This window comes from Centroberyx gerrardi, chromosome 10, assembly GCF_048128805.1.
Source record: "Centroberyx gerrardi isolate f3 chromosome 10, fCenGer3.hap1.cur.20231027, whole genome shotgun sequence".
Lineage (NCBI taxonomy): Eukaryota > Metazoa > Chordata > Actinopteri > Beryciformes > Berycidae > Centroberyx > Centroberyx gerrardi.
This window is the reverse complement of record NC_136006.1, coordinates 798,487-1,062,214: the sequence shown is the minus strand read 5'-3', so window position 1 is coordinate 1,062,214 and position 263,728 is coordinate 798,487. Positions and strand designations below refer to the sequence as shown.

The following is a 263,728-nucleotide window of genomic DNA, read 5'->3' as shown; positions in this document are numbered from 1 at the left end:
GCGTGTGACAGTCATACATTTTGTTATATGACAATTTTGACAAATCAACACTGCTTTCATGAATTTTAAAGCATAATTGTAATCCATATTAGTAAAAACGCTAGGCTAACCTGTGATAACATGACCTGCAGAACACGCCTCAGACATGTGAACTCACTGAACCGCTCTGGGTTCCTGTCTGGAGTCATGATGAGTCTTTAGTTCATCAGTTATCTGATAAAACGCCTGTTAGCATTGTGAGCATCCTTCATTGAAACTCTGTCTCTCTGTCTGTCTGTCTGTCTGTCTGTCTGTCTCTCTGTCTGTCTGTCTGTCTGTCTGTCTGCCTGTCTGTCTGTCTGTCTGTCTGTCTGCCTGTCTGTCTGTCTGTCTGTCTGCCTGTCTGCCTGTCTGTCTCTCTCTCTCTCTCTGTCTCTCTCTCTGTCTGTCTGTCTCTCTGTCTGTCTGTCTGCCTGTCTGTCTGCAGGACAGTAGTCTGATTCCCTCTCGTCTGCACCCTCGGGTGGCGGAGCGGATCAGGCAGCTGGTGGCTGAAGGTCAACATCAAGTCTACAGCGTCCGCAAGCAGCTGAGGTGAGAAACAAGCTGCTGTCTGTTAGAGGCGGAGCTTCAGCTTCAGCTTCAGCTTCAGCTTCAGGTTCAGCTTCAGCTTCAGCTTCAGCTTCAGCTTCAGGTTCAGCTTCAGGTTCAGCTTCAGGTTCAGCTTCTGCTTCAGCTTCTGCTTCAGCTTCAGCTTCAGGTTCAGCTTCAGCTTCAGCTTCAGCTTCAGCTTCAGCTTCAGCTTCAGCTTCAGGTTCAGGTTCAGCTTCTGCTTCAGACCATCTGGATGAAACAAACACTGTAACCGTCAAAAACAGTTATTAGTGATGTTCTTTTCATCTCTGGCTCATAACCGGCCAATCGTAGACGAGGTGACGTCACCTCCAGATGTTTCCAGCAGCTCCAGTGGAGTTTGATATGAGAAAATGTTTCAGGATGTAAAACATCAGCGGTAAACGTCAGGTTTTGGTGTCAGTCCCTCAGAATCAAAGAGCGAGGGCTTCTTTCTAGAGCCGCCATTTTGCACCGAGAGACGTTCAACAATCATACAGGGAGAAATCCATCGTAGAAGAGGAGAGAGACCAGTTTCTCCACCACAGGAGCAGGAGAGAGACCAGAATGCACTGCAGGAGCAGGAGAGAGACCAGAATGCACTGCAGCAGAGAGACAGGCTGGGGTTTAGAGGAAGCGAGATGAAACTTTACTGATCCAGCAGCAGATAGTGACAGGATCACATATAGATAGAAAAATGAAATATAAATAAGAACAGAGCAAATGGGGATATTAAACACAACTCAGCTGACTAATATTTATATTATGTGTTAATGTCATGTGTTAGTCATGTGTTAGTCATGTGTTAGTCATGTGTTAGTCATGTGTGTGCTGTGTGCCTGCAGGCGCTTCGTGGAGAGAGAGCTGTTTAAGTGTGAAGGGCTTCCAGAGAGACACAACCTGTGCTACTTCCCCACTGTCAACGACATCAAGAACCACATCCACGAGTCCCAGAAGGCACTGGGGCTGACTGGAGCCACAGCCGAGGTCACACACACACACACACACACACACACACACACACACACACAGAGACTGGTTAAAGTCTTATTCAGGTTAATTTGTTGTCATGAATGAATAGATAGAGACCAGTCATCTCCACCAGGCTCTCATTGGTTTACATCATTATATCAAGGTAGCAACATTCATTTGATAATAATATATTGAAGTTAAAATAAAGCAACTTTAAAATCACAATGAAACGAAATGACTTCTCCACCTTGTTAGCCAATTTTCCATGTCATAATATACACCTATTTAACAATAAATGCCCAAAAACGTACAAGTAGTTAAGTAAATATAAACTCCATCCAATCAAACTGCCCTTCTCTCCCTAACTGATCTCCCATTGGTTGATCCCTCCCTGCGTTATGTCCCGCCCCAACATCCTGTTTCAACGGGGTACTGAACTGGCCATCTGCTATTGGTTGGTCTTTGGTGCCAGGTGATGTCACCTTCTATAGAGTACAACAGGTGGTGACATCACCTGGCACCAAAGACCAGCCAGTAGCAGATGGCCAGTTCAGTAACCTACTTTTCACCATCAGGTGTCAGGCTTCACCTCAGATTTGGGTTTGGGGTTCAGTTCCTCTTTAAGACCTGAAAGCTCTGCATGTGAGCTCAGTGGTGCCGGTCTGAAGTGTGTGTGTCTCCCTCTAGTGGACGGCGGTGTGTAGCGACGCTCTGACTGAGACGGTGACGCTGACGCTCACCCCGGCCGCCGCTGAAGGTGAGACAGACTCTGATGTTACGGTCGTCATGACATCAGGGAGGGACTCTGGAGCAATATCTCGGATGCTGATCGGATTTTGCTCCATTCTGACACTTTCAAAACTACACTGATTGGCCTAAGCGGAGCACTACAACTTTTGTTTCATTCTCTGTTCGTCACACATAATGTCGGATGCTGCGTGAATTTTAAAGGAATAGTTCACCCAAAAATGAAAGTTTTGTCATCGTCTCCTCTCCCTCATGTCGGTGAAAACAGTGGTGAGGTTTGTCCACAGAACAGAGAGACCATGTCAGCTTTCTGCTAAACACCTGAAGTGAACAGAAACTGTCTTTAGAGTCCAAAACCGTGAAAAAAAATGACCATAAAATTACTGCAAACAATTCTGCAGCAGAATCCAAATGTTCTGAAGCCAAACAAACAATTCTTCAGTAAAACTGTTTTTGAAAGTGTTCACACTGAGCTCCACACAACCTCTCCCCATCTCAACTTCTAGTGTCTGATTCACTTTTATCTCTGTCTAGTTGTTCATCTCTCTCTCTCTCTCTCTGTCTCTCTCTCCCTCTCTCTCTCTCTCTCTCTCTCTCTCTCTCTCTCTCTCTCCCTCTCTCTCTCTGTAGTATTGGATGGTAGTGACACTTTATCTCCTGAGGCCGTTCAGCTCTTCAGTTCTCTCTCTTCTCTGCAGCCAAAGATCTTCGCCCAGTTGCAGGTCAGTAACACATATCAATAACATGTCAATAATCAATACATAGGTATTAACAGCCAATATGGGGCTCTGACTGGTAGTGGCTTTTACTTCCTTTTATTGATTAGATATTGCTCAATGAAGAAGACATGACTCGTAGAAAATGATTTTTACCACAGTGATGTAGTTTGATAGTGATGTAGTCAATAGTGATGTAGTCGATAGTGATGTAGTTTGATAGTGATGTAGTTGATAGTGATGTAGTTTGATGGTGATGCAGTTGATAGTTATGTAGTTGATAGTGATGTCGTTGATAGTGATGTAGTTTGATGGTGATGTAGTTGATAGTGATGTAGTTTGATAGTGATGTAGTTGATAGTGATGTAGTTTGATGGTGATGCAGTTGATAGTTATGTAGTTGATAGTGATGTCGTTGATAGTGATGTAGTTTGATGGTGATGTAGTTGATAGTGATGTTGTTGATAGTGATGTAGACTGTGATTCCCCACTGTAGCCAACCATAGGCCAGCAGGTGACGGGTTGCCAGTTTGGTCCGTTTGGTCCGTTTGTTCCGTTTGTTCTGTTTGGTCTGTTTGGTTCGTTTGTTCCGTTTGTTCTGTTTGGTCTGTTTGTTCCGTTTGGTCCGTTTGTTCCGTTTGGTCCTTTTGTTCCGTTTGTTCCGTTCGGTCCGTTCGGTCCGTTCGGTCCTTTTGGTCCGTTTGGTCCTTTTGGTCTGTTTGGTCCTTTTGTTCCGTTTGGTCCGTTCGGTCCGTTCGGTCCTTTTGGTCCGTTTGTTCCGTTTGGTCCTTTTGGTCTGTTTGGTCCTTTTGTTCCGTTTGGTCCGTTTGGTCCTTTTGTTCCGTTTGTTCCATTTGATCCTTTTGTTCCGTTTGGTCTGTTTGGTCCTTTTGTTCCGTTTGGTTCGTTGTTCCGTTTGGCCCATTTGGTCCGTTTGGTCCGTTTGGTCAGTTTGTTCTGTTCGGTCCTTTTGTTCCGTTTGGCCCGTTTGTTCCGTTCGGTCCTTTTGTTCCGTTTGGCCCATTTGTTCCGTTTGGTCCTTTTGTTCCGTTTGTTCCATTTGATCCTTTTGTTCCGTTTGGTCTGTTTGGTCCTTTTGTTCCGTTTGGTTCGTTGTTCCGTTTGGCCCATTTGGTCCGTTTGGTCCGTTTGGTCAGTTTGTTCTGTTCGGTCCTTTTGTTCCGTTTGGCCCGTTTGTTCCGTTCGGTCCTTTTGTTCCGTTTGGCCCATTTGTTCCGTTTGGTCCTTTTGTTCCGTTTGGCCCGTTTGGTCCGTTTGGTCCGTTTGTTCCGTTTGGTCCGTTTGTTCCGTTCGGTCCTTTTGTTCCGTTTGGCCCGTTTGGCCCGTTTGGCCCGTTTGGTCAGTTTGGTCCTTTTGTTCCGTTTGGGCCGTTTGTTCCATTTGGCCCGTTTGGTCCGTTTGGTCCTTTTGTTCCGTTTGGTCCGTTTGGTCCTTTTGTTCCGTTTGGTCCTTTTGTTCCGTTTGGTCCTTTTGTTCCATTTGGTCCGTTTGGCCCGTTTGGTCAGTTTGGTCAGTTTGGTCAGTTTGGTCCTTTTGTTCCGTTCGGTCCTTTTGTTCCGTTTGGCCCGTTTGGCCCGTTTGGTCAGTTTGGTCCTTTTGTTCCGTTTGGTCCGTTTGGTCCGTTTGTTCCGTTTGGCCCGTTTGGTCCATTTGGTCAGTTTGGTCCGTTTGTTCCGTTTGGTCCTTTTGGTCTGTTTGGTCCTTTTGTTCCGTTTGGTCCGTTTGGTCCTTTTGTTCCGTTTGTTCCATTTGATCCTTTTGTTCCGTTTGGTCTGTTTGGTCCTTTTGTTCCGTTTGGTTCGTTGTTCCGTTTGGCCCATTTGGTCCGTTTGGTCCGTTTGGTCCGTTTGGTCAGTTTGTTCCGTTCGGTCCTTTTGTTCCGTTTGGCCCGTTTGTTCCATTTGATCCTTTTGTTCCGTTTGGTCTGTTTGGTCCTTTTGTTCCGTTTGGTTCGTTGTTCCGTTTGGCCCATTTGGTCCGTTTGGTCCGTTTGGTCCGTTTGGTCAGTTTGTTCCGTTCGGTCCTTTTGTTCCGTTTGGCCCGTTTGTTCCGTTCGGTCCTTTTGTTCCGTTTGGCCCATTTGTTCCGTTTGGTCCTTTTGTTCTGTTTGGCCCGTTTGGTCCGTTTGGTCCGTTTGTTCCGTTTGGTCCGTTTGTTCCGTTTGGTCCGTTTGTTCCGTTCGGTCCTTTTGTTCCGTTTGGCCCGTTTGTTCCATTTGATCCTTTTGTTCCGTTTGGTCTGTTTGGTCCGTTTGGTCCTTTTGGTCCGTTTGGTCCTTTTGTTCCGTTTGGTCCGTTTGGTCCGTTTGGTCCGTTTGGTCTGTTTGGTCCTTTTGGTCCGTTTGGTCCGTTTGGTCCTTTTGGTCCGTTTGGTCCTTTTGTTCCGTTTGTTCCGTTTGGTCCGTTTGGTCCTTTTGTTCCGTTTGGTCCGTTTGGTCCATTTGGTTCGTTTGGTCCGTTTGGTCCGTTTGGTCCTTTTGGTCAGTTTGGTCCTTTTGTTCCGTTTGTTCCGTTTGTTCCGTTTGGTCCTTTTGTTCCGTTTGGTCCGTTTGGTCCTTTTGGTCCGTTTGGTCCGTTTGGTCCGTTTGGTCCGTTTGGTCAGTTTGGTCCGTTTGGTCCATTTGGTCCATTTGGTCCGTTTGGTCCGTTTGGTCCGTTTGGTCTGGCTTGACTCCTGTTGGTCTGAGGCTCCGGTTCATTTCATCAAGGTCATGAAATGTGTAATAAATGTATTTCATGTTTTCTGTCTGTTTCTCTGACAGGGAATCCAGCTGCAGCCTGTCACACCGCCTCAGCCTCCGACACAGGAACCTCCCATCACCTCTTCCTCCACTTCTTCCTCCACCCAGCCTGTCCCCCCCCCCAGCACCTCCTCCCCTGCGCTCCCTGACTCCTCCCTCTCTTCTCCTCAACCCCTGCTCTTCTTCTCCTCCTCCTCCTCCTCCTCCTCGCTCCACCCGTCTCCTCACCTCTCTCCCTCCCAGTCGTTCCTCCAGCCCTCCGGTCCGTCGGGGGAGTCCCCGGCGGCGTGCGGCCCCCAGGCGGAGCTCGGCGCGGGGCCGACGCTCAGCGTGTCTCCCCTGGGTGACGGAGGAACGCACCACATCGTCCTGGAGAACGGAGACACCATCCCAGTTCAGATCGTCGAGCCTGCCGCCATCGGTGAGGAGCGGAGGGAGGAGGGATAATAATAAATAATAATAATAATAATAAAGTTTGTATTTTGTATAGCACTTTTCAGAAACAAATGTTACAAAGTGCTTTACATTATAAGAAAAAACTGAAAGTTGTAAAGTGCAAAGTGTAGAAAGTAGAACAGAATCAAAGATAATTAAATATGATGAAACAGGAAATCTTAAACTTGGCAATCATAAAAAAGCTTGTTCATATAAGTGCTTTTTAATAAGAGATTTAGAAGATAAAACTGATTGGAAGGAGGGATGGATGAACTGTCTGTCTGTTAGCTTTCTGTCTGCCTGTCTGTTATTACTTGAGAATAAAGTCAATACTGGGTAGGAAAGGAAAAACAGAAGGAAAAAATAAAATACAGAGAAATAATTGATTCAATTTATTCATGTATCTATTTATGTATTAATTTATTTGATTGATTATTTTTCTACTCTATTTTACTTTTTCCTTCTGATTTCCTTCCTACCCTGTATTTACTTATCTAGTGTGAATTAATGAACAGATACATGAATAAATAAATACAGGGTTCAAGACAGAGACAGAGAGGCATAATAGTAACAGCTGATATTTCTAGTCGTAGATTGTGGCTGTACAATACAATCAAGCTTTAAATAACACAGGATTAGTTTGAAACCAGCTCTCTCTCTCTCTCTCCTCTCTCTCTCTCTCCCTCTCTCTCTCTCTCTCTCTCTCCCTCTCTCTCTCTCTCCTCTCTCTCTCTCTCTCTCTCTCTCTCTCTCTCTCTCTCTCTCCTCTCTCTCTCTCTCTCTCTCTCTCTCTCTCTCAGCTCTGACTGGTCCAGATATCCTGCAGGTGGAGGTGAAAGAAGAAGAGAGGGATGAGGAGGAGGAGGAGGAGGAGACCAGCTCAGCCAGTTAACCCTGAACCTGCTGGAGACTGGGTCATTAACACACAGTAGAACTGATCAAATCATACTAGTACTCATTAAAACATACTGGTTCTCTGGTCATGTGGAGACCAAAAACGTACTCTGGGTCTTGACTCCTGATCTCCTGTGTGGACCTGCTGGCCGTCTGAACAGGAGGAAACACATGAAGAAGAAGAAGAAGAAGAAGATCGGATCTATCCCGCACAGCCAGCAGTCACAATTAACTTCCTGCTGTCCAGACTGAACACCTCAGTCCAGGATCAGTCTGGTTTCTGGATCCAGACTGAGGTGGAAAGTGGTTTCCTTCAGCATCGTCGGCCGTTTGATACGAACAAACTCACAAGATAACAAGAGGCTGAAAATCCTGAGGCTTCCTCTGCTTTCACCTGACAGCTCCCATCCAGACGTGTTGAAGCCGTTTGGTTTCCCTCAGCTGAAGTCAGTAAAACCACCATGAGGCTTTTTGTTGTTGAAACAGGATTTATCAAATTGAATCCTCATGTCGAGCGTTTCAAATCACTGACAGACTTTTTGTAAATCGTTCTGCTATTTATTATCTTCTTTTGAAATGGTTGTTAATGATATTTGCTCTGGCAGTTAAAAGTGTCTGAATAAAGAGCAGAGCCACACAGACAGTTTGGCTGCTGCAGCGTTCAGCGGCAGCCATGTTGGCTCCTCTTCCTGCACCGTGTCCGTTCAGCTGCTCATTCTGTACCAGCTCAGTGTGACTAGTGCTGAAACAACTGGTGGATTCATCGTTTAGTCTAGCGACAGAAAATTAATCGATTACAATTTGGATAATCAATTAATCGTTTTAGTCGTTTATCAGTAAAAGTACCAAACATTTTCTGCCTCCAGCTTCCAAGATTTGCAGCTTTTCTGTTTCATCTCATTAATAAATGAATCCTTTGTGTTTTTTGGCTGCTGGTCAGACTGAGGAAGAAACCTGAAGAATCACTTTGGACTCTGAACTGTGATGAACATGTTTTTTTATAGACTAAACGATTAATTGATAAATAAATAAATAATAAATAATTGATAGATTAATCAATAATGAAAATAATAGTTAGTTGCAGCCCTAAATTTTAGCATTTCAGTAGTCTCATTATGGTGATGTAAAGAATACTGGTATTCTAATTACAGAATTATTATTACATATGTTCAGCCTAACAGTGTTAAAGGACTTTTCATTTCTGTCAGTTTGTCCTGTTGGTCTTAAATCTGCACATCTGATCACATTATTTTATCTCCATCTGTAGTCATTTATGTACATAATAATAATAATAATATAATAATAAATTTTATTTATATAGCACTTTTGAAAACCGAGTTACAAAGTACTTTACAGCAATAAAAATAGAGTTTAAAAAGTCAATAAAACGTGTGACTGCATGTTCAACATGTCGGCTACACAAGCACATGTTTACACATCATGTAACGTTATATATGTTACATGCTGTGATCATACTCTCATTCTCCTCTCATATATATATATATATGTATATACCGTATATAAAGATATATTTTTATATTTTTTCTATAATGCCATGTCACATTGTCTCAGGAGGTCTAGCTGTATCTGCGCTGCCAGTTTGCACATCCTGTGAAAGTTGGAATCCATAGTTTATTTTTCACATTTTCATTCATAAATGTCTAGTTAATATGTCCGTGTGTTGAACCTGTCTGTTGCTCATGTCATGAACTCGCTCTATAGTTTTGAATCCTGTTCAGATGTGCTGCTGGAGAGATCCCGTCGCGTGCTCTCCCTCCGGTCCGCTGGGCGGCGGCGTGCAGGCGGCCCGCTTCAAAGGACAGAGACCACAAAGAAGACAAAGCCTCTTCCGTGACGTCACGGTGTGTTTTGGCCGTGCGGAGCGGAACGAGGGAGGAAAAAAACCTCTTGTTGTTGTTTGTGTTTGTGGAGACTCATCTTTCACACTAACGGCAGCAGAAACCCGGAGAGAGAAACGGTGGATCCTGGAAACCATGTCAGACACGGTGAGCCAGACCGGAAGCTCCGATACACAGATCAGCACAGAGACCAGAGGCTGCTGCAGCTAGCTAGCAGCTAAGCTAACCCCAACCCAGCTAGCTGCTGTAGCCAACCAGTACGTTAGCTTGTTAGCTTCCTAACGCCAACTGTTAGCTGCAGCTGCTGTGTGTTACCGACTTGAATGCAGCTGGATTTGGGAGTTTAGTATTCACTGGGTTCAGTTTACTGAAAGGCGGCAACACTAACTGTTAGGAGCTAGCATGTTTCAGCTTTAGCCAGTTGGTTAACTTACCTGACGTTAGCAAGTTAGCAAGAGTGCTGCCAGGCTAACATTAGCCATGCTGTGGCAACCAGTGTCAAGACAGACAGAATTAAAAACCTTCAGTTAAAACAGTCAAAATAAAACTCTTAGTGAGGAGCAGAGTTTTGAGTAACTTTGAGTTCAGTGTAGAAGCAGTGTGTGTGTGTGTGTGTGTGTGTGTGTGTGTGTGTGTGTTACAGTTACCAAGTAGCAGTTGGCTAAGTACTTTAGTTAGCTTAGTACTTTAGTTAGCTTAGTACTTTAGTTAGCTAAGTACTTTAGTTAGCTTAGTACTTTAGTTAGCTAAGTACTTTAGTTAGCTTAGTACTTTAGTTAGCTTAGTACTTTAGTTAGCTAAGTACTTTAGTTAGCTAAGTACTTTAGTTAGCTTAGTACTTTAGTTAGCTTAGTACTTTAGTTAGCTTAGTACTTTGTGCAAACCTGTTATGAATGGTCCATTGCCACAGTGTTCCCATTTCAATGTACCGTGCCTTTATTTTTAGGCATTTTAGCTGAATTGTGTGTTGAATTGTGTGGAACATCAATAATAACACTAAGTACTGTTCACATATTGTACATTTACCTCTTCAGAGCCTGAGAGTCTGAAGCAGTGTTATGAGCTGCTCTGCTGCTGTGAGCATCAACTTCAAACTTTATTTAACTGGAGAAGTTGACAGGACATTTGTCTTTAAAGCAGCAGACTGAGTGTTAACGTGGTTACTGACACACTTAGAGGTTTTAGGATATCATGACACATAAGTCTGTCATTGACATAAGTCCAACATTACCATTCAGTTCAATGGGATGAACATTACAGTTTTTTACAATCGGTTACTGAGTTCACTTCTTCAAAACTCTTCACAGCTCTGCACCAACATGCAGCTTCACACTAAACTACCAAAACCACCAAAACACCGCAGCATGTCAACATCAAATCATTGAAAATCTGAGTGAAACAGCAGCACCAGTCTTCTCCCAACAACAACAACAACAACAACAACAACACTCTGTCAGTCAGAACAGGAAGCGTCTTTAAAGTAGTAAATTATATTAAGCTTAGTTTTTTTCTTTTTTTAAATATTTTTTTTCTTTTGGCATTGTAAATAGATTAAGTATTTCATTGAGAGTATAAGAAATGTATAGATTATTTTGTATTTTTTACAAAGCTATTACCAAACAGAATGGCAGCTGTGTATAGAATGAACTGCAGTAGAAGCTACAGGAACAAGTCGTAGAAATGTGTGATCTTCAGTGAGCTTTATTCTTGCCGGGGTTTTTGGCTCACAGTAATTACAAAATATACAAAATGAAATGTAGTGGAAACAAAAATTCCAGTACTATAGACCTAAAACAGTAAAAGTTACTTGGTTGCAGTTTGATGGTCTCTGACTGAGGTGGGAATCAGCTCTGGTTGGTCTCATTTACATAACTTCAATCAACCATTATATCTACTTTTTTTCAATATAGTATTTGTGATTTAGCAAATTTCTGTCCACTTGAATTCTGTATGTTAGGTTTTGAACTTTAATATTTTGAAAAGAGTATGTAGGATAAATGTTTGCAAAATTGGCTGCAGACACACACACACACACACACACACACACACACACAGTTCTGATGGAGGTTGAGTTTGAGTGAGAAATTAATTCAATAATTTTGAAAATTGTGGTCACTGAACGCATTTTGTGTCAAATGATTGACAGTTTAGTCCACAGGTTGCTGTTGTGCTGACTGTGAAAAAGTGAACTCAGTATTGAAAAATGCTTGTAACCAATTGTAAAATAAACTAATTTGATTAATGTGATTTTGGACATATTAGGTAAACAATTTGCTGTACTACTTTTACATTTTCTTTTCTTTTTTCAGTGCCATGTTTTGCACCAATAATTTAAAATTCAGGGTCAATTTGTGAAATTTCAGGAATATTTTCACCCAAATTCCATGTTGTAACAAGATTATCTGTGTGTCAGCTGATGCTTTAATGATGTAATGAATGGTGTGTGTGTGTGTGTGTGTGTGTGTGTGTGTGTGTGTGTGTGTGTGTGTGTGTAGGAAACCAAGCCCTCCAGTCAGGATGGTGGGGACAAGAAAGATGGAGAGTACATCAAACTCAAAGTCATCGGACAGGTGGGACTGTGTGTGTGTGTGTGTGTGTGTGGTCCAGAACAGAGCTCTAACACACTAACATAGTGGTACAGTTCAAACTGACAGCAGAATATTCACACTCCAGATATTTTCAGTGTTTTTCCAGTGGTTTACTTCAGCAGCAGGTCGGTGAACTGAGTGTTTGTTGGATAAATCAGCGTCTCCGTTTCATACAGACTAGGGACGTCCAACAAAAATCGATGATGGATTTATTGTTTGTTATGTGTCACGTCAATTAACCTTAACGGTTAATGACTGTTTGAATTGCGTCATCGCAGCCGGTTAGTCCAACTATGCAAATGGCCATTAAACCAAAGTGGAGAGCTACTCGCAAGAAATGCCTCCAGCACTTGATACCAATCCACTGGACCAGGCAGGATCCCAGGCTGACAGCACCTAACGCAGCGGTGCCTCTGCACCCCGGGACCTCTGTCCCGTCAGAGCGTCTTCTCTGGGACCTCTGTCCTGACAGAGCGTCTTCTCTGGGACCTCTGTCCCGTCAGAGCGTCTTCTCTGGGACCTCTGTCCCGACAGAGCGTCTTCTCTGGGACCTCTGTCCCGACAGAGCGTCTTCTCTGGGACCTCTGTCCCGTCAGAGCGTGTCTTCTCTGGGACCTCTGTCCCGACAGAGCGTCTTCTCTGGGACCTCTGTCCCGACAGAGCGTCTTCTCTGGGACCTCTGTCCCGTCAGAGCGTGTCTTCTCTGACGCTGGGCTGACGGTGTGTATGTGGTGCGTTACTCTAGAGCATTTGGACATATAAATTAAAATGTTTAGGCAACAGGTCTAAAACAGTTAACCCCAGACGATTTGATCAACAATAGTTTTTTTTATTTCATTTGGAGTTTGGAAACATTATTTCAGTCGGATTAATATTGGAATATGAGAATGCCAGATGAAAATGCGGCAGGATTTTATGAGCCATAACTGCAGCCTCAGCCTACATAATAATACTCTTATTTGGTTCTTTATGATTACAGTCTCCATTCAGCTTCAGTATGCTTGTCAGTGTGACTTGTCTGGATAATGCTTCGATTCGAAGTGTGTGTAGTGGGGGTTTAACATATTTGGGCCTAACAAACCGATATTTGACCGTTCACTAACAGTGCACATCATTTTTTTTGAAAATGTGCATCTCTAACACAGACTGTAGCCCAATGTGCTTCACATAATAATAAAAACAGGAAATGAAATAAACCGGAGGTAAATACTCAACAAGCAGTAAAATATTGTTCTGATTTGATTGGCTCACAGTTAAACTGACTCCTGATTGGCTGCCTGTTACGCTGCTTTGCACAAAGCGGTAGAGTCTAAACTTCCTGGATGTTAATGAGTCTGTTGGTGGAAACATGTTTTTCCCATGAGGACTGACAGCAGATCTGAGGCAGCAGAGAGAAACAACATCATGGCAGAAGTGAAGTTTTATTCTCTTGTGATCAATAACTTCTGGAGCATTACAGCTGCTGGGAATAAACAACAGACTCCGCTCTGTCTGTACTTCAATTAAAACATTTTATTGAAAAATAGCAATGTTTCATTTCTGAGACCTTCGTCGGGCGAATCAGAGGATTCTCCCAGGAACATACAAGGAAAAGTTTTTTTTTTTTATAGACAGCCGGCCCTTTTCAAACATGGCTGCCATGCTGCAGCAGGGTGTTTAGCTTCTGTCGCCCTTAACTCTGTCTGTGACACTTATTTAGTGTTTCAACATAATGTTTAACACAATACAGCTGTTTCTGTTTCTGCTGTCAGACGACTGGTCAAGTCACTGATCGAGGGTCACAAAATGCTAACTGGCTAACGCTAATTTCTGTACTGTTACCATTTTGTGACCCTCGATCAAATCACTTTTGTTACAGTGGTGCAGCCGTGTGACCTCAGAGACAGAAACATCTGTCAGGACAGCAGCTGTGTTGTGTTGCACATGATGTTGAAACACTAAACAAGAGTCAGACACAGTTATGGGCGACAGGAAGTTGTTTTTTAACGTTGCTGCCAATGGTGAGAACCGATATTTACCCTGCTGCAGCACGGCGGCCATGTTTGTGAAAAGGGCCAACTGACAAAACATAACACAATACACATAACAGACATAAAAAAGAACCGTAAATGGACAGAAGAAAGACGCACCAGAGACCCACCCTGAAACAAAAAGAATATGTTATATATGTGTGTGTGTGTGTGTGTACCTATAACTGTAATATAGATCTATAGCTGTCCTGTAAGGAGGAAGAATCTACAGCTGATCCTGTTTAAAAGCGTTCAGTATGATCAGAGACGTTCTGCCACTTCTTCACTTACTTCAAAGTGGAGTTTTACATTAAAAACAGATAGAGTGATGTCACGTGTTTCTATTAAAAGTGTATATTCATTTTTCAGGCTCATGTGTCTGTTGATCCTCTGTAATATTTCCTTCTCTCCTCTCAGGACAACAGTGAGATCCACTTCAAGGTGAAGATGACGACACACCTGAAGAAGCTGAAGGAGTCCTACAGCCAGAGACAGGTGGGAGACACACACACACACACACACACACACACACACACACACACACACACACACACACACACACACACACACACACTCTGACTGGCCTGTGTTCCTGTCAGGTTTTTACAGCAGTGATGTTTGGTTCATTTCCAAAAGTGACCCTGATGATGAGGAGAAACCTGTTCAGCGTCCCATGATGCCTTTCTGTCACTCTGACCTTTCAAAAATCTCTGATGTTTTATTGGTTGACTTTTAATGTTGTGCAACATGAGGTCGCTGCTAAAAATATGCAGTTTTCCAAGAAGTAACAGTGATGTGATTTGATTTTGATGTAAAAATACAAGCAAATGAAAATTATGTCAATTATTTTGGTATTTGTTGTTACATATGTAGGTTATGATTTAGAGAATTAGCTAACAAGGTGAAAAGTCATTTTTCATTTCATTGTGACTTTAATGATCCATTGGAAAACTGAGTTGTTGCAGAATAAGATCCAGACAACATGACACTGAACTGTGTTCAGGTTCAGGTTCAGGTTCAGGTTCAGGTTACTGGTTTACAGACCGTAGCGGATCTGCCAGTGTGCATCTCTAGGTTTTCACATTATGAACAGATAGATGTATTGTAGCTATTCACAAATTAAATTCACAAATGAATCTGGATTTGCAAGTAATTACCAGCATTAACAGATGGGGGAAACCCGAAAACCCCTCTCTGTCTCTCTCTCTCTCTCTCTCTCTCTCTCTCTCTCTCTGTCTCTCTCTGTCTCTCTCTCTCTGCCTCTCTCTCTCTGCCTCTCTCTCTCTCTCTCTCTCTCTCTCTCTCTCTCTCTCTCTCTCTCTCTCTCTCTCTCTCTCTCTCTCTCTCTCTCTCTCTCTGTCTCTCTCTCTCTCTCTCTGTATGTGTAGAGAGATGTTCTGGTCAGATTAATCTTAAGAAACACAAACCGCGCTGTTTATGAAACTGCTACTCAGACGTGGAAAATTGCTGTGTGTGTGTGTGTGTGTGAGCTGCTGGCGGTGTTGTGAACGATCTCGTCTCTCTGCTGTTCTCAGGGCGTCCACATGAGCTCCTTACGCTTCCTGTTCGAGGGACAGAGGATCGCAGACAACCAGACTCCCAAAGAGGTACGACAGCTTCTGCCCATCAGGCTCCGGCGGTCTGGACTGGACTGAAGACCAGATCAGATCAGCTCAGACCAGATCAGATCAGACCAGATTGGGAGAATTTAAGATCATAAAACAAAAGATTACAGCAAACACAGAGGGGTGAAGTTATGAAACATCCTCAAGGCTTCCTGGTGATTTATGGATAATGATCGTTCCAAAAAATAATATTCAGTCCGGCAGAAGTTCTGTTGATATCAAAGATGATGTAAAGAGTTGGGATAGGACTTTATTGATCCCCTTGGGGAAGTGTAGATGCTACAGCAGCAACTGGCAGACACTGCCAGTAAGGCAAGTATTGTAAAATACAGGAAGGTAATAAAAGAAATGGGCACTAAATAAAATAAAGGTAATGTACATAATATAAAACAACAGAGTCAGTGCTGATAAATGCAATAAAAAAAATGCAGATTCAGGTACACTGTTGTAACTGATGTTGATGTGATGCAGCTTGCTTACAGACCGGCTGTAGAACTAATCAATACTACGCTGGTTTTTTTCCATGGGAAGCCCTGAACTCAACTGACATTCTGATCAGATTCCATACAATAATATGAATATGAATAATATTAATCTCATGGGTTTCAGTAGTAGTGACATGATGGTGGAAATGTTTGAGAGGCTTTTCCACCCGGATAAGAAGAAACCTCTCGAAACACTGAAGACTTTATGAAAGTGTGACCAAGTCAACTCTGCTCAAGTCTCAAGTCAGTCTCAAGTCTAAATGTAGAACAGCAAGTCAAGAGTCCAGTATCAATTTAATATCTTAAAGAAAACTAAATATCTAGGACTTTTCAATACAATATGGTTTTAATAGGATAAAAACTTGGTAAGAGCATCATGAGCTCACTCTGTCGTTCCCTCTCTCTCTCTCTATCGTTCTCTCTCTCTATCGTTCTCTCTCTCTATCATTCTCTCTCTCTCCCTCTCTCCTTCTCTCTCTAGTTGGGGATGGAGGATGAGGACGTGATTGAAGTCTACCAGGAACAGACAGGAGGCCACCGGACGCAAGAAGAATAACTCATCTACCTGCTTTCTCTTTTTTGTTTCTTCTTTTTCTTTTGTTAATTATATTTTATATTTGTACGATGTATTGATTATCTGTTATTGATCTGTGCTGCTCAGACGCGGGGGAGGAGCTCAGTGTAGCAGGGAGTCGTTTCAGGGTTTCCATGTTTGTTTTGGATGCATCATCTCAGTGGCGGAGCGTCTCTTCGTGTCTCTGCCCGGTTCACTTCCACGCCGGTCCTGCAGGCGGCGCTGCAGCGTCTTCACATACAGACTGAAGCAGGCTCAGACCTGTGAGCTCCTGGTCACGGGACGGCCCGCAGCGTTACCGAGCGTTCACACTGCGAGCGACTCGGCCGAGGAGTCGCTCTGTTCTGATGGACTGTGGGCGGGGCCAGAGGCTCTGTGGGCGGGGTCAGAGGCTCGGTGGGCGGGGCCAGAGGCTCGGTGGGCGGGGCCAGAGGCTCTGGTCTGCAGCTACAAAGTTTTTAACAGGCAAATCAGATTTTTGCTGATCTGATATTGCCTTCCATAACATTATATTGTTTTAATCTATAGTTTAATTTAGTCAACAAAGCTAGTAAGTGTTAATTAGGCGGCATTAATGGAAAATCTCAATAAAACTTCAGATCTTCGACACGATGGTGGATCAGCCGGTTGTTTCTGACACGTTTCTTCCTGTCGTCTTTCTAATAAAAGTTACAGAGACCTGAAGCTTTGAACGCCTGGGATGAACTCCGTTCTGAACTGTTCAAACTAAATCACATCAGCAGGGAAACGAAGTTCAGCCGACTGCTGGTGACCAGCTGATCGTGTCGCTCACAGTGTGAACGCAGGTTTCACCTGGGAAACCTTCTCAAACCAACTGGACAGCGTTAAAACGCCTGCTGGGGAAACTAAAAACGAGGCTGTCCGTTCCTCAGTAGTTGGTATTTTGGAGATGCAGAGTTTCAAGATTTGGTTCAGATTCGGTTTACCTGCAACCTAAAAATGTTTCTCCCACTTAGCCCGACTTAATGAAAATGCTACTAAAGTAAAAGGCAGAGACGCTCCACACAGAACCGGGAAGCCGTCAGTTTGAAGACAAAACCACCGGCCTCTCTCCCCGCCGCGTCCCGCTCTCTGCTGCCGCATCGCGTCCCGACTGTTTCTTCAAGTCCACAACGCACAATGAGAGCGAATCCATCACTGACTTGTTTCTGAAACACTTTGGAGACACGGCACCGTCACCGGAGACCGGCTTCAGGCTCGATGCTCACAAAAACAATATATCTCTCATTTCAAAAGTAATGTCACTTTACCTGTTAGCAGTCATCAGGTCCTCCTCTCTTCTAACATCAGATCAGTCGGTTTCCTCCTGAACCGTCAGGAAACCAAACGGCGTCCGTGTTCCTGTCGTCCTGTAACTGGAGGAGGGAAACGAATCAGAGAGGAGGGATATAACGTTAGTTTTTGGATAATTCAACGTCAATCTATTAAGAGGCATTATAACAAACTTGATTGGTAACTAATATTAGCTCTGAAATTGAAATAGCAATTTGTGATCATCATCACATGTCCGGTGGTGGCCGGTGTCTGTTTACATTTCTCAGTGATGGATCTCTTTCATTGTGAAGGCGAAGGCTGTACAGAAATTCATTTACCTTTCAACAATATTGTATAGATCAGGAGAATTTTACAAACTTAATTGTGATATTTTCTGAAATTTCATATTTCCAGGCGTATATGTTGTTGTTACCCCACTTGTATATTTTGTATACATATTTTTTATTGTTTGTGTGAGTAAAGGCAGGTTTTATAAATTCTGGCACAGACACAAATACACATCTCTATTCCAGCTCATCAGAAGGGAAAATGTGTGTGTGTGTTTTTCTGTGCTTTCATCATCTGTTGCTCTACAGTCTTGTGCTTTTTCAGTCTTTTCTAAAAAAAAAAAAAAAAAAACCCACCTTATGAAAAATCCCTACACCAAACTACTGACCTGAACCTGGAAGTGATTACAGAAAAATAATTAAATTTGTGACAGTTTTCACAATCAAACAAAAAGCATACAATAGAAAATAGAGGGTAAAACCAATATAATAAAATAATAGGAACAATAAAAGCAAGTCTATAGAGTTGAATAAATGTGATGCAAAGATTACAAGCGATGTTTAAATGGTCGGCCATGTTTAAATCCACAGAAACAGGAAAATGATTCAGAAGATGTTTGAGCTGAGCCGCCTGTAGGGGGCGGCGTGCACGTGCCGAGTGAGGCCGGGTCACATGCAGCGAGGGGAGAGGACAGAGGACACAGGACGTTTATCAGGTGCGCCTGGCGTTGCCAAGCAACCAAAGACAACAACTTCACACGTTTGTTAGTAGTTATCTGAAATAATGGATTACCATCGCAGTAAAACGGTCGTAGCAGCTTTACTTCCTGATCTACATGTGGAGCAGAAAGAGCTTCCAGGCTGTGACGCGCTGCGCTGGCGTTCCAAACAGTTGAGATGTTTCTATCCATAGAGATATAACAGTGTTATATAACACTGTTATATAACACTGTTATATAACAGTGTTATATCTCTATGTTTCTATCTCAGTGTGCCGTGGTCGAAAAAAAGGCGCGTCGCAATGCGTGCGCGTCGCGACCACATCGACCTCACGTTTGCGCACGTCTGCCGCACGCCCCCGTTGACATGAATGGATTTGAGCGCACAAAAGACGCGGTATGTGAACCGGCCTGCCGCTGACCACCGGGGGGCGGTGTGTGTGTGTGTGTGTGTGTGTGTTAAACAGCACACTGACTCTCCTGCTGACAGTCTCCATGTTACTGATACAAGCCTTCAGACTGCACAGTGTCTCATGTTAACAGTGCAGCTGTGGGACTTGAACCAGCAACCCTGTGGGATAAATGCACATCTACCTTCAAGCTCCACTCACAAGGCGTCTCAGTTTATTTATTCCAGAGTTCCTCCTGCCAGCAGGTAGACTCACCCTGCAGGTCTAACCACAACCACTACCAACCACAAACTCAAAGCTCACACTGGACCTGGGAGGTTTGGGGGTTTGAACCCTGAACCTCCTGAACTTCTAACAGCCTGTGATCCTGCTGAGCTACAGACTCTGCTTCCTGCCGGAGGACAACTGACAACTTTAACAGACATGAGTTTAAGAAGCAGCGACACCGCTCACGAGACCAAAAGATGCAAACCATCAATTAACACTGAAGCTGGTCGACCCCCTGCAGCTCAGCAGCAGAACAGCAGCTGACAGGATTTCACTGATTTTCACTGCCAGGCTCAGCAGGCTCAGCAGGTGCAGCAGGTGCAGTAGGCTCAGCGGGTGCAGCAGGCGCAGCGGGTGCAGCAGGCTCAGCGGGTGCAGCAGGCGCAGCGGGTGCAGCAGGCTCAGCGGGTGCAGCAGGCTCAGCGGGTGCAGCAGGCTCAGCGGGTGCAGCAGGCGCAGCAGGGTCAGCAGGCGCAGCAGGGTCAGCAGGTGCAACAGGTTCAGCAGGTGCAGCAGGCGCAGCGGGTGCAGCAGGCTCAGCGGGTGCAGCAGGCTCAGCGGGTGCAGCAGGCGCAGCGGGTGCAGCAGGCTCAGCGGGTGCAGCAGGCTCAGCGGGTGCAGCAGGCGCAGCAGGCTCAGCAGGCTCAGCGGGTGCAGCAGGCGCAGCGGGTGCAGCAGGCGCAGCGGGTGCAGCAGGCTCAGCGGGTGCAGCAGGCTCAGCGGGTGCAGCAGGCGCAGCAGGGTCAGCAGGTGCAACAGGTTCAGCAGGTGCAGCAGGCGCAGCAGGCTCAGCGGGTGCAGCAGGCGCAGCGGGTGCAGCAGGCTCAGCGGGTGCAGCAGGCGCAGCGGGTGCAGCAGGCTCAGCGGGTGCAGCAGGCTCAGCGGGTGCAGCAGGGTCAGCAGGCGCAGCAGGCGCAGCAGGGTCAGCAGGTGCAACAGGTTCAGCAGGTGCAGCAGGCGCAGCAGGCTCAGCGGGTGCAGCAGGCGCAGCGGGTGCAGCAGGCGCAGCGGGTGCAGCAGGCTCAGCGGGTGCAGCAGGCGCAGCAGGCTCAGCAGGCGCAGCAGGTGCAGCAGGCGCAGCAGGCTCAGCCAGTGCAGCAGGCTCAGCCGGTGCAGCAGGTGCAGCAGGCTCAGCAGGTGCAGCAGGCTCAGCAGGTGCAGCAGGCTCAGCAGGTGCAGCAGGCTCAGCAGGACTCAGAGACCGCCTCAGCACACGGAGCATCTCACTCTGCAGCCTCCACAGTCCAGAGGAAGCTCCTGCACACGCTCAGGAAGACGCTCATTTCCTGCTTCTGCTATTTACATTTAACCAATCAGATCGCTCCACACATCCTGAGAGCCAGTTATACAGAAGAGTAATAGCACCACATAGAAGGGGAAAACATACACTCACCGGCCACTTCATTAGGTACATCTGTTCAACTGCTCGTTAACACAAATATCTAATCAGCCAATCACGTGGCAGCAACTCAGTGCATTTAGGCACGTAGACACGGTCAAGACGATCTGCTGCAGTTCAAACCAAGCATCAGAACGGGGAAGAAAGGTGATTTAAGTGACTTTGAACGTGGCATGGTTGTTGGTGCCGCACGGGCTGGTTTGAGTAATTCAGAAACTGCTGATCTGCTGGGATTTTCACACACAACCATCTCCAGGGTTTACAGAGAACGGTGCGAAAAAGAGAAAATATCCAGTGAGCGGCAGTTCTCTGGGAGAAAACGCCTTGTTGATGGCAGAGGTCAGAGGTCAGAGGTCAGAGGAGAACGGCCAGACTGGTTGGAGCTGATAGAAAGGCAACAGTAACTCAGATAACCTCTTTACAACTGTGGTGAGCAGAAAAGCATCCCAGAATGCAACACGTCCAACCTGGAGGCAGACGTCACTCTGGTAGCTGGTTGACACTGAGCTGAAAGCTGATACCTACCCAGTGTTAGTAAGGTGTTCCTAATGAAGTGGCCGGTGAGTGTATGTTTTAATAATAAAGTGGGGAAAAATACATTTTAATAATAACATCGAAAATTTTGGAACTTAAGTCAAAACGTTTAAGAAAAAAGAAAGCAAAACTTGAGAAAAAAGCTTAAATAAATTTGAGAGAAAAGTCTGTTTAATTTGAATTCATGTATTGAATTTTGAATTTGTTTTTTAATTTGGTAATCCACTGACTCAAATGAACAGGTAACAGCTCACAAATGAACACATAACAGTTTACTGATGCTCTCTCACACACACACACACACACACACACATGTTCTGCAGCTGAAGACATCAAACTTCTTTGTTGATATAAATTCATTTTTAAACCATTATGAATATATTCTTCTTGAATACAACAGAAAATATCCATCTGATGGAGTTGACAGTAGGACACATAAACACAAAATAATAAACATAAAAACAATTAAAAAGTAATTCTATGCATGCTACTGGAAACCTGCCCTGTTTCAATAATAGTAACTATAGCTGTGTTTCCCTCTGCTGTTAAACTGAAACAGATTGTTGTGCAGAGCATGTCCAGCATGGATTCACATTTCAACAGAAGCCGTCCACACAACACTTTATACTGACTGGTCAAGCCTAGTTTAGCCGGACCGCAAATGCAGACGTGTGCATGATACTTTTGCGGTTAAAGAAAAGAGTAAAATATAAACTTTACTTTCACTCAGAATTCACTTCTTACCCTGCAGTATCGAGCGCTCTCCTTTTCTCAACCTTTTCCATATCAAGGACCCCTAATGTACTCCATGTCAGAGCCACGGACCCCACTTGATGAGAGTTTGTCTCTTGGACCCGAATCTGAGAATATTTTTATTGTCAGATCTGATTTTGTCCTGAACTCCATGACTGTCTGTGTTGCAGGTAGAGAGACAACAGAGAAACTCTGAACAGTCATTCTTCTACATTCTCTGATTGTAACTTCTTATAAATTAAATAATGATGAAGTTTAACAATTCATCAATTTGCTGGGGACCCCCTGGAACCCCCTAAAGGACCCCTGGTGGTCCCCAGACCCCACGTTGAGAACCACTGCCCTAAAGGACCCCTGGTGGTCCCCGGACCCCACGTTGAGAACCACTGCCCTAAAGGACCGCTGGTGGTCCCCGGACCCCACGTTGAGAACCACTGCCCTAAAGGACCCCTGGTGGTCCCCGGACCCCACGTTGAGAACCCCTGGTCTACATGATATTAAGACCTGTAGGAAGGTGAAAGTTTGAGCCACAGCAACATGAAGCTTGGCAGGTTGTTTCAGAGCGAGTGACGGCACGTACAGAGCAACGCTGATCACCATACTGCGGAAAATTGAATATTGCGATATTTAATATCTGATGTTTGATATTATTAGTTTCTGGCTCTCTTCTCCTCTGTCAGTGTTTAGCCATTTGTGCCTGAAACACATTTAGAGGTAAATAACCTTAGTCGTTGATATGCATCCAGTAAAATCAATCAACAAGTCTCTTAAAGCAAGTGAAAATATTTTTTTTTAGCAAAATTATTATATCCCCAAAATAACTTTCAGGGATATTATGGATTCACCCTGACTGCCGCCGCGTCCGATAACTTTTAAGTTTTTATAAGAATCTTTTCAAATTTGGTATGGACATCGATGACCCCTAGAGGAAGAACTCTATTGATTTTGATGTGTTTATGATTATTATAACTATTATTAATTAACTGATTAAATTAATGTCCATGCTATTTGGACCCATATCTCACCAATGGTAAATTATATTGTATTGAAATTTGTCAAGAGAATTATTCAGGCAATTATGGAGATTTGTATGAAGTTTGCACTTTCTGTGATTATTATTAGCCTAATAAATTAATCAATACATTTGTGTGCTGTTCCTTTTTTTTTTTATTATTATTGTTTTTCTCTTTGGGCTCAATTTCCTGAGATGGTAAATGCTGGAGTAGAGCCGGTTGAACAGTTTTATTGTCTTTTAATGTAAAAATACTTATTTTCATATTTACAAAAGTAACACACAAAGCTAGCAAACTGTGCCCTGCCATTAAAAGATAACACATTAGTTTGTGGAGAAGGAAGTTATCCCCGATAGAAAGTGTATCACCTGGCCGCGGGAGCGCGCATGCATTCAGCGAAGGTTGCTACGCTTCGATTTCACCTAAGAAAATGAAAAATAGCAACATGTGGATTGTTTAATTGTTTAAATGAATTAAACCATCAAGGGTTTTATTTTGTATATACTTCAGATCATACCTAATAACCATGGTGAATATGGAGAAGTTTCTTTTCTTTCTTTCTTTCACTGGATGGTAGGGCATCATCTGTGCATTATAGAGGGAGTTACATATGTTGGTAGACTGCATGTCCAGTCTGGTAGGACAAGTACCTTAATGACTTTGTGTTATGAAAAGCGCTATATAAATGCATACATTATCATCATGATGATTATTATTATGATTATTTTTATTTACCCTTTAAGGAGGGGGAATTCAGAATAATTTACAACAATATCCAATGGTAGGCTATCATTTGCAATGGAAAAGTGGATTACAGGAACAAAATATTGTTTACAATGCTGCGTTCAGTTTAATGTACATTTCGAGTCCAGTAGATGTAACTGAGGCGAGCAAAGTGTTAAAATGATCACAGTATCTTGATTTTACAGTAACGTACCGAGCGTGTATTTGAATGAACAACTTCCTTACAAAAGGTAGAAAAACAGCGTGTTTGGATCCAGCTTCCAAACAGTAACACAGGATGTAAGTACTGGACTACGTGGTACATTATAACACTGTCACATTATAGGAGGAAAAAGAAATGACTGCCTTGGTTTTTCACTAGACATTCAGTTCAGTGCCATGAATAATACGAAGTTCGATAACACGTACAGAAGAATAAAAGCATTTATTTTTATAGATGAGCCATGTGTTGTTTTGCAAAACCTCGTTGATAAAACTACAATGCTAAAACGATGAATTAAACAATCCACATGTTGCTATTTTTCATTTTCTTAGGTGAAATCGAAGCGTAGCAACCTTCGCTGAATGCATGCGCGCTCCCGCGGCCAGGTGATACACTTTCTATCGGGGATACCTACCTCGGCACGACACCGCCTCTCTGCACTCACTGAGCCTCACGTGAAGGGAAAACACAGCTGGTGCGTCACGTGTCGTAACGCACAGCTGTGTAGTCCAGAAGATGCTGCTAATGGCAGCTAGCTAGCTAGCATGAATGGTCTGTATGTTTACACAGCATGTAACTACTGAACTGTAATGCACATAGCCTACCTGCACCGACACGTCGGGTCTCATTAATGTCCCGGAGCTTAGGAAGCAGTCATACATCACAGACTGTCAGAAGAATCAACTTTTCCTCCATTTTTCAAACTCTCACTTCACTCCGGCGACACGGTGTCCACTGATCAGCTGTGTGTGAAACTCCGCGTGGTGTCAACAAGCTAAAGACAATCCGACTCTGACTGAGCGGGCGGGCACGTGCGCGACACGAGCACGAACGTGACTTTAACGAGAGCGAGCCCGTGTCCCGCTCCTCCGTGTCTCCCCGCGCGCCTCATTGAAACTGAACCAGGCGATTGTCGCTTCCCGTGTAAAAGTAAAAGTAAAAATAATAAAGTTTGCATTTAATGTGCTATTTATCTTTATATTATTCTTTTCCTGGCATGTTGCCTAATCTTTGAGGTTTTTGCTATATACAGTGGCAGCTATTTAAAGTATTGGAATATTTGAAATAAATAACATACATAACATAATAACAATTTTTTTTATGTTATTATGTTTATTTTATTTGAAAATATATGTTTGTATTGTTCAGAACCTATTTTGGACAAGATTACAGAATACTAAAGGAACCGCACAGTAGAAAACTCACTGGCAATAAATTGTACCATCCCAGGTCATTATCTCAGAGAATAAAGCACCCAGGTCCCTGCAAATGCACGGACACCAAGATATTTTTACTTTAAACCAGGAAGTAAAAGGATATTGAGGTATCTTTGATAGATTTGGGTTAATGATTAACATTTAAAATACGTTTTTTTTCATTTTTCAGCTACTGCCACAGGCACACATCACAAAATCAAGTGCTGAAACTGCCAGAATCTTGTAGTCTGCCTACAAGCCTCTCTGTAAAAGAAAAAGAGAGGAGCTGCTGCCTTTCTGTCGCTTTCAGACCCCTAAACCTGCTCCAGATCACAGGCCAGAATCATCGTTTTGACCCTCACTACAAAATTGGGGGAAACTCAGTAAATAATGATCAGTGAGGTTTAATATTTGAGCTTTCTTCATCATTTATATATATATCTTCCACCAGGAGAAAAATGATCAAAATCAAAAGTTCGAGCCGACGAAGTTCCTGAAATTTTGTTGATTTGACACAGAATGACCCAGTAGTAAGTCATATTTTTTTGTTAGGACATGATTGGTCCCAATTCTCAAGAATGGGTGTTAAATCATAGGCTAAACGTTAATCTCAAAAGTTACGACTCCATACTGTAATTTCATCGATGCAAAACTTCACATTCCTCTGTCCTGACTGAACATCAGCAGCCTGAACAGAAACAGGCTGTTAGTCCTGGAGAGTTCACCAGAGTTCACCAGAGTTCACCAGAGTTCACCAGAGTTCACGATGACCTCAAGACTCTTTGCAACAAAGCAACACAGTACAACGCAATCTGGACAACAGCGGAAAATACACGGAGTAAATACTGTTAACACAGAAATCTGCATTCTGCAGGAAGAGCAGGAATATCCCATCATTTCTTCAATTGATCCAAAGAAAAGAAAAACTACTGAGAGAATTCATGAAAACTATTGTTTGATGTGTGGAAGTGAAACAAACACAGCTCTCCTCAGTCCTCCGTCCGAACGATTCATGAGAAAATGAAAAGCAACAAAACCTCAGATCTCAGACAGACTCAGATGGAAACACCTGAACACGGTCCACAGTGACCCAGGACGCTGAATGGAATGTGTGCGCATGTGTAGGATGTGTGTGTGTACATGCATGTGCAGGTTCACATGTACACACATAGCCTACATACAACTGTAATTAGGCTATTTTATTTTATTGAAGACTGACACTTTTAGTTGAGAATTATTTACATTTGTGTTTATGTATTGCAGTAATTCATGTGAAAATAACTATAAAATGCTGATATTCACCAATATTCAATGTAAAAAACACTAATCTGTTGTATCTTTGCTATTTTTTCCTTATATCATCTTCTTTTACATGTGTTGTGTTTGTTTATGTGTGCTTTGGCAGTATGTACACAGCCTGCGTCATGCCAATAAAATCTCTTTGAATTGAATTTGAAAGATAGTGTAGAAGAAGAGACAACGCTGATGCAGCCTCACTGCAGGAACTAGCTTCACCTCGGCTTCTCAGACCTGAAGCTGAAAGAGAATCCGGATCTGTCTCACCTCGGTCGGGTCTGGTTTCCACCTGCGGCCTCCACCCCTCCACCCCTCCACCCCTCCACCCCTCCACACCTCCACCCCTCCACCCCTCCACCCCTCCACACCTCCACCCCTCCACCCCTCCACACCTCCACACCTCCACACCTCCACACCTCCACCCCTCCACCCCTCCACACCTCCACACCTCCACCCCTCCACACCTCCACCCCTCCACACCTCCACACCTCCACCCCTCCACACCTCCAGCCTCCACACCTCCACACCTCCACCCCTCCACCCCTCCACCCCTCCACCCCTCCACCCCTCCACACCTCCACCCCTCCACACCTCCACCCCTCCACCCCTCCACCCCTCCACACCTCCACACCTCCACCCCTCCACACCTCCACCCCTCCACCCCTCCACACCTCCACCCCTCCACACCTCCACCCCTCCACCCCTCCACACCTCCGGCCTCCACCCCTCCACACCTCCACACCTCCACCCCTCCACCCCTCCACACCTCCACCCCTCCACCCCTCCACACCTCCGGCCTCCACCCCTCCACACCTCCACACCTCCACCCCTCCACACCTCCACCCCTCCACACCTCCACACCTCCGGCCTCCACCCCTCCACACCTCCACCCCTCCACACCTCCGGCCTCCACCCCTCCACACCTCCACCCCTCCACACCTCCACCCCTCCACCCCTCCACACCTCCACCCCTCCACCCCTCCACACCTCCACCCCTCCACACCTCCACACCTCCGGCCTCCACCCCTCCACACCTCCACACCTCCACCCCTCCACACCTCCGGCCTCCACCCCTCCACACCTCCACACCTCCGGCCTCCACCCCTCCACACCTCCACCCCTCCACACCTCCACACCTCCAGCCTCCACCCCTCCACACCTCCACCCCTCCACACCTCCACACCTCCACACCTCCGGCCTCCACCCCTCCACACCTCCACCCCTCCACCCCTCCACACCTCCGGCCTCCACCCCTCCACCCCTCCACCCCTCCACACCTCCACCCCTCCACACCTCCGGCCTCCACCCCTCCACACCTCCACCCCTCCACCCCTCCACACCTCCGGCCTCCACCCCTCCACACCTCCACCCCTCCACACCTCCGGCCTCCACCCCTCCACCCCTCCACACCTCCGGCCTCCACCCCTCCACCCCTCCACACCTCCACCCCTCCACACCTCCACACCTCCACCCCTCCACACCTCCGGCCTCCACCCCTCCACCCCTCCACACCTCCACCCCTCCACACCTCCGGCCTCCACCCCTCCACACCTCCAGCCTCCACACCTCCACCCCTCCACACCTCCGGCCTCCACCCCTCCACCCCTCCACACCTCCACCCCTCCACCCCTCCACACCTCCACCCCTCCACACCTCCACACCTCCACCCCGGCTGGGACAGATCCACCTGCTCCAGCTCTCTGCTGTGGTGTTGACCTTCTCCATCATGCAAACATTTATCACTTCACAGATTCACACTGAAAACAGATTAGAAACAAATGGATCTGAAGAATGCAGACGTTATCCGTTCACATTTTAATATGTATATTATATTTAGTTAATTATCTCTCGCTACCAGTCTCGCCTAGCTAGCTATAGCAGTTAGTAGCTTTCTAACTAGTAAGCTAGCTAGCTAACTGCCTGCTAAATTCAAGCAGCCCAGTTGTGGTTGTTGTTCCTGAGATTCTAATCTGATAACTGTTCGGTCTAAGCTGTCTGAAGTCCTCATTTATGTGATGAAATAACATTAGTTGTACATAATAAATATGCCATTGTTCCAGGGAGAGTTTCCCACCCAGAGTGTTCAAAATGGCCGCCGTGTGACGAAGACTCGATCAGGCAAAAAAGGTCTACAACAGATAAGACCTTGATGCTGGCAGAATAATACAGCAACACAGAATTTATTGTCACTGTTTTCTTTGACGCTGGAAAAAACCCCTCTTATAAAATCGTATTTAGCTTTATTTTAGCAGGAAATGTGTGGCACAGCGGCTGAAGCTACAGGATTCAACACAGTATTTTGAAGGTAAAAAGTTAGACCCAAAACAATTGTTCTTCAGTTTTCTCCACCAGAGGGAACTAGCAGCAACACACACACACACACACACACACACGCACACACACACACACACACACAGAGAATGAAACTCATCTGGATTTTGCAGCAAAGGACATGCTCTTTTATTTCAAACCAATCAACAAGGACTATAATGCTTTCTTTGTTGTTAATATTGTTAATATGTTGGATAAATATTACTTTTCTTTTGTTTGGTAAGAAATACCCCTGTATGAATTTAAGTTGATATGCTCTTGATCTTGTATGTTGTTAGTTCTAATTTGCCTGAATATTCCACGGTTCATATGTTTGACTACCATTTTTAATTGAAGGAAACACTGATTTTGGATTTTCTTTACATATTTGTATTCAACACATTTTGAAGTTTGTGGACTTTTTGAAGTAAGAACTGGGCTTATGGTCAGTGTTTTAAAGTCGCTTAAATATGAAGCATCTGATTTATGTCTAACTGACTGGATGACCAGATTCAATTTTGTGTGTGTGTGTGTGTGTGTGTGTGTGTGTGTGTGTGTGTGTGTGTGTGTGTATGAGCCAGCAGGTGAGAGCATGCATTGCTGTTTGTATTTGTATTTACAGATCTACCTGCCACAGTTCTACAGCACTGGAAACATAGCTTGTGTGATGCTGATGGGACATGAACAGACCTGAAACTGCGCTGCATTTAACAACTAAATGTGAGAAATATAAGGACATAAGAGAAAGAGAGAGATATATATTTTTTTTTAAGTTGGAAGCTACCAAAGCAAAACTCCCTAAACACTATGCGTCACAGTATACTTATTCTATTCATTCTCTGTGTAATAACTAGATGACCAGATGTTGGTTTCATTAATGATTTTATGTCCCTTGCATTGGCAACATACTGTAAATATTCCTGTAGAGAATCAGGAAACACTTGGCTCGCATTTCCTGATTTCTTTATTGCTTTGGTTTGGTGACTTGTATTAAAGAAGCTGATGAATGTATCAGAGGGATGAGTTGGTAGGAAACACAAAATGAGGATCTTGGCCACAGCTTCCTGAAATCAGTGAAGCTCAGTGAGATCAGCACCTGATTGTGAGAAGAGTTAAGGTCTGATGGGGAACAAACAGTATTTAAATGGTGTTGTAAGAAACCACTCTACAGTATAACATGAGTGAAGACAGTGGAGTGGGATACAGTGAGTTATCTTTTAGAATAGTCTCAGTAGAATAAGAATATCATCATGAATGTCACGAGCATGAAAATACACAACGAGACAGACAGAGACCAATAAACAGACCGAGAGAACATTTCTATAGTGCTGAAATCATGCTTTATTAAATCAGTAATGCATAAAACTCAAGGAGGATGTATATAATGGTAGTTCTACATCAACAGATCAATTAAATCAAAGTGCAGGGCATAACATAAATGCAAATTGCTTTTCTTTTGTTTCACAGGAGATGGAATCACTGTGGTACATTGGCTTGATGAAAACCCTGACTACTGACAAGGTGAAATTACTAAAAGCTAAAAACACACTCAAACACACAACACATTACCTAGCTATCCTCCAAGAGATGGCACCGCTTCTGCAAAGGAGTACTTGCATTGACTTTTGTTTTTTTTATTTATGGCCAGGAGATGTTACGTTTGAAAAGCCGATGCAACTGTCCTTTGCCAGAAACGGTGCACATTAAAATAATCTAAAGCCCAGAGTGCAGGCCGCTCGCACTCTGAGCATGTCATTAAACTGGTGGTATGACATAGTCAGTCTGAGCACAAGGCCAGTTCATGCTGCTTGACATGAGGGTAAGATGCAAACAGCACTCAGGGCCTTATGCTCATGTTACAATTCATAGGATACTGTAATATCGCACGCACAGATGCGTGTTCATAATAACATTGTCTTTCTGTTTCTCGTTCATAACTTCAACAGGGAGCCTCTCTACCTGTTGAGGCAATCTTAAGACTTCAACTTATTGTTGAGGCACAGTGTTTAGTTTCTAAGTCTAACAGGGTATTCGTTTCATGTGAAACTTTCTCCTGCTAAATCATTCGTTCTTTTGTTTCAGTTAATATTGTCATAAATAACAATGCATACATTTTCCATAACCGTTAAATTCGGCTATATACATTATGTACATGTCACAGAAAAGTGGTTCAAAAATCCTAAGTCATAATTATCCAATATGGCACATTTTATAACAACTTTAGACTTTAGTCTAGTTTGGCATAAATTAATGTCAAGTTTGGTATAAAAATAGTTCATATTTACAAGAACAGAAATCCAGGTTTTTATCAAGTAAAGATTATTTTTGCTAATTCAATAAATAAAAAGGATCTGGATAAGGGAAGTGGGGATAGAAATTAACTTGCTGATGTTTTTCCATCTTTTTTTTTTTTCTTTACATGGACCGAATGTGAACATTGACAGTTGCAGAGTCGGAACCGAGCTCGTTGGACAGTTTGAGGGTGTAGGCTCCGGCGTCGTCCTCCTTCACCGCAGAGATCATGAGGGTGGCGAGGTCGGCGGTGCGCTCCACGCGGTACCTGTCATCCCCGTTGGGCAGAGTCCTGCCTGAGCGAACCCACTGGACGGAGGGAGCTGGGTCTCCAGAGAAGCTTCCTGCCAAAGTCAGGAACTTTCCTGGCTCCGCACTAATCTCATGTGGAAGAGCTTCGATCTTTGGCGGAGTGCCTGTCGTCAAAGGGAGAAACAAGGTCGGTGAGTAGGGTTACATGCTGCAAGTTTTTGCATTTGCGAAACAAAGAGCGCGACCAATATGCTCTTACATTTGCATGACATCACTTCACCTTGCATTTGTTTTACATGGTAGTTATTTATGAAGATGCTCAGATTAATCGAGGGCCACTTACAATCAAAGCTGACATACTTGTAAGTGCAAGTTACCGACAGGTGCTGGTAACTTTAAGTGCGATTGCATCTCACCTTTAACCCCTGTGGTGAGGGCCCTCAGTGAGGAGGCCTCTACATGTGAGTGAGAAGACATTTCCATCATACTGCTGCTGGAGCTCATGGTAACCTTTGACTCAGCCATCATGGCAGACATGCTAGTCGCTGACATGCTCTCAAACGAAACCGCAGCAGTAGCAGAACGGGAGCTGCTGTAACTGGCAGCCTGCATGGAAGCTGCCTCCATCTGAACTGATGAAGCCGAGTAACTTTTCTGCATGCTGGCAGCATCAGCAGAAGCTCTTTGCTCCATAATAATCATTTTGGTTGGTTCTTCAACAAGAGCTGTGAGAATGCAAATGAAAAGCACATGACCGATATTATAGATGGATGCATTATTTTGTATCTGTGTATGTAATTTCTTCATACACATATAGTGTGAGCTGGGTTGTTGAAGTACCTTGAATGTCCATTTAAGTGTTTAAAATTTTGAATGAGAATTGATTAGAAATGAACATTTCCTAAGCATTTTTATGCAATACAAGTTTCATATAGGATGAGAAACTTGTAAAATCCAATGAAATAGGAACAGTGAACGAGGAACAGTGTGTTTAATTTGAGTGCAGCGGCAACTTACTGAAGACGTTGAGGGAGCATGTTGCAGAGCACTGTCCATATTGATTCTTGGCTTTTATTGTGTATTTCCCACTGTCTGCAACTGCAGCTTCATGTATCTCCAATGTGTACACATTCTTAGAGCGGCTCAGTCTCATGTTTGATGTCACAGATACCTGCAAAGAGAGAGAGAGTAAGTCAGCCAAATACTAAAAGAAATTTTCAGCCCTCATCTTTTGAATTATATTACAAATAGTTTCAAGATCACTGCAAAACTTTCTTGCCTTGTGAAATCACAACTACACTAAAAATGTTTAGTCTTGGTACCACTAGATTTAGCCGGTAGGCTTGGTAACAAGTCAGATGGCTTTCTGGAGGTATCCTTAATGTTTTTAAATCATACAAATTTCTGTGTGAATGGCATAAAAGAAACAATCAAAATGAACATTAACTATACTTACAATAATGTTGTCTTTCAGCCACTCCACTTCAGGGGCAGGCTCTCCTGCAATCTCACAGGTTAATTTGACAGTTTGTCCCTCGTTCACATTCTGGGACCTGGGCTGCACCAGGAAGGAGGGTGCGTCTGAGCGCCTGGTCGTGATCGAGGTGTCAAACTGACACTTGACCAGACCGTGCTCTGTCTGAGCCTGACATGTGATGACCCCCTGTTCTTGCTGGCTGATTGACTTGATGGTCAGGGTCTGATCATTTCCAGACACTCCATATCTGTACTGCTCTGAGTTGGCCAGGTCCACCCCGTTCAGGATCCACCTGATGCCAGAGGCCCCAGGGATGTTGGCCCTCAGAGTCAGAGACTGGCCCTCTGTCATGGACATCTGGGTGTGGGAGGCTTTCACCTCCTTCATATAAGACTGGACTTCCTCCTGGACCATTTCCTTTTTCATAATATGCTCAGAGATTTGAGTTTTTGTTTTGGAGCTTGTTGAGCCTGAAGGAGGAATTAAGAAAGTTTAGATTTAATGTCAGGAAACTATTTCAGTGTTTGTAGTTGCAGGTCAAGAAAAGACGGTTGCTTGAACAAGCTTGCTATCTACATTTGTACATAGATTAAGTCAGCATATGCTTTCTTACCCCGTACAGTGACCGTGCAGGTTGTAGACACTGCTCCAGCACTGTTGGTAGCAGTGCACTTGTACACCCCACTGTCGGAGACCTCAGATTCATAGATCTCAAGATGTGCTGAGCCATACTCCTCAAAGATTTCATACTTCCCTCCCTGAGACAGAGCCTGCCAATGGAAAAGAAAATTAAATTATCATTTAGTCTTAATAATGTTCCTTCCTGACTGTTCCGAAGTCTGTCATTCCTCCATTACTTTATATTTGATACAAACAATTTAAAAGGATTAGCGAGTCTGATTATTATAATATATTACCTTTCCATCCTTCGTCCATGAGAATGCTGGTTTGGACTCTCCTACTATCTTCACTGTTAGCTTGACAATAGAGTCAGAGGCTGTTGTGACGTCGCTCAGCCCAGTGGAGAAGGAGGGCTTCTTTTCAAGAGTTGGTGACAACACTCTCTTTGGTGATTTGATTGGAGACATAACCCTCTCCCTCTCAGATGGAGTAGGGGATTTGGCTGAGGATGGAGACTTCACTCTCTGGGGTGACCTGATTGGCTCAGGGGACTTGATTCTCCGAGGAGATGTGATTGGTTCAGGGGACTTGGCGAGAGGAGACTTGGCCTCTGGAGAGGTGATTCTGGGAGGGGCGACAACTTTCTCCCTGGACTCAGATTTGCGGATGGCCAGAGTGAAATGAGCCTCCTGCTTGCCTCCAGAATTCTCCACCAGCAGAGTGTAGCTGCCTTCATCCAACATCTCAACAGAGGAGATCTCAAAGGAGGAGCTGTACTGAGAAGAGACGATGTGGTGACGTGCAGAGGGACCAATAATAGCTCCTTCATGCAGCCAGGTGATGGAAGGTGCTGGCTCACCATCAACATCACACTCAAATCTGGCAAGGTCTCCCTCTTCCACAGTCAGAGACTGTGGTTTGGTCAGGATCTTGGCAGGAAGACTAGGCTTCTCCTTTTTCTTCTCAACAACAGTGGTGGTTTCCTTCACTGTTTCTTTCACTGTTTCCTTCACTGTTGTCTTAGAGGAAGAGACGTGATACACCTCTGTCTTAGTCATTTCAGGGAGATAGGAGGATGGAGGCTCCTCATCTTTGCGGAGTGAAGAGAAGGCAGCATATTCTGCTCCAGCTACATCCAAAGTGGCATAGTCGGAAGTCTCTCCCATGGCGTTTTTGCAGACTACACGGTAGGTGCCGGCATCTTCAGTCACACAGTCAGTGATCTGGAGAGTCAGGACTCCACTCAGGTTGGTCATGTGGTACTTCCTGCTGTGCTGGATCTCTTTTCCATTGTGGAACCACTTGATCTCAGGCTCAGGTTTAGCTTGGACATTCAGGGTAAACTTTGTGTTGGAGCCATATGGCACACGATGAGATCGCATCCTGATGGTAACACGTGGGACATGGTCCAAGCTGAAAGGAGCCTGGGTTACCACCTCTACCTTCCTCTCCACTGACCTCCTCTCAGATCTTAGAGCCTGCTTCCTCTCCTCGTACCTGGACATAAAGTCAACTTTTGGGAAGGTCACATCTGTTTTGGCTGCCTTTTCAGGTGTAGGAGATCTCCTCCTCCTCTCAGGTTCAGGTGATGGGAGCTTCTTGATTGGTTTAGAAATATATGTGGAAGCAACAGAAGTCAGGTACTCCGACTCAACACCTGCAGAGACTGTGGAGACGGTGACAGTCTTCTCCTTTCTTGAGACTTTTGTCTTCTCCTCAAACTCCATGTGTTTGAGTGCACTCTTGTAAGAGGTGAGTCTCTGAGTAGTTTTGTGTGGGCGCAACAGCTCCTGGTCCTCTTTCTCCTCATACACCCTCTGCTTCTGTCGAGGGGGTTTGTATGTGGCCTTGTCATGGCGCTGGCGCAGGTCAATAAAGCTTGGGCCAGCCTCGTATTTAGATGGAATACGGTAGGAGTCATATCTGTGGATGTCCTCTCCCTCCTCATCATCACTGTAGACTCTTCTAGGTGATGAGGGGCGCAGGGCAGACAGCTCAAAGCGAACAGGGCTGAGGCTAGGTGGAGAAGCAGAGTAGCCAAGCTCCAGCTCTTCCTCCAGGCGAAGCCTCTCCTCCTCAGTTCTCTTCATGGACAGGTACTCATCCACAGGCAGCAACAGCTCCTCGTCTGACAGGTCACCCAGAGACCTCCTCCTGATCCTGTGGTATGCCTCCATCTCAGGGGAGGGAGTGCGGTGCCTTGCAGGCCTCACAGTCTCCAAGTCATCCTGAGTCATGGATGGGATGCGCCACTTAGGCTTATACTGGTCCTTGATTCTAGGCAGAGGCACCTCATAGAACTGCTCCCACCTGGAGAGGCGGATGCGCTTCATCCTCTTCTGCTTGATCTTGTCCATGGGCTCAGGGAATTCATACTGATCACGCAGCTTCTTGTACCACTTCATGTCAGAGAAGGGCTTGAAGTGTTTTATTTCCATGTCCTCCTCAAGGACAGCTGGGTTAATAACACGAGGAGTGGGGACATCGTATGGCATACGCAGCCTCTTCTCATCTGCCCGCTTCTTCTTCTCTTCTTTCTCTTTCTGTATTTCAGCCTCAGTCTTCTCACCCTTCTTGGTGGTCACAGCAGGTTTGAACATGGTGGCTGCCTCCCTGACAGCTTGCATTGCCACGGGTGGGAGAGGCATAACATCAGTGCCAGACAAAATCTGGGACAGCCTCACCTTTTTGTCCAGTAGTTCCTTCTCAGCCGCCTTCCTCTTGTCCTTATCACTCATCTCATACTCTTTCTTTACATGAGTGACGCGTTCAACCTTCAGGGTGGCCTGGCAACTGGCAGATCCGGCAGAGTTGGTAGCAGTAACTCTGTACACACCAGAGTCTTCAGGGAGAGTGTCTTTCACATGCAGGATGAAGTAATCCAGGCCCTCATGGACAACGTCAATAGATGGTCCGAAGGCTAAAGGCATGCCATCCTTCTCCCACTTCAGTGTGGGGTGACCAGATACTCTGATCTCAAAGCGTACATTCTGGCCCTCCCTGCACTCAACATTGGCGAGCAGGCGTTTGAACATGGGCCTCAGGGTGTTGTCTGCTGGTTTGGGGCGAGGAACAACGGTAAGACGAGCCTTGCAGCTGTCATCGCCATACCTGTTACGAGCCACAACACTGTACTCTGCATCATCATCCACCTCAAGGTTGCGGATAATCAGCTGGTACAGACCCTTGTCACTGATGAAGGTATATTTCCTGTCGTCAGATCCAGGGATGAGCTTCTGTCCAGACTTGTGCCAGATGACGCGAGGCTCAGGGTGGACGGTGATGGTAACACCAAAGCGCAAGTCCTCGCCAATGTAGGCTGTACGGTTGACCAGAGGCAGGGTGAACTCGGGTGGCTTCTGAAGCATTCTGGCAGTGTCAATTCTGCGCTTCACCCTCTTCACCACACGGGTTGTGAAGAAGTCGCGGTAAGATCTGACGCCATTGACAAACAGCTCTGCATAGGCACTGTCTTCACCGTACTCATTCACAACCTTGCATCGGTAGGTGCCATCGTCCGCTCTGGTAATCTTGTTGATGGTGATTACAGCTAAGCCATCCTCATATTCAATCTCATATTTGTCACCAGCCTCAAGTTGTCTGACGCCGCAGTACCATGTCACCTCAGTAGTGCTGTCGTAGTTCTCAATGTTGCAGATGAACTTGACGCTGCCTCCCTCGTTCACCACTGAGTGGCTAACCTGGCCAGCGAGAGGGCCATGCTCAAATGGAGCAATCTTCACCTTGGAAATGAAGACTCCTCTCTGGGATCTGATGGAGCCACCGCTGGCCACACGAGCTGCAGAGACGACAGTGTTCCACTCCTTCCTGACCATGGTCTGGTAGTATCTCTTATGCCTGTTGGTCTGGATCATTCTGGTGCTGATCTCCTCTGCAGGCTTCGTCAGCCATGGATGTTGCAGAGCCTCAGCAGCACTCATACGGTGTTTGCGTTCCTTGGTCATTAGGCGGTCTGTGAAATCTAATGACTCAACACTGACCTGCTTGAAGGACTCATCATCATAGCTGTAGGCTGCATTGGAGATGTTGTCAATCATCTGCTGGTTAGTTTCAGCAGTGAATGGATTGAGACCACTGAGGAGCACATAGGCAAGGACACCAACCGACCACATGTCAGTCACAGTGCTAACCATGTCACACTGGTGGATCTCAGGAGCGGCATACTCTGCAGTGGTATACTGAATCTTGATTTGGTCTCCAGGAGTCAGGTGTCTAGACTGGCCCAACTCAATAATCTTCACATGAGAGCTGGTTCTAGTCGTGTATACAATATTCTCAGGTCTGATGTCAAAGTGGCCATAGCTCTCAGCGTGCAGGAATTCCAGAGCTGAGCAGATCTGCCTGATGTAGTTAACAATTGTACGCTCATTAAGCTCGAAGTCAGCTGTGTTGAGGCGCTCAAAGATGTCAACACCAGAGATGAAGTCATAGATCATCACCAGTTCCTCAGGGCTGTCGAAGGACTCGTGGAGGAGGAGGAAGTTAGTGTGTTTGGCAATATTCAGTGTTGCAATTTCCTTCTTGACAATGGCTTGATCGGCGCCCCTCACTTTGATGAATTTAGCCATGTAGGTCTTCTCAGAGCTGATGTCAACACAGCGGTGGACAATACCAAACTGGCCTCTGCCCAGTTCCTCTGCAATCGCATATTTGTTGTGCAGATTCTTGGCAGTGGAGTGTTGAGCCTTGCCCTTGGGGACACGGCCGGTATCATCAACCTCCCTGTCGTACAGCAGAACTCTGGATTTGTCCTCCTTGGTCATGACAGGGCCGCTGGTCTCAGATGGAGCACTCTGACCGAACTTGTTCTCAGCAATGACTCTGAACTGGTAGCTTGTTCCTCCAAAGAGATTGATAGCAGTGTAGTGGGTGTCGCGGGACTGGGCAACACGCTCCCACCTCTCAGCAGTGGTGGGGCACTTCTCTATGATGTAGCTGGTGACCTTGCTGCCACCGTCGTTTGCTGGGGCCACCCAGCTGAGTGTGACTGAGTCTCTGGAGACGTCGCTGGCTTTGATGCCACGTGGAGGATCAGGTACGTCAGCCACATCCAGCTCAACTGTCTGTTGATCAATGCCGAATCTGTTCTTGGCACAGACGATGTAGAAACCAGCATCCTTCTTCTCCACTCCATTGGTGAAGACCAAAGAAGTGAATGATCTGGTGACGATGACTTGGTAATAGCCGTTGCTGTCAATGAGATCCTGTCCCTTCTGCCATGTGATGACAGGGTCTGGTTTGCCACTGAATGGAATCTTGATGTTGACCACCTCTCCACGCAGGGCGGGGATGGCTTCCTTGTCCTTCAGGTTCTTGGGCAGGTGGATCTTGGCAGGAACTAGAAACAAGAGAAATAATACATTAGCTAAACTGTATTATGTAATGTTTTATTTTTATTCAAACATTGCTTTTGCAGACTTACACGTTGCAAAACCCAGTGGTAGGAAAAATGAGTTATAGATGTGCTAATACAATGGTCTTGAAAGTAATTCTGTATAATTTTCCAAGTTGTCCAGTTGCAATGAATGCGTCTATCTGTGAGCTTACCCTCAACATCCAGAGATACTGTAGCACAGATGGAGCCTCCCTGGTTGGTGGCCCTGATCTGGTACACAGTAGAGTCTTCCTCATCAGCCTCTGTGATGACCAGCTGGTGGTAACCTCCCTTGAACTCTTGGATCTTGATCTTCTTTCCATCAGAGTGGATCTCCTTTCCTCGTCTGAACCATTTAATCACAGGCTTGGGTTGTCCTGTGATCTTGCAGACAAGGGTAGCATTACTCTTGTACTTGACACTCATGTTCCTCAGCTCCTCCTTGAAGGCAGGAGCACGGACATCAACAGCTGTGGCTGGAACGATGGGAGAGGTCTCCTCGCTGTAGTCGCTCTGTCCTCCAAGGTTCTCGCACTTCACACGGAAGATGTACTCTGAGCCCTCGGTGAGGCGCTTGACGGAGAACACGGTCTGCTTGATCTCATCAGTAGTCACTGGAGTCCATTCGCCCTTCTTTTCCTTCTTCTCAAGGCAGTAGCTCTTGATCTTGGAGCCGCCGTCGCTGACTGGAGGCTTCCAGGAAACCACACAGGAGTCCTTGGTGATTCCAGACACAACTGGCGACAGAGGTGGTGATGGTTTCTCTGTTGATAGGAGGACATAAACCAGAAACCATCAGTGTTTTCAGTAGTTTTGCACATTGTACGTGGGTATCTCTCTCTATATTTGAATTTATGTGGTATTGTATATGATATTGAGATATGAATTTATTAGCCGTATTGTATTCTCATATCACACATATTTATCCACTTATTTCTTGGTCTCTGTATGCTCTACTGCTGTTAGTTTGCACACCCTGCATACATGGTGTTATTATATTTCATACTTTTCATTCTTATAGTTCCAATATGTTGTAGTGTTTTAATTGTTGGTTGTGTTTACTACCTCTCATTTGCTCCATTCTTATTTATAGTCTCTTTTCCTTCTTGCTGTATCCTATTAATATTTGCTGCTACAAAGACCCAATTTCGATTACTTTCAATTACTAAAATGTTATCTCATAATTTGTTGTATTATTACAGTGTAATCTAATAGATTGATTACAGCAGGCTAAAGTTCACAAAAAAGACACTGTAATATTTATGCCTAAACTCACCCAGTTGGCTCTTGATGAGGATAGGAGCAGCCAGCTCCAGTGGCTCACTGTTGCCATAGCGATTCTGAGCGTAAACACGGAAGAAGTATCCGGCGCTGTCGATCAGGTTGGGCACACGGCAAGATGTGCCATTGATGGATGATGACACCAGTTCCCACTCAGTGCCCTCCTTGTCCTCACGCTTCTCCACGATGTAGTTGGTGATCATGGAGCCTCCGTCATCTTGGGGAGCCTTCCAGCTGATGATGACAGAGTTCTTCAGCAGGGCGTCCAGGACAATGGGGCCCTGAGGCATGTCAGGTTTGTCTGGAAACAAACAATGGTAGTTGATATTACCGTAGAGATCATTTACACATTTTGAAATGTGTAAATGTGTAATTTCCGATTCTGTCCCCACCACTTTATAAACATTCTGTAAGCAATGCAATCGGCCGCGCCACAAATAGCCTCTCAGCAAATGCATATGGACCCTCAAAGTTGTTAGTTCCCTTCAAGAGAGATACAGATAATCTGTGGCTTTGTCGGACAGGCTTTATGACAACCCCAGCCAAAATGTTTAGAGCCTATATATGTTTTCATTATGCGCTGTTGCTGATTTATGCACTTTTGAAGCTTTAATACATTTTTGACATTGCACAAGTAAATTGCTTCCATTCCCTTTATTTTGAGCGACTTTATATATATATATATGTATGTATCATATATTTCTTTACTATATGAAGGCTTGTTGATCAATGTGATAACATTATTGCTGCATTGTGAAACTGTTTTGTATATGATACAACTGAGAATAAGAAGTTAAAGATATTACACATATGCTATGTGTAATCGTAAAAATTTCTGCATTGAAGAAATGCAAGTTATTAATTTAATTCATGAAAATTGTAGCAATTTAACAGCAATATCGCTGCACTACCATTACATCCTATAGTGTGTACTACTATGGTAAATCTGCTACTGCACTCATTGCAAATCACTCTCATGACAAGACTGTCAGCTAAATGCCCAAAGTGCTATGATAGATTTATATGAACATACCATAGATTTCAACATTAAATGCGGTGTCAGCCCTGCCGAAGTGGTTGTGCAGTCTGATTCTGTATTTTCCTCCATTGACTCTGCGCTGCACGTTCTTGATGACCAGGTGTGTGTAGTGCTCGGTGGTCTCGATGCTGATGTCCTCTGTGTTCTCCAGGGTTTTGGCCCCGTGGAGCCACATGATCTTGGGCTCGGGGCGGCCGATGTAGACAGCGTGGATGCGGAGGGTGGTTCCCAGGCCAGCGTAGTAGGTGTCCTTCAGCGTGTAGTCGGGGTGGAACCGGGGAGCGGCCTCCAACACCAGAGTGCCGGTGGTCTCAGCGTCTCCGGCGTCGTTGATGGCCTTGCAGGTGTACTCTCCCTCGTCCTCCTGTTGGTCCGTCATGATGGACAGGGAGTGGTTGCGGCCATCGGAGCTCATCTCGTACTTGCGGGACTCGACGACCTCCTTGCCGGCGTGGTACCATTTGATCTCGGGAACAGGCCTGCCAATAATCTGGCACTTCATGACTCCGGGCTGGCCGAGTTTAGCGGTTACTTCATCCATTTCCTTTCTCAGGCTTGGTTTAGTTTCGACTGTAAGTACAAAACAAGGATCTCATCTTAGCATCTTGTATATTTCGTATTGCATTGTTGGTCATATTGATGCAGAGATGCATATTAGTTTATAAAGGAAAGGAACAACTATGAAACACATGGCCAAATGTGTCTTACATTTAGTCATTTCTGATTGGAAGTCAGCTAAATGCTGACATGTAATTTTCATGCCATAACACTGACATTATATCTGTTTCCTAGCATGAATATTTCAGTTTACTCACCACTCAGTTTGGTCTTGATGCATGTGGCGGTCCTGCGCGGTCTGCTGATTCCAGTCTCGTTCTCAGCGAACACTCTGAACTCGTACTCGGTGGCCTCGGCCAGTCCGGGCATGGTGAACTCCTTCTCCTTCAGCCTCTGCTTGTTGCACTTCTTCCAGGTGCTCTCAATAGACTTTCTGTACTCCACCCAGTAGCCCAGGATCTCCTTTCCACCGTCGCACTCTGGCGCTTGCCAACGGATGGTGATGAAGTTGTTCATCACATTCACTGTGTCGATCTCGCCTGGTTGGCTTGGCTTGTCTGGAAGAAAAGAAATAAACAAGTCAGTTTAATTCAAAAGGCTTTGTTTCTCTGTCCTTAAAAAGCTGTCCATAACAGTCCTTCATCTTATTCGTTTTTATTTATTATTGTTTTGTCTGTAAAACACTTTGTAACTGTGGTCTGAAACTAACATTTATTATTATTATTATTGTATTATATACTGTATGTACCACCTAACAAGTAAAATCTCACACGCTGTTCACAATTTACATTATTACTACTGTAATATTAACCAACTATAATAAAATTCTATTAGAGGACGAGACTGACCGAATGGATCCTTGCATGTGACGGGGTCAGACACGGGTCCGGCCTCGCTCTCTCCGATGTCGTTCACGGCAACAACGCGGAACTGGTACTCGGCGTCGGGGGTGAGTCCAGGCAGAGTGAACATGGTGGAGGTGATTTTCATCTGGTGGCGGGACCACGTTTCGGCCGACACCTCCTTGTACTCAATGAAGTATCCGGTGATGGCGGAGCCGCCGTCGTCCTTGGGCCTGGACCAGGCCAGAGCCACAGAGCTCTTGGTGACGTCCATGATTTCTGGTGAGGTGCTTGAAGGCTCAGGGGCACCTGGTTTTAATAATTAGATTATATTAGATTAGACTTTATTGTCATTGTAACAAGTACAACAAAATTCCATTTAGAAGCAATCCGTAAATGCAGCTATTATAAATATACAATAAATAAGTAATAAACATGTATGATACAAGTTAAAAAAAAGCTAACAAGTGATAAAAAGGTACTATTGCACTTAGGTCAGAGGTAATATATCACAAGTCAAAAAGTAACAAGTCAAAAAGCCGTGCATTGCAAAATGTAAAGTGCAATGTTACTAACTAAACTATTATTGTAAGTCTCATATTTTCTGTGTCATTATTGAATCTTATTTTCTTTTCTTGCATATAAACATATAATATTGTATTCTACTGTCTACTTTGTGGGAAAATTTAACAGGAAAATTTTGCTGTTGTGATGCGAAAACTCTGTAACTCCAATTTTGGTGGTTTTCATGTTTTCATTTCAATCAAAGGATTACGTGGTCTTCTGTGGGTTGAGAAAATTCTTCCAGTCTTGGGCTTATAAAACCCTTTCAAACCCCACTGGATAAACTCAAACCTGCATGGTGGTCAATCTAACAACAAAGCTGTTTTTCTTGGCATTTGGGAAATACTAAATGTTTTCACTTGACAGTGAGAGTGTTAGATCAGTTACTTTTGTTACATTGTCTTTGGCCCTTCCACTCATTATAAGTCGCTCTGAATAGAAGCGTGTAAGTAAGTGTAAGAGCATAAAGAAGTAAGTGAATAAAGTCAATATGAACAGAGAGGAGGAGTACTCACACAGAGGGGTCTTGGGCACCAACGGCTGCTCTGACTTCAGAGAAGCACTGACGCCAAACGAGTTTTCGGCGGTGACCTTGAAGTGATACTCTGCTCCCTCCTTCAGGCCCTTCACCAGCAGCTGGGTGTCGGTCACTCTGGAGTCCACGGTGTACCAGGCGTTCCTGGCCGCCTCGCGTCTCTCCACGATGTAACCCAGGATCTCTGAGCCTCCGTTGTCGGCGGGGGCCTTCCAGCACACCTTGACGGAGTTGGCCTGGATCTCCTCGAAGACCATCGGTCCCTCTGGAGCGCCGGGCCGGCCGATCACCTTGACCTTGATCTGGGCCTTCTTCTTGCCGACCCGGTTCTCCAGCAGGAGGTCGTAGGCGCCGGAGTCACTTCTCTCAGCTCCCTTGATCACCAGCTCGCTGGCGTCCTCGGTGGAGGCGATCATGGCTTTGTCAGAGACCGCGCCGCCGTCCTTAGACCACTTGCAGGTCGGGTGGGGTTTTCCCTTGATGGGCAAAGAGAGTCTCACCACTCCTCCCTGCCGCACCACATACACATCTTTGTATTTCAGCTCTAGGTCGTAATCAGGAGATTCTGGAGAACACAAAGTGATAGTTATTAGTTTTCTTTCACATACAGAAAATGTTTTAATCCAGCAGCCTGCTGCTCAACTAATAACTACAAACTAATTAGAATTATCTTGCTTAAGTCTTTCTGTATCAACATAAACTTGGCCCTTGTACCCCATACTAAATAGGTGTTCTTTTAAATCACTTTTAAAAACTCACTTGGTTAGGATTGCTTTTAATTAATTAAATTGTTTTTAATTTATTTGTGACGGTCTTACACTTATGTTGTGTTAAAGTTTTGTTTTTAATGTTATTCTTAGCTATACAGATTTTATCTTTCCTTGTAAAATACTTTGTTTTGAGAAACCAAGTTTTGAAAAGGCCTCTATAAATAAAGTTATCATTATTATTACTAGTGGTTGCGTACAAGTTTAGTTTTTTTTTGTGTTATTACTGTAATGTGCATGCCCTTACCAAGCATCTCAGTGACTGTGACTGTTCCTGGCACTTCAGCCGGCTCTCCAGAGCCGCCGGCGTTGCAGGCCAACACGCGGAACTTGAACTCCTCTCCCTGGGGCATCTTGGTCAGAGTGTATTCACAGATCAGAGATGGCGTGGTGTTGCACTTGACCCAGGCCATGGTGCCCGTCTTCTGCATCTCGATCAGGTAGCCGTCCACCCTGGCGTCTCCCTCGTCGTCGGGAGGACTCCAGGCCAGCGACACCGAGGACTTGGTGGTGTCGGTGATCCTCGGGTTCTGGGGGCAGCCAGGTGGATCTGAGGAGGGGAGGGAGGAGGAACTTATCAGCAACTTATCACGTTTTATCTTTTATCTTTATATGAAAATTAACATGACTACATATAGCAGATGATTCTGTATTGCGCTATAATGCTTGTAATGTCACCAATCTGTGAATTTATGCTTTTTCTGTTCTGTCACCTGAATTATAAATGAAGTTTTAACCACAAACTAATAAAAACAGCTTTCTTCTCTCACCAATGGGATCTGTTGCCACTGCTGGTTTGGACAGCAGACTTGGTTTGCTCATTCCTCTGGCGTTGATGGCGGTGATTCTGTGTTCGTACTCCAGGCCCTCGATCAGCCCGGTGGACCTGTATCTGGTCATGGTGATGGGGTTCTTGTTGGCGCGCACCCATCTGTCTGACCGGACTTCTTTACGCTCAATGATGTATCCAGAAACCTCCAGGCCGCCGTCCTCCTCCGGTGGGTTCCAGGCCACTGTCATGCCGTCCCGAGACGAGTCGAACACGGTGGGTCTGCCAGGAGGTCCGGGCACGTCTGAGGAGCAGGACAACATGTTACCATGCTGTTTACAAGGCCATGTCATGTCTATATAGATGATGTGTTATGATTGATAATTATCTCATGATGACTGTAACTGGTATGAGAACAATTATTTTATAATCAGGGTGCTCTAAGCCTTGAAGTACTGACCATTGGCTGTTTGTAATGTTAGAGATCTAGATTGAGATCTTGTGCTGTCACTATTGTCAGAAGTCACTCTGGATAAGAGCATCAGCTAAATCCCAAGAATATAAAATGTATTATAACCTTTTAGTAATTTCAAAAAGATTAGTGAAGTGAGTGACAGTAAAACTATCCCTCTATTCTTTTAGTTCATAGGATTGTATTGTTATTACTTGCATAGTCTTTACTACCAGGCCGCTTGCTAGCATGGTAATTCATGCAGGCTGACTTGTAACTGTCTGTATAGAAGTGTCAGCTAATTGTAGAATGATACTGAGAAAGGACAGACTGCTTACTCTTCAAGCTCTTGCACATGGCGATCTCAGACTGCAGGAACTCTCCGGTGCCGTAGCGGTTCACAGCGGCTGCGCGGAAGACGTACTCGTCTCCCTCGATCAGGTTCTCGAACTTGAAGGTTGGCCGGCTGACGGAGTCGCAGACGGGCACCCAGCCGGGCCGGTGGGCGTCACGCTGCTCCACCATGTATCCGCTGATGGGAGCTCCGCCGTCTCTAACCGGAGGATCCCAGCTGCAGGTGACGGAGGTGGCATCGATCTCATCGAACCTGACGGGTCCCTGTGGCTCATCGGGTTTGGCTGGGGAAAAGAGAACGATAGGATTATTGCAGTGATTAGGCTGCAGTCAAATAATTGTAAACAAAAATGTTTGGCTGGCTTCTACTTTTTATGAGAGGATCACACTGTCAACTAAATGAAAAAGGTAAATGACAATGCAATCCTTGGTACTGACTTCTCGTAATATTAGCAATCAAGGAATCTGAGTTCATTCAACTATTGAACTCATTGTAAGGTGCTCTCAATAAGAGCATCAGCTAAATGTCTAAAATATACATCTATGTAAATATACATTAGCTCAATATATGAAATAAATGTAATCATATGTATTAAAGGAGGAAAAAAGATTTTACAAAAATAAGCAGCTGTTGAGAGAGCGTAGTTCCTTACAGAGGATGATGACTTTGATGACCTCGGTGATGACTCCGGTGGCGTTCTTCACCTCCAGGCTGTAGTCTCCGCTGTCGTCGATGGTGGTCTCCGACACGGTGAGCTTAGAGAACTTTCCGGTGCTCTGGATCTTGACGCGGTCAGTGACTTTCATCTTGTTGTCGCTGAAGTACCAGGAGCAGACGGGAGGCGGCCTGCCGATGATGGGCAGGTGCAGCTCCAGAGTCTTTCCAGCCAGAACGTTCACCACCTTCTGAGGAATGCTGGAGAGGTCCACCACAGGCATGACTGCAAGAGAGAGAGACATTAATACATAACATATGTATGACTGCAGTTTACATAAAGGCTTGAGAGACAAACTGCTAACTGTTAGGGGGATAATATATATCGTTGCTGTTGGGTGAAAACCTCAAATCTCCAAAATGTACAGTTTTCAGGAGAAAGATTTTTTTTTTTTTGCATTTTTGAGTTTATCCAAAGGGGTTTGAAAGGGTTTTATAAGCCCAAGGATGGTAGAATTTTCTCAACCCATAGAAGAGCATGTAATCTTTCAACTGAAGTGAACATATGAAAATCATCAACATCGGAGATATGAGGTTTTCACATGACAACAGCAATATGTATTGTACTGTTTATTTCTATGTTTTGACACTAAATATTTCAAGAGTATGCAAAGTTTCCATGTGTGTGCATTACCTCTCTGCTCCTGTACGGTGATGGCTGTGACGATCTCCTTGGGCTCGCTGGCTCCTCGGCTGTTCACCGCTCTGATTCTGAACAGGTACTGCTCGTTCTCGTTCAGCTTCTCGACGGTGTGTTCGAAGTCGGTGGTCTTCAAGGTGGCCACCTTCATCCACTTGTCGGTGCCGAACTTGCAGGCCTCGATGACGTATCCGGTCAGCCTGCTGCCGCCGTCGTGCTCGGGCTTCTCCCAGCCCAGGCTGATGGAGGTCTTGGTGACGTCGATCATCTCCAGCTTCTGCGGCCGCTGCGGCACCTCGCACACCAGGACGACATCTGGCGTCTCGCAGGGCTCGCCCACGCCGTAGATGTTCTCAGGCAGGACGCGGAAGTAGTACAGCATGCCCTCCATCAGGCCGTCGATCTTGTAGGACGTCTTGCTGCACTTGGAGGTGATGGTCTTGTAGGCCCTCATGGACGCCTCGCGCCTCTCGATGACGTAGTTGTTGACCGGCGCTCCTCCGTCCACGGTCGGGGCGTCCCAAGAGATGGTGGCAGACTCCTTGGTCAGCTCCTTGATCTTGATTGGTCCAGTGGGTCCAGGAGTGTCTGACATGAAGAATACATGTGTGGTTAAAACATCAAATACATTTTCAAAGGTAGCGCATTTCATAATAATATTAACGTTGCCATCTGGACTCTGCAGTGTACTGCTTGAAGAGCTTAAGCTGGCAAAAATCAATGTCAGCTTTCAATTCACTTTTAATATCACTATATATAATAACAGTGTCTGTCTATTGTGTATCTTACTGACTTTTATTCCAACGTGAATACTGAGATTTTACATATTGTACTCATCGTACATCGCTGAATATTTTGATTTCATTTATTTTATCACAAAATCAATCATCTTACCATAGATCTTGACAAGAATGTTGACTTCCTGTTTCCCAGCGGAGTTCTCAGCCACCAGTGTGTATTTTCCGGCGTCGTAGCGGTGGACCTTGTCGATGATGAGCGTGGTGGATGTGCTGTTGACCTCGATGAAGCCACGATTGTGCAGGTCAACGCCGGGTTTGCTCCAGGTGATGGCGGGAGCGGGACGTCCTGTCACAGTGATGAACAGCCGCAGTGAGCCACCGGCACGCAGGCAGATGGTCTTCTTCAGGTCATCGTGCAGCTCGAAGTCAGGAGTTTCTGTGTGAGAAGACGGAATTATTAATGTGCTATTGGTTGCTTGCATCAATGGTGATCTAGGAATGTAGGTTTATTCTACTATGACACACATTGTTACTCTGATTAAGACTGTAGCAAAAACGTTTCTGTATTGGAAGAAGGAAACACTGCATTTTATAATTTATTTGTTTAATTTGCTTTCAATTTTTTAGTGCCTTTTCCAAGTGTTCAAAACAACCATGTGAGAGACTAGAACAGAGTACAAACAGAACAAAACGATACAGAAAAATAGTGACTTGATATCTGACTTACCAATTCTCTCCACCGGCTCGGTCTCGGCGCATGGCTCGCTGAAGTCTCCGGTGCCGTTGATGTTGACGCCGGCCACTCTGAAGCAGTACTTCTTGCCTGCGGAGAGGCCGGTCGCCACGTGCTCCGTCCCCCTCAGCGTCTTCTCGTGGGCCTTGGTCCATTCCTCTGCCCCGGCTTCCTGCATCTCCAGGATGTAGCCCATCACGTCGGCTCCTCCGTCCTCCACGGGGCGCGACCAGGTCAGGCTGATGCTGTCAGCGTGGGTGTCGCTGATACGAGGGATGGAGGGAGGAGCGGGGGTGCCTGAGAGGGAGGATAGAAGAATAAGTAGAAGTGTTACTAGATGTGGTTACCCTTTAATCATGTCACAAGAGACAGCAAAATCAGATTTACACTACCAGTCAAAAAGGACCCACCTTATTGAATGCAAATGGTTTTCATTCTCTTAAAGCATTTTGATCTAAAGGCTTCTGCTTAAATGCTTGAAATGAGTTTCTTAGACAAATATAAATAATGAAGTTGATCCTACGTATGAATTTCTTTCCAAAGCCTTTGCCTTTCCATCAAGGCAAAGAATCTAAAATATAAGATAGTTTTGATTTGTTTAAAGCTTTTTTGGTCACTGCATAATTCCATTTGTGTTATTTCATAGTTTTGATGTCTTTGCTATTATTCTAAAATGTTGGGAAAATAGTAAAAATAAAGAAATGTAGTGTGTCCAAACTGTTGACTGGTAGTGTATAAATTTAAGCTTGTTCTGCTGTCGCTCTGGAGAATGAGTATCAGCTAATTGCCTAAAATCTAAAATGTTATGTAGCTACATCTTGTATATTGGTACAGTTGAAGCATTTTTGAAAAACATTATAATTAAAACAATTCAAAGTAATGTTAGGTATTTATGGTTGTCCAATGTACGAACAAACCGGACTTACATGTAGGCACTCTGCAGACAACGTAGAGGGAAACGTCGCTGGCTTCGCTCTCTCCGGCCTTGTTGACAGCAGTCACTCTGAACTGGTAGATGTTGCCCTCGGTCAGACCAGACACCTTCAGTGTGGTGTCCAGGTGAGCTCCGTCTCTGTTCACCTTCACCCAGCGGGCGCTCTTCCTCTCGCGTCTCTCCACCAGGTAGTGGATTATTTCGCTGCCGCCGTCGCTCTCCGGCTTCAGCCACTCGATGGTGGCGAAGTCCTTTCCTGACACCAGGATCTCTGGAGCGCCAGGAGGAGACGGCACAGCTGGAGACACAGAGGCGTTGGCGATTAGAAGGTTGATTCAGTGTTACAGAGAAAGCTTCACCAACCCTTATGAACAGGAGTCATTTGTAGTTTCAGTTTTTATTTTTAACCTAATATTCAGTGATCAGGCCTTTGCTATTATAGCCCCTAGGCTTTGGAACAACTTGCCTGAGGAGATTAAGCTACTTCTCCTGTAAACAGACTCTCACGGACCTAATTGAGATCCTTGAAGAGTGCAGGATATGTGATCAGTAGTGATTTTCAGTATGTTATGCGATCTTATTCTTCTTGCTTCTAGGTTTTATTGTTGATTATTGATCTGTATTTGTGGCTTAAGTGTGTTGCTGTCATTTTACTATGTCTTTTGTCTTTTTGGTGTTTTGTTCTTGTTTCTATTTTGTTAATGTAAAGCACTTTGTAACTCTGTTTTGAAAGGTGCTACACAAATTAAGTTTATTATTACTATGAATACTGGGCTCTTTAAGTGCTATGGTTTATACTTTGATTTATTTTGTACTGATGATGTCATGAATTTTTATTTTAAAGCACTTGTAGCAGTGATAACCCATTTCAATACTTAATTTACTTTATGGTTCAGTCAGTAAAAATGTGACGCAACACCACTTACTGAATGTGTTTCTGGCGACCATGGGGTCAGACTGCAGGTAGACTCCAGCTCCGTACTTGTTGACTCCCCTGACTCTGAACAGGTACTCTGTGTTCTTGAACAGCCTGGTGATGTTGCAGGTCAGCTCCTTGCACTCGGCGTCCATGATGACCCAGTTGAGCCTGTTGGTGTCGCGCCTCTCCACGATGTAGTGGCTCACATCCTCGCCTCCGTCCTCCAGAGGAGGCTTCCAGCTCAGCATGCACGACTCCTGGGTGATCTTGCTGATTTCAATGCTGCCCTCGCACACTCCAGGGGTATCTGGAAAACAAACGCACTTATTGTAAGTAACTCTGAATAACAGTGTCAAATATAGCTGCAGGCAGCAATTGCCGGGGTCGAAGCACCTGATGACCTCTGGGGTAAATGTGTTATGTGGAATAATGTGCAAGTGTGCTCCCTGTGGCATGTTTGGTCTCTAAATGAAAGATTTTTTTCTATTTACAGTCACTGAGTTATGGGCATTTAAATTTTAAAAGGTTGATGTAGGGCTCCCTATGGGCAAAATGACACCAAACAACCACCATTTTGCATAGTACCTCAGAGTAGATACCTGCACAAGTGTCCCAAATTTGGTGCAGATAGCACAATGCGTTCATGTAAAAGAGACCCCGCCCACAACATTTGATCAAACGTTGGAAGTCATTTACATCAAAACGGTATGGAATATCAAAAATCTTTTGATAACTTTTAATCATGGCCGTCCAGAGATTATGCACACCAAATTTGGAGACGATTGCTCCAACGGTCTAGGAGGAGAAAATTCAAAATGGCGGAAAATCTAGTCAGACGGAAATGGGCGAGGAAAAAATAATTCTGATGCTACGACTTATGGTTCAAAAGTTATGGACCAAAACGTAAGTGGCCACCATCTGGCCTATTTGTGTAATTTTTTTTTGTTTCCAGTGCTACGTGCTTGGACCCCTAATTATATACCCAAAATACCTAAAAATGCAAACAACGCTTAAAGTTCTATAAGTTAGAAATTTTCACACTCACCAAGTACTTTGACGTTGACCTCGGCAGTCTTGGTTCCACTGACGTTCCTGACGGTGAGGATGTACTTTCCGGTATCATCTCTGTCGCAGAACTTGATGATGGCCATGGCCTTGGTGGGTGTGTACTGCAGGTGGTACTTCTCACACAGCTCCAAGTCCTTGGTTCCCTTGGACCAGGAGGCCTTTGGGTCGGGCCGACCGCCCACAGCAGCATCCAGGACCAGGTCTGAACCGGCCCTGACCGTCACCGTGTCCGACAGGAGTTTGCTGTCCAGCTGGGCCTTTGGAGGCTCTGTTGGACAGGAAAAAAAACAAACCTGAGTGATGGGTGCTATAAAGATTACAATGATAATAAATAACGTCTTTGTTGTTACTGTCATGTAAGTGGATAGTTTTTGGCTATGACTGGTTTATGGCTTTATGACTAATATTGCTCGAGGTAAGATGACAGAAGTGCGAAAGTGTGTATGGTTATGTATTTGACAAGTGTGTTGTACTGGTGACGTTAATGCATTAGCAGAGATGCACATCTTACCGAAGTCAGTCTTGCACTGCACAGAGCCGGTGGACTCGGAGGGCAAGCTGAAGACCTGGTTGGTGTTCTTGGCGATGACTCTGAACTCGTAGGGCTCTCCCTCTCCCAGAGCGGTGACAGTGAAGAAGGTATCCGTCACATTGGTGTAGTTACACTTGAGCCAGCGGCCTTCACCGGTCAGAGTGTACGGCTTACGCTCAATGATGTATCCCACGATGGGACTGCCTCCGTCGTTCAGTGGAGAAGACCATTTGAGGGAGACGGTGGATCTGGTGACGTTAGTGACTTCCGGCTTACTTGGTGGATCTGAGAAGAGACAGATAAACAGTTTTGTCAGGCAAGGTACCTACTAATAGTGGATAATATATAATAATGGTCCCAGTAAAACTTAATAGCAGTAGTATCATTATCATTATGCTAGGGCTGCACAATTATTTGAAAAATAAACAAATATATAAATCAAAAATTGCATGAATTACTTCAATTTCAAAATCACTGCAATTGTTTTATCAGAGTGGTGGTTCCTAAACATGATATTCTGGCGATAAGCCAAATTTCTGGCCTATAAATTAAATTGCACATAATAAAAAAAACTTTCATTTTATTCAAACAGCAATCAACAAAGCAACATCCCAGTTTTTTATTAAATGTCTGTTTGCTGAAAAAATTGTATACTGTATTGCAGTTTACTTTGCAATTGCAATAGGCAGCAAAATAACCTCAATATGATTACCTGTCAATATCATCCTGCCCTACATGATACTAAAGCATGTTAACACTCACCAACAGGGTTCTGAGCCACTGCTCTCTTGGAAGCCTCGCTGGCTTTGCTCAGCCCGGCGCTGTTCATAGCGTAAATCCTGAACTGGTACTCCAGGCCTTCGACCAGACCTTCCGCCCTGTAGTAGCACTCAAAGCAAGGGATCTTGTTCTCCCTCACCCACAGGATGATGTTCCTCTCCTTCTTCTCGATCCAGTAGCCCGTTACCTTGCTGCCGCCATCATTGAAGGGCTCCTCCCATTTGATGTTCATGTTGTTGGCGGTGACACCGAAGACTGTGGGTCTTGTTGGTGGGCCAGGAGGTGCTGTTATAACAATGAGGTGTCTTGTTTGAGTACAGTCACATACAACAGTCCGTCTCAAAAGTAGGTAGGCCTATACATTTTTATATACATTACCATTAATATTACTTAAGTGTAACATATTAATAAATTCTTAAATGTTTAATATTATCAATTGAATGTTGAATTATTTTGTTAAAATAGGATACAAATGACTAAAATTACACATTTGGTTTTCATTAATATGTTTGTGTTTTCTTTACACAGTTTAATGTTAACGTTTGCTGTTACATCACTTTTGTTCACTGTAATATGCATCTATGTAGTTGTACTGAATGCATATTACATCATGTTTCATACTATAGTTACACACTGATGACTGAAGTATACTTTACAGGTTTATAGAATTGCACTCACTGAATGGATGCTCAGCAACAATAGTCTCCGACTCGGTGGACTTGCTGACGCCAAACCTGTTCTCAGCGCAGACCCTGAAGGTGTACTGCATGTACTTGGTCAGGTGACTGACATGGAGAGTTGTGCGCTTCACGCTGGAGTTGATCAGCTGCCAGGCAGTGGAGCCGGACTCACGCTTCTCCACAATGTAGTTGGTGATGTCGGTGCCGCCGTCATCCTCTGGCGATTCCCAGCTGACCACGCAGGACTCAGAAGTGATGGAGGAGATCTCGATGGGTCCACTGGGAGGACTGGGTCTACCAATAACGTTGACTTCGATAGTGAAGGTCTTGGTTCCTGCCACGTTCTCCAGAGTCAGGTAGTATTTACCTCCATCTCCTCTCATTGCCTCCTTGACCGAGATGCTGGTTCTGTCCTTGGATACTTTGATAGAGACTCTGTCTGAATTCTTCAGCCTCATCTCCTCCAGCTTCCAGCTCACCTTAGGAGCAGGTCTACCGCTGATGGGAATGTCGATGGTGAAGGTGTTGCCAGACCTGCTTGTGATGAGCTGGTCGGTGATCTCGCTGAGGTCAGCTGCAGGTTCAATGTGAGGCTCCTTGACCAGCACAGAGGCCAGAGTTTCCCTGGGCTGGCTTAAGCCAGCTTCGTTCTTGGCCTTCACACGGAAGTCATACTCATCACCCATGTTAAGCTTTTCAACCATGTAGGTGAGGTTTTTGGTGTTTCCAACCACCATCCATTTGTCTGTACCCTTTGGTTTAGCTTCAATGACGAAACATTGGATGCGGCTGCCACCATCATGTTCTGGTTTGAGCCAGCCCAGAGACACAGAGCTGTCTGTGGTGTCCAGGACGTCCAGTCTCTTTGGAGATGCTGGCTCAGCTGTGGCAGTGACAGGCTCAGTCAGCTCAAAGGCTTCACCCAGACCGTGCTGGTTCTCGGCTGAGACTCTGAAGAAGTATGGCACTCCCTCCAGCAGGTCCTGGATCTTCAGGATATGCTGAGTGCATTTGCCACCAGACTGCTGCCAAGTGCGGCGGCTGGCCTCGCGCCTCTCTACAATGTAGTGATGGATGCGGGCTCCACCGTCATTGAGAGGAGACTCCCAGATCAGTGTGACTGAGCCTCGGGACACTTGCTTGAAGGCCAGGGCCTGTGGAGGTCCAGGGGTGTCCATCACCTTCACATTGAAAGTAATGGCCTTGCTGCCGCTGGCATTCTCCAGGGTAATCGTGTATTTGCCTGAGTCATTTCTAGAGCAGTTTTCCATGGCTAGTGAAGTGTAGCCATCTGTAGTGGTGATTTCTGACATGACACCCAGCTCTCCATCTTCCTTCACCCAAGTGGCGGTGGGAATGGGCTTTCCTCTAAATTGGATGCCCAGACACACTGAGCTTCCAGCCTTGACGATATGGGTCTGCTTGAAGCTGGCGTCAATATCCACCTGGGGTGGTGTTAGTCTGTCGACGGCCTGAGCAGGCTCTGGAGTCTCCTTTTCATCACCCTTACCCACATGATTGACAGCTGCAACACGGAACTTGTACTCAGCTCCTGTCTCCAGACCAGTCACCACGTAGGTCGTTTCTGCCACCAGCTCATCATTGACTCTCTTCCATTCCTCCTCTTTTCCCTTCGCCATCTCAATGATGTAGCCCAGGACTTCCATGCCTCCGTCGTCCGCAGGCTTGGTCCATTCCAGGCTGATGGAAGTGTTGGTGGAGTCAGACACACAGACCACAGATGGAGCACAGGGTATATCCTTGGGCTCGGCGGCCTTGATAGGAATGGAGATGTTGCTGGGAGCTCCGACACCGGCGTCATTCACAGCCATGACACGGAACTCATATTCCATATCCTCTGTCAGGTTGAGCACCTTGTGAGCACATTCGATGATGGGCTTCTTGGTAGTCACCTTGTAGAAGCGGACAGTTTTCTTCTCACGCTTCTCCAGGATGTAGAACTGAACAGGGTTGCCTCCATCAGAAGTGGGAGCAGTCCAGGCCAGGGTGATGCTCTCTCCTGTCACCTCGGTGGCGTCAGGAGTGCCTGGAGCATCAGGAGTAGCTGGGGGAAACGGTAGCAGTTTGGTTAGATGCATTGTGTGCAATGATTAAACAAAGAAACTAATGTGGAGATTTCATATTTCTTTTGTCTCACATATTTTTATGATTGTGCGACTAATTTCCAGATTAAATGTGCAGATTCAATGCATTTGAAACTGCTATAACATATCTTGAGATGACTACCATGTGTGCGTATAAGAGATCATGTATTATGAACATGAATTGTGAATGTGCTAATAACCAAATAAACAGGGCCATATCCAACTTTCCACTTACTGTATTGCAGCTGTGCAATGATGGGGCTGGAGTCCACAGGTCTGCCCACTCCAAACTTGTTGACAGCGGACACCCTGAACTGGTACTCATTGGTCTTGATGAGCTTGGTGGCATTGAAGGTGCACTCCTTGCACTCATCAGACACCAAGGCCCAGGAGATCTTGGAGGTCTCACGCTTCTCAATGATGTAATGGGAAACCTCGGAGCAGCCGTCATTCTCTGGTGCGGTCCAGGACAGGGTGCACCTGCCCTCGGAGATGTTGCTGAAAGTGATGGGTCCTACTGGCTCCCCAGGAGTGTCTGCATTACAGGAGAAAAAACAAAAAAATCTGTCTTATGGCAGTAAGAATAACAAAGTATTGTGCATTTGATTGATTTACTCTTTCATTCATTAATCTTCTGTCCAAGTTAAAAAATGCACTGTAATATGAACAGAAAAACTGCGCACCTTGGACTTGCACGTTGATGTTCTCCTTCTTGCTTCCAGATCCGTTGGTAGCCTCCACAGTGTAGAGACCACGATGTGTACGGTCAGCGTCCCTGACAAACAGAGTGCTGGATCCAGCCACATTGATGATGTCCATCATTTTCTTGGTAATCTCCACACCGTCTCTGTACCAGACGACCTTGGGAACGGGGCGGCCAGTGACAGTCACCTTCAGCTTGATGTTGTCTCCTGCCTTGAGTGTCAAACCCTCAAAGTACTCGGGGCCAAACTCAATATTTGGAGCAGCTGGTTTGGAAGAGAAAGGGGTGAGATGGGATTAGTTTTAGACGTGTGAATTCCTGGTTAATACTGGATTTGTTGGTAAACAAAATTTAAGAGTGATCTGTTATCTGTTTAGTATAGTTTTAAATTACAGACCATTAAACTTTTAATTTCCCAGAAAGATAGGCTGATAGGCACTATCTATTGCTCTAATGAACTTCAGCCAAGTTCCAAAAAGTTATTGTCGAGCAACATTTTACAAATAATATATACAAGTTTCTAGTGTTATTAAAAGATCATTTGGTCATTATTTAAAATTTATTTATCCAGGGAATGACAACTGAACACACTTTTCCAGCGGCGCTCTGCTACACATTCACACAGTTACACACATTCACATCAGGAAACTGCCCAGTACAACTACAGTTTTCTACTGTTGGCCACTGAGTAGCATCTGCTGGGTTGAGCCTTGCTGAGGGAGGGGAGAGCTTTACTCATTCACTTTCCTCAACCTAATTTTCCTAGCCAACCCTGGGATTCAAACTGGCAACCTTACAGTCACAAGCTTCTCTAACCTCTAGACTACTGCCGTCCCGTCATCACTCACCATTCTCACTTCTGACCACAATGAAGCCAGAGGAATTGGAAGGTGGGCTGACAACGCCAATGGCATTCCTGGCGATCACTCTGAACTCGTAGCGCTCATTCATTGCCAGGCCAGTGACAGTATACTGGCAGTCGTGCACATCAGTCAAGTTGGCCTTGAACCAGCGGCCCTGTCCTTGACGTTTCTCAATGTTGTAACCGGTAATCTTGCTACCTCCGTCACGCTTTGGTGCATCCCATTTCAGTGTGACTGAGTCACCAGTCACATCAACATAGTCAGGCTGGCCAGGATTATCTGAAAAACATGAGATGTATCACTTGACTTATTTTACCATAGTGAATATTTATACTCATATTCAATAAAACTACATATAAGTCAGCATTTTAAAACAGCACTCCTTTCAAGAGTTTTACAGTTGCAATATATATATATGTTAGAAGTACAACGTGTGAATATGATAAAGTGATGTGTTGTAGTCGGGATTCATAAGTCTGACCAAGCACTCACCAACAGGAGAGACAGCCATCGTTAGCTTGCTCTCATCACTCATGCGACTGAAGCCAGCATCATTCTGGGCGTAGACTCTGAAGGAGTACTCCAGGCCCTCAATCAGGCCCAAGATCCTGTAGTCCTTCTCAGTCACCAGCACAGTGTTGACCTTCTGCCACATGATACTGTTCTTCTCCTTCTTCTCCACATGGAAGCCCTGGATGGGCGTACCACCATCATAGATGGGCTGTTCCCACTGGATGGTCATGCCATCATTAGTGACATTGTACACGACAGGCTTGCCTGGTGGGCCTGGAGGCCTGAACTGGTGCTTGGCAATGACCATCTGTGAGACCAGAGGCTCACTGACACCATACCTGTTCTCAGCACACACTCTGAACTGGTACTGGACACCCTTGATCAGGTTGGGAACCTTGAACTGAGTTCCGTCTACACTGGAGCAGGCCATCTTCCAGTCAGTCTGGTTAGTGTCGCGCTTCTCCACGGAGTAGCAGGTGATTTCTCCACCACCGTCATCATTTGGTTCATCCCAGGAGATCATGATGCTCTCAGCTCTCACCTCATCCAGGCGGATGGGTCCAATGGGCTTTGATGGCGGTCCAAGAGTGATGACATGGATGTGGAAGGATCTCCTGTTAATCTTGTTGTCGAGGGTCAGGGTGTATTTACCCTCATTCTCCTTCCTCACATTCTTGATCATCAGAGTGGCTTTGCAGTCTGTCTTCTTGAAGCGGACTTGGTCACTCTCCTTGAGAGGCAGGTTGTCCTTCAGCCACAGAATGGCAGGTCTGGGCTTGCCCTTGTATGGCAGCTCGATGTGCACATTATGACCAAGGCGAACACTGAGGGTGCTACCTGGGTAGTCTGCAAGGCAGGCCTCAGGTGTGATAATGTAGTCAATCACCTTGATAGGTCCAACCTCAACAAAGTCACCCTTTCCCTTCTCATTCCTGGCAGCAACTCTGAAGAACATGTCTGAGTGCTCCTTGAGTTTCTTCACTTCAAACTCACACTGCTTGCTGGTTCCTCCAATTGACCATTCCTCCTCGCCCTTGAGCCTCTTCTCAATGACGTAGTCAGAGATGATGCTGCCGCCATCATAATCAGGCTTCAGCCACTGTAGAGTGACAGAGGTCTTGGATGAATCCTTCATAGACACCTCCTTGACAGGTCCTGGGTTCTCTGTAGCCTTCACCGGATCAGCTGTGTCACATGGATCACCAACACCGTTCTCGTTCTCTGCTGACACACGGAAGAAGAAGGATGTCTTCTCTGAGAGGTCTTCAATGGTGTATGTTGTGTCTGTGCATTTGTTTGTCACAGCAGAGTAGGCTCTCTTGGAAGAGTCTCTCTTCTCAACGATGTAGTTTGTGATCTCGGCACCGCCGTCAAGGAGTGGAGGCTCCCAACAAACAGTGACCTTTCCACGGGTCACGTCCTTCAGCACCAAGTTCCTGCACTGAGCCGGTGTGTCCTGGACCTTCACTGACAGGGTCAGGGTCTTGGCCTCTCCCACACCGTTCTCAATCTTGACTGTGTACTTTCCGGTGTCGAGTCTAGTCACCTCACGCATAACAAGAACTGAGGTAGTGTCTGAGTGGTGGAACTCATATTTTGGGTCGTGGTCGATGCATTCCTCTCCCTTGCTCCAGGAGGCGGTGGGAGCAGGTCTGCCCTTCATGGGAACAGACAGCTCCACGTCCTTGCCAGCCTTCACAATGTAGTGAGATCTCATGGCTACATCTGGATCAACCTGGGCCTCCTCTGTATAAATCATGAAAAATAGGGTCATACAAAGGTCATACAAACATTGATCTATAGGTGTATCAAGTATGTGATTAGGTCATGAAGTGCAGCTATCATGCATTGACACCTCTAAGAAAAAGATTGGGATCAAGCATTGCCTACACTCCAAATGTATTTTTACTCTAATTATTGATATTGGAAATGTGAAGTGTGTTTAATGTACCCAGGATATCCTTAGCCTGTACAGGCTCGGTCATCTCCAGGGGCTCTCCGCGGCCAGCGCAGTTAACAGCAGACACTCTGAAGAAGTAGTTGACATCTGGCTTCAGGTCGTGGACTGTGTACTCTGTCGTCTTGACCTCCCCCTTAGAGGTAATGAGGGCCCATTCTTCCTCTCCCTCAACCAGCTTTTCCACCATGTAGCTGGTGACCTCACTGCCTCCGTCCCATTCAGGCTTGGACCAGCCCAGGGTGATGGAGGTCTTGGTGGAGTCCACCACCTTCAGCTTGCAAGGCTCATATGGTGGATCTGTTGAGTAGAGTGTATAGGTTAGGTACAGAGGGGTGTGTGTGTTGAGGTTTAAGAGAGGTCATAGTTCTCAGATTACAGTAGTTTCCTGTATGGAAATGTAAAGCCAGTGCCTGAAATATTTTCTGTAAATACAAGAGTTCAAACTTAGGCCTATCCATGACTTTGGGCATACACAGCTAAAATATAGCAATAAACATGTCTGCTTAGTATAGACATAGATGGTTGCGCATATGGATGTGCTGTTTTGCTTTGTGTATGCAAAACGTTTTTCTTAGCTTATTCTTGTAGGACATTTGGGAAGCTTGCAGCTATCACTGCACTTACCAACTGGGTCAGCAGCTTTATAGTAGTCAGACACATCAGAGAATGGTCCTTCTCCAGCCTTGTTGATGGCACAGACACGGTACTGGTACTCATTTCCTTCTGTCAGGTGGTAGACAGACTGTTTGATGTCAGTGATGGGGTCTTTGTAAACTCTGATCCAGCGCAGGCTCTTCTTGTCACGTCTCTCCATGTAGTAGCCACTAACAGCACTGCCTCCATCTACACCTGGTTTGTCCCATTCTACCACCATGGTGGACTTAGTGATAGTATTCACCTCAGGAGTACGAGGCTGCCCAGGAGTTACTGTGGAAATGAATGTTAGGGAAATGCAAAACACAATAATATGAACAACGTCCAAAAGATAAATTCTTTATTTTTACAAAACAAGTAAAAATGTTCTTATTACCACAAACCATTAGGAGAAAAGTAGAACACACACCTGGATATAGTGGAGTAATTGTTTGGTGTTTAGGTAGGTGTTTGATTATAAAATCTTCTTCATATTACTCCATATAGAGTGAATCATTCACATGTTTACAATTCATTTCTAATCATAATATTCTACAGCCTGATAACCACTGATAAACCACTTACCGAAGGCATTCTTAGCGACAACTGGCTCGGACTCCAGAGGTTCTCCAACTCCGTATTTGCTAACACCCATGACGCGGAACACATACTCGTTTCCTCGTACCAGCTTGCCGACACTGACATGGGTCTGCTCCAGCTGGTCTGAGACTGTGGACCAGACCACTCGGCTGGTCTCACGCTTCTCCACAATGTAGTGGGTCACCTTGGAACCACCCTGGTCAGCCTCAGGCACAGCCTCCCAGCAGAGGATGATCCTGTCTGCTGTGATGGAGTTGAAGGTGATGTTGCCAGCTGGGGGACCAGGTTTGTCTAGGGTAGGTAAAAAGGTAGAGCGCATTAAGACACAAATATAGGGATGATGCGAATTTACATTAAATAAGAATGTCTGTTCAAACTGACTGAAAGAATTAGATGAATATGATATACAGTATCAATAATTTGTGAATACCTAGGACTTCAATCCTGATGGATGCAGATGCTGAGCCCAGAACATTCTTGATCTTGATCTCATATGTGCCTGTGTTGAGGCGAGTTGCATCCTTGATCAAGACACCAGAGGAATCAGTTGTGCTTTCGACAGACACTGAAGAGGTGGCCACCAGTTCCTTTCCATCCTTGAGCCACTCAATCGTTGGCAGAGGCTTGGCAATGATTCCTACTCTGAGCTTAACAGAAACTCCAGCCTTGTACTGAACCACATCCAGATACTCTGGGGGCAGGTCAATGGCTGGGGCACCTGAGAGATGATAGATATAAACATAAGCAATGAATAAATAAATCCAGTGTGAACCAGACAATCGATTTAATTATAAAGAAATGACAACTCACCACATGAATCAACGCAAGTGACTGGGCCAGCAATAAGAGATGGGTTGCTGACTGACCCAACGGCATTCTTGGCGTAGACTCTGAACTCATAAGATTCGTCCTGGTTTAGTCCAGATACAGTGAAGCCCATCTCAATGATGTTTGTGAAGTTGGCTTTTACCCATCTGCCACTGGGAGCCTCTCTCCTCTCCACACTGTAGCCAGTGATCTTGCTGCCACCATCATAGGGAGGCCTCTGCCAGGCCAGGCTGACTGAGTTCTTAGTGACCTCTGTGACACGGACATTTGCTGGAGGCTCTGAAACATACAAATTGGAGGAGGATGAGAAAAAATTAAATACATTTTTGCCTTTATTTGAAAGTTGACAGTGAAGACGGACAGCAAAGATTGGCTGAGAGGGGAATGGCATGCAACAAAGGTCCCAGGCCAGATTCCAATCCAGGACGTTACGCTGGTTACGCGCCTTAGTCAACTGAGCCAACAGGACACCTCAAGAAATGCATAATAATGCATAATAAGTGAAGAGACTTTCTCAATGTGAGATTTTCTATTTATATTATTCAAGGCTGTGGTCACCTCAAAATTGAATTGTGATTTTTTTTTAGAGTGCATGACTGACTCAGTTCATTCAAAGTTTTTTCAAATCAAATTTATGTAAATTCTGAACTCACCCTTATCCAGATATTATTAAACTTCAAAGTCAAACTGCTCACCCTATATTTCAAATGATCTCACCTTAGCAGACATTGAAAAAAAATACTTACCACAGGCATCAATAGCCAACACCTCCTCAGATGTCTTGCTCATCTTTCCGATACCAGCTGCGTTCTCAGCTGACACCTTGAATTCGTAGATGAGGCCAGGGCAAATGTTGGTGACCCTCCACTGGGTTGCTGGGATGGCTGTCTTGTTGACCTTCTGCCAGAGGATGCTGCTCCTCTCCTTCATCTGGAGGTGATATCCGATCACAGCGTTTCCACCATCAGTCACTGGCTCATTCCAGCAGACAGTCAAGCTCTCTCTGGATACGAAGCCGAGCCATGGTGTGGATGGAGGTCCGGGGATGGCTGTAATGGACACAATGACATTTATGTTTGCGATACTGTTCAGTGGACATTTGGTTCAAAGGTAACCGAGGATAGGTAGATGATTCCTTTCCCCCATATTTTGCACTAAGTTATAGTTAACAACAGGGATCCATTCAAATTTTACAGATATCTCATCCTTCATGCCCCCTTAATACGCCCCAGGTGTAACTTGAATAGGTTTCTTGCTGTTTCAACTTTACATTCTGAAACTGATTGAATTAACAGTTATTTCTCCATAACACAGGGTAATGGATCAAGATTGTTACAGTTACACTATTGAAATGCATTACAATGAAGTGACTTACTGTATGGAAGCTTGACTGTGATTGGTTTGGTGTCAATGTGGTCGCTGATGCCATAGCGATTCTCAGCCTTGATTCTGAACTGATACTCCTCTCCCTTGGTCAGCTTGGTCACCTTGATTGCACTTCTGGCAATGTTAGAGGAGACCTCTGTCCAGGTAGGAGTGCTGGTCTCACGCCTGAGGACAACGTAGTTGGTAACAGGGCTGCCGCCGTCATACTCTGGAGGAGCCCATTTCAGACATACTGTGGTTTCTCCAACCTCTCCGACCTCAATCGGGCCAACAGGAGGTCCAGGTCTGTCCATGACAACAAATATGATGAAGATCTTGGTGGTACCGCCCACATTGGAGGCGGTGACTTCATATTTGCCAGCGTCACTTGCAGTGCTCTCGTTGAGGGTGATGATGAGGCTCTCAGGGGTTACCTCAGTCAGCAGCCTCTTGGATCCCTTGATGACAATGTTGTTCTTGGACATGGTCACCTTAGGCATGGGCCTGCCAGTGAGAGGAATCTCAAAGGTCAAGTTGGAGCCTGCTCTCACATAAACTGTGTTCTTGGGATAGTTCTTCAGGTCAAACTCTGGAGCCTCTGTTGAATAAAAAAAATGACAATGTGATGAGTAATATTACACTAAAACTAGTCTCTCCAGCTTTCCACAGAAAAAAAAAACATTCCGTGGGTCAAAAAGTGACCCTTTAAAAACATGGTAAAATATACATTTTCATGAAATGGAGATAACATTTTCAGCTATCATTATAAGTTATGCATTTCTTTTGATGCATCAATAAATACATCAATAGAAATAAACAGAATAAAATAAAAAAAAAATGATAATAACAATAAATAGAAATAAAATTGTTGCCTAATAATCATAATGATAATAGTATATATTTTTTAAAAAGGATACAGTTGCAAATGTGAAAATTTAATATTTCTTAAGCCTATAGATTATGGTTAAATAAGCCACTTTTAAACTGTATGCATCAAGGATCCATTAGCCAATAATGCAGAAAACTTAACAGAAAACGCAAATAACATTTAGATCCGCTGTAAAATTGCGACCTATGCTGTAGAAATGTCCCTAGTTGTTACTTATTGTTTACTGCACAATATTTTTGTTGATCCTCTGCATAATTCTGTGACTTTACTATTGTTCTGCAGTGCAGTCCATGTTCTGTGATCTGAAACCAATAATATGCAATAACATAAATAATAAGATAACCATGCTCCAAAAAGTGGTAGCAAAGCTGGAGATCATACCGTGTATTTCCTTGACAACAACAGGTACAATCATCTCCTTGGGTTCGCTGAGTCCAGCATGATTCTCAGCACGAACTCTGAAGAAGTACTCAGCGCCCTCCCTCAGGCTCTTAATGGTGTGGGTCATGGTCCTCACAGTGGCACACTTCACCCACTTGTTCTGTCCCTTTTCCAGAGCATCAATGAGGTAACCAGTCACTCTGCTCCCGCCGTCGTATTCTGATCTGGTCCATGCAATAGTAATGCTGTCCTTGGTAACATCTGCAACTCCAAGTTTCATGGGTGGACTTGGCACCTCTGTAAAGCAGACATATATACAATTTTAACAAACATGCTTTAAGAAAATGGAGAAGACCGTAAAGTGTTACATTTTCCATTAAGTATTATTATTTAAAAAATGACTTTACCAAAAAATGTCAATTTATATTTTACCTGTAATCTTTGTGCCACTCTTGGCCTCCTGAGGAACGCCCACTCCGTACTCATTTTCTCCAATGACTCTGAAGTAATAGATGGCTCCCTCCTGCAAGTCTTCCACTTTGTATGTCAGTGCGTGGCAGTTGCTGGTCACAGACACCCAGGCCTTCTTACTGGCCTCACGTTTCTCAACATGGTAGGCTTTCACTGCATCACCACCATCATTCTCAGGAGCTTCCCAAGTGAGGGTTGCAGAGTCCCTGGTCACTGCTGTAACTTTCACATTGACAGGAGGTCCAGGAGAGTCAAGCACCTTGACGACCATGGGCAGTGTTGCTGTTCCCAATGGTGACTCAATGGTGACTGAATACTCTCCAGAGTCATTTCTTGTTGACTTCTCAATGGTCAGCGAAGTGCTGGATTCAGTTGATTCAATGGTTCCTCTGACCTTGAGATCAACACCCTCCTTGGCCCATGCCGCTGATGGCACAGGTTTGCCCTTGAATGGTAGTTTCAGAGTGAATGCTGTGCCATGCTTGACGACAAGTGTCTTGCGCATGTCAATGTCAACGTCGAATGATGGCTCTGCAGTTCTGTCCATTGCCATAGCTGCATCTGAGTACAGGCTACGGATACTGTTACCAACTTTGTTTATTGCCTTAATACAGAATTCATATTCTGCATCTGTCTTCAGTCCAGCAATTGTGAACTCCAGGCTCTTGGTAAGAGGAATGGCCTCAACCCATCGTGCTAGCTCTTCAGGTGATTCAGGCACCTCCTCTTCCTCCTCATATTCTTCCTCTTCTTCCTCCACCTCTGGTTCTGGTTTGCGGATGTAGTCTCTGTATTCTACACTGTATCCGAGAATAGGAGCACCACCATCGGCTGTTGGTGGTTTCCAGACAACAGTCACAGTGTCCTTGGTTGAATTGATAATCTTTGGCTTGGTTGGGCGTGAAGGAACAAGCAGAGCATCCTGTGCTCTGAATGATGCGGATGGATCACTTGGACGACTCAGGCCAGCAGCATTTTCAGCATAGACTCTGAAGTCATAATCACAACCCTTGCGCAGTTTAGTTGCTACTGTGGTGCATTCAACAACTGGCTCTCTGTTTACACGGACCCAGCGCATGCCTGTCTTTTCACGGCGCTCAATCACGTATCCTGTGATCGGAGTGCCTCCATCACTGGCTGGCTTGCACCAGGTGAGGGTCATTGAATCCCCAGTTACAGCAGTGACCTCAACACTAGTAGGAGCAGAGGCGAATGTGTATGGATCTATAACCTTTACAGCTTCACTCTCCAGGGTTTCACCAAGTCCATGCTTGTTGACAGCCAAAACCCTGAAGATATACTCGTTGCCTTTGAGCAGTCCTGTGACTTTGTAGTATGTTTTTGTGAGGTCTCCCTTCACCAGTGTCCATGCCAGGCGGCTGGTCTCACGCTTCTCAACAATGTAATGTGTGATCTCAGCGCCACCAGCCTCCTGAGGTGGACCCCATGACAGAGTGCACTCCTCGGCTTTGAGACCTGTGATCTGCAGAGGTCCTGCTGAGGGCCCTGGCTTATCAAGAATCACACAGTTGACTGGCATGGTGACTGTTCCGGCAATATTCTGCAGAGTCAGGACATACTGGCCAGAATCTCTTCTGATGCAATCTTTCACAATGACAGAGGTGCTGGTGTCTGTTGAAACAATCTGGATTCTGGCTCTCAGCTCAATCTCCTTGCCATCCTTGGTCCAGGAGATGACAGGAGCAGGGCGACCAGCAAGGTCAGCACTGATCTTCAGGGTTTCTCCTGCCTTCACAACCACTGTGTCTCTGAACTTGACGTCCATCATGATGCGTGGTGGGTCCACATCATCCTTAACAGTGATGGAGCCAGTGTTATCAGATGGCTCACTGAACAATCCAGCTGCATTCTTAGCAATGATGCGGAAGTCATACTGGCTGTTTTCTGTGAGGCCTGTCACATCATAGTAGGTCTCTGGCACATTGGTGAAGTTGCACCTTGTCCAGCGACCCTCAGGAAGGTCTCTGCGTTCAATGATGTAGCCAGAAACCTTGGCTCCACCATCATATTCTGGTTTAGCCCAAGACAGGGAGACGGATGTCCTGGTAACAGCGGTGACCACAGGTGTGCCTGGAGGATCACATGGATCTCTGGCTGCCACAGCTTCGCAGGCCTTGCTGCATTTACCAATTCCTGCAATGTTCTCAGCATAAACGCGGTACTCATACATCATGCCCTCCTCAATGCTGTTGACTTTGTATTCTGTGTCTTTGATCATGCCTCTGTTCATCTTTGTCCAAAGGATGCTAGTACGCTCCTTCCTCTCCAGATGGTATCCTAGAACAGTACTGCCTCCATCATTGACAGGCTCATTCCAAGTCACCAACATGTAGGACTTGGTGGCCATCTTCACTATAGGAGTGGAAGGAGGTCCAGGTTGTTTGAAGTTGTACTGGGCAGTGATTCCAGGAGAATCCAGATATGTACTCTTTCCATAACGGTTGACAGCATAGATGCGGAACTGGTACTCTGCTCCATGTGTCAGGCGTCCAGCCTTGAAAGCTGTTCTGGCAACATTACTTGCTACCATCTGCCATTCTTGTGTGTTTGTGTCTCTCTTCTCCACAATATAGCTACTGATGGAGCAGCCACCATCATAATCTGGTGGAGACCAGGACAGTGTGATGCTGTCTGAGGTCACAGCATCCACCTTAATAGCTTTAGGTGGACCTGGTTTATCAAGGACAACAACTCCAATTTCTGCTGTGATTGTACCACCTGTGTTGGCCAGGGTGATCTCATATTTGCCAACATGCTCTCTGCTAGCCTCCTTGAAAATAATCTTGGATGAGGTTGCATTGTTCAAGATGGTCACTGATGAGGTTTGCTTCAGAGGAAGGCCATCCTTCTTCCAGGATACAACAGGCTTAGGCCTACCTCTCACTGGGACCTCAATAGTGAGGTCATCCCCAGCCTTTACACTGTATGTGGTGAATAGCAAGTTGACAGAGGGCTCAATTGCAATATCCTTTGCAACCACAGGCACTCCCAGATCCTTAGGCTCACTTTTTCCCTTCTCATTGATTGCAATAACTCTGAATGAATAGGCTTCATTAGGAGTCAGATTAGGAATAGTTGCTTCAGTCACCTTGACTGTGCACGCTGCACCCCACTTATCACCACTCTTAGGCTTAAACTCTACATTGTAGCACATGACTTTGCTTCCACCATCATGAGCGGGCTTCTCCCATGACAGCGATACACTGGTCTTTGTGACATCAGTAAGAGAAACCTTGCTTGGTGGAAGAGGCACCTCAGACACTTTAACTTCTTTGGTTTCAACCATCTGTCCTTGACCATATTCATTAACTGCACAGACTCTGAAGTAGAAAATGCCACCCTCAGGCAGCTCTTCAATCTTGAATGAGTTTGCTGTGCAATTGCTGGTCACTGTAGTGTAGGCCTTCCTGACAGACTCTCTCTTCTCTACAATGTAGTTTGTGATTTTAGCACCACCATCAGTGAGTGGAGCATCCCAGGCAAGAGTGACTGAATCCTTCTTGAGCTCCTTGACAGCAAAGTTCTGTGGTGCACTTGGTGTATCCAGAATTCTCACAGCAACAATGGCAGATTTGGTTCCACTGGCGTTTTCCAGGGTCAGTGAGTATTTGCCGCTGTCAAAGCGGTTGACATTGTCAATGACAAGCATAGTGTAGGAACTGGTGGCCTCAACCACAGCACGGTCAGTGAGAACACCCTCCACCTTCTCCCATTTCACAGCAGGTTCAGGTCTTCCTCTGATGGTGACAAACAGACGCAGAGTTCCACTAGCACGGACAGAAACCACTTTTCTGAGGTCAGCATCCAGCTCAATCTCTGGAGCCTCCACCCTATCAGAAGTGACCACAGTGCCGTGGACATTAGCAGCCTCTCCCACTCCCTCTGAGTTGATGGCACAGACACGGAACTGGTACTCTCCGCCCTCCTTCAGGTCTGTGATAGTGAGTTTAGTGGCTTGAATACCAGTGGGTGGAGTGCACATGGTCCATTCTTTCTCAGCTGGTGCCTCTACTGCTGGTGCTACTTCTGTCTCCTCTGCATGTTCTGGCACTGGTGTATACTCCCTCATTTCAACAATGTAGCCCTTGACGTAGGCACCACCATCGAAGTCAGGTTTGCGCCAGGACAGAGACACAGAGGACTTGGTATAGTCTATCACCTTAGGATGGTGTGGAGGTCCAGGTGGTGTGGTGGCATCACATGCTCTGTAGAGTAGGGACAGTTCACTATGGTCTCCCATTCCAGCCTCATTCTCAGCGGCAACACGGAACTCATAGAAGTGATCTGTCATGAGACCTGTGACCTTGAAGTGGGTGTCAGTCAGCTTCTGCCTGTTGCACTTGGTCCACCTCACACCATCCTTGTCACGCTTCTCAAGGTGGTAGCCATCAATGTCAGCTCCGCCAGTTAGCTCTGGTGCAGTCCATGACAGAACCATAGAATCCTTTGTGATTTGACTTGCCTCTGGAGTTCCAGGAGCACTAGGTGGCTTGTATGGATTGCGTGCAATGATGGGTTCAGTCTCCAGATAATCACCAACACCATATTTGTTGACTGCCCTGACTCTGAAGATGTACTCATTTCCAGCCATCAAGTTAGTTAGTTTGTAGTACAGAGCCTGGATGTTAGGTGCAGCCACCATCCAGGACAACCTACTGGTCTCTCTCTTCTCAAGGATGTAGTGAGTGATATTAGCGCCACCATCCAGACTTGGCTCAGACCAGGAAAGGATGCACCTATCAGCCATGACTCCAGTCACCTTGATGGGTCCAATGGGAGGACCTGGTTTATCCAGGACCTTGACAGTAATGGGGAAGGTCTTCACACCACCCAAATTTTTGAGGCTGAGGTCATAGTGGCCACTATCAAGCTTGGTGACATCCTTGATGGTAAGGGCTGCACGTTTCTGTGTGTTTTTCACTTCAAAGCGCAGAGCCTTGTCCATCTCCTTGCCCTCCTTCAGCCAGAGAACATCAGGAACTGGTTTGCCATAGATGTCTGCATCGAGAAGTAGGTTTTCTCCAGCATTGATAACAATGACATCCTTGTATTTGGGATCCATGGAGGCCCTTGGTGGTTCAATTTCATCAGTAGCAGTGATAGGTCCGGAGCTGTCAGATGGCTCGCTGAAGACTCCAGCTGCATTTCTGGCAATGACTCTGAATTCATATTGCTCATTCTCTGTCAGCCCAGTGATGGTATATTCAGTCTCAATTATATTAGTGAAGTTAGCTCTTACCCAGCGTCCCTCAGGGGAGGCTAGATCTTTCCTTTCTACCATGTATCCGTTCACTTTGCTGCCACCGTCATATTGAGGCTTGGTCCACTGAATCTTAATTAAGTTCTTAGAAATAGTTACAGCTTCAGGAGCACCAGGAGGATCACAAGGGTCACGAGCAACAAAGGACTCAGACACTTTGCTGCATCTGCCAATGCCAACAATATTTTCAGCATAGACCCTGAATTCATATCCAATTCCCTCTTCAAGATTGCAGATCTTGAACTGAGTATCAGTGATGAGAGTCTTGTTCAGTTTGTTCCACAGGATGCTGCTTCTCTCCTTGCTTTCCAGATGGTAACCAATAACTGTGCTGCCACCATCGATGACTGGCTCATTCCATTCAATGATCATCATCTCCTTGGTTGCAGACTTGACATATGGTGTTCCAGGAGGCCCAGGTGGTTTGTATGGATACTGCACAACAATGGCTTTGGAGTCCAGAGACACGCCCTTTCCATATCTGTTTTCAGCTATGATTCTGAACTGGTATTCTGCACCAGTCTTCAACTTGGAGATCTTGTAAGCTGTCCTAGCAAGCTGTGTAGTGACTGTCTGCCATGTTGTGGTGGTGGTATCTCTCTTCTCCACTATATAGTTCTTTACCTGGCATCCACCTGTGTATGCAGGGGGCTCCCAGGAGAGATGGACAAAGGTGTTGCTCACCTCGACAACCTTGACTGGACCTGTTGGTGGGCCAGGCTTGTCAAGAATAATGATACCCATGTCCTCAGTAATTGTGCCAGCAGTATTAGTTGCTGTAATGGTGTATTTGCCAAAGTCATCCTTACTTGCCTCAGTAATCTGAATGGCAGTTGTTGTTGGAGTGTTAACCACATTGACTCTGGATGTCACCTTCAGAGCCTGACCATCCTTGGTCCAGGTGACTTTAGGTTTGGGCCTGCCAAGCACAGGGAATTCCAACTTCAGATCTTTTCCAGCCAGTACACTGTAAGTGTTGAATTGCATCTTAATGCTGGGCTCAATGGTCATGTCGCTAGCAATGACAGGTGCAGCAAGTGGCTTGGGCTCACTCTTTCCCTTCTCATTGTGAGCAATGATACGGAATAGATATTCTGTTCCAGCAGTCAGGCCTGTCACGGTGCCCTCGCATGTCTTTGTATTTGTTGCAACTCCCCACTTATCTGTGCCCTTAGGCTGCATCTCAATCAGGTAGCCAGCAATCCTACTGCCTCCATCATGCTCAGGTTTCTCCCAGGCCAGAGAGGCACTGACCTTGGTGACATCAGTGAGGAAGACTTTTCCAACAGGCAGAGGCACCTCAGAGGCCTTGGAGGCTATCTTGGTTTCAACAGCCTGACCGATTCCATATTCATTCTCAGCCATGACTCTGAAGTAGTACATAGCGCCCTCAACCAGATTCTCAACCTTGAATGTTGTCTTGGTGCATTTGGTGGATACATTAGCGTATGCCTTCCTGGTTGATTCACGTTTGTCAATGACATAGTTCTTGATCTTGGAACCTCCGTCAATCAGTGGTGCATCCCATACAAGAGTGACAGAGTCCTTCTTGATGTCTTTCACAACAAGGTTCAGAGGGGCCCCAGGTGTATCCAGGACTTTAACAGCCACAAACTCAGACACAGAGCCACTGCTGTTGGCCAGGGTCAGGGTATATTTTCCTGAGTCGCTCCTGTCACATGAGTCAATGGACAGCTGTGTGTAGTTGAGAGCCTTCTCAACCACTGCCTTCTCGGTCAGGTCACCCTCATCCTTAGTCCACTTGATCTCAGGAGTTGGCCTGCCCTTGAATGGAATATGGATTCTAACAGATCCTCCGGCTTTCATAGTAATGCCCTTCCGCAGCTCAGAGTCCAGGTGGATCTGTGGTGGGTCCACCCTCTCCTCTGGCTTAGCTGTTCCTGAGATTGCAGCTGGTTCACCAACTCCCAGTTTGTTCAGAGCACACACCTGGATCTTGTATTCCTGGCCCTCAGTGAGTTTGGTAATTTCATATTTGTTGACGCGTAGGCCAGTGGGTGGAGTAACCATGGTCCACTCCTCCTCCTCAGCTTTGCAGACTTCCACAATGTATCCCTGGATGGCAGAGCCACCATCAGATAGGGGCTTGCCCCATGACACTGTGATTGAGCTCTTTGTGGAGTCAATCACATTCACATATGCTGGTGAACCAGGCTTGTACTTGGGATCAGAGGCCTTGTAGTATGACGTTGGCAAGCTTGGCTCTCCCACTCCAGCCACATTCTCAGCAGCCACTCTGAACTCATACTCATGGCCAGTGGTGAGGCCTGTCACTCTAAAGGAGAGGTCAGTGACCTTCTGCCTGTTGCATCTCGTCCATCTGATTCCAGCTCTGTCCTTCTTTTCAATTATGTAATTTGTGATCTCACTGCCACCATCACTCTCAGGGGCAGACCAGGTGATGGTCATGCCATCATGGGCAATGTTGGATACATCCTCAACGTGAGGTGGACCAGGAGGAACAAATGGAGTCTTCATGATCGCTCCTCCAGACTCCAAAGGCTCACTGACACCGTAGCCATTGACTGCCATGACACGGAACATATACTCATTGCCTTCCAGCAGTTTGGTGACTTTGTAGCATGTGGTGTCACAGCTGTTGGAAACAACAGTCCAAGCTAGACGGCTGGTCTCTCTCCTCTCAATGAGGTAGTGTGTAATGGCACTGCCTCCATCATGCAGTGGGGCACGCCATACCAGTGTGCATCTATCTTCAGCTATTCCAGTGATGTGGAGAGGTCCTTCACATGGGCTAGGCCTGTCCAGGACCACAACCTTGAATGGAACAGTTTCAGTGCCAGCAACATTTGTCAGCTGGAGTGTGTAAAGTCCACCGTCAATTCTGACAGAATCCTTAATGACAATCATGGCATGGTTTTCTGCATTTCTGATCTCCAGTCTGAGTGTATTCTCAACTGGCTTTTCATCCTTGAACCACTGGATTGTGGGCAATGGTTTGCCATGGACATCAGCGTCCAGCTTGAATGTCTCTCCAGCGTTGATAACAATGGTCTTGGTGAATGCGGGGTCAATGGAGAATTTGGGTGCCTCCACCTCATCACTTGCAATGATTGGTCCACTGTTGTAAGATGGCTTGCTGATGGTGCCAACAGCATTTTTAGCAATGACTCTGAAGTCATACTGTGCATTTTCAGTCAGGCCAGTGACAGTGAACTGGGTCTCAATCACATTAGTGAAGTTGGCCCTTATCCAGCGGCCTTCTGGCAGATCACGCTTCTCAACAGTGTAGCCAGTAATATTACTGCCACCATCATACTCAGGTTTGGTCCACTGAATGACAATGGTGTCTTTGGTCACATGGATGGCTTCTGGTGTGCCAGGAGGATCACATGGGTCACGGGCAACGCAGCCCTCTGAGATCTTGCTGCACCTGCCAATGCCAACAATATTCTCAGCATATACCCTGTATTCATATTCAACACCCTCCTCCAAGGGGTGACTCTTCAAACTAGTCTCGTGAATAAGTGTCTTGTTGATCTTGACCCAGAGAATACTGTTTCTCTCTTTCCTTTCAAGATGGTAGCCGAGGACTGGGCTGCCTCCATCTGAGACAGGCTCGTGCCACTCAACAATCTGGTGGTCCTTAGAGAGAGTGGAGATGAAGGGAGTGCCTGGTGGGCCTGGCTCTCGGTAAGGGTACTGAGCAACCACGGCAGATGAATCCAGACCATAGCTCTTGCCATAGCGATTCTGAGCAATGATCTTGAACTGGTACTCAGCTCCAGTCTTCAGCCTAGGTACTTTGATTGTGGTTCTGGCACAATTGATGCTGACATTCTCCCATGTTGTGGTAGTAGTATCTCTCTTCTGCACAATGTAGTTGGAGATCTGGCAGCCACCATTGTGCTTTGGTGGGTCCCATGAAATAGTCACACTCTGTGTTGTGATTTCATCAAACCTCACAGGGCCTGAGGGAGGGCCTGGCTTATCAAGAACGATGATTTCAACTGTTGTGTCCTTCTTTCCAGCTGAGTTAGCCACATTTATACTGTACATGCCACCATCATCACCTGCTGCCTCCTTAATGCTCAGTGTTGTATGTGTTGGTGTGTTGTTAATGTTGACTCTGGTAGTGAACTTCAGTGGAGCACCATCTTTAGCCCATGTGACTGTTGGTTTAGGACGTCCAAAGATGGGGATGTCAACATTCAGGTCTTTGCCCACCTTGACATTGTAGCTGCTGAATGCTGGTCTAACATCTGGCTCAAAGACCAAGTCCTTGGCCATCACTGGACTAGCGAGGACTTTGGGGTCGCTCTTTCCCTTATCATTGATAGCTGTGACTCTGAAAAGATACTCCTCTCCCTGGTTCAGATTGGAAACAGTAGCCTCCATTGTTTTGAATGTATTAACACCAGACCACTTCTCCTGGCCCTTAACTTGCACCTCGAGCAGGTACTGCATGACTCTGCTGCCACCATCATATTCAGGCTTCTCCCAGGCCAAAGAGATGCTGGTTTTGGTTTGGTCTGTAACAATCAAGTTCTTTGGTGACTGAGGCACCTCTGAGACCTTTAGAGGATCAACAGTTGCTGCAGGCATGCCAACACCATGTGCATTCTCAGCAAGGACTCTGAAGTAGTAACTGCAGCCCTCTTGAAGTGGTTCAATCTTCCATGAAAGTGCGTGGCAATTTGTCACCACAGCTGCGTATGTTTTGCGTGTGCTCTCTCTCTTTTCAACAATGTAGTTTTTGATCTTGGATCCACCATCTAACAGAGGTGCTTCCCATGCCAGTGTCACTGATTGGTTTGTTATTTCTTTCACCTTCAGGTTGACTGGAGCACTTGGTGTGTCGAGAACACGGACGACAACAAAAGCAGATTTCGTTCCACTGGAGTTCTCAACAGTGACTGTGTATTTTCCACTGTCATATCTGCTCATCTTGTCAATTACAAGGGAGGTGTAACTGCTGGTCACCTCAACCTGAGCAGTCTCCTTGAGTGCAGCTTCATCTTTGTCCCACTTGATGGTAGGTGTGGGCCTTCCTCTGATGGGAATGAACAGTCTAAGGGAAGCTCCGGCCTTAATGGTCACAATCTTCCTCAGCTCTGGGTCAATGTCAAGGTCTGGCTCTTCTGCCCTGTCCTGGGCAACAATGGCTCCAGAGACATCAGCATGCTCACCAACCCCAACCTTGTTGATGGCACAAACTCTAAACTTGTATGCCTGATTTTCCTTCAGGTTTACAGCTTCAAACTTGGTCTTCTTGATGCCTGTTGGTGGTGTGCACATTATCCATTCCTCAGCAGGTGCATCTGTGGCAGGTGTCTCTCCAGCAGGTGCCTTTGTGGGGGCTGCAGCAGGGGCCTCAGCTGGCACTTCTGGTGCTGTGGTGGTGCAGCATTCAACAATGTATCCCTGAATCTCACAGCCACCATCATAGATGGGCTTGCTCCATGACAGGAAGACTGATGTTTTGGTTGTGTCAGTAACTTTGGGGTTGTGTGGTGGGCCAGGCCTGAAGATAGGATCAAAAGCTTTGTAGAACACAGTTGGGGAGCTTGGCTCACCAACACCAACGACATTCTCAGCTGCAACTCTGAATTCATAACTATGGCTTTCCAGGAGTGCAGTGACCTTGAAAGTTAAGTCAGTTACCGTCTTCCTATTGCATCTGGTCCACCTTACACCCTCCTTATCGTGTTTCTCAATGATATAACCGGTGATGGGACTGCCTCCATCATTAGAGGGAGCCTCCCAGGTGAGCATCATTGAATCCTTCTTAATATCTGAAATCTCCAAGGTCTTGGGTGATTCAGGGGGCACATATGGATCTTTGATTATGACAGCAGCAGACTGAAGTGGTGCACCCACTCCAAACTGGTTGACACCACGGACTCTGAAGATGTACTCATTTCCTTCCAGGAGCTTAGTAATCTTCAGGCAAGTATTCTCCACTTTGGGGTCAATAACAGTCCAGACCAATCTGCTTGTCTCTCTCCTCTCCACAATGTAGTGAGAGATCTTGCTGCCGCCATCTTGCAGTGGTGGTTTCCAAGCAAGGCAGCATCGATCTTTTGCAACACCTGTGACAACCAGAGGGCCCTGTGGTTCTCCAGGTTTATCCAAAACAACCACATTAACCTGCACAGCCTTCTCTCCTCCTGGATTCCTCAGCAGCAGAGTATATTGGCCTCCATCAGTAAGTTTAGCCTCCTTCACAGTGATACAAGCTTGTGTGCTTGTGTTCTTAATCTCTCTATGGATAGTGTTGCCCAATTCCTGCTCTCCCTTCATCCAGTGGATAGAAGGCAGTGGTTTGCCATGAACATCTGCATCAATCTTGAAGTTGTCTCCAGCATTGACCACAAGAGTCTGTGTGTACTCTGGGTCAATGCTGATGCGTGGTGGCTCAATCTCATCCTTGGCAGTGATGGGACCGGTGCTGTAAGAGGGGCCACTGAAAACCCCAGCAGCATTTCTGGCAATGACACGGAACTCATACTGCTGGTTCGCCACAAGCCCTGTGGCAACATATTCTGTCTCAATGACATTGGTGAAGTTAGCCTTCAGCCAGCGGCCCTCAGGAAGCTCCTTCTTCTCCACTACATAGCCTGTGACCTTTGCACCACCATCATACTCAGGCTTGGTCCAGACAATGGTCACAGAGTCCTTAGTAATCTGGGTGGCCTCAGGGGTGCCAGGGGGATCACAAGGATCTCTAGCAATGTGACCCTCAGACAATTTACTCACTTTGCCTATTCCAACAATGTTTTCAGCATAAACTCTGAATTCATATTCCATTCCTGCTTCTAGGCCAGCGGTCTTGAAGGTTTGGTCAGTGATGATAGATTTGTTCAGTTTGACCCAGAGGATGCTATTTCTCTCTTTGCGTTCAAGATGATAGCCCAAAATAGTGCTTCCACCATCATTCACAGGCTCATTCCATATCACCACCATGCTGTCCTTAGTGGAGGCTGCAATGGAGGGTGTTCCTGGGGGTCCTGGGAGCTTGTATGGGTACTGAGCCACAACACACTCTGAGACCAAAGTTGGACCTTTTCCATATCTATTTTCTGCTGTGATTCTAAACTGATATTCAGAGCCAGTCTTCAACCTTCCAGCCTTGATCTTGGTCCTGGCTAGGTTAGGAGATACAACCATCCAGTTAGTGGTGGATGTGTCTCTCTTTTCCACAATGTAGTTGTTGATGGTGCAACCACCATCATACTCTGGTGGGTTCCAGGAGATGGTTACACTGTCAGCAGTGACCTCCTCCACCTTAACTGGACCACCTGACTGACCTGGTTTGTCAAGAACAACAATGCCAATGTCTGCTGTAGTCTCTCCTGCTGTGTTGCTGAGAGTGATGAGGTAGTGGCCAACATCATCTTTAGCAGCCTCTTTAATCTTGAGGTTCAGCATTGTGTTTGTGGCATCAAAGTTCACTCTAGTAGTTCTTTTCAGAGGCTCACCATCCTTCACCCAGGAGACAGCTGCTTTAGGACGTGCAACATATGGAACTTCCACTGTCAGGTCTTCTCCTGCCAGCACACTGAATGTGTTGAACAGCAGTTTGGCAGCTGGAGCAATCACAAGATCCTTGACAATCACAGGTACACCAATTTGACGTGGGTCACTGGTTCCCTTCTCATTTCTTGCTGATACGCGGAACATGTATTCTTCACCTGCATTAAGTCCACTTATGGTAGCTTCTGTTTCTTTCACAATCAGAGCCTGGCTCCACTTATCAGCACCCTTAGGCTGGATCTCAACAACATAACAGCCCACTCTGCTGCCCCCATCATGCTCTGGCTTCTCCCAGGACAGAGTGACACTGTTCTTGGTAACATCCTTGAGAGTGATTTTGCCAGGTGGCTGTGGTTTCTCAGACACCTTGACTGACTCACCTGTCTCAATAGGCAGGCCAATGCCATATTCATTCTCAGCCAAAACTCTAAAGTAGTAGTTGCATCCTTCCTGGAGCTGAACAACTGTGAAGGTGGTGTGGTGGCAGTTAGCATTGACTGTGGCATATGCTTTCTTTGTGGACTCCCGCTTTTCAACAATATAGTTCTTAATCTTAACTCCTCCATCATTTACTGGAGGATCCCAAATAAGAGAGACAGATTCCTTTGTGACAGCATTAATCTTCAGATTCTGTGGGGCACTAGGTGTATCAAGCACTCTGACTTGGACAGTAACTGTCTTGGATCCAGAGCTGTTCTCAATTGTGAGGTTGTACTTTCCACTGTCAAATCTATTTACATTTCCAATTACAAGTGATGTGTATGATGTTGTGCTCTCAATGGTTGCCCTCTCAATAGTCTCACCATCCTCTTTGGTCCATTTAGCCTGAGGTGCTGGTCTGCCTCTAATGGGCACAAACAGTCTAAGTGAGCAGCAGGCTCTAAGGCTGACAATCTTGCGGAGTTCAGCATCCAAGTCGATCTCAGGTGGGAGGAGCCTGTCCTCAGCCTTGGGGTTGCCTGGCACAGATGCTGCCTCTCCAATTCCTTCACTGTTGATAGCAGAGATGTTAATCTTGTACTCCTGGTTCTCTTTCAGGTTGACTATGGTGAATGAGGTGGCAAGGTGTCCCTCTTTGGGTGTCACAATGGTCCATTCCTCCTCTTCCTCCTTTTCAGATGGGATGCAGGTCTCCACAATGTAGCCAGTGATGTCAGAGCCACCATCATATACAGGTTTGTTCCAGGCGACAGTAATTGAGGACTTGGTTGTGTCCAGGATTCTGGGGTTGCATGGAGGCCCTGGCTGGTACAGTGCATCAGTGGCCTTGTAGAATGGACTGGAGGCACTTGGTGCACTCAATCCAGCAGCATTCTCAGCGATTATTCTGAATTCATATTCATGTCCTACAACAAGGCCTGTTGCCTTGAACTGTAGATCCTTGACCTTCCTCTTGTTGCATTTGACCCAGCGGAGGCCAATTCTGTCCTTCCTCTCAATGTTGTAGTTGGTGATGGGGCTGCCTCCATCGCTCTTGGGGGCTTGCCACATAACAAACATTGAATCCTTAGTGACAGCTGTCACTTCAGGATTCTGTGGAGGATCTGGAGCCACGTATGGGTTGTCTGCAATAGTGGGCTCTGAATCAAGAGGCTCGCCAAGTCCATATTTGTTTACTGCCATCACTCTGAATATGTATTCATTTCCTTTGAGCAGCTTGGTCACCTTGTATTGTGTGACCTGCAGGTCTGAAGCAACGTTGGTCCATGCCAGTCTGCTTGATTCACGCTTCTCAATCACATAGCCTTCAATCTTGGCACCGCCATCATCTGCAGGTGGAGCCCATGTCAGTACACAGTTGTCAGCTGTGATATTAGATACCTTAAGAGGTCCGCCTGGTGGTCCAGGCCTGTCAAGCACTTTAACATTAAAGATGTGCTTAGCAAATCCACCGACATTAGTGGCAGTCAGAACAAATTCTCCTCCATCTGTTCTGACAGAGTCCTTGTTGATCAGAGTAGTCGTCAGTTCAGTGAACTTAACCTCCAGTTTCATTGTGTTCTCAATCTCCTTTCCATTCTTGGTCCAAACCATGGAAGGGATTGGTTGACCAGCAATGTCAGCATCAAGCTTGAAGTTCTCCCCTGCCTTCAGAAGGACAACATCCTTGAAGATGGCATCAACCATAATACGTGGCTCAATGATATCATCCTTGCAGATAATTGGATCTGAGGGCTCGGAAGGCATGCTGACTGCACCAGCTGAGTTTCTGGCCATGACACGGAACTCATAGGAAGCATCCTGAGTCAGTCCACTGACAGTGAATGTGGTCTCAATGATGTTGGTGAAGTTGGCTCTGATCCAGCGACCAGCAGGTAGGTCTCTCTTCTCCACTGTGTAGCCAGTGATCTTGAAGCCACCATCATACTCAGGCTTTGTCCACTGAATGGTGATGACATTCTTGTTGACATAAATGGGCACAGGCTGACCTGGTGGGTCTACAGGGTCCAACGCCAGCACTGCCTCTGAGGCCTTGCTGGGCTTACCAATTCCAGCCATATTCTCAGCCATGACGCGGAACTCATAGGCAGCGCCATCTTCAAGCCCAGTGGATTTGAAGATGTTTCCTTTCACTATTGATTTGCTGATCTTCTGCCACATGATGCTGCTTCTCTCTTTCCTCTCAACATGATATCCAATGATTTCATTTCCACCATCAGACACAGGCTCATTCCAGCCAATTGTCATTGTGTCCTTGGTGAATGCAACAACCTTAGGAGTACCAGGAGGTCCTGGAACCTTGAATGGATAAGCAGCCACCACAGCCTCTGAGGTGATGGGAGGTCCAACGCCATACCTGTTCTTCGCCTTCACTCTGAACTGGTATTCTGATCCGGTGGTCAGACGTATGGCTTTGAACATGGTACGGATGACAGTGGAAGATAGCTCAGTCCATGTCTGGCTAGTAGTGTCTCTGATCTCAACCACATAGTTGTTGATGGGAACACCTCCATCATTCTCAGGAGTGTCCCATGCAAAGATGCAATATGTACGAGCTATCTCCACAATCTTAATTGGTCCCTTGGGTGGCCCAGGAACATCATGTACTTTGACAATGATGTTGTCTGACACAGAACCGACGATGTTCTTTCCTGTCATGGTGTATATGCCACTGTCGGCTCTGGTGCATTCATTGATGGTGAAGATAACAGTAGCAGCAGTGGTCTCCACATTGGTTCTCTGAGTAAGCTTTAGGGCTCCACCATCCTTCTGCCAAGAGATAGTTGGTCTAGGACGTCCCATGACTGGAATCTCAACCTTGATGTCATCTCCTGCCTTGGCAATGACAGTCTTCTGGCATACACCGCGCAGGTCAAACTCAGGCAGGGAAGAAGAATCCTTGATAACAATTTGCTTGCTCTCACGAGGGGTACTTCTACCAGACTGGTTGACAGCCATTACACGGAAGATGTACTCCTCATGCTCATTGAGATTCTTCACTGTGAAGTCCATGGTCTTCACTGTTGTTACATGGGCCCACTGATCAGTTCCCTTCTTCTGGGCTTCAAGGACGTATCCGGTAACTCTGCTTCCACCATCGTGCCTAGGTTTGGTCCATGCCAGACTTACAGAGTTCTTAGTGATATCAGTAGGAACGATACTCTCTGGAGGAGTAGGTGCCTGGGATGCACGAATTGGATCAGTAGTCTCAACCGCCTCACCAATGCCATACTCGTTCTCAGCAGACACTCTGAAGTAGTATTCACAGCCCTCGCCCAGCTCAGAGACCTTGACTGAAGTGGTTGGGCAATTTGTGATAACGGTAGCATAAGCCTTGCGTGTTGATTCTCTCTTCTCAATGATGTAGTTTGTGATCTTGGCTCCACCATCAATGAGAGGCAACTCCCACTGAAGAGTGATGCTCTCATTGCTAATATTCACTGGTTTCAGATTAAGTGGAGGTCCAGGTGTATCCAGAACTCTAACATTAATAGAGGCACTCTTCTTTCCAGCTGAGTTTTCGAGGGTCAGCTCATATTTGCCCGCATCAATCCTTGAACTGTCAGGGATGATCAACATAGTGAATGACTCAGTGCTGTCAATGACGGCACGTGGGACAGGACCACCTTCCTTTGTCCAGGTGACTGTAGGAGCAGGACGTCCCTTGATTGGCACAAAGAGGCGAATGGAGCAGCCAGCCCTGACAACGAGGGTTCTCCTCAGCTCAATATCAAGCTCCAGATCAGGCTCTGCTGGACGCTCCACAATCTCAACCAGTTCCTGAGTCACAGCAGGTTCACCCATTCCTTCAGCATTCACAGCGCTGATTCTGAAGTGGTATTTTGCTCCAGTTTCCAGGTTGGGAACAACAAACTCTGTGATCCTAAGTAGAGAGGATGGGGTGTCCTTAACCCACTCTTCTGTTCCTTCCTTCTTGTGCTCAATCACGTATCCAGTGACTTCAAGTCCACCATCCTCAAGGGGTTTGCCCCAGTTCAGAGTGGCAGTGGTCTTGGTTGTGTCTGTAACTCTTGGGTTGAATGGAGGTCCAGGCACATCTGAAAAATGCAAGAGAAGTGATCAGTGCCATTTAAAACAAAATACAGAATAAAATAGAGCATTGCGTATAAATTGTGACATTTAATTTGAGGCACTAATCTTTCTGTTAACTTTCTTGATACATAAAGTCTTCTCATGATTGATTTAAACACGATGAAGTATTTAAAAATGGATTTGGGTAGGCTTATTGACTTTTTTTACTAACTTCTCTTCAAAACTGAAATGTATTTTTTTACTGGCAATTCTATGTTTTACTCACAGGCAACAACTTTAGTTGTGATTGGCATAGATGGTTCACTTGGCTCTCCAAATCCAGCTATGTTCTCAGCAAGAACACGGAACTCATATTCCACACCCTCAGTGAGACCCTTGACTTCAAAGCTGAGCTCAGCAATGGATTTCTTGGATGCCCTGACCCATCTCATGGCCTTCTTCTCCTTCCTCTCAACGCAGTAACCTGTGATGGCACTTCCTCCGTCCTCAGCTGGTCTCTTCCAGGTCACAGTGGCTGAATGTCCACCAACATTCTCAACCTCTGGTTTGGATGGTGGGCCTGGAGGACCTACACACATAGAACAAACCGCACATTCGTGAAGTAGTCTGTATTATTTTTCCAGAGACAGATTTGACATCATTTATGGAAATAAGCCTCTGTTGTTTATGATCTCTTCCTTAATAACTTCATAAGCCCAAACAAATGTAAGATCTATTGAACAACTAAAACAAAGTGTACATACCAAATCTATCAACCATCTTGACTGGCTCAGAGTGAGATGGCTCACTGGCACCGTACTGGTTGACAGCAGAGACTCTGAAGATGTACTCATTGCCCTGGATGAGCTTGTTGGCCACGTAGTGACAGTCGATCACCTTCTCTTCCAGGATAGTCCAGAGCAGGCGGCTGGTCTCCCTCTTCTCCAGGGTGTAGTACTTGATAGGAGAGCCTCCATCCTCAGTAGGAGCTGTCCAGGTCAGGGTGACCTTCTCAGAGGATATACCGCTGGACTCAATGGGACCAGGAGCACTAGGAACATCCAGGACCTTCACCTTGACACTTTCCTCCTTCACACCGAAGGGGTTGCTGGCCGTGATGGTGTAGTCCCCAGAGTCCTTCCTGCTGGCATACTTAATGGACAGTGTGGAGGAGGTGGCAGTGGTCTCAATCTGAACAATGTCCGAGGGCTTGAAGTATTTTCCTCCCTTAGACCAGCATGAGGTTGGTGCAGGTTTGCCCACAATGCTGGTAGCAGTGATGACAATAGTATCACCAGCCCGGACGGTCAGGCCCTCCTTCACTTGAGCATCGATGATGATGGTTGGTGACTCTGTTGGATGCAATCGGACATCGGATAAGCTATCATGCAGTTTGCCAACATACCAAATTCTGTAACATTGTGCCATACAGTGTAATTGAAAGCATTCTGAGATATGTGAGAGAATTCTTATGGTTCAAGTAGTGGATTTAACAGAATGTTTGTATCTTTATCTCACCATATTCATCTCTGCAGAGCAGAGTGTCGGTCTGCTCGGAGGGTGGGCTGAGAGCGCCCGCTGCATTCTTGGCTCTGATTCTGAACTCGTATTTGCAGCCCTCCTGCAGATCCTTTACAGTGAATGCAGGCTCCACGACATTGACGTTGTTGGCCTTCACCCAGATCTTGGAAGGCAGGTCACGCCTCTCAACGATGTAACCAGTCAGCCTGTGGCCACCATCAAACTGTGGCTCGGTCCACTGGAGGGTCACAGTGCTCCTGGTGATGCTGATCACATCTGGTTTACCAGGGGCATCTGAGCAGACAGGTAAAACAGGAAAAATGTGAATGAAATTGTAAAACAAAACATCATAACCTTGTGCCTGTCTCTGTCTAGTTATTTCTGTATGAAATAATAACAGATCAGTCAGGTATTTTAGAAGCCCATAGTACATTAACTGAATTTGTCATTTTCACCTATAGTTAATATGACATGTGGTACAAGTGCATGTTTAATATTTCTCTCTTACCAATGGGATCCAGGGCGACATGCGGGTCGGTGGGGGGGCTTGGTCTGCCGATGCCAGCCAGGTTAATGGCCATGACTCTGAACTCATACTCCAGGCCCTCAGTCAGCCCTGTCACCTTGTGTTCCTTCATCCTCAGGGCCGCCTGACTCGCCCTCTTCCACAACATACTGTTCCTCTCCTTGAACTCAGCATGGTAGCCTGAAGACAAAAACACCACACTTAGCCTCTCTAAGTTAGTAAGCACTGCCACATCTTATGTCTTTTGACATGTTGAGATCTTGGAATTATAAGGTTCTATTTTCTTTTCTTTTCTTTTTTTTATTAATCAAAATTGAGTTCTCCACATATTCATGATCTTGGAATGTCACCTTGTTCTTGTTATTTAAAAAAAAAAAGTTAAATATTTTAAAAGATATAAAGAACATAACAGTTTTGCCAGATGGGATATAAAATCTTTGATGCTCAATATCTCAGCACTGCAGTCTACTCAGACGGAACATTATAATTCCAAGCTCACAATGTATTACTGAAACAATAGTGATAGTGTTATTGTTCCACAGAATAGCTTAATTCAGGCTGTGGCTGTAACAGACAGTTGACAGCACCTGTGATGGGAGATCCTCCAGTCTTCCTGGGGTCAGACCAGGCCAGGTAGGCAGAGTCATGGCGCATGCTCATGATCTGAGGAGGAGGAGGAGCATCAGGAACATCTGTGGAGAAACAGTGACACTGCACAGTCAGGAGAAGCTCAATTTTCATGCTTGGCAATTAAAAACATTCAGGCTTTAAAGTACAAGCCAGACAACTTAGTAGTCACTTACTGAATGGATGTTTAGCAACAATGGGCTCGGACTTGAGTCCTTCTCCGACGCCGTACTTGTTCTCGGCACAGACTCTGAAGATGTACTCGGTTCCCTCGTGGAGGCCGGTCACCCTCATGGTGTTGGTCTCCACAGAGGAGGAGACTGTTACCCACATGTTGGTGATGGAGTCCCTCTTCTCAAGGATGTAGTTGGTGATCTCTGAGCCACCGTCATCCTTGGGAGCTCCCCACTTCAGTGTAGCACCATCGGCAGTCACATCCTTGAACTTGATGGGCTGGACAGGAATGCCAGGTTTGCCCACCACCCTGAAAGAGGACAGGGGGAATTGAAAGATTAATTGGTGACTTTTTAAATAAAACATGCATGAATATGACTAAAACTGGTATACTGTAATACATTTTTTAAGCTCCACCGTGTGTATTTTCCTAAAATATGTTCTTTATAACACGTTGCCTACAGCTGGGCTCAATTCACTTTCAGTTCAATCATATTAGATCACTAAAATTCATATAATGAATTTTGCTGTAAAATGATTGCCATGTCTACCATATCCTTAGCCAAGAATTGCAGAATGTATTTACATTTTGAGCTGATTGAGCTGAAAAAGAATTGAGCCAGCCTCGTTACTGTCCCGTGCCTACCTGATGAAGATGGTGGACTCCTTGCTTGCAGCGCTGTTCCTGAGTGTGATGGTGTACTTGGAGGCATCGCTCCTCTGGCAGTCCCTGATCAGCAGGGTGGTGTTGACGGCAGAGGACTCGGCGCAGACTCGGCCGGTGTCCGTCAGGTCCTCATCATCTCCCTTCTTCCAGGAGACCTTGGGTGTCGGTTTGCCGATGATGGGGATCTTCAGACGCACCGTGCTGCCCTCCTTGGCGATGTAGCACATGTTGGGCAGATCCCGCAAGTCACAGGTAGGAAGAACTGCGGAGCGGAAGAATGGCGATTTTAACACTATGCTTATGATTTCAGCCACTTTGGATAAGAGTGTCAACAAAAAGCATAAACATGAAAAATGTGATGATTTGAGTAGAAGTTAATCATCATCATAATATAAAGAAACCTTCAGACAAAGAACAAGACAAGACTGTTTCAAATTTCTGTTTGGGTATTTCATAAATTCTGAGGTAAAGTTACAGGTTGTATATGTATAACATTATCACTTCAAATTGTTTTAATTGACTGTACATTTGCAATTATGCTGAAAACCTTTCTGATACATTTCTTTGTCTGAAAGCTTTGAATATATGGACAGCCTCTTACTGATCTGGTCCTTGGCGACCACAGTGAGCTCCTTAGTGCCGCTCTCTCCTGCGTCGTTGACGGCCTTGACTCTGTAGTTGTACTCTCTGCCCTCCACCAGGTCCTTGGCGCTGTACTGCATGTTCTTGGACCTCATGAGCTCTTTGTACTTGTCGTCACCGTTGAGGACCTCCAGCACGTAGCAGATGATGCGGCTGCCGCCATCGGTGAGGGGTTTCTTCCAGCTTAGGGTGCAGGAGTCCTTGGTAACTAGCAGGGTCTTGAAGTCCATGACAGGCCCGGGCTCCTCTGGAGGAATTAAAAAAGAAAAATTCATTTATTTTTATTAAATATTTTTATTAAATAAGTTCTGTCTTAGCTTAGTGAATATAAGTTAATTGAATTTACTCAATTTCCACACTGATGAATAGACTGTATTTGTTCACTGAATGTAGACATGAATACAATTTTTTCACTTCTGAAATGTGCAGCTCTGACTACAGAAACGGTGGCTCTTAAAGAAGCTATATAATTATCTATCTAAATATTGTACTGTACAGCAAATACATCAGCAACAAATCAGCCAATCGGTTGCCTTCAATGACACCGTTTTGCATTTCTAAACAAATGAAACAGAGCACTTTCTAAAAATGCCACAACATGGCTAAAGGACAGAATGTGTTATCGCCACACCCACCGGATGCTCTGATGGAGTCGGCGGTCTCACAGGGCTCTCCGACGCCGAGCTTATTGACCGCCGACACTCTGAAGCAGTAGGACCTGCCGGCCTCCAGGTCTGGCACCTTGAACGACGTCTTGGTGCAGTCGTTGGAGACGATGGACCAAGCCTTCCTCTCAGCATCGCGCTTCTCTATGACGTAGTGAGTGACATCGTAGCCGCCGTTGATCAGAGGAGCATCCCAGAATATGGAGGTGCTGTCCTTGGACGTCTCCTTCACCATCAAGTTGACTGGTGGACCGGGAGTGTCTGGAGAGATAACACAATACATCAGAACAGTGTTTCTTAAAATATGGGTCTGGACCTAAAACAGGTTGCATTACTGTTTTTGATGGATCCCATCATGAAAAGAGTACTTTTGTGGTTTAATGATTCTGTACAGACACTGATGCACGCATGTACTGTATTTATAGGCAAGTGGAAACTGTATATTGTTATCTGGTTTACTCACCAAGAATCTTGACAACAATGGTGTACATCTTCATGCCAGAGATGCTCTCCAGGTTGAGGATGTATTTTCCGGCGTCGTATCTGTTGACGTTCTCCACCATCACCAGGGTGTCTGAGTCGGTGGACTTGATGACGATGCCCTGCCGGCCCTTGATGTTGGTGTTCATCTTGGCCCAGGTGATCCTGGGAGTTGGACGGCCCTTGAAGGTGGCGCGCAGCCTCATGGTGGCGCCGGCACGTAGCTCCAGCACGTCCTTCAGCTCTGCACTCAGCTCTGCCTCTGGAGGAACTGCACACACACAGAATAGTCCTCATTAATTTCCTGGTCTAGTGACGGTGTGAGGAAGAGGTTTTGTAGTTTTATGGTAATTAACATAACAAAATAGAGCAAACACTTGCAGAATGTCTGCACTTGCATATCAAATTAGGAGGCAACGTTTCGGTCAAGGACCTTCATCAGGCATCAAAGAGTGAATGGGAGGAACCATCTATATATACATAAGCCCAGGTACAACTAACCAATCACAGTGAGTAGCTGATCAGGTGAAATGGGAAATACACCTGGCCGAAGGCAGTTCTACAGATTTAACATTTGTTGAAGGATATCAATAAATATATCTCTATATTAATATCAACATTCCATCATCCAAACATCATAGAGTAATCAAAATATCAAAGCATCTACATCAAAAAAATATTTATATGCAAGTGTGCAAAAGCTTTCTTTATTCAGGTTAAATATGGAAAATCTTGTATGCTTTTTTTTAGGTACTTACACTCACCGCCATACAGCATTCAAATCAGAGTTGAGAAGAATAAAATCAAACATACCGACGATGTCCTTGGCGACGTGCTTGCCGGGAACTTCACACGGTTCGCTGAAGCCGACCTTGTTGACGGCTGTGATGCGGCACTGGTACTCCGACTTGTCGATGAGGTTCTGGATGACGTAGTTTGTGTCCTGCAGGTTCTTGGGGACGTTGCAGCGGATCCAGTCCGCGGCGTCGGTCCGTTTGCACTCCACCAGGTATCCCAGGATGGGGCTTCCTCCGTTGTTGGCCGGGGCGGTCCAGGTGAGGCTGATGGTGCAGTGGGTGGTGTCAGTCACGCTGGGGTTCACCACAGGGCCAGGAGGAGCTGGGGCAGAGCACACACACTCAGGTTACATGTAATAATATAAATATAGTTTTATTGATTTATTCTTTTATCTACACCTTTTTACCTGTGTTTTATCTTTGTTTTTATGGCTTTATTGGTTTAACTTTTATTTGCCTCTTTTATTCAATATATTGTTGCTTTACTTATCCCTTGTTTTGTTTTATTGTAATTGTTATTCATCTTTTCTTTCATTTTTTATATAAAGCACTTTGTAAAAGAAAAGTGCTATATAAATACAATTATTATTATCATTATATTTTCATCTTTTTGAGTAACAGTATATTTTTTCTCATTAAGAGAGAAATAAGCTTTCAGACTATTTCATTTTATAAAAAGGCTATTTTGGATTTAACAATGAAAATTTAATTTGATTTCCAAAAGTATCTACTTTTCAGTTTAACTTCTACTTTCTAAATTAATTTAAAGTCTGATATACAAATGGGCTAACAGCAATCGGAGAAGTCTCCAGAGGTGTCAGGACTCACTGATGGGATCCTGTGCGTAGGTGCCAGCAGACGGCTCGCTGGCTTTGCCGGGTCCGGCCAGGTTGACGGCAGTGACTCTGAACTCGTACTCAGTTCCCTCAGTGAGGCCGGTGGCCTCCACCATCCGGTCTGTCATGGGCTTCCTGTTCATCTTGGTCCAGGTTATCTCCTTGGTCTCCTTCTTCTCCAGCATGTAGCCCAGGATGGTGGACTTACCGTCGTCTGCCGGCTCCTTCCAGCTCACCGTCATGTGGTCTTTGGTCACGTTGGTGATCACTGGGGCCTCGCACGGGCCAGGAACAGCTGGAAGTGATAACAGGGTTTGGTTTTTAGTTTAGATAGTCAGAGATTAATAATAGGTTTACAGTTTTCAAATATACCCAATTGTGGACTCAATGTGACAGGATATACTGTAGGTGTTAAGACTTCATCTATTTGGTTTTTGGTTTTTGTTTGACAATTTTTTCCCATTGTCCTTGTTTACATTCTAGTGCTGGCTGCTGTTATTTCACATCTTTGTCTAGCAGTGATGGCCATGCTGTTGTTCCTGCAGCTGCTGGATGAATCGAGAGGAAGTGCTGGTGCACTGCGATGGAAAGGTCAGACTCACTGAATGGATTCCTGGCGATGATGGGGTTGGTGACGAAGGGCTCTCCCACTCCCCAGGTGTTCTCAGCACGGACACGGAACTGGTACTCGTGACCCTCGATCAGCTTCTCCACGTTCAACTCGTGGATGTCACCCTTGATCTTAGCGGCGACCTGGGCCCAGTTGGCTCTGCTGGTCTCACGCTTGTCCACGATGTAGTTGGTGATGGGGGCACCGCCGTCCTTCAGCGGAGGCTCCCAGGCCACTTTGATGCTGGTGGCAAACACCTCGCTGTATTTGGCGCTGGCAGGAGCACCGGGGCAATCTGAGGAGACAGGAAATGTATCATGGGAGATCAGCCGTGTGTTCGCGTCAACCTCCTAGTCAAAATTACAAGTAGGAAATGTGGGATTTTTTTGTGGGCTTCAATATCTCCCACAAATTGTGGAAGTGTGTATCAAACATGGCAGTGAATCCACCAAGGTTGGCAGTCCAAGATATTAAAAATCAAAATGACCAGTTATATTCACAGTAATACAATCAAAGTGAAAAATAATGTCTGCTGCAGTTGATATCCAGAATGATCTTGGATATGGGCATTCTAATGAGTTAAACACATGAACGCTTTCAAGTTGTAGCAACGAGATGCCATTCCGTTCTTCCAATTCTTCCGATGTGAACGCGGTATTGGATTCAATATATACAGCTATATACCTATATCTAGAAAATATGAATTCAAAATTTGGAAGAATGTATAGTAACTAAGTCCTTAGCAGGGAGTACAGTACAGTACACAAACTTAACTAATGAGTTTGATCTTGGAATCAAAAAAACATGAAGGTACTCACCCAGGACCTTGACCTCGACGGCGACAGCCTTGGACCCGCTGGCGTTCTCAGCCAGGATGGTGTAGGTTCCCGTGTGCTCCTTGGTGACTCCGGTCATCTCCAGCTGGAACTGGTGTCTCTGGTGGGTGATGACCTGGCCTACGGCCGACTTCAGGCTGTCGTCTCCTCTCTTCCAGGTCACCTTGGGCATGGGTTTACCGAACACCTCGGCCTCCAGGAGGACCGTGGCACCGGCCTTCACCGTAAAGCCCTTCTGCATCTTGGCGTTGAGCTCCACCCTCGGAGGCACTGCATTTGGATGCAAGAGGTGAAGGTTAAGCGTTGGCTATGTGAGAGACTCATTTTTTTGCACATCATTTCATTGATCTTGTTTTATTTTGCCTCATTCAGACTATCCAGGTTAAACATGCTACATGAAATAGATTTTCAAGTGAGAAATAATTCTTAATATGAAACTATAAATGAAGATCAAAATTGAATCTACTGAGTCATATTGCACTCATCATTCTTTAAAATCTCTTAGTTTGGACAAAGATCATCTAACATTATGAGTGTGTGGTATGTCAATAATCCTCTGTCCCTCTGCAGATATTACCAGAGACTTTTGTTATACATAAGAATAAGTTCATAGTGCTGTTGTCAAGTGTAACTCCAATTTTTGACATTTTCATGTTTGAACTTAAATCGAAGGATCACTTTTTGGAGACACAAGGTTTTCACCAAATAGCAGCAATAGTCAGGTATTTAGGTCGGTTAGCCTGGTGAAAACAGAGCTAAAATCAAAACATCTCACCGTTCTCGGCGCAGACCAGGATGGGGTCTGTGGGCTCGGAGGGTTTGCTCATGTTGACGGCGGTTTTAGCGATGACTCTGAACTGGTACTGCAGGTCCCTCTCCAGGCCGGTCACTGTGTACTCCTCCCTCGGGACGTTCTGGCTGCTGGTGTTGCAGCGCACCCAGCTGTCTCCTGGCACCCTCATGGCCTCCACGTAGTATCCCATGATCTTACTGCCACCGTCGTTCTTAGGACGGGTCCACACCAGAGTGACCGAGTTCTTGGTCACGTCCAGGATGTCTGGTTTACCTGGCGTGTCTGTGAAGCAGTGAAAGAAAAAAAAATCTTACTTTAAAGATTACATTTTCATGTAATGCTTTGTATTTTAAAGATGCTACATGTGTTTCTCATGAATTCATCAGTGTGAAATCAGTTTTGGAGTGCAGTTATGATACATCCAGTTATTGCATAGAAGTTGCCAGTGAACGTACCAACGGGTGTCCTGGCGGTGACAAAGTCGGTCTTCTTGCTGGGTTTGCCCTGGCCGGCACGGTTGATGGCGGACACTCTGAACGTGTACTCCAGCCCCTCGATGAGGCCGGCGCACGGATACTCGGTGGTACGCACGACGGTATCGTTGGCCTTCACCCACAGCAGGCTGTTCCTCTCCTTACGCTCGATGTAGTAGCCTGTGATGGGGCTGCCGCCGTCGCTCTCTGGTGTATCCCAGGCCACGAACATACAGTCCTTGTTGGTCTTGTTGATGCGGCAGTTGAGGGGCTCGCCGGGAACATCTGTTGATAGAAAAAGACATGAAATTAACATTGATCATGTATGTCAAATGGCTAGATTGGACTAAGTCTGGTTTTCTATTCAGATGAGGGCATGTTATCTGATCTCAGACAGACAATTTGTGTTCTAAATGACAATAATTATAATAAACTATTTGTATGGGACCAACAAAGTCCTTTAATAATCAAATAAAAGCAAAACATAAATATTAAATCATATAGTAAAATAATATATTATTACATTATAATAGTACAAATAATGGGATAAAAGACATCACATAAAAGCAAGCCTAAAAAATATGACCAGATGGCAAAAGCAATGTCAAAGCCCAACAACATATTTCTAGATTATTCTGTGAAACGCACCGAAGGGGAACTTGGCGACCATCCTGTCAGACTGGATGGAGTCAGAGATGCCGAAGCGGTTCTCGGCGCGGATGCGGAACACGTACTCCTTTCCTGGGATGAGTTTTCCCAGCCTGCAGCCGGTCTTTCCGCAGGAGGAGACGGCCGTGACCCAGTCGCCTCTGCTCACATCACACTTCTCCACCACATAGTTGGTGATGTTGCTGCCTCCGTCCTCCAGTGGCTTGTTCCAGGACAGAGAGCAGGCGTCAGAGTCGATGTCACTGATCACCACTGGACCCTCGGGAGGACCGGGGATATCTGAAAACACAAAGGAAAGACAACAGGTTTCAACACCTGCTATAAAAATGTAAAACATATTTATGCTGAGCATTAGTTTATGTTTATTATTTTTCGTTGTGTTGATTTGTTTTACTGTACTCATTCTTTTGTCATCCGTACCTACTACTGGTATATTTAATCATGTATTATGATTATATTATTTGGTAATTTAGAAAGAAATGAGAAGCACTCCAAATGTATGGACCAGTACATCTTCATTTGTTCTTCAAACACAGCAGTAGCAACAGACGAACGCGTTTCAGCCATCATCAGTATTCGTCTGTTGCTACTGTCGTGTTCGAAGAATAAAAGAAGACGTATTAGTCCGTACACTTGGAGAGTGATCATTTCTTTCTAAATTCAATCCGTTGGACCTTGCACCCATTCTAAGATAAATTATTTGTCAAAGTTGTGCACGCTATTTCCTGATCTCTGTATTATTTGGGAACACTGACCACTGATGATGATCTTCAGCGCCTGGTCCACCTTGGCGGAGCTGTTCTCAGCCACCAGACTGTACTCTCCGCTGTCTGTCCTGGACACGTCCTTGATGATCAGCACACACAGGTTTCCAGACTTGTGCACGGCCAGGCGGCTGGACGGGACCACCCTGTCTTCGCCACGCATCCACTTGCAGGTCGGAGCTGGTTTTCCTGAGACCAGCGCCTCCACCCTGAGCTTGGCTCCGGCTCTGGCACTCACTGTCTCTGCCATGACGATCTTAGGCTCCACTGTGAGGAGGGAATGAGAATTATTGATTAGTTTTGAGGGAAGGTGGATGCAGAATATTGTATTTGTGTATATATTTGTGGTGGTCACTTACACATCTGTTCTTTGATCTCGACTGCCTCTCTTGTCTCAGTGAACAAGCTGCATCCCATGATGTTCTTGGCTGCCACTCTGAACTTGTACCTCTTGCCCTCCTTCAGGCCGCTGATGGCGATGGACAGACCTTTCACTGTGGTGTAGGCGTTCCACACCTCCTTCTCAGGCTCCACCACCTCTTCCTCCTCCACCACAGGCGCTGGAGCCGGGGGAGGAGGCTCCTCTCCCTCTGGAACCTTTAGGAAGTTCAGGGTTGCATATTATTGATTTACACATTTCAAGTTCACACACAATAGTAAGATAATTGCTTGAACTGAAATTGTAGATTTAGGGCACATTGGGGCTCGTCAAGTGGTTTGGTTAGGCGGTTCATTTCAGCATGTAAAACAACAGTATTTAACGCAGTCAAAAGCAAGTACAATAATAGAACTTGTAAGATGACTTGTGTAAGATAACGTGGAAAGGGGGCTTGTTGAGAAGGTTTCCTGAAGTAGAGAGAAGAATCAATCACATAAAGCCCAGTCCAGTCACATAACAAACCTCCACAGGTGCTGGAGGCACTGGAGGAGGTTTGACCTCGATGTACTCAATCACATAACCGTCGATCTTGGCTCCTCCGTCCCTCATGGGCTTCACCCAGCCCACTGTGGCACTGTTCTTAGTGATCTCCAGAACCTCAATCTTCTGACAAGGATCGGGCTTGCCTAAAAAAGGACATTAGATGGATGTGTGAAGGTGTTACCGATGACCGATTTGAAGGAATATAATATATTGATATAGTAGTAATAACTATATTTATACAGCAAAGTTACCAAGTGCATCGCAGAGGCAACAAAGCGCAGTCTTGTTTTTAAGATGTGCATGACCTCAATGATCTTAGAGTAGAGAATAAGAAACGATACGTACTGACAGGATCAGAAGCCATGTAGGAGGTTGGAGAGACCCTGGGGACTCCAGGACCGTACTGATTGACGGCTGTGACTCTGAAGTAGTACTCAGCGCCTGCCATCAGACCGCCGACCTTGAAGGGAATCTTATCCAACGCAACTTCGGCCTTGACGGTTGCCCAGGTCTTCCGGTCGATCTCACGCTTCTCAACAACGTAGTGAGTGACCTCGCTGCCACCGTCGACCTCTGGAGGGCTCCAGGACAGCATGGCAGAGGTCTGTTTGATGTCTGTTACCTCCATGTTCATCACAGGCCCTGGGGTGTCTGTTGGGAAAAACAGATTTGGACAGATTTAGTTTTTCTAAAGTCAGTATTATGTCATACATTTACATGTTTATGTCTTTAACCTCAACCTTCAACCTCTTTAAGTAAATTTTCATTATAATGGTTGACTATTATTTTTGTCTTCAGGGTTAGGGTTAGGGTTAAGGCATATATATATATATTTTTTTAGCATTTTTTTTGTTTGGTTACTCAGTATATTCATTACATTAATTGTAAAATGACAACCAGGCACCAGAACGTACCCAGAACCTTGACATTGACAAACACGGCCTTCTCTCCAGCAGGGCTCTGCAGCGTCAGGCAGTATTTGCCAGAGTCGTCACGGGTGCTGTCAGGGATGACCAGGAAGGTCATGGTGTCGATGAGGTCCACATGTCCCTTCCTCACCACGTTGTCTATGCCCATCCTCCTCCAGGTGACTTTGGGATGTGGTCTACCTCTGATGGTAGCACACAGTCTGATGGGGCAGCCGGCTCTCACCGTCAGACCCTGCTTCAGGTTGGCATCCAAGTCGATCTCTGGTGCCTCTGTTGGCAGGACAGAAAAGGAATCAGCATGATGTTATAAGCAGGAATTATACCTCAATGACAAATTTATTTTTGTGTTATCATAGCAATAACACTGAGCTTCGATGTAAAACCAAAACAAGGCAACAGTAAACATGCCATCCACATCTGGGACAATCAGTGCCAAAGATGTCACTGTGTTTTGATCAGTGACGTACGAGATATTGTGCATGTTGGATCAATGGATGGACTGGGGCAGATCCATAGTCCCTCCCCCTATTTCATTGTGGGGGACAACTATGAAGTAATTTTATTACCATAAAAACAATTAAAATATTGTAAAAATAAATTTGATCCCATATAACCTTATAGGAATGTTTTTGTTGTTATGAATGTAATACAACTCTACTATGATCAAGTCCTCACCTAGAATCTCCCTGGGCATCACAGCTCCCTCCAGGTCGCACGGCAGGCTCATGCCCACCTGGTTCTGAGCTGACACTCTGAATTCGTACTCCAGCTTCTCATCCAGGCTGGTGACAGTGAACTCGCACACTACCAGCTGAGCCGCTACGTTGCACCTCTTCCAACCCTCGTCTCCTTTCTTGGCAGTTCCCTTCACTCTCATCTCCACCACATAGCCGATGAGGGGAGCTCCGCCATCAGATACAGGCTTGGTCCAGCCCAAGGTGATGCTGGACTTAGTGCTGTCCAGAACCTTCATGTTGGTAGGAGGTGCAGGAGGCTCTGTAAGAAGATATAGTAGTGTGTGAACATGGAGCCATGGATTTTGGCTTAAGTAATACTACCGTGAAATACAGTTGCTATCAGTTAGATGTGATTATTTACTGTTTACATTTTTTCAGTTTTGCAAAACACTACACACTATGAAATTGAATGCAAATGTAAGGATTGGTTACATACCAACTGCATCCTTGGCAATGATGGCACGTGAGGGCTTGCTTGCGTTGCCAACCCCGATTTCATTGACAGCCTTGACTCTATACTGGTAGTCATGCAGCGGCAGGAGTCCAGTAACAGTCAGGCGAGTTGCAGGGATTGGATCCTTGTTGACGGGAGACCATCTCACGGCATGCTCCTCCCTCTTCTCTAGGAGGTAACCTGTGATTGGCTTACCGCCATCTTTCTCGGGCTCTGACCACTGCACAGTCATCTCTTCCTTGGCAATCTTGGTGACCTCTGGAGCTTCAGGAGCCCCAGGTGCACTGAACTGGGTGCCGGCGACAATGGCCTCACTCTGCACTGCAGGGCCGGGGCCCATCTTATTCTCAGCACGGACTCTGAAGATATACTCGTTGCCCTCAATAAGACGGGTGACGTTAGCTTTGTTGGTGATGACAGCATTGGAGTGGACAGACCAGACTCCCCTCTTGGTCTCACATTTCTCAATGATGTAGTTGTAGATCTCACAGCCACCATCATCCTCAGGGACTTCCCAGGCCAGGTGGCACCTATCGATGGTGATGCCGGACACCTTTAGATCCCTGATAGGACCAGGTCTGTCCAGTACATTGACCTTAGCATGAGCAGAGCAGGTTCCTGCGCTGTTAGTGGCACTAATAACATATTTGCCGCTGTCAGTGCGCCTGGCGCCTGTAAGCAGCAGCTTGGAGAAGTCAGCGCCAGCTTCAATCTGAAGCCTGGGACTCTTCTTGATCTCCTCTGTGCTGTCATCCCTTGTCCATTTGACATCAGGCTGGGGCTTGCCCTTGACTGTCGCCTCAATGGGAATGGAGTCTCCGGCCTTGACCACTAGGGTTCCGTCCAGTTTGATCTTAATCTCAGGCTCCACCAGCTGCTCCTTTACCAAGACCTCAGCGGTGGTCACCCAGTTGCTCTCACCTCCTTCATTCTTACTCTGAACCCTGAACTGGTAGATCTGGTTTTCAATGCACCTGTCAGCCATGAAGTAAGTCTCCTTGATGGCACCCTTGTGCAGCCTTTCCCAGTCCTCAGCCTCCTTCGGCTTCTTCTCAACGTGGTAACCCAGGTTACGGCTACCTCCATCATACTCTGGCTTCTTCCACTTGAGGAAGCAGAAGGTCTTGCCAATCTCAGCAATCTGGAAGTCAATCGGTTCACCAGGCTTCTCAACGGGATCAACAGCCAGCGCAGCTGTTTTGGTCTCAGTGGGTGGACCAGCACCAATCTTATTCTCTGCACTCACACGGAAGAAGTATTCGCAGCCTTCAGTGAGAGGTGCCTTTATCAGGCGCTTGGTGCAGTCACTGGAGACCACAGTCCATGTTCTCTGGCTAGGCTGACGGCACTCAATGATGTACTGAGTGATCTCAGTACCTCCATTGTCCTCAGGGTTCTCCCAGGACACCATGCAGGACTTCTTGGTTACGTAGGCCACCTTCAGGTTCTGGCAAGCCCCTGGTGTGTCGAGCACATTGACAAGAATGGTGGCCTGTGCCTGTCCGCTGCTGTTCTTGGCGATGATGGCATATTTACCATAGTCTGATCTGACTGCATCATTGATGACCAGCTCACACAGAGGGTAGTTGTTGTTCATCTCAGTGCGCTTTTCCCTGGTCATGGCTCTGGCATCTTTGGTCCATGTGATCTCTGGGTCAGGTCTGCCCTTCACCCTAGTGATCAAGCTGATGATCTGTCCTGCCCTGACTGTCAGAGAGTCGCGGCACGACACATCGACAACAACCTCTGGGGGCACCAGGATGTCCTTGGCCAAGACGGTCTGTGTCAGATCCCTGGGTTCACTGTCTCCGATCTTGTTGGTGGCTCTGATGCGGAATCTGTACTCCATTCCTTCAATGAGGCCTGGCACCCTGTAGGCACACATCTTGATGAGGTCTTTGTTGATTCTATCCCATTGGGCGCTACCTGACTTCTGTGCCTCAACCACGTACCCCAGGATGGGGCTGCCTCCATCTCTGGTTGGCTTAGTCCAGCAGAGGTCAGCGTAGGACTTGCTCCAGTCCTTGAGCTTTGGACTGCCGGGAGGTCCGGGTTTGGTGAGGGCACGGGTGGCCTTGATGGGGTCAGAGATGGGAGAAGGGTCGCTGATGCCAGCAATGTTTTCAGCAAATACCCTGAATTCATAGCTGTTGCCCTCAAACAGGCCTGAGACTCTGTATCTGAGGTCCAGCACAGGAGTCTTGTTGACACGGATCCACTTTCCTGTCATCTCTCTGCGCTCAATCACATAGCCGCTGATGGGGCTGCCTCCGTCATAGTCAGGCAGAGACCACTCCACTGTCACGGCATTCTCTGTGATGTCAGAGCACTCAGGTGGGCCTGGTGGACCAGGAGGATTGAACATGTGCTTGGCAATAGTGGGAGGACTCTCAAGCCCAGCTCCAATGCCGATCTTGTTCTCAGCACGGACACGGACGATATACTCACGACCCTTCTCCAGCCTGGACACCTTGGCCTTGGTGCTGGTGCCGCCAGAGCTGACGACGGACCAGGGCTCCCATGGTTTCTTCACATCCTTCTTCTCCACCACATAGTTGGTGACAGGCGTGCCGCCATCATCCTTGGGCGCCCTCCACTGGACCATCATGTGGTCAGGGGTGACCTCCAAGATATTGACGGGTCCGATGGGTGGACCGGGAACATCCAGCACAGTGACATGCAGGGCGACAGTCTTGCTGCCTGCTGGGTTGGACACAGTGAGAATGTACTCTCCAGTGTCGCCTCTCACACACTCAGGGATACTGAGGATGGTGGAGGATTCAGCAGACTCAATTTTATAGCGGCCCTCGGACGCAATCTCCTTGCCGTCGCTCATCCACTTGGCGGTAGGAACGGGGATTCCTTTCATCTTGGCTGGCAGAACAATAGTGCTGCCGGCTTTGACAACAAGACCCTCAATAAGCTTCACATCAACTTCAATAGTAGGTGCCACTAGAAAGAGGATGTAAGGGCAACAATATTAGGACTTTTGAGGCCTGTGAATGAGGACAATGTCACATATTCTGAATTATACTTAATTTAATATTTCAACTATTTCAAGTATTGCAAGATATTATAGCATTGATCAGAAAATCAAGAATATAACTATGGAAAACCACCCCACAGGAATCACGTGTCTTACATGTCTTCTCCTGGCAGGTGACAGGAACGCTGGTGTCGGGACGGCTCACGCCAATGGCATTCTGAGCCTTGACCCTGAAGCGGTAGGTCTTGCCCTCCACCAGACCGGTGACATGGGAGTGGTTGTTGGTGACAGTCTTGAAGGTGACCCAGTCAGTCTGGCCCTCTTCCTGGTGCTCAACAATGAAGCCGGTGATCTCACTTCCCCCAGTGCGGTCGGGCCACTCCCATTCCAACCACACTTCTGTCTTTTCTGCATCAGTGTGGTGCAGGTTCTTGGGTGGGCCAGGAGGATCTGAAAGTCATTGGAGAAGGTAATTTAGTTGGGTTAAAATATCTGTACTTAATTTTAAGGAAATGTGATACAGACAAAATCATTATTATTCAAAGTCCAGTAAGTTAGACAAATAATTCTAATTTTTATAATGTTGAAATTTTCATGTGTACTCACAGAGAGGATCAACAGCCTTGATGGGCGTCTTGGTCACCACATAGTCGCTCCTGCCGAACTGGTTTTCTGCAGCCACTCTGAACATGTACTGGATGCCTTCCATCAGGTACATGGCCATCAGACTCAGCTTCTTATTGGCTGCAGAGACGGGCACCCACTTCTCAGCGGCCACATCCTTCTTCTCCACCACATAGTGGGAGATGACGGCACCGCCACTGTCCTCAGGAGCCTTCCAAGTGAGGTAGGCGGACTCACTGGTCACCTCAGAGATCACCAGTTCTCTGGGAGGAGAAGGCTTGTCTGGTGGAAACATATGTTCATGAGGGTTAGACAAAAGAAAATAGTGTGGTATCACCTGGGTTCAATTCAGAAGTCAATTTTCTTCAAAATTCAAATATAGAAAATTCCAACCTATTGAATAATAACTGAGAATGAATGCCCATTTCTTATCAAATGGATTGTGGTACCTTTTAAAAATTGAGTTAAAATTGATTGACCGCAGCTTGAGAATCACATTGTCAGAACATAGCTTATTACTATGGCAAGTCTTGAGTGAATACAGTATGACATATTGTCTTGGTGGAGGTTTCACTCACTCAGTACGAGCACGGCAACAGTGGCCGATTTCTTTCCGGCGGCATTCTCTGCGGTGATGGTGTAGTTGCCGGAGTCGGGGCGGACACACTTGGGGATGAAGAGCTTGCTGCCGGTGGCGGTGACGGCTATGGTGGTGTGGGATGGAGGGTCTCCGTCGTTCTTCTTCCAGCTGACAGTGGGCGTTGGCACACCTCTGATGGTTGCGCTCAGGGTGATGTCAGTGCCCAGCATGGCCAGGTGGTCACGGGACATGTTGGCATCCAGCAGCAGCTCTGGTGCCTCTGTGGAGGGAAAAGGGGATAATACATTTTGAAAATTGAATTCAGCAGATGTAAAAAAAAATGTTGATTTGACTGATAATTACCCTTACAGATATTCTCATTTCCAATATGAAAATAACAATTTTCACCTGTGAATCGTCTCTTTGGATGTGAAATTAAGTTTTCACATGTGAAACTATTATTGCCAAATGGGAGGTAATGGGAGATGAAAACGTGAAAAAATATGTGGAAAAAAAACTCTTTTCACCGTCTGAATTAAAAACTGTCACTTGAAAAAAATGGTTCACATACGAAAACCAAAAAGCATGTGGTTTGAATTCACATGTGGGTTTTCACATGACATTTTTGTTGTATGAGTATAATAAGGATAAGAAAGAATAAGAAATCCAACCCCTTACCCAGTCTGTCGTGGACTTTGATGTTCTGTTTAACAAAGGCAGGCTCAGATTTGCCTGCGGCGTTGACAGTGTAGATCCTGAAGGTGTACTCCTGTCCGTCAGTCAGACCCGTCACAACGTAGTGCAGGTCGGGGCATTGCTCTGGAGACTCGTTGGCCTGGATCCACTCCACTGCGCCCGGCTTCTGGTACTCAACCAGGTAACCGAAGATCCTGCCCTTGCCATCGTGGCGGGGCATCTGCCACTTCAGACTGACAGAGTCCTTGGTCTTGTCGTAGGCCTCAGGAGTCACTGGAGGGCTGGGAGGCACTGTGAGTAGAAGACCAGGAAATACATGTTTAACAAGAGGCACTTGAGCTGCCTCATGTCCCCACAAAACCACCATGATATACTAAACAGAACCAGTTATGCTGATGAAGCTAATTAATGCATTAATTGGCAAATATTTCTATGTCAACATACTTGTTTTCACATAACACATGGGTGGTATTAATATGAACTCTATCTTAAATCATTAAGGAGTTACAGTAGTTTAGAGAAAAACTGTTTTTCCTTCATTAATATGCAAATTTATGCAGCAAGTGGATGCAAAATCTAATGAAATGAAGTTTCTATCAAGTATTGTTCTGGACTTATTGTGTTCACAAGAATGTATCTACACAAAGACAGACAGACAGACGCCACCATGACGACATAAAAATACAAATCATTCATCTGAACTAAACCTTTGGTCATAAATAACTTTAAGAAGGGTTTAATTCATGCAAATACAACAGTATATGCAATAATTTAGAAGAAGAAATCACAAACAGAGAAGGGGATGGCAGGCTAATATTACAGTCTAATCTTAAGACCTGCTTTTCCCTTTTCATCGTTGGAAGAGAATATCACTATGGATAATAATGATACAGTTTCCATCATGAAGTTGTATGAGTTTGTCTGAGGTGTCACACACTGACCGATGGGATCTTTAGCCAGGATGGGTTTGGAGGGAGCGCTGGGGTCTCCGGTTCCCAGCTCGTTCTCAGCCATCACCCTGAACTCGTACTCGCACCCCTCCACCAGGTCCTGCACCCTGAACTGGGTGGCGGGGTACAGCGGGTCTCTGGTTGCGCGGGACCACCTCTTGGCAGCCGGCTCCTTCTTCTCCAGGATGTAGTTGGTGATGGGCTTGCCTCCGTCGCGAGGCCGGTTCCACAGCACCAGGGCGTTGGTGCCGTACACCTCTCTGACTGTGGGCATCTCAGGCGCCTCAGGGACTCCTGCAGGAGCCACAGCAGAACGTGCACTGTTATAACACCAACACTTAGGTCTTTTAAAAGAAGACTTAAAAGTAGACATTTCTTTTTACTGCTGTTTTTAACTAGGTCTTTTGACTTAACACACTAATCTTGGGTTTTTTAGAGCAAATGTCTGCTGCTACTTTTAATTTATACGTACTTTAAATTGTCTCTGTCCTCTGCATGTGTGCATGTGTATGTATGTTTGTATGTATGATGACATGTATGTTCTTATTTTATTTTATTATACATGTATTTCTCTTTGCTTTGTGAAGCACATTGTGTTGCTGTTTTTTATGTAATGTGCTAAACAAATAAAATTTAACTTGACTTTTAGCAAATGCAAACATTTTTTGATGTGCAAGTGCAGATAGTGTGCGGGTGTTTTCTCCATTTTAGTGCAGTACTTTTAAAATAGCCAAAGTAAATAAGGTAAAAACCAGAAAATGTATATATACAAAAAAGAAGAAACAGAAAAAGGTGACCCAAGATGTATCTGACTAAAAATAAATTCTAATTCATTTGATCAAAAATTCATTTGATCAAATGAATTTGGGAGAAATGAAGCAAGTGAAAAACAAATGTGTGTAGTACTATGCACACAAAGTGTATTGTTATTGGAATAGAGACGGCAGTGTGAGTCTGCAGCAGAACGTACTGAAGAGATCCTTGGCTCTCATCTCCTCTGACTCCAGAGGGTCGCTGATGCCGTACATGTTCTCAGCAGAAATCCTCATGATGTACTCCCTGCCCTCCGTCAGCTTGGGGATCTGGGGAGAAACAGTAACAGAAACATTATTATATCGTTTTGATTCATTTATACATCTCTGCACCGTACCAAACCCATTTAACCAAAGCGTTTACATCTGGCCGAAACTCAGCTCATCACCACCGCTGCCGTCACACTTCGGTGTCTTGCCTGAGTAGGATCTACAAATCATTTGGACCCACCTTGCATGTGGTCTTGGAGGAGGCGGACGTGACAGTGGTCCACGTGTCTCTGTTGATGTCTCTCTTCTCAATGATGTAGTTGGAGATCTTGGTTCCTCCGTCGTCCAGAGGAGGTTTCCAGGAGATCACCATGTACTCCCTGTGCACCTCATCAAACACCACTGGGCCCACGGGAGGCGTGGGACGGTCTGCAGGGGAAAACCAACAGGGTTTTGAGTGAGATTCTCAAATTTAGAATGATGAAAAATGTATAACAACAATAACAACCTTTTTTCCATACTGTACAACAATGTCACATCCATATTCTGCATCTACTTGTTCCAACACTTTATTGAAGTTACAGCTGCTTATACTGAGTGAAATAACAGACGTAATTTTTTTATATGCCCGCACCATTTAATCAAATGAAAAAATCTAAATGTCATTTTATACCCATTTCCAAGTTTATTTATTTTGCATGATATATTTGGCATCTTTGGAAACCTTGGGATCTTGACTAGAATTTAAAATAAAGTTCTGTGGGTTTGAACATTGCTTGGTCACGCAACGTGTTTGTAACGATGGTCCCACTGGGAGGACTGGCAGGGTGGAATTAAAATTGTTAGTTAACAATAGTTAAAATGGTGAGAATGAATGTTTACATAGTCAGTCGTCTAATCCGCAACCTTGGATCTGAAATTCTGAACGGACATTGAAAGAACAAATGAAGGAACGAAGCCTGTCTCTACCACGTGAAGCCTGAGATCTGACCACATACCAACGACGGTCACGTTGCAGACTCCCTTCCTGGACCCGGTGCTGTTCTCCACCACCACCACGTATCTCCCGCTGTGCTCGCGCTCGGCCTTCATCAGACCCAGGGACATTGTGGTCAGCGTGTTCTTGAACATGATGTGCCTGTCGGCCTTCAGCTCCTCGTCATCCCTGTACCACATGATGGAGGGAGAGGGCTTGCCGGTGTAGCGGCCCTGAAGCAGGCAGCTCTCACCCACACGGATGATGATCTTATCGCGGAAGTCCAGCTCGATGGTTGGCGGCTCTGGAGGACAGAAAAAGAAGCTGAAGTTAGCAGTGATACTCTAAGGGATTTGATTAGGGTCATCTGGTGTTTCTATTTTTCACTTTTCTATGTCCACAGAAGACAGACTCTTGTGGCAGGGGGACTCTTATGAATGACCTGTAATGAAGAACTCAGTACTAAAACAAGCTAAAAGTCCTTACCCAGTTCATTCTTGCAGGTGATGGCCTTGGTGGAGAAGGAAGGCTTGCTGGGTCCGATCTCGTTGACAGCCAAGACTCTGAACTCATAGGTGTCTCCTTCCCTTAGACCGTCGAAGGTGTACCTCCTTTCCATCAGCTTCTCCTTGGTCAGTCTGGTGAACTTGTCCTTGCCGATCATACGTGCTTCAAGGATGTACATGGTGACCTCGGAGCCGCCGTCAAACTTCGGCGCCTTCCAGGTGATGCTGATGTAATCCTTGGTGACGGCGGTGACCTCCAGGTCCTCAGGGCGGTCTGGCACAGCTAGGGGAGCACAAACACACCATGGTCATTTATCTGTTGTGACTCGTTTAGTGATTACTGGTTTTTATTATTTTATTTTGACTATTTAGTCTTAATTCAGTTTTACGAGAAATTTTACTGTTGTTGGATGATGTTGATTTTAAGTTAAGTTGATTTTCTATGCAAGTTAAGATGATAGACAACAGCGATGTGACAGCTTTTAGTTAAGAAAATAAAAATCGGTAACGCGACTTGGATAGTCCAATGTCTAAAAGTAGAAAAAAAGTGTCACTTGCCTATTTGGTGCATCTCTACAGATTAACCCCAACCCTAACCCTAGATTAACCCTAGCCCAGACATCAAATTTCTGTAGACTTATCACACAATTATGAGTAGCACTTGAAACTCAGTAGACTGTTTAGTGACACATTAGTCACTTGACAGGAATTTGAACTGGTGTTAGACTTACTGATAGGCTCCTTGATAGTGATCTCAGCAGCAGTCTGGATGAAGGGTCCCAGACCGATGGTGTTCTCAGCAGCCACTCTGAAGAAGTAGGCCTTTCCCACGGTCAGTCCTTGAGCCACGGCGCTGTGTCTGTTGATGGAGAAGGACAGCGAGGTCCAGGCCTTACGCTCAGCCTCGCGCTTCTCAATGACGTAGTTGGTGATGGCGGAGCCGCCATCGTCCTCGGGGAAGTACCAGTTCAGCTTGCAGGAGTCAGTGGTCAGGTTCACGGCGGTGAAGGGAATGCCCACAGGCCCGGGGACGTCTGAGACAGAACACAGCAAGTCACTCAACTGTTGCCCTGGACATAATGCTTTGTCCAATGGCTTCAGAGAAGTCAGACTCATTTAGACTAAAAGGAAGCTGAATAAGAACTTTCAATTGCTATGTTTTTTTAAAGGCTGTTTTTTTTGGCATTTTCACCTTCATTGGATAGTTTACAGTGAAGAGAGACAAGAAAGGGAGAGATTAGAGAATGAGGTGAAATGCAACAAAGGTCCTTGGCTGGATTCAAAACCCCCAAATCGCGGTTACATGGTATGCACCTCGGCAAACTGAGCCACCAGGACGCCCCAGAACTTCTAAATATCAGGACCCATATTCTGCGATACCACTCAACCATTTTTGTCTCATCGTGACATCGGGCTGCTAATGAAAGGAATCCCTCACCCAAAACTTCAACGGTGATGTTCTTCTTCTTCTCTCCTCCGGCGTTCTTGGCGGTCAGGCAGTAGACTCCCTGGTGTTTCCTGGTGCAGGGCTTGATGACCAGAGAGGAGCTGATGCCGGTCGTCTCCACCTTGGCATCGAAAGGCAGCGCCGCTCCATCTCTGTTCCAGGTGATCTCCGGGGCCGGCTGGCCCGACACGTAGGCGATGATACGGATCACTCCGCCGGCGTGGACCACCATCCTCTCCTTCACCGAGGCATCCAGGTCCACCTCAGGAGCAACTGGGGGAAGGACAGGCAGTATGGTCATTACAGAAGAGCTATGCTGATCGACCGGGCTCAATGAATATTATTAATTTGTGGTGTAAACTTCACAAGGATGCATATTTAATCATATGCCCAAATCAAATGGTTAACCAGCATCACGCTCCTCCATAGAGATCGCATTGTTGCAAGACTGATGCTGATTTTATGCACACTGCAAAACAAGAACATCCATCTTAACAAGTCATTCAGTGTCATATTCAGCCTTCAAATCTTATTTTTCTTAAACCAAGAAAAACATTCTGCCAGTGAGGAGAGATAACTCCACTTGTTTCCAATGCAGCTTCACTTGTTTCAGAAACAAGTCAGTATGTTGAAACCAGTCAGAATAAGGCAGATCACTGCACTGCTGTCAAGAAAATGAATTCTTGAAACAAGTTGATTTGCATTGGAAACACGTGACATTATCTAACACCACTGGCAGAGTTTTTAACTTGCTTTAAGAAAATTATTATTTTAGTCTAGTTTATACTCAATAATAGACTAAATGACTTGTTAAGATGAAGAGTTTTTGCAGTGTACACCAGAAACAGAATACACAGCTCTTCTGCAGGGTGTTATGAGAAGACGTAAGAGCGACTCACTGGTTCTGTCGTTGACCTCGAGGGCCTCAGGAACTTCCCCCGGCTCGCTGTTTCCAGCAGCGTTGAAGGCGATCACCCTGAACCTGTAGTGTCCGCCGGTCTTCAGACCGCTGATCACAAACCTGGTGCCTCTCACCTCCGTCTCCTTGGCCTGCAAACAACAAACACACTTTAAGAGTCTGCATGGAAGACAAAAATACTTTTATGAAACCCCAGATTTTTTTACTTAGCTTGATCGAGCTTTGTTAGATTTTTATTTAATGGTAAAATAAGAATGTGTTGATTATTTTGTTTCTCCTCACCTTGACCCAGGCCTCGGTTCCTTCCTCCTTGTACTCCACCAAGTAACCCAGGATCTTAGAGCCTCCGTCCTTCAGAGGAGGGATCCACTCCAGGTCCACGGTGGACTTGGTCCAGTCGGACACCTTGGGAGTGGGAGGGGTGGGGGGGGCTGCAGGGGGAGACAGAGAGCTGCTTAGCGTCACGGCTGATGAGTCGATGCTTTGCCACACCGACAAAGGATGTGCGCAGGAAAATGTGGAAGACCGGGTTTTTGGTATTTGAATCACAAAGTTGTCTGGGAAAAGAACTTTGCCTGATGTTCACTCTGTATCAGCGCCAAAGGTAAGCTAACGTATGGTATCAGTACCACAGATGAGTGAATGTGGAATATCATTAATTATCATTTCAGTATCTAACTCATGCTCTATCCTTACAGATGGGGTCTCTGGCGAAGATGGGGTCAGTGGCGGCACTGGCAGGTCCGGGACCGGCAGCGTTGATGGCTGTGACTCTGAACAGGTACTGGGCGCCCTCGATGAGTCCCGTCACCGCATGGGACTCTCCCAGCGCCATGGGACGGATCGGGTCGCGGGTCACGCGAGCCCAGCGCTTGGACGTGGTCTCCTTGCGCTCCAGCCAGTAGCCGGTGATCGGGGTGCCGCCGTCTTCCTCCGGCTCCTCCCAGTTGACTGTCATGGAGTCCAAGGTAATGTTGGTGAGAGTCGGCTTCTCGCACTGGCCAGGCACAGCTGCAGGACGGACAAACACAACAGGAGAAGGTCAGAATAGTGTTTGGAGAGTTTGTTAAATGACTTATGAAACTAAGGTCAAGGATCATAATATTGATTCATTATGAACATTAGGTATCAATTTATTTTGATAGTCCACAATGTAGTAGATATTCAACAGTATCAGCCGACTGTCAACAACAATTGTTTCAACACACTCAGTATTTTCAGTTGACTCTCAACTAATGTTCAACAAACTATTTGTAATTTATATCAGCTAACTAGAAGTTGATTGTCATGGTCACCTGCTCAGCTTACAGACTGTTAGACTGTTAACAACTTTGGTTAAGGTTAGTTTTAAGTTTAGCCGCATAAAAAACTTGGGTAAAGTCCGGGTTTCAAGGCAATGGACTCATGAAACAATTCCATATGTAGGAATGTGTTTCTCCCTGCTGATATATTATAATTTAATAAACAATAATAATAAACAATAATATTCAACAGATTCTCAGTTGATGAAGTTGATCAGCACTTGAGATTCCCTGTATAGTCTGCTGGTGGTTGGTTGAACATGTTTACTTGTCTGTTGAGACAGATCTTGCTGACAGTCAACTGACATGTAATAGAAAATCAACAGTGGACTATCAAAATAAAGTGTTACGGAACATTAACATAATACAAATACAAATACCAAGTCAAATATCAAATATCATTCAAATACAATACACACTCCATAGTTTGAGTAAGTTGACTCACTGTACAGGTTCCTGGCCACCTCCGGCTCGCTGTCCAGAGGATCTCCAACTCCGTACTTGTTCTGGGCCATGATGCGGAACACGTACTCGTGTCCCTCCATCAGACTCTCCACGGTCCAGATCCTGTCCTTGGGCTCGTTGGTCACGGGGACCCAGGTGTTCCTGTTGGCCACGCGCCTCCAGATGACGTAGTTGGTGACCTTGGAGCCACCGTCGTCTTTCGGAGGCAGCCAGGACAGCGTGATCTTCTCCGCTCCGATCTCCTCAAACTTAATGGGAGCGGAGGGGGGTCCGGGACGGCCTGTACAGAGGGAACACAACAACGATGATTTTTGGATGTACTACTTTTTTCCTCTAAAGTTCAGTGTTTTTGTTAAGCACTCAAATCAAGTCTATTCTGCCTGATGCCCTCTTCTACCTCCACTCTTATTAACGGAAACCTGTTGGCATGTTATCCCAACATGGACTAGCCAGTGAATAAAGGCTTTTTAATAATTTATCACCAGAGGGTTGCCTTGGTATTTCTCTTGAACATACAGGCTGTCCTGGCAGTTTATCATGTTCATGCTCTGGAGTCGTACCCAGAACGTTCAGCCTCATCTCCTTGGAGGCCTTGCCCAGGCTGTTGGAGGCCACCAGGGTGTACAGGCCGGTGTCCGGCCTCTTGCCCTGCTGGATCAGCAGGGTGCAGCTGTCGTCGGACACGATCTTGTTGATGTGTTCGTCGTATTGAACCTCCACCTTGTCGTCCGACTTGTGCGGAGGAGCCTTGTACCAGGTGAGGGTGGGGAACGGACAGCCGCGGATCTTAGCCACGATGCTAATGTCGGCTCTCTGCTCCGCCTCCATGAACTCGTTCAACTCGATGGAAGGAGCACCTGGGAGACGGGAGAAGATTATACGAGTGGTTTTTCATTACTTCTTCTATTTTAGGACATCTACAAAAAAAGGAATCCACTCCTGAGATGAACTTGTGCATTTTTATGAAAAAAAAAAAAGGATTTCCTAAAATACTCAATGAGAGTGACGCATTTATCAAGGCAGTTCCCCCCCCGCCCCCCCGGTCATGGTCCAGTTCATCGTCTTACATGTCTGGTCTTGGAGGAGGATCGGTCCTGCAGTAGAGGAAGGTCTGCTGTCTCCGGCCTCGTTGTGAGCTTTCACTCTGAACTCGTACTCGTCTCCCTCCGTCAGATCCTCCACCTTGAAGCTGGTGGTGTCCACGTCTCTCCTGTTGCACCTGCAATTCACAATGCAGACATTCAGCCGACGCCTTTGTCCAGAGAGGCTTTCAACACGAGTCAGTATCTGTCTCCCTGTGTCTGTCTGCCTCCCTGACTGCATGAAGCCCAGTAAAAAACAACACAATGCAGAAAACTAGAGGTTTAGGTGAAGGATCGCTAAGAGCAAAGTTAGGAAAATATATGAGACCATGTTTTTAGAACAGAATTTACAAAATGCTCAAATAATGCTATACATTATGCTCATAAAATAAATTAAAACAAGCAAAACAAGAAGCACAAGAAGATAAAAGATAAGAATCAAGTGTAAAAGCAAATCCCCGAGAATGTCGCAGGATCGCTTTGGGCCAATCAGTAACAAGTAAACAAGCGTTGCAGCGCCCCCCTTAGGCCAATTAGTGCAATTTAAAAAATGAATGAAAAAGAATGGAGCAACGAGACGCATCATTCCCTTCAGTTTCGTCAAAATCTGATCAGTGGCGTCAGAGATTATATATCAGATATATCAGATGTTGTGCGTGGCGGACAGACTGATAGTCCCTCCCCCGACTTCATTGTGGAGGACAATAATAAGGCTAAAGACTTCATATAAAAGCAGGTCCCTAAAGATAGGTCCTAAGAAGTGATTTAGTATATAACTGATGCGTACCTCCTCCAGGACTCCTTCTGGCTGCCGCTGGCGTCCCAGCAGAGCAGCTCCACGCTGTAGTGCGTGACGGGGGAACCGCCGTCGTTCCTGGGAGCCTTCCAGGTCAGAGTCACCGTTCCCTTCCTCACGTTCTGGATCTTCAGCCTCGTCGGAGGATCAGGAGGATCTGGAGACGCACCGGGAAATGTGAGGAGTCATTTTGGTGAGCAGAAGATTAGCAGTAGAGTTTTATTTTTGTGTGTTTGTATGTTGACATGGGTCCTCTCCTTGTGGGATGACCAGGAAGAGAGTTAGTCTTCAAAATAACATTTATGATTTTATGACGATTGTAACTGTATCGGTGATTATCCTTTACAAAATTGCATTTTATTGTTAACAGTCAGACAGGTTTTTGTGTAAAAACATTAGAAAAGCATGGTAGTGAAATTAAGTCACATGTTTTTTCCTCCGATAAGATGAAAGTTAGTTAACGGCCATGGGGAACTGGGTCGCTGCAGCAGCGAACAGTAATAGGACACAGCAAAAAATGAATATAAATAAGGGGTATGTAAACATAACACTACTTACGGATGGGATCTCTGGCCTTGGTACTCTGGATGGTCTCAACATAAGGTCCGAACCCGAAGCGGTTCTCGGCCCGGATGCGGAACAGATACTCCTCTCCGTCGATCAGGTCTGTAACCACCTGGGACTGAGCTGCACAGGTCGGGTTCACCTGGGAGAGGAGGAAGGGGTGTGTTATTATACGACACGACACGACTCGACACGACTCGACAGGACAGGACAGGACAAGACAGGACAGGACAGGACAGGATTCGACCCCTCCACCCAAACACCTAGAAAGTGGCAGTGCACTTATATTGTATTTATTATTCACTGATGGTAGGTGACCCTTGCAGACTGGGAAGTTGATTCTGATGTCAACAGTATCCCTTTTTTTATTAATTATCAAGGTCCTCCAGAAACCTTGCATCTACAAATTTTAACATTCATTTCTACTTGTGTTTGTAACTGACCTTGGTCCAGGCCTTGCCCCCTACAGTCTTCTTCTCAATGAAGTAGCTCTTGATTCTCTCTCCTCCGTCGTTCTCTGGAGGTTTCCAGCCCAGCCTGCAGGTTCCTCTGGTGATGTCACTGATCTTCAGGTCCCTAGGAGGTCCGGGCAGGTCTGGAGATCAACACAAAACACTCATTAAGGATTTATTCTTCTACACTTTAAAGTGATAATCCGTAAGACTCTTGTTTTTTGTATGTAATGGCGAGAGTTGCAAAAGTTTAAAAAATGTTCTCCAGTGTGATTGGCTGGTGTTCCTGCTCGACTCACCCAGCACGTTGACCCGGACTTTCACCACCCTGTGACCAGCAGCGCTCTCAGCGTTGATGATGTAACGGCCAGCGTGGCTCATCTTGCTCTCTGGGATGACGACAACCGAGGTCGTGTCCGTGCAGTGGATCTGGGAGCAATGACAGATGATTTAGAAAGTATTAAATACACACACACACACACACACACCATGAATGCTTACAAAGTCCTTTATGTGCTGAGTAAGTACCATGACAAGGACAGAAACACATTCGAAAGCCATTGGATAAATGTAAAAGTAAAAGTAAACGCTCATAAGTCTAGAAATCATTTTTTTCCTCAGCTTCTGAAAAGTTTGGAAAAGTAATGTTTCCCTCAGAATGTTTTCATCCCAACCTCTGGATCATTCATATATAGTTGGTCTCCTTGAGTATGTTTACATGCACACTAATAATTCAATCTTAAATACTAGAAACTATCATGTTAATGCCTTTATCTAATTATCTTAATGGGAGCAAGGTGATAATCAGAGTTAGCAGAACCCAGTTAAAACACTTTGATTTCTGCTCAGTCTTTTCATTTATTGGGGCAGGTGAAGCCCTCAGTCAGATTTCTTGTTTTTCAAACCGTGCAGGTCAAAGGTCACCAGACACAGTAACCTGGATGCTGGATTTACCAAGCAAACAGCATGGAGTGATGCGTTACGGTGAATACACTCACTGAAACAAAAACAATCTCTGAAATAGCGAGCTGTGGAGTTCAGGTGGAGCTCTGAGCCTCTCACCTCTGAGTCGACAGGCAGAGTGTGAAGCTCGTTCTTCTTCTCTGTCTCGGCGGTGCCGTCGAAGGTCCAGGTGACCTTGGGAACGGGCCGTCCCGTGACGGTGGCGGCGATCCTGATGGCGGTTCCGGCTCTGCAGTTCAGCAGGTCCTGAGCGTTGACGTCCAGAGTGACCAACGGCTCAACTGGAGGACGACACACACACACACACACACACACACACACACACATCAAGTCCACACGCATCCAGCTTTCTGGAAGTCTGTTCTGTGGAAGCTCTCTGTGTACGGTCACGTTTCTAAATAATTAATTGCTTTTGAGCGTTTAGTGCAGATACTAGTCTGCTTTTATATGTTTTGAGATAGAGCTGAACAATGAATTAAAAAAAACACACTTCTAGTTTTTTTTAACAAAATCACTTTTCTTTAAACAATTTTAAAGTTCTAAAAAATGTATGACAAGAAAAACGTTTAAGTCGCAATTGCAATATTCTGTCAAATAATCACAATCAGATTTTTTGTCAATATCTTTCAGCTCTAGTGTGAGACTGGATTTTGTCAGTACGGTGTGTTTAATAACGCCGTTTGATGGTGAACTCACTCAGGATGTCCTGGACCAGGACGTCGCCGGTCTTGGCGGGTTCGGAGTTTCCGGCTTCGTTAACAGCGTAGATCCTGAACTTGCATTTCTTGCCCTCCTTCAGGTCGGGGACGGTGATCTCGGTCGTTGGGTGGAGCTTATCGGCGGGGTTCACCCTCCTCCAATCAGGAGTGCCCTCCTCGTGGACCTCGATGATGTAACCCTTGATGGGGCTGCCGCCATCTTTGTCCGGTGGGCTCCAGGTGAGAGTGATGCTGCTCTTGGTCTTGTCTTTAACCACGGGGGAACAGGGGGAGCTGGGCGGGTCTGAGCGGGGGGGGCAGGGGTAAAGATTAACCATCCAAAATGTAGAACTGGGTGCTTCAGTCAGCATTAACCCCCAAAATTCATGTCAACAAACATGTCTCAAAGGGCTTTACATACCATATCACATACATTTCATATACCATACTACATCACTATATACTACATATCATGTGCTATACTACATCATATACATATACATCATATATTACATCATGTAATAATTCCGTAGATACCATTATTAAACTGAATGGTTTCTTGGAATCAGCTTAAGGCAATACTTCCATTATGGTTTACATGGTTTGCAGTAACGGGATTTCTCTAATGACCCGGTTTACATGGATTCATTTAATAATCGGTCTATATGCTCCAAGCCATGGGGTTACTGCGTCTGGTGACCTTTGACCTGCACAGTTTGAAAAAGTTTAAAGAAATCTGACAAAGCTGTTTACATGCCAAATAAATGGAAATATTGAGCAGAAATCTAAGTGTGTTAACCAAGTTCTGCTGACTTTGGTTAAGATAATCAGATTAAGGCGTTTATATATCAGTAGTTGGAGTGTTGCCTTAATTGGGTTAAAATCTAATTATTAGTGTGCATGTAAACATACTCATTCATCCAAAACTAAGGAACTGAACAATAGTTCAACCCTTCGTCAGCAACTAGAACAACATCAAAGCGCCGCTACTCACAGAACGGATCCTCAGCACAGCGGCACTCTGTGGACTCGCTGTGCGGTCCGACTCCTGCGGCGTTGCAGGCCGACACTCTGAACTGATACTCCGTCCCTTCGATCAGCCGCAGCACGGTGTACTGCAGGCCCTTCACCGCCGGCTTGGTGACCGGCGCTCTGTTGACGCGACCCCAGTACACCGCTCCCCTCTCCCTCTTCTCCAGCCAGTAGCCCTTGATGGTGGAGCCCCCGTTGTCCAGAGGCGGGTCCCAGGTCAGGGTCATGGTGGTCGCCGTGCCCGAGATGATCTTGGGGTTGCGCGGCGGTCCGGGGAGGCCGAACGGATCCTTCAGCTGGACCTTCTCCGACTCGCAGCCATCACTCGTGCCGTACTTGTTCTCCGCCTTGATGCTGAACTGGTAGGAGCCTTTGTTGAACAGTTTGTAGACCTGAAGGTAAGAAGAGGGGTTTCAATTATTACTTTACTCTGGCGATCACGTTTTTTTGACGTTCGTTCCGTTTTTTTCCCGGTATTTTTTTTAAGGTATTTGAGATGTACACTACCAGTCACAAGTTTTAGGTGACTTACCCCGTATCTTCTGTCGACCAGGTTGATGGTCAGCACCTCGTAGTCTGACTTCTTCTTGCTGGCGTCTCTCTGCTCCACGATGTAGTTGGTGATCTCGCTGCCTCCGTTGTCCTCCGGGGCGTCCCAGGTCAGGTAGCAGGAGTCCGCCTTGATGTCAGAGACCACAATGTTCCTGGGAGGGAGGGGGCGGTCTGCAGGGAGGACACAACATGGTTCTCATAATGTCCGTCTCAGGAGGTTTAGGTAAACAGCAGAGATTAGATGAAATAGATTTCTCTGAGACACACAACAGGTAGACAGCAGAATCTGACAAAATGAGCAGCTGAATGCAGGGGGACTGATGTCCATCACAGGCTGTGTGCTGCCAGCTGTCCGCTCACCCAGGATCTCCACCCTGATGACGTGCTGGGCTTTGCCGTAGCAGTTCTCAGCCAGCAGCTTGTAGTTGCCCTTGTCCTGCCTGATGGTCTCAGGAATGGCGATCTTGGTTCTCTGGGTGGTTTTGTCCACCTGGTGGAACCAACACACAAGACATTTTATTTGTCATGCGCTTCTCATTGAGAAACAATGTCAAATTCCAAAAAGAAGCACTTTTAATTGATGTTTTTACTATTTCTGAGGTGAAGACCAGCCAAGGTTGACCAATAAAATTCTATTCTTTTCTAATAATGAAAAAATGAGCATAAAAGATAACAAAAAACAACAATAATAATATGTTTGTAAAAAAAAAGTATTATTTCCTAAATAATCCAATTGGTTCTCACCTCCTCAGTCTCCATCGTCATCTTCTCCCCATCAGGCTTTTCGATCTCGACATCGTCCCTCAGCCACTGCAGCGTGGGCAGAGGAAGACCCACCACCTCCGCCGGGATGTCGATGGCCGCTCCTTTCTTCACCACGATGGCGTTGGTCGTGAAGTACTTCAGGATCGTAATCGCTGGAGGAACTACGGACACAAACCATTCATCAGGTCAGAACTACTGTTGTGAGAAAACTATGGTAATTGTGTAATTCTAAATCTGTGCTAATACTACACATTATATTTGCACAAACGTGTAAAGCCAGTGTCCACCAAGTTTCCCTTTTTTCCTAGCATGGCATAAGGAGGAGTGCAAGTGCTATGAGAGTTTAAAATGTATTTGAAGGCTCAGCTGTCAGCGCTGTTCCATTGAAAGCGAGGAACAAAGATGGCCGTCACACACGTGAAGACATAGGCTTTAGTGACTGTATGTGTGCGTTCCATACTCTCATCTTCCTGGATCGTGACGGTGATGGGCTTGGACAGGTCTCCGTCTCCGACCTCGTTCACGGCCTTGACGCGGAACTGGTACTCCTGGCCCTCCGTCAGGTTCTCGATGGTCCCGAAGCATTCTGGGAACATCTTGCGGTTGGCCACCTCGAACTGGTTGTCGTCGGACCTCATCTTCTCCACGTAGTATCCTATGATGGGGGTGCCTCCGTCGCTGCGAGGCGGCTGCCAGGCCAGAGCGACGGTGGTCTTCCCTCGGTCGGTGTAGTGGAGCTTCTCGGGAGCGGAGGGAGTTGCTGGTGGGAGAACAGAACGGACAGACTACTTGAACCAGGTCTAAGCTCCAGTTCTGCTTTCTTGTAGATGTTTCCGTCAAAGCAAATAAACGCTGTTTTACAAAACCACATATTACTGCATATTGTCTATATATTGTGTATATATTTTTAATTCTGTACATTTTGGTAATTTGATAGATTTGAACTTTTAAACATACCTCTGTACTAGGCTTGGGCCGATATAGTATAGTACAGTATATTAATGTAGACATAGTTGTAGTGAAAAATTTGTCATTTTGTTTCAAGTGGGTTCCCTTTTCCATAATCAGCCTGTTTTCCTGGAATGGCAGGAATGATTACATTTTGGATATCACCCAAGCCTACTCTGTATTTTAAGTGTCACAATGCACATTTGAAGTGTCACATATAACGTCATGTTGGACGCCATGTTGGACGTCATGTTGGACGCCATGTTGGACGCCATGTTGGACGCCATGTTGGATCGTGTAGTGTCATGATGTCTCCTACCTTTAGGATCCACAGCCATGATGGGTCCCAGGTCGGCTGGGGTTCCCTCTCCGTACTTGTTCCTGGCGACGACTCTGAAGTCGTACTCCTCTCCCGTCAGCAGGCCCTGGACGTCACACTTGCAGGACGCCGTCTCGATGGGCTGGCGGAACAGCTTCATCTTGGCGTCCTTCCTCAGAACTTCGTAGCCGATGATGTCGCTGCCGCCGTTGTCCAGCGGGTCGGCCCAGGTCAGCGTGATGTTCGTCTTGGTCACCACCACTGTCTTCAGGTCCACCACCGGTCCTGGGACGTCTGGACACACACACACACACACACACGTTGGTTCATTATGTAGCTTCTTACTGATACTACCAAACAAGTAAATATGTTAACTAGTAAACAAGATTTTATGTTTTATGTTTATCTAGGGAAGAATATATTGATGTTGTTAAAAAAACCAGGTTGTTCCTGACTCACTCTGAATACTTAAGAACAACTAAGAAGTTTGTATTTATCGCTGTTGCTGTCCTCTATCTCCAAAATGTCAACTTTTCAGGAACTAAGAAATCAGCCTTGTTTATAGCGTGCTGGCCTTGCATTTTTGACATCATCCAACAGACTTTGAAAGGGATTCATAAGCCCAAGAGGTCGTAGAATTTTCTCAACCAATAAAAGAATATATAAAATTAAGTGAAAACATGAAAATCACCAAAATTGGAGTTACAAGGTTTCCACACGACAACAGCGATATGTATGAGATTTACTGTATGAGATACTGTAACACGTCAATACTGTGTTTGATCTTAGTTAAATTCCACTGACCCATGACATCCACTCTGGTCTCTGCGGTCTTGGCCCCGCTGCTGTTGGTTCCAGTGATCTGGTACTGTCCGTGATCCGCCCTCACAGCCTTCTTAATGAACAGAATGCTGTTCTTGCCCTCCGTCTCGATCATCATCCTCTCCTTGTCGGGTTCGGCGGCGTCTTTGGTCCATTTGACGTCGGGCTGCGGTCTGCCCGTCACCACGGCGGGAAGCCTCAGAGGCTCGCCGGCCTTGATGATCACTCCGTTCCTCACAGAGACATCGAAGTTCACAGCAGGAGACTCTGCAGGACACAACCAGAACAGTCATGTAGCGTAAGGTAATGTAACTCTACAATACTCTCACTGAAATCTAATGATTCCTTTTTGTCAATCAAGTTCTTTAGAAACAAGTAGGGCTTTTGTAGGTCGATACATTAGCATTTTTAGGATCTATTGTCTATAAATAATATATAAGGAAAATTGTTACATTTTTTATGCAAAATACAATATACAGGAGCCAGAAAAAAACAATCAAATGAAGAAAAGAGGAATGTCTGCTCACTATTTCAGTGCTCCCAAAAAGTGAAAAGTATTGAAGTGTAACTGTGACAAACTTGGTCTTTGACAGACTTCTGATCCATGTTTGGCTGAAACATTATTGTCACAGTTTTATTTCAATAAATTCCACTTTTTGGGAGCATTTAAACTGAGCGGACATTCCTCTTTTCTCCATATAAACAATATATAATCATGCAATATGACTCAAAGATCAGATTGCTCTGAATTCAATTGTGCGCGACAACAAGCCCAAAAAAACATTGTTACGATCTGTTTCAGCTTAATAAATGATATTGAATGATAATACAGCAAATGACTTCTCGCCCAGCTGATGATGAACTGTGTCCGTACCTTGAGGCTCTTTGACGGTGACAGGCTCTGTCATGCCGGGCGCTCCGGGACCGGCGTCGTTGACAGCGATGACTCGGATGTAATAGTCGGCTCCCTCCGTCAGCCCGGTTACGGTGTACGTCAGCTCCTTACACCTGAACTCTGTGCTGCGAGTCCAGTCCTTCTCTCCAGTCATCACCTGCGAGGGGAGAAGGAGACTTTATTTCCCAGGTCCAAGGCACAGGAAGCAATTCCTTCAGTCAGCAAACAGATCAGATTCAATAAGAAGGCGGCACCGCAAAAAAACATCCATCTTTTAGTCTTACATTCAGCCTTCAAATTGTATTTTTCTTAAAACAAGAGAAAAATTCTGCCAATGCGGTGAGATAACTCCACTTGTTTCCAATGCAGTTTCACAGGAATTTTCCAGAAATGAGTGTCAGTCTGTTGAAACCAGTCAGAATAAGGCAGATCCCTGCACTGCTATCAAAAAAATTATACTTGATTCTACAAAATTCTTGAAACAAGTTGCTTTGCATTGGAAACAAGGGAAATGATCAAACCCCACTGGCAGATTTTTTCACTTGTTTTAAGAAAATTACGATTGTTGTTAAGATGGAGATTCTTTGCAGTGTGATGGTGCGACTAGTTTTTCCAGCACCTGACCAAAAGCAGGTTGGATGTGCCTTCCTCTACTCTTCATAATAATCCTGTACGGTTACTGTAGTTCTGATCCAGTATGTCAGTACCTTCTCCACATGGTAGCCCAGGATGTCTCCTCCTCCGTTGTAGAGAGGGGGGATCCAGGCCACGATGACCGAGTTCTTCGCGGTGTCCACAATCCTTGGAGTGGGGGGGCCAGGAGTCACTGAGGGGGACAGGGGACAAAATTAATATTTCTGATCATGTTTGAAGAGGTGAAAGCAGTTAGAACAGCAGGCTGCAGTGTCTGCAGGCTGACAGTTGGCTGCAAAGGTATCAATAATGTTATCTGACAAATGTTTTGCATTCAGCAGCACATATTGTTGTTGCTTGGCTCATGCATACAACTGTTTCTGTAAATGCTTCTGTGGTGCATTTGGGAGAAATTTTTGGCATTTTTAAATGACACAGATTTGCCCGAGGGGGGCGGCTACAGCATTTGTTTGTTTGTCCATGTGCCATACACAATATTTCAGACACCACAGATCAGATTTGGTGAAACTTGGGTAAATCTCACCACTGCACATTTTCAAAATCACACTGGAGTAATACTAAAATTAAAGGTCAAAACAAGGTGACATATTTGTTGCTGATTGGCTGTGAGGAGGTCAGCATCATTTATGGAGGCTGAAGTTTACTGTTCTCATCTAGTCAGTGGCTTGATGCTTGGTCTCCTTGATGCGATTTGTGTCCTTGATTGAATAAACTGAGTGACACAACATGGCCGCTGCACGCTGACCTTAGACAGGAGTTTGGCCTCAAGTGAAAGCAAACTTACTGATAGCGTCCATGGCGACGGTGCGGTCCGTGGGCTCGCTGAACGGCCCGGGCCCGGCCAGGTTCTCAGCACACACTCTGAAGATGTAGGTGAGTCCCTCCATCAGGCCGGTGATCTTCACCTCCAGGGAGTTGAGCAGCGCATGGTTCACTCTGGTCCAGTACTTGCTGTTCACCTCCTTCCTCTCGATCCAGTAGCCCAGGATGGGGCTGCCGTTGTCCTTGGGCTCGTGCCAGGAGATGTGAGCGCTGCTGGCCGTCACCTCGTGGACCCGGGGGGTGTTGGGAGCGTCAGGAGGATCTGAGGGGGGGAAGGAGGGGAGGGACGGGGTTGTGGGAGTTAAATATAGTGCCAGTGGTTTTTATTATTTGGAATATGATGATGGAGTGGTACCAGTATAAATAAATATACCAGTATATACCGTATAGATGTGCATTTTTGATAAATAGACGCACTTCCAATAACAAAATGAATACATTTTGCCCCATTTTGCTAAAAGTATAGTTTATTTGGGGCAAAAATACCAAAAAATGTGAGATCATTATGTATATATGTTGTGCAGATTTAAATGGGACTTATTAGCCAATCAGATGATAACTTTGTGATGTCAGAGGTCAGAGGTTAACTAGCACGATGTAATATGTTGGGTGTTTGAGGCATGGGATTGGTTATTGAGTGTGTGGTATTTTTCCTTTTCCTTTACCAAATTGGTTCTTGGCGACCAGCGGGTTGGAGATGCAGGGAGGCCCGCAGCCGAACTTGTTCTCAGCGGTGACTCTGAAGATGTACTCCTTCCCCTCGATCAGCTTGGTGACGGGGCAGCTGGCGCCCTTCAGGGTGGAGGCGACGGTGATCCAGCCGATCTCGTCGTTCTTGTTGTCCTTCTTCTCCAGGATGTAGTTCAGGATCTCGCTGCCTCCGACGTCCTCAGGAGGCTCCCAGTTACAAATCACTGAGGTGTTCCTGATCTCGTCGAAGGTGAAGTTGATTGGAGGGCCGGGCTTGTCTGTGCATCACAGAATAATTCGATTGTGTTAGAATCAGGTCATCATTTAAGAACAACATTCCATTTTTAATCATACAAATCAGGGGTTTAAGTTTTTTGCTGGGTCCCGAAATGAGAAATGTAGTCTCTCAGCTTAGAAGTCAGGCTCATTTAAATTTTGTCATGTGACGACTCAAACTGAGTAAAACTTACTGTTACTCCTGTAAAATGGGGACCAACAAGAGGCAGGATGTAAAGGATGTAAACTGATTCAAATCGTTTTAAAAGTCTGCTGTCTTACCGAGGACGTTGACGATGCAGGAAGCGGTGGCGACGCCGTGAGGATTCTCCACCTGGATGGTGAAGGTGCCGTGGTCGCGCCTGATGGAGTCACGGATCATCAGCGCCGTCTGACCCTTCTTGGTCTGGTCCAGACCCAGGCGCTCACGCAGCGGGGTCACAACCTCCTCCACTGGCTCCGGCACCTTCAGGGATTAAATCAATCCATTAATTCAACAATGAATTCTACTGTTTAATATATCAGTTGTACATTTGAATGTACAGGTTTGCACTCTGACTCTTCAAAATGATCTACTGTCTGCGGATACAAACCTTGGACTTGGTCTTCTTCTTCCTGACAATGGGGACGATCTTCTTGGTGGGCTCCTTGGTGACGTCCTCATCGTTCCTCAGCCAGGTGATCTTGGGGTAAGGCGAGCCGGAGACGTAGGCGTCGATACGGATCTCCTCGCCCTTCTTAATGCAAATACCAGACTGCACACGGGCGTGGAGGGTGACCTTTGGCTTGTCTGAAATGAAACATTAAATGAAGGAGATTTACTAAGAGCTTGAATTGTGTTTTAGTGTTGCATCTGCACTACATGTGCAGCACTATTGTGTAACCACAGTGATGATGTGGTTACCCAGGTTGGGTGGTTGTGTAGGACAATGCATCATGGGTATGGACCGCACAGCTGGTGATGAGTGGATATGAAGTTGGCATTTCTACACATTTAAGAGTTAACTAGATGAGGTTCCTGCAGATGTTTTGGTATTTTGTGGAATACTAAAAGCATAGAAGCAGCAGCTTTTCATTCCTATGCAGCATTACTAGACTGACCAGACCGATAAGTTAACTGTGAATGTAGAAAACTAGAGAATGTTGTTTATCGTCCTCTGTTGGGTATGATGCACCCTGTTTTCTGTCCTGGCTGTGCCAACTAAACCTCCCTCAGGCCGATAAATGGTTTTGTACAGTTGTAGTTTTTCATACCGACGGGGTCTGCAGCAATGATGGGCTGCGAGCTGCGGGACGGCTCGCTCACTCCGGCGGCGTTCTCGGCCCGGACTCTGAACTGGTACTCCACGCCCTCCGTCAGGCCCGTCACCACGTAGGAGAAGCCCGGGACCAGGTTGGGGTTGACCCTCTCGAAGCGCTCTCCGTCCTTCTCGATCTTCTCCAGGACGTAGCCCTGGATGGCACAGCCGCCGTCGTAGTCGGGAGCTTTCCATGTGACTGTGACGGACTTGGACGTCGGGTCGCAGGCCTCCACTTGGATGGGCGGGTCTGGTTTTTCTGTGGATTAAGTATTAAACAACATAAGTAGTGATTGTGAGAAGTTTTTGCATCTTGAGATATGGAATGATTACCGATATTTTTTTTTAAGCATTATGAGATATTAATCGAGAAACAATGATAGGTACTGTATGTATTTAGTTGACGACATTAAAAGGGTTGTTTGGCTCAAATGGAAAACAGCACTTACGCTTGATCTCCTCGGTGATGACCGGGTTGCGCAGCTCCAGGTATTCTCCGGCGCCGACCTTGTTGACGGCCTTGACCCTGAAGTAATACTCGCAGTTCAGGTAGAGGTCCTTGACGGCGCAGGTCAGGACGTTCTCTGCTGACATGACGGGCATGTAGGTCTTCTTGGAGGCCTCGCGGCGCTCCAGGGTGTAGCTGACGATGGGGCTGCCGCCGTCGTTCTCCGGGGCTTCCCAGCTGATCTTGCAGGAGTTCTTGGTGGCGTCGCTGGAGCTGATGTCCTTACACTGACCAGGAAGACCTGCAGGGTTCAGGGGACGTGTTTCAGAGAGCGGTGGTGAGGCTGTGAGCCAATGTTACATCCAGAAAGAGATATTAAGGTACCTTTATTAAAGTATTAAAGGAAAATTCCACCCTTGGATACTCTTACACTGTTATATATTATCCATTTATGATGTTCAATGCTTTCCAGGAGTTATTTTGTAAATAAATGTTGTAATTTAGCTTTTTCTTGTATCCACTTTCCCTCAACCTGCCTTGTCTACTTCAGTTACTGATTTCCTACTGATTTCCCAGAATGCCTTTCGCCAACCCCCGGAGAACTTGCCAGTTGAGAGTCATGCCCCTTGTCTTGTGGCTGCAAGGCATTCTGGTCTATTGATGCTACTGTTGGTGGAGAAATCGCTATCTCTGCCTCTTCTACATTGCCAATACTGTTTTTTGTGTGTTTTAGGGTGGACTTTTCCTTAAAGGGACCTTTATTAAGATATTATGGTACCACCGTATTACTTCATATACATAGATGACATCGGTGATTTTGTTCTTGCAGCTTTTTTCTTATGATTTAGTGACTTTGTGTCACTGTGCTGTGAGACAAACTGCCTTTCTGAGGGCAGTAAAGGAGGAGGAGGAGGTGATTTAGATTAGCCAATAAAATGACACTTCCTCCTCTCCTCCTATCTCTTCTTGGCCTCACTGAAGTCATGCAGTGGATGACGTCAAGGAGAAGTGAACAACAAGCCACCATAATATATATTTCCCCGGTACAGCCCGGGTCCAGGCGGTGTTAAGGAGAGAACATCCTACCGATGACTTTGACGTTGACGGTGCCGGTGGCGGTGCCCAGGCTGTTCTCCAGGTTGATGACGTAGGCTCCGGCGTCGGCGTGGGAACACCGCAGCAGCTCCAGGTGAGCGCTGTTCATCTCCACGGTCATGGAGAGCCGGTCGTCCGCCTTACACTCCGCCGCGTCTTTCTGCCACACCATCTTGGGCGTGGGGATGGCTCTGTAGGGGATGTTGAGGTGCAGCTTCTCTCCCTCCACCACGACCACGTCCTGCGCCTCCAGCTCCATGGTGGGGGCGCCTTGGGACAGAATATCATCAGTTAGGGTGAATCAGTGTTTTGGTGCACTTCTGTTTAACCTCTCTGGAAGACCAAACTATTAGACATTTCTCTAACCAAATAAAAATAAATGTTGTTAACATTAGTGCCAAGACTCTGGAATAGTCTCCCTCAAATGTTCGACTGTCAAAATCAAAGTCTTTTGTTATAGGAAATTACTAAAGACTCACCTTCTCTGTCAAGCATTTTCTTAATTTGATAAGCTACATCTTTTCATTGAGTATTTTTTCTTTTTCACTTTTCACTGTGTATTATGTGGAGCATCTATATTTATTTCATAATAAATCCTGTTGTGCGTCCATATTTGTCTCATAATGTGAAGCACTTTGTGACTCTCTCTCTCTCATACCTTTTCAATAAATAAAATTTGAGAGGACACGTCTGACAGACTAAATGTTGGGTGCTGCTCACAGTCAGGATCCTTGGTGAAGACCTTGTCGGAGACCTCAGAGGGATCGCTGACGCCGACGGAGTTGATGGCACGGACTCTGATCACGTACTTCTTCTCCGGTTTGATTCCATCATCGATCCTGAACTGCAGCTCCTTGATCGGTCTGTTATTGACCCTGAGCCACTTCAGCTCCGGGCGGGCCTCGGCCACCTCCACATGGTAGCCGGTGATGGGGCAGCCGCCGTCCTTGACCGGAGGCTTCCAGGTGACGTTGATGTGCTCCCTGCTGGCGTCTGGGACCTTCACCTCCTGAGGAGGAGATGGGGCGCCTGGGCAGAGAGAGGACAGTCTGTTTCACACTGGATTCTGAAAGGTTTGTCTTTATGCCAGGGTTGTGAAAAGTGCTTGAATAATATTTCGGATTTTCTACGAGGATATATGATTTAATATTCTTCCATCTATGAAGTTCCTTATGCTGATGCAATGTACTGTATATTTACATTTTAGTGCATTATTTTGCCTCTATTTTGAGAAGCAGGCATGTTACTTCTCTACCTTTATTATCAGTTTCATTACATTTACAGTATTGTCAGTTTTCTTAATTTTCCGAAAGTCCTTAGACCTTTATTATTCTTTTGCACTGTGATTATCATGCATGTACACAAGAAACTTTCATGACTATTTTTAGGCGACTTACTGGTGGCATCCTCGATGGCCATGATCTCGGTGGGTTCGCTTGGGTCTCCGACTCCGGCCTCGTTCTCGGCCCGGACCTGGAACTGCACCTCCGTCCCCTCGTCCACGTCCGTCACCTTGAACTGGGTCTGCCTGTCTGGAGTCTTGCAGCACTTCAGCCAGCGGGTTCCGACCTTCTCCTTCTTCTCAATCACATACCTGGGAAACAAAGAATAAAACATTTTGTGCTCGTAGAGACGGTTTACAATGTTGACATTTCTGAGCCTGGTGTCTCATTTCATGACATGAGACGATGGTGACGACCCGGGTTCAATTACCAACTCATGACAAGTTTTCAACTGGGAGGGAGGTTTTCATTTTCAGATAAAAACCAATGTCCAAAACCTTACCTTAACCATTTTTTTGTTCTTTAGTTTACCGTTTAATTGCCTGAGCCCAACCCTAACTTTGTAAAAGTTGTTTTCCTTGCTTAAACCTAACTGTCAGCTAACCTTTTCACATGAGAGGTGAAAATGGTGTGTCAAATTTGTGCTATTGTCACATATTGCAATTCATGGTGGAGGAATATAATGTTCACATAATTTGTGACGTAATCTGCGTTTCACAGTTTGTAATCATTTCACAAAATTTCATAAGACTGTGTTGGCATTTCTAGAACCTGTCTGGAGCTGCTGGAGATGCAAGACAAAGATCAGCAAGCATTATCACATCTCATCCTATGTCTAAATTCTGTTATAATGTCCATTTTCTCGTACGAGTCTACACAGTAGTTTCACAGTAGTTTGTTGACTTACTTGGTAATGGGTCTTCCACCGTGGCTCTTGGGGGCTTCCCACTTCAGCTCCACATGTCTCTTGGAGACCTCCAGCACCGTCAGAGCGTACGGAGGTCCAGGAGTAGCTGCAGAGGAGCAGAGGACACGGAAAACGTTACTGTCGGCACCAGATTCCCCCTTCACTTCACAGCGCTACTCAGGTTCTTAAAGCGGAGAATGAAAATATTCAGCCACAATATGAACAATTACTTTCAGGCTTTCGGGGATGGATTTAAAGGGAAAGACCAGCGACGACTGTATTTTGAGAGATGTTTCTAAAATGGATGAAAATAGATTGAAAGGCACACCAGCATTAGTGGGGTGCCGGCCCACAGGAACAAATATTCAAAGTAAAAAAATGTAGCTGCACTCCCATAGCTCCGACGCTTTATTCGTTATCGTCTTAAAAAAACAACGTTTTGAACTGTAATACTTAACTGACTCTCTATTCAAGAGAAAATGTAGTTATAGATACAACTGTTAGAAAAGAAAAAGAGAATGTTGTTATCCTGTACTTTTAACGAGTTTTTTTTTTAGGTTTCCTTTTCTTTTATTTATTATCCTTTTATTTTTTGTTTTTTTTGGAAGACCAAGAGTAGATGCTGACATCTATAGAAGTATAGGTTATATAAGTAAATATATATAAGATTATATGGAGATATGTTAATACAAATAAATGGATACAGTATAGAAATTGGTCTTCTACTGTTCTCATTTGTAAAAAAAAAAAAAAATGTAAAAGACAATATAATTACAGCTATAAGTGATTTTATCAATGTTTCAATAAAAAGAAATTTGAAAAAAACAAAACAAAACAATGTTTCGACAGCAACACTGTGTTCGTCAGAGTATAAAGCAAAATGTCAGTCGACTAAATACAAGACAAGCATCAATAATCTTTAGAACACAGGTGATAGTGCTCATAGTCTAATTAACAGAGAGTACTAGACATAGAAATAGATTCTAAAATGGATGAAAACACGTTAACAAGCCCAGCTGTTCAGGATAATAACTCACTGAAAGTGTCTTTAGCCAGCACGGCGTCCTCCAGCTCGCAGAATTCACCCATTCCCACGGCGTTTTCGGCGGCGACGCGGAACACGTAGAGCGAGCCTTCGTTGAGCGGAGTCACGGTGTATTTCAGCTCCTTGATGGTGGTGTCCACGGTCTGCCAGGCCTTACGCCGGACGTCCCGCTTCTCCACCACGTAGTTGGTGATGGGGGAGCCTCCGTCAGTGCTGGGAGCCTGCCACTTCAGGTCAGCGCTGATCTTGGTGATGTTGGCCACCTCCAGCCACTCAGGAGCAGATGGAGGATCTGCCCAACGCAAAGAAGGAAGATGAATGAATGTGATCACCAGTCACCAAGTCAACAGTCAATTGATATTATTTCTTTATCTCCTATCAAGTAGAGCAGGGATCTTAAGTGTCTTCAGTCTGGGAATTTTCGTCTTCTTGGGACCCATGCTTGTCAACACATTGCTGTTGTGAAAACCTTGCAACTCCAGTTTAGATGTGATTTGATTTTTGTTTTAACTTGTGTTTTAATTTCTTTGACCGTTGAGCTTATGAAACCCTTTCAAAAGCCCATTGGATAAGCACAAACATACATGGTTGTCAAGCTAAAAACAAGGCTCTGAGCCCCTGGACAGCTGACATTTTGGAGATACAAGGTTTTGACCCAGCAGTGACGACATACTACACTCCTCTCAGAAACTTCCACCCAAAGCAGTGAGGTAAATCTTACAGAGTCTCTCCTTGCAGACGACGGGATCGCTGGGATCGCTGGGCTCGCTCTCCCCGGCCTTGTTGAAGGCTTTGACCCGGAAGGAGTACTCCTGCTTCTCCATCAGGCCCTTCAGGGAGTGCTCCGTCTGAGGAACATCCTCGGGGATGCGGATCCACTCCTCGCTTCCTGTCTTCTGGAACTCGATGATGTAGCCCTCGATCTTGGCCCCGCCGTCGTGCTCCGGCCTGGTCCACAACAGGAAGGCCGAGGTCTTGGCGATGTCTTTGACGAAGGGCTTGCCGGGAGCCCATGGAGGATCTGAGGAAGGTTTTGTTATAATCATTTAACAAGTCATTGTTATTTTCTCAAATGTAATTGTCGGACAACATTAAAGCAGCCGTGAAATTGCAGCTTTGGACAGAGATAAAGTGGAGTAATGACTTGATGGACAGATGTGTGACTTACCGATCGGATCTTTGATGAGGACGGGATCCGTCTCCGCGCTGGGTTTTCCAGGTCCGGCCAGATTCTCAGCCAGAACGCGGAACCTGCACTTCTTCTTGGTGGGGAGGCCCTTCACCCTGCAGCCACACAGCAGCAAGGTTAGTCTGCTTCAAGCAACAATTCATAACTTTTTCATATAAATAAATGTACTACTGTCTACCGCCAGCTGGTACCACACACCAGTGATTCAACCGATAGCCAGTTCATGAAAGCATTTGCTGTTCTAAACACCAGTGAGAAAGTTCCTCTTTCCCGGGAAAAATCCTCTGCTGCAAAGGAAGTGATGCGTTTTACGTTTACAGAAGAAGCAACAGCGTTTTTTTTAAAATAAATATAAGAGGGTAGAAGAAATATATATTGGGCCAGTGCGATTGCATGCAAAGCACCAAAGGAACAACCGCTTATCACCAAAGGTGTCACCAAAATGTACTTTTTGGAGGCAGAGTTTTGTCTTTTTGCTTCAGCTATACAGGACGCAGATGTTCTATGAGCGTTACCTGAAGGTTGCGTCCTGGACGGGCAGTTTGTTGCATCTAACCCACTTGTCGGTCTCTGGGTCAAACTTCTCGATCCAGTATCCGGTGATGGGGCTGCCGCCGTCCTCGTCCGGCTCAAACCAGGTCAGAGTCACGGCGTCCTTGGCGATGTCAGAGGGCGTCACCCTGCTGGGAGGACCGGGAGGATCTGAAACACAGAGAATCAGGTCAAAATAAAACACTGGAGAAACACTGCATTCTGCTCTCTTGCAAGGAGGATGATTCACATTTAAGAAAACCATGACTTAACAGAACTTTTTTAGATTTCCTGGTTTGAACAATATTGATTTTTCCGCTTTTCTGTAACTGTTTATTTATCCACACTGGGGCCCCTAATTGATTTCCTCCTTGTTCTTAAGATTTATCTTTTGTTGTTAAGATTTACTATATTTATGATTTATTTAATGTCCAAGGCTTTGTATTAGAGATTAGATTTTTTTTTTTTGTAATTTGCATTGTGGTTAGGCAATGTCTTGAGTGGAGTTATAGATATGTCCATGCTTACCTTTGCTCTGTGTGAGATCATGTCCACTCTGTGACCAATTATCCAATCACAGAAAGACATATGTGTATATATTGTGTTGAGGTTCATTTGTATCCTAACTCTGTTGAAGACCATCTGGTTGATAAAGGTGTTTTAATTACTTTTTTTACCAGCAGACAGAGTGCGTTGTTTTTTTACCCCCCTCAATTGGAGATTTAAGTTTTTACACTTTTGGATATTGATATTTTACCAGCAAGAAATCTCCAGTAGGGCCTAATGTAATAATGGTCGATGACTCACCAAAGGAATACTTGGCGACGATTGGCACATACGCTGCAGGTTCGCCGATGCCGTACTGGTTCTCAGCGCTCACCCTGAAGATGTACTCCTTCAGAGGGGTGAGCTTGCAGGCCTTGAAGGTGGTGTGTTTCACCGTGGCCGACAGCTTCACCCACTCTTCTTTGTCTGTCTGTCGCTTCTCCACGATGTAGTTGGTGATGGCAGAGCCTCCGTCGTTTCTGGGAGGGTTCCAGGCCAGGAAGCAGGACTCGTTGGTGATTTCAGAGATGTCAAAGGCAGCGGGAGGACCGGGCTTATCTGGAGAGGAACACGTCAAAATTACTGTCTGCAACCCACAAGTCCAGGTTTGTGATGTTTCGGTTTCTTGAACCACTTTGAGCCATTTCTAAAATTATTTCCTGCCTTTTGTGTCGCCATGATCCAGAGGTGTGACCAAGTCAACTTTGCTCGAGTCCCAAGTCAGTCTCAAGTCTTGAGGCACAAGTCAAGTCCGAAGTTTAAATGTAGATTACCAAGTCAAGTCCAAGTCAAGTCCATGTCATTAATGTCAAGTCCCAAGTCACCAGAACCCAAGTCAAGTCAAGTCAAGTCTCAAGTCTTCTCTTCATGAATCAAGTCAAGTCTCAAGCAATTAAAACTGTGACTCAAGTCTGACTCGAGTTCAAGTCCCCACCTCTGCCATGATCACATCCTAACATCACTTGCACCTCAAAACTTACTGCATCTACTAAAACTATCACTGTATTTTGTGAGTGAGTAAGAGACTGAATTCAGTACCGAGGATGTTGACGTCGACGGTGGCAGTAGCGCGTCCGCAGGTGTTGACTGCCTCGATAATGTAGGTGGCAGTGTCTCCTCTGGTGGTGTCGGCGATGGATAGCTTGGAGTGACCCGGCTGGGTGTCGATTGTGATGCGGTCGTCGGCCCTCAGAACCAGGTCTGCCTTGGTCCACTTCACTCTGGGGTCGGGCTTTCCTTTGACGTCGGCAGGAAGCTCGATCTTGGTTCCCGCTCTGGCGGTCAGTCCGGCCAGCAGCTTGACGTCCAGCTGGATCTCTGGAGCCTCTGTTAGAATTCAAACCGGCGGTAGAAGAGAGAATATGAACTGAAGAATTGCACAATTAAAGGGTCTATGTGTGGTCCAGTGCTGGCCTCTATCATTCAGTGTTGTCATGACAACAACACTCTGCCCTCCATAGAGCGAGACCATCATCAGCATGATGGGCAGGTTGGACTGTTTCACCACCAACAACAATCAACCTTCTGTCATGTTTCTATCATGATAGACATGTTCTATCATGTCTATCAAGAAAAACAAATGGCCAGAAGAGAAGGCTATTGTTTAGCTGTGACTGAAAACTTGGGGTTTGGGTTAATACAGGACAGCCTACCTTTAGCATCCACAGCCTGGATCTCGTCGGTGGCCCTACAGGGTCTGCTGGCTCCCAGCTTGTTGAAGGCTCTGACCCTGTAGGCGTACCACTGGCCCTCGATCAGACCTTTCACCTGGAACCTGGGAGCACACATTCACAACATCTGTTAAACACAACTGTCAAAGGAAAATAAAAGGAAATAAATCATATAGTGGATGACTCTTTGAATATAAATGTAATATTTGCTTTATCTTTGAACGTAAAAAAGAAAACAACTGAAATGTGGTGCAGTTTGGCTTGTAGTTGAGATATCTAAGGGGATTAATCCACAAAATTGTGCCTTGTTGGTGCACCAAAGCTCTCACTCGGCATCTCTGGAGCAGCTACACATGCAGGCCAGAGTTTCCCCAAAAAGACACGTTTCCCAACATCTCCAGGATTCTGTCTTGCAAAGTACGTTCTTTTCTACTACAATGGCTGCCATGGAGAAAATGGCATAAGTGCTGTTAGGCCTATTTGATTTATGCTATGTCTCTCTTCAGGCCTTTAGAATGATCAGTTTCTCAAAATTAAAGGCAAGGGCTTCTCTTAAAGTGAATGTGACTGGCCCGCTGAGAGCGCAAATCTGCAAAAACCTACTAATGTCATGAGAGCGAGAGTTTAAATACTGTCAGAGTCAGAATACGAGGATCTGGTCTCAGAGTTTTTGGCTGAAGGACGTAGGCGCAGGACTTATGCGCTCCAACTCTGAACCGTAAATATCATTATCACTGCAAAGATTTAAGATGAAGTGTTATGGAGAAACTTCTTACTTCAGCTCGGGGATGGGGTCTCCACAGGGTTCCCACTTGTCTGTCCCACGTTGGCACTTGTCGACCACGTAGCCCTTGATGTTGGAGCCGCCGTCGTACTTGGGCGGCTCCCAGGACAGGAAGATGCCCTTGGCACTCTTGTCCCTCCACTTCAGGTTCTCAGGAGGATCGGGCACAGCTGGGGAGCAGAACGCCACATACGTGAACTTTTGGGGTCTTATCACGATCTATCATCACTGTCAGGTGAAATCCTTGTATCTCAAAAATGTCAGCTTTTCAGGAACTAAGAAAAACAGCCTTGTTTTTAGCTTGACCACCATGCATTTTGGAGTTTATCCAATTGGTTTTGAAAGGGTTTCATAAGCCCGAGAGGTCTGAGAATTTTCTCAACTCCAAGAGAAGCATGTAATCCTTCAACTGAAGTTCAAACATGAAAATCACCAAAATTACGAGGTTTTCACATGACAACATGAGTACTGACTAATTTAACTATTTTTCATCAACTTTCACTTTTCAGCTCCAGTGCCGTCCATGAAGTGATGTTAGCTAATGATAAAGTCTGCAGAAGAGCTTCAGTTTGAGTTGAGCTCAATGCCTCTCAGCCTTCAGTCAGTCTGATAGAAATACTCACTGGCAGGAGAGGAGACATTGACCGGCTCGTCGATGTACGCCGGCTCTCCAGGTCCGCACTTGTTGCAGGCTGTGACACTGAACAGATACTCCTTCCCTTCCATCACATCGGTCACTGTGTGCTCCAGGTCCAGAATTTCGGTGGCAACCTGGAACAGGTACCGCAACAGAATTAAGAGGGAAGCTACAGCAGAGGGAGTGCATCTTGTTGCCATCAGCGCTGCGTTGCCAAATATCTGCATGTTTATATCATTGGAACTGTTAAGGCTTGAGCATGTTGATTCTTTGATTGTCATACAAGCACTGCATCATGAAACTGCTGCAGTGGAAAACACTGAAGCGTACCTTGACCCAGGTCTTGCGGGACACTTCCCTCTTCTCGATCTGGTAGTGGGTCACTGGACTTCCTCCATCGTGCTCCGGAGCCTCCCACATCAGGTGGACGTGGTGTCTGGTCATCTCGGAAACCTTGAAGTCCTTAGGAGCGCTTGGGGATGCTGGGAAAAAAATCACAATCATTCTACTGGACTAATAGAAGATAGAAATGTACATTTGAGATGCAAGACCCTGGAATTGCTCCTACCAATGACATTGACTTCAATCTCTCCGAAGGCGGAGGTGACGTCGTTCTCCAGGTGCAGGGTGTAGATGCCTTTGTCTGGACGAACGCTGGGGGTGATGGTCAGCTCTGTGTACGTGGGCTTGGTCACCATGGAGACGCGGTCGTCCCCGGCGGTCAGCTCCTTGTCTCCGAAGGTCCACTTGGCGGTGGGAGTCGGGTATCCGGAGATGGGGACTCGGATTGTGAGAGGCTGAGGAACGATCACCTCCAGGCCGTTCCTGAACGCACTCAGGTCCAAGGTAGGACCGACTGGGAAGAGAAAAAATGGTTTTAATTTTGCTGTAATTTAGAGAGTGGTTTGCCTCCTGGAAAATAAATCTAGCTCATTGATTGTCGTCTTTACTGTACTTTTGATTTGTGACCCTGTGTAGCTCAATGGACATGACAAACATGGATATATCAATGCCTAATGCTTAAATGGTGGATCTCTGTTCTGAACAAAACTCTCAATTGTACATGTCTTGGTCCTGCTTCTACTGTTGGTTCTACTGTTGGTTCTACTGTTGGTTCTGTACCGTGGGGGTCATCGGCCAGCAGGGGTCCAACCTGCTCAGCTGGATCTGAGACGCCGGCAGCGTTCTCAGCACAAACTCTGTAGAAGTATTTCTGCCCAGACTTCAGACCGGACACCTGCACACACAATAATAATGGTCACCAATCTACTCAATATGATGGAGTGAGCGCTCACAGTTAAAAGATAAAAAGCCAAAACTGAGATATTCTTCATAAATGGGTTACCATACCTAGAAAAATTAAGATGATTGAAATGGATAATAGCTTTCTCAAAATGTAAGGCAGTCATTATCACTATGGTTTATTACTCAGAAAAGACTGTTACAGCATGAAAAAACAGCTTATTAAACTGAAGGCAGTCTGTAAACGCAGTACCCTGTAGGACAGGTCCTGGCAGAGTCTGGCGTTGCATCTGAGCCACTTGTAGATGCCGTCGTCACACTTCTCGATGATGTAGCCGGTGATCATGCTGCCTCCGTTGCTGGTGGGCGTCTCCCAGGTCAGAGTGACCCCTGAGTTGGTCTGGTCACTGAAGTTCAGGTTCAGAGGCGGGCTTGGCCTCTCTGCAATCACAATGCAGACATGTATTCTGTTTGCCGCCATACAGGCATCACAATATACAAATAATTTGCAAAGCCGGGCTCAAACTTCCAATTTCTTCTAACTTTTTTATTTTTATTCCAAACAAACCTCTGTTGTTGCTTCCATAAACATAAAATGCATCACTATCGCTTTACCTAAATGTATTCATTTTTCCATTTTATCATTATCAAGTATGCAAGTAAATTTTCAAAAGACTTTCCCAGATGGTCAGATTGGCTTGGATCCAGGAGAAGTACTATGACTTAATTATCAGATTTATATGTTTCATTTTGCTGCCTGTCATGTTATTGACAATCAATCAAATATTAAGAACAATTTAAAACTAGTTCCTCACTCACCAATGGGATCCATGATCTTGACAGGGTCGGTGGCGGCACTGGGCCTGCCGATGCCAGCCTTGTTCTCCGCCCGGACTCTGAAGATGTACTCCTTGTTCTCCACCACGTCGTTCAGAGAGGCGGAGCGGTCGTTGGCGGCGCAGACCATGGCCGCCTCCCACTTCACAGACGTCCTATCACGGAGCTCGATGATGTAGGCGGTGATCTCAGAGCCGCCGTCAAACTTGGGAGGCTCCCAGTGGACAGTAGCACCAAACCTGTTCACCACACCAACCTTCACGTTCTCTGGTGCGTCAGGCACGTCTGATGGGAGAAAACAAGCCCACACAGGATTCATTTGGATTCACATTCCCAGTAATCTCTGATAATTTAATGAGAAAACTATACAAACATACAGTTACACTAAATCATAAATCACCCAGCTGAGTCTGGTTGGGTGTTACATTAAGTATGGAGACAGTATGGAAATGTTGCAGAAGGTGCTGTACTGAAGAAGGTAGACGTAAGTGAAGACCTTTGGGCATTGCTTACCGAACTTGTTCTTGGCCTGGACAGCCTCATCGGTGGTCACAGTGGGTCCGCTGCCCACTCTGTTGCGGGCGCAGACTCTGAACAGGTACATGGAGTCTTTCTGCAGGCCGCTGACGCAGTACTCTGGAGTGTCGGCGCGGTCGGTGGCCAGCGTCCAAGTCTTACGCTTGATGTCGCGTCTCTCTACCACGTAGGCGATGATCTTGCTTCCTCCGTCGCTCTCTGGCTCCTCCCACGCCAAGCTGACCTCACCGTCGGCGGTGTCGACCACTCTCAGGTTCTTGACGGTTCCGGGGACGTCTGACAACCACAAACATGACGTTTAGCAACTTTTGACATCTTTTGTCCACAGGCATCTTTGATATTTATTTAATCTATGAGATAACTGTTCCATTTGGACTCTAGTTGGACATCTAACAACCACAAACATTTCAATTAGCAACATCAACAAGGTAACCAACAAATTAACAAGACAACAATCTATTAGTTGGTGCATTGTATTTGTCAGCATCTCTTTATGCGTTTGAATCAACTATCTAATAAAGCCAATTATACGATCAATCAGACATTCATTTAATCACCAGATCCGCCAGACTCACCAATGACATCCAGGTTGATGAAAGCCTCTCCCTCTCCATGTTTGTTCTTGATGACCACCTTGTACCGGCCCTGGTCCTCCTTGGTGGGGCTCTTCAGCCGGTACTCGGTCTTGTCGGTGGAGGTGTCGATGTTCTGAACAGGCAGACCGGTTCCCTCGAAGAACCACTCGGCATCGGCTCGAGGGTAGGCGTCGTACGGCACGCTCATGAGGAACGGCTTCCCGGCATCAGTCACCAGGTTCTGGTCGGTGGTCTTGATCTTTGGAACGGCTGCAAATGAGATAAGAGAAGGTTAAGTACAAATGGCTGTGTCGGGTTTTTCAGTTCATTCATTCATTCATTCAGCCCAAACTTTGACCATTTATTCATCCGTTAAGTCCCTCAATTCTATAATTTGGCCCATTCATTCCTCTATCCATCTAGCCAACCACTTACTTCCTTGTGTGTATTATTAATTTAAAAATGGACATTTTACTAAAAGAAAATTCCACCCTTGTCTCTCTCCTCTTCTCCGATGGATTTCTCCCTGTATGATTGTTGAACGTCTCTTGGTGCAAAATGGCGGCTCTAGAAAGAAGCCCTCGCTCTTTGATTCTGAGGGACTGACACCAAAACCTGACGTTTACCGCTGATGTTTTACATCCTGAAACATTTTCTCATATCAAACTCCATCGTAGCTGCTGGAAATATCTGGAGGTGACGTCACCTCGTCTACGATTGGCCGGTTATCCACCAAGAAGAAAAATACAACAAACTAAATGGTCCCAGAAATTCAAAGTACAATACCAATAGCTGTTTGTTCTATAACAGTGTTTAAGTGTTTTAGGGTGAATTTTTTCTTTAAAACTTCATTGAGTGATCACACAGTAAGTCAGTGTGATGTACACAGCGGTGTTGACTCACCTGCCAGTTCCAGCTTGGCCTTGGCGTCTTTGTCTTTGGCCACGATCCTGTACTCTCCCTGGTCGCGAGGCCTGATCTCACAGACCTGCAGTCTGTGGACTTTGCCCTCGCTGATCATCTGGTATTTGTCTCCCTGGACAATTATCATGTTGTTTCTCATCCACTTCACTTCCACTCTGTCCTTGTTGAGCTCCACCTCAAACACGACGTCTGAGCCTGGAGGCTCGAACACGTCCTGCGGCGGTCTGACGATCTCCACTGGGGTCTCTGAACAAACACAAAGCATTATGATTCAAAAGAGAAATCCTGACCTTACTGGTTGTGAAATGGCACTGAAGTAAAATGAACAACTTACCTTCAACGAAGAGCCTGGCTCTGGTTCTCCTCTCGTCCACACCGCAGGCGTATTCACACTCATCATCAGGTCTGCACTCCTTGATGATCAGTCTGCATGTCTTACCTTCCTTTTCCATGTGGTATCTGCAAAAACACAAGACAAACATGTTTAAAAGTGCATACAAGAGCTTTTACAGAATTAATTATCTGTACTGTTAAACTTTTGATTGACTTACTACTCTATGCAGCTGCAGTTTGTTTTGTTTGTGGTGTAAGTACAGCTTTATCAGATAAACCCAAACAAGGCAAATTAATTTAAACCAATATCAAGCCTATATTCTGCTGCTCACCTTGCTCCTCCTCTGATTTCACGTCCATTTCTGTACCATTTGACAACAGCCTTCTCCTTGCTCAGCTTGCAGGTGAACTCTGCGTCCTCGAACTCAGTGATGGTCTGGTCTTTAAGCTGTGCGGTGAAGTCGGTGGGCGCCTCGCTGATGATCAGCTCGGCCGCGCACTTGTCGTCGCCGACCACGGCGGTGTACTCGCCCTCGTCGTCCATGACGCAGTCCTTTACGGTCAGGGTGTGCCTGAGTCCGTCCGCCCTGTAGACGACGCGCTTGCTGAGCGTCACCTCCTGGCCGGCCTTCATCCACCTGACCGTCACCTCCGGCCGGTTCACCTTACATGTGAAGCTGATGGTCTTCTTCTCCTGGGTCTCCACATCCTCGATGGGGTCCAGGAACCTCAGTTTCTCCTCTGCAGGGTCACAAATCAAAATAGCAGAAGTTTATCATGAGTTTATCGTAGTGTCACACTGAAGTAGAGCAGTAGAATGTAAGGATGATGTGGTCGGATGGTGGATGGGCGGATTAGTTTGCCTTTGATCCCAGCGACCAGGGTTCAATTCCCAGCGTTTACATAAACCTTAACATAAACCTTAACCCTAACCTTAACCAAGTTGTTTTAGTTGCCTAAACTTAACCAAAGTTGTTTTACTTGCCTACGCTTAACCGTTAACCGCCATTCTTTGGAATGTATTTCAATTTGTGGTGGAGAAACGTTATTTTCACATAATTTGTGTCCACAGCACGTAAATCGCTGTTTCAGAGTTTGTGTTCATTTCACATATTTGTGTGTGATCACGTTGTTTTTTCTAATCAAATTATCAAATTCTGAAACATTGTATGTATCTATATTATTGAACTATAACCCTGAAATGCATTTAAAATCGAACTGCCATTTAATCTTAACAAATCTGGGAGGGACATGCTGTCATGTATATTCCAATCCCCAGTCTCAATTTATTTACCTGCTACTTTAGCGCTGGCAGTGCACTTGGCCTGTTCTCCTCTGTGATTGGTCAGGTTGATGCTGTAGTTTGCTTCGTCTCCCTTCTGGGCATCTCTGATCCTCAGAGAGAAGATGTTGTCTCTCTGCAGCATGAGGTACTTGCTGCTCTCGAACATGGTCTCCTCGTTCTTCAGCCACTTGGCCTTGGCTCCCTCTGAGTTCACTTCACAGTTGAACACAATCTCACTTCCTTCCTTCACTTCTGTATCTTTAATGGGTGTGATAATCCTCAATTTCTCTGGAATGAGACAGAAACAGCCACATATTAAATCCAAACACACACTATGAAAGTTAGTGTCTTCAAGAAAAAATAAGCAAGAAAAAAAAGAGTGGCTCACCAATCACATACAGATCGGCTGAGGCTTTGACGCTGCCGATGTGGGCAACGTAGCCTCCCTCATCCTTCATCTCACAGTTTTTCACAATAAGAGCTCTTCTCTTTCCTTCACTGACAATAGCATACTTGTCTCCCGACTCGACCTCCTTGTCACCTCTGAACCATTTGACTTCGTAGGTGTCTTTGGAGACGGAGCAGACGAACTCGGCCTTCTCTCCCTCCACCACCTCCTGGCTCTGAGGCCGGGCGATGAACTCAGCTGCCAGCTCTGGGAGGAGGACAGGAGAAGTTGAGCGGTTAATCTGATCATGTAATGAATGTGGTTATGTTCACTTTCAAATACACAGTTGTTGCACTTACAGTAAATTTTAGTTTTCAACTGCATATTCGTTTTCAGGTGGGAATTAAACGTCAAGCATGCTAAATAAAGCTCAAACTAAACAATATAGACAGAATACGCTTTTTCACATTTTGCTCAACAACAAATTATTATTACAAGCGTAATTCTTCAGGTGTTTTTCAATGCCCTTATATTCAGTGAGCAGGATAATGCTTTAATTCAACATTTTCATGTACGGTATTCTTACCGTTCAGCTTCAGTGTAGCTGACGTCTTGATGCTGGGACTCAGTCTGCAGTTGTACTCTCCAGCATCCTCCATCCTCAGGTCCTGGATGATGAGGATCCTCTTCCTTCCGTCCATGATCTGTTCGTACCTGCCGCCCTCCGGCAGCTCCTCGTCTCCCCGGTACCAGGTGACCTCGGCGCTGGCCTTGGACACTTCACAGATCATCTTCACACTGTCTGTCTCTGTTCCCTCCACGTTGGACAGGTTCTTGGTGAACCTAGCTGCTTCCTCTGTGAGAAAACACAGTGATAGATGCAGTGAGTCGTGGAGAGACCTTGGAGTTGCAGTTTTGCTTTTTTTTAACGGCAACTGAAGGCTGAACAAGTAGAAAATGTTTCATGACCCTTGGATGAAGCCAAACCATTTGTAATGCATTGTGAGAGAAATTTTCAGCAGAATACCAACAGTGCACTTTTCAGAAATGTTTTGAGGGAGGATCAGTGAAAATAAGCCTTACCGATAACGGTCAGCATGCCAGAAGTCTTGGAGGTGCGGGCGTCACATTCATATTCAGCCTCGTCATCGAACACGGACTTGTGGACGATGAGAATGCGCTGGACTCCCTTGGCGATGATCTCGTACTTCTTTCCCTTCCTGATCTCGTTGCCGTCCTTGAACCAGCGGACCTGCACAACCACAACAGTAATGTTACTGTTAACGATCAAGGTGCATTTTATCATCAGTAGTATCACCTGTTACTCTGCAGGCTGTTTTTTAATGTCCTGCCATTTGTAAACCAAGTCTCTCGAGTAACAAAAAAGATTTGACTACATTTTATTATTGATTTGTTAGTTAATTTATTCCCCTCAGCATGTAATGCAATGCTGCTGGGTTGATCTCATCTGATTTATCTAATTCATCTAATCTAATTCTATTTTATTTATCTCCACTCAGCTCTTACCTTAGCCGACTCGCGAGACACTTCACACTCAAACTTGGCAGATTCCTTCTCTCCGACCTCCACATCATGGAGAGGCTTACTGAACTCAACATAAGGAGCTGTGGGCAGAAGTACATGGTGTTATGGTTATTATTACCATACAGTATTACAGACCATACAGTTTACATATACAGTACATATTAACTGTGGCCAGGCTGCGTTCATGAATAAAGATTTGAACTGACATGCCTGATAAAACAAAGGTTAAAGTTAAAGTTTGTCCTTACGCTGCACATCCAGGAAGCAGGAGGTTTTGAACTCCTTTGCGTCGCAGGTGTAGGTCTTGGCATCATCCATAGTGCAGTCATGAATAACGAGCTTCCTCTTCACGCCGTCCACGATCATGTCGTATTTCTTGGTCTTGCGGATCTCCTGTCCGTCTCTGAACCATCGCACCTCTGCGTTCTCTCTGGAAACTTCACACTCCAGAGTGGCGGTGGCCTCCTCCTCCACCGTCTGGTCCTCCAGAGGCTTGGTGAACTCCACCGGCGGCTCTGCTCAGGACCACAGGACGGTTAGAGACATTTCATCATGTGTTAACCTCCTCATTAACTAATTTACCCACAAATGTCTTTATCCAATATTCTATTGCTGTTTGTAGGAAGCACATTTCTTAAATATATCCATGACATGTTGACTGATCTGTGTTTGTCTCCATAATCATGTAATGAACCTGTGTTTTTATTTAAGAAGTTGTACTGTGTTACTGTGTGTGTGTGTGTGTGTGTGTGTCATGGTGGCTGGAGCATGGCAGCAGGTGAAGGCTTGAGCGCAGTATTCTAAGATCTGAACGCACACCCGTCGTAACTGCCGCCGTAAATGTAGTCATGTGCAAAATTATATTGTGGAGAATAGTTTGGACAGTGTGTCTAGTTTCGGCGATCAGAGTTGCCTACAACCGAGCGCTCCTAAGTGGGAGAGTTTATCAACAACAGTGGCTTGCCTACGACCCGACCCCGAAACACCTGCTGGGCGTGGAGTCAACTCGCATGGAGTCGGTGCGACCCCTGACTGAGCAGCAGTGGTCGGCCTTTCAAATCCAAGAGAGAGCCTTCAGGAGCGGTTTGGTTACCGGAGGATATCGTGAGAAACAACACTACGGTTCATCGGCAGATCCCGGGAGCCGGATCCGACTCATAACCCTCCTGAACGGCATATTTTTCAAGAATGGAGTGTTTACAACTGAGAGCCACCGTGGAAAACTGTTTGGATTCCCCCTACTGAAATTTCACAGCTGGGCTACAAGTGTAAAGTTTTAGTTTTCATATTTGGCAGCCTGGGTCATGTGACGAGCTGGAGGGGCGGGGCTTCAGATGGCCGGTCTCCCTCAGAGAAGGCCAAGCAGTTAACGAGGTGTTGTTCAGTATCTGCTGTCATTATGAGGAGGAGCTGCTTTTTATGCCCATGAAGTGGATCCTGTCTGTTATCCTGTCTGTTATCCTGTCTGTTATCCTTCCTGTTTTCATCCTGTGTGTCTGCAACACTGTGGCTGCCAATCAGGCACTTCTGTAACTGACTGACTCAATATCTGACTGCATTAATAGTGTTTATGTCCTTTGTATGCTTGTATTTATGTGGACATAAATAAATCATTCAAGTGTGTGTGTGTGTGTGTGTGTGTGTGTGTGTGTGTGTGTGTGTCACCTCCGACGATGAGCTGAGCCTGGATCTGGAAGTCCTTGGCGGTGAGTTTGACCTCGCCGGCCTCCGACAGCTTGACGTCTCTGACAGTCAGAGCATGAGCTTTGCCATCGGCACGAGTTTTCACCTGGACAGGTAAAACTCCGTCAGCAGCTCATCAGCTCAGTGTAAAAACAATAAAACATTTAGCTTGGTGCATGGAATGTTTCATTAAGTATCTTTTGTATCCAAATGAGTTTCTGTAAATACTGTTGGTACTGGAACACTGTAAATGTTATGTATTTTAAGTATACTGTGATATCACAGTATACTTTGGCAACAATCATTTATTGATTTGTGCCAATAAAGCCCTTTTTTATTTGAATTGTATTTGAATTTGTAAGAAGGCATTTTTTAAACTATTATTTAATATTTTTTTAACTATATTATTATTATTATTATTATTATTATTATTATTGTTATTGCTGTTATTATTATTATTGTATTAATAATATTGTGATTATGATTATTATTATTATTCACTACTATGACAAAAACAGCAACTTATTTGTCTATTAGCCAGTCAATAAGGAATCACAATTCAAATATATAAAGAATTTGAGTTATTACAGATGGATATGATCTGTACTTTTTACTGTCAGTATCGTTCCCCCCCTCCCGGTGACTGTAACCCTGCTGCAGCCCCAGACTCTTGACGCTGTTAAAAATAACCTGAGAAATGCAAAGCCTTCTGGGACGAACAGCTGTTATCTCCAGCAGATAGACCTGCTGTGAACAGGCCCTTATATGTAGAAGGCGCCCTAGTTAGCATCAGTCTTTACAAATTACATTTCCTACAATTAAACAATGAAAGATGAATCATCAATATCAAATACATCTATCAAGTATTAGTTGATGTATTGATATTAGTTAGATGTGTGTGGATGAGGATCGTGCTGCTGCCAAACCCTCAGACAGATGAAGTGTCTTATCTCACTTCAGTAACCTCAGTGGAATAAACACATACCTAAATTGACCAACTGGTCAAAAAAAAACCTATTGTATCACTTTGTATTATGTGATGTGTTGTGTTGTACTCAAACTTTAGAGAAATGTCCGCACTCATGCAGTATGTATTTAATTTGCACAACAGCAACAGCAGCGTGCGCGTTTCAGCCTTCTTCAGCGTTTCTCTGCAGACTGTCATAAATACAAACTAGGTGAGTGCAGACATTTTACTATAGATCATGTTTTTGAGTCGGCACCCGCTGAAGTTGAAGTTTTGAGTTGAGCCCGCCTGTGTTGGACTCACCCTGTCACTTGCTTCCATCTTCTTCCCTCCCAGGAACCACTCCACCGCGATGCCTTCGTACGACAGCTCGCACTCGAAGGTGGCCGTCTCCCCGGCCGTCACAGTCACGTCCTTCAGAGGCCTGAGCAGGCTGATGCTGCGGGCTGAGGGTGAAGAAGAAGTAGAAGAAGAAGAAGACATGGTTAGCTCCATCAGACCCTGACTACCATCCAGCAGGCCCGGGGCAGCAGGTAGGGTTCGGCTGGGTCTGTTGCATGTTAAGAGGCTCTTCAGATGTATTTGGTGAGCAGAGAGGTTTACAGGCATCTTCCTGCTCCACCAATCAGTGAGCGGCCACTCTAGATAAGGCCTCAGGCTTCCAAAATAACCACATGACCAGATTGGCTGAAGGCTCTCACAGAGGCAGACTGCACTGTTAGTCAGTTGGGAAAATAGTGAGGCACAACTTCCAGCCGTAACATAAGAAATTTGAAGAAACTAGAGCGATTTCAAAATATTTCTTAGAGCAGACTAGACAAGTTTTGTAAAGTATAGTGCATCATTAAAGAAAATCAAAAGTCATAGGAAAGAATATACAGTACTTTTTACTTATTGTCAGTCAGGTGAAAACCTCCTAACTCCAATTTTCGTGCTTTTCATATTTTAACTTAAAGTGAAGGATTAGATGGTTTATGACACTTGGGCTTATGAAAACCTTTCAAATCCTCTTGGATAAACTGAAAAATGTGTGGCCGTTTTTCTTGGTTCCTAAAAAGTTTACATTTTGGAGATACGTTCTCACCCGACCACAGCCTTATAAAAGTAAGCCATTTCTACACATATCATTACATTCAACCAAAGCCTGACACCATAAACAGCTCAGACAAAAAGCTCTCACCCTTCACTCTGAGCTGGGCGTTGGATTTGGCGTTCGCTGCCGAGAAGTCGACGCCTCCGGCCATGTCCATATGCACATTGTAGAGGATCAGCATGTGTCTGGTTCCCTCCTCCTTGATCTCCACATCCTGGAGGGAAACAATATACATGTTGGAAAATTGAATTCAAAACTTTGGAGAGTTTGAAGGTAACGTTTTCCCAGGATTTCATCTCATACAATGAACTTTTTCTTCAGGAAATAGCTTGACGTGTTTCGACATGTTGTCCACCTCAGAAGGATTAGTGGCAAATATCAGGGTGCAATGTGTTGTTCTCTACTATCCATGCCTCCATTTGGTTATACATTATATTTAAACAGAGGAAAACTCACAGGAGACTGGTGCAGAGCCTCTCCTTTCAGTTTCCAGTTACCATGGACGTCTTCCTCAGAAATCTCTGTCTCAAACTTAGCGGTCTCAGTCTCTGTCACCTCCACACTGTACAGCGGACGCACGACCTTAATGTCGCGCGCTGCAGGGGGGAAACAAAGAAAAGAAAATGTATTAATAAGCTTAGTAAACTTCAAGCTAAACCTATTCTACTGAAAATGCAATCAGGCAAGTCACTTAAGTCCTAGATTGCTGAGATGCATCTCCAGAAGTTTTACCTTCGATGTTCAGGTTGGCTGTGGTTTTGTCGGAGCCACAGTCGCAGGTGTACGCTCCGATGTTGGCCTTCTCTGCCCTCTTCACCGTCAACATGCGCTTCTTGCCGTCGGTTCTGACGCCGATGTTCTTGGAGGGAGTGATCTCCTTTCCGTCCTTGAACCATTTGACGTCGGCCACGGTCTTGCTCAGTTCGCAGACCAGCGTCACCTCGTCCTTCTCCACGGCGGTGTAGTTCTGCAGCTTGGTGGTGAAATACAGGTCTCCCTCTGCAGAGAACCATGGAACCAGATCAATAAATGAATGTTTTTGTCCACTGACACAGCGCTCAATGGATTCCAAAATTCACCAATTAACTTTTTACCAGCCAAATCGATTTTTAGAAATTAAAAGAACCTCTAAATGAGGTTGATCACAATGTTTCTGTTAGTCTAGACAAACGAATCAGCATCAACCCAAACTTTGACAGTATTAGCTGGTGGCCAGTATTAACTTCCCAGCTGCCTAGAAGGGTTTGGAGCTACTGAACAGGCTTTTGAAGCAAATATCAGTTTCACTGGAAGATGTAAACATTCATGTACTAACCAATCACATTGAGCATGGCGGTCACAGTCTTGCCCATGGCTTCCACTTTGATCATGGATGTGTCATCGATGGTGACCTCCTTGAAGGCCAGGCTGTGGCTCTTCCCATGGTCTGACATGTGGACCACCTTGCTGGGATGCAGACGCACGTCGTTTTTATACCAGGCGACCTGGATCTTGTCATGTGAGAGTTCAATACTGAACTCGGCCGTCTCGCGCTCCTTCACAGTCACATCCTTAATCGGCTTGACAAACTCCAGGCGGATACCTGGCGTGGGAAAAGATGGAAAATCTTACATCTGAAACTGACTGTATATATGTTTTTTAAAATCAGGATTCCCTGTTTCCCTGGAATTGAAAATTGGAGCCATGTCTGCCAACCGGATCCAAGACTGTGTTGTTTCTATATATTTTAATATTATATTATATATATTATATATAATTTAATATTATTTTAATGGACTGAGACAACCATAAATACATTCATACAGTTCATATTTGTATAGTGAGCATTTGAACCACAATGAGCCTATATTTTCAGTTGGAAAGAGATTATTGTAACAACATATATACTACATATCTATCTGTCTGTCTGTCTGTCTGACTATGTCTATGTATAAAACTGAAAAACAAAATCAGAAAACTTTTAATTAAAAAATAGGGAAACTTTCCCTTTAAATGTGGCTATGAGTTACCTTGAATGACAAGCTTGCCGGCTGTCCTCTTGTCCTCAGCCTCAAACATGTACTTGGCTTCATCTTCGTATGCAGCTGATTTGATCAGCAGAATATGCATATTTCCCTCGTGGATAATCTCATGCTTGTCGTCGTTCTCCAGCTCCTGAGAGCCCTTGAGCCAACGGAAGCTCTTGGGCGCTCTGGACACCTCCACCTCGAACCTCGCCTCGTCCTTCTCATACACTTGCACATCACTCAGCGGTGTGAGGAAGTTAAGTGGAAGTTCTGAAATAAAACAGTAAGAAAGGTTTACTTGGATGTCGTATGGTGTCCACAGGCTCAACTCCTCAAGCCCACACCCGATTTTTCAGAAATGCCTGAACACTGACGCAGGAATCTAACTGCAGAATCCGCCGAAACCAAAGATGACAAAAATGTTCCAGGAGAATGCAGATGTAGATGATGAAGCAGCTATGTGTTTACCTTTGACCTTCAGGTTAGCAGAACACTTGGCGTTAGCAGCGCTGTACGCCACCTCTCCTGTCTGCGAGACTTTGCAGTTGTACAGGATCAGAGTGTGCTTGCCGCCCTCCTCGATGATGTCAACATCCTGTGAACAGCAGAGGAAACCTTTAGTCAAATTCTCTGATTTACTCGCCTCCCTGAGAATTTGGCTTGTAGCATGTACATTAAAAAAGGCGTTGGAAGAAGATACATCGCACAATACAACACAGCACATTTTTGAAAGCACCAAACATCTGCGTTGAAATTATGTTATTTCTAAATATCAGTTGGTGAGGAACTCACAGAAGAGGGGTTCAGGACTTCTCCATTCAGTTTCCACTGGCCATGGACATCATCCTCAGAGATCTCCACCTCGAAACGAGCCGTCTCTCCATCAAAGAGCTCAACACCGTACATTGGGCGAACCACCTTGATGTCACGAGCTATGGATAAAAAATGGAAAATAAACTGTTAAAAAAAGGAAATGCTCCTGAAAATTACCTCTGCGCTGCAAAAATGACAAGATTAGTGATATTAGTTTGTATTCAGAGTGATCAAACTTTATTTTAAGATATTTTAAGTCAATTTATATTACTACACTGGTGGATTATTGCAGGTTTCAAGAAATTCCACTTGTTTCACGATAATGTAACTGATCATTTTCTCTTGTTTACTATCTAGATTTTGTACAATTTTACCTTCAATATTGATGTTGGCCATGGTCTTGTCTGTTCCACAATCACATACATATTTTCCTTTATCTTTATCCTCCACTTTCTTAAAGATCAGAGCTCTGCGTGTGCCCTCAGCCCTCATGACCACCATCTTGGAGGCAGTGATCTCCCTCTCATTGTGATACCACAAGACGGGAACGTCCTTGCTGAGTTCACAGTCCAGAGTAACCTCGTCTTTCTCTGTGGCTGTGTAATCCTGCAGCTTCACAGTGAAGACGGCGTCTCCCTCTGGAATGGAGCCAGGCACAAGATCCAAACAGTTAGTTAAAGCAAAATGAGGAGGAAATACAACACACACAAAACACTCCCATCTTGAAACCTGGGCACATGACACAAGTACAATTCACATGAGAACAAGGAGGCAATAGAAAGAAAAGAAAGAGAAAAGGGAATAAAAAAAGAAATGATGTTAGTTACCTATGACCGTCAGTTTTGACATGGAGTAAATTCCTTTGGCTTCTGCCTTAATCTGGCAGGTATCATCTAGAGTCAACATCCTCATTTCTAGAGTGTGTTTCTTTCCATCAACATAGGTGAGCACTGTTCTGCTCACATGCAGTTTAACTTCATTTCGGTACCAAACCACCGGTACGTTCTCATGACTCAGATGGAGCTCAAACTGTACCGTATTACCTTCTTTCATTGTTTGGTCCTGAAGTGGCTGGACAAATTTGAGCCTCATGCCTGGAATACATCAGGTGAGCACACAACAAGTTTTGCTATCGACCTCGTACAAAGACATACATCCATCAACAAATGACAACAGAGAATAGATATGTAGAACCTCCAAAGGGAAGATGGGGAACTGAAGATGGTTTTGTCCAATACTTACCCTCCACAGTAAGCTGAGCAGTTGATTTTTGGCTCAGCACTTCAACAGTATATTGTGCCTCATCATCAAACTCACAGCTGTTTATGATCAGCATGTGTTTCTTTCCATCATCAATAACTTCATATTTGGGGCCTGGGGTGATGATGTCAGCCCCTCTATACCACATGACCTTAGACACATCCTTTGTGATGGTGCATTCAAACTTAGCCTGTTTCTTTTCAGGCACAGAAACGTCCTTCAGTGGGTCAGTGAAGCCCATTTCGATTTCTGGGAGGTGTGAATGATGATCAGTTATTCACAAAGTAAACACTTCCTTCACTATTCTTACCGTAGTTCTGCAACACGTCCGTTTCCAACACAAAGGCAACAAAGCCGCTGTAGACAATAAAAATAAATAAGGTTCATTCCTGACAGTTGTTTACCTTTGACTGTGAGCATGGCGCTGGTGACGGCGTTCAGAGCCTGGTAGGACACTTCACCAGCCTGGTCCAGCTGAACATGCTTCAGGGTGAGGAAACGTTTCTTGCCCTCAGCTTTGATGTCACATGTCTGAAAAAGAGACCGTATAGTTCATTTATATGACGATGACTCAAAACTCTACTGGTAATCAGCTCTTCCATGTGTCTACAAAACAGAGGCTGAAAAAACGAACACATGTGGAAACACAAATGTAGAAAATAGTCTGCACGGTTGAAATATGAATTATATTGTTACTAGAGTAGAATTCTTAACACTGAAAGGTTTTTACTGATTAAAAGAGGCTCAAATTGAAAGAAGTCTTAAAAGTGAACAGATTCCATTTTTCACACAATCTTACCGGAGACCTTGTGAGGATCTGGCCCCTCAGTTTCCACTCTCCAGCCACATCATCCTCAGAGATCTCAGTATCAAAGTTGGCGTCCTCCTTCTCAACCACCTCCACGCTGGAGAGAGGCTTCAGGATCTCAGCCTCGCGCTCTATAGGAGCATGGAGAGCATACGATTAGGCCACATTACACCAATCATGGGCAGATTTCAGCTTTTTGGGCACAATCCCCAGTCATGACGAATATTGATTTGTCTGTGTGTTTGTGTGTGTAAAACAAACCTCCAAGTGTTAGTTTAGCTGTGTATCTGCGATCCTCAACCTCAATGGTATAGTCTGCTACGTCATCAGGCTGACAGTTGTTGATGGTAAGACTCATGTCTTTTCCATCTTTGTTAACCTCCACCTTATCAGAAGGTGCAATCTCATTGTCTCCCTTGAACCACTTCCAGTTGGGAGTGTCCTTGAAGAGTTCACATTTGAACGTGGCCTTGGCCTTGGGTTTCACATGTTGGTCTCTCAGTGGTTTCACCAGCCAGTCTTTGATGATTTCTGTGGAGGGAAAATTCAATTAATATTTTGGCCCATATATTATCATCTCTGAGCACAACTGAGATAATAACGCTTAGAGTTTTAAAGCTTAGAAATATGACAATTCATCTCTGCTAGATGTTGCCACCTGCTTACCAATCACTTTGACGTTGGTTGAAGTCTTGACATCCTCCTGGCCAGCCACTTCACAGGTGTAGAGACCAGCATCCTCCTCAGTGGAGTTCTGGATGGTCACAGCATGTTGCAACCCAATGATATTGATGGCCACCTTGCCAGCCTTTGACTTCAGGACCTCACCGTTTCTCTTCCAAACCACATCTCTCTCTTTATTCAACTCACAGGTTAGGTACATTGGTTGCCCTTTAATGCATGAGGTCTCCGGTTCCAATTCCTTCAGCCATTTCACAGGCAGCTCTGCACAGAGATAGCATGATGAGAAAAGACTGCATTTTTTACAATATACCTTTAGCATAAGTAAAAAACAGATGTAGGAGCGCTACTGGTGGGTTCTGTAGTATAAGAGGGTGCTCTTTGGTCTATGGGCAAAAAGCTGATAATAAACTTGAAGAAAAAACCATGGCAACTCCTCCTCAATACCTTTAGCATAATTGAAATGTTTAAACAATGCTGATTCACAAAGAGCTGCCAAATAAGGATGCCAAAATCCAAAAAGATCATATCAAAAAGATTTGATATGATCTTTTTGGATTTTGGCATCCTTATCTGTAAAACTGCCATCATGCTGCATCTTGTTGGACAAAAAAACCTTGTCAAATTACCTTCAACAATGAGCTTGGCTGTGCATGATATTTCCTTGCCGGCATTCTTGGCCACACAAGTGTATTCACCAGTGTCAGACAGCTGGACATCAATAATGTTCAGCTTGCGATCTTTGCCATCAGAGGTGAATTTGTGTTTGGGGCTCTCACGGATGTTGCTGCCATCCTTCATCCATGAAGCTATGGCAGTGGAAGGTGAAACCTCACACTCAAACACAGCAGAAGAGCCAATAGACTCAGCCTCCTGCAACACAATGTTCTGGAGCTTCTTGATGAACTTCAGAGGGACAGCTTTGAGCTTGAACCCTCCGAAGGGCTCCTCTGGTGGTGATGGACCTTTTCCACCGGGCTTCAGGCCCCTGCCTCTGCCACCATCACCAGGAGATGGGGTTTGTTTTGCTGCAATACCAAACAAAAATTCATCAAGTTAGTTTCAAGTATGGTGACAGTGAGGAATCAGACGCGGACAGTGGGGTTTTTAAGATCTTAGAATTGTTATAAGAGAGGCAAGAATGAAGACTTAACAAGTGAAAAGTTGTCCACAACTGACACATATGACAAACAATGTTTGATAAGCTCATAAGCTAAGAGTGTATTCTCACCCCCAAATCCTCTACCTCTGCCTTTGGGTGGCTCCTCTGATGGTTTTCCGTCTGGACAGGAAATAACAGGATGAGTTTTCATCATCTCTATAAGAGCTGTCTATTGTTGTAAATATTCCAGCAGAAACCAAGATAAGATGTAAGCAGAACACTGCTGACAGCAAATATGCTAATTATCAAAGAAATATTGTACACATCACATGAGCACACTGAAAGGTCAACACACAGCACATACTGCAATGACTGAAGAGGATGAAGACAGAATGACAATGAATCTTGACAAAAGGATGGTTAATGGGACAAGATGATCCAAGGGACATAAATGGATACAAGATGACTTAAATGTTCTACTGAACAACATTAACACTGGTGCAGAGGAACACTCAACAACATTGAATGATGGACAATGACATGAATGACACAAATGAAGACGGACGTTAATATGTTGGACATTAGAATATCACAAAGGATGGATGGCTAATGGATAGATGGGCAGATGGATGAATGGATACATGGATGGTAGACGGATGGACTGATTGGATCAAATGATTAAATAGGGACTGGATGAAGATTAGATGAGTCATCTTAGATGGGATGAAAGGGCTCCTGGGTCATCAGTTGGAGGGTTCAGCGGCCTTCGTCTCACCTCGTTTGGCGCCCGGCATGCCCGGAGTCTCCAATGCCCCATCCTCCCCTTCACCTTCCCAGTCGTCTGAAGGAACCAACTCCCAGCCCCAGGCCTCCTCCTCTTCCTCGCCTTCATTTACTATGCCCTCAAACTCCTCTTCAAACACCTCCTCCTCCTGCTGGGTGGCGACCTTCCTCATCTGCACAGCTCCAGGAGAAACCTCCTTCACCAAGGGAATCTTCCCTTTACCAGGCTTTGCTGGTTCTGCAGCCTTCTCCTCCTCCGCTGATGGCTTCTTAGGGACCTTTTTGAGACTTACAGGTTCAATAGAGTCTTTTGGGGAAACTGCACTAGGCAGCTTTTTCACCTTTCCTGCACTTGGTTTTCTCTCGAAAGGAACTGACTCAAGTTCTTTAGGCTTTGGCTTCTCAACTTTAGGTGACGGGGTCTTTTTCAGCTCAACCTTCTTGATCTGCTCCACAGGCTTCAAGGCTATTTCTTCTTTTTCCTTTTCTTTACCCACTCTAGGTGAGGGTGTCTTTTTTAGTTCTACACCTTTCTTCATGGTCTCTGTGTGTTTTTGTGCTATTTCTTTCCCTTTTTCCTCTGCTTCTTTCTGTGGTGTCTCTTCTTTCTTGACTGGGGCTATCTTTCCCGGAGGACTGGGCTTTTTGGCAGCAACAGCTGGCTCCTCTTTCTCCTTAAGTTTCTCAGCCTCCTTCTCAGGTGTTTCAGTCCTTTCAACTTTCCTAAGCTGCTGTTCCTTGGGCTCTTTAGGAGTTTCAACTCTTGGAGTTCTGCTGGGTGCTTTTGTGTCCACAGGCTTCTTTTTCTCCTCTTCAAGTGATTTTTCTGGCTTTTCTTCAGCTTTGGGGACCTTGGTGAAAGGCTTCAGTACAACCTGCTCATTCTCTTTATCTGGTGTGGCAGTGATTTTAGCTTTGGCACGCAGCTTATCAGCATCTGTAGGCTCCTCATCCTTAGGTACTTCATCAAACTGCTTCTTCTGCGTAATCTCCTCCTGGTCTTTACTAACATAAGGAGCTGTGTCTGGACTCGTGGAAGGAGGAGTGTGTTCATCTTTTAGTCGTCTTGCAGCAGCAGTGGGTTGATCTTTCTGTGGTGTCTCACTTCTCTTGAATGGTGTCAGTTCAGTATCTTTCTTTGCCTCACTTCCTTTTTTAGCTTTTGGTGGCTCAGCTGCTTCCGGTTTCTGTGGTTTTTCAAATGGTTTCAGTTTCACTATTTCTTGCTCTTCCTCTTCCTTCGGCAATTTCTTAATTTTCTTTTTAGTTAAATCTGGTTCAGATTCTTCATCTTTCAGCACTTTAGGGGTTCTTGTCCATCTTGTCTTCTCATCTTCTGCTTCCAGCCTTTCAGCTTCCTCCACATAGCCCAGTTCAGATGCCTCTTCATCTGCAGTGAAGACTCGTTCAGTTCTTCCAAGTGTTATTACCTCACGATCATCTCTATCGTGAAGTCCGTGAACGGTCAATTCTGTATCATAATGCCTCATCACCTCTGCTCTATGAGTTATTACTTCCTTCTCAGGCTCTTTGGGCTTGGTTGGCACCTTTTTCAGCTTGATCTTTTGTGGTTCTTCCTCTAATTTCACAGGTTTTTCAAATGGTTTCAATTTAACTGATTCTTGCTGCTTATCTGTCTTTGGCAATTTACTTATTTTCTTCTTATCTAAACTTGGCTCCTCAGGTTCCTTGTCCTTCTGTGATTTGGGGGTTCTCGTCCATCCTACTTTCTCCATTTTCTGTACAACTTCAACCCTTTCAGATTCCTCAAAATAGCCCAATTGCACTGTCTCTTCCTCTGCAGTGAAGACTTGTTCAGTTCTTCCAAGTGTTATTATGTCTCGATCATCTCTATCATGAAGTCCATGAACCATCATTTCTGAATCATGATGCCTTGTCACTTCTGCTTTATGAGTTATGACTTCCTTCTCAGGCTCTGGAGGTTTCACTGGAACCTTCTTCAGCTTGATGACTTCTGGTTCTGGTTCCTTCTCTTTGGGTATTCTGGAGAACTTACTCTTCAACTTGGGTGATTCAGGTGTTTTTGCCTCCTGAACAGGAATCTTACCCTTTTGCTTACTAGGTGGCACTGTGGTTGAAGTAGTAAATAGGCTTTTTATAACATACACATGAAATTCACATACAAACAGGAAACTCAACATCTCATTTGAATTTTATAACATAAGACTCTACACATAAGCATAACATACATAACAACACATCCACATGTAAATGCCACACATAAAATCTTCCTATTTTATAATTGTTATAACTCATATAGCAAATATGTATACAATTGTAATTCTTTTTGATAATAAAGCAATCATTTTGTATACCTTTGGTTGGTCCAGGTGCTTTAACTGGTTCCTTGTCTGCAAGAATTTGAATGAAATCAATATTAGTATAGACAACAATACAAACAGTGTTAGGGAAATGGGCAAAGTCTGACACAAAGACAAATAAAGTTTATTAGTTTTTGAAAATAGACAGATACTTGGGTTATATAAGGAAGTGTGGCATGCATTTTTTAAATATTTCCTATTGTTTCCTTTTCACTTCACAGAATATTTTGCACGAAAAGACAACTATTTTCCAGAAGTGAATGCAATGACTTCATCAGGTGTTCAACTTGATGTCCTTTATTTCGTAATCCCTTTCCTCATAAAGTACAAACTATCAAACACTGTGTTGGTCATTGCATGTGTATTAAATTACAGCAAAATATACTCAAGATGCATCAATAGATGTTTTACAAATATCAGTTATAAGGTTATTTGGCTTCAACAATTCAACAGATAAAGTTAATGATACACTCATGTATATTAAAGAATCAATGACAAAAATCCCTGGGTAGCTAAATAGATTATAATGTATACAACAATTAGACTGACAGATTTAGACAGAGTTAGAGTACCAAGGCATTTCTCAAATCAGAGTTCTGATTGCTTGTATGAAGACTGAAGCTGTAAGAAATGCTCAAGGCGAGCAACAGACATTAAAGAGAGCAACATGAATTAAAGTTACAGAAGAGATGTTACCTTCAGGTGGGGAGCCTTTCTCTGTTACAGGAGAAGGTTCAGCCTTTGTGGCTGGTGGAGAGGGTTTCTTCTCCACTGGTGCAGCCTTTGGCTTCTCCACTGGTGAAATTTTAGCTACAAGAACGCCAACTTGATTACAATACTGGCTAAGGTTTGATAAACAAGCTAACTTACTAAAAGAGAAGACAGATACTTGGATAAACAAAACAGACAAAATGAAAGAGTTCAGACTATCATTAAGACTAAAAAAATAATTTCGGAAGAGTACAAACATGAAGTTAAACAACATAAATGGCAAACAGAAGAGGCTACCTGCAGGAGGAATGACTTTTTCTGCTGGAGCAGGAGCAGGTGAAGGCTTTGGTGTCGGTGGAGATGGTTTCTTCTCCTCTGGAGGAGACACTTGGGAATACAAGATACCAAGGTCACAACCAAGAGAACATGCTCAGTAAAGATATGAACCTGACAACACACTGAAACAGACAGTTAAGCAATTGAAGACAGGTGAAAATTATTTAAAGATGGAAGAATGAAGAAAAAGAGACATCAGGTACCAAACAAACAAATCAGAGGCAGCTAAGATGGAAAATAATGTAACAAAACAAAACCAAACAAGATGGAAGATTGCAAAAGAAAAAAGCATAGTAACAGAAAGAGATAACTGTTATTTCAATACAAAAACCAAACAGAAGAAACTACCTGCAGGAGGAGTGACTTTTGCTGCAGGAGCAGGTGAAGGCTTTGGTGTTGGTGGAGATGGCTTCTTCTCCTCTGGAGGAGACACTTGGGAATACAAGATGCCAAGGTCAAGACCAAGAAAACAATATGCTCAGTCAAGATATGGTATATGAGACAAACAGTTGAACTGTAGACAATACACATGAAGATGATCTATGCAAAGAAGACTGAGGACAAGTACACAACAAGGAGGAAACAAACATTAGACAGCTGAAATGGGAAATGATAAAAAAAACAAAAAAAAACCCAATATGGCTAACTCTTGATCAGCCAGCAAACTCAAAGAGAGATGGAACAGATACTTCAACAAATAAAACAAACAGAAGAAACTACCTGCAGGAGGAGTGACTTTCGCTACAGGAGCAGGAGCAGGTGAAGGCTTTGGTGTCGGTGGAGATGGTTTCTTCTCCTCTGGAGGAGACACTTGGGAATACAAGATGCCAAGGTCATGACCAAGAAATCAACATGGTCAGCCAAGATATCGTATGAAACAAACAGTTAAACCATGTAAGTCAATACATGTGAAGATGATTAAAGCATAGAAGACTGAGGACAAGTAGACAACAAGGAGGAAACAAACACCAGACAGAGTAAATGGGAGAAAGGAGAAAAAAGAAAAACAATATGGCTAGCCCCTAATTAGCCATCAAAGTCAAAGAAAGAGGAAACAGATATTTCAATAAACAAAACAAACAGAAGAAACTACCTGCAGGAGGAGTGACTTTCGCTGCAGGAGCAGGAGCAGGTGAAGGCTTTTGTGTTGGTGGAGATGGTTTCTTCTCCTCTGGAGGAGACACTTAGGAATACAAGATGCCAGGTCATGACCAAGAAATCAACATGGTCAGCCAAGATTTAACAATGACAAAACAGGTAAACAAACACACAAATAATGGGACAGAATACAAGTGAGGATTTGAAAGATGATTTAGACAGGAAAGAATTCATCCCAACTGACAACAGAACAAACAAGTGGTGGGAGTGACAGGACCAAACAAGTGAAAGGATGGAAAATGATGTAGAAAAAGATTCTCAACAAAATGGAAGATGTTAATAAACCAAGAAAGTACTCTTTAGTACTTGATGTACCTTGTAGAGGAGTGACATCATCTGAAACTGAAACAGGGACCTCCTCAATAGAAACCCTGTGGTCTGCTTTTGAAGAAGCAACACACAACAGTTCACATTTTGACAAACGCATTACAACAGACAATAGACAACCATCCAAGAAAGGTTCATAGAAAGGTGTATGCACTGCACATACACATACATGTGGAACAGTTGTTAATGACAAGCAATGCATACTGTAATGCTACTAAGGTTAGTTTAGTTTAGTTTAGTTAGTGCACCACTGCATCATTTTTGCTTTTCAAGAGGTAATGCTGTATCGCAAGGAATTAGAAAGAGGTGTGAGTATGGTAAAAGTGAGATGTTAAACTAAAATCTCTACAGTATATTTCAGTTATAAGAGGGGTCGATCTTATGACGATCTTATGACGATCATATGAACCTGATGGGCTCAATTAAGAAAGAATACCTTTCCGAGGGATCTGTTGTTGTACCCTCTGTGTTCCCTTCTTTGCTTTCTTGCCATCTTCTTTTGGCGGTAGAGGTTTAGTTGTGGTGATTTTCTCCTCTTTAGGTGGTTGCAGGTCAGAGGAACCCACCACGTCCTCAGCAGGGGTAATTTCTTTAGATGGAGGAGAAACAATTGTCTTGGGTGGAACAGTTTCTTCCTTAGGCAGCAGATCTTTCTTCTGTGGTCTAACTTGTTTGGGAGGAAGAGATATTTTAGTTGGCATATCTTTGTCTTTAGGGATAGCTTTCTTGGGTATAGCTTTCTCTTCAGGAGGAACAACTCCTTTGGAAAGTGAAGACACATCTGTCCTCACAGGGGAGATCTCTTCCTTTGTTGGTGAATCAGGTTCCTTTGATGGTGTAATTTCTTCCTCAAGAAAGACCGCTTTCTTAGGTGGTGGAACCTTGTCTGGAGACACTTCCCTCATAGTTGGAATAGTTCTCATCACTGGGACAATTTCTTCCTCAAGAGACACTTCTCTTGACACAAGAGTAGCTTTCTGCAGAGGTAAAATGTCTTCAGGATAATTTTTTTCTGCAGCTGCAGGAGCTTCTATGGATGGTGTGATTTCTTCCTTGGGAGAGTCCATCTTTTTATGCATTCTTACTTCTCTCTTGGGAGGAATGGCTGTCTTAGGAGACGAAACCTCTTTCTTGACTGCAACAGTTGTTTTGGGTAGAGGAGCTACACCTTTCTTGGTTGGAGGTGAGACGACCTTCACAGGAGGGGGAGAAATGGACCTCTGAGATGGAACTTCTTCCACTCCAATAGAGTCAGCTTGCTTAGCTGGAGTAACTTCCTGAGGTATGCTTGCTTTCTTTGGTGGAGTGACTTCTTTATGGGTAGCAGCTATTTTGAGTGGGGCAGCATCTTCCACTGAAGTAGTTCTTTCATATGTAACATGCTCTTCAGCATGCACTAATACATGTGATTCAGTAACTTCTCTCTGTGAAACAAATGACCTGTCCTCTCTACCTGAGATTTCCTCTGTATAAGTTATAGGAACTTTAACGTCTCTCAGTTTACTGTCTTGTATAGTTTTCTTAGGTGTCAGTTCTTCTTTCTTGGATGGCATTCCTGCCTTGGAATGAGAGACCTCTTTCTTTGTTGGAACAGCTTGTTTGGGTGGAGGTGCGACATCTCTCTTGGCTGGAGGAAAGACAGCTTTCTTTAGAGGTGGAGAGACAGACCTCCGAGTTGAAATTTCTTCCCTCAGGACCTCAGCTTCATCTTCTTTATCATGAGTGACAGAAATTATTGGTTCAATGTCTTCTGGTTTTTCAACCTCATATTCAGTGTATGTTAACTCAATGTCCTCTAGTGGTTCAGCTACATCTTCTGCATATTCATCTGGAGTGTCTTCGACCTGCAGATCTTCACTGTACCACATAGGAACCTCCTCCTTTGCTATCTCCCTCTGTTGTCTTATCTCCCTTTTCAAAGACATATCTTCTTTCACTCTGGATTCCATGTGCTCTTCTCTCCTTTCATATGTCCTGACCTCCTCTTGCCTGTATCCAACTTCTTCTGCCAAAGAGATCCGCTCACTGAGACCCATCTCCAGAGAAGAATGCTTTCTGTCTTCAACCTTAACTGCTGTTTCCATAAGCTCAGTCCTCATGGGAACTGGGGTAACTTTCAAGATATAGCCCAAGATTCAAGATTTGCACCATGGAGCGGTGGCAAAGAGGAAAGCAACACAGAACAAAAAAATCAGAGGTGTAAAAACACAAATATTCTAATGTAATCTTCATTTTACAACTAAATTGTGAGACATACAATGTCATAAATCACTACCTCTCTGTTGTGGAGTTTCTTTAGGCTGAGGCTGGACTTCTACTTTTGCAGAAGTGACTTGCTCTGCTTTCTGGGGTACTACAATAAATAAATGCACTCAATCAATCTATAAGAAATAGAGAGAAATCTGTGCTAAATTTCCTGAGACATTCCTGAGAAACATTTGGAAGTTTAAGCATACCTTTGGTGGGTGTACTCAGCTCAGGCTTTGGTTTAGCTATTGCTGTTTTTTCCTGTGGTAACTCCCTCTGTTTTACTGTTTTGATAAATGACACAGCATGACAAACAGTAAACAAACACGACAGAACAAACATCAGGACAAAACCTTTCAAGAATTTGCTTAAGATGAGTAAAGGTTCTTAGGATAAAAGATAAAGAGGGTAAATGGAAAGCTCATAGTGAGTAATTATTAGTTAATTACTACACTTTCATTTTGCCATATATATCTACCTTGTAGTTGAGTTGGCTTTTGAGCCTGAAGAATTTGTTTTGGTGTTTCAAGATCTTGTGCTGGTGCTGGTGCTTGTCGGCCAGGCTTCAGTTCTTCTGGTGCTTTTGGTGCCTCTGGAACCTTCTTTGGTGCTTCTGGAACCTTCTTTGGTGCTTCTGGAACCTTCTTTGGTGCTTCTGGAACTGTCTTTGGTGCTTCTGGAGCTTGCTTTGTCACTTCTGGAACCTTCTTTGATGCCTCTGGAACCTTCTTTGGTGTATCTGGAGCCTTCTTTGGCACTTCTGGAATCATCTTTGATGCCTCTGGAACCTTCTTTGGTGTATCTGGAACCTTCTTTGGCACTTCTGGAATCTTCTTTGATGCCTCTGGAACAGTCTTTGGTGTATCTGGAACCTTCTTTGGCACTTCTGGAACCTTCTTTGGTGCTTCTGGAACAGTCTTTGGTGCTTCTGGAACCTTTGCTTCTTTTTCAACAGGCTGTGGTGCCTCTGGAACATACTTGGGTGATTCTTGGACTGGCTTTGTTGTTCGAGGAGCATGGCTTGTTTCTTCTGGGGCATACACTTCAGGAGCATGTCTTGGCTTCTCATGTACTGGTTTCGCTGCCTTAAGAACTGGCTTTGGTGTCTCTGGTACATGTTTTGGAACCTCAGGAATTGCCATTGGCAGTTGAACAGCTTGGCTTGGTTCTTCAGGGGCATATATTGGCTCCTTAGGCGCCACTGGAAGTGACTTAGTTGCCTCAGAGGCATACTTTTGGGCTTCCTTAGTTGCCTCAGGAACATGCTTTGGCAATTCAAGGGCATACCTTGCTGCTTCTGCTTCAGGCTTACCAGCCGTTAACTGTGGTTTTCTTGGAGATTCAGTGACATGTCCAGATGTCCTTGGTTCTGGGACAACTAAAAAGGACATTCATTTATAAGATGATTATATGCATTATCATATTTTGTAAGAGAAACCCAAATGTGCAAATCACACTCTAACGAGCGCTTAGCACACTGAAAGAAATATCCACAAAAGACATGAAAGATTATCATGTAATACCCTACGTACATAAAAAGGCACAAATTAAGAATGATATATTTGCATGAATATATCAAATTCCATGTAAGAAACAATATAAAGATCAAAACAGTACAACAAAACTACCTATCAAGAGCATCTTTGCAGTACCTTTAGTTGGAATAGCTTCAGTCTTGGGTGGAGTAATCTTGGGTACAGATGGTTGAACTACAGGTTCCTCTGGTCTGGGTACAGCTGGCATTTAAGAGAACATTTATTGTTTAACCTACAGGTAATCACTAAGATTTTACATGGAAACAGACGACACTCTTAACGAGTGTCTACCAATGAAAGAGATCATAAAAGACATATCTGAAGCATTACTTTAAAGTCAGAAAAACAGATACAATAACAAAGAGAAAAAAAAATAGGACAGCAAAACCCAAGAATTTAAAGGTCAACTATCAATACCTTTAGTTGGAAGAAGTTCTGTTGTGGAGGGAGTAACTTTGGCTGCAGTTGGTTGAACTACAGGTTCTTCTGGTTTGCGTACAGTTGGTGCTTTAAAGAACATTAGATATATTCAGTACCCTACTGGCTTCTGAGGTCAGTATTCCACACGCTAACGAGTGCTTAGCAGAGAGTTATTTAAAAAAAAAAAACATCTGAATACACAAAACACATAACATGACCCAAAACATAGAATAAGATATATTCCAGCAAGAGTTTCAAGATTAAAAAAAAAAAAAATCTTTCCTGTACCTTTTGTTGCAATAGCTTCAGTCTTGGTTGGAGTAATCTTGTCAGCAATTGGCTGAACTATGGGTTCCTCTGCCTTGGGTACAGCTGGCACTTAGGAAAACATTAAAATGTTTTTTTTACCCTATATGTGACCCTTAGGATTTCCATATTAAGTCAATAGACCCAGCTAGCATTGCGATACTGTGCTTCTCTTTATCATTAGCCTTTTTCAGAGCCAAAGGTGTGAGATGAAATGCTTCCAGCTGATTTACCATCAACTGACATCAATTCGTTTGTAGAAGGATTATATCTAAGATGTAGCCAAACAACCTAAATCATGTATTGCCAACTCCAAATTCATTAGATGATGTTAATTTTAACAACCAATTAAACTCAAGAGGTTAGCACTGAAGAAACAAGACTAAGCTGTGCTACAATGACAAACATACAACAAACACATTAAAGGGCTTGTGATCCCTGAACTATAGGCTCATCTACCTTTCTGTGGAGCCACTTGTTGTTGAGGTGGTTCAGGCTTCCTGGTAGGTTCAACTCTGCGCTCTTCAGGAACTTAGAAGAATTTTAGGGTTTTAATGTCCAAACTACAAGCATCTCTGAACATTCGAGATTTACACAAATAAACGCAAACATCTTGACAGTTAAACATGTAGAACACAGCAGTACAGACACAACACATTAAAGACAAATGAACGTGCTGCCTCGCCAGGAGAACAGTAGTAAAGCAAAGCATTTGCTACTTTACCTCTAGGTTGAGGAGCTTCTGGTATTTTCTTGGGAGCCTGTGGTGGTTCTGGTTCAGGCCTAAATGTGGCCACTTGTGGCTCAGGTGCCACTGTTTTCTGAGGTGGTACTTTAGGCTCAGGCACCATTTTAGGCTCTGGTGTAGGTTTGGGTTGATAAGGTGCAGTAGTGACCTTTCTGGGAATGGTCACTATCTCTGGTTCAGGTTCAGGTTCAGGTTCCGTGTATATTGTGGGTTCTTCAAGGTAACAGAGAAATATTACTGTGAGTCAACACAGAGTACACACAGCTTCAAGAGTTATGGTTAAAAGAAAGAATCAAAAACATAGAACATGTATAACAAACAGACTGACAGATAACTGACAGACAGCGAAGAATGCAATGCTCTGTAGTGAATTACTTCACAGGCATTGTAAGAACAACAGCTGGTACAGTGAAGAACAGCGACAAACACAAATCAGTCGTGACAAAGTCACTTAAGATAACATTCATTATGCACACAAACTGTGGGAGAAAATTTTGAAAAAGATGAAGTACATGTAAAGAGTTTTATTTGATAAGGATAGGATAGTCTGTTTAAGGATAGATCAAAGTGTAACATCAGATACCTGTCCAGGACTCTGTTTCTGAAAATGCAATCTGATGTTCATAATGTTCTAAAAAATAATTTAAAAAATATATAAATATCATTTCAATAAGAAATACTAAATTTATGTTAAAAACGGCAAAAATGTAACATGATACACACTACCTCCCTGTGGCTCTGGTTGGGAATATGCCATCTGAGGTTCATAATATTCTTTGAAGAAAAGAAATTATAAAAATAAACATTTACGTATAAAAATTCTGGAAATAATAGAAAATATATAAATCTGTGTGGAAAAGCTTGCATTAACATTTCTTTTTGATGCCATTTCAAAAGTTTTTCATCTTGCATTTTTTTTTGTTTTCTCTCAAGAATTAAGAATGTAAGACAAGATTTAAGATCAAGAGTCTCAGACAGACAAACCATACAGAGGAAAATAAGTAATCACTAACAACACGGCGTTACCTTCTGGGGCGGGGCGTTCCTCTCGCTGAGGCGGAGCAGCTACAGCGACGTGGGGCTCCGGCTTCTTTGCTTCTGGTACTTTAAAACATTATCAACTATTTCAATTTCTATTTCAAATGCTGACATCGAACATCTTTTGACACAAATACTTTAAGAACTACAGAAATACAAAGAGAAAGAAATTGTTGACAGAAGAAGCACTTCTGAACACATACAAAGAGTGAATGACAGAGTTACACCAACAAGATAGAAAGTATACATAAGTAAGAAGGAATTGCAGAGGAACATGAATAATAATGAAAAGAGAAGTATAAGAGGATACCTTTGACTGGAGCAGGAGGGGGAGCTGCAGGGGCAGAGGGTTTCTCCTCTGGTCTCCTGTAAGCTTCAGGAACTTAAAAGATCAAGAAAGTTCATTTATTAGACTAACTGCCAAGCTCTATTCTCCACTCTGCCATCTACTTCAAGCTCTAGTGAGGGTTAATAAGAGCGTAAGAGAATTGAGTTGGGGTTAACAAGAGTGAAAAACATAAAACATAAAAATGAAACCACTTCTGCACATGAGCAGGTTAAGAGGGGTGAAAGACATAAAGAGACAAGACAGAAGAGACAAGTCAAATACACAAACAAGAAATTATAACTCTGGACATAGAAAAGGTTTTGACCGGCAACTGGTATTTAGTAGACACATGTTGCCTGGAGCGTTTTACATGACGACATGTAAACCAAGTGGACAGACAAGCATCTATAGGTTGATACTGATCAGCTGGCTTGTTACAGTACAGCCATAAGCTTTGTTGAACAGCCAGAAGCTGCTTTTAGCTGCCTTTAGCATTATACCTTCGGGGATTTCTTCTCTTATTCCAACTTGTGTCCTGTCAACAATCTCTTCAACAGGTTCTCTCTCTTCTGCTGAAGGAGAAACGTGAACTTAGAAAATGCCCTAACATCTCAGCTCACTGACATGGACTGATGATAAAATTCAGTCGCATGTCATTAAACAACTAAAAAAGTCACAAACAACGCGGATGAGATGGAAGGGATGTACACCGAATAAACAACAACCAATGAGGGAAGATACAGATAACAGAGAAACGTAATGGCAAATGACATCAACAGAGATGAAAACAGACACTGGACAGAAACAATTAACATGAGAACAGAGTTTAAGACACAGACAGACAATGTGATGATTTGTTATTGTATTGATGAGGGAAATATCATCCAAAACAGAATCATATTGATACCTGTGACAGAAGAGTACTGAAGAGATACACTTTCCTCTTGAAATGTCCAACTTTCATAAGCTAGCATAAGGATAATTGATGGTTAGAATATACTATAATATAAATAAATATACTATACATTATACACAAATGATTTAAAGTGCTCACAATTATTGAGGATGATGGTTTAAGGATGATAATGATATGTTAGGTTTATTATTAGGATGAGGGGTAATGGTTTAATTTTGATGGATGAAATGCAGCAACTGGGTGATTCACATTTCCTCACTCCATCCAAGGGTAAGAATGATTAGAGCCGCAAGTGACAATAGTAATTAGTAATGTTATGATTTTGTAGTCCGCAAAGTTTGTATATACCTTTTACTTCTGTTCTCTCTTCGTAGTGATAAAATTCAGATGAATCTTTTGGTAGAAAAGTGAGACATTTGTGAATGAAAGGAGCCAACGTAAGGCTGGGATAAGATTTAATATAAACTGTTAAAGTGTCCCAGTCTTACCTCTGTAAGCAACCATAGATGGTGCATCTGGTACTTGAATCGGTGTATCTGGGACATCTAAAGATTTAGCCATACATAGAATTTGAATGAATATATAAATCAGTGAAAATATTATTTATAATATGTTTTGTGACAGTAAGACCTCACATATCTTTTAAAACTTTACAAACTTTGTCAAATTTTGTCAAAGTTTGATCAGGAAGTGATGCCTACTTAAATTATGTGAAACTAATTCTGCTGTAGCATGAGAACTTGTAGCTTCACTTGAGGCAATTTTATTTTCTTGTTTAACGTGAAAGGTTGTCATGACCCAACAATCTATGAAACCCATTAAACCTATGGTCCAACTTCAAAGGTAGACCATGGGTCAACTAGGATGTTTTTCATTGTTTAGACCTGAAGACATGTTCAGTTTTACTGTCATTAAGTTGTGCTGTCTGCTCTTAAAGTACTCACCATGAGGAACCTTTCCTAACACAATTTCTGTGAAAGAATAAGATAAAGTGTTATAACTCCAAATAGCACTCACTTTATAGGAACACTGACTGGCTTATAGTTGTACAGACCTTTGCCTGAGAGGTAAAGCTCAGCTGTGCTTCGAGCCTCTCCCATGGGCTCCAGCCGTGCTATCACAGAGTAAACGCCTGAGAGGGTGGGGACATTGTTCACTGTCAGTTAATGCCATTACCAGTGAGGAATTACTGTGGTACTTCAATTTGGTAAAACATTTTAACTGCAAATCCTCTATAGGAGTTTATGTACAGTCAACCATCAGTATGGACTACACTGGGGATCCCTAGTCACCACCATTCAGTTAGTTCTGTTTAGTAATCCTAGTCTAAAAGTTAAACTTATAAAACAGGGCAAAGTAGGGCAAGATATTATTTAATTCTCTGTCCACGGTTTTATTTAACAACAAGTAGTTTTGCCCGTTTGTAATTAATAGTATTGAGAGCTGTGGAAAACAGCCTGCATGAAGGTGGTGACAGTGGATCCTGAAGTCACCACAGGTTGACTGCTCCTAAAGCCATAACAGTTGAAATGTTTTTCCAAAGTGAAGTATTGTTTAAATGAATCTATTTCATTTTGTCACATCGCTGTTCCTTGACAAACCTTCGTCCTCAGCAGTTACATTGCGGATGATCATAAAGTGTCGTCGGCCCTCAGTCCTGAAGTTATATTTTGGGCTCTCTTTAAGCTCCCATGCGTCTTTATACCATGTAACGGTGGCGTTGTCAAAGGACAACTCGCACTCGAAGGTTGCAGACTGGCGCTCATTGACCTCAATGCTTCGGATGCATTTGGTGAACTGAATTTGGTCAGCTAAAACCGGATAATTAGAGTTAGTTTAGATTGAAGTTTCTGATAACATGTTTCAGAATATTAGATTCATCTTAGCTTAAAAAGTTTATTATTTTATTTGTGTTATTCACATTATAACTATTTGAACTTTTGAGTCTTGACTTAAGTTAAATGCAGAGGAAACATGGAACATGGAACAGAAAACAGAAATCTACAGAACATTAAGATAATGACATATGCGTCACATGTAAACCAACAGGTTCAAAGAGATCAGTAGGTGGCGTCCTACAGACAAAACCAACAGCGAGAGCCATGTTAGTTTGAGCAGTGCTACTCACCTGGCTTGTGATCAGCTCCTGATAACAAAATGAAGGAGGGGATACCAAATCTTGTTAGACTACAGACACAGACACGTGTCCATCAGACATGACAGAACACTTAGGACAAGCAGCCTTACCTGAGACCGTGAGCTTGGCGTTGGAGATGTGTGGGCCACACACCACGCGGTAGTTGCCCTGGTCTTTAGCTTGGCAGTTCTTGATTTTCAGATAGTGGTGATCTCCCACTACGCTAATGTCGTATTTGTTGCTGCTGTCCAGTTTCTGGGTGCCCTTGTACCAGGTCAGGGTGATCTCTGGGTAATTGATCTTGACCTGACACTCAAACACGGCCGTCTGGCTCTCAGCGGCTGTCTGGTCTGTAATATCTTTCATCACGGAAACGGGCTGTGAATTCAAATCATTGTCAGGATTTAATAAATGGAGATTGATTGAAACTTGCTGCTCAGGTGTGATGCATAAAGCTGACAGCTTCAGTGGACTCTATATACAAGACAGGTTTGAATTCATCGTAATATAAGATTAGTAGCAAGTATCATACCTAGTAGTATAGTATCTACCTATAGTAGCATGTACCTACAAAGACTATCCTATGACACTTAATAATGATTATATATACAGAGGGCTCTTTGTTTACAAGTGTGAATATTACAATAGGCTTCTAAAGTTAGACTTGGTATGTTTTAATTGCAAACCCATACTAATGTGCTGGAGGTATTGAGTACCTCTGAGCCAACGCGTCCCTCCAGCTGCTGGATGAGTCTGGCCATGTCCTCCTCTTCCACCCTGCCGCCGCGCTCCACCTCCTGCAGCAGGACAGAGGACAGGTAAGACAGTGAAACTGGGGGAGGAACTATGGATCCGTCCCGGTCCATCCGTTTGTCCGTCTGGCGGTCCGTCACGCACAATATCTCGGACGCCACTGACTGGATTTTGACAAAGCTTCGGGGAATGATGCACGTCATTGCTCCATTCCAGCATTTTCAAAATTGCAGTCATTGGCCTAAAGGGGGTGCTACAATGTTTATTTACTTGTTACTGATTGGCCCAAAGGGTGCCAGCATCATTCGAGGGGGGCGACATTTTTACTTGTTGTTGGTTGTTGTAAAATCCCATTGCAGATGAAAGACGTATCAAAATACTGTCTAGATACTTGTGCTCCACCATACATTTAAACACAAGTTTAAATATGACTCAGGGAAATCAGATTCCAATCCTTCTTGGGGCTACAGTATTTACACTTTTTTGTAATGTAGCTTTGAGCCCTTTTCAAGACACAAGCTAGATGTTTATTTTATCTGCAATTGATTTTTAATGCCTGGTATAAATGGGATCAAAAACATAAGGTTGGTTTGTGTTTTTTGCGCTTGATTCATTCGTAAAAATTTGCACCCAGCCTGATCCAAACCTGACTGTGTGAGCCTGAACCTGACTGAATTTTTCTAATTTTGCTAATGGGTATAAAGCCCAACCATAACCTGAAAAATGAAGTGAGAAATTTGGTCCAAACCAACACAAACCTGCTGTGTCCCATCAGTTTCAGGATAATGTGTGCACCATGTTCTTTCTCTCACCACTCTTCCAGTCTCCATCTCTTTCTCCTTCTTCAGGAACTCGATGGCCTGGAGAATTGCGCGGTAGTCGTGGATTTCGTGTTCCCGCAGGATCCTTTCGTAGTCTTTGGGATCGTGACCTCTCAGCAACTCTACAATATCAATGTCTCCCTCTTTCTTGGGACTCTTCTGCTTGGAAGGAGTCCTGCCACATACCAAATACAAGTCAGTGCCAAGTGCTTAGAGATGCTACAGTGATTGAGGTGTGATTGACCTGTGCCTTGAAAACACAAATGTAGAAGTTAGCATGAAGTGCCCAGACACTGAGGTAGTCCTAAGGTGGAAAAGCCTTGGAACCAGGCCAGTAAGCCTTGAGACTCTAAAACATCTCCTTTGAAACTAATGCAAAGGAAAGTTTGGCAAGGACAGATCTTTGCCAAAACAACACCATGTGCCTCTGCTTGTCGACAGGACCAGTATGCAGGTTGTCTCTTATTCCATAGGATGACCAATACGTTTCTCCTGGTGTCCACTTCACTGTCTCCCCTCCCATCCATCCTACTGTCTCACTAGAGAAACAAATACTTCAAGAATGTGGTCTGGAAATGAATCATGCTGAAAATATAGTACAAAGAAACACTTGTTTTTGTTCAGAAACACTTACTTCTTCAGCTTAGCCCTGAAGTCTCCCATTCCTTCAGTTTCCTCCTTTTTGGTGACCTCTATATCAGCACTGCATTCAATCTCTCCGTGTTTGTTGGCGGCGACACATCTGTACTGGCCGGAGTCAGATTTAGTCACTTCTCTGATCTCCAGCTTGGCCTCCTGGCCCTTCTGTTCCACAGAGATACGACCGCCATGTGTGATCTGCCTCCATTTGCCCTTCATCCATTTCACACTGGGGATGGGATCACCTCCGATCTTGGCGATGAAGGTGGCAGTTCCCTCTGCAGAAACAAACGAGATTGAAATTAGCTTCACATGGACTTTTGTCAATGGATCTGTCATCCATAATTACATCTATAATCTGCATTTTCTGTAATTTCTTCATACTACACTCTTAAAAGGAAGTCATTTACAGCAAATCTGTATTTGCAAAAACAAACCTTGTCTTGTTTTTGAACACATCAACAGCAAGGCATATCAACAGTTCTTTAAGAGTGCACTTACTCTCACTGACAGAGACGTTCTTGGGTTCCTCAATGAAGAACAGGTTGTCAAGCCTTTTGACCGGGGCGGCGGCAGCTGGGGCTGCAGCCTCAGTGGGGGCGGCTTTGGCTCCTTTGTCTGAGGAGAAATCATTTAAATAGGTGAATGCTTCAGTAGTAGAAGTATTTCATGTATCCCATTTGGGAAATTTGGAAAACAGAAAAAGTAAAGATGAAACAAGACAGGAAGACAGACATAAAGAGTCAGCACACGTGTGCCATGCTGCACGGAAACAAAACTACCAAGTACTAGCAATAAATAGGAAGTAGGAAACGTGACGTGTTTATCTTGTCTGTATGCTATGCTTGGATAATGGGAAATCAGTTACTTTATAATGTCACCAAGGGCCATTACAGAAGCAAGGCTGAAAAATATTTCAGGGGTATTAAAAAGTACTCAGGCCTAATCATTGACAGGTTTACAAGTCACCACAACATTGAGGCATCAACACACTGCACTAACATTAACAACACACATTTACATGTAAAGTTGCACTAGTAGTAGTACTTCATTGGTCCCATTTTTGGGACATTCTTTATCATTGTATACCAAAAGTAAGACAAAAACAAGACAGGGATACAAATAAAAAAAAACCATTCATTTTCTAAACAGGCAACAGGTATTCCTGCTCTCCTGTATGAAAGCAAGATGGCAAAGTGGAATCTAAACAACCTCTTATGCTCTTGTCAGAGCCTCATTGCAATGAATGCTCAAAACCTCAACATCCATTTTTACTTTACTGATTTGTCGTCTCTGTGGGGAAATTGGTTTGCAGAATGTTTGACATTAAAAGAACAGTTGGAACCAGAAAACACTTCTCAACATATGGATATATCAAAACATAACACAAAAGTGGTGCCACGAATTATCCTGCTAAAGATCTAATGAAAGAACGATGTCAATGAAAGATCTCATTTCCACGTGAATACGACTATGTTACCTTTCACAGTCACCCTGGACTTGCAGAAATCGCTGCCAGTAGCGTTGCTGGCCTTGCAGAGGTAATCCCCTGCATCGCTCTTGGAGGCCTGGCTGACCTCCAGGCAGGCTGTGCCATCCACAAACGTGATTCTGGTGTTTCCACTGGATTTCAGCTCCCTCCTGTCCTTCATCCACTGGATCGTCAGAGGAGGAGAACCACAGATGTGGCATCTGAGGCTCAGTTTCTCCCCCTCGCTCACTGTCACTGGATTTAGGGGGATGTCAAATTTTGGAGCCATGCCAGTTTCTGAAGAAGTGGTGGGAAAGAAGCAGGACAGTTAAAGATATTTGGTTTAGAAAGAGCAACAAGACAGCGTTAAGGAACCCTTTTCTGCAGAATTCGACACAATCATGTCTCTGTTAAGAACAGTCTTTCCTTTTTTCAAGAGACCCGTGCATGGAACGATAAAGGGAACACATACTACAAAATATCACAACACATCTAACGTTCAGCATTCAAAGGATAAATAAGTTTAAAAAAGTCAAATACTGAAGACACTTTTGTAAAATACATATATACTGTATATACATATACTGTATATATACTGAATGCACCTTATTCTTTTTATGTACTTTTATGTCTATTTTAACATGTAGACAATATCATTCAAACACACACACCTGAGATGTTCAGGGACACCTGACATGAAGCTTTGCCAGCCTCATTGGTGGCCTCACAAGAGTACATGCCACTGTCATAGACCGCAGAGTCTCTGACACATAGCACAGCCACGTTGTTCTTGAAGCTGATGTCATACTTGTCGGAGCTGGAGATTTCACGGTTGTCCTTGTACCAGGCGATGGTCAGTGGCTGGGAGCCAGACACACGACCCTCCATCTTCACCATCTTACCCACTGAATCCTCCATGGACTCAGAGGGCCTCTTGGTGAAGTTTGGAGGGACTTTGCGCTCTGTTAGTAAAGGAGAAAGTAAAGAATATGAGGCCAACTCATGACAATGATTAGAAACTTGAATGTAAGATCTTATTGACCAGGCCACTGGGCCAGCAGGTTTGCATTAGGGGAAAACAGACAGGCACAAAAACCTGATTCAAAGACACAAATGCAAGACCAAAGCAAACTATCACAGAATGTCCAGCCTATTACCAAATACCTCTACCAGACTATGAAACCCCTTTTCAAACAAACACGAGACCAAGTCAAACAATAACCGTACAACATGTTACCAAGGACCTGTTCCACGTTATGAAATCCCTTTCCATACCAACAATCATAGGACCAAAGCAAATAATAATCATACTGAAGGTTAGCGTTAGTGACTACAACCACATGTGGGGAATGAGATGAGATGAAAGGCGTGTGTTGGTCAGCGTGTTACCTATTTTAACATGAACGTGACAGGTGTCAGATCCTTCGGCATTGGAAATTTCACAAGTGTATTTTCCAGCTGCCTCAGGTCTGTCACTGTTGAGGACCTCCAGAATGCAGGAGGAGTCGGTGGTTTTAACATTATACTGGTAAGAGGCCCAGATCAGCTTGTCGTCCTTCTTCCAGGTGACGTGGGCCCTCTGGCTTCCAGCGTACTTGCACTCGAACCTCAGCGGTTTACCCAGTTCGTGGGAGACGTCCTCCATTTTCTTGACAAATCGCACAGGTTCTGAGAGGAGCAATGTTGAAATCAGTCATACATGGACACCACTGATTTTTACATGCCGAGGACGAAAGACTATGTGACTGGCAGTAGTTGTATCCGTAGGAATCCGTGGACGTTTTCCATGCCATCCATGCGTAGAAAGAAAGGCTATGTGATTGGAGGCAGTTGTACCTGTACATAATCATGGAGGGTTACATGCGGTGGAAGAAAAGCTATGTGAGCGGCAGTAGCAGTTACCTCTACAAATTAACTCATGCATGAAATGAATGAGAGAAGTGCAAGCAATGCGTCGTGTTGGTTAGTGTTACCTAGTCTGACATAAGCATGGCAGATATCAGAGCCTTCGGCATTGGAAATTTCGCAAGTGTATCGTCCACCGGCTTCTTCTCTGTCGCTGTTGAGGACTTCCAAGATGCAGCTGCAGTCGGTGGTCTTGATGTTGTATTGATAAGAAGCCCAGATTGGCCTCCCGTCTTTCTTCCAGTTCACATACACTCTTTGGCTACCAGTGTATGCGACTCTAAGTGTCAGCGGTTCACCCACTCTGAAAGTGGTGTTTTCCAGCTTCCTCACAAAGCGCACAGGTTCTGTGAGAAGCAATGATGGTCATTAGTTGCAAAGCTGATAATGAGCATGCAGAATTTATAATTATAATTCAAAAGTGAATCCATAAGTATAATTGAATGTTGAAATTCAATTATGATTAATTGAATTATGTGAATGACTATTGTTGTGCTTTAGCAGCTTAACCATAGGCTGTGATGTTAAATGTTCAATGTTAGAATGCGTTATGAGATTGCTGTTGTGAATTATAGAGGTTATACCTTTCTTAGAGCTTTTACACATGACATAAGCAGCACAGGTGTCAGAACTTTCTGCATTTGAAACTTCACAAGAATAAACCCCAGCTGCTTCTTGTCTGTCACTATTGAGGACCTCCAACACGCATGAGGAGTCAGTGGTCTTGACGTTGTATTGGTACGAAGCCCAGATTGGTTTGCCATCCTTCATCCAGCTCACATACGCTCTCTGACTGCCAGTGTATGTGCACTGGAGACTCAAGGGATCGCCCAGTTTGTAAATTGTGTCTTCCAGCTTTTTCACAAAGCGCACAGGTTCTGAGAGAAGTAAGACTGGTATTAGTCATGTTGCCTAGACTGTGCTGTGTCATGTTATGTGAAAAAAATGAGTACTGGAAGGCTTGAAATTATGAAATGAAATGAAATGAAATTAAAGGAGTGCTGTGCATGTTAGAGGAGTTACCTAGTCTGACATGAGCATGACAGGTAGCAGAGCTACTAGCATTGGAAATCTCACAGGAATATTTCCCAGCAGCCTCTACCCTGTCACTGTTGAGGACCTCCAAGACACAGGAGCTGTCCGTGATCTTGACGTTGTACTTATAGGAAGCCCAGATTGGTTTGCCATCTTTTGTCCAGTTCACATACACCTGCTGGCTGCCTGTGTATGTGACCTGAAGCTTCAGAGGCTGGCCCACCCTAAAGCTAGTGTCTTCCAGCTTTTTCACAAAGCGCACAGGTTCTAGGAGAAGCAAGGGTGGTGTTAGTTGCCTATCAACTATTGAAAGAGTGAAACAGAGTAGGCAAGTAATATGTGATTGTTATGAGAATATGAATGACATGCATGTCTAATGGTTTACCTAGCGTGACTTGTGCACAGCACATAACAGAGTTCTCAGAGTTAGAAATTTCGCAGGAGTATCTCCCTGCTGCTTCTAGCCTGTCACTGTTGAGGACCTCCAAGACACACGCATCGTCTGTTGTCTTGACGTTGTACTTGTACGAGGCCCATATTGGTTTGCCATCCTTTCTCCAGCTCACATGGACCTTGGGGCTGGCACTGTAGGCACAGTACAGCGAGAGGGGCTGGCCGAGTCTGTAAGTGGTGTCCTCCAGCTTTTTCACAAAGTGCACAGGTTCTATAGGAAGCAATGGTGATGTTAGTTGCATGTTGTTTATGTTATCGTGATAGCAAGCAAATGCATGATTATGTGAAAGGATTGTGTTCTTCAAGGGATTTGTTAAATGAGATGAAATTCATGAGATGTGTGATAATATTGAGAAGTACTGTATAACAGCTGCATATTTGCATAGGTAATGAAATAGCCCCAGCAAGCAGACCAATATGTGAAAATGCTGTTGCTGAATCTGGCTGAAACAGAGGTGTGACCAAGTCAGCTTCATTCGAGTCCCAAGTCAGTCTCGAGTCTTGAAGCACAAGTCTCAAGTCAAGTCCCAAGTCTAAATGTAGATTTCCAAGTCAAGTCCATGTCATTAATGTCAAGTCTCAAGTCTAAATGTTGAGCAAATGTAACAGCAAGTCAAGTCAGAACAAATCAAGAGTCCACTATCAATTTAAATCTTATCTTATCTTAAAGAAAACTAAATATCTAGGACTTTTCAATACAATATGGTTTTAATAGGATAAAAACTTGGTAAGAGCATCATGAGTTTGATTTCTATAATCAGTTTCAACTTCAATAAATTCAATCATTCCATACAAATTCAGAAAACAGAATTTAAATTCAGTCTGCTGGAACAAATCTCATCACTTTCAATCTAAGTCATTTACACAAACACAAGATCTCAAGTCAAGACTTTAGAAACCTTTTCAAGTCATCAAAGTACAAGTCAGAGTCAAGTCCCAAGTCACCAGAACCCAAGTCAAGTCAAGTCTCAAGTCTTCTCTTCATGCATCAAGTCAAGTCTCAAGTCACATGATTTGGACTTGAGTTAGACTTGAGTCACAATTTAAATTTCTTGAGTCCCCACCTCTGTGCTGAACTAATTAATTGAAATTAATTGCTTAATTGTAATGCAGGTAAGAGAATGAGGCGCATGTCAGTGGTTTTACCTATCTTAACCATAGCATGGCAGATATCAGTGCCCATGGAATTGGAAATCTCGCACGAGTATTTCCCGACTGCTTCTCGCCTGTCGCTGTTGAGAACCTCCAGGGTGCTGGAGAAATTGGCAGTTTTCACGTTGTATTTGTATGATGCCCAGATGGGTTTGCCATCCTTCATCCAGCTGACATGGATTCTCTGGCTCCCAGTAAATGTGCACTCCAGTGTCAAAGGATGGCCGATTTTAAAGAAGGTGTTTCTCAGTTTTCTCACAAAGCGAGCAGGTTCTGAGAGATCAATGAGCAATGGTGATGTTAGATTATGCAACTAGTGTTTAGCCTTTTTGTTTATAAGCACGCTAATGAAATTATATGCAAAAAGGTTATAGAGCTGCAAGTGATTCAAGTGAATTATATATAATTGCACGGCATGGATGAAGTGTGTTTCTAAGGTGGTTTACCTAGTTTGACATTAGCATGGCAGATATCGGTTCCTTCAGCATTAGAAATTTCACACGTGTATCTTCCGACCGCCTCTTCTCTGTCACTGTTGAGGATTTCCAAGATGCAGGTGTCATCAGTGGTCTTCACATTGTACTGGTAAGACGCCCAGATCAGTTTGCCATCCTTCTTCCAGGTCACATGCACTCTCTGGCTACCAAAGTATGTGCACTTGAGAGTCAAAGGTTCGCGGAGTCTGTAGTAAGTGTCTTCCAGCTTTTTCACAAAGCGCGCAGGTTCTGAGAGGAGTAATGGGTGGGTTAGTTGCATGTAGCCTTTTGTAGCCTGTTATGCAATGTTAGCAGGCAAATAATGGAGATCATGCAGGGATCTCAGCTAATTGCTATCAAGTATTTTGTAGTCTTACATGACTACAATAAACTACTGTGGCTATTAATCAGCAGTAGAAGGCCTCTATTGTTGATAAAGTTAAATGATGAATGGAAAGCAGTTGGTGTGTTAGTGTTTGTGACTTTACCTAGTCTGACACGAGCATGGCAGACATCAGTTCCTGCTCCGTTGGAAATTTCGCAAGAGTATGTTCCAGCTGCTTCTGGCCTGTCGCTGTTGAGGACCTCCAGGATGCAGGTTGAATCAGTCGTTTTAACGTTGTACTGATAAGAGGCCCAGATCAGCTTGTTATCCTTCTTCCAGGTGACGTGGACCCTCTGGCTTCCAGTGTATGTGCAAACCAGTTTTAGAGGTTGGCCAACTATGAAAGTAGTGTCCTCCAGCTTCTTGACAAAGCGCACAGGTTCTGAGAGAAGCAATGTTGACATTAGATATATGCGCATTGTTATGTTTGCATGTGTTTCTGTCCTACTATATGAAAGTTAAATTTGGTAGTGATTTTAGTTGTTGACTGATTCCAAAGGTTACTTGTATCAAAAACTTGAGAAGAATTCATCAGATACTGAACAAACTTTGGATTTGCGGTACAAGATTTGGTTCCAATGATATCTGAAGCTATAGTGTTCTCCAGAGTTTCTGATTTCACCATGAGTGATCTTTAGGACTATGTCATCAGCAAAAGAAACTGAGTATTGTCCATAATTTTTCAGTGATCCACCATCTTTAAGCTGGATGGCGCTGTTTTGTTGTCTAGAATAGATCAGTTGAACAGAATGTTCCTTTTTGACAATTTTGACAAACCAAGCAGGATTCATTAAGGTAGGAAAAAAGGAAGGAAGGAAAACGGGCATCACCTTTCACCGTCACATTACAGCTGGTTGAGACTGAACCGACGCGGTTCTCAGCCTTGCAGGTGTATTCACCGTGATCAAACTTTGCGGCTTTGCTCAGTTTCAAAGTGGCAACACCCTTCGAGAAGTCCATTGAGCAGGTGTTGGATTTGCGCAGCTTTCCGTCGGCTTTAAACCAAGCTACTGAGATGTCAGGAGTTCCCGCAATACGGCACCTCAAGGTAAACCCATCACCCACAGTTACCTCCTTTGGCTCCATCTTTTCAACAAAGTATGGTCGTTCTGAAGTGAAAGATGATGGTGGTTTAGTATAACTAAAGATGTTGAATTATGAATGAATAAATTATGAATTATGATGATGAATTGTCTAAAAACAATAACATGTTAACAAGTTTACCTAGAATTGACACTTGTGCTTGGCATTTGTCACTTCCGACTCCGTTGTCTACTTCACAAGAGTATCTGCCAGCTGCTTCCATCCTGTCGCAGTTAAGAACCTCCAGAATGCAGGAGGTGTCTGTGGTGATCACATTGTACTGATAGGAAGCCCAGATGAATTTACCATCCTTCATCCAGGTTACATTTACTCTGGGGGTTCCGGCAAATGTGACCTCAAGCCTCAGAGGCTTGCCTTTTTCGGAGGAAATGTCCCTCAGCTTCTTCACAAAGTGGACAGGTTCTGAGAGAAGTAATGCCGTCATTAGTTACATCTATTTCACTTTGAAAGCAGGCAGATGTTTCAAAAAAGAGGAAGGGATTTTTAAATGTAAACTGTCATGTTAACAAACCTTTCACAAACAGGTTAACTGGGCAGCTTTCCTTCCCTGCATCGTTAATGATCTGGCATGTGTACTCTCCAGCGTGGGATTTCTCAACTCTGTGAAGCACCAGAGTAGCTACATCGTTCTTCAGGGAAATCTCACAGCCCCTTCCATGCTGCATTTCCTTGGCTCCCACGAACCATTTGACTTTCAGGGGAGCACTGCCTTTCACTTTGGCAGAGAAAGTGACATTTTGGCCTGGCAATGTTTCCCTCATCTTAGGTGTTTCCACGAAAGATGGAGGTTCTGGGTTCAAAAAAGATATGTCGTAAGGTAAACGTTAACTTTGCGTAATGAGCCAGATCCCATGCTAAAAAAAACATCCATGAAACTTGATTTTCTCAAATTTATACCTACTGACCTGTGACAGTCATTGAAGCACTTGTCTCACTGGCTCCTGCAGCATTAGTGGCTTTGCATATGTATTTTCCAGAGTCAGACAACTTTATAGTCGGAACTCTCATTTTGCAAGTATTATCACTGCAGCTAATGTCATAGTTTGGCCCACTCTTGATCTCCTGGCCATTGTGGAACCATGACGTTGTGAAAGGAGCAGTGCCAGTGACTTTACACTCCATCTCACCAGGTTTACCCACAACAAGATGGGTGTCTCTCAGCTTCCTTATGAAAGTTGGTGGAATCATCTTATCTGTTGTAAAAAACAATAAGTGATATGGTATTGCTGAACTAATGGCGAATGAACAGGGTATGAATTTAATAGGGGTAATCATGCCGACAAAAGGCATGTACACAATGACCACCAACCTGAGACAGAGAGTTTAGTTTTGCAGGACGCTGTACCAACGTGATTTTTAACTTCTAACTGGTATTCTCCTGCATCAGCTTTGTCAGCGGACCGTATCTTCAGGGTGGCTACCTTCTTTAAGAAGGACATCTGATACTTGGCGCCAGAAGAGATCTCTTTGTTATTCTTGAACCACTTGATTTTTAGTTCTGGTGTGCCAGATACTGTGACTTCAAGAGCTGCATTCTCTCCTGACTTCACATTCAAAGACTCGGGGCTATCCACAATAGCAGCGGGCTCTAGAAATTCGGGAAGAAAATATGAAGCTAAATTAATCCTTTCACTTTGACTGGTGGCAATGTAATAAGGCTCAATCTGGAGTGTTACAAACCTAGAACGGTCACTTGGGAGACCGACTCCACCATTCCAGAGTCATTCCTCAGTTGGCAGGTGTATTTGCCAGCTGTAGAGGAGTCCGCCTTAGGGACTGTAAGGGTGACCACATTGTTCTCAAAGGTGATTTTCCTGTTGTCACCGTCTCTGAGAATGTGATCCTTGTCCTGAACCCAAGACACAGTCAAGGGCTCAGAGCCCTTCACTGTAGCTGTCAGCGTCAGCTGCTGACCAGCTCTCACTGACTGGTCAGTCAGTTTCTTGACAAATGCTGGTGGTTCTGAATAGTGATGGAAAAAGCAGCGGTGAGGAGTGGTGATTCATGAAGACTATTATTGTTTGAAGAATGCCCACTGATAATGTGCTGTACTAACCTTTTAGGCTAACTGTAGTACGGCAGGTCTCACTTCCTACATTGTTCGACACCCTGCACTCATAGAGACCAGCATCAGCTGTCTCCAGTTTCATAAGGTGAAGCGTGGCTGAGCTGCCCTCACTGACCATCTTATATTTCCTGCTCTCCTTTAGTGGCCTTTTGTCTTTGTACCAGTTAACCTGGAAAGGTGGAGTGCCATACATCTCACAGTACAGGCTGGCATCTTTTCCTCTGACGCCCTCCATTGGGTTTGGCTTTTTAAGGAAGGATGGGGATTCTAGAAAATATAATCGAGATACGTTAACAAAAATAATATTCCTGGGCAAGTAAGTCACCTCTGCAAGCAATTTGGCACGGGTAGTTCCAGGGAACAGAAATTCTCCGAAAGTCATGCTCATGTTCAGTCCATGCTAAAAGAATCCATCCAGATGTTGAAAGAAAACAAGACAATACGTGATAAAATTGAATCATTCACTAATGTTCATGCTATAATAGAACTGTAGGTCATAACGAGATCAGCGAAATTAACAGGGCAAAAGGTCAGTCAAAGGTATAGGGCATTCCATCAGCGGGAGGGAGAAACACGTCTCTGAAAAGAGGTTCCACTCAGATTCATGCTATCCGACACATTGGGAGACACAAATAATATATTGGACTTTGGACTGAGGACAGGTGGTCGTGTTGAATTCCATGCTGGAGTAATGTTAAACAGGATTCCCAAATAACAATTGTGAATGGACAGAGACGAGAGATGCAAAACATGGATCATAGGGATTGTCATTCCTTCGTGTTCATGCTACACAATTTCAGAGAAAAATCCAACATCACAAAATGGGCGGATTAAAGGCAAGGTATCCATTCAGTAGCTGACCTTGAACTGTGAAAACAGTGCTGCAGCTTACACTGCCAGCATCATTATGAGCCTCACAGGTGTAGACTCCATTGTCATCAAACCTTGTAGTACGCAGCTGAAGGTATGCCGTCGAGTCGACAAACATTACTTTATAGTTGTCTCCATCTGTTATCTTTTGGTCATTTTTGTACCAGCACATTTTCAGGGAACGTGCGCTGGTAGTCTTGCATTCAAAACGGTGTCCCTCGCACTGCTTCACAAAGGTAGTGGGAGGCAATTTCAGGACAAACTGAGGAGGTTCTGCAAAGTCAAAAAAGATTAAGTTACTATCCTCAGAAAGAGTAATACTTGACCAACAATAAGAGATATGGAGGATGAGAACAGGTGATTGGATGCTGGATGAAAACGACTCTGTTGAAGACAACATAGATAACCCTGTAAGGAAAAGAAATGGTAAGCTAGTCAGGTGGAGATGAAAATGAAGAAAGAGGAGCTGTGAAAATGGAGAAAAAAAGATGGAGTTAATTTGGTGGTGGTGGAGGTGGTGGACAAAAAAAAGAATAGTCCAACCTTTCACCAACAATTCTGCTGCACTTTCCGCTGTGCCTGCTTCATTGCTAACTTGGCAAGAATATATCCCATGTTGCAAAGGCCCCACTGAGTAGAGCTCTACAGAAGAAGAGTATTCCTCCAGTCCAATCGTACATGATGGACCAGTTATGAGCTCGGAGTCATCCTTGAACCATTTCACGGTAAAGGGAGGTGTTCCTTGAAAGACGCTTCTGAAGTGTACAGTTGACTTTGGAATAACAGCCTGAGGCTCTGGCTCAGCTACAAAGCTTGGTGGCACTAAAACCCACACAGAAAAATTATTAAGATACATGTCCTGTGGCCTTTAGTTGAGCTGAAACCAAAAAAGTTAAATAAAGTTAACTTTGGAACTCTAACCTTTAGCTGTAAGAACTCCACTGCACACACAGCTGCCTGCTTTGTTGGTTATTTTACAGGAATACTCTCCTGTATCTCCACTCTCAATCAGTTTCAGCTCCAGTGAGACAGTATTGTCAAAGTGTGACAGTTTGTATTTGGAGCTCGCGGTGATCTTTCGGCCGCCTTTGCTCCATTCGACTGATATTGGAAGAGAGCCAGCGACTTTACACTCCATCGTAACCACTGAACCCCAAATCTCCTGAATGTTCATTAATTTCTTAATGAATGTTGGAGGAATTACTTCTTCTGTTTAAAACAATAACATCAATAGATCATTAGAAATAGTCCTTCTTCAGCTTTTATGTTTGCAAATACTTGTTGAGTTGAAGAGTATCTTACGAACCTACGACGACCAACTTGACTTTACAACTGCAGGTACCAACAGAGTTTGTAGCCTGAAACAGGTATTCTCCTCCATCTTCCAGCTGAGAGGACTGAATCTTAAAACTGCTGAGGCTGTTCTCATAGTAGAGTTGGTACTTTCTGCTGGAGAGGAGCTCTCTGCCATCTTTGGTCCATTTTACACTGATCTCAGGAGTTCCAGCTACCCTGCACTCCAAACTAACTGGATCGCCACGAGTCACTTTGACTACCTCTGGCTTCTCTTGGATATTAGGTGGTTCTATAATGCCAAGAAAAAGATGTGAGTGTTTGTTATTAGCATTAAAGCTGCAAAGTCTAAAATGTTAAACTAAAGAAGAGTTGTGCATGAAGCAAAGATATACCTTGCACCATTAGGGTGGCAAAGCACTTGTCCTGTCCTGCCTCGTTTACGACCTGGCAGGTGTATTTCCCGCTGTGACCCGCCTCACAGGCAGGAATCCTGAGAGTGGCCATGTTGTTCTCAAATGTCCTCTCAGTCTTTGGATCCTCCAAGATCCAGTTCTCATCTTTTTGCCATTGTACAGAGAGAGTGGGAGAACCTTCCACAATGCAATGAAAGACTGCAACATCTCCCAGAACAGTGGAGACATTCTCTATCTTCTTGACAAATGTTGGTGGAGCTAATGTGAAGAGGAGATGTCATTGTATATCAGAAAGTGTATATTTTTGTATGCCTGATGTATGTCAGTGTGAAATCAAAGCATCAGCATTCACAGTAAACCAACCTTTTATAGACAAAGCTGCAAAGCCAGTGCAGCTTCCAATCTCATTGGCTACCATGCACTGATAAGAACCGACATTTTGCAATTCACAATCCTGGATTTTCAAGCTCATGAGATCTTCGTTGTCAGTGATAATGTGCTTTTGGCCGGAAGTGATTGGCTTACGATCTTTGTACCATGTGACCTTAAATGGAGCAGTCCCTGCCACTTTGCAAGCAAACACTGCCATGGAACCTTTAACAACCTCAAGAGGCATCGGCTCTTCAAGAAATGAGGGAGGCTCTGAAATAAGGATGCAAGTTAAACTAAACCAAACAACTTTAACTATTGATAGTTATATAATTAATCTTGATGTCTAACTTAATCTTGATATTTAACTGAGTACAGACAGGATGCAACAAAACAGAGGAAAACCAACCTTTCACTTCTAGCTCGACAGTGCAACTCTCCCTGCCTGCCTCGTTGCAGGCTTCGCAGAAGTATTTTCCACTGTCATTTTCACAAGCACTAGCTATCTCTAAGCTGGCTAAGGAGTTAACAAGTGACATCTTGTGCTTGACACTTTGGTGAATCTCAGCTCCATCTCTGAACCAGCGTACAGAGATCTCTGGAGTACCGACAACCTTGCACTCGAACATCTTTCCCTCTCCTACTTTCACAACTGAGACACCTTCAGGTTTTTCAAGGAAAACAGGGGGTTCTGAAAATATACAGTATATATACAGATGTTAGTGAAGTATGGTGAATACTAAGGTGAAGAAAACTGACAAAGGTGAAAGAATAATAATAACCTTTGACAAAAAGTGCCGCCTGGCATGAAGTGGAGCCAACATCATTCTGTATTTCACAGATATAATCTCCAGAATCTGAGGTTTTGGCAAAGAAGAGCTCCAGTGAACTAGAGATGCTGTCTTTGATTACAGAACAATCAGAGCTGGATAAAATCTCCTTCTTGTTTTTAAACCATTTAATGACCAATGGTGGTGTGCCAGAGACAAGGACATTAAACTGGACCTTTGACCCAGGCAAAACATTCATTGATTCAGGCTTCTGTAGAACACATGGTGGTTCTGTTGGTAGACAAAACCCATCATATCAATTATACGGTAATCACAAAATATATAATGCAATTATGCATCAGTGCAAGAAAATATTGAGAATGTGGAATACGCTCTAACCTTTGACAAACAAGACTCCACAACACTGGACAGTGCCAGCCTTGTTTTTAGCTATGCAGGTATAGCTGCCACTGTCTTTACTATCAAGACGAGAGATTTCCAGGAAAGCCACATTTTCAAAGAATGTGCATTTGTGTTTCTCATCAGTCTCGACCTCTTTCTCATCTTTGTACCACTGTATTGTTATAGGCAGGGAGCCAGATACAAGACAGTCCAGATGAGCAAATGATCCTTTGATACCCTCCATCTGTTTCACTTTTCTTGTGAAAGATGGTTTAATGATCTGATCTATTGTATACAAAGTGCAAAAACAGCATACAGTAAGTTGATTGTATGAATAAAACAAGAATTTAAGAGGGTACAATTTTGCGATGAACTGACCTAGGACTGCAATTACTGCCTCACAAGAGCTGTGGCCAACATCATTTGAAACCTCAAAGGTGTATTCACCACTATCTCTTTTCTCTGCTTTAATAATCTTCAGTATAGAGCTGGTGTCTGTGCTCTGTACTTTATATCTCTGGCCTGAGGTCAGCTCCTTGCCATCCTTCAGCCATCTGGCCTTTAGGGGTTTGGTGCCTGAGAATCTGCATTCAAGTGTAGCCGGGTCGCCCTGGGTTACACTTACGGACTTTGCCTGTTCTGAGATACTTGCTGGCTCTGGGATAACAAACGATTCAAAACTTAATCAGCAACTATTCAGTGTTAATGCAACAGGTACAGCATCATGCTTAACACATCAAAAGCAGTGGTGTTAGATAGAAAAGGTCACAAATGTCCCACAAACCTGTGACTATGAGCACAGCAACACATCTCTGAGTCCCAGCTTCGTTCTGTGCCTGACACACATATTTTCCACCATGTGATATCTGAGCATTTTTCAAATTCAACACAGCAGCTTTGGTTTCATAGGACATCTTAATGTGCTCGTCTTCTGTGAGCTCACGATCATCTTTGATCCAGGAGACAGTTATGGGCAGTGATCCAGACAACATGCACTTCATAGAGACCTCAGATCCCACTATGGAGGTCATATCCTCTAGTCTCTGAACGAATGATGGTGGTTCTAGTGGGAGAAGACCACAGATCAGACTGCAGGCACAGGCATAGGTGATCGAAATTGTCATTCTTTATGGCCCTCGTCTATTGGCTGTCTGAATAGGAAACCTAATACAGATCGATCAATTTAAGTCTTTTTTATAGTAAATGACACTGCCCTTTCAACTGACCTTTCAGTGATATGTGGCAACAAGAAGATGTCTCTCCAACATCATTTGCTACGGTGCACTGGTACTTCCCAGCATCTCCAGCCTCACACTTTGAGATCTCAAGAGTAATGGTGCCATTCTGGACACTGATCTTATGCCTTCTGTCATTTCTGATCAGCTTATCATTGTGGTAGCAGCTTATTTCAAATGGAGCAGAGCCTGAAACAGTTCCTTCCAAGATAATGTCGGATCCCTGTACAAGCTGAGCATGTTCAAAGGGCCTCACAAATGCTGGAGGCTCTATAATATAGGAAGAGATAACATTGTTACATAAAGGCAGTAAGGGTCAGTGGGTAAAATCTGTGATTCTGAACACTGAACCAACCTTTTACTGTTACTGTGCTGCTGCAGCGGTCACTACCAGCCTCACTGGATGCCACACAGACATAATCTCCACTATCCTCTACTGTACAGTTCACTATCTCCAGAGAAGCTACTGAGTTGGCGAAATACATTGTGTGTCTGTGGTCCGGACTGATTTCTGAGCCATTGTTAAACCATTTGACACTAATCTCAGGGCTGCCCTGCACTTTGCACGACAACTTCAGAGGTTGTCCATTTTTCACCAGTTGCAAAGGCTCGAGCTTCATTGAAAATGTTGGCGGTTCTGTAAATTAATAGTAACAATTAGGGGAAAAGACAAGAAGTTAAGAAAAAATAGCACAGCTTATGATTTTGAAAAGAAAGAAACGGCACCTTTGACAAAGAGGACTGCAGTGCAGTCCACCTTCCCAGCATCATTGGATACTTGGCATGTGTATTTAGCAGAGTCAGTGGGTTTCACTGAGTGAAGCTCCAAGGAGCTTGAAGAGGCATCTTTCTTTATGAAACATTTTCCTCCAGTGAAAAGCTCTTTTTCCTCTCTGAACCACTTAACAGCCAAAGGAGCTGTTCCAGTGAAGGCTGATTTCAATACAACATTCGATCCTTGTGAGGCGTCCTGGGATACAGGTTTCATTGTGAAGACTGGTGGTTCTACAGTCATTTGGGAAGAAAAACAGCATTTATACGTTGAGATGGCTATTGTCAATAACATCTGACAATTTGTAATTTCTGCCCATTTCTACATTAACTAAGTTTATACTTGACATTTTAATGACAAGTGCAAAGAAATTCAACTCTTCTGACCTTTAATACACAAAGTGCCGCTGTTCTCTTTATACCCGGCATCATTAGTAGCCCGGCATGTATAAATTCCACCATCACTTTGCTCCAGGCTGATTATCATCAGAGAGGCTGTGCTCTCGCTGAAGTCAAGCTTATATTTCCCATCACTGTGGATTTCGTTATCGTCTTTGTACCAAGAAACAGCCATTGGCTGGGATCCAGATACTTTGCATTCCATGGTAACATTGCTACCAATATTCCCATCAACCTTCTTAAGAGTTTTTGTGAAGGATGGTGGAACTGCTCGATCTGCATAGGGAAATATCATTTTCATATAATTGTCATAAAGGCACTATTGTGTGGTTTACAAATCTGTCAAATATGTTCTCTGGGCTAAAACTGACCTAAGACAGTAATGGAGCATGTGCACTGGTCCTTTCCAACTTTATTGGACACCTCCATCTTGTATTCAGAAGTGTCTCCTTTTTCTGCTGTAAGAATCTTTAAGATGGCAGTATTCTGCTTCAGAGTCATTTTATATTTACGGCCACTCGTCATCTCCTTCTCATCTTTAAACCATTTCACTTTGAGGTCTGGGCTTCCAGCAATTGTGCACTCCAATATGGCTGAATCTCCTGCAGTCACACTGATGGATGCTGCTTTCTCTAAGATCCTAGCAGGTTCTAAAATATGACATGATTTTAGATTTTAAAACATCATTATGGCCAAGAACAATAAGATAATAATCTTATAAGAAAATAGGAAAGCGTTCTAACCTTGAATTGTTAAAATAGCTTCACATTTTTGATGTCCTGCCTCATTTTCAGCTAGGCAAGCATACTTGCCACCGTGCTTTATCTCAACAGCTGAGAATGAAAGGCTAGCAATGTTGTTTTCAAATGCCATTTTGACCTTTGGATCATCATCTCTAAGTATCTCAGAGTCTTTCATCCATTTAACAGTGATGGGAGCTGAGCCTTTTATGGTTCCCTGTAGTTTCACTGTATTTCCCATCACTGCTGTAGCACTCTCAATCCTCTTTGAGAATAGTGGTGGCTCTGAAATAACAATATTAGTAATATCAATAGCAACAATGACTACAATAATCATAGCGATAGTTTTTAAGTATGTCCTATTATATTGTTTTACATCACTAACCTTTCTGTTTAGCCATTGAGTTTGAGGATACTGAGCCAACCTCATTTGATACAACACACTGATATTCGCCAACATCAGCACTTTCAAATGAGTGGATCTCCAAAGAGGCCATGGATCCCTGTGACACTATTCTGTATTTCTTATCTGCGGACAGGCGTTTCTTATTCTTTTTCCAGGCCACTTCAAATGGTGCAGAGCCTGCAAGCTCACATTCAAACACGGCTACAGATCCTCTCACCGCCTCTATGGAGAGTAACTCCTTTCTGAAAGACGGTGGTTCTGAGAGGGAACATACAGTTCGGTTAGGCCATTTCTTATTCTTACTGAAAACGTCAAATTCTGATTCTGTATACAAACTACCTTACTCTACACACCTTTGACATTGATTTTAGTGGTGCAGCTTTCACAGCCACATTCATTCAGAACCTCACAGGTGTAGTTTCCACTGTCACCCAACATCACATCCTTTATCTCCAGAGTGGCAACATCATCCTTCAGACTGATGCTATATCTGCCTCCAGCAGACAGCTCACTGTCATTCAAGAACCAGGTGGTGTGAAGTTCAGGAGATCCTTTGACAGCGCACTGTAGCCGTGCAGCGCTGCCTTGTTTCCAAACCATGGACGGTTCCAGCCTCTTCACAAAGACTGGTGGCTCTGGAGAGTTGTATTGTTACAAAGATCCAATATCATTTCAAGAAGTCAATGGCATTTAAAATAACAACCCAGCATTGAGAAAGAGGAGGTAAGATATGAAGAAAATCGAAGATGCAGTTTGTGGTGATGCACTCATACAATCTAAATTTCTTTTGACACTGTACAATAAAAATGGTGTTAATTTTCAGTACTGTAGATTTGTAAAAGCTTCAAATACTGCAGTATCCATGAAAATTAACTAGACTGTTCTTACCTTGCACCCTCACTGAAGTGGAGCAAGTTGCACTTCCAGCCTCATTTGTCACTGTACAGACATAATTCCCACAATCTTTCAGTGTGGTCTTTAGAATATCAAGAGTAACCATCTTATCTTCGAAAGACAGCTTACAATCTGGAGACTGGTGGACCTTTCTACCATCTCTGGTCCAGATAATGGTTACTCCAGTGTCCTCGTCCACCTCACACTGCAGGTGCAGAGGCGCCCCAACAACAGCAGAGACTGAACCAAGGGGCTTTACAAAGCTGGGCTTGTCCATGACTCTCAGCTCCATGCTGCACATAGCTGTCCCAGCATTATTAGATGCCTTACACAGGTAAAGCCCTTGGTCGGTTGACTCAAGTTTGGTTATCTCAAGAGTGTGCTTATTCTTTTCAGAAGACGTGTAGTAGTGTGTAGGCAGCTTAGGTAAGGCTTGGTTGTCTTTGAGCCAAACAACATTCAGTGGAGCAGATCCTGTTACTACACACTGTATCATGGCTCTCTTTCCAACAAACACAGTCTGAGGGTCAGGTTTAGTTATAAAGGCAGGAGGGAATAGTTCTATGAGGGTTGAAGAAATAAGAAAAAGACATTAGTAGTAAAAATAATATACCCCACCCATTTCCTTTCCAAAACCGAGCAATCAAACAAAAAAAAAACAAAGCAATAGGTCAATGTAATGCCAAAACTGTCACCAGTGAAGATAATTTAAGTTTAACATTTGGATTATATAAACAAAAGGCAAACTATACTGTGCTTTCATCTATTAAAAGAAGACCAACAACGAACAACAGAAGATCCCTTTAAGACTTTGCCGGTTAAATTATGTGTCTAATAACTGTCTGTGGGTTTAAACTCTTTTACAGGCAATGAAAGTAAAACAGCAGACACCTTGTGGAAAAAAAGAGGTCACAGCTCTGGCCTCAAGTCTTCATTCAATCCAAAAACAACCCTAAAACCAACCAGCAATGCAAGAGAAGGAAAACATGCGTCGCTCTTACCAGTCACACTGAGAGAGGCAGAGCAGCTGTCACTGCCGTGCTGGTTGGAGGCTTTGCAGGTGTATTCACCACTGTCATCCTTGGTTGGGCTTAGCAGCTCCAGAGAGGACAGGTGGAAGCGACTGATAATCCTGCACTTATCACCATCTTTGATGGGGTTTCCATCCTTGAACCACTTGAAGTTCACATTCGGTGCGTCCTCAGTCTCACATTCAAACTTGGCACTGTTGCCAACGTTGATCTCCACAGGGACAATTTTGTGCCTGAACACAGGTTTCACTGTGTTTTGGAGGGAGAGAAAATAAAAGGACAATGTAAATACATGGGAGTAGTTGATACAGATTCCAATGAGATGTTTCTACTGGAGGTGGTTAACTGGTGAAAGAGTGAACCTGGGATGGAAGGTGACAAACACAAGTTATCTTGAAGTGACTGTGGAGGAGGAAAATGGTATTAGGTTTGGTTGAAGACGTGTGGATGAGCAGGGAGACTGTGATAATAAGAGGAGAGAAAGCATGCAAAGGGAAAGTGCTTCAGCACTCAGTGAGATGGACCAGGAATGAAGAGTGATGGACGTTTAAAGATGAGTCAAAGATTCCTTGAAAGAACAAAGCAAGTGGATATGGGGGTGACATTTGTGGAGATCCTATTGTTAAGAGGAATGGATGAGCTTGGAGGAAAGTGAGATGTCGCTGCTGTCTGATGGAAACCTCATATCTCCAAATAGTCTGTTTGTTTCCAGAAATACCAAAAAAATTCCAACTGACTGAATTTTGACAATAGTTTTTGAAAGGAGTTTGTGGGTATTGAGCTCCAAACGACCAATAATCGTTCAATTCGTGAAAAAAAAAAAAAAAAGATTTATGAGGTTTGCAGACAACAGAAGTGAAAATAATGTATTAAGTTAGTTGATGATTAAATCAAAAGTATTCCTCATCATCCAACCTCTTGACACCACAGTGAGTCTTGAAGTTGCTGTGGTCTTGCCGGCTTCATTCTCAGCCTCACAGATATATTCTCCTTGATGCTTCTCCTTGACAACTTTGTTGATAACTAGTGTGTATGTGTCATGGTCTTTGGAACACTTGAACTCTTTGCCAGATTTCACCAATTGTCCATTGAAAAACCAGTTCACCTTTGTGACATACTTTATGGTTGTGCTAAACACAGCCTTACTGTTTTCCTCAGAGCAAATATCCTCCAGAGAATCCACAACAACAGGAGAATCTACCAGACTGTCTGAGGACTCACTGATCATGATGGCCTCAGAGAGATACTCCTCTCTAGTTTCTCTGTGGAGGGAAATGTCTACTTGTTCAGCAGGTACCTGGCCCATGGGCACTGTGGTGGTTACATCAGCAGCACCCGCATCCCTCCCTTGGCTCCTGACTGTCAGAGACCTCGTCTCCTGCCTACTAACCTGCCTGGAGTCATGGATCTTAGAGCGACTCTGAACAGTCGCACTCTGGAAGGAAGCGCCGGCTTCAGTCTTGATGGCAGCAGACTGAGATGTGGCAGGAGGAAAACCAACTGCACTCTCTGCTACAGTTACAGTGTCCACCACAGACGATAGCACCTCTTTGGAAGGTGCAGAGCTGACCTGTGCTTTCTGAGGCCTGTCGATCTGCATGGTGCCGGGTTGCTCTGATGTAAGGCTCAGCTGCTCCTGGTAAACTATAGCATACAAGGCTGCTTGGAGTTCAGTCCTGAGGTCAGCTGTCTGAGGGTACTCACCCTCAAAAGCCAATGTGATTTCCATTGGGGCGCCTGCTGTTGTGATAAGGTAGGTGAACATGGCCCGTTTGGGCTCTCTCTGAACTTTGACCTCCTGGACCTCCGAGGCCTCTAACCTCCCTACAACGTCGGCCAGCAGCAGCGGCTGGTCCCGGGCCACAGCAGACTGAAGAGCGTCTCTGAGCTGACGTCTTATGTTCAGACTGGATGGTTTGGGGATCTGAATCACAAAAGTGAGTTCCTTGGCTAAAGTCTGGCTGTCTTGAGACTCATGGACAAACATAACTCCTTTAGGCTGAGTCTTGACACTGACATTTGAGCCCTCAGATTTATGTATCTCACAGGACTGCTCTCCAATAATGACCCGTTTTTCCTCCAGCAACACCGACTGCCGGACTGACTGTCCCTCCTGGATCTGGACTGCAAAGTCCTGCTCAGCAGCCTCTAAGACAGTACAGCTTTCAGTGGCAACTGCCTTCTCCTCTATGAAAACAGGCTTTTTGGGAATCTTGGGCTCAATTTTCATCTCAGGCTTGAATTTCTCATCAGCCTTGAGGCCGGTGGTGTGACCCTCCTCCAGTGTCTGAATGTCTGTCACGTTCAGCGAGTGCATGATGTTCCAGCGATCTTCTTTCTGGATTAGTGCTCGCTGCTGCTTGACGTCGCTGGTGAAAGGCGTCTCCTTTGGGAGCTGCATGGGCTGGGAGGAGAGCTGGAGGACGCTCTGAGGCCTGGGCTCTGTTCTGAGCTGAGACTGAACTCCTGTCACAGAAACGTCCAGCTCTTTGTGATAATCTGCTGTGAGCTCCCTTCTCTCCTCTGAGGTGGCTGCATGCTGCCTGGCCTTCTCCTGTTTCTGTGCTGCCACCTGCTGGTCAGGTTTAGTGATGGTAATTATGTCTTCCTTTGGTAAAACTGATAATGGATGAATTGTCTGAAGATACAGTGTTGGTGGTGACTCTTTCTTTGGCTGAACGGACATGGACTGGGTCTTTGCTGAGAACTCTGAAGTTGCCTCACAAACCACAGTTCTCTGCTCATCCTGGGTCACTGAATGTAATAAAGTAGGACTCTTCCTTGCTTCTGCCTGCACTGGTGAGGGCTTTTCACTGGTGAATCTAACTTCTGACTGTAAAATATCCTGATCACTGATAACTTGAAGATGCATGAGTCTTTCTCCCTCTCGCTGAGACTGCAGTGATATCGCCGATTCTATGCCTGGTACCAGTCCTGAGTGTTCAGCTTGGAGCTGATACTTTTCTTCAGCACTTATGGCCGACTTAAAGACTGTGTCTTTGCATGGGGCGATCCTCTCCTGTGCTGGCCTGTATATTTCAAATTTCTCCTCTTTTGATAAAACCACTCTAGTCTCGCTTACAGGTGCTACGACCGGCTTAGACTGCTCTTTCTCTATCGGGGGTTTGGTGGCTATGTCTAAAGCCGGCAGAGGCTCAGAGTGTCCTTCTGTGATCGGCAGTTGCCCTGTAGACTGAGCTGAATATAAAATCTTTATCCCTTCAGTGACTCTGAAACTCCTCTCTTCCTCTGGCCTGTGGGTGACACCTGATGTTTCTTTGAGGATGGGTAGAGCAGACTCTACTTGGTGACTGCTAACAAGCTGTCTGGGTTCAGTAGAGGTCTTAACCTGCTCTGGAGTCCTGTCAGTCAGCGCTTCTGCTCTTACTGTTGTGAGCGGAAGAACTTCTTCAGATATGGCCGACATGAGCTTGGACGGCTGCTCTTTGGTACACTCTAGTTCTACTACCTCAGGGCTAACGATCCGGTCAGAGTGCTGTTCAATAATCTTTTGGCTCTCCTGGACAGAAGATGTAAAAGCTGCCATGTGAAGCTGTTTCATAGGAACAGCTGAAACCTGAGGTGGATGGGTGGGAGCCACAGAAACCCTCTCCTCTATCTCATGAGACTGCAGCACTGCAGCCTGGTGGGTGAGCTGCTCTCTATGAAGAGTGGCAGCTGAGATATCTAGCTCTCTAAGGGAGCCCACCTGCTCACTGGGAATAATCTGCCTGTCTTCAGTGCCGATGGTGTAAACCATCTGATCGGATCTGGTTCTTTCCTGTCCTGTGAGGCTGACCTGGTACAAACGGGATTGCGTGGCTTGTTCAGTCATGGATATTCTCAAACCTTTGGTTTTCTGAACTAACACGTGTTCTTCCTGAAGACGAGACACAGAGACAGACTCCCTGAACACGACCAGCTCAGCAGTACAGGTAGCCTCACCAAACTGGTTAGAAGCTTTACAAGTGTAGACGCCACTGTCTTCCTGTTTGACGCTCTTAATATTGATGAAGCCTGATCCATCTGGGTTGTTCACTACGATACAGAACCCACTTGGCTGAATGTGGTAGCTCCCTTTGAGCCATTGAACCTCGGGGAGAGGCTCTCCTGTCACAACGTACCTGAAGAAAGCCTGATCTCCCTCGGAAGACTGAACAGACTCTATAGTTTTAGTGAATTCTGGGGGTTTGCCAGTTGGTACAGACTTTTTTGCAACCCCTTTTTCATCCCTCTTTGGATCCTTCACCTGAACATGCAGATAAGAAGTGCAGGTTGACTGGCCAAACCTGTTGCTGACGGTACAGGAATACTCTCCTTCAAACTCCCTCTGAACTCTGTTAATGACCAGGCTATACTCATCTCTCTCGTGAATGAATGTATACACAGATGAACTCGTTATACTTTGTCCGTTGTGGAACCATTGAACAGTGGGCTTGGGGAAGCCAGACACTGTGACAGTAAACCTAGCAGTCTCCCCAACAGTCACAGCTGCTGGAGACAGCTGGCTGAGGAAAACTGGCTTTTCCTTTTTCTTCTCTAAAGTGCTAGAGTAACGTTTGGACTCTGGCTTGAGTTCAAGTGTTCTGGTTTTGTCTGGTAACTTTAGGCCAGTGTAGTAAGAGTCCTGGGTTTCCTCTTCCACTGTGATGGTTGAGCTAGAGAAAGCTGAGTAGAATAATGACAATTCAAGGTAAGGTAATACGAACACTCCAACCACAATATAATCAGTGGCACTGAAAACAGAATGACTGATGCATCTATAGTGGAGTTATTCTTGAATGTAATTCAAATTAAGAATAATATCTGAAACATAAAATATTTAATAAATAAATACAAATAAATTCTTTTCATACATGAAGTATAAACCAAAACCTGACATGGATATCTTACCAGCGCAACCTGAACACATAATAAGTCAAAATAAGGAAATACATTCTTCATTAATATATTTCCAACACTGTGTCATGAAAACACCATAGCTTCCAAAACATAAACAAGATTTGACAGTAGACCATAAAAAAATTGTTAAGCATGGAAAAAGACATTTCTGCTAAAAGAATTATTGTCTGGGACCAGATATATGAAACAATATTTACCTTTCACTTCCTCCTTGACTTGAGTCACAGGCTCCTCCTCCACTGCAGTTACTGTAAAGACACAAATGTGTCTTTTAAAAACACTCCTTAAACTGTACATATAGTCTATATGGTGCAAGACTGTTAGAATCAGTGACAGGTCGTGCATCCATATTGTCAATTTATTTTGTCTGACATTCTTGCATGCTTCCGTTTGGTCATTTAGTGTACAGCGGTTCTGCCTTTTGGAAAATCTCAGTGATATGAGTGACCCTCTCTCTCTCTCTCTCTCTCTTTGACGTTTTAGTCAGTGAAGCAGGACATAGAGGTCAGTGACCTTTCCTAAACACACTGGTTAAACCTTCTCAGAAGTTGTGTCTCGATGTGAAGTGTGCCTCTGCTGGCTGTGGCTCTGTAGGTGGAAGCAGTGTGAATGGTGGGTTGTCGTGAGCGAAAGGCTGAGCTAGCGGAAGGACCAAAGCATGCAAATGCCAACCTTTCATCACTGTGCCGCACTCAGCATCCCCAGCTGAGTTGACATTTTTGCAAGTGTAAGTGCCCCCTTGTCCAGGCCCCACATTTTTAACATTTAGACAGCACAGGGGGCCGTCATGTTTCAGAGAGTAAGACACAGAATCCTCAACATTCAACCGGTTGTGTAGCCAAATAACAAACGGAGTGGGGACTCCCTTCATAACGCAATACAGGGAGACGTTGTCTCTGTTTTTGGTCAGTAGCTCAGGGGGCAGCTTGATCAGGAACTCGGGGCAGCTGGAGAGGCCTTGCCCACGCTCATCATGGGGCACAAGATCAGGGAAATAGAGCTGGCTGATCAGGCTGTAAGGTCTCTGGGAAGATGGAGGTGATGATCCAAGCTTCTCTACTGCCTCCTGCTTGTCTTGGTCAGGGGGATCTCTAGAGGTCTCCCTGTCTGCCTGTGACACTTTACGCACAGAATCAGTAGGGATGGGGGTTTCTGCTTTGAGATTTGCTTCTTTGGCTGGGTGAGAATAAAGTTAGGGAGAGTAATTAGGGATCAGAGGGCATAAGGCTACTATGCTAGGTTTTAAACACTAAAGGGGTTAGTATGATGGAAGGATGATGTTAGCAAGGCGAAGCTGGCAACAGGGGAAGAGGATCAACTAGATACAACTACGAAATGAGATTTGTTATTCTATTACAGTCTAACAGGTTACAGCCTAAGAGGAAATATTAAAGAATGAATGGGAGGGAAGAAGCAGGAGGAGCAGGCGAAGAGGTGGGATGGACCAGATGGAGAGACAGACTGAGAAAAAGAAAGATTAACCACCTTCAACAGTGAGCTGGGCGGAGCTGCTGTTCTGGCCGTGTTTGTTGGTGGTGGTGCAGCAGTACATGCCCTGGTCTCCCAGAACAACACCCTGGATGACCAGGGACAGCAGCCCTCCGCTCTGAGAGCTTCTCACCCTCTCAGTGTCCACCAGGTTCTGGCCGTTATGATCCCACACCACACCGGTGAAGGGCTGCCCCTCAAACAAGCAGCTGAATTCGGCCATCTCACCGCTTTTCACCCGGACGTCGCTCATTTCCATCAGCAGTTTGGGGCTGGCTGAGAGACTGATATCACTGCTGCTCTCAGATCTCATTTCCACTGAGCTTACATTCTCCAGCTGAATCTCAACTGACCTCCAAGAGGATGATGTTGTGGTTGACATAGAGGAGCTCTCAGACACTGTCTCAGTAAACTCAACACTGTGGGCTGTCTGTCCCACTGACAGAGAGCGGACACCCTCTGTCTGAACCTCCAACCTCTGACTTAGCATTGTCTTAGCCCCAGTGCTTGACACACTAGCTAAGGCTTGTGTATTTTCATCTGGGCAATAAGAAAGAGTAGAAGAATTAGGTCAACACATCAATGGTGACTGACTTCTTCAGGTTACTTGTGTCACAGCTTGTTTGCCAGAGTGCGGTTGGTTGGAGCGTTGGAAGGCAGGATCAGTCATGATCAGTGAGGGAGTGGACAGTGGCTGGTTTCCGTTGTCAATCATGCAAGCTTGACTGGAGCCAAAACACCTATGGATTATGTCCGTGCTTGAGTGTGTAAGGAACCCGGAAAACTAGATTTCCAAAGTTCACTTCTGTATGTCAATGTTGCATTCCTCTGAAATAAAGATTCATTCCTCAGAAATAATGAAGTCCCTAATGTTAAGGGCTACTCATGTTGGAAGAGAAGACGTCATGCATCACATAAGAAGTTACCTGTAGGATTATCATCTGTGATTATAGTGAGGGTGGCAGAACACAGAGAACATCCAGCACTACTGGCTGCCTTGCAACTATATTGTCCAGCATGCTCAGAGAAAGCATCAGCTATTATCATTGAAGCTGTGTTTGTCATATCATCAAAGTGAAAGACAGTATTTTTTGAAGGCTGAACAGGCTGATTGTAATGAAACCAGCTGCTCTCTGGCTTTGACATGCCGGACAAACAAGCCTGAAACCTTGCCACTTCCCCCTGCTGAACCATGCATCTATTGGCTCAATAAAAGTTGGTTTCTTGCCAATAGATGCTTCCTTTAGACTGGACAAGCTGGATGAGGCATGCCACTGAAATTTTGATGCAACATCCTCTCCTAGCTGTGGCCCTGGAGGGAGGAGTGCTGTTTATGGGAAACTGTTTGACATCTGCCAGCATACTTGCCTGGACAGAGTGTGTGTAGTTAGGAGCATGCTCTGCATGGAAAATCTTAGTTTGACTATTAAAGCACATGCTGTGCGTATAGATCTAAAAGTGATAATAGAAGTTTTATCTAAAAGTGTGTATGCTCTGTGACTGTTGGTACAACTCACCATCAATAGTCATAGTTGCGGCACATGAGACCATTCCTGCCGAGTTACTGGCAATACAAGAGTATTCTCCTTCCTGGGCAGGGAGAACTCTGGAAATCTCCAGCTGGCAGGTATCACCATAGTGAGACATCCTGTAGATGTCTGACTGTCTGATCTCTCTGTCATTACAGTACCAACTGATCTGCAGATCTGGAGACACAGGGTGCATTTACAGTCAGGATCAATATATTTTTGTCTAAAATTGGTTTACGGAACAAATCTTTGAGTCTATGAATATGAACATGAACATCCTCCTTGGCATGTTGTCACTTTTATTGACAGCTTTACCTTCAGACACCTTTCAGATGTTTTGTGCTGACATTTTCTAAAAGCAAAAAGAAAAGTGAGGAAAGATGGCTACCTTCCCCAGAAACACGGCACTGGAACTTGGCCGGCCGTCCCTCTGTGACCAGCAGGTCACCAACAGGAGTGATGATGATGGGAGCAGAAACAGGAGACACCACTCCAGGAGAAACGACCTCAGGAACTGGAAGGGAGAGAAGATTTTAAAGGGATAATTAGAGCAGACCCCTCCTAAGAACAGACCCCAGTGAAATAGCATTTGAAGAATATTGAATCCTTGGAAAACCATGAGGTGTGCTGTCTTTATCCTATCTTGCAAAATATGTATCCACTTTAGACACTGATTAACTGTCTGGCTAGATGAATGAAGCACACACTTAGTAATCAAACCTTTGAGGCAATATTTAAGTATTTTGCCAGCCAGATATGCCCATGTCTTAAAGGATATAGAAATACATGTATAAAATTTGCATTTCTGCATAAAACATAGAAGACATAAGGCGTAAAGCAAATTGCAACATCTCGATGCCATTCATGGTATATTTCTAGACATACCTTCCACAGTGAGAGGGGCGGAGCTTGTTGCCTCTCCAAAGTCATTCTTGGCCTCACAGTTGTAGACGGCTGCGTCCTCCGGGAAGACTTCGATCAGGAGCAGCGTGTGCTCGTCTCCGTCATGAAGGAACTTGCACTTGAAGCCGGGAGAGAGAGCCTGGGAGTTCTTGTACCAGAAGACCTGAGGCTGAGGAACGCCGGTCGCTTCCACTGAGAAGCGAGCCGGTTTCCCAGCCTCCACAGACTGGGGCTCCATGTGGCGCAGGATCTGAGGAGGCTCCGGGACTGAGGAAGAGGAGGAACATGAAGAGATGAGATGAAGGGAAAAGACAAACATTACACATTATGTTGGAATAAGAGAATCCACTGCTTGTTACCTGTGCTTTACATGTTACAACGCATCTTGAAATCTTATTTGCTTCAATTATTCACTGCAAACTATGTTTGTGAATTGACCACAGTGATTTTTATGTATAAGACATTATAATGGCTGTAATGAGAGAAGTGTAGCTGGAGAAATGAAAGATGAAGATAACAGGAGGGAACCAGCTCTTACTTCTGACATGAAGGTTCATGGTGCTTCTGTTCTTGCCAGCTAAGAAGGTGTACTCGCCGGCGTCGCTCCTGTAGGTCTCAGAGATGGTCAGGCGGTGGAGCTTTCTGATGGTCACGTAGTTGAACCTCTGCTCCACTGAGAACTGGATCTCCACTCCGTTCCTCATCCAGCGACCCTCCACATCGTCCTCGTTCACCTCGAACTCAAAAGTTGCCCTTTGTTTCTCAACAACCTACACACAATAATAAATGATTAAACTGTTACAAAGGCAAACAGGAACATAAAAACAAGTACCAACTCATAGGAGCAGTTAGAGGAAAATCACTTTTACCACAACAAAAGAAAAAAAATGATCTTGGAAAATTGAGTTGCTACTCATTCATTCATCCTTTAATATGGATGTAAGAATTTAAACTTGTTCTGCTGTTGAAGATGTTCTGGATGAGAGTGTTTTTCTAAATGCGTAAAATGCAGCATGTAATCTTTTACACTTTAGACTTATGAAACAAATACTCATCCCCAAAATATGGTCACATCGATATTGAGGTATTTGGTCTAAAATATTGTGATATTTGATTACTAAACTGAATGGACTCACAGTGACATCGTGGCTGGCAGGCTCTGAGATCTTGACGTCCCGCCCCTCGACCGCCAGCCGGCCCTTGGACATGCTGGACCCGGCCACCACAGTGTATTCTCCAGCATCCGACAGACGGACGGATGGCAGGATCAGACGGTGCACAAACTTATCTGAGGTCATTTTATATCTGCAAGTGACAGGGAAGATAATGTAGAATCATGATCAAGAGAATTTCTTTTTTATATTAGTTCATCGTCATTATTCTAGTATTATTAATTGCAGTATTACCAGGAAAAATACAAAAGAAGAATCTAAAAACTTACAGAAAAACTTATAGCATTACAGCCATAAGCTAATTTCTATCTGTAGTCCTTGGACGGGTTCAACAGCACATAAATAGATGTTATATCATATTTTAACTCAGAAAGCTGAATGCGAGCTACCTGTCGGACATCTCCAGCTCCTGTCCGTCTTTCATCCACATCACCTGGATGTTGGACTCGGAAACTTCACATTCAAAAGTCGCCCTCTTCTTCTCTGTGATCTTCAGATCCTTCAGGTGTTTGGTGAACTCAACCACACGCGCTGCAGTGTGAAAAGTAGGCAGAGAAATGACCAAACCAAAATCTCATTAGTTTTACTTCCTGGATAATGGTGTATGTTTAGTGGCTACCTGATGGCAAACCAGTAGGCAACATCAAATTTCAACCAATAAAAGCATCACAGATGTTTGAACAGTCCCGCCCCTCCACCCCCTCCCGTCAAATAGAAATGCCTTTCTCTCCCCAACTGATCTCCCATTGGTTTACACTTTCTAATGATCCCTCTCTGCGTTATGTCCCGCCCCAACATCCTGTTTCATTTCAACGGGAAATACGGTAAATTACGGAAGCAAGAAGCTCTCAAAATGCCGTTTCATCGCAACTTTAAAAACATAAATAGCTGCTTGAAGTTACTCTTTGGTTACTGTTAAGACAACTTACCCTCAACATAAAGTTTAGCTGACGTGGCTGCAGAGCCGGCCTGGAAGGAGTATTCAGCAGTGTCACCGAAGTGAACGTTCCTGATGCTCAGGGTGTGAGTGAGCTGTTTGCAGCGCACCTGGCATCTGTCAGTGGAGCGGATCTCCACGCCGTTCTTCAGCCACTTGTATGTGATTCCCTCGTAGTTGACATTCACCTCAAACGTAATAGTGTCTTTCTCCTGAGCGTTCAGGTCCTGCATCATTGTCGTGATCAGGATGGCTGGAAACAGCAGGACAAATTTAAGTTTTGTAAACCTTTCAGACTCATTCGAGAATTTTAATGGAAACAAAGTGCGACCACTGAAAACCTAAGCAAGGGCTGTAAATTGAATGCCGTTATTGTGAATCATGAAAATTGGAAAAAGGTTTGTGTCCATTTGCAAGTTAAAGTGCTTCAGAAGTGAAGTCTGTTTGTTAAAGTTACTGTGGACTGGAGCTTTAAGTCTTAAATCTTTTCAATGTTTCCATCAGTAATAGCAGGTAACAGAGAAAACACTTACGGGTAACAGTGAGCGTTGCAGAGACTCTGTCGTTTCCACAGACAAAAGTATACTCTGCAGAGTCGTCCCTGCTGGTGTTCATGATCTTGAGCTGGTGCAGTTTTCCCTGAACCACGATCCTGAACTTCTCACTCATCTCGATCTCCACTCCGTCCTTCAGCCAGGTAGAGGGGACGTTGAAATGGGAAACTTCACACTCGAAAGTGGCCACTTGGGTCTCTGGGAGTTGGACGCTCTTCAGGGGCTTGGTGACACGCAGAGCTGGAGAATAATTGTGTGGAAAATGTCAGTCTTTAGATTTTTCTGCCCCCCACTAAAGGTTACATAGCACATTTATTCTCTAAAACCTTTCATTTCATCCTCAAAAAATGTACTGACGAAGCACTTACTCTCCACGTTGAGGCGGGCGCTGCACTGCAGATGGCCCACCACAGCAGTGTACTCTCCCTCTTTGCTGCTGTCCACATCCTGGACGATCAGCTTGTGGGTCTTCTTCTCAGAGACAATCCTGTAGCGCTCATTTGATTTCAGCTCCACGTTGTTGAACATCCATTTCACAGGGATGTCCTCCTCGGAAATGCCCACCTCAAATGTGGCGGTAGCACCCAACAAGGATGTCACATCCTTTGGCTTCTTCAGGATCTTGATCGCTGTGGGAAAGTTTGTGTTGTTAAAAACCTTGTTGTGTAACTGAACAACTTACAGCTAGAACTCCACTTTTGGTGACATTTGTGTTTTTATTTGAATAAATTCATGGTCCCATATGGGTTGAGCAACTTTCATAACCCTTGAGGCCATAGAACCCCGTTATATTTCAAAAATACAAATTCCACTATAATTACAAAAAAAAAAACCTTCATCTGACAGCAACGATAAAATGGCAACTTACTCTCAACGTTCAGCCTGGCGTTCGCAGACAGTTTTCCCAGTTTGAAAGAATAAACAGACTCATCCTGTGTGTTGCAGTTCTTGATGATCAGGGTGTGGACCGTGCCTTCAACAGTGATCTCATATTTGTCACTGGGGCGGAGTTCAACACCGTTCTTGATCCACTGTGATCCCCTCACGTTCTCGTGAGTGAGCTCCAGGCTGAACACAGCGTCCTGCGTCTCGACCACGTTCAGGTTCTTTAGCGTCTTCTTGACCTTCACAGCTATGGAATCAAACATTATCATTAACCCAAAACATTTGTTTTTACGTTGCAATATCAACAAGCCTTGTAGTAAATCTTCTTAACTTCAGAAGAGTGCCTTAGATCTATTTTTCTGTTCAATATTAGTCCTTAATTCATCTTAATTCAACAGAAAGGTATCTTAGGACCTACCCTCAACTTTCAGGCTGGCTGATGTCTTGGAGTTTGCCACCTGATAGGTGTATTCTCCAACATCTGTGGCTTTGGTGATGACGATAACGAGGCGTCTGACGGCGCCATTCACCTCGCTCAGGACGTTCTCGCTGAAGTCGACGGTCTTGTCGTCCTTCAGCCACCTGCCCTCAGCAGAGGGATTGGCAACTTCACACTCCAGCTCAGCAGTCTGGGAGTCAGCCACCACCAAGTCACAAAGGGGCTTCTTGATAGCGCCACCTGGTGACAGCAGATAGTTCCAATCAGTAGCTGCTAGGAACTGTCAAAATCACTATCAAATCCTTCTCACTACACTTCCACAGCAACACCAAATGGGCATGTTGAATGCCAACCACACCATACCAAATTCCTGCTGTTTTCTCTCCAACCACAGTAATTTCAGGAAAATTAATGACAAAAATATGATTGAAATATGAATGATTAAAGCCAATGTTTGGCCTTGGAAAAGAAACCTGCTGATCTGTAGTCCATCTGGGTTGCTGATTATTCCAGTCTTGTTAATATTAAAGTGAGAATATAAAATGTAAGATGGCTTACCTGATACAGTGAGAGCAGCGCTGCTCGTCTTTTCACCAGCGGCAAACATGTACTCGCCCTCCTCATCCTTCATTGCGGTCATGACAGTCAGAGTGTGGCGCTTGCCCTTGGACTCCATCTTGTGCTTGGCACCGGCTTTGAGGGGCTGCTTCTTGAAGGTCCAGAAAGCATCAATGCCAGGGTGAGAAACCTCAACTTCAAACGTGACGTTCTCAGACTCGGAGCACACCTTGTCCTTCATTGGCATCACAATCTGGACCGCTGTTAAGATGGAGTAAGAGTTAAACCTACTCTTGATTTTAGTTTCATTCACACACTGTCTTAATGAGAAAACATCTCTTATTTGTCTATGCCCTGTGTACAAATCAAGACAGGCAGGCACACAATTCCAAATTAGATTAATAAGGTATCTTGAGTTACTTGAACTTCATTGATTCCTTGATCATACAACAACTTACTCTGAACAGAAAGTCTGCAGCTGGTGTCAGCTCTGCCAACTACCAGCTTATAGTGTCCTTCATCGGAGGCGAAGGTCCTGGCGAAGACCAGGCGCTGCTTGGCTCCCTTTGCCACCATCTGGATTCTGTCATTGGGCATCAGCAGCTTGTCGTCGTGGTACCATTTGACTGAGCTGACATCCTGAGCTGAGATCTTGGCCTCCAGAACAGCCTTGGTGCCCTCAACGGCACTGACATCCTTCAATGGGATCAAGACGCCAATAGCTACGACACAGAATGCAGTCTCATGTTAGTAACCTGGTCCATTTTAGAATGCTAAAACTGAAGGTCTGTGTGTTATATAGAATGAACAAATTTGATTAGAAACACCCTCACCAGACTTGTCTTGACACTGATCACATTTTTTATGCTTCATGCTTCTTTTGAAACTCAGTAATAACAAAGAAACTTGGAAAGAAAGACAACGTGTGTGTGAGGTGTCTTACTCTGAATGACCAGTTTTGCGGAGGTTGTGATCTCCTGAGCAGGAACCACAAAGGAGTACATTCCATAGTCGTCCTTGTTGGTGTCCTCAATCAGGAGTTTGTGGATCTGTCTGTCAATAACGATGTGCACGCGACCAGAAGCAGAGATGGGCTGGCCGCCCTTCATCCAGGTTCCTTCAACGTTCTCCTGGGAGAACTTGACCTCCAGCTGAGCGATGTCTCCCTCGCAGACGGTCAGGTCAGTCAGGGGCTGCATCAGGGTCACAGGACGCACTGAAACATCAAGACAAAAATGTTAGGCACTGCATAAAAAGTGTGTTTTCATGCAACTCAAAATAAAAATTGCTTTGTGCTTTCTTTTGATAATTTGACCAGGTTGGAAGCTCCAAAGGTTTTCCAAAAGTTCTAATTATTTATAAACTTACAAACATCTAATTACAGTACTCACATTTCATCTTCAGTGAGGCACTTGTCTTGAACTCGGAAACTTCAAAGGTATATTTTCCCTGGTCCTCCTTCTTGACATCCTTGACAGACAGGGTGTGTCTTCCACGGCGGGAGGACATGACGTATTTACTGCTGGGAGACAGCTCCTTATTTCCAAAGTACCAGGTTCCCTCAGCGTCCTCACGAGACACAACACACTCAAACTCTCCAGAGTAGGTCTCTGGCACCTCTGTGTTCTCCAGGCTCTTCACGATCTCCAGTGGGGCACCTGTCGGAAAGTTACATTACAAATACAGATGGCACATCACCGAGTCCAGTTCTGTTAAAAACTCAAACATGCATCCTGCCACTGTGGTGGCGTCTAAACTCAGTACTTTGGTGTTGTTTTTTTTTTTACTTGAATTTAAAATTTTTATGGTCCTTTATGAGCTGGGTAAGTTTTATGACCATACGGCCAGTGTTACCCAACACCCATTGTACAATTTTGTAAAAAAATGTGCATTAATGGGAAAATTGGACGGTTTTGCTCACTTTCCTCAAGGTACACTGGACAGCAATGAGAGGTTTCAAGACTGTCATAACTGTAGTTTTTAGGTCTCATGTCCTGTTTTTTCCAGATTTTTTTTTGGCATTTCTGTTTTATTGGACAGTTAACAGTATAGAGAGACAGGAAACATGTAAGTGAGAGGCAATGACAAGCGACAAATGTCCTGGGCCAGATTCAAACCCATGTTAGCCTGGAAGGAGAGTGGCTCACTTTCCTTTTCTGACTGAAGATAAGTCAGTCTTATGAAACTAAGAGTCTTCACTAGAGAATTACAGACCAGTGCAAGGCTTAGAATCAGTCATCAAATATGTTGTTGCAACTGGCCCAACATTAGATAAAGCAAACTACCAAATTTCAGAACCACCATCACAACCCACCTTCAACATTAAGCCTGGCAGTTGTCCTGACGCTCTCGTCATCTACAACCACGCAGCTGTATTCTGCATCATCCCTCATACCAATGATCAGCACAGACAGGAAGTGAACCTTTCTGTCAGAGTGCATCCTGTATTTGTCTCCAGAGAAGATCTCCGCATTGTTCTTCATCCATTTCACCTTAACGAAAGGCTCGTTGGTCTCACACTCAAAGGTAGCCATGGTGTCCTTCTCCTTGGCACCAGTGTCCTCCAGCTGCTGTGTGAAGGTGATGATTTGCTTTGCTACAAAAACAAACACAAAAACATTAGTAGGAATTATAATATCAATATATGATTATAATGTGACATTATCCGTAAATGCTCAAGTTATTTTACCTTGCACCAACAGGAAAGCATGGCTTGAAGTCTCTCCAGCAGTGTTCATAGCTTTAACCATGACGCTAGCAGAATCTTCTGCTCTGACATTTCTGATCACCAATTCACATACATGGTCCTCAGGCCAGTACCAGTAAATACGGTCAGACTTCTCCAGCTGAACACCATTCTTGAACCACTGGCACTCAGGTTCTGGTCTGCCGACCACTCTGACTCTGAACTTAACTTCATCCCCCTGGGCGACCGTCTGGCTGGTAATACGCTCCAGGATCTTAGGAGCTTCCATGCTGGCTGAGAGCTTGATCCTCTCTGGTTTAAGTGGCGTAGCAGTGAGTTTGCGACGCTCCTCCTCTTTCTTCTTCTCAGCCTCCTCCTTCTGCTTGACACGATGAAGCAGGTCCTCCTTTGTCTTCTTCAGCAAATCCTCATAAGACTGCTCCTTCTTGCGAGACTTGAGCTCCACCGCAGTGATGGACTCGTAATAGCCTTCCTCTGTCCTGCGCTTGAACTTGCTCCTCAGCTCCTCTGACTCCTCTGTGGCTTTTTCATGGACGATTCTCTGGGCCTTCTTGAGTGTAACCACCTCTTTTAGCTGAGAGTCCTCTGCAGGTTTCTCAGCCTTCACAACCTCAAATTGTATTTTTCCAGCTTCAGGGGCAGGCTCGGCAGCCTTAGCCTCAGGAGCACGGCGAAGATGAGTTCTGAAGTCCTCTTTCTGCTGAATCTCCAGCTTCACGATGTGCTCAGCTGTGCCCAAGTTGTTGTCTGCTACCACTTTGACCTCTCCTGAATCGTAGGACTTGATATCAACAATCTCCAAGTAATAAATACCGTCATAACGAAGTCTATATCTCTTGCTTTTGCGAATAAGTTGTCCGTTGAGGTACCAGTTAACCTTGGGTGTTGGATAACCAGTCACTCTGCAACGGAATCGTGCAACGTCACCTTCCAGCACTCTGGCTGGTTCGGGAACCAGGACAATCTCAGGTTTAGTCTTCTCAGTCTCCTCATCTGCACCGACTCCTGCAGGTCCTCCCTCATGAGCCATGCGCTCCATCTCATCTATTCTGTGTGCTCCCTTCCTGCCTTCAGGAAGTTGTGATTCTTCAACAAGGCCCTTCTCGTCCTTGACAATCAGGGTGGCTGAGGTCTGGTCAACTCCAAACTTGTTAGTAGCTCTGCAGGTGACGACACCGCTGTCTCTAGCATAAGCAACTTCATAGTCAAGACTGCAGTAGCCGAATTCATTGACCATGCGCAGCCTGTTAGCTGCTGCCAGAGGTTTGCCATCATGCAGCCACTCTACTACCATAGTGGGATCACCAATAGGGGTCAGTCTGCACTCAAAATGAGCTGGGCCAAAACGCTTCATTCTGACAGAGGTCAGCTTCTTCTTGAACTGAGGTTTCTGCTGCTTCTCTTTGTCATAAAGGTCTCCCTCCTCCCACTGCTCTTGACCATAACGGAGATGAAGGGGCTCCACCTCAGGAGGGGCAATCTCCTTCGCCTTGTAGGTTCCTTTGGGAATAATGAGCTTTCTCTCTGGTTCAGGCTCAACAAAGTCCACCTCAACATTGACTCTGCAGCGAGTGGTATCTCTTCCAGCCTTGTTGATGGCTGTAGCTGTGTACCAGGCACTGTCAGATCCAACTGGTGAGGGGATCTGGAATTTGGCGTCTCCTCTGGTTCCTTCAATCCTGAAAAATAGATATTTCATAATAAAATAAATTTGTGTTGCTTATTTTTGATAGTCATAACAATGACAAATGAATGCAAGAAGAACAAGAACATAAACGGCAACAACATGACACCAAATAAATGGACTTTTAAGCAAATATGCAGTGGTTTCTTCATACATTTAATTTGGTGCTCCTTGTAGTTGTATTTGCAATGTAGTTTAATTCAGATTCCAAAATATTATATAGACTCATGAACAGTTCAGATGACAGATGTGATGAAGGGAAGATAAAAAGTTGTGGTGTGACATCTTTTTATAGCACCTAGCTTCCTTATTTGGCCAATTAGCTGGATACCATTGTTATAAACATCTGGACTTACTCTGTGTCCAGTTCTAGACACTCCTCTGAATAAATAAACAAGAACTCTAAATTTGCTCTGAATTTACCAGGAATACAGTCTGGTGCAAGACTGCCATTTTACAAGCACACAGCTAGTGTAAAACATACTTGATGTTTGGGTGTTTATGTGGGGTGATAATGTCACTGTTCTTCAGCCAGACGATGTCGGGGATGGGGTTTCCAATGGCCCTGACAGCCAACTCAACCAGAGTGCCCTGTTTAACACTGATGTTCCTCAGCTTCTCAGTGAACTGGGGGCGCACCAAGGTTTCTTTAGCTGTGGATGTTTAAGAACATAATCAGTCAAGAACACTGAAAACCATCAAGAGTCCATGGACATCCCTTTCTAGAAAAAAAACATGAACATTGTAAACAGAATCTCCAAAGTGATTTGCAGTCTTACCATCAACAGTGAGAGTTACGGAGATAGAGGTCTTTCCAGCTCTGTTCTGAGCAATAACTGTCCACTCTCCAGAGTCTTGTGGCATGGCTGGCACTATGATCAGAGACTGAGTCCCATCCTCTTTAACCACTATCTTGTGGGTGTAGTCACTAACCACTTGTTGTCCTGAGAAGAGGAGGATGAACAGATTTTAATTAATCAGAGAATGACAATGTTATTTAAAACATACAAAGTCGTGTGAAGATTTAGTCTACGTTTCACTTACCATTGTGGAACCAGTATGTGTCAGGCATCGGTCTGCCAACAACCTTCAGGTCAAACCTAGCAGTCTGCCCCTCAGAGCATTTGCTTGAGGAAGGCTTCATGACGAACACAGGCTTGTAGAGTCTCTCCAGCTGAGCCTCATCTGTCTCATCAAGCCTGCGAGCGGGAGAGCGTCCGGGCGAACGGCTGGAAGAACGGCCGGGCGAGCGGCTCAGAGAACGAGGAGATGTGGACCTGAGAAAATATCAGTCATCAGTACCAAGGTGTTTATAGTGGTTAAGCATTAGATGTATTTATCAGTCCTGTGAGTACACAGAATCCCACCTGATCCTCTGCATGGCTGGCTGGGGTGTGTATCTCTGAGCTGTTGCTGCTCCGGACGGCTCCACATAGAGCTTCCCAGAGCTGACAGCATTTCCCTTCATGTTGCTGGCGAAGGCGGTGTAAACGCCCTCATCCTCTGGCAGCACCACAGGCAGACGCAGGCTGGCTCTACCATCCTGAAGAACCTCCATCTGGTAGCGCTCGCCGTGCCTGATACGGTTGCCATCTTTGTACCACGCAATCTATTGAAAAAAAACCAACAAGTCTGATGAAATCCTGACACATTTATTCTTTTGACCATCACTATCAGAATATATAAACTGCTGCTTTCTCCTTCACCTTGGGCAGTGGCATTCCAGCCATCTTGCAGTGGAAAGTGACGCCCATTCCATCCATGATCCTGTAGTTTTTGACTGGAGTGTCGAAGGCTGGCTGCACGGCCTCGTCCTCTGCTGCAGTCACCATCAGTTCTCCATCCTCTGTCACGATCTCTCTGTAGGTAATCTTAATGATACGGAATTCAATCTCCTGGATGACCCTCTGCTCAATGGCAGAAAGATGGAATTCCTGTGGATGTGAAGACATTTAACGTTACCCTGACATGCCTTGTTATGTTCTGGTTGGAGACTGCTGAGATCTCCAAACTATGGGGCCATAGTCACGTAAGGCTCTCCATAAACAGATTCCCTGCCCCCGATATGGTTCTAGGAAGTGTTCTACCACATAATTTTAGTGTAGAGATTTCATTAAAGCTGGTTCTGAACATTTAATATGTCTACATATTCAAACAGTTAAGTCACTGAGGAGGACAAAGAAGAGTTAGGGAGAGGCGGGAACAACCTGCATAAATCAGTGAGCTAGAAAACCTCCATCCTTGTTTGACCCTACCTGTCCAGAGATGATGGTGGTGGTCCTCTGCTCCATCATAGTAACGATGACGGGGGGAACATCTGCCACCATGGGCTCCTGCACCATGGCTGTCACTTCAGTCTTAAATGTTGCTTCCTGTTTCTTCATGTAGATTTCATATTCCTCTGTTAGCAATGCAAAATATTTTAAATTTAGGGGGACTCTGACTTTTGAAATTTCATTTTCTCCCTTTGCCAAGAATTTCTTACAGTAAGGGGAAAACGTTGCTGTATTTGTCTGCCAGCCATTGTTTTTAGCATTGTTAGCATTCCTTATTCGAATCATCAGGTACCACTAGTCTTAGCATGTGGCTAGCAGAAACCGCTGACATCAATTGTTTTTTCAAAAGACTATGCAGACTCCAGTTTTCTTCCATTCTGATCTATCTCCACTTTGCACTTGTGCATTGGCTTATCTAGTTGTTAGTTTTCTGCTCCACTTCCATGTTAACGTACCTTCCTCCAGCAGGGTGGCGGAGGCTGAGACTTCTCCAAGCTGGTTCTTGGCAAAAACTGAGTATTCTCCAGCATCATCAGCAAAGGTCATGGAGATCTCCAACTTGCATTCTCCAGTTTCTTTCTTGTAGGCAACTTTGTATCTGATGGACGGTGGAAAAATGCATTAAAACAAGACAAAGATGATTCAAGTATTCAGGGATATGATCAAGACTTTCAAGTGGATTTCAAGTGGATTGATTATTTTGTCATGATTTCACAGTCAGTTGAACGTTTTGTGCAAATAAAAAAAAAAACTATAGGTTAATCACTTGGCCATTTTTGGACCAATTCCTCAGCTTTTCGCAAACTAAGTAAAGGCATACCCAATTAATTTACTTGCCAATCAATTTTACTTAATTTAATTCTGACCTGCGGTTCAAGAGAAAAAGATTTTTAAAATGTTTTTCAAAAAAATCCAAAATGGCCATTAGAGGTTCTAGAGGCAGAAATGTTTCGCATGTGCAGATATTATTTTTATCAAATTTCACAACTCTTCGACTGAAGGCTTAGTGGGGCTGAGCCTTAGACTTTGAGGGCTCACTATTGCGCCCCCTGTGGGCCAATCAGTGCCATTCTTTGTGTCCAGGTTATGAGTCACCATCTATGTGCCAAATTAGAAAAAAAGTTACCCAACAAGAAAAACTGACATCTACAGTAGAACCTGAAATTGTACCCCAAAAACCTAAAATAAATAAAAATGAAGAACTAAGATCCCTATCTGTTACAGTCACTTGATTGCACTCATCACATACCTGTATCCAGTAGTGAGCGGCACACCGCTCTTCTTCCAGATGATGTGAGGTTTGGGGCTTCCTCCGATCTGGCAGTCGAAGACGACACTTCCTCCCTCCACCAGCTTCTGGACGCTGGGCTTCCTGATGAAGAAGGGAGCGGCGGCTGCAGCGGTTTCTGACTCTGCCGCGCTCACCTGGGACATGATCTCCTCTCTGGCTTCCTCAGTCACTCTGGAAGAAGAAGTCACTTATTAGGATTATCTGGACCAAGCTGGACCACTAGAATTACATTTTCACTAAGGTGGCTTATTGGAAATCTATCTGTAATAATGTCATATCTAAACAGTATACAGATATCTTTTAGGCACTTGGAATGTGTAACATATCTATTTCATTTCTTTCTCAATTTCTGTATCTATAGAAAATGTGCGATAGCTGTGGAGTTATCCATGTCTTTATGGTCCATCAGGATCTGTTTCATAAAACAGCAACAACACAGTTGTATACCATGTAAGAGGTGCTTTAATATACTCACTGTTTTTCCATAGCAGTTTCAACGTATTCAGTGACGACAGCCATTTCCTCTCTGCTCTCAATCTCTTCTGACACTAGAGGAGGAAAACAGAGTTAGTCTGCTAGAATATACCGTGTAGGATTGTTTCTGGGTTTAGTTGCTTGTAGATGGTTTGTGTTTATATTTAATCAAAAAATTAGAGCTTGCAATTGCAATCTCTGTCACGTGGGATGCTTTTCTCTGCGTTTTGTTTGTACTGACCCTGAACAAGCAGGTAGCAGGACGTGCTGACGGTTCCCGCCTCGCTGGTGGCGGTGCAGGTGAAGCGGCCGCTGTCTTCGGCGAAGGCCTCGCGGATCACCAGGCGGGCGAATCCGCTCTCGTAGCTGATCTGGAAGTCGATGGAGCTCTCGATCTTGTAGTCCTCTCTGAACCACATGATGACCGGAGCAGGGTGACCGCTGATCTGGCACTCCAGCGTCACAGACTCGCCCTCCGTCACATTTGTGTTCTTCAAGCCCTGGGGACAGAAACACAAGACATTTAGAACACAAATTGATAAATCTAACTGTTCCACAGCTAAATGAGTAGATTTTCTTGAGCGGTTATGAGGAGAACCAAGCTACTCACAGCCAGCAGTGTGGGAGGAACCACGCTGTCGCCGGGGGAAGGCACGGCTGCTGCCTCCACCACCTGTGGTACAGTCACATCTTTGTTAGCGCCCGGGAATTAGCGAATAGTTCATGTATTTTATAATCTCACAACTGGCAAACACCACTTCCATAACACAGCAAACAGAGGACAAGACTTTGGACACGCTGTTCACATTCAACATGTAAAGCTGTGGACCAAGAGGGCGTGGCACAGAGAATGGAGTGGAGGCTGGATGGGCTGAAGAGGTGAGAAGGAGGTTGTCAGTAGCATCGAGGAACATGTTAAAGTCTTAATTAGGGGGATGGTTATGCCTGGATTTTCACAGAAATCAGAAAAACCTGATTTTAACACTATCTGAGCAGATCTGTTTTGTTGCTGCTGGTTTAACATGGAGAAACCATCAGATCTTCAGAGTTACACATCAGGTTTTCTCTTCCTGTGTTGATCCAGTCTATTGAACTGGATTACAAACCTGGGCTTCCCAGTCCTCATATATTCTCTCCATGCCCCCTGCGTACATCCCCCCTGTCTGTAACTGAGACCCAAAATGAGTCTGATATTTCTCAGCCAAGTCTTTAAAGGGAGGAGGGGGGGGCTCCGGAGTCACTCTCATCTCCACAACTTTACGAGAAGGACTGGGAGACTTGACCGGCTTGATGATCTGTCTAGTGGCAGAGGGAGAGGAAAGCTCTTTCTGCAGAGAGGCGATAGCAGAGCCTGACCTGGAAACCTGACCAACCCAAGGAGAACAGCGTTACCATCAGCAACAAGAAAAATGTATTTTAAACTGGTTTATTTTGGTTAAGCCACAGCAGAGGGAGGGTCTACGTTAGTTTTATTAAAGCTATAATGGAAATTTAAAATAAAACTGGAATAATAAGCTTGTAAAGTGGATACTGAATTAAGTATGTTTATTGATTAATGGGTGAGGAAAAACACGGTTAAGAGGAAGTTCAATTTGTAAATTATTTAATCACTTCTAAACTACTGTTCACAACAAGGTTTGCATCTCAGGCAAGCAGTAACAACCAAATAAATGTTGAGCTGGCTATTAGCTACAGTAAGGTTTCTATTATTGTCCCGAATTTTTATTTATTGTCCCGAATATTTCCGGAATTTCCCCTAGGGGATCAATAAAGTGCAACTTATCTTATTTTACTTTAGTATTCCATTTTTAGCTGGTGAAATTTTTTTTTATTTATGTTTTAGTGAAAAGGTATTTAACCCAGTTTGGTGGATAATTATATAATTGTTAAGTTCCACTCTTCCTATGCAGGTTGTTTCTACTGCTTGCCCAATGTTGCCTGTCCTTACCTCATAGCTAGGATCAGGTTTAGGGACAGAAACTTTAGAAACTGTGAAATGTGGAACTGGGGACGGAGCGAGACCAGTGTCCACATGGAGGGAGCTTTCTGTCGTTCTCTGTATCTAGAGTAACCAACAGAGTTCACATGGAGCCGTTACAACCTCAGAAAGATTTCAAGAGTATGAATTAAATATATATTTAAAGGGTTGGAGTATTCTTTTATCTAGACATATTGCAGAAAATGACATGTTTATCAAGAGATTTTTCCTCAGTTTAACAAAGCTTTTTGTTATGATTTTAAGTGAAATTATCCTAATTTAGCTGGTTTCAAGGCATTTCACTTGTTACATGATCATTTAATGATCTTACAAGTTCGAAACAACTGACAAGTTCCCAACACTGTTAATGTTCTTGCTGCTGCTACAGAAGGAATTAAATCGCTTGAAACCAGTGTAGGAAGATAGTTTCTCATACAATAAAATGCCTTGAAACAGGCTAGATGAACTGATCACTGGGTCAAATCCCTTGCTAAGCGTGTCTCTCCCGGCTGAAGGCCTGTCTAACCTGAGACACTAGCTGGGTTGTGTCGGGGGTAAAGTGCTGAGCAGCAGTGAGCATTGAGCCGGCCTGCGTTCTCACTGTCCTGCTGGCCTGGTACTGTTGTTCAGCAGCGGCGGCGGTGGCCTGCTGCCTTAACTCCGCCTCTACAGCCTCGTCTTCAGCCCGACCGCCCTCCCCATGCACGGGCTGACGGACACGAGCGAGGTCGACGGCGGCCACCACTTTGGCCACCGCCCCGGCTCTTTTCCCTCCCTCAGCCTGGAGACAACGAACAGCGGGTTGGATACAGCACATAGATCTCAGGACATCCATGGCACGAAGACACAAAAATACTCAAATACAAGCAGTAATACAGCATGTCTGTTCTCAACAGAATTGAGAACACACAGCGGCCATTTTGAACTGTCGGGACGGGAAACTCTACCAAGAGGATTGGCATAAAACTAGTGTGACTCCAACACATAAGACTTCAGATAGACCCAACAGTTATCAGATTAGCAGCAAACTCCAATTGAATTTAGCAGCAAGTAAGCTAGCTAGCTTACTAGTTAGAAAGCTACAAGCTAGCTAGCTAGGCTAGCCTCTGGTAGCTAGAGATAACGGACCAAATATATCAAAATGTGAACCGATATCCTCTGGATTCTTGAGATCCATTTGTTTCTAATATATTTTTCTGTGTGAATCAGTGAAGTGATAAATGTTTGTGTGATCATCTTGGTTCACAACAATCGGAGAGCTGACTGGACTTCCAGGTAGAGGTTCCCACCCCGAGTGTTCAAAATGGCCGCTGTGTGAATAAGGTCAGTGTCAGCTTGTCTGATGAGGTCAATGCATGCTCAACTGTTTCACATGCAGGAAACAAAACCGTGGAAAGAGCTCAAAGTGAAGAAACAAATGTGAACACGCAACAAAAAAAACTGTGGTACTGAAGAGCTGAAGGTGAAACGGTGACACGACCACAACCACGCTGCAAAAATAAAGGCAAAGAAAGTGCTGAAAAAAAGAAGATGGCGAAATCGTGACAAGGAAGAAAGTGTTGTGTCCACTCAGATCTGCAGCTACCTGCTGCTCAGGCTGCTGGAGGTCGAGGTTTAGATCAGGGTGAAACTCCTCCAGGGTAACAGCAGAAGGAATCTCTTCATTCAAGCCGAGTGAGATTCCTTGATTATGAAACAGGAATATCGAGGCAAGGGAGACGTGTTCTTGGTCTGAACCGGGGGACGTGTCGGCTGGGTGGACGCACTGTGGCGTTACAGCCATGTCCTCCATCTGCTCATCGTCCCTCAGCATCTCCAGCCGGCTCTCAGCAGCATCATCCGGCTCTTCAACTAGCGGTGTCACCATGTCCTCCGGTGTGACCCGCTCCGTTTCCAGGTCTGGACGGCCAAAAGTGTCTAAAATACCCCAACGGCTTGTATTCAACCCATCGTCATTTAAATCCATATCCATGTGATGACGGATTTCAGGGTCACAGGTCATTTCCTGATGGTTCTCCGGGTCGTTCTCTCCCTCGGCGTTCTGGGTAAAACCAGAGTCATCTGGCAAAATGTCCGACTCTGACTCTGTGGTTTGAAGCTATCAACCAAATCAAACGGGTTAACTTTGGCATTATAGGTTGTTATGGGTATCATGTTACAGTTAAATGTCAATGAAGAGAAGGGTTGCGGGATAATGACGGGGATTTATGAGGGACATGAAAAAACTGACATAAGGCAAGAATGTCAAAGTATTTAAGAAAATACTGATGGGCAAAAACGTTCATATGGAAACGAGAATGATGGAAGAAATTAAAAAACATACAAAGATTTTTTTAAAACGGACTCCAGCTACACAGAGTGGACTATGGGCTTGTTGAATGGGTTTTCTGAGTGAATCCAGGTGCAGGTGAGAGACGATGGGACGATGGGATGGACATGGTTTGTATTTTTCTCTGGAACTACCTGGTCCTCTGCAGGTTTCAGGTCTACGGCGACGGAGCCGGTGGCATCGCTACGATGAGGACTGCGGCTGCGAGCCTGATCCACGGCTGCCACCACTGTAGCCACGGCAACGCTCTTACCATCATCATCCTCACCATGCTGCCTCTGACGGACGGTTAGTCACATTAACAACGCAAGACAGTTCATCAAGCTTTTGTAAATGGAGCACTGCAACAGGGTGTGGGCTCAGACTCAGGCAGCTCTCGGGAAAAAGATATTAAACATACAATATGGAAAGAACGAACCGATTTGATTAAAAAAACAACAACAACAACTGTGTCATACTGTTGTATGTCACACATTTGTTCATTCAAACATGTGCGTGCAGGAGCTCGAGTTTTGTTCTTCTTCTCAAGTGAAGGGTTTCATTCCAAAATGCTGTACATCCATTTTGGAAAAACTTTGCTACCTGAAATTCATCAGGCAATATCTGAAAAACATAAACGACTTTGTCCTCAAAAACTGAACTACTTTATAAGTAAACGTCTTAACATCAATACAAGCCCATAATGAGCTTCACTTTCCTGCCAGCAGTCAATATGAGAGTATGGGTCATTTTGTTTAAAGTCCCCATGAAATGAACTCCCAGTACTTTTACTTCCCGGAGAACAGAGTATCTGTCATGGTGACATCATGCTCAAATATACATTTCTAACCAATAAAACCATCAGATTTTTTAAATGCCCTGCCCCTCTGCACCCCTCCCATCAAATAAAAATGGCTTTCTCTCCCTGACTCCATTAGTTTAGACTTTTGAATGATCCTTCACTGCCAAGTCTTTAAATGGTGGATCTCTCATTTTGGAAGGAAACTCTTCAAGTGAAACACCATCCGTCCTCCTCGCCCTTCAAATTGCTCCCTTGACTCCTTGGCCACTAGAGGGCGACATCATCCCTCGGCCGGACCCCCCCACCCCCAGCAGCCCCCCACCCCCACCCCCCTCACCTCTCTGACGCTGCTGACTTGCTCCCAGTGCTGCTCCATGGTGAGCTGTGTGGCGGAGGTCTGCATCTGGGCGGCGGCGCTGGTCATGCTGGTGTAGCTGGCCTCGGACACGTAGCCCGCCTGCTTCCAGGGCGGCAGGACGTCGGCGCCCGCCGCCACGTGCTTGTGGGTGGTGAGGGGCGACTTGACCGGCCTGATGGGGGAGACTGAGAGTCTTGAAGTGGGAGAGGCAGGCCTGGGGAGGGAAGGAGGCCGCGTTACCGAGGGGCCGACCTCCGCCGACCTCACCGCCACATCCACACCTTCACTGCTGCCTGCCTGGGCTTTAAATACTGAAGAGAAGGAAGTCTCCCTGTCTCCTCACTACTTCTTACTAAGGATCAACATTTCTTTCTGTTTCTTTCAGTGTATGTGTTTTTTAAACAGGATTTCTTTTTAAGAGTGCGGATTTCCCCTTTTTTTGGTTCTTGAATTACACTGAAGGAAAAAAAAGTCGCACTCTCTCTCTTTCTCCTTGTGTTTTTTTTAAATCAGGACCAACGTTTCAGCACAATTTTTTTTTTTATAATCCAAAGGAGAAACGTTGGTACCGATTAAAAACACAGGAGGTGAAGGCAAAATGTATTTATATAGCACATTTCATACACATGGCAAATTCAATGTGCTTCACATAAAACACAAAAAATGACATTAAAAAAGAAAGAAAGATAAAAATAGGTAAGGATAATAATAAAAACCAAAAATAAAAGATGAAGAGGTAAAGAGTCAGCGACTTTCCTTTCCTTCATTATGTACCTTAAACCTTAAGTTTTGGGTGGCATACAGTTTGTCTACAGTGAGTCTTGGACTGTCCCCCTGCAGTATGAGGTTTTCCTGGTACTGTATGTGGCTGTGTGTACTGTGTTATGAGGCAAGTTGTCAAGATTTCTCTGCACCAATAACACTGAGACAGTTCATTAAATTTGGAGGTTAATTCTGACACTGAAAACAGTTGATGCAGGCCGGGGGAACCAGACTCAGCAGGACCTCCAGGTGTAGTGAATGTGATCGTCTCTCACCTGACAGGAGTGGGAGTGGGCGCCTTCACGTGTCGGACGGGTGAAGGCGACTGCTGCCGTCCTCCGGCCACCTTGGCCACCAGCGAGGGGGGGGTGGGGGACTTGGAGGTGGGTTTGGGAGGAACCCGCGGCGGGGTTTTATGAGCCAGCTGCTGGATCATCACGCCCCCCTCCACCTGCATCTCCATCATCGCACTGGCCTGGAAACTGGCCTCCATCCTCTGAGGAAGCAGGAGAGGAGAGGAGGAGAGGAGGAGAGAGGAGGAGAGGAGAGGAGGAGAGGAGAGGAGGAGAGGTGAGGAGAGAGGAGGAGAGGAGGAGAGGAGGAGAGGAGAGGAGGAGAGGAGGAGAGGAGAGGAGGAGAGGTGAGGAGAGAGGAGGAGAGGAGGAGAGGAGAGAGGAGGAGAGGAGAGAAGAGGAGGAGAGGAGAGGAGGGGTGAGGAGAGAGGAGGAGAGGTGAGGAGAGAGGAGGAGAGGAGGAGAGGAGAGGTGAGAAGAGGAGAGAGGAGGAGAGGAGAGGAGAGGGGGAGAGAGGAGGAGAGGAGAGGAGGGGTGAGGAGAGAGGAGGAGAGGAGGAGAGGAGAGAGGAGGAGAGGAGAGGAGGAGAGGAGGAGAGGAGAGGAGTGGAGAGGAGGAGAGAGGAGGAGAGGAGAGGAACAGTTTCATGTCACATATCATAACATTTATTACTTAAGCTAATTTGCAATGTTTGTCCCTAGATGGGCTTTTGTTAAAAACAAATATATAAATACAAATATATACAGTATATTCCCTGATGTTGGATATGATTACATCCTGAAAGTAACTCTCTTGCAGTATTAGTAGTTATCGTATAATAACCAAACCTTTTATCTCCAAAATGTCACTTTTCAGGGTAAGAAAACCAGGTTTGTTTTCATCTTGCAACTTTTATTTTATCCATTGGGTTTTGAAAGGTTATGAGATTTTCACCCAACAGCGATAATATGTCATATTTGTTTTTTGTCTAATTACATTGTAGTTAAGTAATGAAATGAGCTGTAATTCTAAAAGTTACCTCACCATTGCATGTTATGTGTGTCAGGTCTGTAGCTGTAATGTAAGTGACCACAAGACGTTCTCCGCTGGGATAATAAAGTCTACCTTCTGCCTTGTATTTGCCTTAATATTACAGTTATAAATCACAACATATCAGCTCTACCTTCTCCACTCGGGTCTGACGAGTCTGTGACATCTGAGAGGTTGAAACCACAGTCTTAGTCTTCTTCGCAGGAACGGCTTCCTCACCTGGACACATGGGACAGACAGTCACATCAGACATTAGATTCAGAAGCTACAACATGGTTTACTGTTCAGCTCCTCTTGTCCCGTCCCGTCCCGTCCCGCCCCGTCCCGTCCTGCGGTCCTCCTGGGTACAGCAACAACAACTCCTGTCTAATGTGGCAGTAAATAGTTCTGTCCAAGTACTAAAGACACTTCACAGCAAAAAACAATGTCCAAAAAGAGAAAAAATTACAATTTAATAACATTAAATCGAAAGCAGAAAGATAAAATGACTCATAGCAACAGAAAAATTATAATAGGAATATCAATTGGCGAAAAAAATCAAATAGCAAACAGACGCAAACTTAAAAAGGATAAAACTAATTATGGAGAAGAGCAAGGAACAAAATTATATTAAAGGCAATTGTGAGCAGATGAGTTTTGAGAGCTTTGATCATGATTTTCTTGGTAATTTGACAAGTGAAATGGAGACTAATCTTAAATGTAAAACTTCAGTAAGTATAACAAAAGTACTTCCCAAACAGGAGGTGTAATTTGTTGGATACTCATCAGAAGCACCTTAACATGACCGGGTGTCTCTACATCCCAGAGTGAATCCCTGACCCATCTGACGGTCTGTAAGAGAGAGTGAAGCCTCACCCTGAACCAGCAGTTCAGCAGTCGAGGTCGCCCGTCCGCTGCTGTTTGTAGCATTTACAGAATATGTCCCAGAATCCTCTGGGAAGGCTTCGGCGATCAACAAACTGTAAAGGTCTCCTTCTTGGAGGATCCTGAAGTCGGGGGAGCTCTGTATCTCGGCTCCCTCTCTGTAGAACTTCACCACAGGTGTAGGGATTCCTGTCACACGAACATCCAGTCTCACTTGGCTTCCCTGTCTCACGCTGGAGCTCTGGAGTCTCTGGAGGAAGGCGGGCGGCGCCGTCTCCGCTGGAAACACAGAGCGGAGTTCAGTTACTGCTGCTTTTCTTTTATTTCATGTTTACGTGAAGAGTTTTGTTGCACAATGAGACATCTACTGTTTGAAAAAAGTGACACCTACTCTTGCAAAACGATTGACAGATTAACTTCTTAGAGCAGATTGTGGTACTTTAAGGGTCTCTGTGTAATTTCAGGTCCAATGCTGGACTCTATAGTTCAGCGTTGTCATGACAACAACACTCTGCCCTCCGCAGAGCGAGACCATCATCAGCATGGTGGGCAGGTTGGACTGTTTCACAACCAACAACAATCAACCTTCTGTCATGTTTTACCAAGTTAGAGCATGTTTTTTATTCGATGGACGCTTGATGTAGTTCCACTTCCCCGCCACATAAACGGGCCGGTCCGTTAAAATTCAGGCTGTTTGGAGGATTATATACATGCCGAATTTACCAGAACACCCTACAGATTTGTAATGAAGTCTCAAATTATATTTTCCGATGTGTGCATTTTGCCGATAAGTAAGGCAAAAACAAATTGGCAGATTTTTGAAGGGACCTTGGTGTGGCAGGAGCCTTCAGCCTCGGCCCACTCCTGTGTTTCTGAAAGCAGAAATCTCCACAGCGTGCGCCGGCTGTTCACTTTAAAGGATAGTAGGTAACTGAAGTCTTGGTAACATGTTTACTGTCTGCCCATCTTCTACATTTTAAGGATGTTGAATATATAATGAAATGGAATGAAAGTCACCAAACTCTCACCTGTCACCAGGAGCTCGGCGGTGCTGGTGGCTTGTCCAGCGCCGTTGGTGGCTCTGACGGAAAACCTCCCGCTGTGTGCGGCGGTCACAGCGGGGATCCTCAGAACAGCGCGGCCGTCGCTGAACGAGATCTGAGCGCCGGGCAGAGCGGCGGCAGAAAGAACCTGGCCATCACGGAACCAGCTCACCTCAGGAACTGGAGAACCTGCAGGAGAGGACAGACCAGAGAACTGAGGATCCAAAACCTGCTGGTGAACTGGTCTAGTAACAAAATACTGGACCTCCAACATCATACAGTTTACAGGATATGGAAATGTATTTTTCATGTTTTTCCTAAAGAAAACTCTTTAGACATCAGGACAAAACGGTGAACAGCGGGATCCACTTTCAGAAATCACCGTCTTAACAGCTGTGAACTGCACTCGTCTAATATGTTCTCAGCTGAAACTAGTCTCTGTTAATGCATATTTCATATTTTATTTGTCTGCATACTTGTTTGTTTTTACATGTTTATTTGTCTACTTGTTTAACTGTGAGCAAGAATATAATAGAATATAATAAATTCAACTTCATCGTCAGTCTGGTAAAACATTTTCCCCTCAGGCTTGTTACTGATAACTGTACACAGGAAAATTTATCTCTGTTTTATAAATGTCAACACAAATAATATCACAGTCCATGCTGCAATCTGCATGTGTGTGAAGTATTTTATATTTTAGACAGAAAATGAAGCCAATGTTGGTTGACTTCAGCAATTTGGAATGAAGCCCTTTTTAGCACAAATTCCTCCCTAGTTCATGAACTAGGGAGGAATTTGTGCTAAGAATGTCATATATCCTACTGAAATATGACGTGAAATGTCAGGAGACGATGTTCTGCAGATCCACCTTGCAGTTTCCTTCAGACCGGCTTCCCTCCCGGACAGTTCGGCCGCATGCTCATAAAGAGAAATAAAAGAAAAGCTTCTTACCACTAACTTGAGCCTCAAACGTTGCGGCACTACCCTCAAGTGCCACAACGCTTTGCAGCGGCTGTGTGAATGTTGGCGCCTGTGTTGACATGTTGGTCGGCACCCTGGGGAGACAGACGGGTTAAAACTGGGTGAGCGACCAGCAACAAAGTGACCATCAACAGAACCGCATCAGCAACTATCCTCCACCATCAGTCTGTGTTCAGGTCTAAATCCCCTGTTTGTCTGAAACTGTCTTTTCAGTGACATTGGGGCGTTTTGGGGCGTGAACCAAACCCTAACCCTAACCCTTGTGGGCGGGGCCAGCGGTGGGCGGGGTCAGGGGTGGGCGGGGTCAGCGGTGAGGCGAGCGGCCGCAGAGCAGGAAGTCACAGCAACAACAACAAAGGAAAGAAGGATAAAAGAAAGAAGAGCGAAGCTAAACGTTCAGAAACACGGTGAACATCAGCGTCAGATCGGCTGACCTGATGACATCATCAACATGACTGACAGCTGCTGGGGCGGGGCTAACAACACACTTCCTGCCTCCGGGAGAAAAGTTAAACATTGCAGCTTTAACATATAAATGCAATGATATCTCTTTTTCTACAGCATTCTATTTAATGCTGGCAGAGTTTTATACATTGAATTTTATACTACTCACAAATAATATAATATAATATAATATAATATAATATAATATAATATATATATAATGTCATGACTTACTGAAGGCTGGCAGTCAGTATCATCTTTAAATTCACTTCTTAAAACCTCACTGTCTGTTTTCTTGATCTATGCCATTTGTTCAAACTTTGATTTTGTTTTGAAAAGTGCTATATAAATAGAAATTATTATTATTATCATTATGAACCATACACACACAGACAGGCTTAGTGGATAACTTGTACTGTCTGCCACTTTTTTAACTGATATCGGTTATCAATCATATAATCAGCTGCTTTGACACATGATGCTCTCTCTGTCTGAACCAGCCGGCCCAGCGCTGTGTGATCAGCCTTCAGCGGACCGGCTGTATTGTTTGATATGCGAGCGCTGCAGCTGAGAGCGTCCATAACTCCCAGAAAGCAGCAGGATATTTATAGAGCGAGAGCGTCCAGGTCATCACTTCTCTCACTTCTCTCCTCCTGGTTCCACTGCTCCTTCTATCTCTAGATCTGTTTCCCTCAGTCTCTCCTGCAGATACACCTCTGTTAGTGTTTTCTAACTTTTTCTCAGAAGCCAATCAGCCTTTAATTTCAAATAAACAAACAGTGATTTCAGATCTATTTTGGCCCCACGCAGGCGGGTGGAAAGTTCCCTCTGGTCGGGCTGACAGGTGAAGACGCGGCGGCGGCAGCTGGCGGCCGGCAGCCTGTTAACTCATCAGAACAACCAGCTGTCATCTAAAAGACCTGAACATGTAGAACCGCTCTGACCTCTTCATCAACAGGTCAGTATGGGGGAAAGCTGTCAGATTCAGATCAGAATAATGACGATGCTCCTGACAGCAAATCAAACAGAAATAAGAGTTGATATAGACTGAAGCAACCAGCTGCCCTTCACACACTGGAATCAACACCTACACTGCAAAAAATGCCAAGTTGTCCAGTGATTTTATCTTCTCGTGATATTTTTAGTCAAATTATCTCACAGCCTCAGATAATCTTGCTGGTTTCAATAAATTCCACTTGATCTATGCCAAAAAAAGTCAAATTTGTTGAAACCAGTAAGATGATTTCTCTATAAAAATCGTAAAATAAGCTTGATAAGTCTGCATAGAAGATAAAATCACTGAACAAGTCTGTCAGTTTTTGCAGTGTAAATTTTCAACATCAGCCATGTGATCTGAACCTTTGACTGACCGCAGTATAAAAGGGGATTAAGCTGTTCCAGACCAGGTCAGACTATTATTAGCCTCTGGCCTCAGTGCCCACAGCACTTTATCTACAGGCCCTCACTGTTAAGAAGCACATGATAAATTAACAGCCAGTTATTTATACTGTATTACTGTGAGAGGAGCGCAGAGGTGGAAACTTTTTGCTTTAATTCTTGTGTCCAAATCCCTGAACTTTAACCCAACACTCTTTAAAGACAAACTCAACTCACAACCTAACTTGTTCACTTCAGAAGATTCTCATGGAGAACATCCACATGAGAAATGACTTGCATCTTGTCCCTGAGCTCACACACTACCAGCTGTAGGTTTACACACCACTAACTCATTCAGGTATCTAGATTTAGGAACCTTCCAAATGCTTTTATTACTCAGTTTTATGGCCCTCTAAAGTCTTTTATGGCTGCCACAGCTGAAAGTCAACAGATACTGAAGCTCCTTTAACTCTCCAAACCCATCTAGGAAGCTCTAATTATAAAACCAACACAATATAGCAATTAGTTTAATGTAGAAACTCATTTTATTTGTTTTATAATCAGAACCAGCTGTAGTCTGTCAGTCAATCCTGGGTTTTAAAAACATCAAAACTAATCCTGGTTCTATAAATATCTACAAGTATTACTAGTGCCAGAACTATCTATCTATCCCCCTGTTAAGGACTGCCATATGTGGATTATTCTTCACATCTGTATAAAGAACATTAACTCAATGATTAAAATGTAAATGGCATCCAAACCCCAAAACACTAAAATCTAATCAGCTAAACAAAATATTTCATGATCAATACTGGATCCAGTGTCTGAATGTGTAGGCCATGCTGTGAGTGAATGAGACAGCAGCAGAGGTGGAAGACCTGCTGTCCCACCAGAGAGAGCCAGTGTGAGCGCCTGGCTGGCAGCAGCATGGCAGGTCGGGACCGGAGCACCGGCCCGCCGTCCAGACCGTCACACAGCATCACACCCAGCAGGACAACTCTCTCACAGGACCGTGTGGTCCAGCAGCAGAACAAGACTTTACTAAAGCTCAACATGAAGCTGGGAAGACTCTCAAGCCATGTCAGGATATTTAAAATGAAGGCCTCAAATTACTCAGATTTCCACTGCAGTTGGCAGACTGTCATCACACAAACCATGTTGACATGATCGCATTTTTATCAAACAATGATCAATAAAGTCAAAAGTTTCATAAAACCCCAGTGGAAAAAAACGGGATTAACTTCCGATGTTTAAAGATTGGAATCTGAGGGACAGATATGGCAGTGGCCAAAAATACCCCGTCCCCCCGCCTGCTTGATTGACAGCCACCATGTGGCACATAGCTGGAGGTGCAACTGATAGCCCCGCTGCTGATTCCCTTAAAAAGACATGGCCACCCAGCTGAGACTCCACTCTAATGCTATCAGCGGCTATTCTTGGCTTTTCTGAAATCATTGCACCAATTGCATGCATATGGCAACCTTGAACGGTCCAAAACAACGCTGATCTGAAGCAAAAACAAAGGCAAAAGGCGTATTCCACTGAGAACGCTTCAACACTTTGTCACATCCTCACTCTTATCACTGTGGCATCTGACACAGCCCAGAAACCAGAGTTCACTCATCAACAAGGTACAGGTAGATAACTGTGACTAGGTAATGTGCTGCAGACGGATACAAGGGGAAAACTACTCACTTGTATCCACAAGGATGCCTTGATTTGATGGGACAGAGCCCAGGTGACTAGAGCAACAATCTCCTTATCCAGAAAGGTTTCCGGGAAAATCCAAGGTGAGAACGGTTGAGCCTCGAAATATCCCCAAAAAAACAAAACTACACAGTGGACGACGCCGTGTAGTTTTGCCTTCCCCTTGCAATCCCTACACCCGAGGCAAGGCTGGGAATGCTCCAACTGCTCAGAAGTGTCAATATGGTTGTTTAAGTTTATATACCAGGGGGCAAATCTGCATCATCGCTGCAAGGCCACTCCCTATTGGCCAGTCTCTCAGGGGGCATGATGGGAGAGGCAGCCATTTATGCAAGCTCCCACCTGTCACTCAGCCACTGCTGTTAATCCAGCGTCGATTTGGTCTTTCTGGGACTGAACTTTGATCCGTCTTGGTGGCTGATTGTCATATAGAAGAGAACCTGATCATATCTATTGATTCAGAAGAAGTGTGATTCTCTGCACTGAAAGGCCCAGAGTTCCTGAGTCATTAAATATCTGGTGACCAAAAGGAGAGAGAGGCTGTTCCTGTCAGTCAAAGTGACACTACCCCCCGTTACAAGACGGGAACAAACAGTATTTACACCACACTCTCTCCCACACTGTTACCCTCACTGTTCATATCAAACATTCACAGTCTAACCGCTCATGTCTTTCTATTGGATCTTATATATTTATATCTATATACAGTATATCACCATGTAGACCGGCAGCAGTGTCTGGCCTGATCGGCTTCCTCTGAGCGTCATGTAAGGCCGGAGGTGATGAAGCAAAATTCATGGTTTGGTAACATCACTCAGCTGTCAATCATCCATCATGGGAAGGCCAAACCTTTTCTAGAAACTAAGAAACATACTTTTCTAGAAACTATTCAGCAAAAGGTCACACCAGGCCATTTAACTCCCATTTTAGCCATTTAACTCCCATTTTAGTTTTTGAAAAGTGCTATATAAATGAAGTTTATAGTTTATTATATAGCTTCCTAAAAGCGCTAGGCTTAAATTTGTATTTCCATTATCACTCATTTTCATTCATTGCCACAATAATTATTTCTGTATTTTGTGTTTAATATATTTTTGCTTTTATTCATTATAATATACATTAATAATATACATTAAATGAAAGCTGTGTAAGATAACTTACTGTAGCAGTCTTCAGCGTTAGTGACTGTATGTGTTTGTTTCCCAGCTCACTCTGTGCTGTTCATCTCTGCTCCATTTCCTCTACCTTCATCTTCACTCTCCACTATCATGAACATTCAATTAAACAAGAACAGAAATAGGTTATGCGGATCAAAAGTGTAATAAAAATACATAATTGTTAATAAATTGCTCATCCATTTTGCAATTTGATACTGAACTGACTACAATCATTTATAACAAAACGAGGAAGGTTTCAATCAAGTCATTCATTAGCTGGATGTCAAGATGGAGTTCAAATTAAAACTGGATTCAAATTATGAAACTGCCTGGACCTCAGAAACAATCTTCCTTCATTTAACAAGCTTATGTTTGTGCTTTTAACCGAGCCGTTATCAGACAGTGAGAACATGTTTTCAACCCTCTATAGGATCCGTTGCCTCTAACACACCAAATCTGTGCCCTCTACACACAAAAAACCCCATCTTGAACCATGATGTGATGCTTTACAGTGAAGATAGGATCCTAAAGAGCTATTTCAAATTGTTAACAGCTCTCTTCTGTCTGGTGTCACAAATTCACAAATGCTTTGAAAACTGCTGTTATCAAGCCTCTGTTATAAAAGAGTTGCCTGGACGCCTCTGGGATCAGTAATTACAAACCATTCTCCCTTTTATTACTAAGATCCTAGAAAAAAATGTCTTCAACCAATTTAACAACTATTTAACTTCAAATCTTTGACAATTTCCAATCTGGATTTAGACCCCATCATAGTACTGAGACAGTCCTTATTAGAGTTGTAAGAGAGTTCTGGATCTTATAATAATAATAAACTTTATTTATATAGCACCTTTCAAAACAATTGTTAAGTGCTTCACAATAAATAAAAGCATGGAGTAAAAACTCTAGAAAAAAAAAGGAATAGAAAATAAGCACAAATAAATTAAATTAAATTAAAAACAAACACAGGGAAATGGACTCAAAACAGCTAAAAAAGGTTATGACAAACAGGTGGGGTGGACAGATCTTGCTGCATGGATCTTAGTGCTGCATTTGACACTGTTGGTCACACAATATTATTAGATAGACTATAAAATTGGGTTGGACTCTCTGGCCCGGTCCTAAATTGGCTCAAGACCTATCTGCAGGGCAGGAACTACTTTGTGTCTATCGGTGACTTTGTCTCTGAAAGGGTCAGTGTGACATGTGGAGTTCCACAGGGATCAATCCTCGGCCCTCTTTTATTCAACCTCTACATGCTTCCACTAGGACATATCATACAGAAAAATAACATTCATTACCACAATTATGCAGATGACACTCAGCTCTACATATCTCTTTCTCCAAGTGACTTTGGTCCTGTAGATTCTCTGATTCAGTGTATTGAGGAAATTAATGACTGGATGTGCCAAAACTTTCTTCAGCTAAATTAGGACAAAACTGAGGTGATTATCTTTTATACTAAGGAAAAGAGACAGAAAATTAGGGTTCTCCTTGACTTCTTGTCTCTCAAGAGTAATGACCAAGCTACAAATCTTGGCGTTGTGGATGCCGATCTCAATTTTATCAATACCATTACAAGATCAGCTCTTATGTCAAAACCTGACTTAAAAAAGCCGATACATGCTTTCATTAGCAGTAGGTTAGACTACTGCAGTGGTCTTTTTTCTGGCTCATTCAGAATGCTGCAGCCAGAAGAAAACAGAACACATTACACCAGTTCTTAGGTCACTGCATTGGCTTCCAGTGTGCCATAGAATTGATTTTAGAATTCTGCTGCTTGTCTATAAAGCGTGAAATGCCTTAGCTCCAAAATACATTTCTGACCTGCTCTTAGGATATGAGCCACCCAGACCTCTGAGGTCCTCTGGGACCGGTCTGAGCCACCCAGACCTCTGAGGTCCTCTGGGACCGGTCTGAGCCACCCAGACCTCTGAGGTCCTCTGGGACCGGTCTGAGCCACCCAGACCTCTGAGGTCCTCTGGGACCGGTCTGTTAGTTGTTCCCAGGGTGAAAACTAAATCTGGTGAAGCTGCTTCTAGTAATTATGCTCCCAATTACTGGAATAAACTTCTAGAAGCACTGAGATGTTCCCACTATCAGCTCTTTTAAAAGTCGTCTCAAAATATTATTTTTATCTGTGGCCTTCTGCTAAATCATCTGTATCTAGATGTAACATGTTATTATCTTTAAGTTTATTTCTTTTATTCCTTTTACTTATGTTTTACCTATTTTATCTTTCTTTTTAATGTCATTTAATGTATTTTTTCTGTTTTATGTGAAGCACATTGAATTCGCCTTGTGAATGAAATGTGCTTCATAAATAAAGTTTGCCTTGCCTTGCCTAAAGAAACCAATAAGAAACTGGTCATATATAAAGACATTTCCGGAGACATTTACCATCAACTCCAACAACCTGGGTTCAATTCCCAACTCATGACAAGAGGTTTTCTACGGGGAGGTATAGCACAAATCAAGGGTGCATATCTTTTGGTAAGATATCCTACTAACGGCTGTATGAGAACACGTTGCACACAGGTAATTTGCACTGAAAAGCCAGTTGAGGTGTGGACACAGGAGAACGCTGTCTGTCTGGACGGATGGAGTGTGTGTGTTCAGGTAGGTCAACTGTTATATCTGTAGATAGTGAAGCTCAGAGCCCCTGCCTCCTCTGAAACTAGACTTGAATTCTCATTGGCTCCTTCTCAAATCCATGGAAACTTCCTATCTAGGCAGCATTTCTAGGTAGGTTGGTATTTTCAAGTTGTAGTTCTGTCTCATTCAGGTAGGTCACATAGGAAGCTTCCTTTGAAAGGTTCCTTGTTTTGGCAGATTTTGAAGGAAGCATACAGCGGTTCCTCAGGTGGAGTAGGAAATCCCACAATACCTTGCAACATCAGCAAAGAAGAACAAAACTTCCCCAACATCCACTAAAATTAATGGTGGACGGAAGTCCCTAGTTCAAGAAAACGTTTTCCACAACTAACCTATGACCGTAAAGAAAATACATCTAACATTTCAAGTTCATGTATTGTGAAATTCATGTGAAAATTGTCAATAGGGAATCATATTACTTCATTTTAGTCTAGTCAGTTGTTTCTGGAAAGCCGCTGAAATGAGTTTAGAGGTCAGACGGAGCATCCTGCTTAGTTTAGCTAGCTAGCGATAACGTCTCTACTGCAGCAGCCTGTTAGGCTTAGTCTGATGGAGGAGAAATGAACTGCTGCAGTTTCTGCTGCAGAGAGAAAAACCACAGGGCTGATGTTTCACAGCCAACAAGTACACAAAGCTAGCAGCATATTTTCATCATTTCTTGTGTTTTGAAAAAGAGGTTTGATCAAACTGGCTGTTGGCGGAGTGTTAACTCCAGTCACATGACGCTGTCCGTTTCAAACCAGGTATTTCTCTGCTACCTCCAGTCAAACAAGGGACCTTATTAGGAAGCTTCCTAGTTAGGGATCAAGGAAGAAAGAAGCTACCTTTCCAATGAGACAGAGCCATTATATACATTTAAACTTCAAATTATATCTGTCTTCAGCCAGATCTCTCTTCAAGGCCTGATGTGAAAAGTTGTGATTTCAGTAACGTCAGCAGCACCTCGGTCCAACCGTTCTGCAGCTGGAAGGCCAAAGCCAGATTCAAAGTCACGTTCTGTTTACACTGAACAAATCTGCCTGTCTGTAGCACACTACAATTCCTGCGGGGTAAATATGGCCGCCGTCACCCTGTAGACACTGATCCACCCAGAGGTTATTTCTGTCTCCCTGGGATGGGGACTGGGGGGGGTGAAAGAGAAGGAGGTAGGTGTGACAGAGAGAGGTATGGAGGGGAAGCAAGGAGAGCAGGAAGTAGAAAAGCTAGAGAAGGAGAGGAAGGAGGAAGGGAGGAAAGGCAAAGGGAAGGATGATAAGACAAACCGGGTCTCTGCAGCTGCAAATAGCAAAATGATACAGCAGAGAAACAGAGGATATACATAAGAATAAGGCAGATGTGTATGAAACATTACAGCTGACAATTACAACAGCAGAATGTGTTGAGCAGAGATACAGCGATGTAAAGTATGACATATCTGAAGAGAGGGAGGGAAGGAGAGAGAGAGAGAGAGAGAGAGAGAGAGGGGGTGGGGGGGGCTGGTTTACATTGCTAAGCCATTTCTGTCTCTGTGGTCGGGGGTTTTGCTCGGCTCATGTGTCACACAGAGAGGAACAGCTGCAAGGCCCTAAATCCTGACTGGGACACACTGACCAGCACTAACCTACTGCATTAACCAGTACTAACCAGCACGTAGTGTACAGTAACACCAACCTGTACTAATATCATTAACCTACACTAACCAGCACTGACCTACACTAACATACAGCACAGAGGAGGGACTGCTACAGCAGACAGAACCTGAGCTACCCTAACTTACACTAACCTACACTAACCTTCTGCATTACCCTACACTAACCTACCCTAACCTACACTAACCTACACTAACCTTCTGCATTACCCTACACTAACCTACACTAACCTACACTAACCTTCTGCATTACCCTACACTAACCTACACTAACCTACAGCACTAACCTACAGCTTTAACCTACACTAACCTACACTAACCTTCTGCATTAACCTACACTAACCTACACTAACCTACAGCACTAACCTACAGCTTTAACCTACACTAACCTACACTAACCTTCTGCATTAACCTACACTAACCTACACTAACCTACAGCACTAACCTACAGCTTTAACCTACACTAACCTTCTGCATTACCCTACACTAACCTACACTAACCTACAGCTTTAACCTACACTAATCTACACTAACCTACAGCATTAACCTACACTAACCTACAGCACTAACCTACAGCTTTAACCTACACTAACCTACACTAACCTACAGCTTTAACCTACACTAATCTACACTAACCTACAGCATTAACCTACACTAACCTACAGCATTAACCTACACTAACCTACACTAACCTACAGCTTTAACCTACACTAACCTACACTAACCTACACTAACCTTCTGCATTACCCTACACTAACCTACACTAACCTACAGCTTTAACCTACACTAACCTACACTAACCTACTGCATTACCCTACACTAACCTACACTAACCTACAGCTTTAACCTACACTAACCTACACTAACCTACACTAACCTTCTGCATTACCCTACACTAACCTACACTAACCTACAGCTTTAACCTACACTAATCTACACTAACCTACAGCATTAACCTACACTAACCTACAGCACTAACCTACAGCTTTAACCTACACTAACCTACACTAACCTACAGCTTTAACCTACACTAATCTACACTAACCTACAGCATTAACCTACACTAACCTACAGCATTAACCTACACTAACCTACACTAACCTACAGCTTTAACCTACACTAACCTACACTAACCTACACTAACCTTCTGCATTACCCTACACTAACCTACACTAACCTACAGCTTTAACCTACACTAACCTACACTAACCTACTGCATTACCCTACACTAACCTACACTAACCTACAGCTTTAACCTACACTAACCTACACTAACCTACACTAACCTTCTGCATTACCCTACACTAACCTACACTAACCTACAGCTTTAACCTACACTAATCTACACTAACCTACAGCATTAACCTACACTAACCTACAGCACTAACCTACAGCTTTAACCTACACTAACCTACACTAACCTACAGCTTTAACCTACACTAACCTACAGCACTAACCTACAGCTTTAACCTACACTAACCTACACTAACCTACAGCATTAACCTACACTAACCTACACTAACCTACAGCATTAACCTACACTAACCTACAGCACTAACCTACAGCTTTAACCTACACTAACCTACACTAACCTACAGCTTTAACCTACACTAATCTACACTAACCTACAGCATTAACCTACACTAACCTACACTAACCTACACTAACCTACAGCATTAACCTACACTAACCTACACTAACCTACAGCACTAACCTACACTAACCTACATTAACCTACAGCATTAACCTACACTAACCTACACTAACCTACACTAACCTTCTGCATTACCCTACACTAACCTACACTAACCTACAGCACTAACCTACAGCTTTAACCTACACTAACCTACACTAACCTACAGCACTAACCTACACTAATCTACACTAACCTACAGCATTAACCTACACTAACCTACAGCATTAACCTACACTAACCTACACTAACCTACATTAACCTACTGCATTAACCTACACTAACCTACACTAACCTACAGCACTAACCTACACTAACCTACAGCTTTAACCTACACTAACCTACACTAACCTACATTAACCTACTGCATTAACCTACACTAACCTACACTAACCTACAGCACTAACCTACACTAACCTACATTAACCTACAGCATTAACCTACACTAACCTACACTAACCTACATTAACCTACTGCATTAACCTACACTAACCTACAGCACTAACCTACACTAACCTACATTAACCTACTGCATTAACCTACACTAACCTACACTAACCTACACTAACCTACAGCACTAACCTACATTAACCTACACTAACCTACATTAACCTACAGCACTAACCTACAGCACTAACCTACAGCATTAACCTACAGTAACCTACATTAACCTACAGCATTACCCTACACTAACCTACATTAACCTACAGCATTACCCTACACTAACCTACACTAACCTACATTAACCTACAGCATTACCCTACACTAACCTACACTAACCTACACTAACCTACATTAACCTACAGCATTACCCTACACTAACCTACATTAACCTACAGCATTACCCTACACTAACCTAATCTAACCTGCAGCAGGGAGGAGCGGCTGCTAGTTAAACTCTCTGCTCTGAACTGGACCGCAGCTCTACAGACAGAACACAAGCAGTCTGATGGGCTTTATGAGCAGTGGAGCAGATCCACAATCCAAACTGTCCCGGTACAGACAGACTGTAGAGGGGGGTGGGGGGGGGGGTGGAGCCCAAAGCTCAGGAACGTGACATCAGTTACAGCCCAAGTTTAGGATCCAGGACTCCGTCTGAATCCACCAACACTGGCTGGAGGTTTGGCTGCGGAGAGCAGGGAGAGGCTGACTGCTCACATGATGACAGGAGCTTAAAGCCCTTCAGACTCGGCCTGGGGCGGAGGAGCATTAGAGCCACGTGTGGAAAAAATATTTGAATCATGACATTAATCTCAGAATTCTGAGAAAGAAGTCAGAATTGTAAGATTTAAGCCAGAATTCTGAGTTTAAAGTCAGAATTCTGAGATTAAAGTAATTCTGACTTCATTCTCAGAATTCTGAGATTAATCTCAGAACTAAAATAAATGTTTCACATGTGGCCCTAATCCTGTTGTGAAGTCTAACACTGAGCTCTGGTACTGTACAGTCACACTGGAAAGTCAAACAGGTCCAATATGAAATCTGTCTGAATCCAAGCCTAAGAAAACATGATTTTTCACTTATTTCATAATGTATAAATTTTATGTTTTTGGCATATTTTCAGATCATAGATATTTCATTTCTTTGTCTCAGTGTGTTTTGGACAGCCTCATACATACAGTAGATACTGTAATTTGTATTCACATATTTGTCTTTGATAGGTGTTAATACCTTCATTTGCTCTAGTCTTTCTTTGATGTATCCTATTACTATCCACTCTTACAAAAGATGTCATTTTTAACACACCTGTGTGTCTTCTTTGGGGCAACACACACTTGTGTTACTTTCCAACACAAAATATGCTAATAACAGCACGTAACACAAGTGTGTGTTGTCCCAAAGAAGACACACAGATGTGTTAAAAATGACACCTCCATTTAAATAGGGTTTGCTGCTGTAACACACCAGTTTCCCCATGGGGATCCTAGACTTTCATGTTATCCTAACAGACTGTCTAGGACTAAGCGGCCATGACCATGTCGCAGGTTTCCCACCCTCACTTGGACATCAAATTCAAGGACTCTTCAATGACTGTCAAGCTCTTGTTTGGTGAAATTCAGTCAAAATTGGCATGTTTTGGGGTAAGACATGAAATTGGTCAAAATTAGATACCATAGAGTCCTGATGGTGAAATCCTTCATGTTAAAACTAAATCTCCATCCCTGAGATTTCCTCAGGATGGGAAGTGTTGATCCAGAGAGCGGAGGCACATGGCCCGGAGCTGACAACAGCTCCGTGTGCTGTTTTCTATCCGAGCTGAAAGCAGCATCACATCTCCATGAGCTCAAACTGCTGCTGCTTATAAAACACAGAGAGTCAGAACCGCAGGAGCAGGAAGGGAACGCTCAGGCTCTCTATCTTCCAAACAGTGGGCATTTGTTTCAGCAGGACGACGACCACTCTGTCCTAACATGTAACATGCAGCTCAGGTCATGTGCCGGTAGCTCCGCCCACACCGGGCCGTGACTGATGTAACGGGGAGGAAGTGCTGACCAACGCTCTTTTCCCAACACAGCTGTGCCGAGTTCTGCTGGAGGAGTTTCACAGCTGCTGTCTGACGCTTCAATACCTCAACACACAACTACACACACCTAACACACAACTACACACACAACTACACACACCTAACACACAACTACACACAACTAAACACGCCTAACACACAACTACACACAACTAACACACAACTACACACAACTACACACAGCTAGCACACAACTAACACAACTACCACACAACTACACACACCTAACATACAACTACACACAACTAACACACAACTTTTTTTTATATCAAAATCACATTATTTTTACTTCCTGGAAAACAGTGCATCTTTAATGATGACCTCATAAATAAAAACTCCAACCAATAAAACATCACAGATTTTTTAAGTCCCGCCCCTCCGCCCCTTCCATCCAATAAAACTGCCTTTCTCTCCCTAACTGATCTCCCATTGGTTCACACTTTGGAATGAGCCCTCCCTGCGTTACGTGCCGCCCCAACATCCTGTTTCAACAGGAGAGATGTCACATTAAAATGTCGTTTCACTGGGACTTTAACACTAAAACAGATTGATTTCAGTGCAGCAGAAGAAACTGTTGCCATGTCTCAGGATCAGACTCTGCTCACAAACAAACGGCAAACTAGAGTTTTGGTTTCATATTTCTAGTTTTGGGAGAAACCACTTAAAACCTCGACCACAGGGACGTCTTCATTAGGGACGGGTCTTATTCCTCAGAATGGGATAAAGGAAATTAAGAAAGTGGAATCTGTTTTAGTGTGTTTGTCGATGTCAGTTAATCTTTTAGTACAGTTCAATCATGGAGAAAGTGCTGGGATCACAACTGTTAACGGTTATTCAAGGGCAACAGTACTACAAAAATCCTTTAAAAATCCCTTAAATAAAGATAAAATCCTCAGTGAAGAGTCAAGTCATTTAAAGGATGTTATAAAGTGTTGAGTTGAGGCTCTGTCACACCGACCAACTTGTTTCCGTATCGCTTCACATCCCCCCCCCCCCCCCCCCCCCCCACACACACACACACACACACGCACTCTGACAGACAGCAGCAGATGGAAAGGCTTAAATGTCAGACCTGTTGACTGCAACAGAATAGCTGTGTTAAAGTGTGTGTGTGTGTGTGGGGGGTGGGGGTTGTTACATTTCTACTTCCACTTGCTTGAATCTATAATATAATGTATATAATAATATAATATATCTATAAAGCAGCTCCACCACAATGTTCCTTAAAAACCAGAGTTTTAAGACCAGACTTCTTGTGGTTTGGTAAAAGGAACCAAAACAATGTGGGAAACAGACTGAGGCTTCAGTGTGATGAGAAGAGGCTTCTAGTTGTCCCAGTATGTAAACACTGTGCTGTTATATTTCTCCAGAATATAGATCGATGTCTATCTGAATCTGTTCTGAGCCGGGTTCAGGTGTCCTGCTGCTGGAGGACGACAGACTCCTTCAGCAGCGGGACAGGACAGGAGCGCCACCTGCTGGACAGCTGTGGACACACAGGCTGTTCCTGAAGGAAACCGTCTGATTGGCTGAGTGGGTGTTGTTAGGCTAATTCAAGAATGAACTCATCAATTCCAATTCAACTGAGGAATTGGAATTTCAGGAAGTTTAATTCAATTCAATGAAATTCTGTGAAATTCCACGTTTTTTTGTTTTTTCTTCCCACATATCTGAGATTACACATAGTGTTATACTGTATATTATCAATACTGAGTATCATAAAATGTAAAAGGAACCTTTCAGGTGGGATTTGATGCAGAGCATGTAATCATAATCCATATATTATGATTGAATTGTTTAGTGAGTCAAGACAAACTCTCTTAGAAGTGGAATTTCATGGATTTCAGTTATTTCCTGTCATTCCAATTCAGTTCACATTCTGTTTCCTTACAGCTGGGAGACTTTCACTATGGCCCCAAACCCTGAGATGAACACCTATCCAGGTTTATACAGGCTGGTGGTCTTATCACCTTTAAATGTGCTGTAAGCATTTAGCCGAGCTTGCTGAACATCAAGACTGTTGGAGATGAACTATTAATCACAGCTGTTGTAGTTCATATAAAGGCACACACCCATGCAACTGATTTAATCAGTGATCTGCATTAGCAATCAAAGACTATGGAAAACTGGATTAAGGAATAACACTCCTCATGTTACAGTCTGCCTTCACCCTGCCGCTCTGACACTAACTGCTGCTGACTGGAGTGTAGTTTCTAGCAGTGTGACGTCATGTTTCTGATGCTGACCGGCAGTGTGTTATTTTGCCTGATAAGCACCTTGTCAGGAAGACAACCATAACATTAGAAGGCGTCATTTGCATCAGTGTGAAAACTTAATCAGTTCTTCCTTCTCCCATGACTTTCCTTTCCACCAGCTGTCGTGCAAATCCATTCACAACTTTTTGAGAAATTCTGCTAACAGACAAACAAATAAACAAACAGACAAACAGACAAACAGACGCAATGTGGCGAAAACAAAACCACCGTTAGCTCCGTTAGCGGAGGTAAGCTAGCTGTTAGCCAACAAAACACCTGGAATACATTTCTTACCTTATAAAACTTTAATCAATCATTCTCACAGCCTTGTCGCCGTCCTCCGGATCACAGGTGAGTTAATTAGCTCTGTTACCATGGAGACCCACCTGGCTGAGAGGAGCGCGTGCCCGTACACTCCGGCTCGCGCTGAAAACACAAACCTTTCTATTACTTCTTCTACTAACACTCTATAATATTTCATATTTAAACTTTTTAACACTTAATAATTTTAATTTTAACACTTTCATTCTTAGTGGCAAAACGAACTGCTTTGTGAACTGCTGCACAGGCTGGCTCCAACACAATACATGCAAACAGAAATAGATTTTAAAAGGACGCTGCAGCAAACCCAAGTCCCTTTAGAGATATTATTACTACTAAAACACCATGAAACACAATATGGACATTATAAGTCACTCTGAGCAATACAAATATTAGAACTTCATAGTGATTTTTCGGTTGTTAGGGCTTTTCATTATTTATATCCCTCAGTTTCCTTGAAACATGATTGTTTTGCATTTTATTGGCTGTAAATGAATTTGTCATCTTCTGTGTCTTCATGTTTAGATAAGAATTTTGTGTGATAAACATTAATGAGTTTGCCCTGAAAAGCCAACATTTGGTTCATGTTGTGGAGCCTGGGCTGCTGATGGCTGACTGGACGATCATTGGTTGCTGTGCGCCACCTAGCGGCAGCACAGACGGGAGGTTGGTGACTGGAGGTCAGTCCGGCTCGGGGTCGCTCTGCAGTGTGGTCATTGGTCAAGTCCCCCACCAATCAAATGATTTACTGCCTTCTATGGCCTGGGTTCAAATCCTCAGTCACCAGGCTCTACTCCTGCCTGTGGTGATGGAAATGTGTTTGTGTGTTCAGGTTCCTCACTCATGGAATCACTTGTTCCCTATATGGCCTCGGTTCAAACTCGCCTCATACGGTCCTGTTCGCTATCTTGGATTCATCCTTTGTTGGCTAATATGGAATTGCATAGTAATTTTGCTGTCGGTTCAATGCCAACATTTCCCTCTCAAGCGGACTCCTGACTTGGACTGTCTGTTTGGAGCCTTCAGTTTTACACATGAAATATCTGGATGTGCCTAACACAAAGTGGAACTGTCAATCAAGGTATGAACCAAGCTGAGCCAGCTTATTCACTGCTGACTCTTATCATTCATGCAAAAAACTGGACACAAATAATCACAACATAGACATCTGGTAGTGCTGATAATCATGCTTTATTAAATCAATAATGGATAAAACTCAAGGAGGTTGCGAAAATAGTTAACGCTACAATTCTAATTTCAATCAAAACCAAAGCGCAGGGCGAACCGCTTTAACACGCCTTCCTCTCCTTCTTTAACACAGCAGGTTTTGTGGCTGTGGTTCGTCTCCTTGGCGACGCCCCGCTGACTGACAGGTGGTTTCTAAAGCTAACACACAAACACACTGCAGACCTCCGAGAGATGGCTCTGCCTCTGCAAACAAGCACAAGATGGACTCTAATGTTAAAGGCCAGGTGATGGAACGTCTGAGAGCCCAGACAGGTGGTCGTTTGCCAGAAACAGAGCACAAAACAAAAAAAAATTCTGCTCAGGGAGTGCAGGCCGCTCGCACTGTGAGCATGTCATTAAAATGGTGGTATGACATAGTCAGTCAGAGCACAAGGCCCAGTCGTCCTGCTTACATGAGGGTAAGATGCAAACAGCACTCAGGGTCTTATGCTCATGTTACAATTCATAGGAGTATTGTAATAGCACTGCTTTTACTCACATGCAGTGTGTAATATTGTGTCTCTGATTTAGTAAACTTCAACAGGGAGCCTCTCTACCTGTTGAGGCAATCTTAAGACTTCAACTTATCGTTGAGGCACAGTGTTTAGTTTCTAAGTTTAACAGGGTATTCGTTTCATGTGAAACTTTCTCCTTTTAAACATTCAGTTTCATTTGTTTCAGTTAATATTGTCATAAATAACAATGCATACATTTTCCATAACCGTTAAATTCGGCTATATACATTATGTACATGTCACAGAAAAATGGATCAAAAATCCTAAGTCATAATTATCCAATATGGCACATTTTATAACAACTTTAGACTTTAGTCTAGTTTGGCATAAATTAATGTCAAGTTTGGTATAAAAATAGTTCATATTTACAAGAACAGAAATCCAGGTCTTTATCAAGTAAGATTATTTTGCTCAATTAATAAATAAAAAGGCATGGAAGAAGGGAAAAGGGGAAGATAGAGATTAGAAGATTAGGCTGTTTTTTTTTTTTTTACATTGATCGAATACTAATGTGAACGGTTGCTGTGTCAGATCCGAGCTCGTTGGACAGTTTGAGTGTGTAGGTTCCAGCATCCTCCGGCTTCACCCCGGTGATGATGAGGGTGGTGAGGTCCTCTGTGGTCTCGATGTGGAAGCGGCCGCCAGCCGTCACCTCGATGGTTCTACCGGCGCGTGACCACTCGATGTGTTTAGCGTCACCGGAGAAGGCACAGGCCACTGTCAGGACTTTGCCTGGTTCGATGCTGATGTCCTCCGGCAGAGCCTCGATTCTGGGAGCAGAACCTGGAAATGGAATAGAACAATAGAACATATAAGTCAATGCAAACCATAGCTCATAATAGTTGACGTTACTGAGATCTAAATCGAAGTTACCATTTTAAATGTATATCCTTATAATAGTTACGGTCTGTCTTACCGATAGCCCTGAATGAGGATCCCTCCAGGTGGGAGGCCATCTCAGTGAGGCTGCTGGAGCTCATGGCGTACGTCTCTGATGTCATGGAGGACATGCTGGACATGGACATTGTCTCAAACTTCATCTCAGCCGCCATGCTGCTGAAGGAGCTGGACTCCATCATGGATGACATCATGGCCTGCTGGGCGGAGGAGGACAAGGAGGAGGAGGACGTCTCCTCCGTCATGTGGATTTCTTTCTTCATCATGGATGACGACTCCTTGTGGCTCATCATCATGGATCCTGGAGAGGGAGAAGATGGAGATGTTAGAGATATAATCCTTTAGAATGACATCTGGGTTAATGTTATGTTATGCTTTTGAAAACACAACAGCTTTGGCAAAGTCAAACCTAATGAGAGTAAAGTGTTTTGGTTAAATTCTTTATATTTTGAACATGCAATAAATCTGCCTTGACTGAATCTTTTAGGCAGGCTCTCACCTTTAAGTGCCAGTTGCTGCTCGTGGTAGGATGTGACCTTCATACGGATGGACTGGAACACCTGTCCGGTGAAGGAGAAGGATGATTTGGAGACGCCTCCCTCTGAAGTCATCTCACAGGTGTACTCTCCCTGGTCGCTGTCCGCCAAGTCGTGGATCAGGAGGCTGCAGGAGCCCTCAGAGTAGCGCATCTCAAAGTGGCTGCTCTGGGACAGCCTCCTCCCGTTTACGTACCACACCACCTCCCTCACGCTGCTCTCACAGGTGCAGGACATCCTCACCGTGTCCTCGCAGGCCTCAGCCACTAGCTGGCTCAGGACCCTGGGAGGTTTGGGGATTGGGGATTTGACGGTGGGGGGAGACACGACCCTCTTGGGAGACATGATGGGAGGAGGGGACTTCATCCTAGGGGGTGACTTGATTCCCTCGGGTTCGGGGGATTTCAAGGCCCTCGGTGACTTGAGGCCAGACGGTTCTGGAGACTTGATGCCTTTTGGTGATTTGATTCCAGCAGGCTCCGGGGACTTCACTCCTTTTGGTGTTTTGATTCCTGCAGGCTCTGGTGATTTGACACCCCGTGGTGATTTAATTCCTTCAGGTTCAGGCGACTTGACTCTCTCTGGAGACTTGATTGGTGGAGGTGATTTGACTCCAGGAGGAGAGGTGATGGGTTCAGGAGACTTGATGCCCCTTGGAGACTTGATTCCCTCAGGTTCAGGGGACTTGATGCCTGGAGTTGGTGATTTTACACCGGGTGCTGGAGAGGTCACAGATGGCTCAGGAGACTTGACGCCCTTTGGAGATTTAATTCCCTCTGGTTCAGGAGACTTTACACTCGGTGTGGGCGACTTAACACCTGGGGTAGGTGATTTCAAACTCGGAGTGGGTGACTTCACACCTGGAGCAGGAGATGTTACACTTGGTTCAGGGGACTTGACACTAGGGACAGGAGTCACAGAGGGAGCAGGTGATGTGACTGAAGGCTCAGGTGACTTCACACTAGGAGTGGGTGACTTCACAGATGGCTCAGGGGACTTCAGAGCCTTCACCTCCTGTTTGGGAGCCGGTCTGCGGATGGTCAGGGTGAAGCGAGCCTCCTGTCGGCCCTCTGAGTTCTCAACCACCAGCAGGTAGTTGCCCTCATCAGAAGATGTCACAGAGGAGATCTCCAGACTGGACTTGTACTGGGTGGTAGTTACCTGGACGCGGTGAGAGGACACAAGGGTTCTGCTCTCATGCATCCATGTCACACTGGGTGCAGGCTCCCCATCGATATCACAGGAGAAGTGGGCCGTCTCTCCCTCTGCTACTGTCACAGAGTGGGGCTTGGTGAGGATCCTGGCTGGGAGAGTAGGCTTCACCTTACGGACAGAAACCTCCTCAGCAGCAGCAGAGGACTTCACTTTAGCCTCAGATGTGGAGTGTTTCTCAGTCAGAGAGAACTTGTCAGAGGAAGCGGAGGAGTAGGAAGCAGATGACAGGTACTCGGCAGAGGCGTACTTGATGGATGTGTCATACCTCTCTGCGGAGGAGTATCTCTCAGAGGAGGCTGCATATCTGTCACGTGTAACAACTTCTCGTGTCTCAGTTACCTTGGACTTGCTCTCCTCTACCGCAAAGTGGGTCTGGGAGGCATAGCCAGCCTTGAAATGGCTGGTGTGGTAGTGGTCTACTCGAGTGATTTCAGGGACATATGGTTTAGTAACTTCCTCATCCCTGCGGCGAGATGAGTAGGTGGTGAACTCCCCACCTGACACATCCAGGGCGCCATAGTCAGAGGCTTCTCCCTTGGAGTTGGAGCATACACAGCGGTACGTGCCACTGTCTTCTGCCTGGCAGTCTAGGATGGTAATGGACAAAACACCACTCATGTTGGTGAAGACATACTTCTCGCTGCTCTCAGAGATCACAGTTCCGTTGTGGAACCATTCGATCTCGGCCTCAGGCTTGGCCTGGACATTCAGGGTGAATTTGGTGTCCTGGCCGGCCGGTACGCGGTGAGAGCGCATCCTGACGGTGACACGGGGTGCGTGGTCCAGGCTGAAAGGTGTCTGGCTAACCACCTGGTATTTCCTCTCTGACTTCAGAGCAGCCTTCCTGGCCTCGTAGCGGGACATGATGTCAAAGCGGGCAGACCTCTCAAACCTGGAGGAGGAGCGGGAGGACCTCTCGACCGACCTGATGGGGCTGGGAGAGCGGGGACGAGTCCTCTCTGGGGTGGGGGACCTCCTCTCCACGACTTCTCCCTCCATCTCCACAGCAGGCCGGGCACGTGGCGGTCTGATGAGCTCAGAGACAGGACGCATCAGCTCGATGTATGTGGGAGACAGAGATCTTCTCCTCCTCATATACTGAGAGAGAGTACGTTTCTTCTTTGTCTCAGCAACCTCGACAACCTCCTGCCTGACAACCTGCCTCCTCTCTTCCTGTTCCATGGCACGCCGCTCAAAGCGGACAGGGCTGCCAGCAGGAGAGGCAGAAAAGCCAAGCTCCAGCTCATCCTCCAACATCATTCTCTCCTCCGCTGTTCTCCTCATGGAAAGGTAGTCATCAACCGGCATCATCAGCTCTTCATCGCTCAGGTCTCCCAGAGATCTCCTCCTGGATCTGAAGGAGGCCTCAGATTCAGGGGAGGGTGAACGGCGAGCAGGTCTGACTGTCTCCAGGTCGTCCAGAGTGAGTTTAGGAATGCGCCATCTTGGCCTGTACTGGTCAGTGATTCTGGGAAGGGGCATGACATAGAACTGCTCCCACCTGGACAGGCGGATGCGTCTCTGTCTCTTCTGCACAATCCTCTCCATCCTCTCTGGAATCTCATACTGGTCTCTCAGCTTCTTGTACCACTTCATGTCAGAGAGAGGCACAAACTGTTTGATGGTTTTGTCCTCATCCAGAGCGGTGGGGTCATGAACCACAGGCTCTGGGATCTCATATGGCATAAAGATCCTCCTCTCCTCCTCCAACTTCTTGGTCTCTGACTTCTCCACTGTGATATCAAACTCACCCTCAACATTCTTGGTGCTCACTGCAGGTTTGTAGATCTCTGCAGCGAATTTGAGAGCCTCTTGGGCAGTGGGGTTCAGAGGGACCATCTCCTCTGTGGCAGCAATATGCTGAGCCATCTTGTTAGTCTTCTCAATCTGTTTCTGGATGTGTCTGTATTTCTCCTCCTCACTCTTGTACTCCCTCCTGGTGTAAGTAAGGCGGTCCACCTTCAGTGTAGCTTGGCAGCTTGAAGAGCCAGCAGAGTTGGTTGCAGTGACCTTGTAAACACCAGCATCCTCGAGTAGAGTCTCCCTGATGTGCAGGACATAGTAGTCAATGTCTTCCTGTATGACTGTGGTCTTGTGACCGAACTGCAGTGGGTGGCTGTCCTTCTCCCATTTCAAAGTAGGAGAGGGGATTCCTGACACCCTGAGGTCGAAGCGGACACTGTGTCCCTCTACACACTCAACGTTAGCCAGCAGGCGCTTGAACATGGGTCTCATGCTGTCCTCCATTACAGGATGAGGGGTCACAGTGAGACGGGCCTTGCAACTGTCGTCTCCAAACTTGTTGTGGGCCATGACGGTGTATTCAGCATCATCATCCGTGTCCAGGTTGTGGATCATCAGCTGGTATAGACCCTTATCGCTGGTGAAGGTGTACTTGCTGTCATTGTCGCCTGGTTTGATTCTCTGTCCATTCTTCAGCCATGCTACATGAGGCTCGGGGTGGACGGTGATAGTGACACCGAAGCGCACATCCTCACCTATGTAGGCAGCGCGATTGTAGAGAGGTAGAGTGAACTCTGGTGGCCTCTGCAGTAGCTTAGACTTGTCAACCCTCCTCCTCAGTTTCTTGATGGAACGGCTGACGTAGTGCTCCCTGATGCTCCTCACTGTCTCAACAAACAGCTCTCCATAGGCACTGTCCTCTCCATCATCACTCACCACCTTGCATCTGTACACACCATCATCACTCTCTTCAATGTCCTTCACGTAGATGCTGGCAAAGCCATTACTGTAGGTAATCTCATACTTGGGGCTTGGGTGCAGCTGACGGTTACCGAAGTACCATGTCACCTGTGTGCTCTTGTCATAATTGGCGATGCTGCAGGTGAATCTGACATGTCCACCTTCCTCAGCTGAGCCATGCATGACGGGACCAGTGCGCAGGCCGTGGTACTCGGTTCCAATCTTCACTTTACCCACAGCCAGTCCTCTCTGGTTCTTGAAGGCGCCGCCATAGGCCACACGAGCTGCTGAGATAATAGTGTCAGTCCTCTTTACCAGAGTCTGGTAGTACCTTCTGTGTCTCAGTGTCTTGATGATCTTGCAGCTGATGTTCTCAATCTTCATCTTAAGCCATGGGTGCTCCAGAGCCTCATGGGCTGTCATACGGAGCTTCCTGTCCTTGATCAGAAGTCTGTCCACAAAGTCCATAGCCTCCAGGCTGGTGTCCTTGAACGCCTCACTGTCGAAGACATACTCACAGTTAGAGATGTTCTCAATCATCTTAGTAGTGGACTCTGCAGCGAAGGGATTGAGGCCACTGAGCAGGACGTAGGCCATCACACCGATAGACCACATATCAGTGGCGGTGGTGACCAGGTCGTGGCGGTGGACCTCAGGGGCGCAGTACTCTGGAGCCGAGAACAACACTCTGATGTTCTCCCCTGGCACCAGCAGCCTAGCCTGGCCCATCTCAATGATCTTCAGCTCAGTGCTTCTCCTTGTGGTGTAGACAATGTTGTCAGGGCGGATATCAAAGTGGCCAAAGTTGTTGCTGTGTAAGAACTTGAGTGCAGTGCAGACTTGTCTCAGGTAGCGGACAATCTCCTGCTCTGTAAGCTCAAAGTTGGCGGTGCCAAGGCGCTCAAAGATGTCAACTCCAGAGATGAACTCAAAGATCAGGATGATCTCCTCCATGCTCTCAAAGTATTCGTGCAGGTAGATCATGTTCTTGTGCCTGGCCAAGTTGAGGGCCTCAATTTCCCTGAGGACCAGCTCACGGTCAGTTCCTCTGACCTTGATGAATTTGGCCATGAAGGTCTTCTTGGTGGCAATTTCCACGCAGCGGTGGACAACTCCAAACTGGCAGCGAGAGAGCTCTTCAGAGACGATGTATTTAGAAGACAGCTCCTTGACCTTATAGAATAGAGCCTCCTCCTTGGTGATCTCTCTGGTCTCATCCACTTCCTCATCATAGTTCCTAATCACAGACGTGTCCTCCTTTGTGGTGATGGGCTCGGTTGGATCGGAGGGGGAGCTCAGTCCGAACTGGTTCTCGGCGATGACACGGAACTGGTACTTGGTCTTTCCAAACACATTGATGATGGTGTAGCTGCAGTCAGTGGTATGGCCAACACGGATCCAACTGTCAGCAGTAGTGGGACACTTCTCCACAATGTAGCTGATGATGTCGCTTCCGCCATCGTTGGCAGGGGGCTCCCAGGTCAGAGTGATGGAGTCCCGGGTGATGTCGCCAACCTTGATTCCCTTGGGAGCCTCAGGCACGTCAGCCACATTCACCTCGATGGTTTGCTTGTCCATTCCGAACCTGTTCTTGGCGGTGATGATGTAGTAGCCAGTATCCTTCCTCTGGACTCCCTTCTGGAAGACCAGGGAGGTGAAGGACCTGGTGGTGATGACTTGGTAGTAAGGAGAATTGGAGAGGATCTCCTGGCCCTTCTGCCAGATGATTGCTGGTTCAGGTTTGCCAGTGATGGGGATCTTGATGGTGATGATATCGCCACGGACAGCGTGGACTGCTCCCATTCCCTGGAGCTCCTTGGGCAGGTGGATCTTTGCAGGAACTGGAAGGAAAACATTTGAAATAATATAACATTAGTTGAGTTTTAATAACAATACTTAATAAAATAAGTGTTTACAGACTAAATATGATATTTTACAACTGAATAAATAATGACCAAAAATAAATTCAGCAATGTCATGGAAAATAATTACTAGTCATCTCCAATATTCAAATTCAAAGTTGTAAAGAGTTGTGCCTGCTGCAGGTACCATTCAATGGATTATAGAACACATGAAAGATACATGTTTTGCAATACCAAATTGTATTATCATATCTAGCTATGGCTTACCTTCCACATCCAGGTTGGCTGTTGTGGAGATGGATCCTTGAGAGTTGGTAGCTCTGACTTGGTAGACGGTGGCGTCGGTCTCGTCAGCAGCAGTGATGACCAGCTGGTAGTAGCCTCCCTTGAACTCCTGGGCTTTGATCTTGGTTCCATCTGCCAGGATCTCCTTTCCACTGCGGTACCATTTCACCACAGGCTTGGGGTGTCCCACCACCTTGTCATAAGAATAATAACCATGTAAATAAACTTTATTTGTATAGCATCTGTTAATTAATGAACAAGAACTAAAGATAATGGCTTTTGTATTGACATGAAGTAAATCTAGTGTTTTGGAATGAAACAATTGTGTTTCACAGCAGGCAAATAACTGAAATCAAACCAAACGTAGTATAGATAAATCACCTTAGTGACAAAGGTGGCATTGGCGTGGTATTTCACGGTCATGTCCCTGATCTCCTCCCTGAATGTGGGAGCACGAGGAGACTGGTCCGACTTGGGGATAATAGGTGCAGAGATCTCGCTCCAGTCGCTCTCGCCTCCGATGTTCTCACACTTGATGCGGAACTCGTACTCGAAGCCCTCAATCAGACCCTTGACCTCGTAGGTGGTCTCCTGGATCTTCTTGGTGGTCACTGACATCCATTTGTTCTGCTTCTTCTCGCGTTTCTCCAGGTAGTAGTTGGAGATTTTAGCTCCTCCGTCGCTGCTTGGAGGCTTCCAGCAGACAACGCAGGAGTCCTTGGTGGAGCTGGTGATGAAGGGCTGCTGGGGGATGCCAGGTTTTTCTGAGAAACAAACAGGAATGGTATTATAATGCTCTCCGTGTTAGTGGAGAGATGTTAGTAAAGTTGATGTGATATAGCATGTGATATAATATATAACAGACAAAAATAACCGGAAATAATTAAATCATGTAATAATGATTCAGAGAATGGTAAACAAAATACGTAAACTAACATCCTACCATTAACCTTCCAACAAAATACAATTTATACACTAAAAGTCATTCCAACAGTAAAAATCGGACAGCCGCCCACCACTCACCGAATGGACTCTTGATGATGAGGACGGAGGGGATCTCCAGAGGCTCGCTCACTCCATACTGGTTCTGGGCGGAGACTCTGAAGTAGTAGCCGGCGTTCTCGATCAGGTTGGGGACGCGGCAGGTGGTGCCGGAGATGGAGGAGGACACCAGGTGCCACTGCTCTCCCTCCTTGGCCTCACGCTTCTCCACGATGTAGTTGGTGATCATGGAGCCTCCGTCGTCCTTGGGAGCCTTCCAGCTGATGATGACGGAGCTCTTCAGCAGCGCGTCAACAACGATGGGGCCCTCAGGGATGCATGGCTTATCTGGATGGACACAGAGAGAGTGGGAAGAAACGTGAGTGGAAGGTCTCCTCATTTATATATCCAGACATAGGAATATTTATTCATTGATTACAAACTTGGGAACACATTTACCATGTATTATTAATAACATAAAAACATTTACAAATGTGACATTATTCAAACTACTACTAACAGACAGTAGTAATAAGATACCTTGGATTTCAACACGCAGCACAGTGTCGATGGTTCCGTAGACGTTGCTGAGCTGCACCTTGTAGCGACCGGCGTTGGCCTTCCTCTGCACGTTCCTCACCACCAGGTGAGTGTAGCTCTCTGTGTTCTCAATGATCACATTCTCCGATGCATTCAGTGGCTTCTTGCCGTAGAACCACATGATCTGGGGGATGGGCCGTCCGATGTAGACGACGTGGAGCCTGAGGCTGGTTCCGGAGCCGGTGTTGTACTTCTCCTTCAGAGGGAAGCCTGGGTGGAACTGAGGTGCGGCCTGGAGACGCAGTTTGCCGCTGGTCTCGATCTCTCCGGCCTCGTTGATGGCCCTGCAAGTGTACAGGCCCTCGTCTTCCTGCTCGTCCGTCAGGATGCTGAGGGAGTGGTTGCGGCCATCGGAGCTCATCTTGTACTTGCGGCTCTGGATCAGCTCCTTGCCGTAGCGGTACCATTTGATCTCAGGCAGAGGTCTGCCGATGATGCCGCAGGTTAGAGTGCCGGACTCGCCAAGCTTGGTGGTCACGTCTTGGATTTCTTCCTTCAGTGCTGGAGCCTCGCCAACTACAGAAACATTAGCAAAGTTTAGTTTAGAGTAAGGCATTTGTCAATATACATGTTAAAGCCCAATTTTATTGTTCTGTAAAATATGTATAACATTGATATTTTCTAAGATTCTGTACAGTAAATACTGTTCAATGCATATATAAAGCACAGAAATGCAAAACACAAAGAAAATGCAACACAAATCATTGCTTAATGTTCAAAGGACTTTGTAATGCTTGATGGCAGCTGAATTCTGCATCCGCTCACCACTCAGTTTGGTCTTGATGCCCATGGGCGTCCTGCGCGGCCGGCTGAGTCCAGTCTCGTTCTCAGCGAAAATTCTGAACTCGTACTCGGTGGCCTCCATCAGGCCGCCCATGGTGAACTGACGGTCCTTGGAGCGCTCCTTGTTGCACTTCTTCCAGGCGCTCTCTCCCGCCTGTCTGAACTCGATCCAGTAGCCCAGGATCTCCTTCCCGCCGTCATACTCAGGCCGGAGCCAGTGGATGGTGATGCAGTCTTTGGTGATGGAGATGATGTCGATCTCTCCTGGTTGGCTGGGTTTGTCTGGGAAACAGATAGTGGAAGACAGGCTATGAGATTTATGGAGAAGCATACTGAAGAACTGTAGGTAAAAGATAATGTTCATTCAAATAGTCAAACCCTATGAATAAAAAGTATTCCATCATTGATTAATGTTTCAGATCAGGCTATGTGAATAGGATTCTTTGGAAAGTGATGGATTAAATTATCAGACAATGTTTTCGGACAAACAGAACTTGCATAAAATCAACTGGTTGTACACAATCCGAAAAATCCACTGTTGACTTAAATTTATTCTAATGTCTCATTCAAAGTCTCTTTTACTCAGACATTAGATCTATTTATTCAGACAGAAAATATGAATGTAGTTTGTCACTCACCAAATGGATCTTTGCAGACGACAGATTCGGAGGCGGGACCGGGCTCGCTCTGCCCGACGTCGTTCTGAGCCACGACTCGGAACATGTACTCTGCGTCGGGGATGAGGCCGGTGACGTTGTACATGGTGGTGGTGATGTGGGTTTTGTTGTGGCGGACCCACTTCTCCGTGGAAACCTCCCTCCTCTCCACGTAGTATCCTGTGACCCTGGAGCCTCCGTCGTCCCGCGGCCGGGCCCAGGACAGGGCCACCGTGGTCTTCGTCACGTCCATGATCTCTGCTGGGTTGCTGGGAGGCTCTGGTGGGCCTGGGGGAGGATACGTGTTATTATGGTCATTAATATTTACAATAATTATTGACATCAGAACATTGTTATGTGTTATGTGCATAAATGACACTCTTAGAACTGCCTCTTTTATTTCATCAGGTGATTTTAGGTTGGGTTACTCATCTCAGAAGCGCCCCAACTTTGACAACTTTTATAACTTTTTTGTTCTGCACTGCCTATGCAACTTGATCTATATTCTCTTTTTATGCATTTTAAGTCTTTACTTATTCTCTCTTCTTATACAATTTATCTCTTTTTATTCGTTTTTTTTAATTTATCTTATCCTGTATTTCTTATCTAATGTGTTATATACCTTGTGTAAGCCTTGTATGAGTTATTTCTGAGGAGATTATAAGGCCACCACTGGTTCATAATAATAGTGACCAAAATGCATTGGTATTTGACAAACACTATATTATTTGACTGACATCAGTCAACTGGAGGATGGAATAGCAATGAAAAGTGAGTCTTGAAACCAAAAGGAAGACAAAAGTGATCGACACTCACACAGCGGTGTCTTGGGCATGACCGCCTCGTCGGACTTGAGGGATCTGCTGACGCCGAACTGGTTCTCGGCGGAGATCTTGAAGTGGTACTCCACGTTCTCCTTCAGGCCCTTCACCACCAGAGAGGACTCCGTCACCCTGGAGTCCACCGTGTACCAGGCGGCCTTGGGAACCTCCCGTCGCTCCACGATGTATCCCAGGATGTCGGAGCCTCCATCGTCTGAAGGAGGCCTCCAGCTGACTCTGACCGACCGCGCCTGGATGTCGTCAAACTCCAGAGGGCCTTCTGGGATGTCTGGACGGCCAATTACCTTCACCTGGAGGCGGGGTTAACATACAGGAAGTTAGCGTTAAGTTTTATACAGCTTTATATACATATGCCCTGTTTGTTTCTAGTTTTTACGCTCTATTGATGACTTTCTTGTCACACTTGTTTTCACACACATATCATTGCTGTCAGTTGAAAACCATTTAACTCAAATTCTAGGGATTTTCATGTTTTAACTTAAGTTGAAGGATCACATGTTCCTCTACAGAATGAGAAATTTCTACAACTGTTCCCATTCAAAACCATTTGGATAAACTCAAAAATGCAAGGCCATTAAGCTAAAAACAAGGCTATTTTTCTTATTTACAGAAAAGTTGACATTTGGAGATACAAGGTTTTCACCCAGCAGCGACGATACATAAATGTTGATTAACTTAATGAAACAACCAGCCAATTAACCAGTTTAATCACTAATGATGTAGATGACTTTATTGTGAGACTTATACCTTTACCACATTTATAAATTTAGCCTGATTATCTAACTAACAAACCAACCAGTTGGTCAGTTAACCAGTAACCATGAGTAAATAAAAAGGAATAAAAAGATCAAATAAAATAAAAACAGAATTATAGGATTATAAACTGGGATAAACAGGACATAAAGGAACATTACAAATATGTTTTCCTGTGCAAATATGTTTTGAGAAGTGATGTGATCCGGTCAGCCTGCGCTCCTCCACACTTCAACACCAACCTTGATGTAGACGGCCTTCTTGCCGCACTTGTTCTCCAGCACCAGGTCGTAAGTGCCAGTGTCGTCTTTGTGGGCTTCCTTGATGATGAGCTCTGTGATGTCATCGTGGGTGGCGATCATGGCCCGGTGGGAGATGTCGCGGCCGTCTTTCGTCCACTTACAGGTGGGAACGGGTTTTCCCTTGATGGGCACCGACAGACGGATGACGCCTCCCTGCCGGACAACGTATCCCTCCTCGTATATACGATCCAGCTCAAAGTCGGGATAATCTGAAGAGGAGATGGAGAGAGTTGGTACTGAGCTTATGATAGGCGGTTTCAGTAAAAGAGAGAAAAAATCAGAGCAACCATATTAATACAATGAGTAAGTATACTGTGTAGATCACATTAATTAGAAATACAAAAACTCTTTCAGAAAACGTGAAGCTAAATACAGCATGAATGAGGTGAATAAACCATGTCAGTGTAACGGTTTCTCTTACCAAGCATCTCCTGGACTTTAACCACTCCAGGAACCTCAGCAGGTTCTCCAGGTCCACCGGCGTTGCAGGCCATGACCCGGAACTTGTACTCGGCTCCCTGGGGCATGTGGGTCAGCGTGTACTCGCAGATCTTGGTGGGAGTGGTGTTGCACTTGGTCCATTCCACCTGGTCCACCTTCTGCATCTCGATGAGGTAGCCGGTGACCACCGAGCCGCCCTCCTCTTCAGGAGGCAGCCAGGCCAGAGACACAGACGTTCTGGTGGTGTCGGTGACTCTGGGCTGCACCGGAGAACCTGGAGGTTCTGTTCAACACAAGACAACAGCTGGTCACTTCACTAACTCTGCACCGATAAACCAGTTCTCTACAGGAGGAATCCCAACCAGAGACGCTGAGGTCCTGCTGGTGGTCCTGAGTTGGACTGGAGCACCTGGAGGCTCTGTTGGAAAATATATTTAGACGGCCAAATATGTTTTTACTGTGACTGTCACAGTTCCAGCCACAGAACTTGAATGGATAGAATTTTTCTTCCACGTTTTCCCATGGTAATTTGGCTAGCACAGCATAAAATGGCGATCGTGGAATTTTAAGGGTTAGTTGCTATGGTGACAACGGAAGTCCGGGCGTAAAGTCTGTCACACTTTCTTGAGAACTGTGCAGATGAGTCTGTCAGCAAACTGTCCAAACTCTAGTTCACTTTGGCTATCAGTGAAGAAGAAAACATTAATTGTGCCCAGTGCTGCCATTGGTGGGTAAAGAAAACAAACTATATCCAAATAGAAAGCAAAGTGTGGACGGTTTGTGAACCCATGCAGCAACAGGTGTGGATAGGATCATCATCAATGAATCCCTCAAGCAAACCTTCCTGTTCTACCAGTGAGTGGACATGAAGCCTGCAGAACGTACCGATGGGATCCATGGCCACGGTGATGGCGGAGCTCTCGCTGGGTTTGCTGGATCCTCTGGAGTTGATGGCGGTGATTCTGTGTTCATACTCCAGGCCCTCGATCAGTCCGGAGGACCGGTACCTGGTCATGGTGACGGGGTTCTTGTTGATCCTCATCCACCTGTCTGAACGCGCCTCCTTACGCTCGATGATGTAGCCGGCGATGGTGGAGCCGCCGTTGTCCTCAGGCGCGTGCCAGGTTAGGGTCATGCCCTCATGGGTCACATCAAGCACCTCAGGCCTGCTGGGAGGTCCAGGGATGGCTGCAGAGAGAGGGAGAGGGATGGAGAGGGAGAGGGATGGAGAGGGAGAGGGAGGGAGAGAGAGAGAGGGATGGAGAGGGAGAGAGATGGAGAGAGAGAGAGGGATGGAGAGGAATTGAGAGAGAGAAGGATGGAGAGGGAGAGAGATGAGAGAGAGAGAGGGATAGAGAGGGAGAGGGATGGAGAGAGAGAAGCAGAGGCAGAAGTGGGAAAGAAAGAGAGAAGGTATGACGGATAGAGAGAGAGAAGGGAAATTAGATAAGCTTATCTTTCTTTTTCAATAGGATGGTTAAAACTAATAGCAAATTATAAAATAATGTAATTTTAACAATTCATCAATTTGCTGGGGACCCCCTGGAACCAGCTCAAGGACTCCTGGTGGTCCCCGGACCGCACATTGATAACCACTGATGTAATAAATCCACGACACGGGTTAGAAGAGAACTTACTCTTGGCGCTCTTGCACTCCACCACCTCGGACTGCAGGAAGCTGCCGACGCCGAAGCGGTTCATGGCAGCGACGCGGAACACGTACTCGGTTCCCTCGCTCAGCCTGGTGAACTTGAAGCAGGGCCGTGTCACCGACTCGGACACGGTGCTCCAGCCGGGCCGGTGCGCGTCGCGCTGCTCCACCACGTAACCGCTCACGTTGGCTCCGCCGTCCTTCTCCGGAGGCTCCCAGCTGACAGTGACCGACACTCCGTCGACCTCATCGATCCTCACCGGACCCACCGGGACGCCGGGTTTGTCTGGCAGACGAGGAGACGGTTGGTTAGAGTCCATCATGTTGTGTGTGATGTGAACATTTACATAAACTGCTAAATCTCTCAAAACTCATTTCTATACTAGAACAACATACTTGTATATAACCATCGTTTGCATGTAGAAAGTGAACAGCATCTGCTTACCGAGGATGATGACTTTGATGACCTCAGTTGCCATGCCGACGCTGTTCTTCACCTCCAGGCTGTAGTCTCCTGTGTCGTTGATGGTTGTATCGCGGACGATGAGGTGGGTGTATTTGCCGTTGCTGTCGATCTTGATGCGTTCCAGGCTGTCCTTCATCTTGGCGCCTCCGAAGAACCAGGAGCAGACGGGCTGCGGCCGGCCGCGGATGGGCAGGTTCAGGTCGATGGGTTTGCCGCGGTGGACGTGAACCATCTTCTGAGGGAGGCTGGTCATGTCGATCTTGGGCATCACTGCAAAAGGAGGATCAAAGTATTGTGGAGAGGTCAGGTCAAATCCTTAGTTTGTCAAATTCTTACTGGTATTCTCACCTGAGACTGTGGCATTTAAGATAAGATAAGATAAGATTGAACCTTATTGATCCCCTAGGGGAAATTCAGGTGTCACAGCAGCAATTGGCAAAGGTGAACCTGATGCAACTCCATCTAAATCTGACAAAGTAGATCTACGACTGACAAAGGCGGCTGAGCATGTCCTAAAATGGCCACCGTACTGCGGTGATGTCAGCATGTGGACGGGTGTCGCCGTACCTTTGATCTCCTGGATGGTGACGGGAGTGACGATGTCCATGGGCTCGCTGACCCCCCTGCTGTTGGTGGCCCGGACTCTGAACAGGTACTGGTCGTTCTCGGTCAGAGACTGGACGGTGTACTGGGACACCGAGGCCTTGACGCTCGCCACGGCGCTCCAGCGGTCCGATCCCACCTTGCAGGCCTCGACGATGTAGCCGGTCAGCCTGCTGCCGCCGTCGTGAAGCGGCCTCTCCCAGCGCAGGACCACGGTGGACTTGGTGACGTCGACGACCTGCAGGTCCAGAGGAACGGACGGGACTTCGCACACCAGCACCGCCTCGGTGGTCTCGCAGGGCTCACCGATACCGTAGATGTTCTCCGGCAGAACTCTGAAGAAGTAGTGCGCTCCCTCCTCCAGGTTGGTGATCCTGAACAGAGTCTTCCTGCACTCGGTGGTGACCGTCTTGTAGGACTTCATGTTGGCTTCGCGCTTCTCCACGATGTAGTTGCTGACGTGAGCGCCGCCGTCGATGCTCGGGACGTCCCAGGTGATGACGACAGACTCCTTGGTGTAGTCCTTCACATTGACAGAACCCGGAGGCCCGGGAGTGTCTGGAGGACAGGAACGAGCAAGGAACAGATTAAATTACCGTTTGAGGAGACGGTGACTTATTTTATTTCATCACCTCAATACATAGGACTCTTTACAAGGAATCTGAATATAAACAATCATATTTATTGTAAAATATTCCAATAATAAATATAATTCAAGAGATACTAGTTAGGCTTGGGCAATATCCAAAATGCGAAAGTCAAAGTATCGCAGTGATATCACAGAAAATAGTGTGATATCACGATATTTGATATCGGTAATAAGCCTAACACTAGTAGTCATATCTTCCATACATCAGTCAGTGCATTTCTTATGTTCTGACCCCTGACTCCTGCATGACCTCACCGTAGACTTTAACCAGGATGGTGGCCGTCTTCTTGCCGGACGGATTCTCGGCCTCGACGACGTATTTCCCGGAGTCGTAGCGGTTGACCTTCTCCACCACCAGAGAGGTGTAGCTGTCGGTCGTCTCGATGAAGCCGCGGCTCTGCAGCTCCACGCCCTTCTTCCTCCAGGCCAGCACCGGCGTCGGCCGGCCGGAGACCGTGACGAACAGCCTGAGCGTTCCTCCGGCGCGCAGGCACACCGTCTTCTTCAGGTCGTCAGGCAGCTCCAGGTCCGGCATGTCTGGGGGGGGGCGGGGGGGGTTAATAGTCAGTCAAGAGCCAAATACTCTAATAATACGATGTAATGTGTCATGAATACATGGCTGTCACCTGGAAAAACAAGCAGTTTTTCTATATTCTTAAAAGATTATGTTTTGGAGACAGGAATTTCTACAGGAATGTAACACTTAATTTGAATAGCCAAATATTATTCAACTAATATCAGGTGACAAAAAGTACATGTTCAAGAAGTGTCACTTGTCACTTTTAACTTTTAACTTTATTTTTATTATTATTTTACAGTGGGTTTTATTTTCCATCTTATGTTATGCTCATTCTATGTCTATTTTCATGTGAAGATGCATTTTATGTATTCTCTTCTCCTCTTTATCTTATTCTCACTATCATTATCAAGTTTTATGTGAAGCACTTGGTGCATGTAATTTCTCTGTTGTAAAGCACTTTGAGCTGCATTTCTTGTATGAACGGTGCTATACAAATAAAGTTTATTATTATTATTATTATTATTACTTGCCTATTTGCTGCATCTCTACAGACTATGTAACCCTAAACCTGACATTAGACTGATCTTAAACCTAACCTTAACCCGACCCCACTTCTAACATTAACCCCAACCCTAAGATTAACCCGAGCCCAGACACTGAATATCAGTAGACACATTTTCACACTATTGTATCACCTGAAACTCTGTAGACTTTTTAGTGACACATTATAGTCACTTGATACAAACTTGAGTATCAACACTGAACTATCCAAATAAAATGTGACCTAGAGTCCAAAAATCCTGAAACTCTGTAGCATTACAATAACTAATCATAAATCATAAATTACTGATGAGCCTTCCTGAAAGTCTGGTTAAACTCTCCTTTTCTTCTGTAACTCTATATGTGATGTATTATTTTGTGACATCACTCCCAGGTTTAACTCACCGACTCTCTCCACCGGCTCCGTCTCCGCGCTCGGCTCGCTGAACTCCCCGGTGCCGTTGCTGTTGATGGCGGCCACTCTGAAGCTGTACTTCTTATTGGCTGCCAGGCCGGCGGCCGTGTATTCGTTGGTCTTGAGGGCCTTGGCGGTGGCGCGGTACCACTGCTCGGAGCCTTCCTCCAGGATCTCCACCACGTAGCCGGTGACGTCGCAGCCGCCGTCGTACATGGGCCGGGTCCAGGTCATGCTGATGCTGTGCTTGGTCGTGTCCGTGATGCGAGGCACCGAGGGCGGAGCCGGCGTGTCTGGGAGACAGAGACAGGATGTGGTGTTACATTCATTCATCTATGTCAAACGTGTCATAATTCTTCCTCTCTAAGGAACTGTTTTAAAGATAAACATGAGACAAGATGAAAAGTCAGTGTTGATTCCATGACAGAAAGCAGAGATATTGTTTTCATTTTTATATTCAAAGATTTCAACCTACTGCACCCTGATTTCCCCTTAAATTTCCTCTTAAGTAGCTTCAAAGTTAGAAATTATTTTTTTACATACTGTATGAAAACGTCACATTCATATTCTGTATCTGCTTCACTCAAGCTCTAACTGCTTATATTAAAATATTCAAACCCAAGACGCCATTTTTCATGGCTGCACCGTTAGATCAATTGAAAAAAGATCTAGATGTATTGTGCATCATGTGATAAACATTTCCCTGTAATTCAGCCTGACATGTTTAGTATCTTTGGAAACCTTGGGATCCAGACTAGAAGTTAAAATAAAGTTGTGTGGGTTTGAACAAAACTTGGCTGCACAACATGTTCGTAATGATGGTCCCACCCGCAGCATCGGCAGGGTGGAAGAGGTTTTAAATACTGCACTGCAATGCTGAAGAAAAAACTTAGATGAAAGTAGAAAGTTCTTCCTGCACCAGTGTAGGTTTTGTGAAGTGTGAGTTTCAAAATAAAAGCCAGTTTAGCTTCTTACATGTAGGGTCCTTGCAGAGGATGTAGGGCGAGGCGTCGCTCGGCTGGCTGTCTCCCGCAGCGTTCACAGCTGTCACTCTGAACTGGTAGTCGCTGCCCTCCAGCAGACCGGTGATCTTCAGACGAGTGTCGTAGATGGTGTAGGTCTTATTCACCCTGGTCCACCTTCAGAGAGAGAGGGAAGACAGAGAGAGAGGGATGGAAAGAGCCAGAAAGAGAAAGAGGAAAGAGAGAGACAGAGGGATGGAGCGATGGAAGCAGAGGAAGAGAATATATGCATCAATATTCCATTAACTGAAAGATAAAACGGTGCCACTGATAATCATTCATTTATTTATTCATCCATCCATCCGTCCAGTAGTTTCCCACCTGGTGCTGCTCTTCTCTCGTTTGTCCACCATGTAGTTCTTGATCTCGCTGCCTCCGTCGCTCTCGGGCTTCAGCCACTCGATGATGACGTGCTCCTTGCCCACGGCGGTGGCCTCCGGCGTGCCGGGCTGCGACGGGATGGCTGGGGGAGAGGGGGGGCGGGTCAGAGGAACGACAACAACTGTTTCCCACTGCTTGTGTATATTTTGTTTTGTAAAAGGAAACGAAAGTAGTGCTTTTTAAAGTGTTTTGTTGAGTTAAACCTGCAATAAGCGATAGAGAGACCTTCTAACCGACCCTGAAACTAATGTGTGCTATGTGCAGATTTCATTGAGACATAATCAAAAATAATGCATGCATTAATAAAAATCATCAAGGATAACATAAAGTTTCCAAAACTAATTTCCAATGTGGCAAAGAGAGACTGGTAACCGGTGAGACTCTGTAGGTACAGTTAGCTTAGCTGTTAGCCTTTATGCAAGGTGTTTTGCTAGGTTTGTCATTAGTAGGCCTCCATAGCACAGTGGCTTTGCTGTGCTTTATTTACAACTGCGTTCTGGTTTCTGTCGCCCTCTAGTGGTCAGAAATTTCACTTATTCAGCTTTAAGATACCGTTTGTACAACTTTTCACTTTAAACCTTGGCTTGTAAGACAACTTTACAAAACACATCACAGTAAATCTCAAGAAAAAGAACATAAGATTAAGGCCAGTTTGGTTTTGTTTGGTTTGTTTTGTATCTGGAGTTTTTAAACTAAAAGAAAAGGCCGTGTCTTACTGTAGGCGTTCCTGGCGATGACGGCCTCGGACTCCAGAGAGACTCCAGGTCCGTACTTGTTGACTCCTCTGACTCTGAAGATGTACTCGTTGTTCTTGATGAGCTTGCTGCTGACGCAGGAAAGCGTCTTGCACTCGGTCTCCATGATGACCCAGTTGAGGCGGCTGGTCTCGCGGCGCTCCACGATGTAATGTGTGACGGAGTCTCCTCCGTCCTCCAGGGGGATCCTCCAGGAGACGGTGCACTTCTCCTCCGTCACTCTGCTGATCACAATCTTATCAGCTGGAGCCCCGGGCGTGTCTGGAGACAGAGACAGAGCTTTAGATTATCACTGAATAACACAACACTTTATTTTGATTGTCTTGACTCTACAACACGTCAGCTGACTGTCAACTAGATCTGTCTCAACATGAATTCAACCAACACAGACTATAAAGGGAATCTCAAGTGCTGATCAACAGACTTCATCAACTGACAATCGGTTGAATATCAGCAGGAAGAAACACAATCCTACTTATTTACTTTAGATTACAACTACTAGAGACCTGTAAAATGTATCTGTTGATGTCTTATTGTTATTGTGTATGTATGTTTGTGCACCAGGGACCAGATGAACTTCCTAAATGGATAATAAAGTTAAACTTGTCTACATGTGGAATTGTTTCATGAGTCAGTTGCCTTACTGTCCTATAACCTGAACTTAAGCTAAACTTAAACATAACCCTAACTGAAGTCTACCAACAGTCCACTGATAGTAATTTGAGCAGGTCTACTTGACAGTCAACTTCTAGTTAGTTGATATTAATTACAGATAGTTTGTTGAACATTAGTTGAGAGTCAACTGAAAATACTTAGTTGATAGTCTGTTGAAACGATTCTTGCTGGCAGTCAGCTGACACTGTTGAGTATCTGCTGATACGTAGTTGAGAGTCAACAATAGCTATAAATCAGTGATACTGAATAAGTCCCAGTGCTCGTCTTTGTAATGATGTGATCGCAGTTCGGTCTCGGACGTGGATCTAGTCTGCTCACCCAGCACTTTCACGCTGACGCCGGCCGTCTTGATCCCGCTGGCGTTCTTCACGGTCAGGATGTATCTGCCGGTGTCATATCTGTCACAGTTCTTGATGATGGCCATGGCTCTGGTGGCGGTGTAGGTCAGAGAGTACTTCTCTCCCAGCTCCAGCACCTTGTCTCCCTTGGACCAGAACACCTTGGGTTCTGGTTTTCCGCCCACGGCTCCGTCCAGCACCAGGTCCGACCCGGCGCGGATGGTGATCGTCTCTCCGATCAGCTTGCTGTCCAGTTCGGCTCTGGGAGGAGCTGCAGTGAGAGAAGACGACGAGGTTTAGACTTTCAGATATTAATGTTTGTGCACAAAAAGTTATAAACCAATCCGTGATATACTGATGTGTTTCTTGTAAGGGAGCCATGTTTTTAGATCTAAATCTACATTTAAAATTACTTTTGGGCTCAAAAATATTTAGTCTGGCAAATTGTATCATTGTTCATCGCTCAGGACCCCGTCGAAAAAGAGAGGTTCCTGAGCCTATCCTACTAAAAACATCAATTTCAACACTTACAGTACTCGTCCTTGCATGTGATTGGTCCGGTGGACTCGGAGGGCGCACTGTGGACTCCGGCTGCATTCTTGGCGATGACGCGGTACTCGTAGGTCTCTCCCTCTCCCAGGTTGGTGACGGTGAAGTAGGTCTCGGTGATGGTGGTGTAGTTACACTTCAGCCAGCGGTTGTCGTCCCACTCGTCGGTGCTGTAGACTTTCCTCTCCACCACGTAACCCACAATTTTACTGCCTCCGTCGTTGAAAGGCACGGACCAAGCCAGCGACACAGAGGAGCGGGTGATGTCCGTCACCTCCGGCTTACCAGGAGGATCTGAGGAGAGACAGGAAGGATCCATCGTATTATGTGATGTATTACCAAAAATAATATTAAACAAGATAAAATTCTGACTTTCTTCCTTTACCTCAAAACATAAAGAATGGAAAAACAAAAATTGGAAAATTTATAGGAACTGCACCTCAACCTGTAGGTTAATAATATGTATCTTTTTGTATGTATCTTGTTTTTTTGGGGGGGGGATATACCCATATTGATCAGAAATTATGTGCATTTGTATGTTCACCTGTGTGTATGTGTGTGTGAGAGTAGTGGAGATATGTGTAGATGGTGGGGGGTGAAGGGGGGTCGCAAGGACACCTTTGGGTAAAGACATGAGGAAAAAAATACATACATACGATCCAGTGTGTCAAATGGAAATAAAATTGCCCAAAAAAAAAATACAAAAAGTTTTAAATAAGTTATATAATTTATGATTTCATTTAATAGTGTTGATTACCAAATGAATACTGTTCATTTAGAATAGTAAATGGAAAAGAAAAGAAAAGAAAAGAAAAGAAAAAAGAAAAGCACTGTTGATAAAGGAAGAAGACATTGATGTGTAGAGGAAATGTGAATATAAGCGATGCACCACACGGCCTGTAGGTGTCACTGCAGGAGAGTTGTATGTAATTTTCCACTATTCTCTGTTAGCTCCTCCCAGAGCAAAGCAAATAAATTGAATAAATTCCACGACATGTTTCCCTTACCGACAGGGTTGAGCGCCACCACCGGTCTGGACGCCTCACTGGCCTTGCTGAGCCCGGCGATGTTCATGGCGTACACCCTGAACTGGTACTCCAGGCCCTCGATCAGGTTGGACGCCTTGTAGTGGCACTCCAGGCAGGGCAGCTTGTTCTCCCTCACCCACAGGATGGTGTTCCTCTCCTTCTTCTCGATCCAGTAGCCGGTCACAGCGCTGCCGCCGTCGGCGTAGGGCAGGTCCCATTTGATGCTGATGGCGTTGGCAGATACAGATACCACATCTGGACGAGTAGGAGGACTTGGAGCAACTGGGGCGCAGAGGCAAGAGGAGGTTGAGTGTTAGTGTCTCAAAGTTACGACACATAACAAATGTGTATGATGATAATCACAGATTTGACACATTCTTAAACCTACCTGAAATAAATATAAATAGAATGGAATTGCAGATAAATTAATGTCTTTCGTTTATCAAAAGATCTTGCTCTGAACTCAAATACATTTGATATTTGACATCATTCATTCTCTAAAATGAACTCCCATAGACTTACACTGCTTCTAATAAAAATACTATCTAAGGAAATACACACTTTTTAAACTGTTTGTGTGAACAGTACTCACTGAACGGATGCTCAATGACAACAGCAGCAGACTCAATGGACTTGCTGACTCCAAACTTGTTCTCGGCACAGACTCTGAAGGTGTACTCCATGTACTTGGTCAGATGGGTCACCTTGATGGTGGTCCTCTTCACGCTGGAGTTAACCACTTGCCAGGAGGCAGAGCCAGACTCACGTTTCTCCACGATGTAGTTGCTGATCTCAGTACCGCCGTCGTCGGCCGGTTCAGACCAGGACAGGGTGCAGGACTCCGAAGAGACTCCGGAGATTTCCACGGGGCCGGTCGGAGCGCTGGGTCTGCCAACAACCACCACCGTCACCGTGAAGGTCTTCACTCCAGCAGCGTTCTCCAGGATCAGGTAGTACTTGCCGCTGTCACCTCTCTTGCTGTCTTTAACCACCAGAGTGGTCCTCTCCGTATTGGTCTTGATGGAGATTCTGTCTGTCTCCTTCAGCTTCATCTCCTCCAGCTTCCAGGTGACTTTGGGAGCAGGCCTGCCGCTGATGGGGATGTCGATGGTGAAGGTGTTGGAGGCCTTGCAGGTGATGAGCTGGTTGGTGATGCTGCTGAGGTCGGCCGTTGGCTCGATGCGAGGCTCCTTGATCACCACGGAGCCGAAGGTTCCCTGAGGCTCGCTGATTCCAGCATCGTTCTTGGCCTTGACTCTGAAGTCATACTCTGTGTTCTCGATCAGACCCTCCACCAGCATCTTCAGGGACTTGGTCTCTCCGCACACGGTCCAGCGGTCGGTGCCTTTGGCTCTGCATTCTACAATGTAGCCTCTAATGCGGCTGCCTCCGTCATGCTCAGGCTTCAGCCACACCAGGGAGGCTGTGGAGTTGGTGGTGTCGATTACATCAAGTCTCTTGGGTGGTGCGGGCTCCTCTGTGGCCACGATAGGCTCCGTCATCTCATGAGGTTCTCCCTGGCCGTACTGGTTAACAGCAATGACCCTGAACAGATATGGCACGCCGATATCCAAACCTGTCACCCTGAACATCTGGCGAGAGGACTTGGAGCTGACCTCCTGCCAGGCCAGGCGGGTGGCCTCACGCTTCTCCACGATGTAGTGATGGATGCGGGCTCCACCGTCATTGGTGGGAGCATCCCACATCATCGTCAGGGCTCCGCAGGTAACATCTTTGAAGCTGATGGCTCCTGGAGGTCCAGGAGTGTCCAGGACCTTGACGGTGAAGGTGATGGACTTGCGTCCACTGTTGTTCTCCAGGGAAAGGGTGTATTTGCCGGCCTCGTACCTGGTGCAGCCCTCGATGGTTAGAGTCGAGAAGGAATCTGTGGTGTTGACATCGGCCATGACAGGGAGCTCCCCATCTGCCTTGGACCAGGTGGCGAGAGGTGCTGGTTTGCCGCGGAAGGCAATGTTGAGGCTCACAGTGCCACCGTTCTTCACAATGTGTGTCTGTTTGAAGCTAGCGTCTATGTCGATCTCCGGGGATGTGAGTCTGTCCAGGGCCTGAACGGGGTTCGGGATCACGGAGGACTCTCCCTGTCCCGATCCGTTCACAGCACTGACTCTGAACTTGTAGAGCTCCCCAGCCACCAGGCCCTTGGCGGTGTACCTGGTGTGGATGCAAATCTGGTTGTTGACTCTGTGCCACTCCTCCAGACTTGCCTTACACATATCAATGTTGTAGCCAATGATTTCCATGCCACCATCAAAGACCGGCTTGGTCCATTCCAGAGTGACGGAGGACTTGGTGGAGTCAATGACCTAGAGGAGAGATGAGAGAGTAGTTTAAAACCCAAACCTCTGATTTCTACATTCCGGCTACCTATGTTAAGAACTTTGTTAAGGATTCATTTATTATGAAGGGCCATCTAATGCTTTTAGTGCCATGCAAAAAAAGTTTACTATAGAAAGTTTACTAGTACATTTTCATTAGTTATCAAGATCACTTAACACATTTGGCATGATTGTACGTTCAGGCAGGAACCCATGTGGTGTTACCATAGACCTACCTTGACCACGGTGGGAGCGCTAGGAGCACTAGTTGGTTCTCTGCATTTGAAGAGCCTGGAAGTGCTGCTGGCAGGTCCAATGCCGGCTCCGTTTTCAGCCATGACGCGGAACTCATACTCGTTGCCCTCGGTGAGGTTGGTGACCCTGTGCCTCAGCTCTGTGATCGGCCTCTTGGAGGAAACCTTCACCCAGCGCAGACTCTTCTTCTCCCTTCTCTCCAGGATGTAGTGTTTGATCTCGTTGCCTCCATCGGTCCTGGGCCTGGTCCAGCACATTGTAATGCTGTCTCCTGTCACATGGGTAGCATCTGGGGTACCAGGGGCGTCAGGTACAGCTGGGGGAGAGAGGGCAAAACTGGTTAGTTATAGTCATTTTAACAAGACTTGTTGAGCTATGATAGCTATCAAGCCATTCATGGTAAGTTTTGGTAAACTAAAATGTATTTATATTTATAAACACTTTTAAAGTATACAAAATGCTTGAATGAATAAATGTATTTTAAAAAAAATTTAGCCATGAAAAAAAGCTACATTTAAATGCCAAACCACATACAGTACATCCTGTATACATGACTTACATTCTGAATTGTGTCAGTATGTAAGCCTGTGAGTGACTGTACTTACTGTATTGCATCTGTGCGATGATGGGATCAGAGTCCAGTGGTTTGCCCACGCCAAACTTGTTGACAGCAGAGATTCTGAACTGGTACTCGTTGCCCTTGATGAGATTAGTGGCGTTGAAGGAGCAAGCCTCGCACTTGGAGGTGACCAGGGCCCAGGAGATCCTGGATGTCTCCCTTTTCTCCACCACATAGTGGGTGATGGCAGCGCAGCCGTCATTCTCTGGAGGGTTCCACCACACGGTGCACTTCTCAGCCGTGATGCCGGTGAAACGGATGGGGCCCTCAACAGGTCCGGGGGTATCTGTAGGGCAACAGGGAGCAGAGGAGTTGATTGGCTGAATATAGACGATATCTGATATACTGTAATAAATTTCATGAAGTTTCATTGTGTGATCTTACAGTTTAATTACTGACGGGTGATCTTGTACCTATTTATATTTACACATATTTACTCACTGCTTAAAATTTCTGTTGACTATTAATATTTTTGTCAAGAGCTGTGATTATTTTGTGATGAGAAGTGTAAATACAAACAGGTATAGAGGTGTGTGTGTAAAA

At 44.9% G+C, this 263,728-nt stretch overlaps 5 protein-coding genes across 8 annotated transcripts in view; 2 read left to right on the top strand and 3 right to left on the bottom strand.

The window, feature by feature from the left end:
- The window catches only part of carf (calcium responsive transcription factor), a 12,464-nt gene extending 4,225 nt beyond the window's left edge, over positions 1 to 8,239 (top strand). Inside the window, exons 4-10 of one of the 3 annotated variants that reach the window (XM_078286285.1) lie at positions 467 to 573; positions 1,437 to 1,578; positions 2,251 to 2,320; positions 2,941 to 3,032; positions 5,809 to 6,208; positions 7,023 to 7,136; positions 7,278 to 8,239. In XM_078286285.1, coding sequence (XP_078142411.1) covers positions 467 to 573; positions 1,437 to 1,578; positions 2,251 to 2,320; positions 2,941 to 3,032; positions 5,809 to 6,208; positions 7,023 to 7,114 — 903 coding nt within the window. In that variant the 3' untranslated portion in view covers positions 7,115 to 7,136; positions 7,278 to 8,239. Of the gene's footprint in view, positions 1 to 466; positions 574 to 1,436; positions 1,579 to 2,250; positions 2,321 to 2,940; positions 3,033 to 5,808; positions 6,209 to 7,022 lie in introns of all 3 variants that reach the window. The other 2 variants (XM_078286284.1, XM_078286286.1) reach the window with 2 other exon arrangements.
- Positions 8,240 to 8,963: 724 nt separating this feature from the next.
- On the top strand, positions 8,964 to 18,068 carry LOC139911192 (small ubiquitin-related modifier 1). Of its 2 annotated transcripts, XR_013505161.1 has the most exons (6): positions 8,964 to 9,122; positions 11,471 to 11,545; positions 13,990 to 14,067; positions 15,108 to 15,179; positions 16,164 to 16,434; positions 16,485 to 18,068. XR_013505161.1 is itself a non-coding variant. In XM_078286287.1 (5 exons), exons 1-5 carry the CDS (start codon positions 9,111 to 9,113, stop codon positions 16,236 to 16,238), a joined length of 312 nt encoding a protein of 103 aa, XP_078142413.1. In that variant the 5' UTR covers positions 8,964 to 9,110; the 3' UTR covers positions 16,239 to 18,068. The 2 variants fall into 2 exon arrangements, 1 of the variants encoding a protein (XP_078142413.1); XM_078286287.1 differs by having other exon boundaries at positions 16,164 to 18,068.
- Positions 18,069 to 29,993: 11,925 nt separating this feature from the next.
- Positions 29,994 to 151,456, bottom strand: LOC139919551 (titin-like). Its single transcript, XM_078286282.1, has 151 exons — positions 151,391 to 151,456; positions 150,745 to 150,795; positions 150,143 to 150,541; positions 149,499 to 149,777; positions 149,094 to 149,363; positions 148,824 to 148,963; positions 148,429 to 148,555; positions 148,007 to 148,273; positions 147,592 to 147,858; positions 147,139 to 147,402; positions 146,744 to 146,883; positions 146,420 to 146,546; positions 145,955 to 146,221; positions 145,261 to 145,527; positions 144,678 to 144,944; positions 144,402 to 144,541; positions 144,033 to 144,159; positions 143,156 to 143,298; positions 141,868 to 141,991; positions 140,451 to 140,717; positions 140,185 to 140,282; positions 139,741 to 139,909; positions 139,244 to 139,513; positions 138,658 to 138,924; positions 138,279 to 138,557; positions 137,317 to 137,725; positions 136,986 to 137,110; positions 136,631 to 136,897; positions 135,728 to 135,997; positions 135,129 to 135,428; positions 134,598 to 134,900; positions 134,032 to 134,219; positions 133,659 to 133,773; positions 133,105 to 133,392; positions 132,867 to 133,018; positions 132,523 to 132,670; positions 131,892 to 132,069; positions 131,098 to 131,219; positions 130,484 to 130,771; positions 129,707 to 130,003; positions 128,884 to 129,070; positions 128,348 to 128,463; positions 127,901 to 128,200; positions 127,172 to 127,471; positions 126,135 to 126,240; positions 125,342 to 125,538; positions 124,665 to 124,973; positions 123,936 to 124,214; positions 122,851 to 123,150; positions 122,358 to 122,660; positions 121,697 to 121,893; positions 121,386 to 121,560; positions 120,803 to 121,105; positions 120,100 to 120,399; positions 119,369 to 119,487; positions 118,641 to 118,818; positions 117,749 to 118,033; positions 116,945 to 117,238; positions 116,138 to 116,437; positions 115,657 to 115,838; positions 115,273 to 115,402; positions 114,893 to 115,083; positions 114,323 to 114,752; positions 113,327 to 113,632; positions 112,730 to 112,911; positions 111,967 to 112,096; positions 111,659 to 111,810; positions 111,210 to 111,357; positions 110,643 to 110,808; positions 109,841 to 109,992; positions 109,334 to 109,630; positions 108,754 to 109,053; positions 107,704 to 108,018; positions 107,290 to 107,438; positions 106,988 to 107,138; positions 106,080 to 106,361; positions 105,373 to 105,675; positions 104,622 to 104,924; positions 104,158 to 104,439; positions 103,401 to 103,588; positions 103,108 to 103,219; positions 102,129 to 102,431; positions 101,170 to 101,478; positions 100,490 to 100,771; positions 99,894 to 100,193; positions 99,444 to 99,737; positions 96,284 to 99,253; positions 95,786 to 96,106; positions 95,096 to 95,380; positions 94,527 to 94,832; positions 94,182 to 94,324; positions 93,619 to 93,778; positions 93,251 to 93,526; positions 92,475 to 92,774; positions 91,809 to 92,111; positions 91,336 to 91,635; positions 90,543 to 90,830; positions 89,717 to 90,019; positions 89,107 to 89,409; positions 88,295 to 88,600; positions 87,465 to 87,752; positions 86,972 to 87,262; positions 86,296 to 86,583; positions 85,674 to 85,956; positions 85,030 to 85,337; positions 84,814 to 84,918; positions 84,209 to 84,406; positions 83,698 to 83,994; positions 82,944 to 83,531; positions 82,466 to 82,768; positions 75,556 to 82,205; positions 68,983 to 75,477; positions 65,671 to 68,925; positions 64,872 to 65,610; positions 64,440 to 64,736; positions 63,180 to 63,767; positions 62,551 to 62,853; positions 61,787 to 62,083; positions 61,407 to 61,694; positions 60,962 to 61,267; positions 60,368 to 60,670; positions 59,735 to 60,040; positions 57,763 to 59,529; positions 57,256 to 57,549; positions 56,388 to 56,672; positions 55,940 to 56,239; positions 53,598 to 55,664; positions 52,902 to 53,204; positions 52,119 to 52,424; positions 51,585 to 51,875; positions 50,547 to 50,846; positions 49,613 to 49,918; positions 48,681 to 48,983; positions 48,108 to 48,389; positions 47,208 to 47,801; positions 46,512 to 46,799; positions 45,843 to 46,142; positions 45,055 to 45,357; positions 44,532 to 44,834; positions 43,498 to 44,082; positions 42,425 to 42,727; positions 41,834 to 42,133; positions 41,013 to 41,588; positions 39,975 to 40,280; positions 38,872 to 39,462; positions 33,600 to 38,662; positions 33,296 to 33,452; positions 32,662 to 33,152; positions 32,223 to 32,376; positions 31,622 to 31,930; positions 29,994 to 31,369 (listed from the first exon to the last, which is right to left on the bottom strand). Exons 1-151 carry the CDS (start codon positions 151,407 to 151,409, stop codon positions 31,077 to 31,079), a joined length of 66,432 nt encoding a protein of 22,143 aa, XP_078142408.1. The 5' UTR covers positions 151,410 to 151,456; the 3' UTR covers positions 29,994 to 31,076.
- Positions 151,457 to 161,693: 10,237 nt separating this feature from the next.
- LOC144539873 (titin-like) lies at positions 161,694 to 223,674 on the bottom strand. Its single transcript, XM_078286143.1, has 66 exons — positions 223,542 to 223,674; positions 219,996 to 220,099; positions 219,027 to 219,230; positions 217,990 to 218,277; positions 217,268 to 217,353; positions 216,088 to 216,308; positions 215,041 to 215,264; positions 210,215 to 210,294; positions 209,846 to 210,104; positions 209,606 to 209,678; positions 209,089 to 209,301; positions 208,295 to 208,437; positions 207,819 to 207,964; positions 207,270 to 207,497; positions 206,931 to 207,172; positions 206,608 to 206,840; positions 206,343 to 206,507; positions 206,048 to 206,216; positions 203,862 to 205,558; positions 203,487 to 203,768; positions 202,564 to 202,830; positions 202,116 to 202,388; positions 201,631 to 201,894; positions 201,173 to 201,433; positions 200,594 to 200,854; positions 200,159 to 200,422; positions 199,659 to 199,919; positions 199,270 to 199,530; positions 198,729 to 198,989; positions 198,189 to 198,330; positions 197,764 to 197,932; positions 197,166 to 197,397; positions 196,610 to 196,894; positions 196,113 to 196,238; positions 195,713 to 195,901; positions 194,703 to 194,735; positions 194,193 to 194,621; positions 193,391 to 193,883; positions 192,905 to 192,975; positions 191,677 to 192,473; positions 188,721 to 191,565; positions 187,776 to 188,054; positions 185,860 to 186,138; positions 176,262 to 176,543; positions 175,153 to 175,419; positions 174,623 to 174,937; positions 174,171 to 174,449; positions 172,957 to 173,235; positions 172,647 to 172,838; positions 171,786 to 171,792; positions 171,604 to 171,684; positions 170,303 to 170,598; positions 169,641 to 169,928; positions 168,662 to 168,778; positions 168,156 to 168,438; positions 167,516 to 167,696; positions 166,664 to 166,741; positions 166,058 to 166,325; positions 165,412 to 165,621; positions 164,865 to 164,942; positions 164,755 to 164,781; positions 164,299 to 164,355; positions 164,159 to 164,203; positions 163,802 to 163,861; positions 162,877 to 162,932; positions 161,694 to 161,741 (listed from the first exon to the last, which is right to left on the bottom strand). Exons 2-66 carry the CDS (start codon positions 220,084 to 220,086, stop codon positions 161,694 to 161,696), a joined length of 17,580 nt encoding a protein of 5,859 aa, XP_078142269.1. The 5' UTR covers positions 220,087 to 220,099; positions 223,542 to 223,674.
- A 13,283-nt stretch (positions 223,675 to 236,957) lies between these two features.
- ttn.2 (titin, tandem duplicate 2) overlaps positions 236,958 to 263,728 on the bottom strand; it is a 234,276-nt gene continuing 207,505 nt past the window's right edge. Inside the window, exons 226-254 of the mRNA XM_078286142.1 lie at positions 263,172 to 263,471; positions 262,548 to 262,882; positions 260,568 to 262,299; positions 259,955 to 260,257; positions 258,930 to 259,241; positions 258,379 to 258,669; positions 257,347 to 257,646; positions 256,571 to 256,712; positions 256,203 to 256,366; positions 255,218 to 255,520; positions 254,008 to 254,289; positions 253,068 to 253,661; positions 252,480 to 252,770; positions 252,021 to 252,320; positions 251,269 to 251,571; positions 250,364 to 250,666; positions 249,883 to 250,151; positions 248,862 to 249,177; positions 248,028 to 248,333; positions 247,372 to 247,671; positions 246,547 to 247,122; positions 246,049 to 246,354; positions 245,407 to 245,789; positions 245,008 to 245,218; positions 239,923 to 244,719; positions 239,382 to 239,454; positions 238,924 to 239,291; positions 238,444 to 238,725; positions 236,958 to 238,310 (exon numbers count right to left, since the gene is read on the bottom strand). Of these exons, the coding sequence (XP_078142268.1) occupies positions 238,018 to 238,310; positions 238,444 to 238,725; positions 238,924 to 239,291; positions 239,382 to 239,454; positions 239,923 to 244,719; positions 245,008 to 245,218; positions 245,407 to 245,789; positions 246,049 to 246,354; positions 246,547 to 247,122; positions 247,372 to 247,671; positions 248,028 to 248,333; positions 248,862 to 249,177; positions 249,883 to 250,151; positions 250,364 to 250,666; positions 251,269 to 251,571; positions 252,021 to 252,320; positions 252,480 to 252,770; positions 253,068 to 253,661; positions 254,008 to 254,289; positions 255,218 to 255,520; positions 256,203 to 256,366; positions 256,571 to 256,712; positions 257,347 to 257,646; positions 258,379 to 258,669; positions 258,930 to 259,241; positions 259,955 to 260,257; positions 260,568 to 262,299; positions 262,548 to 262,882; positions 263,172 to 263,471 (14,735 nt within the window). The 3' untranslated portion in view covers positions 236,958 to 238,017. The remainder of the gene's footprint in view (positions 238,311 to 238,443; positions 238,726 to 238,923; positions 239,292 to 239,381; positions 239,455 to 239,922; positions 244,720 to 245,007; positions 245,219 to 245,406; positions 245,790 to 246,048; positions 246,355 to 246,546; positions 247,123 to 247,371; positions 247,672 to 248,027; positions 248,334 to 248,861; positions 249,178 to 249,882; positions 250,152 to 250,363; positions 250,667 to 251,268; positions 251,572 to 252,020; positions 252,321 to 252,479; positions 252,771 to 253,067; positions 253,662 to 254,007; positions 254,290 to 255,217; positions 255,521 to 256,202; positions 256,367 to 256,570; positions 256,713 to 257,346; positions 257,647 to 258,378; positions 258,670 to 258,929; positions 259,242 to 259,954; positions 260,258 to 260,567; positions 262,300 to 262,547; positions 262,883 to 263,171; positions 263,472 to 263,728) is intronic.

Coding starts and splice junctions, on each gene's coding strand:
- LOC139919551 (XM_078286282.1), bottom strand. Junction 132,070..132,522: donor CAATGTCTCCTCTCCTGCCA/GTGAGTATTTCT, acceptor TCTGCTCCCCAG/CTGTGCCCGATCCTCCTGAG. Junction 82,206..82,465: donor CACAACTAAAGTTGTTGCCT/GTGAGTAAAACA, acceptor TGCATTTTTCAG/ATGTGCCTGGACCTCCATTC.
- LOC139911192 (XM_078286287.1), top strand. Junction 11,546..13,989: donor AACTCAAAGTCATCGGACAG/GTGGGACTGTGT, acceptor CTCTCCTCTCAG/GACAACAGTGAGATCCACTT. Junction 14,068..15,107: donor AGTCCTACAGCCAGAGACAG/GTGGGAGACACA, acceptor TGCTGTTCTCAG/GGCGTCCACATGAGCTCCTT.
- LOC144539873 (XM_078286143.1), bottom strand. CDS start 220,086: ATGTCAACACAGGCGCCAACATTCACACAGCCGCTGCAAAGCGTTGTG. Junction 217,354..217,989: donor TGCTGAACTGCTGGTTCAGG/GTGAGGCTTCAC, acceptor CCATGTGTCCAG/GTGAGGAAGCCGTTCCTGCG. Junction 164,356..164,754: donor GTTAGGAAAGGTTCCTCATG/GTGAGTACTTTA, acceptor CTAAATCTTTAG/ATGTCCCAGATACACCGATT.